Source organism: Haemaphysalis longicornis, unplaced genomic scaffold (assembly GCF_048455015.1).
Source record: "Haemaphysalis longicornis isolate Haplotype H1 unplaced genomic scaffold, Haemaphysalis longicornis Haplotype H1 scaffold_1, whole genome shotgun sequence".
Taxonomy (NCBI): Eukaryota; Metazoa; Arthropoda; class Arachnida; order Ixodida; family Ixodidae; genus Haemaphysalis; species Haemaphysalis longicornis.
In genome coordinates, this window is record NW_027526203.1 from 429,967,903 (window position 1) to 430,256,260 (window position 288,358).

General features: G+C 45.8%; 9 protein-coding genes and 1 pseudogene across 14 annotated transcripts in view; 5 read left to right on the forward strand and 5 right to left on the reverse strand.

Moving 5' to 3' along the window:
• Dhx15 (DEAH-box helicase 15) overlaps positions 1 to 16,070 on the reverse strand; it is a 35,665-nt gene extending 19,595 nt beyond the window's left edge. The window contains exons 1-4 of the mRNA XM_077687318.1: positions 15,911 to 16,070; positions 8,779 to 8,869; positions 4,019 to 4,192; positions 167 to 559 (exon numbers count right to left, since the gene is read on the reverse strand). Of these exons, the coding sequence (XP_077543444.1) occupies positions 167 to 559; positions 4,019 to 4,192; positions 8,779 to 8,869; positions 15,911 to 15,963 (711 nt within the window). The 5' untranslated portion in view covers positions 15,964 to 16,070. The remainder of the gene's footprint in view (positions 1 to 166; positions 560 to 4,018; positions 4,193 to 8,778; positions 8,870 to 15,910) is intronic.
• Positions 16,071 to 16,301: 231 nt separating this feature from the next.
• Positions 16,302 to 25,315, forward strand: LOC144155708 (transmembrane protein 127-like). 2 transcript variants are annotated; one of them, XM_077687320.1, is made up of 4 exons: positions 16,302 to 16,587; positions 17,721 to 18,087; positions 21,160 to 21,330; positions 21,581 to 25,315. In XM_077687320.1, the coding sequence occupies exons 2-4, from the start codon at positions 17,802 to 17,804 to the stop codon at positions 21,934 to 21,936; spliced, it is 813 nt and encodes a 270-aa protein (XP_077543446.1). In that variant the 5' UTR covers positions 16,302 to 16,587; positions 17,721 to 17,801; the 3' UTR covers positions 21,937 to 25,315. The 2 variants fall into 2 exon arrangements, with proteins under 2 accessions (XP_077543446.1, XP_077543445.1); XM_077687319.1 differs by having other exon boundaries at positions 16,304 to 16,587; positions 17,742 to 18,087.
• A 12,178-nt stretch (positions 25,316 to 37,493) lies between these two features.
• On the forward strand, positions 37,494 to 39,887 carry LOC144161971 (neprilysin-1-like). The gene has a single exon (XM_077692517.1). It carries the CDS (start codon positions 37,494 to 37,496, stop codon positions 39,885 to 39,887), a length of 2,394 nt encoding a protein of 797 aa, XP_077548643.1.
• Positions 39,888 to 65,270: 25,383 nt separating this feature from the next.
• LOC144155710 (uncharacterized) lies at positions 65,271 to 81,242 on the reverse strand. Its single transcript, XM_077687325.1, has 4 exons — positions 80,825 to 81,242; positions 77,734 to 78,031; positions 74,038 to 74,972; positions 65,271 to 70,232 (listed from the first exon to the last, which is right to left on the reverse strand). The coding sequence occupies exons 1-4, from the start codon at positions 80,905 to 80,907 to the stop codon at positions 69,995 to 69,997; spliced, it is 1,554 nt and encodes a 517-aa protein (XP_077543451.1). The 5' UTR covers positions 80,908 to 81,242; the 3' UTR covers positions 65,271 to 69,994.
• Positions 81,243 to 84,272: 3,030 nt separating this feature from the next.
• On the reverse strand, positions 84,273 to 188,504 carry LOC144155709 (uncharacterized). Of its 4 annotated transcripts, XM_077687321.1 has the most exons (20): positions 188,212 to 188,502; positions 184,702 to 184,813; positions 177,181 to 177,221; positions 177,036 to 177,101; positions 176,349 to 176,458; positions 171,728 to 172,106; positions 161,661 to 161,785; positions 159,630 to 159,747; positions 153,881 to 153,925; positions 149,397 to 149,464; positions 147,654 to 147,951; positions 137,297 to 137,549; positions 126,506 to 126,747; positions 121,798 to 122,016; positions 114,833 to 114,931; positions 106,588 to 106,867; positions 105,924 to 106,153; positions 97,974 to 98,040; positions 95,856 to 95,940; positions 84,273 to 84,581 (listed from the first exon to the last, which is right to left on the reverse strand). In XM_077687321.1, the coding sequence occupies exons 1-20, from the start codon at positions 188,350 to 188,352 to the stop codon at positions 84,455 to 84,457; spliced, it is 3,105 nt and encodes a 1,034-aa protein (XP_077543447.1). In that variant the 5' UTR covers positions 188,353 to 188,502; the 3' UTR covers positions 84,273 to 84,454. The 4 variants fall into 4 exon arrangements, with proteins under 4 accessions (XP_077543447.1, XP_077543449.1, XP_077543448.1 ...); XM_077687323.1 differs by lacking the exon at positions 114,833 to 114,931 and having other exon boundaries at positions 188,212 to 188,504; XM_077687322.1 differs by lacking the exon at positions 153,881 to 153,925.
• Positions 188,505 to 212,725: 24,221 nt separating this feature from the next.
• Ski6 (exosome complex component Ski6) lies at positions 212,726 to 213,529 on the forward strand. The gene has a single exon (XM_077687327.1). It carries the CDS (start codon positions 212,764 to 212,766, stop codon positions 213,502 to 213,504), a length of 741 nt encoding a protein of 246 aa, XP_077543453.1. The 5' UTR covers positions 212,726 to 212,763; the 3' UTR covers positions 213,505 to 213,529.
• A 6,113-nt stretch (positions 213,530 to 219,642) lies between these two features.
• Positions 219,643 to 231,635, forward strand: LOC144155712 (uncharacterized). The gene is made up of 8 exons (XM_077687326.1): positions 219,643 to 219,825; positions 220,134 to 222,429; positions 222,751 to 222,857; positions 222,959 to 223,620; positions 225,839 to 226,001; positions 231,157 to 231,214; positions 231,280 to 231,379; positions 231,464 to 231,635. Exons 2-8 carry the CDS (start codon positions 220,157 to 220,159, stop codon positions 231,530 to 231,532), a joined length of 3,432 nt encoding a protein of 1,143 aa, XP_077543452.1. The 5' UTR covers positions 219,643 to 219,825; positions 220,134 to 220,156; the 3' UTR covers positions 231,533 to 231,635.
• A 5,951-nt stretch (positions 231,636 to 237,586) lies between these two features.
• LOC144155720 (uncharacterized) lies at positions 237,587 to 246,241 on the reverse strand. Its single transcript, XM_077687334.1, has 3 exons — positions 239,560 to 246,241; positions 239,320 to 239,487; positions 237,587 to 237,965 (listed from the first exon to the last, which is right to left on the reverse strand). Exons 1-3 carry the CDS (start codon positions 239,674 to 239,676, stop codon positions 237,753 to 237,755), a joined length of 498 nt encoding a protein of 165 aa, XP_077543460.1. The 5' UTR covers positions 239,677 to 246,241; the 3' UTR covers positions 237,587 to 237,752.
• A 125-nt stretch (positions 246,242 to 246,366) lies between these two features.
• The window catches only part of LOC144155716 (E3 ubiquitin-protein ligase AMFR-like), a 75,788-nt gene continuing 33,796 nt past the window's right edge, over positions 246,367 to 288,358 (reverse strand). For both annotated transcript variants that reach the window (XM_077687329.1, XM_077687330.1), the window contains 12 exons: positions 275,750 to 275,902; positions 271,750 to 271,790; positions 269,861 to 269,993; positions 263,219 to 263,352; positions 262,432 to 262,542; positions 260,129 to 260,331; positions 259,930 to 260,039; positions 259,569 to 259,694; positions 259,381 to 259,446; positions 251,620 to 251,765; positions 248,726 to 248,833; positions 246,367 to 248,664 (listed from right to left, as the gene is read on the reverse strand). In XM_077687329.1, the coding sequence (XP_077543455.1) occupies positions 248,493 to 248,664; positions 248,726 to 248,833; positions 251,620 to 251,765; positions 259,381 to 259,446; positions 259,569 to 259,694; positions 259,930 to 260,039; positions 260,129 to 260,331; positions 262,432 to 262,542; positions 263,219 to 263,352; positions 269,861 to 269,993; positions 271,750 to 271,790; positions 275,750 to 275,902 (1,503 nt within the window). In that variant the 3' untranslated portion in view covers positions 246,367 to 248,492. The remainder of the gene's footprint in view (positions 248,665 to 248,725; positions 248,834 to 251,619; positions 251,766 to 259,380; positions 259,447 to 259,568; positions 259,695 to 259,929; positions 260,040 to 260,128; positions 260,332 to 262,431; positions 262,543 to 263,218; positions 263,353 to 269,860; positions 269,994 to 271,749; positions 271,791 to 275,749; positions 275,903 to 288,358) is intronic.
• On the forward strand, positions 257,215 to 259,282 carry LOC144141152 (uncharacterized; annotated as a pseudogene).

Sequence of the window (288,358 nt, forward strand, 5' to 3'; positions counted from 1 at the left end):
TTAATATGAATGCCTCAACAAATTTTCTTAACAGCAGTCATTAACACTTGCACGGCTCAATGCAATGTGGGTACTCCTAAAAATTAAGGCTGGGCATTGCAGATATACTAGCAAGAATCAATTACACTTGACACTGCCAAGAGTGCCTTGACAACAGACTGCTCACCTGAAACTTTCCCGCGTCCAGCGTGGCACTCATGACGACAATCTTGAGGTCGGGACGCTGGGTGACGACCTGCTTGAGCACTCCCATGAGGATGTCCGTGGCCAAGGTGCGTTCGTGGGCTTCGTCCAAGAGCACGACCCCGTAGGCCTCGAGCAGTGGGTCGCTCATGGCTTCCCTCAGCAGCATACCATCGGTCATGTACTTCAGCAGGGTCTTGGGGGAGGAGCAGTCCTCGAACCGGATGCTGTAGCCCACCTCCTGGCCAATGGCCACATCCATCTCTTCAGCCACACGGGCAGCCACACTCATGGCCGCCACTCGCCGGGGCTGGGTGCAAGCCACGCCGCGCCGACCTCCTTTCTGGCGCAGAAGCTCCACACACCACTGGGGGATCTGGAGGGCGGTGGACGACAACGTGCGAACAAGCTACGCACACTGAACAGCGCGAACATGCATAAACAGAGTAGCGTAGGCGCGGTTAGCTAAAATCAATTGGTTGTAACACACAGATGTTAGCTTGTGCTCACAAACTTCCAGTGTTACACTCGGGCCACATTATAGGCGGACAATCCACTTAAAACTTTGTTCTTTATTTAAGGATAGAATCAAATGAAACGTCCACTATTAACGCATTGAGCGATGCGATTGGCACGAGCCGTATTGTAGCCAATTTCAGAGCACCAAATTGGGTTTTGTAGCAGCGAGATGCATGCCTTGGTGCTGTAAGATGAGCTTTAGCATAAGAAGATAACTCATGGGAACACCACATGCACCTTTCGAAGCTTATAAAATCTGTTTGAAAAGAGTATTTATCATGCCTACACAACCTACTGTCACACCTGCAGGCAGTAAATTTGCACGTCTTTTGATATGTTGCTAAATAAAAATTAAACTAATGGTGTGGATGAAGCTTCTAAGTGATTGTGTTTCCAAATGGCTTATCAAAGCATATATACCAGTCTTGCATGCAGCATTTCTAAAACAGTTTAAAAAGTGGCAAAACGTGAGGACAAGCACCACCACTCCATGCAACTTGCAATAGAAGTGGTGAAAATCTCACGTGTAACAAAACGCCTTTAGTAAGTAGCCTTTAGTAAGCAACAAAACAGTAGTTTTACTAGCGAAAAACAGACGCAGACGAAGAAGAAGTACACGGGACACTCGCTAGTAGTTTTAGTTTTCGTGCAATATCCGATCTTCATGCCCGATCATCATTCAACCCCCAGTATGGCACTTCATAAATGAACACTTTTATTGCAGCCCAACCATGTTTTTCTGCAATAAAAACCTTTGATGGACATTAATTTTGCATAAGTCACTTTATTTCAACTTGACTAATTACCGCTTCCTGCACCAAAGTGCAGGGTGGCATCAGTTTCCTGCCTTAGTGACATTTGTTGTGAGGTGTGGTCATCAGGAACATCAGCCGCGGGAATAACCAGAAAATTTCTCGGAGCACTGAAGACTGGTTACGTGCTTTGAATGTGAAAGCAGTACAGCTGCTTAGTTTGAAAACAGTGCCAGGACAGGACACAGTACAGGCGACACGAGACTGGGCACTGTGCCCAGTCTCGTGTCGCCTCCTTTGTGTCCTGTCCTAGCGTTGTTATCAAACTAAGTGTGTATCAACAAGCCCGTATTACCACTGTTTTTCAGTACAGCTGCCCCTGACGATGCCTATCAGACTTCTTTGCAGCTACATCCTTAAGCGATTTGACCCAAACCGACGAAAACAACACCGCTCGGTACATGGTAGTGTTGTGTATCACTGCCATTACACCGCTATAACACACTGCTGTCTCGTTCGTTTCCAGATTATCGGAATGCAAACAGTAGCCAGTTGATTGTGCCATCAAATGGCTACGAGGGAAATTAGGAAGGGAAATACGTAGTTCATCTTTTGCTGCTGAATAAACACCGAGAGGACCACGGGAAGGTTAGACTTTCTTTACAACAAACGTGGTGATTGTCCTACACCTTCGAGAAACGCACCAAAATTGACTTTGTACCCATAGGGATGGCTCCGTGGCTAAGGCACACTGCTAACTACGAGCATGCAGGTTCGATTCTAGTCCTGGCGACCATTTTTTAGATGATGGTGAAAAACAAGAACGTTTTAGTTGAGATTTCAGCGCATGTTAAAGATCCTCGGGTGGTCTAAATTTATAGATTGTCCTCCACTATGCCTGAAAAACCCTTGAAATTTCAATTCCGTAATGCTGACTATGAAAGAGCTAAAGCTACAGCAACAGGAATAAAGTTAAAAATAGGTGTTCAGAGGCACTCAACAAAAACAAGCAAAATGCAACATAATTGTGAATATACGCATATCTTTACTAGCCGATGGCAGATCACTACTGAAAGTAGGCTTCAATTCACTACAAGCACCAATCAAGCAGTCCCGACCAGACCGCACGTCACCAGCATCAACGCTCACAGCTTTGGCGCTGTTATTATCTTTGTTTACGAGTCCCGACTCACTACTGCCTACCGATTGCGCTCAGATTTACACATAAGAAGTTAACTTTTCTTTTTTCTCTTGCACGTTACTAATGACACAAGGGCTGCCGTACCTTAGCGCAGCAGTAAAAACAATCCTCCTGAACCGGTGTATGTGCTAAGCCTACTCTTGTACTGCTGGAAGTGCAGAATTAATTATCTTCGATTCGTGGAAGTACTGCTGCAAGTTTCATAAAGATTTAAATGAATAATTTGCTACTTTGGTTTTGTGTATAGCTTTCACGTTGAGTCTAACATAACTGATTTGGTCCATTGCTGTGCTCTGTTGTGATAAAAGCAAGCAGAGTGACTGACGCCTGCAGCTCCTCCAATCAGGTAGCACCTGTAGGTCACATGTGCTCAATAGGGCCGATTGTTTTGCCTTATTTCTATGTTGGTTCTATGAGGGACAAATGAACAAAAAGGCACATTCACAGCAGCAAATTTAAAACAAAACAAACAGACAAAGCATTCTTTTATGAGACCAAGATGACAGCAATCGCATTTGCAGAATGAGTGTCAGAGTGAGTCACGTAAAAAGTGCCATCTCAGCATCAAAATCTGAGTGACTTAGCACATGGCAGCATTCATATTATGCCTCGAAGGCTTACTCCAGAGACAAAGTTTGATAGTCCAGGAGAAAACCAACTGCACTTTCAAAAAATGTAAGTTAAAGGCCAACTGCATTCCAAATTTCAACCTTCTGAGAACGTTTTTTCGTATAGTCTGCCTAAAAAAAACCGCAACATACAAAATATCACAGCTGAAATACACGCATACATGGCGCAAATGTCCATCAAATATTGCCGATTTCGAAACCGAAATTCAGAAGAGCGCGGCCATTACGGCCAAGCTGAAGTGATGTTCCAGACGGCCCAGCTGGCGAGCGAGCGGTCGCACGCGGCTGGCCGGCCAGAACAAACCTGCGTGCAACGCTTCACCCTCGCCACAGCCCTAGAAGTGCACCCAGCAGAGCTCGACTGGTTCTTCCGGCTGGCCGTAGGAAAAAGCCCAGGGCTGACCGCAACGTCACTCCCGCTTCATGGCTGTTTGTGCGATCTGCCAGCAGGTGCAGCGTTGCCTGCGACGGAGCTACTTTAAATGCTTATAATTAATTAACAACACATTTCACAGGGCTACCAGTCATGCCCCAGTCGGTTTCGTGGTACAGGCTGTACGCTCAATGGGGCCAGGGACTGCAGTTGGCCTTTAAAGAAAAGAAAAAAAAAAAAATGCGCGATTTTTCGGTCCTGAAGTGCTGCGTGCCCTAATTAAATAAAAATTAAATGTGGCTGAAAACAAATATCCCCTTTTGAAGGCCTTTGAACATGCTGGTGTGCTGCAATGGCTTACCTGCGTTGTTTTACCAGATCCTGTTTCACCAACAAGAACCAGAATTTGGTGGGTGCCGAGGTACTCGAAGAATTTTTCCCGATACTCCCACACTGGAAGCGCTATGCGCTTGCGGAACAGCTCATAGTAGCGGTTAGAGTACGGAAGGCCAGTCAGGGGGTTCAGTTGTTGGGCCTGAAAGCAGCAAACAACACGATTAGGTAAATCCATGTCTGCAGCAAAAGAACAGAAGGCATTCCAAAATTTTGAGGGGCAACGAGTCCAGTTGGGACGTGTCATATTGCAAGAACACATGCTAGCCAGATTAGTATTTTCTATAATCATAAACACCATCCAGATAAATTATTCTGAGAAATGTTTAATTGTCAGGAATTCCACAAAATAAGACTTGGTTGTTTTTTTTTTTGCCAATAGAGGAATCACAGGGAGGAGGAAACAAAGAGAAAACCTCAAATGTTCTTGCAGCATGCACACAAGTGACGAAAAACTGTTCAAGAGTTGTAAGCGAATAGCAGAATCTAACACTGCACCTTTGCCTAAGTCGCAGGCCATCCATAATCAGCACATGCTCAACTGAAGCAAAGAAATCACTTAAGTAAAAAAATCTGCGGAAATTAAAAGAACTGTCTAATAATGCGCAGCATTCTTATGCCACTTGTCTAGTGTGTGGTTTCTTTACATAAGTAGAGAAAGACACTGAATTATTTCATTCTTTTTAAGCTTCCTTTTGCATCTCTTTGCCAATGATGTAAATTTATACCATTATTGCGATGCGGTGCCTTTACTTCGCTAATTATGTTTTTTCCAAAGGTGCCAGGCATACACTGCAGCATTGGTCCGTTTACAATATTTTAATTCGTATTTACAACGTCCTTTTGCAAACTTTGTTCAGTCTTCGCTTTTTTGGGGAGATGTATACGATGCATATTTTTAATTTTGACTGATCATTTTTGTGAAAATTTCTTTTTATTTTTTGGTTTCTCAAAGTTTTGTCCAACCAATTGCCGCCATTTACGCTATTAAAACAATTAACAGTGTAACTTCTGCCAAATCTGCATTTTTGTAGTTAATGCAGGGCTCTACACGGTTTGCCATTTTTGACATTTTTTTATTCGTATTTCCAATGTTCTTTTGTGGACTTCTTTCATTTATTCTTCGGTTTGTGGGGGAGTTGTATAAGATGCATATGTTCTTTTGTGGACTTCTTTCATTTATTCTTCGGTTTGTGGGGGAGTTGTATAAGATGCATATTTCTGATTTTGTGTGATCACTTCCATGAAAATTTTATTGTTTATATTTTTGGGGTTTTCAAAATTCTGTTGGCCCAATTATCTCCATTGATGCTATTATAACGCACCAAATGTGCACTTTCGTAGAAATGAAGGGCGCTACACGGTCCTGGTTGTGAGGGTACTCGGCAAAGAATGCTACGCATTAAAAAGCTAAGACTTCTCGCTCTTTCGAACTTTCTATTTCTGGCCGACATGTATTTCATCATTAGCACGCATGAGGTCACACTGCGGTTCAGGTCCCACTTTAAAACAAGAGATTTGACTATACCAAGCCATGTTTGTTTCTGTTCAATAACACTAGGTTGCACCAACAGAAAAAAAAAAAAAGTGTGGCAGGGGAGTTAACCAAACTTGTATGAACAAATTACTGACGAAAGGAGCAATTTCAATGCAGACACATGTAAAATCAAGCACAATAATGGAGTTTTGCAGTACACATTACAGCTGTTGTAATAACTGATACGCTAATATATACTACTTTTGTGGGTTGAAACGCCTCTGCAAACCTTATAAGAGTGAAAATGCCTCCATCTTGGCCAGCATGCTTGAAGGAGCAATGAAGACAAAACGGGCCTTGTTTTTGAATAAACTAGCCTTTGGTAACTCACTCCGCTCAATTCTAGCCCCGAAATATTGCACAGCTTTCAAGTTTTGCACATGACGACCTTTGCACTGATGCAGTAGGGGAAATGCTGAAAACAAGAGTAATCGGTGTGTTAACTTTGCATTAGCATTCATTCAAGTAGCGCAATCAAACGGAACAAGAGGCAGCACTACTATCTTGGAGTGATGTTTCTTGGCAGTGGCCCTGGTGATGCAGCCACCCACTGCACAACCAAGTACATGACATTATATGGGTTGGACGGAAAAAAAAGGGAGGGCTGGTGAGTCACCATCAATCAATGCATCCTGCCGGTGATGACATACGAAGCGGAATCTTGGCGCTTTACTAAACAACTAGAAAGCAAACTTAGGTCGGCTCAACGGGCCATGGAGCGAATACTGATATGAGTAATGGTTATGGACAGGAAACGAGCAACTAGGATTGGGGAGCAAACGAGTAGTAGAAGACATCGTAGTTCAAATTGTGAAAAAGAAATGGACTTCGGCTGGCCATGTAGTACAATGAACTAACAACAGGGGCCCACCTGTTGTCAGTTTGTCGCACAACATGGCCAGCCCAAGTCATGAACACAGAATGGACCCACAGATGGGACTAGAAGAAGGGGAGCGCCAATAACTCGATGGAGGGACAAAAAACGGAAATTTGGAGGCAAAGAATGGACTCGGGCAGCGCAGGGCAGGAGTGGTTGGAGGTCAATGGGAAGAGGCCTTCGTCCTGCAGAGGACCCGAGTAAGCTGATCATGATAAAGTCAATGCAGTCTTTAATTTATTTGTTTGCTTTAACGCGCCGACGCTACACCTGGGCTATGAGGCGTGCCGTAGTGGAAGGCTCTGGATTAATTTTGACCACCTGGGGATCTTTAACGCGCGCCAAAATCTCGACACACAGGTGTCTTCTGTTTTTGCTTCCATCAGAAAAGCAGCCACTGTGGACGGGATCGAACCTGCGTCCTTGCCACGCCAAACTGGTTTTTGGTCTTCATGGCCCCTTCAAAGTGCAGCTGCGGGGATTTCCGGAAATCTGCCAATGGCAATGAAACTTTAAATGTGAGTTCTTGTTGATCATATAGTTTAAACTAGGTGCTGTGAGTGTGACTTTTTGATAATTATTTTCCCAATTTCATGTCTACATGATCAGGTGATTTTCCATGGGAAAATCAGCTACAAATTGCAGGATAAGCATACCCAAGATTAGGTTCAAGTGAAAACTAAGTCATAACAAGATTGATTTCTCCTGAGCCTCGTGTACAAAAAATTTTGCAGGGCTGTTTTTTTCAATTCACAAAGCTACAAAGCACTCCGCCAGGACTACATAGAACCCTGAAGCTTGGTTATAGAGAATAAATGCTGACAACCTCCTCGCAAAAAAGGTGTGAATCCCAAAGCAACTAAATATAAAAAACAAATCAAAATGGTCAAAACAGCCCCAGAGTTACCCTCTAAAGGGGTTAAATAGAGTTTGAAATGCTGTAACTTTATGTGCGCAATCGCTGGAGTACTATCCAAAGAATGTCCTCCCACAAAAACGATTTTGTAAGTGCTAAGAATCAGTTGAGTTATCGTTTCCTAAAAAGTGCCAGCTATTAAGCCTGAGGCGTTCTCTCTGTTCTCATGGCTCAAAGTATTGCAGATGCTACGAGCTCAAAAGTGAACAAGACCACCTATAGACACCTTTCAAGGCTCTTGTGTTCAATGCGCAGCCATTGACTCCACTTAGCGGTTTTCAGAAACCAATGCCGATGTTTTACTTACTACTGGTTGCGTGTGACCGCATTCCTTCTTGCATCCGCCATGCAAATATTTGCATGTTAGTTTTAGAATAGAGGAACCAAGCATTTGGGGGCAAAGTAGGGGGTCACAACAATTTTTGAAGATTTCCACCAATGACTAGCAGCCCACTTGAGTTTTCTGCATGCGGCGCTGTAGCAGCAAACAGGTCCCTCCACGGATGGTTCGTGTAGAGGAGGCCTACCATCGTTGCAAGTATTTTAACACGCTGCATGGACGGCAATCCCTAGCACAATTTTTGAGTACACTGTCATCCCTTTCATGCATGTGGAACTTTGTTTTCATAGTGAATTGTGTTCTGGCGGGCGGAGACATGTTTTAATGGCTGCAGTGCTAATTTATTCATGTGCACACGTCGCCCACCGTGCAGGCAGGTGCTTGTGTAGGCCCCACTAGGAGCGTTTCTGCCTGTGAAAAATACGTAATGTTTTTCAGCGTTACCCATTTCTTGTAAACAACGCGTTAAACCTACAAACTCAGCTAAGCTTGTGTGCCAAGGATGCACCGTGCCAAAAAGTCTCTCGAACATACTGCGACCATCTATGTGAGTCACTTGAACAGCCCAAAACTCCAGCAGCTTCACCGAGAGCTGGAAACGGTGATTGGCTGCATCATTCGACGGAACCCGCCAACAATGGCGCTGCAGTCTTCAGCGCGAGCTGCGTCACAGAGATGTGGCTACGTCAATACTAGTTTGAATGGCAATAAGGATTCACGTGGCATGTAAACAAGGAAAGAAAGAACGATCTTTCTTGCATGTGTTGTATGGCCCCTGCAATGCGCAGCGATGTAATATTTGGCATAAGTTGTTGCGAACCAGTACTCCAATGACTGCACGCATGAAATTGCAAAATTTGGAACCCTATGTAGGGCCACTTTGAGGTGCTGAAGAAGCAGCACCTTCATACGCACGACACACACACTAAAAAATAAAAGCAAAATAAAACTCAAAAGCAAAGATTACAAGAAACAAAGCCAGCATAAATTTGTCTTAAGCCAACCATGTCAGCGAAAGGAGGTGTGGGTAGCCCATGAAGTGAATTTCAAATGCTTACCATGGTCACTGTCTGGGTGTTATGGCAGTTGTCTAACTTTTCCCTGCTTCGATCTTCCCGGTCAAAATCACGGTCATAGTCCCGCTCCCTGCTGTAATAGGAGAAAGAGTAAAAAAGCAGTGTGTCAACGGTCCCAAGACATACCACAACTAGTGATGCCATTGTGGCCAAATACTGGCACCCACTGAGCAGTAGCGGTCTCAGAGATTGGTCTTGAGGGGGGGGGGGAATAAAGAATCACTACCCTCCTTGCACCAGTTCTACGGAGGAGGTGGTAACCAAGCATGCCGGTGTGTGCACATATGCATATGCGCTTGCGGTGGCTGCACTTGCGGTGGCTGCACTTAGCGACACAGTGGTTTTTGGCCCCCCTTAGGTGGTACAACATCTGGCTTGAGCCCGCATTTCTGACGGTCGCAACATGTTTGTGACCTCGCACGAGTTGGATGCTTTAAAAAAAAAAAGTTTAGGATCTCCTTTGGGGGAAAAGGGGGGGGGGGGAAGGATCCCCCCCCCCCCCCCCCCTCGGGACCGCCACTGCCACTGAGCTGCATGTTTTCATTACTGGCACTTTACCTTATTGCCCCGATTCTCGTGGCAACATTAAAGGGTACGATAAACAACACAATGCACAGAGTAATGACACATTAAGTCCAGCAGAACACTGGCATGCCGAAAGTCACGCACATGTTGCTTTTCTCTCACCAAGAACAAACAAAACACTTGAAGCAGAACATTTTAGACCACAGATTTCTTTTTCATTCCAATGATTGTCTGGTAGCAAAACATCATTATTGTGTTTTGGGCTAATTTTGACTTGTGTTTTTTCTTTCCTCCCCCGAGCGTTTTCCTAAGTTCGCAACTTTGCTTTTTCATGCCATCCTATGTGTACACATTTCTATGTTCCTCTTCTCCCTTCTGCTTGGGCCCCATGCACTGGACTGCAGTGCACTGAGAATATATAGATAGAACACTGAACAGATACAACCACAATGACAGTGTGAAGTGCTCTGCCATTACAGAACAAGTCACGGGCTCACAAGCTTTGCCAAACCTTTTTAAGGCAACTTTTTTTACCTTGGCATTCCGGCTAGAATTTCTGTGCTTTTCTGGCAGATAAAAAGTACCGAATTGAACTTATCGTCATAAACCCTTCACTTCTTATTATAGCTTGTACTAGCGTCTGTTATCTCGCATTCAGTCAACCAAATAATGTAAACTTGGTTGATTCAATTAACGTAATTCCATCAAATTTAGAGGTCCAATCAGAGTATAAGGCTACATATTTCGTGTGTGGTTAATTCGGTCAAGTTTTAGTGGACCCAGCAAGAGACAGCTGTACACGTATGAAAGTTCAACTGACAAGCCTGAAAATGAAAATAAAGAAATTACAAATCACAGCTCATAGCAAAATATTTCTTTCCTGAAAAGGACAAGGCCAGCAGATGCCAATTAAAGTAAACCTCTTACAACCACACAGCAGCATTAAAAATTACAAAAGAAAGTGGGAAGTGTCTCCAGAACTTATCTAGCTCCATGCTTCATGTGCAACAACACACAACAACAGAATCTAAAAATAGCAGCAAGAGCCAAGAGGTCCCCACAAAACAGGCTTAAAAAAAAAACAACTAATGGTCAATATGCAGAAGAAACATAAAACCTATTACGTGCACCCATGTGGAAGACTACAAATAAATTCTGGGCCACCTATGGTTCTTTAACAAGCACTACTATCTTGCCCTTGCAAACGTGCAAATCTGAAAAGCAGCTTCACAGCAGCCGTTCCACCTCAGCACGTCACGGGTGCAAATATGCACACTTGTGTGGCCATTAGCTCCTGGGACACACGCAATTCTTTGGAAGTCAGAAATTTCACCCTCCATGGTCAATCAAACAGCCACCAACTGATTACGGTGATTATTATGGAATTTTAAAATCACTTCAGTGTCCCTTTTTAACTCTTTCGCTACCGCAGAAAATTGACCAATTTTGGGGGGTCCAAGAAAACATTTTTTTTTCTGCTAAAAAATTATTTAGGCACTAATTGCAGGAGCACAAAATGCAGATTATTTAACGGCCTTTCCAATAACACCAGTTTTTTAAAGGTTTTCATATATTATAGTTGTGAAAAAAAATATCAAAATCAAAAGTTTTGTCAAGTTGTCGAAAAAAATGATAAAAAAGGAGTTGTGTATATTAAACCACCGGTAGTAGAAAAAAATTAGAATATACATTTTGCAGGGAAACATTTCAAAAAACACACCCTAAAAAAATGTCGACTTGCGCGGAACAGTTTTTCAGATATAAAAAAAAAATGTTAGCACGCACGGTGCTCGTGTCATGCGGTGAAGCCCAACCTCTAATTCAAACTGTGCAATTTTGGGTGGTTCCTTGGAATAAATCTGGCGGTTTGACGTTATCAGAGGCACCAATTTGCCCCCACATAACGTAAAAACATCTTGTCAATGGCTGACTTTGCATTTACAGCGAGCACAATATTTGGGACAAGCACGCGATGCAGAAAAAAACATGCATGAAGTTCAAAACGGAACGCCGTGGCTGATGTTTGTTGTCGTTCACGGTCAGTTATCTCTCAAAACATAAAGCTGAGCTTTATTATTATCTTCTTACTCGCAATTGTAGCCTTGCTCGCAAAAATGAGGTACGATGAGCTAGAATCGTCCCCTGCGATCTTTGGCCGAGTAGCAGTCGCGCGCTAAAAAAGATCAGCACAACAAGCCTCCTCTGTTGCAGCGCCACCTAACATTTTTCAAATGAAACAGTACAAAAACTTATCAGAGACTCCGTCCGAATAGACAGTTCAACTAAGCAGCAACATTAGACACCCGGATATACCCTCGCATGAAAACGAAACTGGAAGGCGAACAGCTGGCAGTGTAAGGCCGGTTTGAAGCGCTGTCCTCGGCGGAACAGATATCTGGCGACTGGGTGTGACCTTTTGACTTGCATCTGAAGTTCTTATCGCAGAAATCGGGTTAGGGTGGGGGGAAATGAGGAGCGGCGTGCTTTGTTCGAGGATCAGTCGCGGACGCTTCAGGCGCCATGGCAGTTAGCCTTGAAGTTGGGTAACTGCGTAGTTGCGCTAAATATAAATTTCGCGATGCAGAAACGAAACCGAAACTGTTGTAAACTGGTTGGGTATGGTCCTGGGGTAAGTAGAACTACCAGAGTACTTAGGACAACTTGCGCAAAGGCAATAAAACTGCCTAAAATCATAAAGTAGCTTTGCAACCAGGCACTGCTTGACATTTTCAGCCGATTTCTGGGATTATTACTGTCAGAGCGTGAACCTGACGATTGAAAATCGTTTGCTAGTTCCCCATTCACGCCCTGATAGCAAAAAACAAGCGCTGGTGCAGAGTAATTACGAGTTGCACGCATTCTTCGTTGGTAGCCTTGAGGCGCGATGACCACGCCCCTTTTCCACAACCAGGTGATTCAAAAGCGTGTCAAAAATCACGTTTCCGTTGCAAAAATGAAAACAAAACTGATTTTGAAAGGCCATTTTCTGATCTAACTCCGAACAGCTTTACTTGTTCGAGAAACGCCTGGAACGCTATGAAAAGGTGCTCCCAAAAGTATCGATCAAATTGATCGATTTTGATAGGCGCGGTAGCGAAAGAGTTAACAGGTACGCTATCCCCCATGAGGTCACTTTATGAATGCGAGAAAGCGGCTTTCAATGCGTAAATATTGAATGTAACGGAAACCAGATCAAGACCAGAAATTCTGCTGGCCCAATGCCCTGCATGATCCCACTCATGGCCCAGAGGAGCTGCACAGGGAGACGGGGGTTACTGGCATCCACAATGTTCCAGGCTATTGCATGCACCCTGACTGACTGCACATGCTGAGTGACCCAAGGTTTCCTCCATACAAATGGCTCGCAGATGATGTCCCCACTGCCCTTTCTGGTGCACTGCTCTCAGCACTGTTCGAGATGAAAGTGGCAGTTAAGTTCACAGCCTTCCATCAAGCATGCGTGCACAAACATATAGTTACAGTGATGTCAGTGCAAGCTCCCTATTATTCCTTTGGTCTCTACTAAGGGTGCCACTGCATTGAGGACTATACTAATTTTCCAAAATTAGGGGAGGACTAATTTTCAAGAGTGACAGGTATTGCATGACTTTCATAGCATGGTTCCTGATCAACCTTGCATATTTGACATGAGCTTTAAGCTCCAAGCAGCTATGCAATTCAGTACCCCTTCAAGACCTTCATGTTTTGATGACAGAAATGCATGATCCACAGTGGCATTTCATGCATCGCCACACAAGGTCCAAAGCAGATAGTACAAGCACCAATAATGCCCGATATTCCACTAATACAATTGCACACACAAGATACCTCACTCAAGACACTCAAGCATAGATATTCTTCGGACCAACATAGGCAATTTACAATAATACAAAATCTAAACGTAGAAGAGGCTGCGAAATGGAGCCTGAAGGACTAAAAAAAAAGACTGCTAGACCAACTCAATTGACCATTGGTCTAGCAGTCTTCATGTTCTTTAGATACAAGGCCTTGGCTCGTAAAGGGGCACCGAGGAGAATTTGTCAAGCTCTCGTTTTTGCTTGCACTGCGTAGACTGGCTCAAATGAACACACTTTTCATCATTTATCCAGGCGATACGGCAGTATTTATTTTATAAAGCCTGAAAGAAGCAAAACTACCATGTGCGGTTTGCGGTGGCTGCACCAACTAACCGCAGTGACGTCAGGTAAAGGTGCTATGTGATTGGACAATGTCCAAGATTAGCATTCAAACAAGTTTCGGTTTCGGTTCAGACGATCAGAAAATGCTCCTAAGGGAGGAGGGAGGACTATCAGAAAACCCGCTTTCAGATTTTCTGATCGTCTACTTCACCATTTGGCTTCTTCCTACCGTGAATCCCAAATGTGCATTTCGCTCTGCATACCCCAGGTGGCGCCGTCGTTCCAACATCAACTTGCGCTGGCTCGCACGTTCAAATCGGCTGCTATTTTCCCATAGGCGAAAATCATTATTTATTTTCAGAGTAAGCAGGCAAGTACCGCCGTTGTTCCCGGTGTCAAACAAAATAGACCACAAAATGCGACCTTGTGTGAAGTTTGCGGGCAAACAGAGCGGCGGTTTGATCAGGCAAAATTTTTGAAGTGTTCCAATTATTGTCGCACCACCCTGTAGAATGTATGACCGAGTTTACATTTTTTAGTTTTAGCGTTTCAAGCCGCTTAGTTGACTATTTGTTGAATAGTGCTCGTGCAGTAAGTGTCCCCCAAACTTCCACAGTATCTCACGTCTACCAATTGCATTTCTTAGACGGAAAAGCGTTCGCAGGTGTGTGGTCGTGCTGCTGACCGCTGTGCTTGTTCACACAGCGCAGAAAAGTACTTCCTGCAACATAGTTTTACGCTGTACGGTAAAAGTTTCAGTTGATTTTATTTCCTTAGTATCTATATAACTTCACTGACTCTTCTCCCGCCTTCAATTGGCTTCAGATTTTCCTACTAGAGTACCAGTCAGCGAAACGTCGCATGTGCGCTTGTGTGGAGCAACCTGGACGAAGCTTGATACAGTATACAAATTAACAGACTAAAGAAAGGCACATTCTTCCATTCACAAACGTGTCGTGGCTTAGTTTCAACTGAGCGAACGAACTGCGACGACCCGTCTGCGGCCGGCGGACTTCTATAAAACGCTGGGCCGACTGACTGTCGGAAAGTCGGCAAGCCTAGCAGTAGCGCAGTCAAGCAAAGTCATTTTTTCCTAACGTCACACGAAAACGCCACAAAAAATGGGCAAAGATGCAGAGAGGACGACAACATTTACGAATTGATTTTTCTGCTAAATATAAACGCACCCAGAGTGGTCGAAACATGGCCCACGGACTCCAGACTACAATTTGCGCTAGTAATACCGCAATGTTTACAAATCACTTCAGTGTCCCTTAAAAGTTCACACTTGCGACGAAAGCGAGCGAAAGTGACGGGAATTCTGTCGCGCGACGAAAATTGGTCCCGACCATTTGACAAAAACGATCATCGCCCGACAAGGCGACGGAATGCCCGTCGCTTTCGTCGCAAGTGTGAACGTGCCTTTAAGGCCCGTTCACACTTGCGACGAAAGCGACGGAAATTCCGTCGCTTTGTCGCGCGACGACCGTTTTTGGCGAATGGTCGGGACCAATTTTTGTCGTCGCGCGACAAAGCGACAGAATTCTCGTCGCTTTCGTCGCAGTGTGAACGGGCCTTTAGTCGGAAGTGTGAACGGGCCCTTACGGGGCCCGGTAGAATAACAATATTCAGAAGCGCGAACGCAGCATCTGCACCGTTCCGCACGGTCGGCTGTTTCGCGGTAGCTACAGGAGAAAGGGCGCGAAATTGAGCGAATGCGCCTCACCGAAAGGTTTACAATGCGTGAACGTGGCAGGCCGTTAAATTGACAACCGGCTTGTGGCTAGATCCTGTGCCCCTAATATCGACTTTTTTTGCAGCGGCTATTGTCAGGGAGCGCGGGTAGTGTGGAACAGGCGGCAAACCGTGACTGTACGCGCCCTGCTCCTTACCTGCCTTTGTTCAAATCATATGCGGTCGCCAGTAGATAACATCACGATTGTCGTTCGCTAATTTGATTGGGGAAACAACAGACAGGCACTTCGCATTGCGAAAATAGTGCCCTTAATGCTGGCATCGGGACGGTTGACCGCCGGCATAAACAACCAAACAGCCATAGTTTCGTGCTCTCGAGGGTGATGAATTAATCTGCTTAAATTAAACAATAAAACACACAGTAGTAAGATATGTTCTCTCCTCTCGACGTCTGCGCCAATGTTCAGCCGGATTTTGCCTACACGAAAACGTTCATCAGGAAGCAATGAACGTCGAAGCAACGCGTGCGTACACCGTTACTTCAATATGCTAATTTCGAGCAGATACGACAAATCGGCAGAAGTACTCACTTGCCTCTAATAAAAAATGGCATTCACGATCCCCGACCGTTTAGGTTACCGAAAGATTTGTTAGCGCTTCATTACACAAGCTATGAATAGGCTTAGTTACCACGAATGGGGACTATCATTGTGCCAACAAATAACGCAAAAAACAAAATAAAGCCTACCACGAACCTTTTTTTGGACAGTTGTGCGTCTCCAACATCAATTCTGTGCCTTTTAGACATCTCTGACACGCAGCAAACCCGAGGAAATTCCCTCAAATTTACGCACTACCAACGAAATGATGCCGCTATGGTGGCTCTCTCAACACAAAAAAAAGTGCTAGCGGCGTCTACCGTCTGTTGTCGATGATGATAATACAGAAAAACTTGATGATGATATACAAGAAACTCTATGGTATGCCCAGGTAGTATGCCAAAAGTAAGAGAATATTATTGCAGCTTTAAATTTCACAAACAAAGATTGTTTCTTAAGTAGAACATTACTTTCTGAAAACAATAAGCGGGGGGAAATTTTTACTTTTTTATAAGCCGCCCAAGCCGTTGCGCAGCCAAACAACAAATTAACAACAAGCCAACTCTAGCACTGAGTAACTGGGTAGATGCAGACTTTACTTGTTTTCTTATGTCGCTTTTGCCCCTTGCAGACCCTGTTGCACTTTCCGGTGTCAATTTAGTTGACTTTTGGTGTTTAGCTCATCCATTAGCATGTGGGACTAGCTGGCAACTCCTGTAGAATACCACAGTGGCATGCATGTGGGAAGGAATAGATTATCCTCACAAGTCAGTGCTTGTCTTTCAAGTGCATCCGTGTGCATCGCAGCTTCCCACCCAAGACTGCAGTGAAATGTGGGTATTTTTGTGCTTGATATCCTATCTGTAATATTACCCCAGGCTTAAGGAATTGGCGCTACATTAAGTCAGAATCCATGTATTTATGTACTGTATACGGTGTGCAAAACCGTATACGGTGCCCCATTGCTTACGTCTGGGCCTTTGATGACTAATGTGGGCCTTTGCATGAACGATATGATTGCGGTTGCAGTGAGTTGTAATTTTACAGGTGTTGAGCACATTATAATTCAGTCGTAACGCGGTTTGTTTCAAGCGGCGTGCAAAAGTTCAGTTTAATTTGATATTCTGACACCCATTAAAGGGGAAAAAAGATGTTATGGTATACCGCGTCAGGTAAACCGAAACGTGCAGTGTGTGTTTTAAATGTGCGAAGGTGTAGCGTTATGATCACAAGCCCAACCACCGTCACGTCGGGCTTGGCTGTGCTATTCGTAAAGTAAAATGTAACACGTTGTTTTTTTTTTTTCTTTTTTGTTGTGGCTATTTAGTCTCGTACTCATCATAGTGAGCTACTAACAGTACTGCGTTAGTCCGTATCAGCCACGCAGTGCCAGTTTGTCTTAGTTTGAAATAACTACGAGGAAAAACGTGCGGAGCGCATCACTTTTAATTGCGTAATTACGTTGCATAAGTTGATAGTAGCAAGAATACAGAATTTTGCTGGAGTGCAATGTGGAGTAGAGGAATGGCTGACAGCCTTTGCAGCAGTCCGTAGATCACGAATACAATATGCTAAGCTAAACAGGTTGCTCGAGCGGTCTGCGACTGCTCCAAGAGCACAGATTTCACCATCTTTGTGCGGGATGCAAAAATGCTATAGCTTTAAGCGTCGTTTGGTTTGTCTTTGGTGGAGCCTACATGACCTGACAACTCTCTTTAGTTTGTATTTCTGACTCACTGATGAAGTCTTGGGTGTTGGCTTTGGGAATCGGGCAACAGCTTTGCAATTACGAAATGTATGACCTCTGGTTGAAGACACAAGTGAGCGGGTACATTGTAATTGTTGGTTTTTTAAAGCTGTGTGCCCTTCAACACCAAAAGCACTCCACATCTGCCAGTGTGAGGTGCATTTGACTGCACACAATGAGGCATTTTTCTTTATGCAAAAGGAATTGTGCCCCTTCCAGTGTTTTGTTCCGTCCGTGCAGGAGCACCTAGTGCGGCATGCAGAAGACCTCCTAGGAGTCTTGGTGGGGGCTGTGTGAGCCATGCCGTTGGATCGAGCAACCGCCAGGCACCATCGGCCGCAGCACTGGCGCCTTAAGGAGCGCGAGCGCAACCTTCTGGCTGCTGTCCTGAGCATCGTCGTCATCGCCACCCTGTCCACAGCCCTGGTGCACCCCCGCTGGTTCTTCCTCCAGGGTGGCGGTTGTGGGCACAAGTACCTGGGCGTGCAGAACTTCTTCTATGTGGGTTATTTCGAAGCATTTCCGAGGCTCTTTGTCAGTGGACCATCACGCCTGCCCTCGTATGTCTACTATGGCTGGAACGAAGGTGCGTCTCTTTTAACTGGGTGCAAACAACTAGAAGCTATGGTTGTGGCCCTCAGGGCCTAAATCTCAGTTCTTGGCTAGCACGTTTTCTGTTCCAGTGCCTATTCCGAGTCACAGGCATGCACACACGCTTGTGGGGGCATATCCCAACATTACTATTGTTGGCTGTAGAGTCCCTAACTAGTCACAGCAGTTCTTCAATACACGCCAGATGTGACACTCCGGTCTTGGGGTGTTGTATTCGTGTGCACCTCCCCACTTCCTGGCGATTGTGTATTAGTGCAATGTCTGCCAGTGAAAAAATGAATGTGTGACAGCTGCAAAAAAATTTCTGCAGGCATTTTAAAATGTCATGAGGCCTCTTTTGGCAGTGGAAAGCAAGCCATTCTCATTATTTGAAGTTATAAGCAATTTGGCTTGTTAGCTAAATATCAAGTGCTTCATCTGTTAATTTAATTTACTGTTGACGTATGGCAGGTTTCCAAAACTAGGGAGCAAGTCAGGGGTCACTTTTTGGTATGTGTGCTCTGTGGGAAGTTTTGCAACTCCATATATTTTATAAAACGCACCATGAAGACAAAATACAACTCTGCTTTCTTCAAAATATTTGGCAGTTCATTGCCGCATCACTCACACGTTGCCGTTGCCGCATCACTCACAACTAGCACTTAAATTGGGGGATTTAAAACTACCAACTTGCTGTGCCATTATATAGCATGGCAAAAGCCCTATGAGATACTTGAAGTAGCAGCCAAAAATTGGCGGTCAGTAAACTGACTTGGTGCTGCCATGAAGAAGCTGGAAGTCTGGAATCCCTGATCAAACCTAGTGAAACATAGGAGGGTGCTTCAGCGTGCAATAACCCTATACTGTAGAATCGCCAGAAACTTTGTTCTTGCTTCGGATGTTGTTGAAAATGACCAGAGTTGGGTATCATTTGTTTGTAATTCTTCTGCCTTCAAAAGCTATCGCACTGTTGCAAAAGCCACTCACAGATGATGCAGTGTCACCTCATCTTATAAAGCCGCTAGTAGCATCCGCTCATGGGCGTCAGCAGGCGGGGGCAAAAGGGGATCTTGCCCCCCCTTCAAGCCACACCAGTGCATTGACCCCCCCTGAGCACGAGGTCGCGGGTTCGATTCCCGGCCGCGGCGGCCGCTTTTCTGATGGAGGCGAAAAGCAAAAACGCCCGTGCGTACGAGATTTCGGCGCACGTTAAAGATCCCCAGGTGGTCAAAATTAATCCGGAGCCCTCCACTACGGCGCGCCTCATCGCCTGCGTTGCGTCGGCGCGTTAAACCCCACAATCAATCAATCAATGCATTGGCCCCCCTTCCCCTGCCCTCTTCCTGTCCCCCCGCAATGCGACAGGTTTGCCCCCCTCAAAACAAAAACCTGCCGGCGCTCATGCATCCACCTGCAATTTATGTTGATTTTCCTTGTGCTATTTCACTGTAGCAGTGTTAATTTGGTTGGCAGTTAATTTGGTTAAGTGGTTAATTTGGTCGCTATCAGCTTGTCACACAAGTTAGACTTAGTCTTGTTTCGTTACAAGTCAGGTGTGTGAAGTAGCTGTTGAGTCACCGCCATTTTTTTCTGTTTTCCTCAGTGTATAACTTATTTCATTGAAATTCATGCTAAAACAGGCTGAAGGCTGTTCCGACGAGGCATTTTTCTATTGGAGCAAAGTTGTACGGCATTTTCCTGGTCCCAACAGAGAACTCTGCCTGTATCATACATCAGCATGCACAGCAAAATATATGAGGCCATATTCATGCACGGAGACCTCTGAAACATCTTGTGTGGTGCTGCCCTTTTTGTTATTGTGCTTAAAATGGCCCTAAATTGCTTTGTGAATCCAGTGCAAGGCTTTTATATAGTATTTATAATGTGCTTATTTATATAATGTTTGTAGTGTCTCAAACAATGGAACTTTCTTCTACTGCTTCTAAGGGAGCAGTTATTCTTTATTGTAGTAAAACATATGCGATCAAAATAACGACATTCACCAGCTGTAAAAAACATGTATAGCTTTGCTTCAATCTATCAAGCATTGGGGATGATTTATTCATTTAAAACTTATGCTGCCCTAGGCGCAGCTCCAATGGTGCTAAGTACACAGTCTGTCATGCACACTCTTCTACATTATAACCTTGTGTTGTGGCAATGATGTTGCTGAGTTGTTGAGCATAGTGCTGAACTAATATTAACCTTCAAGTGCTTAGTACTTGACCCTTTCTGACCACATTTGCTACATCTGTTCATTGATTTCAGTAGCAAGAAAGATAGATGATTTTACAGGTTTAAGAAAGGATCAAAATCAATATCACTCACCTGTGGTGGTGTGGCTGTTAATGAGCGGCCCTGCTCCCCTGTGGACTTCAGTTGTGATCGCATAATAGCCAAGGTGCACTGCTGCTACATGACAGATCACTGTCAGTGGTGGATTCGTGGCTAGTGGTTTCAAAGTGCAAAGACTTCAGTGCGTACTTCAGCAGTCCAGGTGGTCAAAATTAATCTGCAGCCTTTTCAACCTGAAAGTTTATTTTTCTAACCTGGTAGTCCTCTTTCTCACTGTGTGTACCCATTTCTGCAGCACTGTTGCTTTTGTCTTTTTCAGTAGAAGATCTGAAGTACCTTTTGTATTTGCTATCTTTCACTAACTGCCCCTGTGAAATACTGTTTTTGGACACCTATAGTCAAATGCCCAACAAAATTTTTGCTTGTTAAGGATCACCAGGTGGTGGTAAATTAATCTGGAGCCCTTCACTACGGCGCTCCTCATGGCACTGGTATACTTTTGTCGTATAAAGCACCCAAAATGTAAATTTCTTGAAAATGTTTACTGCAGTGCTTCAGTCACCTGCACTAACACGTTCGCTGATGCAGTGCATACATTTTGTTAATCATGGGCCGAGCGTTTTGTCGGGAGCTATTTTTATTACACAAGTGTGCACTTGCTAACCGAAAGAGATGTTTTAACTGTGGGATTTCCTTTTTTTTTCCTTTTTTTTTTTTGTTCCTCATTTTCCACCCCCCCCCCCCCCCCACTTTTTTTTTGTTTTGTTTTCAGTGATGAAGGACTGTGTTACACCAACCATTGTGAGCCTCCAAAGAGTGCTCATAGTGCTCTGCTTTTTGGCCATCCTGAGTAGCCTGCTGCAGTTCTTTATGGATGCATTGGGTGTCACGTACAAGTGGCTGAGAGTCATTCGAAGAAATGCCTTCTGCAGCATCCTGACAGGTACGTCAGCGGTACAGTTACTGTTCGATAGCTGAATTAGTAAAGCTTTGTCATTATTTAGGGACTGTTATCAGTTTTTTCATCAGATTCTTTCACCTCTTCTAGTGTTACTTGACAGGCAGAGCTTGCCAATAGCTGACTTAATAGCGTAAATGTAAAGGCTTAAGGCGCTAGGAAACTTATTGCTGACCCTGCTTCGTGACCAGCGTGGAACGCACTTTGTCCGGTGTGTGCCCCCTCACTCCTGCAGTGGGCCTGTGCCTCGGGGTCGTCGGGACGTGCTACTACATCTCCACCCTGATGGAGGTGCAGCAAGAGATGACCAAGCCCAGCCGAAGCTCTCGGGTCGAAGTGAGCTTCAGCGTGAGCTACCACCTGGTGGCGGCAGCAGGTGCAGCGGCCGTGCTGGCTGCAGGGGCAAACCTACTGGCCCGACCTATGCCGGTGACCCAGCTCGGTGATTCGGCCATCGACAGCTTGCTCCTGGACGACGACTTCTCGCGAGAGACCTTTGTGGTGGGCATCTCGCACTCGGAGATGTGGCCTTACCGACAGGACCTGACCCGCCTGCACAGCTTGCCGCCCCTGCCACCCTACTCGCCCTGAGGCCGGCCACAAGAGCCACACCCTCCAGTCTGGTCAGTGCGGGCTGCTCTCCGGTGGAACCGTGTGCCCAGTGATGCCTCGTGTGAGGACAGGAACTGTGGCTGAAGGCGGGACACTCTCGGTGACGATGCCTTTGCCAGTGTGTGTGCGGGGGCACTCGGAGAAGCTGCAGTGTTGTTTTCACACCCACTGTTGTCAGCATATCATTTCATTGTGCGTATTAGGTGTAAGCTTGACAGCGATACTAATGTATATGGCCCATTACTAAGTCAACCATGCCCAGGTAGCTGTCAGATGAGCTGTACGTATGTGTGAGCTGTGGGCGTTACCACTAGGCTAGCATGTGCTTGATGTAAGATAAAATGCCAATGCAGTCTCAGTGTCAGCAATACTATGCATACAACCAACTGTTATGATTGGTGTGAAATATACACACTTCACTTGCTTGGTATTCACGTAAGAAAAGGCCACAAGATGTTCTAGGTGTGTCAGTTTGTGCATCTAAATTGTGCTGTGTAATCCCACTGAGTCATCTTTATTATTTAGGAGTTAAAAGTATTTTTTACGATTGTTCCCTCGTTTGCATGCAGACCCGTGCTAGAAACAGCTTAAGTTTTGAAGTTGCTTTTCAACCAGTGGTTTTTAAATGGGAATCTAGGGATTTCCCATGGTCTGCAAGGGTGCTGCTACAATCTGTAGTGCTCTTAGTGTACACTGAAAATCCTCTATACACCGCATTTGTTTCGTTACTTAAATCGCCGGCAGCATAGAGATTGTTGGTGTAGCCTCAGACTGTCTAGATTGAAACGCGTGACGGCAACTGAAAGCTACTTGCAGTATGGCCCAGCTGCGATAATGTTACTTAAAAAACTATGCATAGCATTGGAACTAGAGGGCGTAGTGCATAAAAACTAGAAGGCAATTGCCACCTTCCTTTTTGCGTGCTTTACCTTGTTACTAGGTCATGCTGCAGAGTGTGCGCACCTCAAGTATTTTTTGGTGGTATGTTGTGCGTTTCAATTTAGACTGTTGAAGCCGAGCATTGTTTTGTAATTTATGCACTGTATGCTCTAATGGGCTAGCTTTTTTGCAGGACATTAAAACTACCGTAAAGTTCCGAAAGGACGCCCACCCAAAATACAGAGATATCGAGTAAAGAATGCGGGATGGGCGATCTTTCAGGTCAGGTGCAAAAAAAACTACAAAAAAAGTGGCCGCACCGCCAACCAAAACTGCAAAGATATGAAGAAAAATTGCGAGATGGGCGAACTTTCAGCTTAAGTGCAGAAAGGTCAAATAAGTGACTGCATCAGCTCATGAATAGAGTATTCGCGTTTATTTTGTTCGCTCACTAGTGCTGAACCCATCTGTTTTGAGGGGTGGGCGATATTTGAGGTCTTTTAGTAAATTGAATATTTCACCCCTAAAGGGTGGTGGGTGATGTTTCGGGAGTGGGCGTTCTCTTGGAACTTTACGGTATGCACAAAAGCTAAACAAAGAAAAGTGTGTAAAACTGATGCAAAAGAGCTGATTGCATTGACATTGTGTCCAGGCTTCCAACCCCTCCCATCATGGGGTGGGGGCCATCCATCGTTTTTGCCAATCCATCAGGGGTCCCCTGACAATTAAAAACCGCTGCTTTAAACAAATTCCACATAACTATGCAAGGCCCCTTTTTGTACAGTTTGTGAAACTTGTGTGGGTGGCTGTAGCGGAATTTACTATGTTTCAAAGCATTTCAGTGCGGCTGCTTTTTAAAAAAGCCTACCGCGGGCTCGATGTGGTGGAGCCAATACAGGTGGTGCCACACTGTCTAGACTAGTTTAGCCAGTGTAGATAAAAAAGTAACACTAGTGGCGATCTATGGTAGTTCTGGATGAAATAAATTTGTTTAATGCCATTGGACATTGAATGAGCTCATGCAGAAAATAAAATTTAGGGCCAGGCACCCACTGGAAAGTTGATGCTTGTATGGAACACAGCAGAGCATACAAGTAGTTCATAGAAGCCTGGTGTGAACTCGATTATGATCTATTTAGTTTCCGTTCATTTCTCCTAATAGTACTGCATTATTTGGAACACAGTAGTTTCAAAGAGAAACAGCTACACGCTGGCTGAAATACTGAGTGGGAAACCTGTATGTATAATCATTGAGAAATATATCACGCTTGGAATTCAGAATGGCTGTAGGGATGGTGTGGAGTGCCACAGCTCTTCAGAGTGTTTAGTTTTTGCTATTACTGGCTTCCTCAAAGTTTTCTACCGTGACCTTCTTTGCTCGCCAACCTCCTTTCATTCTTCTTTTCTCAAATACTTCTGACACCTCTGACATCAAGGAATAGTAACATCATTTTTTTTTTGTATCAAATGAACTGCCAGTGGCATTATCTCAACTTGAAACTGCCCTTGCGCATGTTCATTCTGAACCAAGAGGGGCAAGTGCAGGTAAAATAATGAATTTCAACCCCTTCAGCTGCTCTCAACTTGCTGTTTGAGCAGTCTAGCTTTTTTACTAGTGCTACAAGCTGCTACCAGTAGTTCTGCTGTGTGTCTTGTTGAGAATGCGCACTGTGCTGCTTTTCAGCTCTTGTAACCATGTACTGGGCAGTTCCAGTCTGAGCTGTGTAAGGTTGAGACTGCTAAGCAGCATGCCTGCATTACTTCTTTCCTGAACAACCTTAGCCTGATCCTTGATTGTAGATGGCAGCCAGCGTCAAATGTTTTTGTCACTTCTTGCATGTTCATCCGCTTTTCGGCAAGACGTTGGGGTGCATGCAGCTGGGTGTCTTGAAGGCTTTGTTGGTGTGACGGCTTTGTGTGAAGGAGTACTACTTTTGAGTGTGGAGATGAGAGTGAAGCTGTCGGGCCAATTAAGGTTGTAAAGTGAGAGATTCCTGAAGTTCAGTAATGCTAGATTTTATTTCATTTGTGCATAGCCAGTTTTGTGGCCTATTATTGCATAGGAGGCTGTCAACTGTTTTCGTGGAGCCCTGGGCACAAATTCCTTTATTCCTTGAATCAACAAATTATTGTTCGACATAGAGTAACTTATGTATTTTTGTGTTTAAAATATATTGTATATGCACATGCTTTACACATGGGCTGTCTTGGACATTGCAAGCAGAAAGAGAATCTCGTGCTGGTTTTGGTTACAAAAAGTCACTAACATTCGCCATTCACCGGTGCATTGACATATTTACTTACCACAAGCGCAACATTATTTTAAGTCACTGTGCAAGATACAATGCATTAGGTCTCTGAACACATTGAATGTTGCTGTTGAAATTTTAATGTGCGTTGAAAATTGTTCTTGAATATTTCTCTCGTAGAGTTTTACCTAAAAACTGTTTGTTCTTCAAATAAATTAAATACAGCAAAACGGTCGGTGACATTCTTCGTAGAAGTGATGCTTCAATATGACACTTGGTTGCGAGACGAGTAGAGAGACTGTTCTGTGGGATTTCAAAGTATTTATTGAAGGGCATTTATGATAGTCTTGTGATCGCTGCAGTTATGCTGAGGTGTACTACAGTGTGTAGGCCTTGGCAGTGAGATGATGAAAACCTTCTCGCATGCATTGCACCTCAGAAGCACAGGCAGCAGGATCTTGACAAGCACCTTCCATGCATTGGTCTTAACACCGAGTTTCTTGTAGTACTTCGATTCGAGAATAGCTCGATGCCTTTGCTGTTCTAGATTATTTTTTTCACGTCATGTTCAATGTTCTTTGCTTTTTCGAGGTTTGGCCTATTTGTGGCCTACCTGTAGGCCACGGAGCAAGAGGATATATAGGAGGCAAGTGGCCCATTGTGGCGGTTGCGGCTGAGTGACCAGATAATATCATAATGAAAACCAACGCGGGCTACAAAGCTTCATAATTATGACGGCAAAGGATAGGGTAGCAGCACGTGATGGACAAAATGATAGCGGCCACTATTCATTCCGGAACTGTACAGTGGAATGCCGATTGTGACGGCCGTGCAGTTTCTTCTCCCGCGACAGATGCTGCTAGCTTAACCTAGGCTAAGTGCTTGTGACGTAACGTACAGGTGGCATGGCAGGTGTTTTATATCGCCACTGTAGACCCTATGCCAAATCACATCACATGCTCTATTTTCATCACCTTCAGCAACAGAAAACTGACAACCTTCTACCGTTAGCGCTTAAGTGATGGAACATGTATGCCACCTTCCCCTGTGTGTATCCGATTAATGACCGGAATGGGCCGCTGGCTTTTGTACACTACGAACAAGACAAAGAATCCTGGGGCGGTATTCTCGAGTTCTGTCCCTTTTGCGTCCCTTTCAAAACTGTCCCTTTAAGCGAGCCCTGATTTGCTAAAAGCACACAACCGGAAGTGACGTAACGCAAGCGCGGCAAACCTACTGTTAACCTTTGTTTATGCTGCCCACGTCCACTTCTCAACCAGAAGTACGTCACGATGAAAGGGACGCAAAAGGGACGTTTTCAAAAAGGACAGTTACGAGAATACCGCCCCTGGTGGTGCAGTAACCGCTTCACACTAAATCATGCAAGTAAACCTGCCTAAGTATTTTGTATTTACTACAGTAATTGAGAGACTAGCGGCATGAACAGCAGACTGAAAATGCTCTTGCTCGGTTTTGTTTTAGCAACAGCTTGCCAGGATTTCATTTTACGTCCTTTCATTTTAAGGGAACACAAAAGTGTGAAAGTAAGTTGGCCTGTTGATGGCAGCAGTGGTACATTTTATTGCACAACCTCTTTTGGCCACTCATATTGTGAAATGAACAAATAGATTAGAGCTCCACAGTTAAATTTGATGTTTGTTGATGTAAAGAGAGGAAGATCCTTACTAGTTTTAAGCCCACCTTCAGCACACAGCGTGCTGAACAGTGTGGAGGTTCAGCATGTCTTACACAGCTGTCGGATGCTGCAGCTTATTGCTCGACCTCGTGAAAAGCAAAAGGCAGGCTACCACGATATGTGCAACTGTTCCTAACCCATAAAAATGTCTTAAATTGCAGTAGTAAGCAGTCGCTGCTACCACAGAGCACTGCTGCCTCTGGCCCAACATGCAACTCGCAAATTTTTACTGCGTTTTTAGATGCGACGCTGAGAGCATCTCTTGTCGCCGGCCTTGTCCTTCCTGCGTGCGTCCGTTGTTGTTGCCCGCAAGGCTGCGTCTATCCCTATCCTCCACTCTCCCCCTCTCCTCTCCGACAGCGAACACTCTCGCGAGGGGCATTGGCTTGGCTTGGATTGGATTAAAGTGGATTGTGTTGGTTTGTGTTGCGTCATAGCCGCGGCAGACGCGCCGGCGCGTGCCCAGGTGAGACCGAGAGCGAACACTCAACATTGCGGGCGCGTGGCGCAGCGCACTCTCACTCCGCCGGTGGGCGGCGCTGCGCGCGCTTGCGCATGTGCAGTACTCTCTCTCTCCGCGGTCTCCTCTCCTTCGGGCGCCCTGCGCATATAACCGGTGTGCCGCTCTCCGGCGGCCTTTCGGTCGACGGTTGCTCTCCGCTTGCGCTCGAACCCCCCTCAGCGTCGCATCACACCAGGGTTCCCGCGAGGGGAGGTAGGCGTAATTTTTTTTATTCTGCTGACAAGTGGTGCTTGCAATCGCTTGTAGGCCTACTACATTAATATAAAACTGCTTAGTTCTAGTTCAAGTTGGCCAAAGCATCTTTTGTTGCCAAACGTAGTGCTTAAACAGCTATTTCAGACTGGTATTGGATTGGAGTTCATGGTGCAAGAATATTGAAGCATCATGCTCATGTTACACTTGACAAAGATGAGTCAGTTTTAGATTGGTGGGAAGTTCCCTGGTTTCCCATGGGCAATTGATATTATCAAGGATGGCGGGGAGGGCTGGTTTTCTCAAGTTGCAGAGCTGCTCTGAGGAGGTCCCGTCGTGCCCGGGTGATGAATTAGGTTTGCCTTAGCTGATAGCAGGCGTGAGACAGCTGCGCATATTGCGCAGATTTGATACAAATTTGTTTTCCTGTGCCAGGCTGCTCCAAAAGCTTGAAAATTGCAAAAATTGCGCCAAACTGCTCCAAAATAGCCTGAGAGCCAACGATTTTAACGCTCCCGTCAGTTTCAGTGGGGGGGAAATGCTTACTGACGGCATTACTTTCCAGCACCCCCAAGTGTTTGTGAAGGTTCAATTGATTGATCATTCAATAAAAAACCGGCATAAAATTGTCCCCGAGATAGTTTTTTCGAAAGTCACAATGTCGGGTTGCACATGTTATATTCAGTGCGTTTTTACAGTTTTCCCATCGAAAACCATTGCAAAGTCCTGTAGAAAAAATACTTATGTGTATTGAGGTGTCAAACCAGTTGTGCAAGCTGATAAAAAAACGGCAATTTTTTGAAGTGCCGTATCTCCGGAACGACCTTAATGGGCGCCGCCATCTTGGCGTGGTGAAGATGTGAAAACGTGGCCGCCGGCTGAAGCAGTTGCTTGAGGTTCAGGCAGAGTGCTCTTCGCCTATTTCTACCTTGGTGTTAGTTATGGGGGTATACTGGGTTTACATTTAGTCGTTTTATCTGTTGCGGGTACGTTGCGGGACTGGAAAGACGGGAGTTCACCAAAAACAACATGGCGCCCACGAATTCACCGCGTGTTTCGGGTGCGTGCTTGAAGTGAAATTTCGGACTCCAGCCGCACCGTCGTCAAAGGGCCGCGCGGGTCTCGGAGCACTGACCGCGTACCGAGTCGGGATCGTGGGTTTCCACAATTCGCTAAATCGGCGTGTGCTCAACCACGTATTAGAGGGCACTTGCCAGACAAAGTCGTGGATACGGTGCGATGCACTTGCGTCGACATCCACGACGGCAGCCAACAGCAGTGTCGGACCTTTGCGCGCCGTTCCCAGCTGCCGGGGTTTCATCCTCCGGTGATTCGAAGTGATCGAGGGCAGGTAGAGCACCACCACATATTGTGAATGCGATTAATAATAAATCTGTTGACGCCACTACCGATAATTGGGTTGAAACGCGGCAGACGATAAACGGGACGCCGGTGTTTTTTTTTTTCTTCGAGATGCCGGCACACAGCGGATGCGCTAACACAGTGACCACGGACATGGCGGCTCAGTGTTGCCAAGCGAAGAAATCGCCCGCTAAACTTTTCACTGAATACCACCTATAGTTTGAATCAGGGCTTTACGTTAAGAGGCGGCTCATCCGCTTGTTGTGCATCAGGTAAGGAGGATGGTGTGGTGGCTTCGGCTTTCAGAGGGGCATTTTCTCGTGCGAGCCGCTCGTTCTTATGCATGGTATGGAGGGTTGGAAACAGAGGCCTTGTATTTCTTTAGGGGGCAAAAAGCGAAAACGCCCGTGCGTTCGAGATTTCGGCGCACATTAAATATCTCCAGATGGTCAAAATTAATACGGAGCCCTCCACTACGGCGCACCTCATCGCCTTGAACCCCATAATCAGTCGATCTTGTATTTCTTTAGGGGCCCGGGCCCTAATCAGGGTTCCAAAGGTTGCGATTTTACGTGTGGAATCGCTGAAGGAACGTCTAAGGAATGTCCTGACGCAAAAATGATTTAAAAGCGTTAAGTATTAGCCGAGTTATCGTTGATTAAAAAGAGCCAGCAATAAGGCCTTGAGCTTTCGCCCTCTCATCGCGCCTCCAAACCACTGTGGAAGTTATGACGTCTAGGCGCAAGGCCACCTAGAGAAACAGGGCAAACCCTTTGCTGGTTCGAGATGCGCGCAGGTATCGGCTCCGCTCGGCGGTACGTCACGCATTTTTCAATAATTTTCAACAGTAAAGTCCCGCTCTGGCGGGCAGTGACAAGTTTTAGCTGATGTGGTGTATGCCGTATCGTACATACACCGCAGAGTGGGCTCCTTGTCGACCGTACAGGCAGATGCTTGCTGCGGTCGCGCGTGTAGCGGCTTTTCTGCCTACAGAGACTCTCCGTGTTTTTCAGCGTTGTTTATGCCTTGTAAACGACGCGCTATATCTACAAACTCGGCTAAGCTCGCGTGATGGATGGCGACGATCAACATTCGTCCCTAGATACGCCGTGCCGACCAGTGGTTCTAGTGCCGGCAGTGCCGGAGCGCCGCTCGCCGAAACCGCATCCGCGTTTCCCCCCCGAGCCGGGAACGCTGATTGGCTACAGCATTTAAAGGGACAGACAACCGATTTTTGTCGAGTATATATTCTCTATCCCAAATGAAAGGGCATCACTTAAAGTACCTTGACGAGGAACGGTTTTGCTGATAACGCCTTAGAACTTTTTCAATCGAATTTTTTGATCTACGAGCCGTATGTGTCCCTCCCAAAACCAATGCTGGCAACCATGACATAGAGTAGCTCGGCAACATACTTTTGTCTGTATGCGAAATAAAAAACGATATTTAAAAAGTTGTTTCCAGTTAAAAAAGTTTGAATCGCAGGCTTTCCTGTTCCTTTGTGTGTTTTTTTAATGCAACGGTCTATTTTGCACGAATGCGCCATCTGTTGGGATAGACGATAGGTAGAATCTGGCTTCACGTTGTGGTGGCGGGAAGTTCGATTTTCCCCGGGCGCGACGTTTCTTTTTTTTTTTTTTAAGCTGCCGTTGGCGTATTTGGAAACTTAAATCAAATATTTTGGCAGAACAAACGCCCCTGACTCAGGCAGAATCGTCAAAGCTCCTTCGCTGGGTCTGTTTACTGAATGCTGCCGTTGATTCTGGGCATGGAGGCTCAGTTAGCCACACTGAGAGGCATGCTGAGAGGCACCCAGCGACGGCGGGCGGCGTGTCTTTAAAAAATTCAGAATAATGTTTAGAAATACATATGCAATTTTACCTTGTACAAATACTTGTGTTAAAAGGTTTTCAATACGTAAATAAACGTTTCAGTAGTTACAGTAGCTGCTAGGTTTGCAGGTCACGTGACAGGGACACATATTGTAGTGTCAAGTTTCGACACTACGAACCGCCACCCTTCCGATTTCAGGAAGTTTGCTGCCACATTAAAATTATTTCCGCCAGTTTGTTTAGAAATTGCTTGTGGTTCTCGGGCTATATAAAACGCTGGCTTTCATATGAGCTAGAGAACATATACGCGACAAAAATCGATTGTCTGTCCCTTTAAAGGGACCACCAATAGCGGCGCCGTACTGTTCAGTGCCTCGTGCGTCATACAGGCTGCGTCAGAGCCCGGCAGTATGCCGATGAGGATCGGTAGTTGCAGATGCTGCCCCGCATCTGCTCTGGCGTGTCTTCTTCAAGGATGTTAAAAAACTCCCACCGGGCCCTCGCGGGAACCCCTGTGTAGATGCGACGCATAGGGGGTTCACGTTGCAGCGTTGGACAGCGGAGGAACGGCGCTGGAACGATGGAGCGGAGCGGCGCAGGCACCGCGTTTTATAGCGCGCATAACGGTGAGGGGACGCGCCGGCGCCAGTGCGTCTGCCGCGGCTATGACGCAACACAATCCACTTTAATCCAATCCAATCCAAGCCAATTCAATCGAACCCAATCCAATGCCCCTCGCGAGAGAGTGTTCGCTATCGGAGAGGAGAGGGGGTGAGCGGCGGAGAGCGCAGCTGGCGCGGCGAGGAGAATGGCGGAGGGGCGGACGCCGACGACGACAACGCCGACGACGCCGGATGCAGGGACAAGGCGGGTGTATGAGATGCGGTCGCATCTAAAATCACTCCGGCGACCGTGTTATCGGGTGCCGACACATGAGCAGCCTCTTCGTAGCCCTGCCCCCGAATTGTGAGGGAGTTAACCGTCGCATCCTTCCACGCGCGGTCCTCGATCGGATGGGATGCTGATGAGCAAGTAGTTGGCAGTCTGCTGGATGCAGATTTGATCGACGGAGTTTTAGGGTACTCCCGCTTGGTGCATGATGGCATCTGCGACAGAAGCTTGTGCCACTGACCTCTGGTTTAGTACACCACGTGGACGCAGAACGATTTTGATGCCCGTGGCCGGTAGTGGCGAAGCGGGAGGCTGACGGGTGGCGGTCGAGAGCCGAATCTTTGTCGGGGCGAGGTAGTGTCCGAGTGAGTGGGGATTCTCGGTGGGACATTTGCAGTGTCGTGAAAGGCTCGCTGCAGGTGGTGGTGGTAAAAACATTTATTTGGGCTTGAGGGGAAAGGGAAGGGGAAGTTGTCACCCACCCATTTCCGGGAGGCCGCGAGCCCGCGCCGATTCCAGAGCTCATTTCACCAGGGCGAGTTGTTGCTTGTGCCGAGCTGGTCACAGCGCTCAAGGGTGCCCACTGCTCAAGGGTGGGGGAGTGAAGGGGGTTGGGTGATGCGGGCAGGAGAAGACTAGGTGGTAGGTGGTAAGAGGAAGGTCACACGCTTGGCAGTTATGGGGGAAGAGGGATGGGAAAATGTGTGAGAGAATCGTGTGATTATAGAAAGTTAATTTCTGTCTGAAGGAGATGATAGACATAGGCTTCACGTGGGGTAAGGGATGGGTGGGGAGGAGGGTACCTTCTTCTGTTGTTTGTGTAGTGGCAAAGGATGGAGCTATAGGTAGAGTCGAGCGGTGTTAAGGTGGTGCTTGCGGAATCAATCTAGACGTCCTGTGGGGTCTAGCCTTTCAGAGGGGAGTGCCCGGTTGTGGAGAGCGCAGGCTGCGGCATGGGCCGCTTCATTCCCAGCAAGACCAGACCTGCAGAGGCTCGCTGCAGGTCTGGGGCGAATTTCAGCCCATCCAGGCTGGCTGAATTCCGTGGGGTCGATTTCCTCCCCCGCACATGCAATAACCTCCCTGGTCGAAGGGTGTTCAAACGGCACACCGCAGCCTGCGCGTGCACCTGCGTTCCAACGCCGGCGACGAGGTCCGGCCCGGTGTGCTAGGCCTGAATATATGCATGTCTCGCTGTGCAGAAACTTTGAAAGGCTGTAAGTGACCGTTGAATGGCCCTGTTTCCCTGACGTTGGTGTCTGTGTGATCCGCAGAACTTCACGGACCCAGTGGTACAGGGCTGGTTAGCGGTGGTTCAGTTTTTAAGCGATAAAGCTGGCGTTCAGACGCAGAGCTGACGTGAAGGGCGTGCTCATAGCTAGGTCCCCTGACGGGCTTCCCCATCCTGAGGGAGAAAACTGTGCTGTTCCGCGCACCTACCGTGAAATCCCTCGTACAATCCCTCGTAAACCCCTCGTACCGTGAAAACCCTCTACAACCCAGTCCAGGGAAGGGAATTGGGGTTTCAAAGGATACGTCCGCCCAGCGCAGCCCTGGGACGCCACATTAGTGGGGCGGCTGCGGGCCCATCTGGGCCCGGACGTTGTCGTGTGCGGAGATTTTAACGCGCACAACCCTGCCTGGGGCAGCCCCCGCACCACCCGCAGGGGACGAGAGTTGCTCGATGCTACCACAGCCTGCGGACTGCTCGCGGCCAACACAGGCAGCCCCACCTTCACCCGCCCTGGTCCCTTGGGCACGGTCCAGCGGTCTCACATTGACGTCGTACTGATGTCCCAGCGGTGTGCATACACCTGGGAAACCGCCACCAGCACCCGGGGATCGGACCACTACCCCATCCTGGTCACCCCCAGGGGCGATCGCAGGCGAGCAGACACCAGGGTCTACGCCGTTACTAACTGGACCACCTACCGCAAGGAGATGGCAGAGCGTCTGGAGTACCCAGAGCCTGATTTCCTGGCAGCTGTCATGCAGAGCACCAACAAGGCGACAGTGCGGGGGGAGGTACCCCTCTACACGGCACTACCGGACCTGGAGCTCCTGAGACTACGGGCCAGGCGCAACCAGCTGCAACGGCGGGCCATCCGGAGCAGGCGTCCGGAAGACTGGACAGCGTACCGACAGGTGGATGCACAGCGCAGGAGGAGAACCAAGCAGCGGCGGAGACTGGGAGTCGCTCTGCTCATCCATGGACTCGCGTAGGGATCCGGCCAAAGCTTGGAGAGTCTTCCGGACCATTCTCCAGCCTGCCATCACCAACCGGCATCCCCTGCTGGCCTCCGCCATTTCCTTGGGCATCACTGAGGAGGCCTTGGCAGAGCGGCTAGCCGACCAGTTCACCCCGGCTCTACCTGCCGCTGAAACCCAGGTGCACGTGTCGCCGGTGGCCCTCCAGGACCCGCAAGTGGTGGCCATTTGCCGTGGCGACATCACACTCCGGGAGCTGCGGGACGCCCTGGATCGATGCCCCAAGCGGCGGAACGCCCCTGGTATTGACGGGGTGACGTACCAAATGCTCCGGAAACTGGGTCCTGGACATCACTAAGCTGCAGCCGCTTCTACAGCTCTTCAACCGGGTGTGGAGGGAGGGCAGCCTTCCACCTACTTGGCGGGTTGCACTAGTCAGGCCGATGCGGAAGGTCGGTAGGCCGCCCACCGAGCCTGCATCGTACCGGCCGGTTTCTCTGACGTCCGCAGCGGGGGAGCTGATGGAGAACACGATCTTGGCCCGCCTACAGTGGATTGCTGATCGTCGGGGCGTCTTCAAGGAGCAGCAAAGCGGCTTCAGGCACCACCGCTGTACAGTTGACTCCATGGGACATGTGGTGTCTATGCTGGAGCATGCCCGCCATGACAAGGAGGTGGCCTTCTTGCTCCTGCTGGACATGAAGTCGGCCTTCTACTCTGTCCCCCACAAGACCATCCTGGAGGCCCTGGACAGCATGGGCGTTTCGGGGCACCTCCGGAGATACGTGAGGGATTTCCTGACTAACCGGACCCTACGAGTCAGGGTGGGCCGAGCAACGAGCAGCCCAAGAGACGTCGGCTCTGGGGTTCCCCAGGGGAGTGTGCTCAGCCCATTCCTTTTCAACCTCGTCCTGGCTCCACTCCCGGGCTGCATCCCAGCTGGGCTTGCATTTCCAGTGGGGATGGCAGTCTATGCTGATGGCATCGCCATCTGGGCGCACGGGGCTACTCTCCAAGGTGAAGGCGTGTCTCCAGGAAGTGCTGTGGGCAGTCGCCGCCTTCCTGACAAACCGTGGCCTGCAGCTGTCCGAGACAAAAACGCAGGCCATGATCCTCCACCCGAGGGGCTACAGGGCACGCAAGACGACACTGCCGCTCACCTTGAATGATCAGTCCCTTCCGTGGTGCACCAGCGCTAAGTATCTGGGGCTCCTGGTCGACTGACAGTTGTCCTGGCTACTTGCGGTGAAGGCGCTTCGGAAACGGACAGGGCTGCATACACACCGTGGCCCTGCGGGTGTTCCACGGGATGGCGTCGTCCGGTCCTCTATGCCCTGCCTTTAGTGCAACTCAAGCCGCGCCGGTGGGAGGAGCTGGAGGTGGATCAGCGCCGGGCTATCCGCCTCTGCATGGGCCGTCCGAGCACATCTCCGGTGGCGGCGACATACACGGAGGCAGGATTCTGGCCTATCCAGATGTGGGCCCTGCAGGTGGGGCTCCACCACATCCACCGCCTGCAGGGCACACCGGACGGCCCGGCACTACTCCAGCGCTACCACAGCCGGCCCAACTCTTGAATGGACATGCTGCTCAGTACGTACGAGAGCCACACCGCGTTGCCGCAGCGGCCCCGCCTGGAGCCACCACCACCAGGCACGGGGCAGGCTCTACGCATCGCCACCACATTGCCGGGGGTCCGTAGCAAGAGGTCGACTCCACCCCAGGCCGTCCACCAAGAGGTGGCTGCCCTGCTGCAGGACGACGCTGCCGGACTTCTGCAAGTGTACACGGATGGCTCTGTGCAACAGTCGACGGGCAGAGCCGGAGCCGCCTGCACAGCTCTAGAACTCGGCACCAGCCAGGTGTGCAGCCTTCCCTTCCCTGCCCCACCCACGCAGAGCTGGCTGGACTTCACTTAGCCGCAGATCTTCTTCTCAAGCAGGGCACCCAGGCCCGGGGGGCCACCATCCTGACTGACTCACGGTCTGCCCTCCTCCGTCTGCGTGCCCCCGACCAGCCAGCCAACTCCAGCGGCTACGTTGAGTGGTCGCTGGCGGCCAAGCTTCATGCGGTGGAGGCGCAGGGGTGTCCACTGCGACTTCACTGGCTGCCATCGCACGTGAACATCACGGGCAACGAGGTTGCAGACGCCTTGGCCAAAGGTGCTGCTCGCCAGGCAGGGGTCCCAACCTCCCGGGATGTGGTGTCACCTGACGCTGCAAGGACTATCCTGCACAAGTGGTGGAAGCCATGCATCCAGATGCCCGAGTAGTCAGTGGCCAGGCCCAACGGGTCTTGGCCGGACGCATTAGCAGAGACGCCCGTTCGCTCCTGCTTCGCCTGCGGTTCATTGCTGCAACGTGGAAGCCCGCTTGCACCACCAAGGCCGCCAGGCGTCCCCCACCTGCGCCGACTGCCCAGAGCCCGACGCTAGAGCGCTCTCTGTGCTCTTGCCGCCAGCACGACACCGCGAGGGCAGAACTCCGGGCCGCTCTCCACCGATCGGTGCCCCAAGCCACAAGCTAGAAGACTTCCTGTTCCCCACGGCACCGGACGCCATCCGACGGGAGGTCTTCCAGCACCTACTCAACGTCCTGGTTACAACATGACTAGCGCTGCGTTTGTAGCCATCGAGTCATGGACGAAACGAACGCGATATAGACTATCCCCCACTCTCCTACTAGTATGATCCAAATAAAGTTTATTCCTCCTCCTCCTCCAGTATAGACAAAATTCTGCGCCCGCCTCGTGAGCAATGGGCGAGTGCGCTGTCCAGTTCCAATCCGGACGACTAGCTTCGGTTGGTGGAAAGGACCATCGCAGCTCTCGCCACCAGTGGGGTCCCGAAATGAGGACCCCATTCAGCAAATTTTTTGCTCAAAAATAAGTTTACTATCTATCTATCTATCTATCTATCTATCTATCTATCTATCTATCTATCTATCTATCTATCTATCTATCTATCTATCTATCTATCTATCTATCTATCTATCTAATCTAGAGTTACCCCTTGGGCGCGGATAAGGGGTTTACATTAGGGATGTCGATACCATGAGCCTCCTCCTGGATCCACCACTGAATGGATGTGCAATACCGCATTTATGAAATGGTTCTAGGCTCCTGAAGGATCCACCTCTTGTGCCAGATGGTTGCATTTGATCTCTAAAAATTCGCGAGAAAGCTACCATTACAGATGTAGACAACGGGATGTAAGCGCCGTAGAGTCGTAAAAGGTCGACATCAAGGGATCATCATACAACAGTAATCGTGATTAAAATGCCATCGCACGCGTGAGACCCCATTACCCTTTTTTCCGGGCCATTCCACCCAAAAGCACGGACTTCTGCTCGGGGACAGCTCTTGTCGTGCACCGAGCGCTGTTTATTTGTTCAATGTTTATTTGTTCAATATCACTGCGTTTCCACATACAGTTGCGTGTACCGCTGTCTGTCTCACAATATTTTGAAAGGAGGCGCGTTTTTCTATTTATGCCAAAGCGCTTTTTTAACGGTTCCTTTTCTTTTTTAACTGACCGGAATACGCCAAAGCACTGCAATACATTATAGAGTAAACAAATAAGGAAAAGAGTAATTAGCTTGGTTTCCCAAGGAGCGAGAAGCAGTTCGTTGTTTCCTGCGGCGCTTGCGCAAACCGAAGAAGAGAAGGAGCAAAATAGGCGCGCGCTACTTCCGAGCTGCCAAGTGATGGAGCCCAGTCCGCAGGTCCTGTACCAGGATGCTGGCGACAGAAGCGCTTCGCCCGAGGCCAAGGACACAGCGGTGCAGACGCTGTCTCCGGCGCACATCATCCATGCCAAGCACAGTCGTCTGCCGTACGTAGTAGTGTGCACAGTGGGAGTGATCATGGTGTTGGTGGGCGTTGCAGTGACCACGTACAAACTGCAGAACGGCAGCACCATTTTGGAACTATTCAACCGTTCCATATCGATGCTCATCTACAACTCAACGGCGGGACAGAATGCTGGCGACGCGGCGTTATCAAGACACCTGGTCAAGCGCGAACACAAAATGACTGCCGCTGATGCGACGTGCAGAACAGACACGTGCGTCTGGATGGAGCGCTACCTGCGCGGAAAGATCAACGGAAGTGTAAGCCCGTGCGTAGACTTCTACTCGTACGTGTGCTCCTCGCAGTGGTTTGCCAAGGGCCTCGACATTAAGGATCGTCCTTACATGCAACGGACTACAGGTATGCTGATGCTGGACGTTGAAAAGTTCTTTCGTAGCTACCTGAAGGAGAACGAGGACCGCTACCACAAATACCCAGGCGTATTTTTGCACCAGGCAATTTCGCTCCTTCCCAAATGCCAGTCTGAAGAAAAGGAGGACAAAAACTTTACATCGCTGAAGAGCCTCCTAGAAGAGTACAACTTAGGAAACTGGCCTTACAGGAAAGCTCCTCGTGGCGTGAAAATTGTGACCATATCTGCCTTTGTAGACCGCGACCTTGGTGTGTTCCCTTTTGCGCGGGTCTACATGAAAAAACCGTTCGAAGATGATCGAGGTTACACTGTACATTTGGACAAACCTAGCTCAACACTTGAGAGACATCAGCTAGCCTTCTTGGACGAGTCTGTGGAGAACTACACAGCTAGAGTGTCATTGGCATTGTCGCTTCTCGACAAGCGCCAGGACTTGAGTGAGCAGGCAGAGGCAATAGTGGCGCTCGAAAAAAAGCTGTCTGCTGCAATGCCCGTCTCCAGGTTCGTGGAATTCCAAGACAGAATAAAACGCATAGGGCAGCTAGACCGCAGAGGAAAGTGGGATTGGAAGGAGTACTTAAATATCCTTTTTCAGGATATAGAAGTGTTTGACAGCGAGAAGCCAGTGTCCATTATGCACCAGGACTACCTCCTCAAAATGGCATCAGTGGTCAATGAAACAGAGACTGTAACGTTGCTGAACTACATCGGCTATCGCCTGGTTGTGCATGTGTCTCCGCTGTTAGCCAAACCTGCCGACCGTTTCCTCCGACTGAGCCACGACAACTACCAGGATTTCGTGTCCGAGAGACTCCAAGCTTGCATGCACCTCTTAGAGAGAGTGTACAAGCAGGGCATGCGTTTTTTCACGAGGATGACGTTTAGCAAACATAACTCAACCCTGCTGCTCAAGCACTACGACTACAGCATGTCCGGTGCTGAGATCCAGCTCAAGGGTAGCATGGCTGACAGGCTACTCTCGACGTCATCCTGGCTAGACCGCTCTGCAATAGGAATAGGCGTCGACAAGTTGGAGAATATGCGGATAGTTTTCCTAGGCAGTACCGACGACATAAACACCGTGGCGAACTACTATAACTTCAATGCACAACCACTAGACCCAAGTCACCTCCTTGAAAGCTTCCGGGAAGTTCAGGCTGGTACCATGAACATTTACTGGGAGACCAAGCCGCCAAAAGATGACCTTGACGCAAGATACGACCACTCAGCACTTACTCCAGGGTACGAATACTTTTTCGGGCGAAACATGCTGTTCGTTCCACACGGAAACATTGCTTTTGTAAATGACGTCAGCAAAAGCATAGACCCGGTGTTGTATCCCCTCCTGCTTCCTAATGTCCTCCGGGGCATGTTCTCAGCGGTTGACCGACGAGGCGCCACAATTGACCATAACATGGCCGTAGCAGCTTGGTGGAACACAGACGAACTGAGCAAGTTCTCACAAATGGAACTTTGTTTTCAGGACCAGTATTACATCGAGATAAGGGACCTGCTCGGTGACAGTTTCGACGCTCGGATCAAGCTAGACGAAAATATCGCCGACAACGCGATACTTGCGCCTTTGCATGACCTTTACCTCAAGACCCTCACGTCGCAGGACATAACGCTTGACAGACGAAAGCTTGTTCTGGACGTCGGTGAATTCGACATGCACAAGCTGTTTTTTGTTACGTACGCCCTTGGCCTATGTGACAATCCGAGTAAGGAATCAACGGTACGCAAGCTGAAATACGAGAAGATTCCAGGCAAGCTTCGCGTCAACATACCACTGATGAACTTTGCAAAATTTGCAGCAACATTTAACTGCCCTCCCAATGCCCCCATGAACCCTGCCAGAAAGTGTACTGTGTGGTAATGGTGTTATAGAGCGTACGCAGGCGATCTGGCCGTCCTCCTGATTCCGAGAGCATTTTGTCAGAGCAGTCATCGACCCGTGTGCCGGGAATTGCTGCATTGACCATAACATTTGTTTCCATCATCCTTCTTCACCTTGTACATAGTCACAATAAACAAGTGTTGAACAGGTCCCGCTGGAGAACAGGCTTCGAGTGTTTACGTTTTTTAAGCCAAAAATTTGTATGGGTGACGAAACAAACGAAGCCAACAGTCATGCCTGTACTACTTTAATGAGTACACGAAAACGGTAAGCACTAACTGAATAGGCAAGAATCGAATATATTTTATCTGTAGAAGTACCATGTGGATAAAACGACATACCTCTTCCCATGGTTTTAAGCGCAACGAAAAAGAAACAGTAGACAGGGAAGGCGCTACCTGTCTACTACCTATTTTGTGTTCGCCGTCTATGTTTTTCGTACCGCTTCAAAGCATGGGGACTACTCACCAACTACCTCAGCAGGAACTTCCACGTACATCTGATGGAAACAGAACGCACAACCTCCAGGCTGCTTTTCCAGGACCATTTGCTCCACCAATGTATCCCCCCTCTATTTCCAAAAAAATGTCTATTCGCGACTCTATTCGTGGCATAGTCTTGCAGCCACGTGCAAAACAAAGATGGCCGTCGAAGCAGGTTCGCGACGCAACACGCAACTATCCGTTGCCCTCGTGCTGAAATGTTCAATGCGTTACATTCTTTGCCGCCCCTCTCCCCCGCAGTCCCAAAGGCGTAACGCCCTGCATTTCCACAAAAATGAATAGGGGGCTGATCAACACATTCAATTATGGAAAACGTCAATGAAGATAACTGGCCGAACAGAACCTAAAAATAAAAAGTAAAAATATAAAAGTGAACTTACAAAGTAAAAAAATGCATCTTTACACCTCCCCCACAAAACGAGGACAAAAATGTAAAAAAATTCCAGAAAAGAACGACGGAAACACCAATAAAAAATCGTGAAACGAACCGCGCTAGTACGCCTTCCATTTGCGGAAAAATACATAATGCTGTAAATGTATATCATTGGTGAGAAGATATAAAAACCACTATAAAACAATTAATTAACCCAGCGTATTTGGCTACTCATAGTCAAACCCGCAGCTATAAAAACTCACAATGAAGACAAGCGGCGTAAGAACAATACTCATAGCATCTTCGATAAAGCGCAACATTGTACGCCAAACTGCGGTGTTGCAACGTTGTCATCCCACCGCTAACAACCGGTTGTTGCGTACGGGAGGGCCGACCCGAGCCGAGCTCCGTCGCCTCCGACATGCGTGTGGTAGCGTGGTGTGATGCGAGCGGCCAGCCGCTGTTGCAGCCGTGAAGAAGTCCAGAAGCCGTAGGCTAACGTAACTGTTTACTTCATAGCGAGAGGTGAGCCGAAGCCAAAGAACAATGCCCCGACGGGCGAGGTTATAGTACAGGACTCGAGCAGAGCGACAGCATTGATTCACTGCTCAAACAGGAAGGAAAATACAGCGCTTGGGCGAGGTCTATTTACACCCAAAAGCGCCAACGCTCGAAACAAGCGTTTCCTCTAGATTTTGCACACGTTACGAACGGCACAGACACACACAACACTCTTTCCAGAGTTCGTGAGCAGTCGGTAGTAGCGGCGCACGCTGAGTCCGAGAGAGGGGAGAGAGGAGGTCTCCTTAGCGGACGCGGGGCTTCTGCGTCCTTGGGGCAGGTCTCTACGTGTTGCGTCGGCACGCCATCGAACATTGATCGCGCCGATAGATAGGCGCCAGATATCCAGACAAGTCGAGACGTGCAAGCGTGAGTCGCCGACAGGGAGGGCCTGCTTGAAAGGCGCACGTAGTGGAGGCTTCGCCGCACAGCCGAGGAGTATTGAAACAAAGCCCAGCGGCGGGCTCATTTGTAACAGCGGGTACCTGCTGACGACGTTACACGTGTAACGTCGTTAGACCCCAAAGCGTATAACGTTGGGCATAACGTGGCGTCACGCCGTCACATACCCGCGTCCTCCCGCCCCTCCCACTGCGGTGCACGCACGAAAAGAAAAATCCCGAGGATTAGCGGTCGCCAGTACACCCCTGTGCGTATGCGTCCCTCTGTGCCTTGATTATGATAATATTGGGGCGTGCACTCACGAAACGCGAAACCGGGAGTGTTCCAGAGAGTTGACCGCTAACGAATTCGAGGCATCTCTGGAGCACTAAAAGACGCTAATTCGTTGCGGGCACACGAATGATGAGTCAATGCATGCACAGAATGAAATAAAAAATTGGAAGCAAGAGAAAGAGGCGGACGTTTGTGCTACGTGGTTACTTTTTATACTTTTTTTCATATTGCATGGAAGCCCGTGTTTCAGTTCCTTTGCAGCGGAACGGATGTGCCGCTTGAGCCCGGTATACGACTCTCAAGCGGGTGGCTATGGGTGGTGTACTTGGATCTCTCACTAAGGGCGTTTGAAATGACTGCTTATGAAAGGAAAAGCCCAAGAACGTGCAAATGTGTGTGTGTGTGTGTGTGTGTGTGTGTGTGTGTGTGTGTGTGTGTGCGTGTGCGTGCGTGCGTGCGTGCGCGCGCGTGCGCGTGCGCGTGTGCGTGTGCGTGTGCGTGTGCGTGTGCGTGTGCGTGTGTGTGTGTGTGTGTGTGTGTGTGTGTGTGTGTGTGTGTGTGTGTGTGTGTGTGTGTGTGTGTGTGTGTGTGTGTGTGTGTGCAAAAATGCATGACGAGGGTCCCGGCTACAGTCCGGAAATGCCCTTGGCCTACCCTGACTTGCGACCACGTTTCACGTGGCGGCGCTGGGAACACGAAGGACACCCCGAGTCTCCCGCGGTTGACGGTCGAGGGGCGGCGCTAGTTGACCGGTCTCTAAACCTTTGAATATAAGCCTCCTCTGAAGTTGAGAGAGGATTCGTCACCAGGATAGCACAGTGTGTAGCGCACAGCACGCGTTTTGCGGAGGTCGTGGGTTTCTATTCCCGCATCTGATCACGGCGGATTTTTTCTTGACTGATTTCTTTATCCCTGTAGCCCCCCAAAATGACAATTACCTTATTCGGCGCTACAAAGCACCTTCAAGTAGCCCAATAGCACTGACAATAAGTACTATCTTTGATATATATATATATATATATATATATATATATATATATATATATATATATATAAATATATATATATATATATATATATATATATATATATATATATATATATATATATATATATATATATATATATATATATATATATATATATATATATATATATATATATATATATATATATATATATATATACAGTCGAACACGGATATATCGAACTCCAAGGGGATCGCGAAATAGTTCGATATATGAAAAATTCGATATAAAAAATATGGGCTCTGAGACCTCACCTATGGCGGGCGATCACTTACCGATCGGCGCATTCATGAATGACAACTATTTCCGCACTCACGACGCAACCGGACGCTTTATTTCCGTGAAAAAAAAAATCGCTGATCTTGGCCTGCTTCTTCGTCCTGGAAATGAAATTAAAGACGCTGGTCTCGATCTTCTCGAGCCTGTCCAGGTGCGACAGCCCAGGTCCTTCCATGTTATCGCAACAACGGCGAATCAAGCTGAACGCAGTGGCCACTTCACCCGCGTTGCACGATCGTGTAGCCTCATGAAAGTAGAAAAAACTGCGCGTAAAAGACAGGACCGTGACAAGTAGACAGGACAAGCGCAGCCTGCGCTTGTCCTGTCTACTTGTCACGGTCCTGTCTTTTACGCGCCGTTTTTTCTACTTTCATGATGCTGCACCAACTAGCCCAACAACATGCTGTACTAAATCGTGTAGCCGCCTCCTCGTCCGGTCGATCTTCGCCACTCGAGCTATCGGCCTGGGCTCCTGCGACCGCAGCTACGATATCCTCGTCACCGAGGCTCGCAACAGCCTGAACATTGGTGTCAGCGTTCACGAAGTTGTCGGCAGACACTCCGGCTGGAACAGCAGCCGGGAAAAGGGATGACAACTCACGAAACGTGTCGCCCATGCATCCGTCGTCGTCGTCGCCGTCTTCGTAAGCTTCGGAAAGTTCGGTCGTCACAAAGCCTGCATTCCGGAAGCAGTTGGCCACGGTCTCCTTCTTCATGCGCTCCAAGCGCTTGTCATCATATGTATGGCTCCAATCGGGGCATCCCTACCTCGCACTGTCACATTTTCCCAGCGTTCGGGCTTCTGGGCCTAGAGAGATTCAGCATACCAGGCTCCATCCGCTAACGCTACGGCGGCCGGTGCGGGCGGCGCGAGCGGGCAAGCGCAAATTCGTTCCGGTAGGGGGGTTTAGTTCCGCGAGCCAGTCTTCGCCATACCCGCGCATGCCCGCGCAAGCTCCACATCCTCCTCAACCTTAATTGGGGGTGCAGCGACCGGCGAAGAGCACCTTCCGGCTCGCGCGGCGTTCGATATACCCCATGTAGGGAAAAATACGGTTCGATATAAACGTACGAATTCCTATACTTTTACACAGAATTTTCAAGGGGATAATTCATGAGTTCGATATAGACGAGAATTCGATATACCCGTGTTCGATATATCCGTGTTCGACTGTATATATATATATATATATATATATATATATATATATATATATATACAGAAAGATAGGTCAGCAGTCTACGACGCCAAAGGAGGCATAGGGGTGTGGTTAGGCTCTTTTCTTTTTCACTACGGTTAATTAAGTAAACATTTTTTTTAATATACAGAAGAAAGAAAGAAAAACACGCGCTCAGAGTGGGGACCGAACCCACGCCTTTCGATTACATGTCGAATGCTTTATGTAATCGAAAGGCGTGGGTTCGGTCCCCACTCTGGGCGCGTGTTTTTCTTTCTTTCTTCTGTATATTAAAAAAAAATGTTTACTTAATTAACCGTAGTGAAAAAGAAAAGAGCCTAACCACACCCCTATGCCTCCTTTGGCGTCGTAGACTGCTGACCTATCTTTCTGTATTTCCTCAACGAGCCCCTCATTTCTTTACTATATATATATATATATATATATATATATATATATATATATATATATATATTGTCGCGTGCTATAAACACGCAGATGCTGAGCGGGGGTCCTTGAAGGAGGCGCGAGCGCGAGCGCCGGAGCTCTGAATGACAATGATGAGAGAGCACGCGCACTCAACCACTTCTTTGTCCTCACAGTCGTCTCTTGGCGCCGATGAAACACGTGACATTTACCCCCCCTTCCAAAGGAAGCATCGTCCCGATGCTTGTATGGACATACCGACAACCGGCGCGGGTGTGTTATGTCCTTGAAAAATAAGGTTTCATGCGCACTTCGTGCACTACGTCCGGGCGCAAGCGACGCCGTCTCGTTGAAGTGCAGTCTTCGGGAACCACGGTGTAAGTGACGTCGCTAAGTTGTTGAAGGACACGGTAGGGACCGAAGTAACGCTTTAGAAGTTTCTCCGACAGCCCTCGACGTCTTATTGGGGTCCACACCCTTACACGGTCGCCAGGTTCGAAAGCGGCGTGCCTGTGGCGGGCGTTGTACTGGAGAGAATCCTGCAGCTGCTGTTTTGTGATTCGGTGGTACGCTAGCTGCCGCGCTTCTTCGGCTTTCTGGATGAAACTCTGGACGTCCTCGTCGCCGTCATCGTGAGGCAGCATTGCATCAAGCATGGTTTCTGCCTTACGTCCATGGACAAGTGCAAACGGTGTCATGCGCGTTGTTTCTTGCCGGGCGGTATTATAAGCAAATGTCACATAAGGAAGAATTTCGTCCCAGCATTTGTGTTCCACATCAACGTACATGCTCAGCATGTCAGCGAGGGTTTTGTTCAACCGTTCGGTCAGGCCGTTAGTTTGCGGGTGGTAAGCGGTTGATTGCCGGTGGGAGGTACCTGTGAGGTTCGTTATGGTGCGTACAAGGTCGGCATTAAACGCGGCTCCCCTGTCTGTAATAAGAATCGACGGGGCGCCATGGCGCAGAACGATGTTTTCAATTAAAAACTGGGCCACAGAGAGTGCTGTGCAGCGCTGAAGCGCTTTCGTTTCTGCGTACCGGGTTAAATAGTCGGTGGCGACGATTATCCACTTGTTGCCTGCGTGAGAGGTTGGAAAGGGTCCCAAGAAATCCATGCCTATCTGCTAAAATGGTCTTTTCGGTACTTGAACCGGCTGTAGTAATCCAGCTAGTCGGCCCTGCGGAGTCTTGCGTCGTTGGCATTCACGGCACGTCCGTATGTACTGCTTCACGGTGGCGGCAAGGTTCGGCCAGTAATAATTCGGTTTTATCCTGGACGTCGTCCGAGCGTAACCTAGGTGGCCGGCCGCTGGGTCGTCGTGGCACGCCCGTAGTATTTCAGTTTGAAGACACACGGGGACAACTAGGAGGTAGTCCCTTCCGCAAGGAGCAAAGTTTCGCTTGTAAAGAATGTTGTTGCGCAAGCAGAAGAACTTCAACCCGCGTGCGAAGGGCCTCGGAACGTTGCTATTCCGGCCTTGTAAAAAGTCTAAAAGGGGCCGCAACTCCTCGTCCTCCAGCTGTTGCTGAGACAAGATGGTAGCGTCCAGCGCTCCGAGGAAGGCCGTGTCGTCATCATCATCTTCATTGTCGGAGTGCTCGACTGGCGCTCGTGAAAGGCAGTCAGCGTCAGAGTGTTGCTTTCCGGACTTATAAATCACCGTTAGGTCGAACTCCTGAAGTCGGAGGCACCAGCGAGCTAAACGTCCCGTGGGGTTCTTTAAATTGGCCATCCAACACAGGGAGTGGTGGTCGCTTACTACTTGGAAAGGGCGGCCGTAGAGGTAGGGGCGAAATTTCATGACCGCCCATACAACGGCCAGAATTCTTTTTCTGTTGCCGAATAGTTGGTCTCCGCCCGAGAAAGGTTTCGGCTTGCATACGCGACGACTCTGTCCGCACCGTCTTGCGACTGTACAAGTACAGCTCCAAGACCGACGTTACTAGCGTCTGTGGACCTTGGTCGCAGCTTCGTCGTCAAAGTGGGCGAGTACCGGCGGCATTTGTAAGCGAAACCTGAGTTCTTCGAAGGCAGCCTGGTGCTCCCCAGTCCAATGGAAGGTGACATCATTACGGGTGAGGGAAATTAACGGGGCCGCGATGTTTGAGAAGTTTTCTATAAACCTCCGGTAATAGGAACAAAGGCCTAGAAATCGTCGAACAGCCTTTTTTGTCCGCAGGGGTCGGTAATTTGGTCACCGCTGCTATCTTCTCAGGATCGGGTTTGATACCGGCGTGGCTGACAACATGGCCCAAGAAAAGTAGCTCCTGGTATCCAAAATGACATTTTTCCGCTTTCAGCGTGAGACCGGCCGATCGAATGGCGTGAAGAACGGAAGATAGCCGTCGCAAATGTTCCTCAAATGTGGGTGCAAACACGATGACATCGTCGAGATAAACCAAGCACGTCTGCTACTTCAAGTCAGATAAAACAGTGTCCATCATCCTTTGAAATGTGGCAGGTGCGGAACACAGCCCAAAAGGGAGAACCTTAAACTCATGAAGACCATCTGGTGTTATGAAGGCGGTCTTCTCGCGGTCGCGCTCATCAACCTCGATTTGTCAATACCCACTTTTCAAATCCATCGATGAAAAGTAACGGGCATGACGAAGCCTGTCGAGGAAGTCGTCGATCCGCGGCAGCGGGTACACGTCCTTCTTTGTAACTTGGTTCAGCTTCCTGTAATCTACGCAGAATCGCAATGTCCCGTCCTTTCTTACCAAAACCACGGGGGGCGCCCACGGACTCCGAGATGGCTGGATAACGTCGTCTCGCAACATCTGTTCTACTTGGCTTCGGATGGCGTCGCGCTCCTTGGTAGATACACGATACGGGTTTTGGCGAATAGTTCTCACAGCGTCGGCAGTAATGATGCGATGCTTCGTCAGTGGTGTTTGACGCACAGCAGACGATGATGAAAAACAGCCTTTGAAGCTCATTAGCAACTCACGAAGGGCTCGCTGCTCCACGTGAGGTAAGCTCGACTTGATGTCAAGGATAGGATCGGGAGCGCCTTCGCCAGGTTCAGTGCCTTCTAATACAAAACAGTCATCGTTGCCCGCGATTTCCTCGAAGTAAGCAACGGTGGCACCCTTAGCGACGTGGCGGCGTTCCTTGCCAAAATTGGTCAGCAATAATTCCGCACGGCCCTCGGTGAGGTGCAGCACGCCTCGAGCAACTGCGATGTCGTGATTCAGCAATAGGGCGTCCATACGCTCGGTGCTACCATCGACGGTACAGCGAACATCACACATCACAGAAACTATCCTGCAGGACCGCGGCGGCACGTTCACATCATCGTCGATAACCCGCAACGGCGCGCGGCGTACTCCTTGTTCTGGGCGGTGATTGCTCGCGGCGAACTTAATGGAGCGTTCCCCAACGTCGATGACAGCGTTGTGCTCGCTTAAGAAGTCCATTCCTAGAATTAGATCCTTGCAGCACTCGGGGAGGACGACAAAACTTGCAACGAACTCGGAGTCGCCGATACCAATCCTGGCGGAACATTTGCCCACAGGCGTCATCAGGTGACCACCAGCCGATCTAATCTGGAGCCCGAACCACGGTGTCTTTACTTTTCTTAGGCGATCAGCGAGTGTTTGGCTGATTACGGAGTAGTCCGCACCAGTGTCGACTAAAGCAGTTAATTGGTGTCCGTCTATGGAGATTAAAATGTCCGCGCTGCCAATTTCACCGGTACTTATTCTACTTGCCGTGCGGTCAGACGGCGACGTCATGGCTCCCGTCGGCAGGATAGTGGGTGCTGTCGGCAAGGTCGCGTGTTCTACTGGGGACGCTGCGTGTTCAGTCTACGAGGTCATCGTTTGTCGTATCGGCGAGGTCGTGTCTTCGGTCGGCGGCATAGTTGGTTTTCGAAGGTCTTGCAAAGGCCTGCCGGTAGCAACCTTGCCTCCTGAGGTTGCGGCGGTTAGTTTCCCCGCCCAAGGCTAGGGGATCTTCCACGCGGCGGTCCTCGGGGGTCTCGACGGTCACGTGACGAGCCGCTAGACGGTGACTGTGAACGTCGGAGGATCGGCGGGGGAGGTGACTGCGAACGTCGGAGGATCGGCGCGGGACTTTGTCTGGCAGCAAGGTAAGCTTCGATTTCCGCAGGTCTTTGGCCAAAGCGAGGTCGTGAGGCGGCGGGTGAAAAGCCACGAAGCCCAATTTCACGGTACAGGCAACGGCTTTAAACGTGGCCTGCTTCGCCACAATGATAGCGCAGTGGCTGGTTGTTGTCATCGCGCTAAACGCATAGGTCGGCAAAACAGAAAGAACTCACTCAAACTCAATCACAATTTTTTTCATTCACGCTGTACTCAATCAAACTCAGACTCAAAAACTTTGTCTGTTTACAAAATCACTCGTACTCACTCATCAAATACTCATTTGTAATCGTACTCACTTGTACTTAAACTCATTTGTCCTCACGAGTATTCGTACTCAATCTGTACTCATGAGTACTGAATCTGTACTCATGAGTACTCACTCTGTACTCATGAGTACTCAATCTGTACTCATGAGTACTCAATGAGTACTACTGCTCATGAGTACTACTCATGAGTACTACTCATTCTTCACTCATGAGTACTACTCATCCTGCACTCATGAGTACTACTCATTCTGCACTCATGAGTACTCAATCTGTACTCATGAGTACTCAATTTGTATTACTCACGAATAATCAACTTATCTGCACTGTTACCTAGGTCGTAGCTCAAATGAAAGACTAAGTAGAAAAAATAAATTGTTTAATTGATTATAAAAACACAGGTTACATATAAATCAGGACAGAGGAAGAAAACGTGTGACGCGGTGCACTGTCGTTGAGCGACTTACTGCGCGAAGGCAAGTACATGTGAGAAAGCGAAACGGAACGTAAGCACTCGCGTTGCGTCTGGCGTCTCCTCTTGTTCTCAGGCCGGGTCGCGCTCAAAGGGGCTCGGGGGTTGTCGGTGCAGCCGTGGCCGTAAACTGCGTTTTTCTGTGTGTCTTCGGGTGGCAGCTTTTGTCGTCAGTTTTCTTGTTTGCACTACTGTTTGCACTACTGTATTCAGGAGTGCATATACTCAAGAGTGCAAGCACTCGCAAAAACAGTGTTCATGAGTATTGTACTCATGAGTTCTGTGTACTCACGAGTGCTGTGTACTCATGAGTGCTGTGCACTCATGAGTACTGTGTACTCATGAGTACTGTGTACTCATGAGTACTCATATTCATTAGTACTCAAACTCATGAGTACTCATACCCATGAATACTGTACTCATGAGTACTCATACTCATGAGTAGTGTACTCATGAGTACTGTACTCATGAGTAGTGGACTTACCCCTGTACTCACTCGTAATCGTAATCACTGTTTTTTTCTGGGTGTGTGATCACTCATCATCGCACTCACTCGTGAGTTTGAGTACAAATGAGTACAAATGAGTGTACTCACGAGTGAGTACGCCGACCTATGGCTAAACGTCCGTCTTGCGCACCTGCGTTCCATAAGAACTCTGTTGTTGGGACCGAGAGTACGTGGCCGAATCTGCTCTCTGGAGTCGGGGGTTGGTTCGAGGCGCCAGGGGCGGCAGTGGCGTGTGTGCGATGGGCAGCTGGCGACGGAGAGCTGTTACATAACTCGCCTGTGGCGGCTGTACCTGCTGCTCCGCGATCGAAAGCGCTTATCGGATCTCTTGGCGAACCACATCAGCAACCGAGGCAGGCGCAGGTTCCAGCCCGCCAATCCCACTCGCTCGATGGCTGTTGCCTCCCTGACGAAGTCTTTCACCGTGCCAGGATGGTTTCGTACGAGACCTGCGAAGAGCTGTTCTTTAACGCCGTGCATCAGGTAGCGCAGCTTCCTCGGCTCCGACATTTCAGGGTCAGCCCTCTTGAACAACCGCGCCATGTCCTCCGTAAACATAGTCACGGTTTCATTGGGTTTCTGGACCCGCGACTCCAACAGCCGCTGTGCAAGGTCCTGACGGTCTGTGGTGGCGAAACTTTCCAGAAGCTCCTGCCGGAATTCTTCCCACGTAGACAACCTCGCCTCGCGGTTCTGGAACCACGTCCTTGCACCATGTTCGAGCGCGTAATAGACCTCACGCAGCTTTTGGCGAGCGTCCCACTGGTTGAACGATGCGACCCGCTCAAACTGCTCCAGCCAGTCCTCGACGTCCTCAAACACCTCACCGTGAAAGATGGCCGGAGTACGTGGCTGTTGGAGAGTTACCTGGGGAGTAAGTGCTTGCGTCATTACTTGAGGTTCCGGAGCCTGACGTCTAGGTGCCGTGAAGTCAAGGCGGCCGTACTCTGGAGACAGTCCGCGTTTGCGACGGCTAGCCCGATGGACAGGTGTATGGACAGGGCTAGGCCGTTCCGGGCTGGCCGAAGGGGTCCTTTGCATGGGGTAGTCGTACCCCGCACCTCCACCAGTGTCGCGTGCTATAAACACGCAGATGTTGAGCCGGGGTCCTTGAAGGAGACGACCGGGTCACTACAAGCAGCCGGATGAGAGAGCACGCGCACTCAACCACTTCTTTGTCCTCACAGTCGTCTCTTGGCGCTGATGAAACACGCGACAATATATATATATATATATATATATATATATATATATATATATATATATATATATACAGAAAGAAATGCCGGCAGTCTACAACACCAAAGAAGGCATAGGGGAATGGTTAGACTATTTATTTACCGTTAGGTGTCTTACATTAAATTTTTTTATTAATTTACGTGAGAAAGAAAGAAAGAAAAACACGCGCCCAGAGTGGGGACCGAACCCACTCCTTTCGATTGGCAAGGCATTCAAGATCTAATCGAAAGGCGTGGGTTCGGTCCCTACTCTGGGCGCGTGTTTTTCTTTCTTTCTTTCTCACGTAAATTAATAAAAAAATTAATGTAACATCACTAACGGTAAAAAAATAGTCTAACCATTCCCCTATGCCTTCTTTGGTGTTGTAGACTGCCGGCATTTCTTTCTGTATTTCCTAACGAGCCCCTCATTTCCAAACCATATTATCCTGCGATATATATATATATATATATATATATATATATATATATATATATATATATATATATATATATATATATATATATATATATATAAATTCTGGAGGTCGTAGGTTCGGATCCCACCCGGCGGGCATTTTTTCTCCGCTTTCTTTCCAAATTCTTTATCTGTTTCAATGACCTACCACATCCTCCCCTTTGCTTTCCGAGGTTTTCTTGACTGCCAACCCTTATTTCTGTCTTATTTCAACAAGGCCCTCATTTCCTATTCTGATTCGCTACATGCATACCGAGGGCCTCTGTTCTCGACCACTCTCGACATGTCGTAGACACTCGAGTCACGGCCCGGGGGTTAAAAACAAGGTCCCCGTGATCATGATTGGCCTAACTCTGCGCAGCGCATGTGGCCTGTCGCTCGGCGCCCACCTTTGTGGAATCGCTGCTTGCACCACAAATGCTCTACGCGATCAGCAGTAACTGTTTTGTAGTACTTTAGATTCCGTGACAACGCAAAAGGATTAGAAGCTTTTCCTTTGACCGCGTTGTGAACAAGTTGAGCTATTTTCCAAATTAAGCGTTCACGTATCTCCAGCTGCGTTTCCACATTGGGCTGCCTGCTTATCCTGCTATCGACCAGCAGTGCGCGATGGAGAAAGTTATACTTTCATATCGTTTGGCAGTGTAATGCGTTGGCCTGAAAAAAAGTAAACAAAACGCCGTGATTTTAAAGGTTACATTAAATGAAAAGGGGATTGTTTAATGCCAATCGGCTGTAATGACCAAACAATATATGGTATTTTAAATTGACTACAAGGAACCAGAAGTTATTGTAATGTTGTATTGTATCGGCGCTAGTGAAAGATCCCCAGGTGGTCAAAATTAACCCGGAGCCCTCAACTACAGCGCGCCTCATCACCCATGAAGCGTCGGGGCGTTAAACACTATAATGAATCAATCAATCAACCAATCAATCAAACATTTCAGGGGGTTCCGTTCCGTGTCGCTGCTTTGCGTGTGATCAATGGATTTTGCTCCGTCCGCTTGCCGTCCAAGTGCACCCAACAAACCATGGAGTTGGTCGTTGGTGCAAAGTCGTTGCGATGTATCGACGGCATCCACCTATATCTCAACTCGGTGTGCGTTGGGAAGCGATGCAGCAAAAGCACGCCGCAACCGCACCGCATTTTCTTTAGGCAGTGTCGTGCACATGCGTGCTGTCAGCGACTGTTTCTCGCTTTCTCTGGTTGTTCAATAACCACCAACGCGCAGTGGTCTAAACGATGTTTGCGCCTTGAACGGCATCGTAACATTGGCTAAAACAGTTGAAAGTTCCGCAAAAACTAAGCACACAGTGCGAAATACTCCAGAACGACGCAGCGGAGAACACCGCGCCGAGCGATGTTAGCAGCCCAGCGCGCAAAGGCAACGCTGGTCGTCCGCCGAGATAACTGGTTTGAGAGTATTTTTCTCCTTTCCCGGCTGCTTATGGAAAATGGTGTATATACGAAAGCAAGTCTCTTTGCTGAAACGTTGGCAACAATCGTGCTTTTAACTTGTTCAAAGTTTTCTTATATATATATATATATATATATATGAATGCTTAAGAATCCCTGGGGGTTTTAAATAATTCCGTAGCCGCCTTCCCCCTACACTCTAAGAAATCGGGGGAGCAGTTGAAGAGTCCAACAGTCATTGTACTCTTGCAAGCGTTGGCGGACTCCCCTCGAAAGCTGCGGGGAGTTGGATGCAATGCTCGCTCCCCATGAGGAGGAGAGCAAAACTGACCTCGTACTCTTCACGCGCGCGGCGGAGTGCAGCCGCAATTCTGCTCCCGCACCAGTGAAGAGTAAACCTGCGCATCGTCTCCCATCTCCAGTACGAAGAGTAAAATTGCAATTTCATTCTTTTCCAGTGCGGGAGTAAGCATGGAGATGCACTCCTACCATCTACGCACACCAACTCATCAGCGATGTTTTATTTGCATACAAGAATATTATATAAAGCAGTTGTGTAAAAAGCGCCCGATTTCTTCTGACGCGCATTCTAAACGTGCAAGAATATGAATTCGGGTAACGATTGCTCGCAGCGTTAGTGGGGGCAGGCGGCCAACCGAACGAACCAGCCTATAGACGAGCCGCTGCAGACGGCCTCTTTTGTAGAGTTTGATAGACGTACGCTTGTCCCGCGCCTAGTCGAGCTAAAAAAAAACGGAGTGTAAATCTGAGATCGATTGAGGAAAATGGTGTTGCAAGAAGTGAAGTCCGCGCTCTTCTGATAGCTCAAGCTGCAAGCGCAACACGAACCCGACCCAACAACCGTGGCTAGTATCGTCGAGATAGGCATGTACATACGATAGCTTTTATTAGGTTAAATAAAGGAAATCCGTATACATAACTGGTATTAACAGCAATATGGGGCCTGTCTGCAAGATCGGAGTGTGAGGAACAGGCGATATTACTGCGGGGGCATCTCAAATACCCCCTCTACGGTGAAAACTATCTCGTCGGCTGACGAGCGACGATAAAAGCGTACACACCGATCGGTTTCTGGAACTCAAGCGCATTTATTAAGCAAAGAAAAATGATGACCCCCCCCCCACCCCCGCGGCGGCGCAGGCGTGGATCACGATACGTAACGCGTTATACATCCGGCGGATCAGGTAACGCGAACCGCCCGAGCAAGCGTGAGAAAGGCGCCTTCAGCGAGCCACAAAGTGCGTGTGTTCTGCAAAAACCTACACAGGCGGTGAACCCGCCAAGGCCGGACGGGCGACTTACAGATCGCGCCAGACCGTGATGTCAATGTGCTACGAACGAAGTGGGCTTTCAAGCAGACGCTTCGTGCAACATGGGAAGTTGGACCTGCCTTTAGCGTCATACTTGCTTCGACACAGTACGACGCGCGTTGGCTAACTGCTGGCCGCTTGTGCGTCAGCGCGACATCATGCACACGCGAGCAAGTCGTATATTCATTCATTCGTGCGTGCGTGCGTGCGTGCGTGGAACTAGTTTTTCTTTCGCACGAACATCACAGCGGCGGAAGCGCTGCGGCCGATTTCGGAACTATGCGCACTGTGTAGCGATGCGCGCTATGGCCAGACCACGACCGGCTTGGGCCAGACTTAATTCGCGGCTGTCGCAGGCTTCGCGCCTCGAGCTTGGGATCTTTCGCAGCTATTACCACGGGGCGGCCTCTCTCGCATCCACCGTGGTCCCACGTAATTCGCGCCAGCAGCGCCAAATCCTCCCCTAGTAGTACGTGGCCTCTGAGAAACGTTGCATTAATCGCCATGGCAACGAGTGGCGAGGGGGGAAAGGGCGTTTGCTGACGTCGCGGACGCTGCTGACGTCATTTATCCCGCGTCAGCCAGGCCGTGCCGCCGCGCGCCGGCCCCCGAAACCGACGCTCGTCCAACTTACCAGGCGCGAAAGTTGGAGGAGCGGCGCCGATGACTCGAAATGGCCGCCGCCCGTCATTTGTTATGTGTGCAGTAACGTGTTGAATAATTGAACGAAGAAAACATGTAGGTAAAAGTACGTTTTCTGGTGTCAAATTGTTGTCTTTGTGGCGATAATAATTGGAGTGTTACACAAACATTATTTTTGCTATGCATTTATTCAAAATTCATATGAGGACGTCTTTGATTCGAAGTCATGAAAACACATGTACTATACCAATATATTGCACATACATTTTATGACACAGTATTGGACTAAGCAAAAATATGACATATGCAAATTTAGGCATACAACATTGTACAATAGGGAAAAAACGTGCTACATACACATTTACAATAACACGGTTAGGCGGGCTAGTTGGTATTCTGAATTCATGGCTGTAACTTTTGCGCAACTTTACGAGGTGACAGGTACAGGTCTTCGAATCACTTTTTGTATCGGTCTCCGTCTAAAGTTGCGCAAAAGTTACAGCCATGAATACACATTTAGGTACACAATACTTGATTACGAAAGAAGAACTTCGAAAGTTCTAGTCCCTACACAGATTTTTTTTTCGCGCACACCGCGGCGGGAGAAGAAAAGAACTTCAAAATTCCACTCAATGTATAGTTATTTCTTGGACTCACCTCGAGACAGGAATGTTCTTTAGACATTAAAAAAATTCGTTTCAGTTCAGAGACACAATAATTGGGAATCTATATGTTAAAAGAAAGCACGCACACGTATGCTCCAAGCCCTGCCTTTCGGGCGAGTTAACGCAAACTCTGAAAGAAAGCGTTGACCCGCCCATTAACCTATATACACTTCCGAGAAATCATGTTCACACCAACAAAATGCAGCCATAAAAAACTGTTGGAACACAATGACCGCACTGCAGGCACTCTTTGCTGGTTTATATCTACGTACAAAAACAATGCCCAACCATGTGCACGTCGTAAAACACAGAACACAAATAGAACGCACCCGTCTTTTCTTTTAATGGCGCGTGAATTAACAGTCTGCTTACCGGGGGTGGGAGGGAAGGCGGGGGGGAGAAGACACCCAGAAAAAATTCCCCCGCATTTCCCCGAGGGGGAGAATGTGAAAGTGCGAATGCACGGTTGTCGGCCCGCTTGCGGCGCTTGCGCTCGGCCCCCGCAGCCCACCGCCTCGCCGCCTTCTCTTCCATCTCTTCCATCGGGTTTGTAGTATCACGTGTACACCACGCAGTTATCAAGCCTCTATAACGCCGCTGAGTCGCCAACGCACGCCGCTGACGACGTAGTTTGAATGCGTTAAAGATATAAAGCGCGTTACTAACACTGATATCAGGGTCGCGTCCGTGGCTTAGTCGGTAAAGCGTCGCGCTGCGGCCGCAAAGTCCTCGGATCGAAACCTGGCGCCGGATGCTGTTTTTTTTTTATATATAGAGAGGAGGACTGCGGACGCCGCCGCCGCCGGCGGTGGATGGTTTGGGGTCGCTTATAAAGTGCATTCGCACTTAAAAAAAGAAGCTTTCCTGTATTTTAAGCCGCAGATATCGGCCAGGTTGTTACAAGCTACCCTTTAACTCGCGCCTGGGCAGCGCCTCTTATCTCATCCTGTCCGATACGGCATGACCATTCTAACTTCAGAACTATGGAACACCAAACCCATTCGCGATAAGATGACAAGGCGCGGGCGCGCAGTTTAGATTGAACAGCAAAGCTGGCAATGCTACTTGGTTTTATTTATTTTTTAATGAGCGAAACTCTTGCAATGGCGGCTGAAGACAACGCATGTATTTCGGTTTGGCCTTCCACTGCTTCATGTGAAAATCGACTTGCATTGAACACCGCGGAGTTACGTCAGATTTTTCGGAGCTCTGAAGCAAGGCTTGGCAGTAGTTTCGCCGCAAATATACGTTTTGGAGCAAGACGGGGGAGGAAAAAATGCTTAGGGCGCAGCACCTCCACGCCATCAATCGATGTGGTAGTATGTACGCCATGAAAGGCAAGAAGCGCGTACAGTTGAGCTTGCCTTCTTTGTGAGCAGGTGCGTCGTGATGACATTGGATGGATTGAGGAGAGTCATCGGAGGAAACGTCCAATGAAGTCGCAAACCATCCTCGACTTGGGGCCCAAACCTAGACTCATACCTGCTGCACGAAACAACAAAAAATACCTTGATAAGTATACTGAATCGACGTTCCAGCAGTTACTAAGGCAATCATCAAAAAGCGGCAATGCCACCACAAATTGATCTTGCGAGCAAGTGTGTGCGTGCCAAAGACGCGTTTACTTCTACTAAAACTTTGCGTACCTGCACAGCTGGGATATATTTGCACATTAGTTTCCACTCCAAGACGAGTGACATGTCTCATTAACTTCACGTTACATGCGCGAATTATTTTGAAAACAGAAGAGTGCAATTAGTCGGCTTTTAAGGAATTCACTATAACTTGTATAAAGCTAATTTGCTTACCTGTCATCTTTGGAGAAGGCGAGAAACTTGGTCGAACTGTACCGCCCTGTGTTGCTGCACCACAGAGCTGCGCAGGAGTGGTAACACTCCTTCCTCCGCTGCCCCATATTTAGAATACATTCGAATGTATTTTATAATGCAGCGAAACTTTCCGCCCGTGGAAGCGTTTAGGCAACCCGCGCAACCCTTCGCACGCCGGCTCGTTCACGCACGTACCGAACGGGCCCGCCGTGCGCGCCGAGGGAAAGAAAAAAAAATATTGGCGCCGGTGAGCTGTTGCGCATGCGTGAGGAGGAGCGGAAGCGTTGACGGTGTGGAAAGAAAGAAACACTGAGGGAAAGGGAAGGGCCACGCCGCAGCACCGTGCCGCTAGGATCGCCACAATTTCGGAAACCGAAACTAGCCAAAGTCGCCGACCAGTGCTATTACGACCTTGGATTTATCTACCGGACGAAGAAACGCTGGCTGGCAGTAGAGGTAAGCCATTAGTTAACCTCGTATTCTTGTCTTGTGTATTTAACGATCAGCAGAGTTGCTCTCGTTACTTCGGTCCGCGGAAGCGGTTAGTCCTAACGTTTTCGTGACTGATTTTGACCGTTGCTTAGATTTGAAGGGCGGCTTTTGTACCCGTGTGCAAACAGTGTAGTTTCTTGCACCGTTTCAATCCCTTTGATTCGTGAAGTGTTGGTATCCTTGCGGAATGTTTTCGCAGGTCGCGCGAGTAGTCGCAGCGCTACGCTGTACTCTTAGCTCGGCGGCTAGGGTTAGAGTGGCGGCCATGCAGTAGCTGTGGCTACCTGCGCGGCTCCAAAGAATTGCGTATAATAGGCTGAGTGATAAGAGCGCGTCTAGCGCGTGGTAGTCACTAAAATTACAATAATTTTAGTGACCGCCGCGCGTACAGCAGCAGACTGGAATGCTGTTCAGACAGGTTTTTTGCGTTTTGATTGAGGGCAGCATGGACGGAAATGGGACTTTTCGGGGCGTACGCACCGCTCTATTAAGGGGTAATTACATGCATCTAAGGCGATGAGTGACGCGAGAAACCTCACTCAGTGTGTACGGCAAACAGGTATTGTGGGCGACACAGACAAGCGAAAATTTTTTGCACAGGCCGCTGACGGTGGCGACTGCGGCTGGTGACTGGCCGTCGCCGTCGCGGGCTTATTTCCGGACAGAAGCAGCCCACAAGCGAGCGGCAGCAACGACAACGAAGGGCATTGTCAGAAATGCATTACTTTTTTTCGTTTGTCGCTGTCGCCCACACTGTTTGTTGTACCCATTACATTACTTTTTTCGCGTCGGTTGTCGCCGTCGCTGCATGTGGTTTAATGTTCGAGTGTTCTGATCGTTCAATAACGAGCCTATTGGTTCTCATCAAATGTTGCGCTCTGCACCGTGCATGCAACGAAGCGTACTCGAGAATGAAAAAAACAGTAGCTATATGACCCATTAGCAACTTTTCCACGCTGGTCTTGTGAAGTATAATTGGCCGTACGTAGCAGTCGGCTGAGGACAAAATCCAATGCAAATTATTCAGGGATTATAATTCAGGGATTATAACCTTACAAAAAGAGTTCTGTTTCCTTAAATTTTGTGCAATGTTTTTATACCGGGAACGATAGCGGGGTAAACAATTGAAGCTACGGACACGTAAGCACTAATGGGTTTGGGGCGCAGTGCGTAGGCAGACAGCTGTAGGGTGCGCTGTCTGACATGACATTGGCCAAGTGGCACAATGAGCGTGGCTGCATCCAAGGTCACCACACATTCGCATCTAGACTGGTTACTGCGCCAAGCAGTATTGCATTCCAATACGGGTTCAGTGCGTGCTCTCGGCGCAAAAACTAATCTATCACCCAATAAACTTCATTTAACGTTGTCAAGCTCGTTAATATTTTTTTTTAATTGTAGAACTTATCTTTGCTGTCCCCCTCTTTCTGCCTATGTAGGAACCACGGGAAGACGCTACTTGCCCGAAGATTTCTTTTTTTTTTTTTTTTTTTGAGATAGAGAGAGGGAGAGATCCCCGAGGCGTCAGCAGCAGTGGCCGTTGCATTCAAGACACTTCTCCTCACACCCTTGGACATCGTGGATGAGTTCCCATTGCTGCTGTGTGTTTTGGCCGTTCATTGTGTAATACGGGAACCACGGGAAGACGCTACTTGACCGAAGATTTCTTTTTTTTTTGAGAGAGAGGGAGAGATCCCCGAGGCGTCAGCAGCAGTGGCCGTCGAATTGAAGACACTTCTCCTCACCCTTGGATATCGTGGATGAGTTCCCATTGCTGCTGTGTGTTTTGGCCGTTCATTGTGTAATACGCTTAAAAGGAGAAGCGCACCTTCTTCTGTAGACGTTACTTCGGCTCAAGAACGGTGCCCTGGTCGATACTGTTCTGGAGGCCGCCACCAACATTATGAAGCACTCAGCTCGAACGTGTTTGTTTTTAATACCAAGTTATGCCTTTTTAAATCTTACTAGCGCATCCTCATTTGAGAACCACCCGCCTAAAAAACCCAGTGGGAGTGTTTCCTGCGGTTTCCTGTTGTCCCACCAACATATATCTGTTGCGGAGTTTTCCGTGTCAATGGCTTTGTATCTTTGTGTTGATTGCTCCTTGTAATGCGTTAATAGTAATCCACGCTGAATTGTTTTTTCCCAGATTTTTCTTTCGCAAAATTTATTTGTAAATATTTTTTATGTGTGCTAAATAAGAGCTGGCTTTTCCAGTCCATGTGAAGCACTCACTGATGTACTAAGGTCATTTTGTTTTATGTTAATACTGTTAACTATTCGCCCACTGCTGTATTTCTACTGACGCTTTTCGTGCTAATGCCAGTACCTTTTTATTGTGGATGTTAATGTCATTTTTATTGTCATATTTAATGTTTGTATTTTAGTGTTTTCAATTGCTTTGCTGCATTTTTATTTTTGAATTTTTCTTGGATGTATCCTAAATAGGCGCTACGTCTCCTATGTGCATGTGGAGTAGGACCCGTTTTTATGCCGTGATATTTTAATTCCTAATAAATTGCATTTTGTGTGAAATTGCAGAATGAACCGATTGTTGTGTATTTTTTTTTTAATAAAGTCTGAGCTTGTTTTTTCTTCTTTTCCATGTTTCAAAATAGCTTGTCCGGTTTTGTTTGCTTGTAACTGCCTATAGTACCATCGTGGGGAAGGGGGGGGGGGGGGTCTAGTAGCAGGCGCGAGCGAAAACACGCTGCCTCGCGGGGAATAGCAGAACGCTCTTGAGGCGTAACGAGATGCTTTCCAAGAGAGAGTAGTAGTACCCGTCTGCAGTATCCGGGAACGCCGCCAATAGAGCTTATTCACGCCTAAAGGGAGTGACGGAACGCTGCCTTGGAGATGGCATTGCAATTCCCACACATGGTTCAAGTACTCCGCTTTGAAAGCAGCAAGTAAATCCCACGGGGAGTATATCGCCTCTCGTTTTGCCGCCACACGCTACTCCTCGGAAGAGTCGCCCAATGCTTCCAAAAAGAGTGAAATATGGGACAAAAGTTTTTACTCCTAGACAGAGTGCCCAGCACTCCTCGATTTCTTAGAGTGTACGGCACGCCTCATAGCCCACGCTAAACCGCAAATAGTCGCACAATTTTTGTAGGGACAGATTATACCACTTTCTGAACTTCTGTGCGGAACTGCCATCACGAGATTTGGATCATTCGTCGCCTTCTAGAAAAAAAAAAGACGCTTAAATTTCCTATAGGTTGGGACTCAGTATTGTCGAGCTTGCCTTCTGGCCTCAAATCAAATCTAACAAGATCAGATCGAAGTTGTTTTATTTCATTTGAAAGCTTAAACAACTGTTTTTCCTTCAATACTAAGCACTGTACGAGCCCTCCCTCTCTCGTTGAATAAAAAAAAAGGTTAGGTTTTCTTTTATATATATCGCCTGAGTTTGTAACATTATAGTGAGGAAGACAGCAGCGCTTCGTGCGCAGTTACGAAAACCTGTGATCACGGATAACAGCGATGTTTTGTTGAATAAGCTTTCAGAAATATGTGTTAATTTGACTGTTCAGTGCAAATTGTGCCAGCCTATACGAACAGATTTCGTGCTTTACTCTAGGCTTGACTTCACCAGTGAAGAAGGCATTAATTGTAATTCCTTCCCAACCTCATCTCCCGTCATCCCTTCCTTCCAATTCTACTTCGAAACTTGGGTCCGGAGCTTCGGGCAATGGCAAAAGGCTTCGTGTATCTTCTTTTTTATATGAAGGTGCATTCATTATTATATTCCTTCTGCAGGCGAATTGTATAGGTTATGGCGGCTGATTTAATGCATATTTTTTTCGCGTAAAAATAATAAAAACTCGGCTGCTCTTTATAGTTTTATATATTTTATTCTTTGTGGTTATTTATTTTCATTTTTTTGTATAACTCACATTTGTCTTTATATTTGTTCTTTTACATTTTTACATTTATATATTATCATATTTTATATTTGTTGCGAAAATTTCTAACCCCCCCTAGACAAAGATCCTGGGTGCGCTAATGCACGTCCCTCATCCCTCCTGGAGAGGTCGCGGGTGAGGGGTGTTTCAAACAGTCTGAGCAAGTGAGGCATTCCGATTGGCTAGAAAGGGAGAAGGAGCGCGGAACCGGGATCGTGCATACAACTCAAAAAAAGAAAGCAAGAAAAAAGGAAGGAAACCCCGTTTTAGGGACTAAGTCAAGCAAAACAAACGTGCGGGCCACATGCGGGCCAGACCACTTGCTGAACAGGCGCAAGCAAGCAGGCTGTTACTCGCAAGTGAGAGTGAACCTTGGACGGCTCCGCTCGGCAGCAGTACGCCAACGCGGCAACCGCGAGAAGTCGAAGTTCAGGTGGCAGGCGTACCGTGAGTTTTAAACTCCCGTCGAGCCACCGACGAATGCGCACAAGGTCGCGGGTTCGATTCCCGGCCGCGGCGGCCGCTTTTCTGATGGAGGCGAGAAGCAAAAACGCCCGTGTGTACGAGATTTCGGCGCACGTTAAAGAACCTCAGGTGGTCAAAATTAATCCGGAGCCCTCCACTACGGCGCGCCTAGTCGCCTGCGTTGCGTCGGCGCGTTAAACACTACAATCAATCAACCGACGAATGCGAAAACACGTACAACGCAACCCCGCGGCGTTGACCGACCACCCGCTTTCCGCGCCCGCTCGATCCAAGTTTCTTCCTTTCACGACGCTCTATCGGTGTCTTTCAAAACATTCAAAGCAGCGTTGTCACTCCACTCCTTTCTTTGCTAGAGTGCTTCTATTCACGCACGTCCGTGTTGACGCCGCCATTTTGGGTCACTCGCTGGCCGCCGCAGCAAGTCACTGTAGCAAGGCAGCGCAATAATTTTCGCCGCCACACGGTTTACTCGCGAAAATTGGATCACCTTATCTATTTCGCGTTGCTGAGTCTTGTGGGAAACGAAAACAGCTATGTGCTGAGCACTTTGACCCAATAGCGACGGCACGGGGCCGTTCAAATGGTACCACCATGTACGGGAATGCCGTATTTTTTTTTATCTCCGCCTTGTATTATCGTTCGTTTCGCTTAGCCTTGGCAGTTTCACAGTAGCTATTTCCCCTCTCAATTTGCTCGACCACGTCTGCCATATCTCGCTCGCGCAAGGCGCGGGGCTGGCGGGCTATAAATACCGCTGGACGGCATGCAGTGTCGCGTAGCGCTTGGCTGGCGGGCTAGCTCGGACGCCATGGAGGATAGGGGAACACAACATAGGCGCGTCTTTTTAAAGCAAAGCTTTGCTACTTTCGTCCAGCAATTTCGCGGAGGATGCGCAAGGTGACCTTTTGACCGGAGACACACCGCTCAAAGCGCGTCGCGTGATTCGCCGGGCCCGCTGTCGGCGCTGCGCACAAGGCCAAGTTTTCGGTCATTCTGCGCAGAACGAGCAGCCATCGCCGCCGCCGCTGCGGCCGAGGCAGCCGACGCACGTGGCGCTGGGCCGTCTCGGGCAACGCGACTCGTCTCGCGCCCGGCGACGGTGCGTTCGCCGTGAATGAACGCCGCGTTCGCCCGGCTTCCTTCTGCGAGCGTTGCACGGAACCGAACGGCTTTGAGACGTGGTCGGCAATACAGCTAAATCAAAGGTTAACCAAGCAAAACCAAGACTCAGCCAGACTAAGCCAAGCTTTTGCTTTGCATATAGCTGAGCTAAGCCGGAGCCATATTTTTAACTTGGGATTTCAGCTAAAGGTTCACAAATTACGCGAGAACGCACTAAATATTGTAGTTCAAACAATTTCTTAGCCCACCTGTCGCGTGAGACCGTCTACTAGGCCAGAATTTACCCGCACTCCGGTCGTACGATCATAGTATGATCGGGCTTCCCCTGCGCGCGCGCACGCACGCACGCACGGATATATATATATATATATATATATATATATATATATATATATATATATATATATATATATATATATACATCAGTGGTTTCTGAAGTTACATTATAGGAATTTCTCGGTGGCTCAGCAACCCACCAGCGCTTCTGAGCGCGCAGTCGAAAGTCGAATTCCCGGCGTTTTTGCTATGCAAGCGAAACTTTCTTTGGCTCTCCTCCCACTTTTCCAAGGGCGGTTGCTGCTGCTTTCTGTCAGGGCGCGCCACTGGATTTTATCCTACACCAGATAATGTTTCATGGCCTGTGCGTGCCGTGACCGCAGGGCCAGGGACGTCGACGCGACTGGGGGGAGGGGGGAGGGTGGATCGCCTACCTGACTAAAGGTGGAAAAAAAACTACGATAAGTAAATACTTTTTCATGGTTTAGTGAATGTGAGAGCATCAGTGCGTACGAGTGTACTTGTGTGTTTAGCGCCGAGAAGCAGAAACAGCACCAGGGAGTACTGTGGTGCACCATGCAGAGTGCACTTGCTCAATGGTAACCACTGTGGTAACTCAATGGTAACTCGGAAATAAAACACGTTTTATTTCCGAGTTAGTAAGGCTCTGGTGAGTTCACTCATGACCTTTAAGTAAATTCAAACGGTGCAAAAAAACAAGACAAAGGGCTAGAAAAGTCCGTCTTTAATGTTTTCTAATCCTCCGTCTCCTTTTTTCGCACTGTTCAAATTTATTGTTGAGGCACGTGCCGCCACAAGGCACGCGTCCTTTTCTTTATTTCTGAAGCAGGCGCTATGGGCCACATAACCTGACGCAGCCAATGGGATTTTATTTTCTGGACTTTGGGGACATTGGCTTTTTCACTAAATGAGCCACTAATGTCGTAGCATTCAAATATAACATTATCCGTTTGTCAGGATCTGGTTTCACAAGAGTACAAAGGAGCGGACTTCAAAAGGAACTCACATTAAGACTGCTGTTCCATTTAAGCAGCAATTCTGCATAAATAATTTCCTGCGAGCCCAGCATACATTGTGCTATTAAAGAAACCCTAAGGCACAGTATTTTTACAAACACTTTATTATCTTCGTGTGTAAACTTCACCGCAAAAAAGCATATTAGCTCAAAATAGGACATGATAAGGCACATTCATCTTCTTCTGCTGCTCACTTTAATGCATAGTGGGCACTCGAACAGCTTACTGGCAAGACATGGGGCTTCCCCATGTTTATGAACACGGACACTCCAGCACACAACCATCAAAGCGACACTCCCAATCATTGAATCAGTGCAGTCGACGCATTAAGACTGAAGCGCTATCTGCAGCAGGTGGATCTAGGAACCATGTTCAGAGCCCGCTCACTTCGAAAAGTTTTTGCTTCGAGTGCGAAATCAAATTTACGTTGTAGGGGGCGGGGCGGGCGACTGAATAGGAAAAGGAGGAGGGAGAGGAACCCGAAGGGTGCGTGCACCAACCCAAGTGCACAAACCAAAATTGGTTTGCCTTAGCGCACAGGGGGATGCCGGGCACTGTTGAGGTCATAAGTGATTGACACGTGCGCGGTGTGCACAAATTTAGAAACCACTTCCCTTGGATGACGCATGCCAAGATGGCATCAGGGTCAGACAATCACGGCAGGAGTCAATGAACAGCTTTGAAAGCAAACACGGAGTGCACAGGGGCTGAAAGTGGCTTCAGGTTCCCCCAACATTCTCCAACTTGGGCCTGTGGGTGCAGCGTTCTGGACGCCGTTCACTTCAGTAACTCGCCAAGGGTTCGCATGCAATGTATCTGCATCCTTGGTCTTGACACGCAGGGGAAAAAAAAGGAAAACAGAAGGGTGCATCTTGAAGCTTGCAAGAACGAAATGTAGAACAGTGCATAGTAAAAACACAAAAAGCTTTTTGAGGTACACCTAGGTCTGCTTATGTGCTTTGAATGCAAAACTATTATGGTTGCCCCTGTCAAACATTATGTGTACACCATGCTGGTTCTCTGAAGCTACCATAATAGATTTTTAGCTTATCAGTACAGAGTTCCAAATGGTACCAATTCCCATTTACTATGACATCAACATACCCATATAATTTGCCACTTACCCACACAGGGGGATTGGCCAGTGAAGGTGACTGTCAGAGAAAACGCTTCCTGCATTTAAAACATGCAAAGCAGGTACCCCCAATAATTTCGATTTTTCAAAGCAGTGTAAAGCAGTATAGCGGATCAGTTTGCTGTTCAGACCCTCCCACTATTTGTCATAGACCAACAGGCTCAAATTCAGACCCCATTTCAGACAAAAGTTTAGCGGTAACAAGATATGTGGGTTCAACTGACGCAAGACAAGAGTTAAAGCAAGTTACTCGGAGAAGCCTATGCCCTGAGATGAGCATCCAATGCCAGACAAAAATTGCTCAGATGGAAGTGAAAGCCTGTCAGTGCTCAGACGACATGACGCATAGACCTGAACTATGTTTGCAGAAGCACTTATTGCTTAAAAAATGTGAAGCACGCATAAAGGGAGAGGAGATGCCAATTGCCAAATGACAACATGCCAAATGCCAACAGATTGAAAGATGCGTGTCATAAGCTGAGAATAAACCCTTCCACTTTTTCAGACGACCGGTACGACGATAATTTGATGCAAAAAGAAATTCCTGTGCATGCATGCGGCACTGCAGTTCTTCATTTTAAGAAGACATAAAAGTGTTGCCCACATTCTTTGGCAGTACAAAAGCTTCAAGTGTGAATGTATTAGCACATAAGGCAAAGGGGTTAAACAGTTGTTGATACGTATACGCATTATCAAGCTAACGTAGAAGCTTGGGCAAGTTGATTTGAAATTATAACAAAAAAGAACAGCACAATATACGAGGCACAAGAAAAAGTGTAGGACACAAAGCACCAAAGCCCACAAAGCACCTAAGATAGCTGCGGACAACGCAGATGATCATGCGGACTACGAGAAGCCCCCAGAAGTGCCTACAATGGCAGAAACAAGGAACACACTTTACCTTTTTCGCAACTAAACAGAATGTAGCGGTGGCGACCAACAACTGATGCGATGCATTGAGCAGCTTGAGAACCCTTTTCTGGGACTAGACGCAAACGCGAAGCAGGTGAGCATCACGCAGTTCTTTCTTCCACAATAATAAAAATTTGTTTGTCCTACGAATTGTTTTGCCTTCATTACAAAAGTTCCTGTGTGTAGTGGAGCTTTTGTTACAAGCACTAGCTGTAATTTCAGAGACCTGGTCACAAATTTTCGGCATGTCGCTTCGAAACTCGCGTATCTCGAAATTTTTGCCAGATTTTACAACTTCGAATTAATGAGGGATTACTGTACTGCAATGACTGGCAAAGAAAACAAGAACAGCATTAAAGATACTTGAACTTTGTGTTTTGCCCTGCAAGGTTTTTAATGCTGTTTTTTGCTTTTTTCGCAATTATGATGAATAAAGTTTAGTAGCTATGAGTTGGCGCTTTGTGCCCTACACTTTTTCTCATGACTACTCTGTTGCGCTGTTTTCTTTTTGGAAAAGTACTATGAGGTTGTACGTGTCAAGTGAGGCCACGTACTGGCATTTCTGGTTACACACTGCACTTGCATTTAACAAGAGATTCTATCATTTTTGTACCACCAGCTTTAAAAAGATGAACAAGTTCTACCCAAAGTATTTTTTTCCTTGGCCCAGAGTACTATTATTTCTACAATGGACAGAGGCTAAGTACTATGCTATGGTGGTCTCTCCTCCCAACTCCTTCGCGCAAGATCACTATTGATTGGTCGATGCATGGGATTAAGCAGTTATGCATTGTGGTACAGTACTCCAGAATGAAGTACGGCCAAGGGAAGAGGAAATAACCAGATCAAATTCTGAGCTTTACATGTCGAAGCTCCATACACCTAATGAGGCACACTGTAGGGGAGGGCTAGGGGCTAGTTCAAACCACCAGGTCGCCTTTCATGTACGCCAAGGTTCAAACACAAGGGAATTTCTGTACTTAGCCCTCAAACTTAAAATAGCCTCAGTGAATGGGAATGAAACCAGCAAAAAGAAAAAAAAAATGAGCTATGGACGGTTTGTTCCACAACCATTAATCTCAATGACATCCCACTCCAACCCTGACCCCCCAAAGAACTAGGACAGGTTTTAGCGCAAAGCCACTGCAGCATATCTTGTAGCGAGAAGCATCCCACAGGAGCAACGATTGTCATGCATTTCTGCTCGCAATCAATCAGCACATTTAAAGGAGCACTGACACCAATTTTCGGCGTTAATATTATTGCACAGTTCGCTTCCTTCACTCAACAGAATACCCTGGCTGAAATATGAGCGGCCTGCGACGCGAAGAACATAGTTCAATTGTATCGCATTTATCGCGCCGACGGAGCAGCGCGCGGAGCGGCACTCAGCAAATGGACATCAGCGTGACATCACTCCAGGAGAGGAAAAAGAAGTGACGCGCAGCCCTCACCAAAAACTCGTGACGTAACTTCACGCGCGCGGCCCCACGAGCGGCGAGCGGACGCAACACCCTCTCAAACGGGCGCCGGTGACGTCCGCACAAAGCGGTGAGGTCAAACCGGGAGGCTGTCATATGCGCCGTTCGGGATGAAAGCGCGGGAATTTGAAACAAACGATTTTCAGGCCGTTCAATGCAATTAACTGTCGCGCACTGAAGTATTTGAAGTTCTGTTTCAGGTTCGCCAGACCATTAAGCATCGATAAAAGCAATAAAAGTGTGACATAAAATTTTCGTGTCAGTGCTCCTTTAAGCCAAGAGTCAATTATTCATAAGCCAGAGATGGTTGTGTCAAAAGCTAAATGACCTGCGGGTCCAACGGACGATAGGTCGCTATTCACTGGGTCTCCAAGAAGGAAGCACAGGTGTAAGAAAAACACGATGATCCACAGGTGTGGGACATCACACGGCGGCTTTGTGCTATGCTAATTGAAACCTTGGGAGCACAGCCCTTAAGTGAATTTTGCTCTAAATGCAGAAACACACACCATCAAGCGAGCTGTGCCAATTACCACTCGAGTATAAACACTCCAGACATTGCGTGCAAGATACCCAGAAAAGAACCGAAGCAGCAGCTGGGCTGTGAGGTGCTACACAGTAGAGAGCTGTGGATTAATTTACCACTGGGGGAACATGCACTGAAACCTCGCGTGCACGGTTCTTTTTGTTCCTAACCTCTATAAGAACAACACCTGCTGGGTACAGCTATTACTGGCTTTGGTTTTGTACACTGTGTGCTAGATGCATACATTCCTAAGAAAATGGGTGGTGAGATTTGATTAAGACAAAGAGGTGGGTCTGAACATGTAAAATGAGTTCACTCCAGCCAGAATCAGTAGCCTGGAAGATTGAAGTCCCTTCTTGATGCCATTGAATGCCCTTCTTGATGCCATAATTTAGGAGCAAATGTTCACAATGTAAAGACCCGCCAGCCTCCAGCCCTTGAGAGCAACGTATATTAGCAAATGACATTTACACACGCAGGGCTGCAGGAGGTACAAAACGTGCAACTTGCATAAAGCAGCAGACGCTTTTCTAATTTACGAAGATTCTGCAAGGGTGTTGGTACATTTTGTTTACCGATGTTCTCTTCGCGAGTTGCCAAAGGGCTTAAAAAAAAAACGCATTTTGTACAAAAAAAAAAAAAAAAGAGCATTCCATGCTTTGAACACGCAAACAATAAATTAGCTGGTTTTGGTTCTCACACACACACACCTGCATGCAAAAATCGCACGCACACAGACACACACACAAGTTCTTCTCAAACGGAGCCTTCTTCAGCAGCCTGCTCAAATATTTCTTCGTCTTCCTCTTGTCCCTGCAGCGCATCTATGATGGCGTCGAAACGTGCGTTGATGCGTTCCTCCATTTCCTGAATCTTGCCGTCCAGCTTCTCGACTACTTCCGTCTTGAGTTCTTCGAAGCGTTCGCCAACCAAATTCAGTAGCTGCTCTTGCAGACCTTGAAATAGCGCCCCGACGGCACCACGCATTTCCTCCCTGTAAGAAAACAGAACAATTGTATAAAAATTACCCATACCCCACGGGCTTTCCATCAGCGTTGTGCAGGCCAGATTCCCACTGTGGGAATCCCCGGTGAGAATCACCATGTAGCAAGGCCACATTCCAGGAGAAGTGTGTCACCTGCCAAAGCAACAACACGTATGGAAACCTATTTTGCAAGACAATATCGGTAGCATGCATGCCGTAGTAATAGCTGCACGCAGAAACACAGGCAGCTCATTTAACACTTTCACCATGGATGCAAAATGCATGCCCAGAGGTCTTCTTCAGCAAGCACCCCCATGCACCACACACTGATGGACCTGGACTTATTTCTACTTCGTATCCTCCCTAAGCAACTGCCGTCTACACACTGAAACTCCTTTCAGAAGCTGCTAATAGTCCATTGCGGTTACATTATTACTGCCTTGCTGGCACAGAACTTTCAACGTCATCCATAAACAAATGCTACCATTTCTTGCCTCTCAGGCTGCAATTCACGGACTTATTTTCAGTTACAACAATAAAAAGATTTTGATAGCCATTGTAACCAATAGCAACATTAAGGAAGGTAAGAGATATCGTGGGGTCAGGCATGTTAACTTCAAACAACCATGTAAACCCTGCCTAACTTCACTTTTCAAGAGTCAATCTGACCAGGCCACAGCAACCACTGATCGACAGCAACCTGTGAAGTGTGCTGAACAAGCTTAAAAAGTTTGCACAGGCAAGTGGAAAATTGCCAAAAGTGTTTGTTACACATAATCCTTGATATAAAACCATAATAATGCACCACCTTTCTTCTGGTTTGTTTAATAAGGACAATTTTGGTGCTATTTTCATAATGTCGAGTCATTACGTGGTTCGTAATCCTGGGGCTCTCTATAATTTATTCAAGAATATTTCTTTTTAAGCACAAACGGAATACCCTTTTTAAAGCAAAACAACAACAACAACAAAAACGCACTAGCATCCCAATTTGCTTGTTCAACTTTGCTGAACATAGTTTCATGCAATGTATTGATGATGTCCCCATATGCCAGTTGTTCAGTATGAATGAACCAGTAAACAAAGCAAGCAGTTGCATTGCTGGCCCTCAAATGCTGAAGCGAAAAGTCGCACCATGATGAGACCAAAGGCTACAGCTAATGCACACTTACATGTTGCGCTTGGCTTTCAAGCAAGGCAACGACGAAACTCACGACAATAAAATACTTTTCAAAACAGTGCGCGGAACTCCCCAGCACATTAGGCAATGCCAATGGTACCGAAAATTAAAAGGATCATAGCAAACAATAGAGAAATGATGGGTCAAACGGCTCAACAAAACTATTTACAATCAAGCTTATTTACATCGATCATTTTGATAAGACATTGATATACGACACTTTGAATTATTTCTTATATTGAACACTCTGAACATACTCTTGAATTTTTTACACATGCACTGTACAATTTGTACATAAAATTACTCATTACATCAAACTATTTTCTTAACCCCTTTGAATTTGATATACAACGTTAGACAGTATACATGTATTTATTTTCAAGGGATTTTCCATAGTATGTTAGGGACCAAAACATTGTTTACGAAATTTTAAGCCAATCATACTTAGTTTGTCATTCAGTATGTCGATGCCATTTTAATTCTTCTAGTTTCGCAATTTATTTTTTCAGGTCTAGCCTTATTCTGTGCCCCACCAGCATGTAATCACAGCTCTTGACTTTACCTAGTACCTTGTCAAACTGCACAATACCTGGAATGTCACAAAAAACAAAGTTGATTTGATTTTTTGTTTCACTGTTAGGGCTTTCCCATGTCCATTTCTTCTTCCTTTATTTGTATAAAAATACATTCATTACACTAAGGTCATTTCTCGCTACAAGTCCAACCATGGTGCCACCTCAGCTATTTTGAATATCTATTCCAAAGTTTCCCGCTGCATGTTCACTCAACTGCTCCTCTCCTACTGTAGCATTAAAGTCGCCCCTCAATACTGTGTACCGAGAATTTAGATCACTCACGGCAGATCTGACATCCTCGTAGGTACTGCTAACAGCGTCACCTTCGTATTTAGATGTGGGAGCACCGGCCCCTGCTACCTTTATCATACACTTTTTATTTATCTTCATCACAACAACCACGACCCTCTCGTAGATGGTGTACGACTCCTCCACATTTAACGTTTTCTCTTTGTGGATCGAGGCTGCTTCCTTTCTTGATGCCCTCGGTAGCGCAGAAGATGCCTGCTTCTGATCACTGTGAAGCCCTCACCTGTTCTTCAAACCTCACTTAGTCCTATGATAGCCTAGTGAATGCCCGAGAGCTGCGTTTGCTTGACAGAGTTCGTGTGTTGAACGTTAGGCTTAAATATCTGCCCACACCAAGGGATTCATAGCATCCGCTACGAATTTCTGTGTGCAAAATACATGCAAATAAGAAAATGCATGAAAAATAGCTTTCCCATCCTAAAGCTGTAAACTATAAGACATCAGCCGCAGAGGCAGATGTAAGAGGATGCGGTGGGTAGTGGGGCGATCGCTACCCCACCAACCTCTCTTTCTTAACAACACTACTAAGCAAACAGTTCATGCAATTAGCCATTACCCCCCTCCAAACAATGTGTTACTCTGGATCTAGCACCATCTGGCCAGCCTGCGTTTTGCCACTACAGGATGTGAATATTCAAACATCCGGTTGAGCTGACACTAGGAATGTAACTAACTCAAAAAGTTCTACACATGAACGAAAGGGTATCCTTGCACGTCAGAGCGTATCCTGCTCCTCCCTTACACGTGACAGTTGAGATCAGCAGCAGGGCCGATGCAGTCCCACCAAGTGGGGTTCCAACACTTTGGAGTCGATTCGTCGCCTTACAGTGGCTGTGGCCAGAAATGGCAAATTTTGCTGATCACCCAAGAAAAAAAAAGCTGAATCGCTCCAGAACATTGCGCCCCCCACCCACTACAGATTTAGGCTACAGTTTTGTTCCCCATATCGGACACGTGCAGTGACTGACGTTGCAAAGAAAGGGTAGGTTGTACTTTCTCGTTGATGACCATAACCACAATACAGGAACCCCTAACTTACACGCACTTATAACTTATGGTGTTTACAAAGAAGCCACAGTTTGCTGTATAGCCCCATATGCAGTCGCTTGAGCCTGATAGCAGTGTTCCGGGCAAACACGCTCGCAAGCATAAAAAAAAAAAGTTGTGGTCAGCCATATTGTGGGGAAGCAAACACAGAGGAGTAAACTTGTTGTCAAATAGAAGTAGCTGCTGTGGAGTGCAGACATGGCCCCCCTCGAAAAGAGGGATAATAAACTGCCATGCACTGCAGCGAGACACGGATTGAGGATGTGTGGTGCATGTGTGTGTGCATGCATGTGTGTGTGTGCATGCATGTGTGTGTGTGTGTGTGTGCGCGCACACGTTTGCACCTGTACGAATACATCCATCACATGTTAACACGTGTTTTCAAAAATTTTTCTTGAAGGGGAAATGACGTTTAATTTTTTTCTTTTCAACAGGGGAGCAACCTATTTCATGGCTTCCACCAAGTGCCCAATGGTGATGATGTGCCCGCCAAGAGTGCTATAGTGAATACTACCCATATCTGAACAAAGGAAAAGAACACCTTTACATGCCACACTTGCAATACAAATTTGTGCTTTACGAGTGACACAGGGCAATAACTGGTAGACCCATCGGCCATTTTGTTAACAGGAAGCTCATAGCCACTCCATTTTCTCACCTAACAATACGTCTCAGGCGCCGAATACCAAAAAGCTAACCGTACCTTTCTATCTGAAGAGCTTCCATTGTTAGCGCTGGTGGTGGTGCTTGCAGTTCTTGATTGACTGGTTGCTCAGGTTCAAGCACATCCGTCTGCGAGGCTGCATCTGTGGAAGGCTCACGCTCCGTACCACTTGCTGTGGAGACCTTCTGTGGCCTTTTTGCCTCAGTTACAGCATTTGATTGTCCTGCGGCGGAATCATCGGTAGGCACGTTTGCAGGCTTTGGCTCAGCATCCCCGAATGACTGATTCAACTGGACAGTGGCGCCAGTCTTCTGAATGATTTCTGTGAGAAGCAGGGTGGCCGTCTCCTTGTTCAGGATGCCCGATTTTTCCAGAAGGCCGAGGATAAAGTCCTTGCCCAAGGACGCAGGCTGTGTTTCCACTTTCACTTTTGCGACTGGTGGAGCTGGGGGCTCTTGAGCAGGCAGCTTGGCCGTCTGGTTCTCCAGGAGCAGTTTAATCATGTTGGCCAGCAGTGCATCTTGGCTGGCTTCTGCAGGCCCTGCTGCCCCACTTGGTAACCCAGCTTCCTTGGTTGGCTCGGGGGCAACCGCTGGCTTGGGCTTTGGAGGAGGGGCAGGCTGCACCGGTGGTGGCTTCATGGCAGAGTTTTGAAAGAGGCTGTAGAGCTGCGCCATGCCCTCGGGGGGCCCCTGCTGTGGCGCTCCCCGCGGCAGCGCTGACAGCCCAGCCAGGACCGGTGACATGGCGGCGGCCGAGAACATGCTGCTGCTCCCCTGAAAGAGCTCCATCATCCGCTTTAGGTTTTCGGCTTTCTCGCTGAGCTGTGCACCCGAAGCTTGCAGCCGCTCCTCGACATCCTTCAGGGGCATAGTGGCCGGAAACAAGTTGAGGGTGTCTGGTCGGGGCTTCTCCTGAACCACCACCTTGATGCCATACAGCCACATAGAATCTTTGGACTTCACAGGTATAAACTGGAGGTAGAAGAAAAGACAGAATTCTAGCAACACCTAAAATATCATCACAAAGGGCAACGGATGACCATTACCTTGTGTTTACAATAACAGGCATTAATAATCTTTTTTGTTTTAACCGGTATCAAGCATGACATTTGATCCCTACCAAATTCAACTGAGTGATTGATTGTAAGGTTTAACGCGCCAACGCAACGCAGGCGATGAGGCACGCCATAGTGGAGGGCTCCGGATTAATTTTGACCACCTGGGGATCTTTAACGTGCGCCGAAATCTCGTACACACGGGCGTTTTTGCTTTTCACTTCAATCAGAAAAGCGGCTGCCACGGCCGGGAATCGAACCCGCGACCTTGAGCTCAGCAGCACAACGCCTTAGCCACTGAGCCACCGTGGCGGGTTCCTACCAAATTCAAGGTGCAGCCTCAAGAGTACTTAATACCTTTGCCACATACATAGTTTCAGTGCCCATTGCGCCTGAACCCTTTTTAGAGGCAAACAACTACTGCATTTCACACCTACTTTGATTCCGTTTTTTTGACGTTTGATATTGGTCTTTTCAACCATGCTGAACTATTATTACCCTTAAACTAGGCGTGACATTTCGGTACCTAGCTCAAACTTACAAACTTTTGGTTAAGATAAAACACAACTCTACTTGAAGCCCTGATGGTATACCCAATTTTGTCCTCATACCCTGTGCAGGCATTATTTCAGAGGTTGCCATTTGCTGTTGCTGTTTAGTAAAACAAATCATAGCCGGCTTCTTAACTACCTTCTGAATGTAAACACACTATTTCTGTGCCAATTCATAAATGTGGTCTCCATAACAAGGCTCCAACTACCAATCACTATCACTAACAAATGTGTTATGATTTCTTAAAACATTTGATGTGCTCAAGTATAATTAGCCACACAAATACTAACGATTTCCTTTCTGGCTACCAACATAGTGTTGGCTCTGGTAGATCATATGTTACACAATTAGTAGGCTTTATGCAGTACATTTTTCTGGCATTTGACAATGGTTTACAGCGAGATTCACTGGTTTATCATGCCAGCATTCAAACCAGCATTCACTGGTTTAGCATGCTTCCATTTTACACCAACTTGTATTACTTGACAACATAATTGGTTGGCTTAAAGGTTACTTAATTAACTGGGTGCTCTGAAAAGGTTTAGTAACTGGCACAAAATTTACCAACATTAGTGTGTGCCTGAAGGCTCTGTATTGGGACCATTACTGTTTCTGATTTATATCAACAACATTTGCCCTGGTATAGCTTCAAAAATTTGACAAATTAGTCTTATACAGTGAAATAAAAATTAAAGGTGATGATTTATCACCCTATTTTTGTAAAATTTATTCATAATATAATAAGGGGCTTACCGAAATATAAAATCAACACAATTTTTCAGGCAAAGCATATTGGTCCCAATATAGTCTAAATAACAAAAATATCCTCAAAGATATAGAAGCAAAACATTTAGAAATAATTTTTTATCAGATTTAACTTGGAATACATACGTTAACACAGAATCTTTAAAGGCCGGCTGTACCACTAATTTTAAAGATAAATACAGATATAAAATAACTCCTCCACATCCCAGAACATGCACGTGTTGTATGGGATCCTCACATGAATGATGCTATAAAAAACTTGAAAGCAGTTAGACGAACACACCCCAAAGCAGAACTACAGAAATTAAGAGCCATATAAACTACAGCCTTGCATATCTTCATGTTGTGCATTTCCCCACATTACTGCCCAAATTGTACTGCTGTTGACAAGCATGCTTATTGGCACCCACGAACATGTGTCTCACAATGCCTGACCACCCTCTGTAGGCTAAAAAAATTCAAACATGCACAATTTACAAAAGTTTTTTTTCCCCCTGCACTATTAAAGGATTGAATATTTTCCAAAGTGACATTGTCCAAGCGATCCCTGACAGTGCATTTATTGGATGCCACAGAAATGATCTCTAACCATTCTATGTTGCTCCAAATGTTGTATGTCGCTACTTCAGCAACAAGTATTTCAGCGACATGGACAAGTACAGCTCTCATTTCGAGAGCTATACTTGCCCATGTCAAACAGCCAACTGTTTTTATTTCCCTCTCTCTCTTTTTTACTGCATAGTTTAGGTTGCACATATTTATATCAAAAATTTTCTAGTGTACTATGCTGGCTACTAGTTTTTACATGTACACTTTCATGCTTTTTTTTTTGCTGTAACTAATTTAACTATTTTCTTTTGCACTCCTCTCTCCCCACCACTGGGGCAAAATGTAGCATTTTACAAGGGACAATAATACCAAGCTTGGCAATGATAGTTTAATATCTATTTTCTTGGCTGTAGATAGGCATGTGAAATTACCTGTCATGACTAAAATGGCATGCCTACAATGGAATAAAATGCTAAAGTTACACAAAAATACACAATGATGTACTGCATTTCCCACATGGGAGTTATTGAAATGATGGCAGTGAGGACTTCCCACTTAAATTTAGTATTTTTAACACACACACTCTTACTTCATTCCACTGGCCAATTGACATTTGGGCTACCACAGTGTGATCACAGTAGACAGGTGTTGAGTTTATGACTTTCCGATCAGCACCAGACTGCTTTTCCCACTACTTTACGGGACAAATTCACTGACTGCTACTTTGGCACCCTTCACTGATCTTCCGCCGTTTTACGTGAGCAAACAGTTAGAAATAAGTGAAAAAGGAAGATTCCGGAATTGGAACGTACTTTTAAGCAGCACTCCTTCAAGGGTCTCGCCAGAGTGAGATCTCCTCGAAACACAGACATGCCATCCACCTCCTCCATCAGCTCATTCTTCAGGGTGCTCAGGTATTCACCGTGGTAGCCATAGACCTCAATGACCCTTGCCTCAGAGAGAATGGACACACTTCCCATCTGGTGTGTTTCGCCACAGAACAAGAAGACTTGGCAGGCTGGAACAATGTAGTTCCCAGTGACGTCGTCATCCACCGGCGCTTCCAACTGGACACAGTTTTCTGCAGAAATTGCATCTTCGAGGTCGATGCTATAGTTGAGGCAAAGAACAGCAAGAAGTACAAATCAGAAAAATTAGCTACAGCTGCTTTGAAATATCACTGCCACATTGCCCTAAAGCTAATAACCTGTTCCTCTTCTGCATTTGAATCACCAAATGCTCCCACAAACAACATTTTTGTACTGTTTTCAAACATTCCAAAACAAAAGAAAGCTACCTCCTTCTCAAGCCAATAGTATCACAAATCATTCTAAAAAGGACGCAATTTTTGCCATTGGGAAGGTTCATATTGGGGCTCTACATGCCAACGCTACACTTGGCCTATGAGGTGTGCCATAGTAGGTGACTATGAGCTAACTCGTACCACCTGGGGATCTTAAGGAGTGGTAACATTTTGAAACTAAGCCGCCTACATCAGCACAGTAGAGCACTGAGAAGATGCACATTTCCCTGGCAACAGCAGCTGCTCTGTATGCCAAAAGCGTGAAAATGAGAGTCGCCATCCTACACATTTTTCCGAACTACAATTTGTGACCTTGAAAACTGTGGACTCTGAAATGGAATCAGCAGAGCTTAAACTGTGTAAGCATTTCTGGAAAGTTCAGTAGGAAAAAGACATGCAAAATAAATAGATACGACAATTTTTTGTTGAATGCCGGTTTTTTAAAAATAAACTTCAGCTAGTAAACATAATCAAACAGGCTGCCCCACTACCACGGATGGCATGCCTCGTTTTAGTTTTGATTTCAGTGCAATTTTTTGCCCCCATCTTCAAATAGTCATAAAATTGATCTTGGGAAACACATACGCTATTGTGCCCTTTTACTGCCAGAGTACACACACACACACACACACACACATTTTTACATGCATACATACACACATATCAATGACATCACAAAAGCCAGAGAGTACTAGCTCAATAAGCTATGTAACCAAGCCGAATCACTCGGCAGCTTTTACACAGGCCAACGGAGGCATTTCTACGCCATCTCCTAAGTGGCAGCATCCATCAGGCTTGGCCAGCTTATTCACCATTCGGTTGGCTCACCTCATAATGCACTTTTGGCACCACTAGAAATCAACACACATAACCAGAAACAACAATGGAACGTGTGATCTTTCACTTTAAACAAAGTTATTCGACCTTTAGTGTCTTTTTAATGTGCACCAAAATTGCATACACGCGGTATTTTCGCCTTGTGACTTCACCAGGAAAAAGCTGTGGCGGTCGAAAATTTAACTTGCGATCTTGTGCCCATTAGTGCCATTCCTTAGCTGCAGTGGTAGAAGCTACATTAGTACAAGTGTTTGTCGTACAATGTACCTTTGTTACAACACCTCCCACCATTTTTTTTGGCCCGTTTCTTTGGGGAAGCAGGGACTTTTAAGCATAAGCAAGGCTGCAATGATATGTAAAAATCTGCCATAAGTAAAACAACATTTAAGGATGAGCAACTTTTTGTTTGAAGACTCCTAGTTATTGTTTAGCAAATTTTGCTTTTGTCTGCTTTGAACTATAGAAATAAATTGACATTTGCTCGTGATGTAAAAAACAACAGCACAGATTGTGCACAACATAGCCACACGGTGGTACCTTCGGGCAGAAATTACAGAAACTATATTGAACAGTTGGGTGGAAAGTTGATCATCAAAGTCAATGGCTGGCTTGGCCGCCCTATTGGCCACAACAATAATTAGACGCTTTACTTTACCCGCTTTTTATCAAATGTAAAAGTAGCAATCACCGCTTGCATGTTCATCTTCGTAGCTATTTTGGCAGCAATTGTACACCAAGGTGAAACACACGACTAAAACTCAAAAAATGGCGACCACCCTTGGATTTTAAGTGAGGCAGTCTGTTCAATAATGTATACAAGATACAGTCTGTGTCCTCTGAAAAAGATGCTCTCAACAAAAGTTGACAGATATGATTATTTTACATTTGCAGATACTTATCTTACTGTTCTTTAGAGCAAAGAATATTTATAGAACTTTCACCAAGCATTGTTTTCATCCACAATCTGAGACGCCACAAGTCGTAGTGTGTAGTAACACTTGGGGGGCGATAAGAATTTCGACGCTTTGGCATTTCTTATATAGTTTTATATGTATACACGAAAGTATACTTCAAGTTAGGAAATGGTTACTTGTATTTTCCAAAGTACTGATTTCCACCAGTACAGGCCAACATGTTTTCACAATTTAGCTTGTTAGGGCAGCGGTTGTGGCAAAGTTTCGGAAGGCGAAAAGTTTTTTTTTTTTTCGGCATGCAAGTCCCCAGGTAGCCTGAATGGCAGCGTTAAAAGAGCGGAAGCGTTTACAAGGAAGAGCGGCTAGACTAAGCGCTTTAAATAGAAAGTGGACGCCGTGGCGAAATTGCGAAACAACATAACCGTGCTCATTGTACAGAGCAAGGAATTAATCACACGCAGCCCTTCGCAATGTAAGCCGCAGATTATCTTCAGGAGGCCGAAAGTGAGCCATAGCTTAGGCCAAATTAGCGCACATCTCAAGGACAATAATCTAGTTCATCCATCCAGCCCAGACCTCCGAGATTTGGCATCGTTCCGGCCGCGCGCAGAGATAAAAATAGCCCACTGCTCCGGAGGATTAGTCAGAGCTGGGGCTCCAAGTAACTCCAACGAGAATGCAGGCGTAAGCACACATTTATTCTTTTCCGCACTGTTCGATCGGTGAGACACTTTACAGAGTTTAAACATAATGCGATAGCCTCACGACTACGCGTTCTACCGCGCATCAGACAACCCACGGCTGAAAGCGAGGAGCACACCACTGCTGACTGATGGCAGTCTGACTTACTTTTCATTGTCTTCGAAGTACACGATCGCATCGGATACAGGACGGTCGCCTTGGACTTTCCACGTGCACTTGGCCTTAATCATTTTGCTAGTGTTTCGATTTCAGCAGCCCCTTCACTGCCAGCAGCAGGCGCATGCGGTTACTGCTATCTTCATTCATGCGAATGATGCCGCCCGTTGAAGTCGCTAACCGGTCACCTATCCCAATTCCAAAACCTTGACAACATGAGGCTTTGGAACACCATATTGCACTGAACTAACAATGTTCAAGTACACACGACAGGAGATACAGCAGCCCCCGACGGCACCACAGAACAGACCACACAGTTCGTCGCGTCGGCGTTCAGAGCATCCCACAGACCCGCACCACAGAACAGGGAGGAGTGAGTGCCCGCACCACGCACCAACCAGAGGATTGGAAATCACGGAAAAGCTGGAAGATACGACGGCAGCGCCCCCTAACCGAACATGTATTTATTGCCCTCCGTGATTATTGCATAAATCATGATTTAAATATTTATTCGTTGATTTAAAAGACGTCTATTATGTTTAATGCAATAAACCCAAAGTATTTCGGTATGGCTAATTTTAGCCACTGCATGGACTACGTGCATGCTCGTTGTGCGCGAGCCAACGTGATTTCAAATTTTTGGGCGGGAATGCTTTCCCTGAAAGGTGGGAGAAAAAAAAAGTGCTAGGAATGCTTAGAACTTTTTACAAATGTGAAGGCATTCTGTTGATCTGCTGTGGAACTTTCTTGTAAACTTTTGACTCTCGTCCATCGCCTTGTCTCCCTGCCGCCACCAAAATGGCTGCTTCCGTGGAGGACGGTTGCCATAAGCGGCATTTCGAGCCTTCTCCGCCGTGGCGTACTTTCTCGCCAGTAGTATTAACTCTATGCTTTCTCGTTCTTCCCCGCCCGCGACTAGGACCTGGCGCGTTGTCTATAGCCCACGCAGCGACGTGTACCAATTCCTCCAGAACGTTCTACGGTCCGCCACCCTTTTGCAGAACTTTCCTCGGCCGTTGCAGTTTCCTTTTCCCGGCACACGCACCGATTTTCTCTACTTCACAACGCGAACATTAAGATCTGATTTTCGCCTTAAAATCCCCTTCAGATCCGTATTCCAAATGGCGCTTAAAAGCGTACGAATGTCCTTGAAACTGCAGCAAATAGTGGGACGCAAATGCAGATCTACTCCGCAATGCTTTGAGGTACACAATAGCAGTAAGAGAAAAAAAAAAAGCAAATATACTCCACTCATATACCAAAGGGCCCAGATTCATCTTGTATGTTTTGTGTGATGTTTGTTCAAAACTTTCGTAGCTGACACACACACACACACACAAAATGCATCACTGACATCATGACCTGGAGTTGCCACTGACAACAGCCCAGACAGGCTTGATTGAGCCAAAACAGCCACCTCGAAAAAATTAAAATAAATTTATAAATACTTTTAATTAATAAAATTAATACTTAAATTAATAATTTATTAATAAATTAATAATTGGCTTCACTAATGACGCATAGATTCCTGCTTACAAACCATTGACACTGCTTCTCCTTGGGTATGCAAGACTTCGGTAGGATTCAGAGCAGCTAGGGGACATATTTCCTGTGGTCAGCCCCACTAGTATTTGTGCTTTCAGCAAATGCACCACTGCAGGTATACGCAACGTTTATAGAATGGGTATACGTACTACTCTGTGGGTAGGTATCACCTAGCCATATGGATAACAGCACCGTTTTTAACAGCTGTAAACAACATTGTCCACCTTGCTGACAGAACAGTTCACCATGTCAATGGGGTCCTGGGAAGCCAGTTTCTTCTACACCTTTTTCCCACTCTTTTTAACCAAGGCGCAGTGACTAATTTGCATTCGCAACTGTCAGGTATTCCCCCCGAGTTGAGGCCTAGCATTTGAAATAAATTTCCCTTTGAGGTCTTGCATCAATCGGCACCCAAAGCTTGATGATGACTACATTAGTACTTTGTCCATTGGCACCAGTGGACACTGTTACAACTTCCAAGTGCGACATTCCCTGGCCCTGAAGTGGAGTCTGTCTGTACTGGGCTCCCCAAGCCAAGGAAACATAGGCTGCAAATCAGTTTCACAGCTCAGTGCTTTACCCTCCCTTTTCCAACGGCTCTCCTGATTTCTCACTGATCTTTTACCACTTGTACTAAAAACCTGCATCTCAGATGTCTTTCTCCTCCTCCTCCTCCGTCTGCTGCTCATCAACCTTTAACAGAGGGCGCGTAATGGAGCTGTCGCCAAGCTTTGCAGGGAAGCATTTTAATTTTGCTACACTTGAACCACAATCTTCATGATGATGATGATTCCTATTGGTTTCCCCTTTGAAGCGGGGTTATGACATGTCATCTTACCAAAAAGGACTAATATAACCATGTTTTACACTCTTGGTTTAATACTAGCGCTGCTGACAACATGAGAAAGTTGGCGTCATCATCATGAGAAAGTTGGCTTTCCTGCAGGGCATATTCACGTTAGAGACACTATCAGTGAAAACACTAATGCTTTGCTTTACACCTCACAATGAATCATGCAAAACAGACAGTAGTGTCCCTCTCAATCTTTAACTTGGCACTCTTTGGCCTCAGAAACCCTTCCGACACTAAAACACATGTACACCCTTTTACGCTCTCAGAGCTGTGCCCTTCTGCCTGCAGCCACAGACTGGTAACAGGTAAAGTTTGCAGGTTGCACATGCCCTGCCCTTAAAGGCACAGTTAAGGCCACAGTGTAGTGCACCTGACCTTCACTCTCCCTCAAAACACTGCCACGCAACTCCCACAGAGGCTTACCTTGACGCAATGCAACTTGCTGGAATTCAGGTGGCGCAGCAAATGAATAGCTCATGTCTTCGCAGCTGCAGAAATTTTCTGAAAGCTACCATATATTCTTGCAGAAGCTTGATTCGTACGAACACATAGCCACTAAGGCAAATCGTAAAAAGACTGAATGCCATCAGCAATTTGGTCGGGCGGCTGCATGTACACTTATCTGGCTCCACACCTGGCCAGTGTTTTCTTTAGAGTAATGCTCTCTTCACAAGCTTTTCAGGTGCAGTGACTTTATATGGATGGTGCATTGACTATTCCTTGCTTCAGAATTTAAAAATAGAATAGTCACATTGTGAACGTTCTGGGAAATAGGGGCTGTGTTGTAACATGGCAGACACCTTACATTCCCATTCAGCCACATTTGCACTACGTCCAATTATTTCCTCAACTTTTGTTTTCTATATCAAGCATGTCCCGACATTTACACGATTTTAATATAACTCCTTCCGGCCCTACCTCACTGCGTCTACCTTGCTCTGCAAGCAAAATCTGGCACCTGTTTCCTACAGGTGCCTTTTGCATCATGGCGACTGCAGCACTGGTGGTACATTTGCGAACGCAGTAAACACACGCCTCAGCTGCCGCTCTGAAGAGTTTTATTCTTTTTGGATTTAAACAAACACAGCGTCCAAGAAACACAACAATGTCCTCAACAGAGCAAACTGCTTCATACTTAATTTTTCAAACTCGGAGGTCCCTAATCTTGTGCTGCGACCGGGTTCACTTTGTGCCGGGTTGAAGACGAGCCCTCATAGTAGCTCTTACGACCTCTGCATCACACCGGCGGCCATCACCGAGGCCGAGGACTGCTTCTTGCGTGCCAGGATGTCCTTCAGGTTGACATTGACCTTCTCCTTGTTGGCCACAGGCACAGAATTGAAGCAAAACCTGTCGGAACCCCCAAAAGGAAAGGGACAGGCGTTTACTCCTCAGCCACCTCATTGTACCATTTTGACAGTAAACCACATTTCACATAGTACAACCAATTCAGACACACCCTAGGGAACGTGAAAATCTCAATCGTGCCACTACCAGCCATGTGCAGCCATATTAAACAAACCATGCATTACCCAGATGCACTGGGAAGCGTTTTTAGACAACACTGCACACACGGACAACAAGCCTCGATGTTCAATTGGGATAGCACGGAAACATGCAGCAACTTTTCTGCCCTCAGCTGTCATGTGCAGCTGCCAGCAGAGTTACAACATGACAGGCTACCCTGAAAAATGCAACGGAAAGCTGACGTTGAGTGAAAGAACATCACTGAATGTTGAGGCGATCCCGGAGATTAGCGGTCCCCATTTGGTGTTTGCCACCAGAAAAAGAGGCTCCGGCCAGCTGAGCTCAGTTGGCAAATAGCACGCCCAGCACATGGTGCCAGACACAGCCAGCCAGATACTATTACCAAAAACAAAGTTACACATATGCAGGAAAAAAAAAGGTGATATGTTTGAAAACTGTGCATCAATCGTCATCCATGCTGCTAGTGGAGCCTAGGTAAGCCTAAACCATTCTGCGTTACGTGACCCAGAAACTGCCCCCGTAGGCACACGCCCCTCCCTACTGGTGCAGTAACAAGGCTCCTTTTAAGCCGTGTACACCGTTGCACAGCCACACGTCAACAGTTCAGCTACCAAGCGTTCATAATGTTGCAGCAGTGTTTGCATCGGAAGCGGCTTTGTTATACGTTTTCTTACCCATGCAAACATTAAAGTACATTTAAAACACTTCATAAATTACAGTTCAAACTTCCTGGGAAGGTAGTTACATACACAGGAAGGTAATTACATAGTTCACTCAGCTTTGCATTGTATGAGTACTCCTTTAAGGATGCGTACAATGAATGCGCTCAGATACGAAAATGGTAACATAACCAGCAACATGGATGAGATAGTAAAAGTAATGGAAAGATTCCATACAAAGTTGCAGGCTAGCAACGTTAGGTGAGAAAACAGTACTGAAAGGACAAGCCTGATTCGTGAGGTTCCAGCTCTAACTAAAGACAAAGCAGAAAAGGTGCTCAGGGGGATAATAGGGGAAGTGCAGGAGATGATGGAATAACTATGGCTGTACTACAGGATGGACGAGATAATATACAAAAAACGTTGGCAAAATTATTCTCAGAATGACTAAGGACTTTAAAGGACCCATGCAATGCTTTTTTTAGAGGTACTTTTCGGGCCCTAGGTCTGTTCGTGTTGTTCAGATGCAGACGCGAAAACAATTATTAGGATCGGTGCAGATATACCGTAATTACCCGATTCTAACGCGCCCCCGATTCTAACGCGCACCCTATTTTCCAGGCAAAAAACCGAAAAAAACTTGCACCTCCGATTGTAACGTGCAAGGAACTTTGTGAGCAAGAAAAACGAATGCGTGAGAAACGGGCGATTTATTTCCCGAAGTAATCTCATCTCACTCCTCGTCGTTCTCCGAGAGCTCCCTGTCGCCTTCCGATGACCGCAACGTCTTGTCATCGGTGTCGTCAAGTGCGTTCGCGATGCCACACTTCTGAACGAACGTTCAACCATGTTCGATGGGATCGTGGCCCACGCCTCGCACGCCCATCCCGCGAGCTTCTCCAGAGGCATACGCTTCAGCCAACCGCTCGTTGTGAACGCGTGGCAGCCGCTCGTAAGCCGCGGAAGCGGCGCACCTTCGTTGCCGCTGCTGCCATTGCTGTTATCAAGCGCGCAAGTGGAATAATTTGACGATTTGTGTTACCGCTGATAGAAAAGCCTAGGCACCTAGATCCGAAAAATTGCTGCTAAAAGCTTTGGCGCCATCTTGAGTTGGAGATGGCGATGGGTGGAACGAAATTTCAGCTGTTTCGGTAGTTTCGGTTTTGTATCCGATTCTAACGCGCACGCGATTTTTCGGCCTATTTTTGCGGAAAAAAGGTGTGCATTAGAATCAGGTAAGTACGGTAAGACAGTTATTCAATTTTTCCGTCGACAAATAACAGCAAATGTGGGGCTGCCTACGTCACACCCGAAGCCGCTGAATATGACAACGCAACGTGGGGACCCTACGCACCCTACAATTGGCAGAGCTAGCAATACTTTGTATATGTCATTGCATTGACCAAACGAGCCTAAGTAATGCTTTGTCACATTTTTTTCCCCTTAAAGGAAGCATAAAAACTTAATTCCGGATAGCAACAGAGTGCGAGCACTGCAACCCGATTCAAGCGCATGTGTGCCCATTCAAGTTACAATGAACTGCTCTCAGGTGCTTCGTGCTGTCCAAATGGGCGAAGACGCCGCCGGAGCCCAAGGGCTTCTACCCACCATCTGAGGGGGGTGAAGTGAAGAGGCCCCACCTTCCCCTTTGCTTCAAAGCCATGTTGGACAAATAAATGCTCTCTCTCTCTCTCTATCTCTCATCACACTCACACACACATACACAAATATGGGCGTTGACACCAGAAGTGGTGTAGTCAGTGAGCATCGCAAAGCACACCGGGGTTTTCAGTCCGTCTCGAGTGTCTCGACGTTTGCAGACGTGCTTTTGCACCGTTCCAATCGCAGAAAAACAATCACACCCTTTTTTCCCTAGCAGCAATAGGCTGCCATGACACAATTTCAACCAAGCTATTTTTGTTGGACAGCTGTTACCAAAGACAATTCTAGTGGTGCATTCCTTTCATGGCTAACTGGGCCTACGTAGGTAAGATTGCAACTGTGCAATAGCTTTTTGTGGAAAAAATCGAGGGATCTCTGGCCAAATGTGTTAAAAGTAATCGCATGACAGGGCTATTAGCAAGATCGGTTCGTGATGAACAAACGTTATCACTGCCAGAATTTATAAAACACGGCAAAAACTACACACAGATATTCATTGATTTCCAGGCATTGTATGCTGAATTCTTGCACCTCACTGTGTTGCGGGAATGGCCGAGTGGTAACTCTTTCGTTACCGTGGGAAAATGACTGATTTTGATGTACCTAAGAAAACATTTTTTCTGTGCTAAGCATATTGGTCAGGCATATATTGCCAGTGACATAAAATGCAGATGATTCCATGCGCTTTTTATAACTAATGATAGCGAAAAAAAATATCAAATTTAACATTTTTTGCCCATGCGTCAAAGAAAATAAGAAGAAAGGAAGTTGTGTATAACAAGCCACCAGTAGTAGAAACAATTCAGAATACATGTTTTCAGTTAAACATTTCAAGAACCTGTCGTGGAAAAAAAATTAAGTTGCACTTAACAATTGGTCAGATATAAAAGAAAATGTTAGCACGCATGTGCCCGTGCCTTGTGGGGAAGCCCAACCTTAATTTCAAATTTTGCAATTTTGGATGGCTCTATGGAAGAAATCTCGTGGTTTGACCTTATTAGAGGCACCAATTAGTCGCCACGCGATGTACAAATACCTTGTCAATGACTACGGCCATCACAAGATTCAGGGCAAGCAAGCGATGCGAAGAAATCTACTTGGAGTTGAAAACCAAACTCGTTGGTGGATGCTTGTTGATGTTCTGATCGTTACTTAGTCAGAACTTTCATTTGTGGTTTATTATCATCTTCAGACTCGCTATGGTAGCCCTGCTCGCAGGAATGAGGTGTGATGCCCTAAAATAGTGTCCACCAAGCTTCCACCAAGTAGCGGTCGAGCCATGAAGAGTTCAGCACTACGAGCCTGCTACATTGCAGCACCACCTAATATTTTTGAAAAGAAACGATATCAAGCCTGCTGGAGACTTTGTAAGGATAGATAGTTCTACTAAGAAGAGACATTAGACCTCCGGAAATGTACAGATAGTTCTACTAAGAAAAGACATTGGACCTCCGGAAATACCCTCGTACAGAAACGAAACTGGCCGGTGATGAAGGCTGATTGGAAGCGCTCTCCTTGTCTGAACTGATTTTCGACGACTTGGTGTTATCTTTCAACTTTCAGCTCAAGCTGTTATCATAAAAGTAAGGCATGGGTGAAGTTGAATCACGAGCGGCATGCTTCTTTTGGAGATCAGTAGCGGGCGACGGAGGCACCATGGGAGATCGGCTCGCAGTCAGGTAACTGTGTAATAGTGCCAAATATGAATTTCGCAACGCAAAAACGAAACCGAAACTGCTGGAAACTGGCTGAAAGTGCAAGGTCCACTTGTTTCACATGCCGGGGACCTTCAGAAATAAGCTTTGCCAGAATAAAGCTACCCTTTCTCAGAACCAAAGGTCACTAGTGAATGGCTGGAAGTCATCTTCAGGTAATTATCACCTCTCAATGCTGTCGGATTACAAAGCTGACAACATAATTTCGTATTTGACTTCCTAGGAGCCTTTTGAGCCGTGATTTGCAGTTTCATTTAGGGAATAATCAAGGTGCAACTCACGGCTCAAACCGAATGACAGTCGGGGCGCAAATCGGATGTCACTCAGGGCGCAACTTGGATGTCACTTCGAGTCCCCGTACTCCGCACCCTCTCCATCATCCACGGAGTGGAGATGCTGCTATTTTTGTGTGTGTTTGTGTGTGTGTGTTTGTGTGTGTGTGTGTGTGTGTGTGTGTGTGTGTGTGCGCGCGCGCGCGCGTCTGTGTGTGCGTCTGTGTGTGTGCGTGTGTGCATGTGTGTGTGCGTCTGTGCGTGTGCATGTGTGTGTGCGTGCGTGCATGTGTGTGTGTGTGTGTGCGCGCGCGCGTGCGCGTGTGTGAGCATCTCACAAGTTGTTGTATTCTTTAAACCAGGATATGTGACTATTTCTCACCTTCCTGTGAATCCAGAAGTGGAGTTCACAAAAGGCCTGAGTAGCAAGGCAGTGCACACTGCACACTTTGAATCATTCGGGGCATTCTTCAAGGTCAGTCTTGTTATGAACAGCCGCACTGTTAAGTCTTTCGTTACCGCGCCTGTTCAAAATGATTCAATTTGAACGATGCCTTGGGAGCAACCCACCACAGTGGCTAAGGCGTTTTGCTGCTGAGCACAAGGACGCGGGTTCGATTCCCGGCCACAGCGGCCGCTTTTCTAACGGAGGTGCAAAGCAAAAATGCCCGTGTGTTCAAAATTTCGGTATACGTTAACGATCCCCAGATGGTCAAAATTAAACCGAAGCCCTCCCCTACGGCGCACCCCATTGCCTGTGTAGCGTAGGCACATTAAACCCCACAATCAATCAAATCAATCAATACCTTGGGAGCCCTTTTTCATAGCGTTCCAGGCGTTTCTGGAACAAGTAAAGCTATTTGGGCTTAGCTCAGAAAATGCCCTTTCAAGATCAGCTATGCTTTCATTTTTGAGACAAAAACATGATTTTTGACACGCGTTCGCATCACCTGGGTATGGACCAGGGGCATGGTCATCGTGTGTCACTGACGCCAAAGAAGGCGTGATGCTCAAAATTACTCAGCATCAGTGTTTGGTTTTTGTTATCAGGGCTTGAACGGTGAATCAGAAGATAATTTCTAATTGCCAGGTTTGCACTCGCACTGTAATAATCCTTGAAATCAGCTGAAAATATCAAGCAGTACCTGTCTGCAAAGTTATTTTATGATTTTGGGCAGTTTTGGTGCCTTTTCACCCGTTGTTGTAAGTCGTGTTGTAGTTATACTTACCACAAGACCAATCACAAACAGTTTACAACAGTTTCAGTTTCACTTATGCATCGCGAAATTCATATTTGGCGCTACTATTCATTTACCCAGCTTCAAGCCTATCTGCTATGGCACCTTCACCGTCCGCTACTGATCCTCGAAAAAAAGCATGCCGCTCGTGATTTCATCTCACTGTAACCTGATTTCTGCTATAAGAACTTCCGATGAAAGTTAAAAGATAACACCCAGTCTCTAGACATCAGTTCCGACAAGTAGAGTGCTTCAAACCGACCTTGCGCGCCGCCAGCTGTTCGCCAGCCAGTTTCGTTTCCATACCAGGGCATCTCCAGAGGTCTAGTGTTGCAACTGTCAATTCGGATGTAGTCTCCAACAGGTTTGGTCCTGTTTCTTTTCGGAAATGTTAGGTGGCGCTGCAATGCAGGAGGCTCATAGTGCTGAACTCTCATAGTGCTGAACTCTTTCATCCCGCAACAGCTACTCGGTGAAAGCTCGCAGGGCACGATTCTAGCGCACCGAACCTCATTCCTGCAAGCAACGCTACATGAGCGAGTCAGAAGATAATAAACCGCAAGTTTATGTTTTGAGAGATAACTGACATTGAACATCAACAAGCATTAACCACCGAGTTTCATTTTCAACTCCATGCAGATTTTTCCGCATCACGTGCTTGTCCCGAATATTGCACTGGCCATAAATTTTATGCAAAGTCACTGACAAGATGTTTTCACGTCACATGGGGGACAAATTGGTGCCTGTGATAATGTGAAAGCACCAGATTTCTTCCAGAGGGCCACCCAAATTGCGCATTTTGTAATGGAGGCTCATGGCGCAGGCACCATGCATGCTAACATTACTTTTTATATCTGACAAACTGTTCCTATAGTTGGTGACAGCTTAACTCTGCAGCGGCTTTTCAAGATCAAAGGGATTTTGTGTTCATCCGCAACCAATGGCGTCTCGCCGTTTGTGTGACGCCTGCGACGTACGTTTGAAAGGAGAACTACTTCCAATATGGCCGCGCTCGCTTCCCCACCGCTGCTGCGCTGTCGAGCGACAACGAGGTTGCCGAGAACCAACAGCTCTGCAGGCGATTTGTGTTACGAATTGTGCTGTAGTGCATCAAGAAGCCGCTTATCGTTACCTGTCCCGTGTGTGTCTTGCCGCGTCGTGGTTTCTACGTACGTGAGGAAATCGTGGTGGCACTGGTGGGCTGTTTTACGTACTCGGAACGTCGTCAACGAACTCGATCTGAGAACGGCAAAGCGTCGAAGCTGCATCTGTTGCTGGTGTGATTGTGGAAATTGTGTCGGTGTAACGCAACCTTTGTGAAGAAATAATGCGATTTGCTTTCATTTACGGCAGTAGCGGTGACAAGTTGCAAGCGTTTTCGTTTGTTGCTGTGAGCGTAGGCTGCGCCCGATGTTGAGCGCAGGCCTACGTGGTGTCCGTCCGGCCCGACGCGGATCGTGCAAACGTGTGCGGCGTGTTTTTTGGCCGGATACGGCCGCTCGTACAGCCGAACACGTTATTACGACGATTGCCAAATCTTACAATGTAAGGTATCTTTCCTTGTCGATTCGCGCATTGCTTTAGCCTGCCGGGGTACGAACGGAGCAGCGGTGTGGCGTCTTTTTCCCCCTGGCGTAAACAGGTATGATTAAACCATTATTGCAGAGACTCGCGAAGAAGTAAACGCTCGTGCACAATTATCCGAGACTGGGTTGGGTAGCTTTAAGAAAATCGGTATGTACCTGCCTTCCTGCGAGAGACGGGTGCCTATGGCGTTCTGTTTGTGCCAATGGGCACATTATCGAACATACAAAAATATGAACGAGTGCGAGTATTGTTGAGGTAAACAAATGTGGTTGCGTTTCGTTTCTTGACTGTCATCAGTAGCATTTTTGAAACGTATAAGAGGGCTAAATAAACATCGAAACTGCATGATTGGTGGATTTTGAATCACGCCGTTGAAGGAAGCCGGAAATGTGTGGCCCCGCAACATGACCACGTAGTTTTTTTTATACATTGCCAAAACTACACACGCGCGCAGCTTTTTATTATGCTTGGTAAGCTTATGGTGCGTATGTTCCCATCGCTACACTAAGTGGCATAAGAGAAACTGACTATGCATGTACTGAGGCTGCGTATTTCATGTGCAGTGTGGAATTTCTCATAAGTGTCGTGAGCTGTTAAAGTTGTTTTGAAATAGCTGAATGCGTTTAGTAGGAATGAACCAATAGTTTATCTTCCCTTTATTTTCATGCAGTTTGTGTGATGGGCTTTATGAGTTATAAAAAAGTGTTTCATGGTGATGGCTGTAGTTTAACGATTGCATTTTGGTGCTTGTGCTTCAACAAAGGGGTTACAGTGTATTGGCAGACATTCAGATTTCCAGTGTCTCTGTCATGATAGACTGTATTATACAGAGTGGAGGACATGTTTGAGCGTCTTATCATGGAGCATACTTTAATTTAGATTCAACACCGCTTCCCACTTTTAGATGTTTTTATTGTTCCAGCAACTGTGGAGAGCCTTCAAACAGTGGCTGAAGGTGGTTCAGGTTGAAGAGCTGCAGTAATAATTGCTAATACTTGTGTAGCAGGTAGAAATGAGGTATGTCACCCCTTCAGAATGCTATGTTGATACTTTTCGAGCATGCACTGTTCATTCTGGTTATACAGCTGCAAGAATAATAGAAAGCAGTGATGCGGCATATCAAAATGGTTCAACTTCAGGTTTCCAGAGTGTCATGTCGCTGCTTTCTGTGCGCACTGTTGCTTCTGGCTGGTTCAGACGCAGTAAAAATTGGAAAAACTTACTCAGCAGGTCGCAACGATTTTACGTCACTTCTTCAAGATGCTATGTAACTCCTTTGCAAGGTTGAACTGTTCTTTCTGACTAGAAAGCTATGGTGAGAAGTGAAAGCTCTGATAAAATACGTTGGAATGTGTTTATGCCAGGCCTTCAAGCTGTGATGTCGCTGCTTTTTATGCACACATTGTAGCTTCTAGCCATGAAGTTGTGGGGAGGGTTGAAGACACTAACATAGTACGTTAGAATAAATTCATGCCACACTTTCAGGCTATGAAATCGCTGCTTCTCTCGCACACACATTGTAGTTTCTGGCCATGAAGTTGTGGTGAGAGTTGAAGATGCTTATGTAGTACGTTAGAATGAATTCATGCCACACCTTAACGCTGTGAAGTCACTGCTTTTCACGTACACACTGTTGCTTTTGGCTTTAAAGCTGCATTAGGCATTGAAAACACTGGTGCAGCAAATCAAAATGGATCCAATGTCAGGCTTTCAGGGTGCCACTTTGCTGCTGCTGGCTGGAAAGTACGGTAAGAATAGAAAATGCTTGTGCAGTAGCCCATGACACCTTGACAAGGGGCAGTGAGAATTAAATATTTCTTCTCTCTGTTCCAGTTTGGTGCTCTGATTGGTTGCAGAAGTGGATAAAATGGAAATGCTTGCATGGAGATGTCGGCACATTTTTAAATAATTCACTTAGATCTCACGTTCATACTCATATTATTGGACCTGTTGAGTGTGGTTGTCTAAATAGGTGCAGTAAGAATTGAATGCACTTGTATAGCTGTTCGTTCAAGTTTCGTATGGGGCAGTCAGTGTTCGACGTCACTGTTTGGTGTACATAGGGGAAGATTATTGGCTTCGGGAAGATTATCAGAAATTAAAATGCTTCCACAAAAGCTTGACATGACATGGCTGCAAAGCAACTACATGTTGAACCGAATATTTTCTTTATGTATGCTATTTCAAAATCCTCATCAACAATAAAAATATCTTCACGGTAGGCTGCTGCACATCAGTGTAAAGCCAATGAAAGTTGAATGTAGCACAACTTCGAAACGAACTTCGGACGGATGCATTTGTAGGTCGCTATTCGTTTTTTTTTTCATAAAAGCTCGCAACAGTAATTTTTTTAGGCCGCTGCTAGTGCTTAAGGGTGTTTTTCTATCAATTTTCACCGTCAGTTGGGGTTCTCTGCGTTATCATTCCACTCTGCGCGGTGGTGATATGACACTAAAGAAACGCCGGCAGCTCTTTTATTACATCGCCGGGAAACACCTCGGAAATGGTCGCCTGGATTGAAAGCATGACACTGTATACTGTCAATCTAACCACCTGACGTAAAGCGTCTCGCCACTCGCATGTCTCGTGAAGTATAAATGATTAGTCTTGTAACGTTTCACATCCCGCAGTTCTCTGCTCGCGCCATACGGTGTTAATTTTGTCGTCTCGTTTAAGCGGAATAAAATAACGCTTGTTTCTTCGCACCTACAGCTGATTTCGCAAGGCAGGACACCTTATGCGGCATCGCGACCTCCACGGTTGCGTGCGTCGCCGCGATAGGTGTTTGCAGTGCGTCACTACGTTCGAAACAGTCGCATAGAACCATGGCCCGTTGATATCGTGGCCGATTTCTGAAAGACACCGATGAATTTTCGCCGCTGGTTTCCTTTTCACCCTGGGCTTACACAGTCCGTGCACTGCATCCAGCCATTGCGGCGACGAACCGCCCCTTTCTTCCACCCTGCGTTTACGACGCTTGATTTAGCGGTGATGATGGCTGTGGAAGATATTGTACCGACTACATTTCTTGACAATGATTGCACACGCGAAGTGAAGAAATAGTCGAACAGCGACGAGCCCGACAAAATATAACGACGACCATTATGTTGATTATGTTTTTCCAAGCAGACGACGGCTAAGCGACGTGCAGCGGTCGAAATTCGAACTATTCAGACCCAAAAAATCGTGTGCGTGTTGTTTATATGTTTATTTTTGTTGTCTAACAGTAAAACAATCAAAGATATCTTTGATTTAAGTATAAAATAGACTGGGAATAGTTTCTATCAAGAATAACCTTTGTTTTAGTGAGTAATTTTTTTTTCCTCCTGAGCCAGTTTTCAATGAGGACGACTTTTTCTTTTTCCAGTGAAAATCATTCATTCTTCGGAATGAAACATATATAAACGATATCATAATCAGATGGTTATACTGTCATCCGCTCATATTAGTAATTATGGGTATAAACAGCTGCAATATAACGAACTATTTTTTCTAACCGCGGAGAGTCAGCTAGCGGCCAAACAACGCTTGTGGGCGGAGCTGCATTCTTACCCTGTCATCAACTATAGTAGATAAACTGACAGCCATGGTCCTGTTCAAGAACATCTCACGAAACAATAAATACAAATCAAACTGCATGCCCACTATGCTTTTCCTTAAACTCGTTGCCAGCAGCACAAGTCCAAAGCGATTGCTTTGAGGGCCCAAGTAGACCAAATAACCTGACAAGACAAAGATATGAAAACTTGTGTAATTCTTAACACAAATAATTGTGTTCATAACATTTTCATTCATTAGGTGAACATTACCTCAAATAATGTTCTGAATAAACACACCAATTTTCTTTTCCTTGTGAAAAGGTGGCCCGAACTTTCCAGTTGCTATACCGAGTTTCGGAGACAGCCCTCCCAAAAGCAAAACAATGCTCTTGGGAGGGCTGTTTTTTTCTTAAAAAAAAAAAAAAAAAACATTAATGTTTTTAATTAAAGCAGCCGATGCTTGCCTTTTGAAGGCTTCCACTTCTCGCTCCAGTTCATCCATGTCGCCATTTTCCAGGTCAATGTTGTCCTTGGGCATGAACACTTCATCTGAAAAATTCATCAAACAATTTATTTTGCTACACACACAGTGCTGCCACACACATGCACGAGAAGGATAAAATGCAATGAGGATAAACCGGAGTGCGATGTAATAGACTGCAGATTAGAATGCCAATGCATACTTGTCTGGCTTATCAGGATGCACGATTTATAAAAAAAAAAAAAGGAGGGTGATGGTGTGTCCGCACCTACCATCAGTGACTCAAACTTGGAAGGGATCGTGGGGTTTTGTTTGCATCAATCTGGGCAAGATGACAGTGAACGTTACGATTTGGCATCCATTTGAATCATTTTTGGCATTTCTACACATTTTTTTAAAAACACAATATAAAGAGAGAAGAATTGAAAGGTGACCAACAAGTATTTTGGCCATCTACTGCCGACCAGAATTTTGAAAAACAGTATGCCACGTCCATATTGTGAGTTTCGTCGTTTTCAGCCAATTTGGTAACGCCAAAAGTGGTTATGTCGGAAAATGATTAAACTCTGAATGCCAGTTAAAGGTGTAAGCTCCACGAAACACTTATTGACACCACTGCTGACCAGAACTTTCAAAGAGATCATGAATGGTCGATTGTTTTCTTGCCACATATGCCTTATACAGAGAGCTTTCTGCCAGTAAGTGCTGCTAGCTCATTTTAAGAGTTTTCTGTGGTCAAAAATTTTTGGACAGTCTGTTGTCCTTCTAAACTAGGAAAGCCTTTCTTTCAAACGTTTGTTTACAACCACCGTGTTTCTTTCTTGAGGCATTCATGCGCTTATTTTTATATTTTTGACTGTTGTGGCAATATAAGAACGCAAACCTTCAGCTAGTAGCAATAAGCAGCAGATGTTTTCAGGAATAGACAAGCAATTAGTATGACTGAGTTTTAATTAAGTGGCTTTTGAATACATTGACAGAATAGCAGGCTAACCAGAAGTTTGAATTTCCTTTAAATTAACCAAAAGTACCATTATCAAATACGAATTATCTTGAGCCCACTGTAATGCTTTTTTTTTTACGAACAAAGCGTTTGAGTAGCTGATAGTACGGAGATGAATCAAAAATGTTTGTAATAAATTTGGACACTTTCGAAATGCTTGGAGACATTTGATTAGTTTTTTACAGCGAAATTCTGGTGAGCTCCTGATACATTAATTTGATAAAAATGTGGCAATTGGATGTAATAAAGGCCTTTAGTTTAAACTGCTAACTGAAACCAGGCACTGCTTTAAAAGGACTTTAAAAGGATCTTTAAAATCAAATTCTATCCTTTTTCAAATGAACCATTTGTAGCTTTATAGGAGTTTGACAACAAAGGGTGCTTTTAGTTCAAAGTGCTGTCGAAAATTGTCACAGGAAATATGAAGTAGGGTAGCAATTCGTTCTTGTCATTTTCTTAATAATCGAAACACTGTTGTTGCAGAATATGGTGCATATAACTAAACTTGTTAAACTTCTGGTATAGCTCATGCACACCTTGCTTTTATTGCCATTTTTAAGGCTGTAGCACGCCAGATTTTGATTATCAACATAGCCCGCAAAGTTCCCGCACATTTCAGACCTTTTAAAAACTAGACAAGCCCTAAACCCCGACGGGCCTCATATCCACAACTTGAATTTGTGTCCGAAAAACAGCACAGATAATTCGTATCACTCACTTGTAATTTGTTTTTAACAACTCTCATAATTTAGCCACATTCAAAATTTCAGAAAAGGTGATATCTCAATTCTCAAGACACATTTTCCCACCTAGTCATAGGAATTGGAGAATTTTTTCGATATGCCTGGCATAAACTAATTATGGAAAGGCCACTGCGATACTTTCAGCCTAATGTCAACACCCCCTCAAGAAAACAAGTTTCGCACAGTACCTTAAACCCCCAATTGAGAGAAAAAAACAATGAGATTTTCATTTTTTTTAATTGGAAATGTTGTGGTGGCTGAAGAGCTTTTACTTAACACAACCATAACAAGTAAAGTGTGAATAATTCAGGAAGCACACCGACTTTTCCCAAATAAGGGAATATGAAGCAAATACCTGGAGATATGGCATCAGCTGAAGAAGCCTTTTTCTTCTTAGACTTCTTGCCCTTGGGAGTGGGAGCCTGGTCATAGGGGAACAAAGCAACTATTTAACTCTACTTTTGCAACAGAAATATATTAATATTTAATTATTCGTGTAACTATAACAGCTTTTGATCAGCATCGCTGGAATGCTGATATGCAAGTCTCTCATATAATGACTGTCACTGCCAAACCAGATAACATGGCCACAGCCTTACTAATGGTGAAAACTTTAGAGAGGAAGTTTTAGTACTAATAATCCTTTTCCCATTCAAGGCCATCTCAACCAGAACATTAACCTGGAGGGTTTGTACCTTGTCCCGCAATTGCCCAGTTAGTTGCATTCCCAACTTCCAACCCATCGCAGCGTTGACCACTGTGCATAGTGAATGCTTTGAGGTCACAGTTTGCTTTGACCAATTCACAGCGCAATCCAGGGGCTTCTCTCTGAACATGCAAAAAATTGTTCAAAGAAATCTTTGCTTGCACACTTGGAAATCACATGTGCATACGCTTGTTGTTGCACAACGAGCTGCAACTGATGGTTTTGGTGTCAACTAAGCCACTAAGATTTTTCTTGCTAACAGGTTAGGTGAGCGCTTCCGTGCTCATACCAACCAAAATGAACTGCTTTTATTTTTTTTTTCATTGCTCAGGTTCAGCGCCTCAATGCTAGCTCCCGCTTCGATTAGTAAAGAAAATTAAGTGTGAACTCAGCAAAGATAACTATTTATACATTTGCACCTAAATTTAGCTAAAAATATAGACAATGAGCCCTGAGTAGTTATAAGACGAAATGCTGCAATTTCTGGATTAAATCTTGGACAAGTAGAGGGCCTCAGACAAAGTATTATCCGCCTAACTTGCGAATCCTCAAAATGAGGGAACCTGGGACACTGAACACAGTGTCAAGTTCAAGAACAAGACACAGAGCGGCACAAACTGAACCTGTTATGCCCAGGGAAGAACTGTATGGGCTGTGTTTTTCCCTCAGAGTCCATCACCACCAGAACCTCGTACATGAATAATGTGTGCAATTGGTCCACTCTACAAGTAACAGAGGGCATTTTTAAGTGTAGTTCTCTTGTAATATTATGCCTCTACATTTTCATACTGAAGTGAGGAAATATTTCTGTGAACTGCAGCAACGCATTGGTCACAGCAGCTACGTGGTGGCCTCGAGGTCCCAGTCCCCAAAATGCATACACTGAGCCTTTTCTTGACTATTTTGTAAAAGACAGCATCCACATTTCTCATCACGCTCAACTAAAACTTCAGAATTTTAATTTCCACACAAAAACTCCTTCCCCTATGCTTTCCACAGCATTCTCGTTCACTTAATGAGGCCCTATTACACACCCATATACATGAGCACTGAGTGGACCACGCACCTTCCCGTACCTTTCTTTTGCAGGCCACGACGGTGCAAGCACCACCATGACGGCAAGGGTGGGCTGTGTTTTCATGCTGTTGTGTGGTGCATGGCATGCTCCCCCATGCTGGCACGGCATATGCAAGAGCACTGCCCCTATCAGCCTCAGACTGGCATTCTCCTCCCTTCAGAGAGACCCTTCTCCACCGACCAAATCGGAGTTTGTACAGCACAGGCCACTCAAGAAGCTTCAGTCACTCGACTACCATGTCGATTAGTGAGCCGACGAAGACTGTGTCCACTTGCAACAACCGCTCCAGCATATGTATTGTTCATTTGTTCAAAGTATTAAAGCATAGCTGTTGAATTTGCTTCCGAGTGCATACCTCGCTCTTCCCGGTGAATTTACTGAACCCTCAGCAGCGTCCCAGTGACACCGCAAAGTAGAATTGTGGCTTTGGTTCTAGTGTCCTAGCTAGCTGCAGGGTGCAACAGCCTGTTTATGGCTGCACCCCCATTTGCCCCCTTCCCTCCCCCCAACACACACACAAACAGCAAGCCCTCATACCATAACGTCATCCCTCAAATTATTGACTTAACCTTGTTCCCACCTAGGTCGAGTTGCATTTAAGACACCACTCGTTATTTGGACATACTACTGCCTGAAATAAAACCCTTGAATTATAACAGGGGTTTACAGCGAGTGCCTGCCATGTACTATGTATATACATAATTATACATAAAAGATGGGTGCTGTTTTTTCCGAAGGACTATGGAACTACATAACTAACTAAAACGCACACATTTTTAAATTACATACATGAACTTTTGAACATGTACAGGTCTAGACTAAAAAGCCAGCAATGGAATAAATCTTGCTTAATTTTTGCAAACTTTGAAGCCCACTTGTATGTTGAGAGGTGTAGCCATATGTTAACTCGTACGTTACCACGCCCATTCAAATCGATCACCGGTGACCAATGCTTTATATTGCTGATTTCGACATGTTGTAGTCGTTTCTTATACATCTAGTACACCCCAGTGGTTAGTCTAGGTACTGCACTTTTAGAATCAGTTTAAATTTTCCCACTCCAGTGACCTAGAGATTTTTGAGAGCGTTTTTTGCCAGCTGAGGTGCATGTGTTTTTGGGGGGAGGAGAGGCGTGGTTGCTGCACTTGACAAAAAAGCATGCCACTCGTTATGATGCATTACCATCAATTTTATTTTATCAAAAGGCTCCTAGCAAGTCAAATACTAAATTATGTCGTCAGTTTTGTAATCTGACAGCATTGAGAGATGATAATTACCTGAAAATGACACTAGCTATTCACTAGTGATCTTCGGCTTGGAGAAAGGGTAGCTTTATTCTGCCAAAGCTTATTTCTGAAGATCCCCCACATGTCTCACAAGTGGACCTGGCATTTTCGGCCAGTTTCCAGCAGTTTCGGTTCCGTTCTCGCGTTGTGAAATTCATATTTGCTGCTACTGGGCAGTTACCCAACTTCGAGCTGATTTGCCACGGCACCTCTGTCGCCCGCTACTGTTCCTCAAAAAATTCACGCCGCTCGTGATTCCACTTCACCCACGCCTTACTTCGGTGAAAACAGCCCCCGCTGAAAGTCCAAAGATAACAAACACCAAGTCACCGGATATCAGTTCAGACAAGGAGAGCGCATCCAATCGGCACTGAACACCGCCAGCTGTTCACTGGCCAGTTTAATTTCCGTACAAGGGTATTTCTCGAAGTCTAGTGTCACTTCTTAGGAGAACTGTCTATTCTGACAAAGTCTCCAACAAGCTTGATATCATTTCTTTCCAAAAATGTTGGGTGGCGCTGCAATGTAGGAGGCTCATAGTGTTGAACTCTCTTCACAGCGCGACAGCTGCTAGGTGAAAGCTTGGTGGGCACAATTCTAGTACCTCGCACCTTATTCCTTCAAGCAGGGCTATCTATACTAAGTCCGAAGATGATAAAGTTCTGGCAGATAAGTGACGATCAGAACGTCCACAAGCATTACCATCGAGCTTGGCTTTCAACTCCACGTGGATTTCTTCGCATTGCTTGCTTGCCTTGAATTTTGTGCTGGCCATAATCATCGACAAGGTGTTTTTACGACACGTTGGGACTCATTGGTGCCCTTAATAATGTCAAACCACCAGATTTATTCCAGAGAACCATCCAAAATTGCGAAGTTTGAAGCGGGCACCACACGTGCTAGCATTTTCTTTCATATCTGACAGTGTTTCGAGCAAATCAATTTTTAAAGGACGGGTTTTTGAAATGTTTACCTACAAAATGCATACTCTAATTTTTTTTACTACTGGTGGTTTGTTTTGCAGAACTTCCTTCTTTTATTTTCTTCAATGCCTGGACAAAAATTTTGAATTTGATAATTTTTTTCCCAATCACTATTTATGAAAAAATTATTAAAACTGGTGTCGTTGGAAAGGGTGTTGAATCATCTGCATTTTATGTCACTGCAATATGTGCCTAACCAATATGTTTAGCACAGAAAAAACGTTTTCTTAGACCCCTAAAAATTGGTCAATTTCGTGCGGTAACGAAAGAGTTAAGAGGTGGTACTTTCAAATACACATGCTGTAGTGCATACCGCAACTTGAGCAGTAGACAACAGTGCGTTTGGAATGCACGTTGGCAACACGTCAAACTATATTAGCAGGGATTAAAAAAAAATTTTCCGGGCAAGATTTAAATTAACTTGTTACCCCTCATTGATTTAATCAATGGATTTGAACTTATAGCTATTTGGGAGTTCCACTTTCTCTTGCTTGCTTCTGCATAGCTGTAAGCCACCGGCGAATCTGTTGCTTTAAAGGGGCCATGCAGACAAAATACAAGTTTGTTTTATTCGACAGATTTAGTGTATTATAGTGCCCTCAGTGCTTGTCCAGCAGCAAACGATGCTTTATTCACTGAGAAATTATATACTCACTGAGCAATTAACCCAGTGGCAAGGAACCATTTTGAATGCCCATTTCGCACACCAAAGTTTAATGAGATGTAAAATTAGTTCCAAGCGGTACATAAAAAAAAACCACTTCTCTTATGGCATTCAACAGGGTTCACAGTATTGGGAAATATAAAGATTACAGTTTTATGACTAACACTGTTTTGTCTATTGTTTCTCCAAAAATGACTAATTATCTCGAATTATCTATGAAACTAATTGAATGGCTCTAAAATTAATAGCATATTTGAAATCAGTGGGAAAAAAGCAGCAAGACTGACAAGTTTCATAGAATTTACTTTAAAATATAAAAAAATTGTTCTCAGAGCAATGTCCCCCCCCCCCCCCGTTAAGTAGTCTCCTCATAAGAAATCTAAAAAATGTTGAATAAACGAAAAATGGCCACCTTGCACACATCGAATACCGTATTTACTCGCATAACGATCGCACTCGCATAGTGATCGCACCCCTAAAATTTGTCACCAAAATTCGATTTCTTTTTTTTTTTTTTTTTTTTTTGTAGCATAAGCTGCACTGGCCGAGGTTGAGCAGTTTCGCGTGGGCCGTGAAAGGGCGTGCTGCACATGCGCGAAGAGCATGAGATTGGGTTGGATTTGGGTTGGATTGGGTTGGATTAAATTGGATTGGATTGGATAGGATTAAATTGGATTGTATCGGAAATCCAATCCAATTGTAGTACGGGCGTGTAGAGAATTGGGTCTCCACATTTGCCAGTAGCCGCGGCAGACGCACTGGCGCCGGCGCGTGCCCAGCTGTCGGCTCCGTTGCGCAGTAGCCAAGTCTGTCACTGCGCCGGAGCCGCTTGATAGCCGTTTTGCATGGCTCCTGGAGAGCCGTGCTGCTCATGCAGGAGGAGCAGTGACTGGACTGGACTGGATTGGATTGGATTGGAAATCGTTTTAGCAGCAGTAAGCATGATAATCAGCTATTCCTAGACAACCAGGAAACCTAAGAATAACCAGCTAAACCTTAGCTCACGCTACGTATATCCTGGCATAGCCGAGCTAAGCCACTGCTAATTTTTTTTATTTCCCGCGCAATGATCGCACCCCGAACTTGCTGGAGCGATAGGCCGTACATGTGCCAAGTCTAGCCAAGTCCCGTCACATCTTTTTTTTTTCTCTGCGCTCGTTCTGTCACTTTTTTTCTGTCCCGTCTGTGTGCACAGTTTGAAGTTTCAAAATGAGAGGTCGTCACTGAATCAGAAATCATTAATAAAAATGTCTGTGTGCTGTTCATGTGATGTGTGCGTTTATTACAAAGGTAAGCCATATTTATCCTTTAGTTTTAATTATGTTCATGACACCTATCGTAAAATTATTGACCCGCAACTTGTTGCATTTCCTGTGGTCAAATATTTTCCGCGAAAAATTTACCCCGCGTAATGATCGCATCTCTAAATTTGCATCAATTCTTTTGGAAAAAAGTGCGATCATTACGCGAGTAAATATGGTAGATTTCTTTTTTGCTAGGAGTGACTTCAATTTACAGAATTTAAGTATCCACAGAATGAGTTGGGAGCTCCGACATAGGCACCCTCGACTCGGAGGTTAAAAATTCAGAAGCCATGAATCAGTAAAAGGAAATCCCACTCCAGTGAGAACTGAACCATTTATTGAACTCCTACTCAGGAGGTGGGGAGGACAGTTCAGTAGGAGCTTTAAAACTCCCGATAGGCACTAAGATCAGAGTTTAAAGTGCATCAGCATGTGACCTTATGCACTGATCCGCCCGACTGGAAGTTGTAAAATTTCCGCAGAACAGGTCCACTGCCTGTCCTACTTCAGAAGCACAAGTACAGCAGCAGCTAAGGTAATACATATACCCCGTAGTAACTATTTTCTGTGTACGAAGACTATTGCCACTCCGACACGCAGCTCTTGGCTGCTACGTACATTTTGTCCTGAATATTCAGCCAGCTGAGGTGTGCATGAATACCTCAGATATACAAATACGAATGGGAACATCTAGTGCACTGTTGTTGAATATTCAGCAAATACGCTTAAAAGTATGCAACTTGCTTCTACTGCTGTATACTAAAATCTGGCACTATAAAACATGGTGGCTGAACACCACGACTTCACCGATAAAAGGTTGATTCAATGAGTCAGGAATGAGTTAATGCCAACCGAACTTCTCTGTTTTGCTGTAGCACACACTTTAGGACTGATTTTTTTCGCGAGCAAAATGTAGATTGGTAACAACAAGAAGGGACAGTATCCTGCCCCAATCCTCACTGCAGCCTTCGAAACAACCCTTGCACACCTTGTCCAATGACATCCCCACTGCCACCTCGAAATTATTACAACCCCATACTTTGGCCTTCCATCCAGACAGTGACACTATGGGTCATAAAAGCCCTTTTTTTATTATAGCTTAGCCCCTGTTATCCGATTGCCTCTGGCACTTCAAGAACTTCAGCGGCCCTATGCCTAAACCCCAGACGGCAAGGAAGGGATTGTGACAGGGGTTAGACAGCATTGCATATTAGAAAGGACACCACCTACAGCAAAGGGATTTCTTGATTTACAGCACAGAAAGGTCGTCCCATAAAATGAACCAGCTCTCTGGTTTACACAATAATCCTAACAAAGTTTTTTGCGTAACTATGATTGTAGCCGTCTGTCTCAGCATCATCTTGGGCATTCTATATAATAGCAAAACTACAAAGTCTGCACAAGCTGCGATCACATTAAAGCCCCAGCATGTGAAAAGCCTGATGACCCCCCCCCATACTACCGTGACTTAAAAGCCAGATTTTGACACTGGTGAATTGGAGGGCTCTGTACCCAAAGCCCCAATGCCTTAATAGGTGTGGCACAAAAGTAAAGACTAAATGGGATCCTATTTCCTGAACCCACTGCTGCTTCCACATTCACTGGCTGGCTCAGACCCAGGGACTGGCAAATGTATAGAATAGGGCAAGGGGCGCAAGCACTGACTCAACTAAAGGAGCCATGAAGACAAAACAAAAGTTTGGTTCACCAAAAAGACTGCTTTGTCCCAATAACAATGATCCCAAGCTTCAAAATAATCTAGGTCTTCATGAAAACAGACGAAGCAGTGGCGGCTCCCCAGCCACTTTGCAGCGAGGTCTCTACGATGCCACACGGTTTTGCTTGTATGATTGCCGGCTTCTGACTAAAGTCACCGGCAAGGAACAGGACTGTGTGATTGTAGTGGGGCCTCTACTTCCATTCAATCGTATCACTTAAATGCTAATTAGCAGCGAACACACTTTCACTGTTAAAACTATGTCTTTTGTGGCTGGAATGCAGCTGAGTGAGTTATCAAAGGTGGGTCCTTTCAAACAGAACCAGGTTACTTTTTTTCTTTTCAAGACACCGCTGAGATTTTTTTTAGTCCCCACAGGGAAACAGGTGGGGAGGGGGCTCATTCAGTGTAAAGCTCTGCGAGGAAGCACAGATATCCAAAACCTCCCCAGGCTATGTGAAATGTTCAATGGGACGTACTGAGATGCGTTTTTCAATGACCACCCACCGTGTAGGCTACAGCTAACATTTCATTCTACATTTTATGCAAAAAAGAGCACCGGCTAACCTGAGTGCCATTCAGGTGGTTTGTGCATAGTTGTTTCTTGGCCGTTGCCAGTTGATGAGTGGCACTCGTCTGCTGATGGCTGCAACGGGCAGCTGCCTGGGGCATGCCACCGTGCCGATCCTGGGGCTTGCGGACATTGCTCGAAGCCAGGGTGGACGCTTTCACCGACAGCTCCACATCCCCCAAATTCATTTTGGACAGCGTCGCCTCGTCCAGCACACTGTCAGTCTCTGTTGTAACACACAAGATGCATTAGAGGTGGCCCCGGCATTTCTGCTCTAAAAACACGCCCACCCCTATACGATACACGCCTTTTTCTCATCAAAGATCACTGCTTTCTTAACAAAAACAGAGAAGAAATTTTGTTACAACACGGACAGAAAAAAAAAAAAAAATTAAGCCAGTAGCCAACCACAAAGTCGGTAATTACTTCATGTTTTGGCTTTCCTACGGGCGGCTTGTGACCAGGGCTCTCATGGGGGGTGCAAAAAACGTGAAGTAATTGTTCTGTGGCTTTGTTCTATTATGGACAATCAACCTAACCAGGCAGGCTTCCATCGCACTAATGATTTCAGAGAGGAGAATGAGCACCTAGAAAAATGATATGGCTGGCAACTCCTTTTCAGGCATGATTGGTGGCAAGAAATCACTCCTGTCGGCTTACCTGAAGGCGAACTGGGCCTTCCAATGATGAACACATTGCCCGAAATGGACGTCGTCGGCATGCGGCTGTCAGACAGCTTGCTGGGAGCCGCCCGGGCGCCCATCCTTTTGCATGAGGACATCTGCTGAGGGCAGTCTTCCTCGTTCAACTCCCGGATGCTAGCAACGCAGCTGTTGCCATTGATGGTAGCCCCATTGCTTTTAGGAGACTTGCTCAACCGGATGCCATTCTCTTTGCGAGCTTCACTGCCGTTCACAACGGTCTTGGGTGAGGAAGGCGCCTGCGAGACCATTTTCAATAGCACGGGAGAATGTAAGGTGCAAAGCTCCTACGTCACACAGCGAGTACAGTGAAGTCCCATTAAAACACACCCCACCAGCAGGCAGGACAGGTGCAAACTACACACAGTTTATCAAGCAGCAGCCGCAGCAGCAGTGCAGATACACTCGTGGATTTTTCCCAAAGCCTTCAAGCAAAGCCTTGACTCAGCATGCTCAGTCAACAGTTACTTAGACAAGCAAGCAGCTCTTTAGCCGAGGGACCTTCACAGAGGACACACAAAGCACAAATGCACAGGGACCGCAACTAGGAAATCACTGCCGTAGGACAGCGGGCCCACCCACTCGTCTTATACAAAAGACTGTTGCAGCACGTTGCATATAACCAGTGACAAAAGCTGCAGTGTAATTAACAACAAGGACTACGTAAAAGTAGCAGAAACGTTCTACGCTTTGCATGATAGCAACATTAGTCCAGGTAAATCACGACAGAAACCACTTCGTAAGCAGGTTTCCACAGTCACTAAAGGTAGAAAAGGTGCTGAAAACAATGAAGAAGGAAAGCTATCAAAGGTGATGAGAACTGTGGATCTGCTTAGCAATGATAGAGGTACTATCGTCACCATCAGTCGTCTCTCTCAGTCCACAAAGGCCTCTCCCATAGAGCTCCAACCGTGCCTGTCCTGCGATGCCCAAGTCCATTCTATGCACCTAAATTTCCTCAGTACCACTAGCCTGGATATACATTCTCCTGACTTTAACTCACGAGTGATGCCATGGAACTTAAGAATTATACACCCACTATACACCCACTAGCCTACACTGTTGCACACAAATTTTTTATCGTAGTAGTAGCTAACCACATGAGTGAATATCTAAATATCTACCAACCAACAGAACAGGCTTGATCTCAACCATGCCATCAACCAACCAGGTAGCTGACATCTAGCTCAAACAGACAACATGAAACTGAGAGGATAGACAGTAATTTTTTAAACTATTAATCCAAATAATCTACATGCTTTCAACTACAACAGCAAATGCGCAAAATGCATGATGAGTGGTGCAACATTTTCCCTCAATCAATTCCGAGAAGCTTTTTTTTTTACAAAATAAAGTGTGCCAACACATTGTGAGCCCCTCCTTTGAAGTCGAAAGCTTCATTCAGTTCCCAAGTTGTGACCTCAAAAATTTACCACTACAGCGGAATGAACCGACTGATCAGCTTAGGAAGTGAATGAAAATTTTTCATCAAACTAAGGGGCTCACCGAGTTAGCACACCCTCTTTCCATGAAAATGTGTGATGCTTTTTAGGTGTGACTTGGTAAATACCTTGCTGTGAACATTACAGGCTTTGTGTATCTGCTGCTAAATTTGAACCAGTTAAATTGTTTAAATCAAATAGCTGAGAATAAGCAGCTGTCCTGTCGCTCACCTTCTAGTCAAGGCGCGAAGACACTATCTCACAGATGCACTATAGGGCGAGGTAGGATAACCACCAAAAAATTTGCTATGCGCTAACTATAATAATCAGAACAGACCTTTTTATAATGGCATCAAACCTACAAGCTGATTCTGTAATTGCAACTCCCACAAAATTTATTCGAAGCCACTACGTAGGCTCTAAGGGTTCAACTACCACCCTGGACGCCAATATTTCAGGAAGAAACAAAAGTACCGTTGAGAGTTGAGCACGACAGAATGGCAACCCTACGACCAGCACAAAAATTATAAGCCACAGGTTGTCCACACAAAGGTCTGCTTATCTGCAACCTTAGCTCTGCTAGCTAATGTCCCCAATGCTGCTCCAAAAATGCAAGATAGCAGCGGTCATTCTACCCAGACACGACTGCATTCTCGAAGTCGCTGACTTCCTGGGAAAAAGAGCGAACGGGGAACATTACCCCACTTGCAGACTAGCAGATGACATAGTCTTGCTCAGTGAATATAGAGAGGACTTACAAAAAATGGTAAGGGAACTGCATTCGAAAAACTCTGTTAAAGCCTTAAAACGAACCATGAAATGCAACATGCTGTATTTTATGGCCCTTTTTTCGGCGAGGCAGGTTGTCTTTGACCGCTAGGGAAAGTAAAAAATATGAGTAAATGTGGAATATCCGAGCACTTTGAGACTAGCAGATGACAACACCTTGCTCAGTGAACATGGAGAAGACCTGCAAAAAATATTTCAGGAACTGCATTCGGAAAACTCTATTCTGCATTCGGCTTTAGGGCAAGGGTCTCTCCCCTTGCCTTTTAGCCATTTTCGTTACTTTTTTAATCTACCCACTTGGGATGTTCACACTTTCAATATGCTGAGAACACGCAGTTTCAATTTTTGCAGCGTAAGATGGAGTTACCGAGTATGTAGCACCATACTGTTCTGCTCAAATTTTTGATTAAGTGTGCACTAAATACTGGCTTACATCACAAAGACCATAGAGTGCAACCATATAACAGCTATAATTTTAGCCTTCTTATTGCATAAGTTATGACAACATGAAATTTTATATTAAGTACTACTAGCACAGTAAAATAACAGAATGTTGCACTATCCAAGTGTGCAAATCTGTCCAGTATACCCCAGATACTCCGGGCTTTTAAAAAACAAGGGAATAAGATTAGAAACTTAGACAAAACTGGTCACTTACATTACTTCGGTGTGCAACAGCTTGGTAAATATTTTTGACTGAACTGTAATATATTGTATTTTTTATAGCTTCTAAAATAAAAAAGGTACATAATATTACTCTTCGGCTCGGCCCTTAAGATGAGGGTCTCCCCTTAAATGCCACCTCAATGTCACCTGTATAAAATTGCCCATCACATCAGCCGATAATAGCAAAACAGCCACTTTCCTAGTCCTCTCTCCTGCCCTTCCCCACTCGCTAGCCTGTCTGCATACTGCCGGCCTGAGCACTGTCTGCTAGGCGGCGTCGCTTCACGAAAACTATACGAAACAATTACAAGGTATGTCCAGCCTTCAGAAGGTGGCGGTTCTGCACCTCCACGTTTAGGGCCCCCAAGGCTCTTACTTTCTTCGCTGATCCGAGGTGTTGCGCGCGCCGGCGGACATGCCACAGGCATCCCTACTGCTCCCATTGGAAAGAGGCTGGCACAACAGGCAATGTAATACAGGCAGCGTTGGCCAGCTGCAGTAAAATTCCACCTCCTGAAAGCTCTATCTTTGTGCAGTCTGACTAAAAATATTGGAAGGTACAGAATATGACAAGTGAAAAATATGTGCAAGCCCGCTCAGTGGCAAGTGGCCAGAAAAAAACCGCAAATTTTGAAGTCAAAATTGAGAAGGGCACTGCCATTATGGCCAGGCAGAAGTGACATTGTGTCCACCCGAGCGATCAGCGTAGCAAGCGTGACCAGCTGGCTGCTCGGGTAAAAGCATGCATGCAAAAAGTGACCGGTAAAAAGCACGAAGGCTCATGGGTACGTCGTCTTCTCCCACCACTTCCGGTTCGAGAGCTCTCCTGGCCTCCCGTACGCCGGCGGTTTTTCACACGCATGTGCGTGTTTGTTTATCTGTTTCCACAGGGGGGAAAAAATAACGATTGATCTGACCAGGGGCTTCTCTGAAAGGTAGGCACCCTGTGACGAATATACAACATGCACAAATGCGTGTGGAAGCCGCCGGAATACGGGAGGCCAGGAAAGCTCTCAAATCAGATGTGGTGGGAGCGGACGACGTCCCCGTGTGCCTTTGCACTTTTTACCGGTCACCTATCTCCAAGCGCACGCGTACACACGCACGCACGCAGACACCCTGGGCACCAAACTGAGCTTGATTGCTTCTCCGGCCACCTGGCTGGCCTGCAGACTGGAGCAGACAGGATGTCACTTCCATTTCATGGCTGTTTGCCCAATCTGCCATAACAGGTGCAGCATCGTATGGTACAGAGCTACTTATTCATTACGCAACCATTTCACAGAGCTACCAGGGCTAGCCAATCACTTTTGTGATTTCCACAAGGTGACATTTCACTGCAGCTGGCCTTTAAAGATAAGCATAAAATCTGTAAGTAATGTTAAAAGGCCACGCTGTGAGGTGGCAGTGCAACTGAGGTAATGAAATACTGCAGCTGGGTGAATATCTTGGACAAGTGGTCAGTGCTGATGCTAACTGCGAGAAAGAAATCAGATGCACAATTAGTAGAGTCACCACTGTCGCTGAAAGAGAACGATATACATTAATGCATATGTTCAGTCCTAACTTATGAGGCACAGGCTTTGCATTAGTTTACTAAGCACTTAGCACGATAACTTAGGTAAGCTTGAGGAACTATGGAAAGAAGGATGACAGGTGCAATGCTTAGGGATAGGAAATGAGCATCATGAATTAATGAAACAAACTTGTGTAGAAGACATAAGCTTGTCTACGCCCACTGTAGGGCAAAGGCCTCCCCCATAGATCTCCAATTATCCCAGTCCTGTGCTAACTGCGACCAATTTATTACCGCGAAATTCCTGATCTCATCTGCCCACCTAGCTTTCTGCCACCCCCTGCCACGCTTGCCTTCTCTAGGGATCCACTCTGTTACCCTTAATGACCAACGGTTATCTTCTTGCATTCTCATTACATGCCCTGCCCACGCCCATGTCTTCCTCTTAATTTCTACTAATATGTCCTTAACACACGTTTGTTCCCTGACCCACTCCGTTCTCTTCTTGTCCCTTAACGTTACACCTATCCTATTCCATTCCATCGCTCGCTGAGTCGTCATCAATTTAAGTTGAACCCCATTAGTGAGCCTCCAAGTTTCTGCCCCGTTGGTGAGTACTGGCAAGATGCAGCTGTCATACTTTCCTCTCTAGGGACAATGGTAGGCTGCCATTCATTATCTGACAACACCTGCCTAATGCACTCCACCCCATTTTTATCCTTCTAATTATCTCTGCCTCATGGCTGGGATCCGGGGTCACTACTTGGCCTAAGTAGATATATTCACTTTCCACTTCCACCACCTTGCCACCTATCTCATAACACTGTGCACCCCCGAGGCCATTGAGCATTACTTTAGTTTCCTGCATATTAATTTTGAGGCCCACGATTCACTCTGCTTGTCCAGTGCGGTAATCATGCTTTGCAATTCGTCCCCCGAGTTACTTAGCAAGGCAGCGTGTACGGATTCTTGGGAGAGTTAGTGTTGCAAGGCAGAAAAATTCATATGGCTTGCGGGCGAGGACAAGAAAACAGACACCACGGAGCGCTACTTTCAACTAGTTTTTATTCGAAAGGAACATCCATATATATCCACCCTTTTTGCCCTCTCACCGCCATTGCCCACGTGTTGCAGCCATGTGAAGAAATGCCGACTCCTTATCGGTTAAACTTAACGACGGCACGCTCTCTGCCTCCATAATCTCTCATACCGAATGCTCTTTATGTTTCGCTCAGACAACGCATAGATCAAGCATTGGCACGCAGCCGCAGTCACGGCAGTGGACAGACGAATGACCACCATCCCGGTGGTTGCTAGCATTTCGCCTGTGCTATCTCAAGCGGTTGTTAAGACATTGGCTGGTCTGCCCGATATATTGCTTTCCGCACGACAGCAGAAGTATACCACCCCTACCGTGCACTCTACAAAAGGCGTCCGCTGTGTGTGAAAAACAGCATCGGACACCCTTTATAGAATGCATTGCAGGGGTGGTATTCGAAGTTACGCTGTTGTGCGGAAAGCAATACCGCATTTACTCGCATAATGATCGCACTCGATCGTACCCCTGAAGTTCGTCGTCAAAATATGACTTTTTTTATTTCCCGCGCAATGATCGCATTGTGAACTTGCCGCAGCCATATGTCGTTGTGTGCCAAGTCTAGACGACGATGGTCCTGCTTATGTTAGTTTCCTCCTCTTTCAAAGTGGACATGGCTACGTTATTGCCATATTAGCGATATCGGCAAGCGTGCATGAGTTCATTATTGGAACGGAAGAAACTCTCACTAAATGCACTTAATGTACTCACAAAACATAAAAAAAAAATAATAATAATAATAATAAGCGCTCGACTTGCTGCGTAGGCAGCCATGTCTATATGTCCCACATTGTGACAGCAGCAGCCACTTATTGGTCGACCTGTTCTCACTTCACAGGAAACTCGTTCCAGCGCGTTCCGTAATTCTGTAATTCCGGCGCGTTCCGTAATGAAAACACTGCATTTTGCATCTCTCGGTGGTGAATCGGTGGTCAGTGGCATTTTTATTATGTTTTATTTGTTATGTTTACTATGTTCATGAGACTCATCGTAAACATTCTGACCTGCAACTTGCATTTTCTGTGCCGAAACTTTTTCCCGAAAAATTTACCTCGCGTAATGATCGCACCCCTAACTTTGCATCATATTTTTGGAAAAAAAAGTGTGATCATTATGCAAGTAAATACGGTATATCGAGCAGACCAGCCGATGCCTAAACGACCGCTTGAAAGAGAACAGATGAAACATTAGCAGCCACCAGGATGGTCATTTGCCTGTCCACTGCCATGACTGTGGCTGCGTGCCAATGCTTGATCTATGCGTTGTCCAAGCGAAACATAAAGAGCATTCGGTACGAGAGATGATGGAGGCCGAATTGATTGTTACAGCGGGGGGTTGACTTGTGTGAGCGTGCCGTCGTTAAATTTAACAGATAAGGAGTCGGAATTTCTTCGCATGGCTGCAAAACGTGGGCAATGGCGGTGAGAGGGCAAAAAATGTGGATATAGGTATATGGACGTTCCTTTCGAAAATAAAAACTAACTGAAAGTAGCGCTCCGTGGTGTCTGTTTTCTTGTCCTCGTCCACATGCACTACGAATTTTTCTGCAAGGCAACGTCATCAGCAAATCTGAGGTTACTGAGGTATTCTAAATTAACCCTTACACCCACATGACATCCTAGTTCAAACACATCCTAGAAGACATCCTAGTTCAAATTAAGAAAGTTGGGTTGAGCCCGCCAAATGATGCTCAAAGGACCGCCAACTGAGGAACCAACAGAGTGACAATGGCTACGGAGAAACGAGTAGCAGGGAAAGAGATGGGATGAGTAAATTTGGGGGACAAAAAGAGAATTTGAATGATGTAGGGTTGGAGTAGTTTCATGTGTACAGAAGAGGCCTTTGTGCCACTGTGGACGTTGATAAGCTGACGATTTTCATGATAGGGATGCTGCAAGTGTACCAAGAGCTACATGTAACTGACTAAATATTCGCTAATTCTGTGAATAACTTCACAAGAAAATGAAAAACTTCTATACAAATCTTGTTTCTGTTATCTAGTCTATTCAGATCAATGTTGTTCTGGGATAATGCACTGCTAGTGTAGAGTTTTCTCCATCACAAACCACACGCATAACAAAGCTCTTAAAAATCATAAATAGGGCCCACTTTTGAAGCAGGAAAACTGCTGCTAGGTTGTTCTGCTCTGTGACCCGCATGTGTCAGGAAATGTGCCTACAGGTTCACTCTGTCATAGACAGAAGAAGATCCTCTTGTCAAGTGTTCCCCCCTGTTTCATTCGGCTGCGCATACCTCCGTAACAAATGTGCCATACTAGGCTCCAATACAAAAGTTGCTCAGCCCATTTTGCTGTATATCGAGAAATTACAAGCCTGGCTTAAATTCGCAGTTTGAAGAGCCACCATGCCATCCCCTCCAGCCGAAGAATGTCACAAACAAACCGCGATTTCTGAGAAAACACACGAGCGGAGAATGCCGCTAAAAGTAGCGTGCTCAGGCAAACCAACCAAACACGGCGAGAAGAAAAAATAAATAACAAAGGACAGACAGCGGGCAGCACAACTCAAAGCACACGAGCTTTGCACCAGGGCATTTCCGAACCGAGGAACCCATGCATGCAAGTGCACCAAGTGATGCTTCGGGACAGATGCATGCGGACTGAGGACACTGCAAGGGCTAGCAAGCACGCTTGATCACCGGGTGTGTGCCAATGGTACAGTAAACGCATACTAACTTTCCGCTGCTCAGTTTCTTCCTCCACTAGCCTTGAATTCACCGAGCCATTATTAGGTTTGTGCTCCACTGTTTCCTTAGACTTATCCACTTCTTCTCTCTGAAATAGCGCATGCCAATATTGGTTATAAAATCACTCGTATTGTCAGCAACCATACTGACAGAATTTGCGCCACTAAAATCCACCAGCTGTTTCAACATTTCAACACCTCAGCCAATGCCGGAAACAAGTATTGGCAAGCTGGTAACCAGTGAGGTGATGCAACTGCCGCCATTCGCTTACCACTGCGGATGCCCCTAACAGCATCCAAGCACCATTTCAACTGTCAAATGCTTGTCGATGCGGGCATCTGCCTTGCTGCCACACCAAGAATGCAAGGCACAGAAACACTGGAAGAGGAACCGTGGGTGCAGCAACAAAATAACTCCTCAGAGTTGCTCGCACGTGCGCTAACTAACAGGGTTTCGGTACCACCCAGCTGGCAAGGCTCCTCTGAATTGACACCCCTGAGCTCTCTAACAGCACAGTGGCACGATGAGCTAAGCTATCGTTTCGAAGAAAACCTAAGCTGCTATGGCTGCTTCTGAAGCCATTGAAAATACCCTTTACATACAGCAGCCCATTAAACCTAACCCTAGTGATGACAAACAAGAAACACTTCAAACCTGCTACATAAAAAAAAGGGGGGCGAGGGGGGAGGAGTTCTGAATGTTAGGTGCATCCACATGCTCATAAAGTTATCCCTTGTCAAGAAACATGTATACAGGAAACATAAATGCAGCAAACTGCAATGTAAATAAATTCTCGCCTTTGGGACAACTCGCGCCACCTGGCATAATTATTGATAACTCTTAAGGTTTTATTATCTTTTGCTGACATTTCCTGTGCAGAGATGGCACCGAGACTGCAATTTAAACTCAGTGCTCACGATAGCGCCGAGTTATGCGAAAATGGCGTCCACCTCTTGGCGCGCTTTACAAAAGCGGACAGCTGTCGCAGGGACTTCAGCCACTGCTGCTGTTGAGTTTTGTTACCCCAGCAGGAGTGATGACTCCAGCAACGAAGTGGATTCATCAGATTTTAGTTCTCATGAAAACACTCCCATTCAACGGCCTCAGAATTCAACAGGTGCTGCCAGGTAAGGTTCATTTTTGACCTTGCACTCATAAACAAAACGTGCTTCCAATCTGACTGCAGTTTTACTTTCATGTGTAGGGTGTGGACAGCGTGTGGCGAGAATATTTTGCCAAATGCACTGCGCCGTATTGCGTTATCACCTTCAAGATACCCTGGCTCTCGTGCCAGATTAGCGCTGCGAAGCGACGCACACCGCTTCTCAAGAGCGCTTAATTTTTTTTTCGTTTTTTTACCACTGATGTGATAAGGATTTTGTGTGAGAACACAAACAAGTATGCTTGGATGCATATTTTAGAAAGACCGACTTATTCTCGAGTGGCTTCGCGGAGTGGCACAGCCATCATGGCCACTAGGTTGACGGGCAAGCAAAAATCCAACACTCGGTGTATAGCATTGATGCATATATTGAATCATAGCTTAGGATTGTCGGAACAATTTGTACATCTTAAAATTCCTAAAATAATTTTTAGGCTCAGTATGAATGCCTATATACATTGTGCACATACTTTTTTGAGCATTTTTTTTGTTTATTTGACAAATAAACTGTAAATAATTGTATCTTTCACAAAAGTGTTGTTATGTGTTTGAAATAGTAATCTATAAGCTACAATTTCATGCATAGCAGTGCTAAATGAGTCGAGTAGATCAAGAGCAAAACAAAGTTTTGTGGAAGCACTCAAAATCGGCCGTTTTTCTGCCGTAACAAAAGAGTAAAGGATAAAAAAATTACACCATTTTCCCGTAGGGGAACCCTGAGTAGTATGCGAAGCAGCCATGGGGTCGACTGAAGTTCCCATTAGTTTTCAGTTCGTCGTTTCCGTTGATGTTCAGCTTCGCGTGCCTTCGTTGTATCAGTAGCTTCTTGACGTAGTTTGAATGAGTGAAGGACATAAGACGCGTTCGTAGCACACGCTCCCTTCTCGGTTTGTAGCGCAGTGGGAAGAGCGCCACGTACCTCCCGTTGCGGCCAGAGAGTCGTGGGATCGAAACCGGGCGCCGTCTAACTATTTTTTTTTTTATAGTGGACTGCGCTGACGTCAGGCCAAACACTGACGGGGCTGAAGAGACGCGCATGCGCAGTAGAGTGCGGACGGCGGACAACGACGAGGGAGGGAGGGACACAGCCCAAGCATGAGATGCTTCGCATCTAATACAGTGGAACCTTGCTGATACGACCCCCAGCATTACGACAACCCGCTTCTTATGACGGATCACCACAGTCCCGGCAAACTCACCATAGAGACAGTGCATTAAAAACCGCGATAATACGACACTCGGGTGCACGTGGTCCGCTTCATACGACGGACATTGGCAGGGATAAACCAACGCTTTTCCCATTTTTTACACCGCCTCGTCCGGACCTGTTTTTATTAGCCTTCGTTTGACACTGCTTGAGGTGCGAATGTCTGCAGGCGGGCCAGACCACTTGCTGAACAGACGCAAGCAAGCAGGTGGGTACTGGCGGGCGGGACTTAAACCTTCAATGGGCAGCAGAACGCCAACGTGCCAACCGTGAGAAGTCCACACAACTGGCCCACGGGACCGCAAATCGAAGCTACCATCGAGCCAATTAACGTGAAAACACATACGACGAAACCCAACACTCGCTTTCCTCGCTCGCTCGGATCATGTTTCTTCCTTTCACGATGCTCTCTCTCTCCCCGACTCTCTGCTTATTAGTGACTTTCAAAGCCGCTCCGCTCCTTTATTTGCTGCCTTTTTTTTTTCCATCGCCGCCTTGTACTATCGCTCGTTTCGCTTGGCCTTGGCAGTTGCACTCTCGCCTTTTCCCCTCTCAATTTGCTCGACCACATCGGCCTTATCTCGCGCACGTGAGGTGCAGAGCTGGCGGGCTATAGACCGTTTACAGAGAGCAGTTGGGATGACCTGCAATGACTCGCCATGACTGGCCTTTAGCAAGGGGCGGTTTCAGTTCCTGCGGTAGGCTGTCATAGTGCTCAGTGAAGTGCGCAGTCAGAAAATGTGGAAGTAAAGGGGGAAAACTTGCGCCATAGTTGGATGTACCAGCTGCGACTGGGACCTCAAGGTGTGGGACAAATCGCCATGCGAGTCTCACTGGCCGCAACTTCACAAAGACCATCTGTGTGAGCGCAATCCACCGCTTTCCACACAGTGAGCGCGACACGGAGACCAGTCTGCATGGGATCGCCATTCTCCAACGGAAGAATTTTGTTCCAAGAGCATCGGCAAGGGTGACTTTTGCAGACAGTAACGGAAGGCTGCTGGCAAGAATGTAGTCCACACCAATCTGTTTCAGCACGCTTGTTCTACAGCACGCCTCCTTTTGTGTTTACACGTTGCGTGCGTGTCGTCGCAATGAAATAAGTCAGTCTGGCTGTTTAACTCTTTTGTGACCACGGAAAAATGGCCGATTTTGAGTGTTTCCAGAAATTTTTTTTTTCTCTTGAGCTAATGGACTAAATACATTTAGCATTGCTATGCATGAAATTGTAACTTATAGATTTCTCTTTCAAACACACAACAGCAGTTTTGTGAAAGGTGTAATTATTGACAGTTTATTGGTCAATGAAGAAAAAAATTGCACAGAATGAGTATACACAAAAAACAAAAATGCAATTTTAATGAGGCTGAAAATCATTTTAGGAATTCTAAGATACACGAAATGTTCCTCCATTCCTAAGCTATGATTCAATATACAAATCAACGCCGTACACCAAGTTTTGGATTTTTGCAGGCGCGCCAACATAGCGGCCCCGACGGCTGTTCGACTCCGTGAAGCCACTACAGAGTCAGTTGGTCTCTCTAAAACATGCATCCAAGCATGCTTGTGTGTGTTCTCACACAATATCTTCATCACTGCAGTGGCAAAAACACCAAGAAAAAATATTTAGCACTCTCGAGAAGCAGCATGCGTAGCTCCGCAGCACTAATTTTACACGACCGCCAGATATCTTGAAGGTGATAACTCGATACAGAGCGGTGCATTTGGCACAATATCCCGGCTGCATGTTGTCCAGACCCTACACATGAAATTAATACCACAGTCGTCAGATATTAGCACGTTTTATTTATAAATAAAGCGCGAAGTAAAAACGAACCTTGCCTGGCCGCACCTGTCGAAGTCTGAGGCTGTTGAATGGGAGAGTTTTCATCAGAAATAAAATCTGAAGAATCCACATCGTTGCTGAAATCATCACTGCTGCTGGGGTAAAAAAAAATCAGCAGCAGCACTGGCCGAAGTCCCTGAAACCACTGTCCGCCTTTGCAGAGCGCGCAGTGAAACAGGACACCATTTTCACCCAACTTTGCTGATATCTTGGGTTCAAATTTCACTCGCCCTGCCGTCTACCCAAGCGAAATGTAAACGGCAACAAAACCGAAAAAGGGGCTTCCAATGAACACGCCAGATGGCGGCAGTTGTCTGAATAGTGCCGTTTTCAGTTTTTGCGGAAGGTTTGAAAATCATTCTTCACCCATTAACGATGACCTATGGCGTGGTCACGAAAGAGTTAAGCTAGTCGATTGGAGCGGTGACTCTTAGATTCTTTTCTAGTTTTCGGTAGCACATATCACCTTTGCACGGCGTAGAATGTCTGGTCTCACGTTGCTTAAAGTGCACCAAATGCCTTTCATCACACCGCAGGCGTCCCCAGAGCCTCACTGCTCGGTGCTGCCGCTAACCCATCCTTCTTATTGTGATGAGCGCAGAAGCCTGGCTTCAGTAATCACTGCATGGGTTTTGCCGCAGTTCAGGCCTGTATTATGCACGTTGGCGCAGCCAGAGCTAAGCTGTAGCGGCAGTTTCCTTGCGCCGAAGGTTGCAGCTTCGACGTCATTTCCAACTCTGTTAATATTCCGTGTGCAAACGAATCCGTACATGCTCACGAGATAAAAGTGTGGCAACCAGTGGCTCAAAGCCGTTTCATTTATATCAGGGGTCCGCAACCTTTTGAGGTGGAGGGCTAAGTTGCATGAAGCCGACAAATAGGGCGGGGGGGGTCTAAGTGTGAAGATTGGAAGCAACGCCAACTGGAAGCAATCTTGCTGACCCCATTTCAGAAGTGCCAAGGGGAGGAGGGTTCTGACGTCGTGCCGGGGGCCACATAACACTTCCCTGATCCCCGATGTACATTGTTGCTGTGCATGTAGACATTCAAAAAAAAAATAATAATAATAATAATAATAAATAAAAAATACTAATAAAAAAAATAATAATAATAAATCGCCAGACCACTATGAGACGCATGAACAGGAGTTAGGCGATGGGCGGGCGATGGGCGCCAGTCAGAACAGCACTTTAAGAAACTCTATGGGCCATTTTTCGGGACTAAGTAGTCTCTGATGGTTGGCACACAAAATCTATGCGTGCGATAAGTCCTCATTCACAGCAACACTCCAAAATAATTGCACAATTCGCCAATAAAGCCGCTCCAGCACTCGCCGATGTGCCCTGGCCCATTGAAGGCCACGGCGAGAAACACGTCCGAAAAGGCCAGCAATGCCGAGTGATGTCAGATCGTCGAAGACGGCTGCTACCAGACCGCCACTCTTTAAAGGACGGCACAGGGGTTGCGTAGCGCGCGGTACATGGCTGGCGGGCTAGTGCAGATGCCGTAGAGGGGAGGGGGGGCACGAAATAGGCGTTTTATTTTTAGAAGCTTTAGATATCAGTTAGGAGTTCACAAATTAGATGAGAACACACTAATATACTAGCTTAAATAGGCTCTCGGCCCACCTGTTGCGCGAGACGGTCTACTAGGCTGGCATTTATGTGTACCCCGAACATACGACACCCCGGTCGTACAACACTCTCGCGTGGTCCCTTGAAAGTCGTATTATCAGAGTTCCACTGCATAACACTTCCTTTATGCACGATTTAATACCTTTCCAAGGAAAAAATCATGTATGGCATTGGATAAGTCCATCACTGAATCCTGGCCTACTTATGGCAGCAGCATGCCTACTGTAAATGCTTTCCTTTATTTGCGTGCCCTTAATTTTTACTGCTTCCATTTGAATCTGTCGCAAAACTTAAGGGCACACGAAAACTTTGGAGCCCAGGTAAACCTTAAAACAAGGCTGACAGCATGAAGCTGAGTTTCTACTCGTATTATCCACATATTCTCCCCCGGTCATAAAGCAGTGGGGGCAGCGCATGCGTAGGGTTCCACAGATTGTGCTTGCAATATCAGCATCTAGACTTGTTTCAAGCATTGTTTGAAACTGATATAAGTGCCCCTAGCAGCTAAATGGACCGGTCTTGGTTAACACTTGTGCAGTAAACCCCATTTGAGTCCATATGTTTTGCTGATTCACACTAATTACAATAATTATGGCAGGCTGTGCATTTTACTGACGACACTGCCCCAGCTCGGCCATAGCTTCTAGGCTCATTTTTCTCTACATTCTGAAGAAGCTACTGCAACAAAAACTAACATTTCATTTGTTTCTTTAAAAAAAAAAAAAGAAATGCAAACTGTATTATGTACTGACGTTTTACAACCACAATTTATCAGTGGGGCCACTTTACCAAACCGTGACGTTTAAGATTTAATTGACTGTGGGGTTTAACGTGCCGACGCTACACAGGCAATGGGGCACACCATAGTGGAGGGCTCCAGATTAATTTTGACCACCAGGGGATCTTTAACGTACGCCGAAATCTCGAACAGTAAGGTGTTTTCGCTGTTGCCTCCATCAGAAAAGTGGCTGCTGCGGGCCGTTTAAGATTCAACCATGCATGGTTCAAAATCTGCCTTGCCAGAGAGAAGACCCACACCATTACAAAAGAAATGTTCCAAGCTGTGCGTACACTAACTACTGCCCTCTGACAACAAAAGCCATACCCGCTTGGTTTTGCGCTTGTGCCGCTTGGACACCGTTCCAGTGGCGGTGGCACCACTGGCTTCCGCTGGCGAATCAGACGACTCCTTCCGGCCACCCTCCCCATCAGTGCCGTTGATGTAGCTGATCAGCTCGTCCACTTCTCGGGCGTCGCCGTGCCCCTTCTGGTCATGGTGGTTCTGCTGCCGCTGCTTGGATGTACTGCTGAGGCCTCCCTCAGCCTGAAATGAGGGCAAGCGCACTGCCGTTACCAGAAATCACCGCCTCAATGCGACAGTTCACAAAAGGGCACAAACGGGAGGAGAGAGAAATGGGCAGATCCTGGAATGGCACTTTGGAGCATACACGAAGAGGGAAAATGCACTTTCACAGCCCCATGACATTACATGGAAATGGGAATAAACTTCAAAATTCTGCACATCAATCTGTAAGTCTATTGCGATACCATTTTACCACTCAGAGACCGCCACTGACTGATATGGCCACAGGTACAAAGGGAGGGGGGATATACATCATTGTCCTTTCATGGTGCTCCTTACTTGTGCACAGAATAAAACATTTGGCAGTGCTAGTGGCTACCGAGATTCAAAATGCTTGAACGCAAAGTTCAACAAGGTACAAGCTGCTTCATGTGAAAACCATTTTCCAACTCGCCCCACCCCTGCAGACATCCCGGGCATGCTGCCTTACTGAGTACATTTCGAATGACAATCAACCTCAATAAGCCCCGTCAAAAATGCCTCATAAACATACACAGAACAGAGAATGGCTACCGTTGTCCCTTGCTCCATTGCCTCATTATTTGCAACCTACAATTTATGCCGAGATGAAAGCCAAGATGTGAGGGACATAGGACCAGTGACTATACTCCAGACTGTGCTGGCAGCATGACCCTCGAACACCATTCGAGTTGCAAAGGGCAACCGCATTATGCCACACCCCAACGCCAAGTCACCAGACACCTAAACACCACCCATCAACCCTGCATCTAGACCTACCACTACCGCATGTTCACCACTGAGGACAATGGGCGGTCTGTAGCAGAAAGGTAAGGTATCTGAAAAAGGAGCACCACTATCATCATCTGACTGATTCTTCTAATGACGTGCCCTGCACCATTGATAAATAAACTGAAAGTGCTTTACCGTGCACACAAAACGTCATTATTGCTAGCCCCCAAATGACATGTTGAAAAACTGATCGAGTTGGAGGAATTTCCCAACAATACAACACCAGCTGACACCAAAATGAACCAACGAACCAAATGCAGTGAAAAATTAAAACATGGCGATGTTTGGCGTCTAAACTGTCGCTACAACATAACATTTATAAGGGATTGTTATTGTTAACATTTTTTTCAAACATTTTCAATGAGCATTTTATTGCGCCACTACTACACTACTAGCTACATCTCCAATAGTGTTTCGGCGTTTTTCCAAACACGCTGGTTCGGAAAGCTCAAATTTCGCAGAAAGATAGCATTCTACGGACAAGCGTCTATATCAGCAGCATTTACATGGTCCTTTTTCGGTATAATAAAAGCTAGGTTTATCTCGGTTAGGTCTTTTTTGCGCGGTCTTGTTGAGCCATATACAGTAATACCTCGTGAACGTAAAATCTGCTGAAAATTTCAAGATAAGCAGAGTTCCGAGTTAAGCGAAACGCTGAAAATTTGTGGCCAGGTCACTGAAATAAGAGCCAGTGATGGCAGCAAAAGCTTCACTGCACAAGGTAGCTTTCGTGATAAGGCAAAATATTTTGCAGGAAAAAATCATTTTTATTGCTGCGGGAGAAAGAACTGCGTTGCGCTCGCCTGTTTCGCGTTCGCATCTTTTTTGGTCGCCACCACTACATTCTACTTTGATGCAAAGCAGGTGCAAGACTTTTCTTGTTTCTGCCGTTGTAGGCACTTCTCGCGGCTCCTCGTCGCTTGCATGATCAGCTGCATCGTCCACAGTTATCTGAACAATGTAGGCTTTGGCCAGCAATTCGGTAACGGACATCGGCCTTCACGTAAATTTGCTGTTCCCGACCTGGTTCAGCGTGTGGTGGGAACTAAGCGTTTCAACGGAGACCTGACCAGCTGCCTGTAGCGCACTTTGCCTTGTGTCCTCCCTGCCAACATTTCGAGATATCTGTGGTCCGCCAAAAAACGTTTCAAGATAAAGGGGGGCAAACACATAGCGTCTATGGGAGGTAAGCGAACGGAAGTTTCTACTTTACCCAAATTTTGAGATATCTGAGTTCTAGTTAACGAGGGATTATTGTATTTTCAGAACATCACAATGCATTATGCAGCCGGGTTTAGGTGAAAAATGTCGCATTAAAAATGCCGTTTTAAGTTTAGATCGTGTTTTTAAAAATATTTCCCTTATTCTCACATACAACTAACAAGTTGCACAGTAAAAGCTCGGTAATTCGAACTTCCAGGTTAATTCAAGCTCACACCCTTGTCCCGGCACAGCCTTGTATATTTCAATGGGGGAAAACTCCCGATAATTCGAACGTGTCGGTATCCAGAAGGGTTATTTCGAACTATGATGCCTTGGTTTCCATCGCTCCTCGCTAAAGAAGTTGGCCCAGAGTGATTACAATGTGTTGCAAATCCAAACCAAATCAAATTTACTACAGATGCAAAACAACGAAACAGAAAAACAACCGCGTGGCATGCGCTACGCTCCTACAACAGCTTATTTCGCTTCTTCAGGGGGCGCTACGCCACTGGCGCCAGTGCTCCAGCGCATGTATTTATGAAAGATTATTTACGAAATCACCTGCCACAAACGTGTAGTAGCACCTGATTCACGATGACGAGTCCAGAGAAGGCTTCTTTGTGTTCTGCCCGTGCAGTGTAGCCCGATTTCCATCCATTATCAACGCCCGCCCACTAATTCGAATTTCGCTTAATTCGAACAATTTTATGGTAACCTTCGAGTTCGAATTAACGAGCTTTTACTGTATTGTGATACAGTGTCATGGTTGCGAGCATTTGTCTTTACAGCCTGGCAACCTACACAATGTCGGTGGAGCTCAGACGTATGTTAATAAGTGTTTAAAAATGCTGCCAAAAAAGACACTTAGGCATTAGGTTTTTAACTATGCTTTTTAACTTAAGCTGAAAGCTTACACTTCACAAATTTCACTTGTTTGTCCCTTACATACGTGCCAAAATGCCTCTTTTTCCCCTCCATTTGGCTTTTCCTGCTTTTATAAAAAAAAGCCATGGTGGCCAAGAATCCATCTCGTTATGTTACTTCAAATAATGTCCAGGCAAATTTCTTTTGAACCAGATGAGACCGCTGATCAAATGGCTGGCGCTGCTGCTCTCATGATCACAGTTGACATAACAACAGTACCTACGCCGACCTTAAGACACACATCAGACAACAGCTTCGTAACACATGGCAACTGCACTGGAGTCAACAAACAGACAACAAACTACACGTAATAAAACCACAATTGGGATGCTACACAACTGAAGTTGAATTCCAATGGCAGATCCGGAGCAGTCACCGTGCTCCACCGCGGAGCGTGCCGACTCCGCGAAGAGCAGGTACTCCGAAGCTGCCTTTGGAACGCAGCCGCTCCCACCGGAGCAAAGTGCCGAACCGTGACAGGAACAGGAAATCCCCAGCATCCTTTGCGTCGCGCCTTCCCCGAAATCATCTGGTTCCCGCGGCGCGTTCATCTCGCGCTGTGCGCCTGGAGGAGGCAGAGGAGGCGAGCACTGGCCAGAAGCGCAGACGGCGGCGACGTTGGCAACGTCACGTGGCAAAAGTAAGCGCCCTAGTGAGTTCCGGCCGACTCCGCCGATTTCGGCGGTGCAAGTTTTCTTGCTCCACAGAGCGATCTCGGCTGCGACAGCGCTCCCGATCTGCCATTGGAACGCGTCTGCTCCACACAGAGCAGAAAAGTTGCTCTGAAAGTGCTCCGGATCTGCCATTGGAATTCAACATGACTCATACAACAGATACACAGAAGTCACCTTGGCAAGGCTGCGGATAGGCCACACACATGTAACGCACTCACACCTGCTCACTGGATCTTCACGACCCGTGTGTAGAAGGTGTGGAAGGGACCTATCCGTAGTCCACATACTAATCACATGCAAGGCACTTGACACAACATGACACAAACACTTCCCTGAATTATACAGACGACACGTTCCACTGCACCCATCATACTTTTTAGCCGACGAACCAATGTTTTGTAGTCAACGCGTTCTTAAGTTTTCAGCTGAGGTAAAGTTTCTGCAGCTCTTGTCATATCACGTGTAATCGAATTTCACCTATACACCAGCCATCTACATTGTCTTTTGTTTTGTGTCACTTTTACTTTTACTCACATGTTTTAGTATTTACGGTCTCATCAACAATTCAGTAACTTCTTCTCTGGCGTGTTTGCCCTTGTTGGCCTTGCGCCATTAAGCACCAACCACCATCATCATCATCTTTTTAGCTAGACTGATTCAAGAGAATATACGGAAGTTGGAATACTCTTATGCCCTACAACTTGTTCACATATAGAAAAAAAAATAATGTTACTTGATTGCATACTGATCATTTTCGTAATACCCCACGAGCACAGACTTCCATTTAAGACAAGCTGCATCTCAGGAGGGGGCCATCTTCTGCCCTAGGTTTAATGTAATGGGGGTTTTCATTTGGTGGGGGAAGGAAAGAATGCAGAAAGAGCGAATGGCAGACGCACCTTGCGCTTGCTCAGTACCATCCGTAACCGATCGCGCATCTCCTGGTAATTCTTGCTAACTGGAGCCATTGCCGGGGTTCCGTGGCCAAAAACTTCACAATAGCAGCAGTCACAGACCCGACTCTCGCCAGCACTGCGCTGGTTAGAGGCTGTAGTAGAAGAACTGTGCTCAGAACAAGTTTCATCCATAGACTCCTCCCCATCTAACAAAATGTTATCACAGTCCGAATCCACGCAAGTACCTGCAAGAAGAAGGAAAAGGGGAAGGGAATCAGTTGCCAGCAACAACTAAATGCACGAATCACAAAAGATAACGGCACAGTGCTGCTATGCCACATCTAGCATTGTGCAACATTGGTACACATGGAACGCATGATCCCAATACAATAACATCACGTGCCACCAAAAAAATTGATATTACCAAGCGGCCCATACCTGTTTCTGTGGCACAGATGTGCAGGCTTGAACATTTCTTGTTTTTAATTCTTTTGAACCAGTGGGGCTCACTGGCATGCAGGCAGTGTTCTGCATAGCTAGGACTAAATTAGGCTTAACTTATTTCTCAGGGCTAAATTTAAACAAAAATGGTTTTAAATGCACCATCAAAATTTGTGACTAAACATTTAAATCACCCTCAACATAGCGAAAATGCGACAACGTAGTGACAATCGTCTCTCTGCCAGCCTTCTTATTGATCACGCCGCAATTCTCACCAAGGCAAAGCAAGGCTGCCATAATGTGTGCCCCCATCTTAGTCACAAAGCTGCAGTTATGGGTGACAACCTTAGCGTGCCTGCTGTGCCATCTGGCTTGAATCGTGGAGCAGATTGCGATTTGTCACCTCTTTTTGCAAAACCCCATCAAACTTCGCCTTCCATGTTAAGATTCTCTGAGACAAACCTAAGAAAGGACCATACACAGCCTCACATCAGCAGCCACTCAGCACCTTACCTTTACCTTTTTTTTCCCCACACTTCACGCAAAAGCAGTGAAAGACTTGGCCTTGCGCACCATCCCTGGCTGAAGCTGGCTGACCTCCTGGGGCAGGGGGGGGTGAGGTGCAATAATGAATGCTTTGGGGCACAGCCGGGTAGGGGGCGTGCACTAAAGGCTTAACAGTGCTAGTTCAGAAGGCGTTGAATCCCCCACTGCTGTTCATTGCTCCTGTGACCATTGGGCCATATTCATGCAGGGCCTGGCTTTACAAGTGACATCTATAGCATGTGGCAGTCACTATGGTCACCCAGGAAAGGAGCACAGGATGCGCTGAACACCAGCTGCTCCCATTCCGAGTTAAAAGAGACTTTACAACAACTAGCACTAACTGGCACCCAAGCTTCTGCATTATTAAGCCTCAATTATTCCGCAGTATTAAGCCTCAAAATTCCCGACAGTCATGCACAACCACTTGTGCGAATAAAGCAAAGGCCATGAAATGGGATAAAACGATTTTTCATAATTGAGCCAATAAAGATTCACTGCTTCAAATAAAATGCTCTTTAGATTCTGAGAGAGCTGGGCGAGTTGAAAAGGATTCACGATTAAATTTTAAAATTTAATCATGAAAACCTTCATCACGCAGATACCAACTAAATAAGCAATGATAGAGAATACAACTGAAATAAAAACGTCCTTTTTATTTACGCGCACTAATTTTCGAGGTCCGGCACATGGCCATTTGCTTCGCTACCAGTTCGCCAGCACCCGAACTTCCCCAATCACTTCGTCGGCCGTACTTTTACTTCACCCGCGCAAGAGCACGGGTCAAATATTGTGGGAACCCCTCCCTTGTTCCCGCTGTCCCAAACGCGATAAGAAACGAGATAAGCGCGCAAGCGCGCGCTTATCAGACTTTGGCCTTCGGCGGGGAAACGACGATAAGGAATTGCGCGGCACATCATGGCCCCGTGTGCGACGCAAAAAAGCGGCGGCTGGCTCTACCGCACAGCCAATTCCGCTGCACTGCCGTCATCTGCGATGCCATCCCTTTATAAGGCCCAGGGTGACGAAAAAATGTTAAAAAAATTATCATGCCATTGGACGGCGTGCACAACCTCGGCGTCCTTCAGTTACGCACGTGCAGAGTGGCCAACAAGTGTTTAGAAACAACGAAAATGTAAAACAAAGCCTGCACCTCATCTAGGCCTAGCGACCACACACGTGTCTCGAAAATGCCAAGTTCCAGTATTAAACCCACAGCACAAATTAAAGAATTCTCTCTTTAAACCAGGTCCACAAGAATAGGCAAGGAAATCTGTACCAATGTGCCGCGGCTTCCTGTTAAATTCCCCGCTAACCACACTGCTCGAAGTTCACACGGCTAAAGACAAAGGAGTTCGAGGCCCTCAAGGGTCTAACCCTAGCCGCTGACACTCTGACCTTACTGAACAAAAATAACTCACCTGGAACGTCTGGCGCCTGCGCGTCTCTATCAAAAGCTATTGAAACTGCCAGTCTAGCAAACGACTCTTCCATCTCGGGGCAATTAACAGCCTCAACCCACTCGTTTATTAACTCGGCCACAGTGCGGCCGTGAGCCATGTCTGTTAGATCGCAGGTGAACAGTGTGGCAACGTGTACAATGGCTGCCAAGGGCCGCTGGGATCGCCTAGTCACGTGCCGTTATATGGTTTCCGCTTCCAGGTACAAACCCCGGGCGCAGGTAGCGCCTCCACAGGGACAAGTCCTGGAACTGCACGCAGGCTTCACGGTAACTGCGCGTCTATAGACCCAACCATCCAAGGAGAGTTCTCCAGCTTCCCACGAGCTGTCCAGGACTGGTACATCCAGGATGCCCGATCACTGAGTGCTGACCATGGCTGTAACTCCCGCCGGCTGAACATTCAACCAGCTACCCCTTTTTTTTCCATCGTTTTGACATAGAGCCTCCTCGATTTACCAGTCCTGGACGATCCACTGGCAGTCGGAGGACTCCGTTCGGACCGGAAGTCCCACAGGAATAGATAGGAAAATCCAGCGCCTCTCTCTGACCGAGTCTTTGGCAGTCTGCGGACATCGAGGGGGCCCCTAGAGGCGCGTGTCGGAGTACGAGATAAAAATATCAATCACTTCCACTTCTGAAGATTCTCTCCGTCCTACGAGCATCTCCGAGTGGTCGTCACAGCCAATTCAATAATGCCCAGTTCCAGAACCAATTTGGAGAGGCAACATCATCCGGCAAATGTCAACGAAAATCCGCTCACGAAACTCGATGCATACAGGCCCGTCAACCGGGCTTTACCTACTGCAGGATTTATTCAATGAAGTCTTTTCCATCCATCCTACCACTGCAAGCCTCCATGTCGTAGAGCAAACGAACATAAGGTTCGCGTGCAAAACAAGCGGGTCGAGGTGAAAGACTCCCACCGTCCTCCTCGCTCTTCGCCGACAATCAGTGCGATACAGCCAATCGAATTCGCAGTAACGATGAACGGTGGAATATTCTTCGCACTAAATGCAATGTTACATTGCTACCCCCCCCCCTCCCCAAACAAAAGAAACAGTTAAGGACTGGGAATGAAAGAAAAAAAGTCGCCTTACAAATCCCGTGACGGAATATGGCGCGGTAAAATCGGGTGTTCAAGCTTTAATTTCATAAATGTCAAGTACATATTTTGATCACTATTGGGCCTCCTCGATTTACCAGTCCTGGACGGTCCGCGGGCAGTCAGAGGACTGCCCTTGGACCAGAAGCCCCATAGGAATACGTGGAAAAAATGAGTGCTGGGTCGCGTCTCGGGCAGTCCGCGGGCGATCCGGGACTGATAATCGAGGAGGCCCATTATGTGCTTACATTTTTTACGATAATTTATTATTACCATTCTTTTCATCAACCACTTGCACACACACACACACACACACACACACACACACACACACACAAATCGCAGCATCACACGCTGTAACGGTAAGCTACACGCAAGAAAAAAAAAAAAAAAAAAAAACACCCACACAAACGCAGGATCACATGCTGTAACGGTAATTACGCGCAAACGACCCTCGCATTGGTTCGAAGCCTCCAACTACGGCCGCCTGGATTTCCCTTCAACCAAAGTTTTAACGGCTCGCGGATGTTGAGAGACAGCGTGCAGAAACTCGGAAAGAAAAGGAAAATGACGAAGGTAAGCCCCGTTTCCGAGAAATTGTCACGTTGCCGCATAGGCTACAGATAACGTCAGCCGCTCTCCCGCTCACTGAGCGCTGCTGCTCTGCTACAGATAACTTTAGCTGAGTGAAACTTTAACTGCTCACTCACTCACCCACGAAGCGTCGCTGCTCTGTTAACGGAGCAATTTAGCTGCACCGTTTTACCGCCCACGGCTGTGCTTGCCAGCTTTGAAAATTTGAACACCGGAGCAAGACCGACATATCTCAACGGCCGTTTGCGACTTACGGGCTTGCGAAGCATTTGTACAGTTCGCCTTGTCCCACGGGTAGAAAACGCGACTAAAATGCAACTGATTGCGTTTATATCGCGGTAACGTTGCTAGCACGCGTAGGAAAAGGAGTGGCTTTGAATCAGCTGTTTCACGCAGACGACTATTCACGGCGGCGCAACTACGACGGCGCCAAGCAGGGACCTGTTGAACATACTATCAAGCAAATGTGCTCTGCAAGAAATTAAAATGCAACAACTTTTTTGTTGTTTTTAGTATACAGTGCCAGGTTCAAGGGTTTACTGTAGGGCATTTACCATCAGCAAGTGTCTCGCCTGTTTTTGACCTTTGGCCTTCATTTAGAAGCCGCTTGATTTGTACCTCATCAAGCATGACCTGTCCCCCCCCAGAACCATCATCGTTGTGTGTTTCAAATGCTAGTGCTATGTCTAGTGCCCATCAGGACATATTCAGGAAATCAGGTGAAAAACTAATTTGAAAACAGCGGCTATTAGGGCGACAATTGGAACACTTTGAATTTTTTTCCTGGGCGAACCGCTGCTCGGTTCGCACTCTAACTTCACACGACGGTCGCATTTTGTGGTCTCTTTTGTTTGACACCGGGAACGACGGTACTTACCTGTTTATTCTGAAAATAAATAAAAACGATTTTCGCCTATGGGAAAATGGCGGCCGATTTGGACGTGCGAGCCTGTGCAAGCGGATCTGTGCAAGCGGAACGGACGATGGGGACTTACGCTCCCTCCACGGCAGGAAGGAGTCAAATGGGGTAGCAGACGATCAGAAAATGTGAAAGCAGATTTTCTGATTGTCTGCTACTTCATTTGGTTCCTTCTGCGGTAGGAAGAAGCCAAATGAGGTAGCAGACGATCAGAAAGCAGGTGAGGAAACAAATCCAATGTTTATTGGCAACAATGAACTGCGGGAATATTTTATTATGATTGGTATCATCTTTATGCAACTATTTGTGATCATCATAAACTAGGGACGACAGATATTTTCTGATCATCTGCTACCTCATTTGGTTCCTTCCTACCATGAATCCCCATCATCTGTTTCGCTCTGCATACCCCAGGTGGTTCCGTCGTTACAAGATCAGCTTGCACTTTTCCCATAGGCGAAAATTGTTATTTATTTTCAGAATAAACAGGTAAGTGCCATCGTTGTTCCCGGTGTCAAACAAAATAGACAACAAAATGCGACTTTCGTGTGAAGTTTCAGCGCGAATCGAGCAGCAGTTCACCCAGGAAAAATTTTAAAGTGTTCCAATTATCGTCGTAACACCCTGCTATATATAATGCTTACTTCAGCATTCACAAGTAGGACAACCACTTCTCCCACATGTGGCCCAATAAATAAATCTCAATAGGCACTCCGTGACCGTGGTGGTCTACTGGTTGCCATTTCATCGCATTACATGCACCGCCAAAGCGCATTTCTTTTCATTTGAGCTACAATGCCTTCAAACTGAGTTTGCTTCCTAATCCAAGATGTGCGTTTCCTATCTCTCTAAATGACTCCACTTGGGGTCTTGGGAAAGAGCATCCCAAAATTAATCTTAAAGGAGCCATGAAGACATACAAGTTTGTTTTATTCGAAAGATTTCGTGTTTTATAGTGTCCCCAGCACTTGCCTGGATGCAAACAATGTTTTATTCACTGAGAAACTAATCAATTTACGTGAAAATTTTGATTTTCCCGCAAAATTGTGTGTTTTCTTGGTCTGCAATGACATCACGGGAACCGACCACACTGCAGCCGATTGGAAAGCCTTTGTTTACCATTAGTGAACCTAGATGGCACCACCATACCATGGCAAGCCGTTTTCTGCCTCTAGTTTGTTTTTGACCATATTTGACCCTGGCTTGTTTTTGTTCAGGGAGAAAATAATCATTTCGTGAAACAGAGTGCTCGCTCGACAAATATGGTCACATAAGACACCGTTGCCTGCATTTATCGGCCAGTGTCGTCTAAAACTACCCCAAAGCCCCGCAATCCTATGCAGCTAAACCAAGCATAGTTCGCGCAGTACCAACAGCAGTACGCATCGGTACTTCTATATTTACATGTGCTTTCATAACTTCCACTGTCGGTCCCACCATTCTTACTGCTTTAAAAAGAATGTGGCCTAAATTTAAGCACAAATAGCTCATCCGGCAAGCTTATAAACTCTGTCTAATTTGCGTTTGCTTTTGGCGGCCTCCGCCAATCGCAGAGCTGGCTGGTATGACATCATAGGTTCTGTTGCGGGAAATGAGCGAGTTGGTTGCATGGCCTTTCCCTCTTTCCTAATTATACAGCTTATTTTAGCAAAGTTTACGTTAAAAATGGTGTCAGTATGATTCTAACGAGGCAATCTTTTGAATGAACCAAACTTGTGTTTTGTTTTCATGGCTCCTTTAAAGGTGCCATGCAGACAAAGTAAAGGTTTGTTTTATTCAAAAGATTTGGTGTTTTATAGTGCCCCCAGCGCTTCCCCAGCAGCAAGTGGTGGTGGTGAAACAGTTATTTCAAGGTAAAACAAAAGCACGAAGAAACACCGACAACCAGGAGTAACGATTACAACGGGACGGAGCGCTCCGTCCCGTTGTAATCGTTCCTCCTGGTTGTCGGTGTTTCTTCGCGCTTTTGTTTCACCATGAACCCTTACCAACTTGCCCAGCTTTCTTTGTTACTTCATTTATTTCAAGTAAAAGAGGTTCGCGCTTGAAAGCGGGAGAAGCCCTCAGTCCAGGGCCCCTGCGGCAGCTGCGGTCCTGCGTGCCTGTTCCACCAACTGTCGCTGGTCCTCAGGGTCCGAACTGCACAGCACGGCCTCCCACTGCTCGAGGGTGGGGGTGCTAATAATGGGGGCTGCTGGTGTGTTTTGGCAAGCCCACATGGTGTGGTACAGAGTTGGATGTTCGTTGCAGTGTGGGCATGTTGGTGGATGTACTGTGGGATGTGTGATGTGCAGGAAGCTAAGGTGGGGGTATGCGTTAGTCTGTAGTTGCCGCCAGGCTGCAGCTTCCTCTCGGGTGAGCTTCTGGTGCGGTGGTGGGCAGGCACATCTGGCAAGGCGGTGGTGTTGCAGAAGTGTACGGTACAGCTGCTGGATGGGCTCTGCATCACGGAGCGACTGGTGTGGTGCCCGGACGGTGCATTCTCTGGCTGCAGCGTGTGCTCGCTCGTTTCCTACAAGCCCTACGTGACCTGGCGTACATGTTAGTAAGTAGGGTTTAGGGTATCCTTGCGCTTTTTTAGTAGTCGGAGGGCAGATATTGAGATGCGACCATCGCCGTAGTTTCTGCATGCCTGTTGGCAGTCTGTGATTAGGTGAAGTGGTTTATTCAAAGTTGGAGACGTCATCGCCAGTGCGATGGCCGTTTTTTCGGCTTCAACAATGTTTCTGGTTTTTACGGACGCAGTGCTAACGACAGCGCCTGAGCCGTCGACGATGCTTACTGATGTGGCCGGGTGTTATGGGCCACGTCCGTGAATCGCACATGGGGGTGGTCCGAGTACTACCCTTGTAGGAATTGTACCTGTGCCTGTCTATGCTGTGCATGATGCTCAGGGTGCATGTTGCCCAGGGAGCATGATGCTCAGTGACCGGAGCAACCCTCATGAGCGTATGGATGTCCCGTGGCACAGTTTCCGGTCGATGGTGGTTAGCGTCTGCTATCTGGTAGCCTAGCTGCCTTAACACCGTGCGGCCGGTCGATGTTTGCCTGAGCCGCTCTAGTTGGCTGGTGAGGTGGGCATCAATGATCTCCCACACCTTGTAGCGCACCCCAAGCTCTTCCAGCTCACTGTGGCGGTGTGAGGAGGGAGGCCTAACGCTTGCTTGTACGCCTTCCGCAGGAGTACGCCAATTTGGTCCATTTCCCTTGGTTTCAGCGGGAGGTAAGGGGTAGAGTGCACCGTGCGCCTGGCAACCAGGGCCTGCACCACCTTCATGACATCCTCCTCCTCCACACCCTGGTGCTGGTTTGTGACTCGACTCACCATACGCATGACGTGCATTATTCACTGAGAAATCATTCAGTCTAAATTAAAATTTTGATTCTCCTGTTAGATCATAAATCATGTGTTTCTGATGTCTGTAATGATGTTACAAGCACAGTTCTTCAAGAGAACTTCAAGTGTGCTGTTCCGTCTGCAACGGACTACAAAGCCGTGTTTACCATCAGTCCTCCTAGATGGCGCCACCATACTTCTCTGCACCGCTTTCTGCCTTTGTTTTCTTTCTGACTGTATTGGCACCTGGCTTGTTTTTGTTGTGGTAGGTAGTAATCATTTCGTGAAACATGGGATATGTTCGACAAATGGGGTCACGTAAGACAGTTGCTCATGCCAATCGGCCAGTGTCGTCTGAGACAACCCCAAAGCGGCGCACTGCTGTGCAGCTATAACAAGCATAGTGCGCGCACTACCAATAGCGGTACGCATTTGCACTTTTATGTTTATGTGTACTTTCGTAACTTCTATTTTTTACCCCACCACTCTTACTGCTATAAAGTGAATATGCATTACCTTGAGGGAAAATAGCTCGTTCTGCAAGTTTATAAACCCTGCCTCACTTGCATTTGCTTTTGCCGGCCTCAGCCAATCACACGGAACGTCATATGTTTTAGCGCGAGTAATAAAGCTAGTGAGTCCCATGGCCATTCACTTTTTTCCTAATTATATAGCTTATTTGAACGAAGGTTCCGTTAAAAGTGGCGTCAGTACGATTCCAACGAGGCAATCTTTCGAATGAACCGAACTTGTGTTTTGTCTGCACGGCCCCTTTAAATGAGCCAAATGAGCCATAGAAAAAAAAGAACATGCATCGCGAATTATTGGGCAAAATTGGAAGATGGCATTCTGTCTGAAATGCAGAAATAGAGTTGTACAAGACATGCAAATCAGAAACTGTGTAAAAAGCAGTGGCAGATCCAAGGGGATGATCACTCCCTCCAAAAAGCCTTCTGAACTAGCACAGCAAAGGCTACAGTGTGTGCCATCCGCACCCCCGTTGCCGTGCCCCAAGGTATCACCACCACCTGAAGGGTCAGTCTGCATTGGCGTGGTTCCCAGCTGCCTCACGAAGTATTTTCTACACACCTTTTCTGTCATTATGAAAGACTGCTTCACCGCCATCACAGGATCTTGCAAAATGTGTCCACACCTGTCCCACAGCGTTTCTAAGGAAACTATCTAAGGCAGTTCCTTGGAGCTGGGCTGTGGCAAAAATGCTTATGCTCCAGACTATGCAGTCAGCTCTTGAGCAGCCAGCCATACCAATGGTCAGCATGTTGCATACATACCTCGAAAATTCAGAAGTAAACGATGGCATCAAGGCCCCATTTGCTGAAATGCACGCAGTGAACCCTTCACCAGTTCATGTTGAATTCCTAGCCACCCTCCCCCCCCACAGGAGGTCACTCCAGATGCCCCTCTGGTGGGAACTTTGCAAGCGCAAGTGGCACCAGATTGGCATGGTCACCCATGCACCGCTGTGGTGACCAAGTTTGGTCCGCACAACAGCACGCATGGGCAACCATGAGACTGCTGAATGGTGCAATGAGGTAGCAAATTGGGAGAGTTGGAAAATGTTCATGATGATCAACGCAGACAAAAACACAGGACAAGAAGAGTTCTGTTCCAGCTCTTTTTGTCCTGTCTTTTCATCTGAGCTGACCATTGCGTGCTGAGTGGTGGCTGTATCCGTGCCCAGCTGTCAGGTGGAAAATCACGACCATCAAAAGGCTCCACAAGCCCGTGTCAGTCGATCTGTGGAACAAACCTTGCTGGAGATTTGCATCAGCCTCTTGCAGCAGTCCCCAAGCACAGGATTGCTTGTCACACAATTTAGACCACCTGAAATGGCACCACTTTCGTGCAGCTGGGCTACCCATGCACCGTCGGTAAAATTATGCAAAATGGTGCCTCAATTTCCAGCACTAATGGCTCAGTGGCTATGGCGTTGTGCTGCTGAGCACAAGGATGCGGGTTCGATTTCCGGCCACGGCGGCCACTTTTCTGATGGAAGCGAAAACGCCCGTGTGTTCAAGATTTCGGCGCACGTTATAGATCCCCAGGTGGTCAAAATTAACCCGGAGCACTCCATTACAGCGCGCCTCATCGCCTGTGTAGCGTCGGCGCGTCAAACCCTACAATCAACCAATCAAATCGGTCAATCAATTTCCAACACTCAGACTTCAGGAACCATAAATCTTTGCCTGGGCCACCACTCGTATTTCTATAGGGCCTGTTTTGGCCTTTTATTGTTTCTGTTCTCAATCACGCTGGCCTTCATCCCTTTTTGACATGACGCCCCAGTCAGCTGTTGTTAGGATATGTAAATGACCTGCACGGTGCCCAGCTGCGCGCTAGTGCAAATAGTGCCCCAACAGACTGCGCAAGCTCACCAGCGTCAGAGTGGCGGAGTGCAGGGGTTGGAGAGCTTTGAGGTGAGGCAGTGCCAGGGGGCGCAGGCTGGGGTGACAGTTCAGCACTGGTGTGGCGAGACTTGACATGGTCGTCTTCCCAGTCTCTGAACTGATTCAAGCTGTCGAGAGAATCGAGCTCCAGGCTGATGGGACGTCCGTTATACAACTGTAGCAAGGACTGGGGGTTCCACTGCATCTGGGCACATGAGTGGCACTCGCACGTTTCGGCAGTCTGAAACAAAACACGCGCAAAGTTCACCCGAAAGCACACATTTTATTTCAACACAAAGCACTGCATTAAATTATTTTAGATACAACAACATCATGCATGACAAGATGCCATCGCCGTAACTATAGGAAAAAAAGAAAGAAACACGACTGAAAGCGTTGAACTGCACAGCCTTAGTGCACAGCAGTGTAGCTACAACAGAGAAACAAGCTGGGCACGCCTGTGCTTGGTGCGTCTGCCACAAGCAGTCACTTTGAATTATTTTGTTGACAGGCAACAGGATGAAACACCAACACTTGTCCCTGAGACTGGGCACTTTGACAGAGTCGTTATGCAAAGCCCCTCGCAAACGAGTTGTATGGTAGTGCACCAGTCTGTACCAAAACAAAGATAGTATTATTTAAAGGGTGACCAAAAGCAAGGAACAACATATCAGCAGTACAGCATACCTAGTAGACAAATAAGACATGCTAGGCGACAACAGTTTTTTTGTGCACCAGTGAGTGAGTGAGTGAGTGAGTGAGTGAGTGAGTGAGTGAGTGAGTGAGTGAGTGAGTGAGTGAGTGAGTGAGTGAGTGAGTGAGTGAGTGAGTGAGAGTGAGTGAGTGAGTGAGTGAGTGAGTGAGTGAGTGAGCGAGCGAGAGAGAGAGAGAGAGAGAGAGAGAGAGAGAGAGAGAAAGAGAGAGAGAGAGAGAGGAGAGAGAGAGAGAGAGAGAGAGAGAAGAGAGAGAGAGAGAGAGAGAGAGAGAGAGAGAGAGAGAGAGAGAGAGAGAGAGAGAGAGAGAGAGAGAGAGAGAGAGAGAGAGAGAGAGAGAGAGAGAGAGAAGTGGCGCCACAACAGCATGTCATTCACTCAATGATTTGGACACTTTAACCCTTGAAGCTGAACTTGCTGAGCTTGTTGAAGGTCCTTTAGACAGCATATTAATCCGTGGAGTTTCGAACATACAAAAAAAATGCGCATTTGGCCACTCCTGCTGTCATAAATTCAGTGAGGAAGGAGCGCAACCAGCATGCATGGGCTTGATTTGTGACAGCATATTTTACATTCATACAAATGTGCTGGAAACGAAAAATTCCTGGTTTGCAGATTTCTAGGCATCGAAAGCAGCGTCTGTCATCAAACATACAGGCAACAGGGAAACCACTGAATGTTGTTCAATGTGTGCATTCAACAAAGTCAGTTTGCCTTTCATAAGATTCAAATCCAGCACCCATCCCACTACGGCCCTTCAGCGGTCAGTCGGAACCTGTCGTGCTTGTCTCTTCAATGAACACAACAGTGTCCGTACACTACGCTTGAATGTTCACAGACATGGCACCATACCCTCCCTGGCGCACCGATGGTCCAAAAACCGGAACTAGCCTTTCGTTTGCTGTGCACAGGAAAGCAATGCATACCGGACATTACCTGAATTTCAATTCATGCCACCCAGCCTGTCAGAAGCAATCTATTGTTTCTTCTCTTGTGGAGTGGGCAACATGTATTTGCTCAGGTGACGACGAAATGTGGAAAGAACTTCAGACAATACATCAAGAATTCTGGATGAACGGGTACCCCGGAGAAGTTCATTAAGAATGTCAAAGATCGTGTCCTCAATCCCAGGCCATCCCTGGGCAAGTCATTTCGAAGACGCGCCGGCATCCCATAAGTTCCTGGGGTCAGCAAAGCTCTAAGCCGTATCTTTGCAAGGTATGACCTTCGCGTTGTGCACATTCCTCAGCTTGTGAACGTGACAGATCACTTGGACAGAAAGAGATACCCCGGTGTTGTCTACAAGATACCACGCGCAGACTGTAGCTGCAGTTACATTGGCGAAACTGGCAACTTCATCAGGAGATTAAAGGAACACCAAAGGGACGTGGGCAGCAACAAGAAAGCGCCGAGAGCCCTGGCTGAGCACGCCGATAATCACGGTCACTCCATCGATTGGGATGACGCCGCTATAATAGCCAAGAAAAAGAATTAAACCACGAGACTACTTTTGGAACTCGTGTTTATTCAGACGACCAAGGACACTATCAACAGGACAGATGGCAATGTGCCAGCAAGCTACACCCGTTCATTACGTCACATTTTAGAATAAGAAGCGACTTACGGCTGTTGCTTGCTTAGTGTGATCAGGGAACCCGTACGGGTTCCGAAATGTCTCTGTTTTTACCTTGACTTGGTCAGTCAAGGTAAGCCTGACCATGATACCAGACTACGTGTTTTAGGTATGTATTTAAATTCTCAAAAAAATTCTTCTTAACAATTGTTTACTCAATAACGCTAGCCTGAGGTTGGCAAGGTTCTCCATAATACCACTGGTGTCTATTATAAGTTTGAAATTCATGGCGAAAATGCTTAGCTACATTACTATGCATGTGCTCAGTGAAGGGAGACTGCACCTTACAAGCTCTCGCAATCATTGCGGCGTTTATTTTCGACAGCATAGAAATGTCAATGAACTAAGGTAGCTGTTAATTTCGCATTACATTGCACTCTGAACTGAGTGCTTGTGTAGTTGGCTCCAGTTTCACGTAGCAAGTGCAGGGCAGTCAGTCTTTTTTGTTTGTTTGTATTTTCTTTTCCTTTCAGCTTTCTTTTTCTACTTCCACAGGCAAGATGAATAATGGCTATTTTTCCCATTCTGTTGTCTGCTGTCCATTCTGAAGCAAAGATGAATAACTAGCACTAGGTGATGCAAAGTGTCACCATTATGTCCGTCAGCTCATAGCGAATCCAAGAATTTTTGTGAGCTTATCTAATCGCACATGCCCAGCCATGCCAATGGGAATTTCACCCTCTGAAAAATGTTTCGCTCCATGGTCTGGATCTAACCTCGGCCTTAATATCACTAAAGATTCTTACTTGCAGTAATTTTTTTTGTTTCAAAATGAAAAGGAATAGATACAGTAGGGCACGAGCCAGTGATCCCTCTGGTAGCACAAAGGTAGGATGCCTGGCCTCTATTCCGCCACACCTTTTTCCGATTCTCAATAATCTGTGTTGCCAAATGCAATCCTTCTGTGGGCTTCAACTTGCGTTGTCCGTGAGTAAAAATTCATTTAAGCCTTAAATGCTTTCTTTTTACCCTTGCTATGTGTGTGTGTGTCTGTGCAAAATTCATTGTGTTGTATTATGGGAGGGCATGACAACATGTGCACACACACACAAAAAATGTGGTTGACTGGTTTTGCTAAGCCCAAAAGCTTTCGAAGTCAGTATTTTCACTCAACTATTCCCAACAGCTCTTTTCTTGCCAGATTTTGCATTAATTTCACCCACACATGCCTTGCAACCCTACACATACTGGGTGGCTGTTCTGTAAGTAGGGTTCTGATCCATGCTACATGAGAAGCCACGCTGTCAAACAGGTCTTCACGAGGAGCGTTTCCAGTGTGGCCTGGAGCCACATGTCTACAATGTGCCCCAGGTGCATTCAGGCCATGAGCCATCAGCAGGGGAATCCTTTCGGCCGAAGCAGACAGGAATCAATTGGAACCACCCGGCGAGGAAAAAGAGCCTAGCAGCGAAGATCAACCGACAATCTCCCCTTGTTTGCAAACCGTGCAGGAGACAGCACAAATCTGGCTCAGCTACGGGCACATTTATCAGGATTATACTGATTTGGATGGCACGCTTTTTGAGACAGCTGACCACATAGTTGTCCCAGGATGTGGCTTCTCTTTCCAGAGCATACCTTTGACTGTGTCGGTGCTGCTGCAGACGCCATGCACCATGCAAGAGCGTTGACCACGCGATTACACTGACCAGTGGGTCCTCTCTTCCCGAGCGTGCTATTGTCATGGTTTTTCAGACTGTACACGTGCTGCTGCAGACCTCAGCGAGGGTCTACCGCGTGATTTCACCAAAACTGATGTTAACGGCGCCTCCAAGATGTTGTTGGATCCTATTTAATGCCGTGCCAGCTGACTGCTTGAACCATTCGACACTTGTAAATAGAACCATGCATTAGACCTGTACATAAATTTATTACTCTGTCACCGTAATTCCGGCCTCATGGACCTCTTCCTACTCCCGACTAATGGACCTGGCCCCAAGCTCTGCACCCAAGGGTGCAGAGCTTGGGGTCAGGTTTACCTAGTTAGACCTGGACGTAATTCACAGTCTATGTACGTTTTTGCAACAGCTAATTTAGCAAAGAACTTTGCCTTCATCAAAAATGCAGTGCAACATAGGTTGACCAACCATTGCATAGCTATTGTGGTGTTGCTTCCCCATTTGCACATTTTTCCTTTTTTTTTTTTTCTCCTTATGTGGCTCCATAGCAAGTATGCAGGAAGTATGCAGGAGGTGGTGGTGGCTACGAAAGGGGAGAGTAGGGCAACTAGAGAAACTGCCCCCTTTTCACCTCTGCAAATTGTTTTATTGCACTTTGTGGTTAAGGTCAGCACTTCCTGACCAGGAGCAGATCCAGGGTTTTTCTGGGGAGTGATGATGATGATAAGGTGGAGGAGGAGGAGGATAGTATCCTTCTTGATTCACCGAAATTTCGGAAAACCAAAAACACAATAAATATAAAAAAAAATCAACTAGATTTTTCTACAACCTAAGCGGTCATTTTTTGGGGGGTATAAATTCAAAAATTAAGGGGGGGGGTCAGGACATCCGGGGATCAGGATCCGCCAATGCCTCTGACTCACCTGGCTATAATTTGTTTGAAATGCATGCTCTCTGCTAGAACTTCAAAAGGTGCCTCAGCACAAAACCAGCATTTTTCTCTAATCAACTTTTTTTGCTTTTTCTCTGAGGCTTAACCTTACAGTGCTCATGTATTTCAACGTGCTGATTTCAAATGTGTTATCAGCTTTCTTCAGCAGCAAATAGTTTTTATAGTATAATATTGGATTTACGTCCATTATTTGGAAGGGAGCTAATTACCTAGCACTAGCCTATGTGAAGAAGACTGGTGTAATAAAATGACTTGGAATAATGAGGGAGTGCAACTTAATGCAAAATGATCACAGTGTGATAGAGTTATTAGTAAATGCAGCAAATACTTGAGCTATTAATAACCATTTTTGAGGGCACACTCCAAATGCAATCACGTCACCAGTGGTGATGTACACTTCTATGTCCTGTAAATGCCTATAATTAAAACAGTTCCGCTTCACTATTGCATGCCGACAATGCAGCGGTTTATTAATTAGAAGTAAACTTAATTGGTTCTGGCTTTTGGGCCCTTTGCATGATGCCTAGACAAAAAGCATGGACATGAGCTTCTACTCATGTGCAGTTGAGTCACTGTTACTATTTTCACCAGTTCAAAAAAACAACATCTAGGAAGCTCAGCACCTTGTTTTACATTGCATCTGCTGGCACAGGGCAGCGTGTCTTGTGAGAGATCTGGCCAAAACATCCTTGTCAGTAGAACTGTCTCCGTTAACCCACTGTAGTTGGCTTTTATCTTCAGCATCTCATTTACGTTGCTGCCAATATAAGAGTAGCTGCATCTTAGTGCAGCGATAACCACAAGAAACATCGTTCATAGAACCTGGCACGGCCACTAAGCCTACTCTTGTGCCGCAGTCTTCTCCTACTACTAGCAGTTAAGTGCAGAACAGAGTACCTTTGGCGCTTGCAAGTACCACCACAAGCTTAACAAAGCTGGTAGTAACTCGTTACTTTGGCCTTGTGTGAGCTTTCATGCCGACCCTGACATCCCTGCGTCCTTCCATTGCCAGGCTTTGTTGTAAAAGGGGCAAGCAGACGAAGCCTGCAACTTCGCCATCAGGTGGCGCTTTGCGAGTCACATGCACCAGAAAGCCAATAAGGCTGCGTGTTTCCGCTTTTTATGCACTTGCTTCATACGAAGCGAGTATTCAAAAAGACACATTAACATCAGAAAATTCAAGACAAAACGACACCCCTTTCAACTAGACCAAAACGGCAACGATCGCAATCATAGAAATAGTGTCGTGAATCACAGAACGGTGCCGTCTGAGTGTCAAAATCTGAACGATTTGAGCTGGGCTCAGCATTATTAAAAATGGTCGAAGTGCGTATTCCCCAAACGTAAAATTTTGCAGGCGGAAAAAACACCTGCACTATTTGAAAGCTCTTAAGAGCCGTGTCCCCCTCTGACTACTGCTCAGCTAAACAGAATGGTTCAGTGATTAGCTTTTCCCACAACAATCGTATAAACTGATTCTCCTTTTTGGCTAAAGCATACTGAACATCTATAGATTGAAAAAGAAATAGAATCGCTCATACATAATGTCTTTGGTGCTTGCACAGTGTCCCCAGATATTCAGTGCTTGGTGCCAGCCAGAGGAATGGAAATGTATATCAAAGCATGCTTATCAGCAGCGCCAAAAGGTTGCCATGAATGAGGGTTTCCTGCATACCAGCCATACCAGTGCTTTTCAAAAAATAAGTGCTGGAATTTGTAAAAGTGCTTAGTGGTCAGACAATGCAGCCCTCCATTCACGCTCACACAAGGTGCTGCTGATAATTGATCAGTTATTGTTCCTACACTTTTTTTTTATTTTTAAATTAGTTTCATGCAAATGTTCCTTCGCCACCTTCTTGTACCCTGCAGAGACTGAACCAGGAGGATGGAAAGACTGGCGAGTTGTGGTAGCTTGCCAAAGGCTCTTGGATTCCTCTGGCAGGGTGCAGAGGTCTGTAGCTATGGCAGGCTCTATACGAATATTGTTGAGACGTAACACAAGCACCTCTCATTTAACTAAACAAGGACAATGTAAAATTTGAGTTTTTTTCTTTAACCTGCCATCACTTTTAACACCATTTTGGCTTGAGCAACCTGCATAGTCAAGTGTCCATTTCCTTCTCATTATTTCTCTTTTTAGTGCCACAGCATTAAATGGCCCATTAAAGCCTGCACTAGCGCCAGAAACCGAAAAATGGCTGCTACATGACCATGGAGCATTATATGGCATGATCTTTGCAATATTAAAAACACAAATAGAGGACCGTGCTGCTAAGCAATGCTTGGACGTGTGCAGAATGACATGAAAAGTGGTGAGAGCAGCCGTGGCTGTGAGTGCGGTGTTTTAGTGTATCAAGTTCACGCTCCACTGACCTGGCACAGCAGTGCAACAGCCACAATTACTCAAAGTGCAGAACTGGACGGTGCGCTCAGCGGTGTTCAATTGGCCATTAATGTTTTTGCATTCACAACTCATACGAAGTGCTTACGTGTCCTTGGAGGTTTCTTTTCTGTTTTTTTTCCTTTGTGCCTTAAAGAGCAAGCCGTAAGTAACACAGTCAATTCCCCATGAAGAGGTGGTGCCCTCTAAGAGAAGGCACAAAGCCCGCCCCATTAACACATGGCGGTAAGTACAGGTTGGCGAAAGCAGTAGCTTTCTGTTTTTGTCGACGGGGCTGGGCTCTAAGGATTTTTCGCGAGACTGGTCATACCCCACACACTGTACAACCACCGAGTAAGCCAAGGAGAAATCCTCCACTCAAGCAAAGCAGCAGCGCTGCCACCAGAGCAGTCAGGTTGCGTTCACAGAACCACAGATATCCTGCGCCCTCCATCAAGTTCAACACTGCTGGCATTCATAGGCTGCATTTTCAACAGTTCAGATGGTCCATGATGTCACATGGTTTTGATACTTTACACCTATGTATGGAGCAGCGCCGTCAGTGTACAACCCATACTGACTAAAACTGTAGTTCAAAGAATGTGATCTGATTGATCTGATTGTGGGGTTTAACGCACCGACGCAACGCAGGCGATGAGGCGCGCCGTAGTGGAGGGCTCCGGATTAATTTTGACCACCTGGGGATCTTTATCGTGCGCCGAAATCTCGTACACACGGGCGTTTTTGCTTTTCGCCTCCATCAGAAAAGCGGCCGCCGCGGCCGGGAATCGAACCCGCGACCTCGTGCTCAGCAGCGCAACGCCTTAGCCACTGAGCCACCGCGGCGGGTAGTTCAAAGAATGTGAACATGCAAACTGCACCACTCCATGCTGTCAGCGAAATGCACCGCCCATCACCAGTGACAAGGTATGAAATGATAGGCATGCTCTTTATTGGCAGTAGGCAGTCAGTTATGAACAAGGGCATGTCACAGAGGATACAACCATGGTGACAACTGCACAACAGAAGATGAAAGAAAAGGTAGAAGGGGAATCACAGATGTGGCAGTGACTCGCCACTGATTTTTGTTACAAGAAAAAGTCATACTTGTACACCATGGAAAACTAAGCATAGCAAAAAAAAAAGAAAAACAGAAAACCAGCTTACACCACATTACACTCTACGTTACACATGACCGAGAAGGCCTCGCGTGCAGTCGTGATATGCAGCCTCTCTCCGAGACGGCACAAGAGAAGGAAAACTAATACACTTATCTTATTGTTTGGTAATGACATGGGCTTCGGTAATCTTTGGTGTAAGTTTATCACGGTGCTTGGCAAGAATGATGCTGCTATTAGAACCTACGATGCAATCACACGTGTTGGTACTCGCAGCGATATGGGCCAACAGGTCGTTTTCTACAGATCATTCATGCTCCCTTAGCCGAACATTCACGCACCTCCCGGTCTGGCCCACATAGTATAGTACTCTGTCACAGGAGAAAGGCAGAGCTGAGGCGTTCTTCAAGGCCTTCTTGAAGAAGGCCAGTTTGCTGAGGCCTTGAAGAATGTACCCCACAAGGGCTGTGGCATCAAACACCCATTGCAGTTCAGAGTGGGGGCAAAAGAGGTGATGTGAAATCTCCCTTTGTCCTGTGACAAGTATAGGTGGGCCAGACTGGGAGGTGCGTGAATGTTCGGCTAAGGGAGCATGAACGGCCTGTAGAAAATGACCCCTGGAACCATATGGCTGCACATACCAATGCGTGTGATTGCATTATAGGTCTAGTAGCACTTACACCAAACTTACACCAAAGATTACCGAAGCCCACGTCATTACCAAACAATCCGGTAAGTGTATCATTTTCCCTTCTCTTGTGCCATCTCCGAGAGAGGCTGCATATCACGACTGCACGCGAGGTCTTCTTGGTCATGTGTAACGCAGAGTGTAACGTGGTGTAAGCTGGTTTTCTGTTTTTTGTTACACTTAGTTTTCCATGCGCACAAGTATAAGTACGACTTGTAACAAAAAACAGTGGCAAGTCAGCGCCACATCTGTGTTTCCCCTTCTATTTTGTCTTCCGTCTTCTGTTACACTGTTGCCACCATGAACGTACACCAACTGGCGATGGCTGCCTAATCGTCACTGGTGATAATATCGTATTTTTGCCGTCATTCTCATGCATACTGTTGACAGTAATAGGCACCTGTAGCTAGCACGTTCACCTTCGCACACTTCTCTTGCCTGCACTCCAAGCCCACCAAGGCAAGACACATAACTAATATCGAAGCAAACCATGGTGACCATCTGAAATGTTTAGACAATGTCGCCCGTTCTGTAATGTCTATAAGTTGTAACCAATATTTGTAAAAAGACCCGCTCAACAGAAGTTAGCAGACATTTATTTTACATTTGCAGGTACCAGACATTGACACTGTGGTGTTTTTACATAGACTTTTAAACTAACTTTTCCAATATCCTTTCAGCTTCAGAATATCACAAGTGGTGATCTGGGTAAGCATGTGGGGTGGCAACACCTACTTCACATTTTTTTGGCATTTCATGCATTACCAAACAAACTAATTTGCCTTCTCTGCATTGTAGTCTACCAATACAAATGAACTTGTTTTACTGTCCCTTAAAAAATTCAGGGGCAATAAATGAACAGATTCCATTGGTGCAGAATAGAAGAATGTGAGGTCACTGGATGAGGTCCTCATCATGCTGCAGAGAACCAAATGGTGTTGCTGCTGACAATGACGACGGTGATGATGATGATGATGATGCAGTGGTGGTGGTGATTCTAATGCAGCTGGGGGAGCCTTCATGAGGAGCCCTATCTTTCATTTTTATGCAGCTGTTTGCAGTTTGCTTCTGTGTGTCTCAACAAGGCTGGAAACAGTGATTTGATATGAAGGCTTTGAAGATGCTTCACACAACAATGAAAACAGCAAATAAGAGACAACAAGAGACAAAAAGGTTTTGCGGCTTTTACAACAAAAGAGTAAGCTAAGCCTTAGGGCAAAGACTCGGGCTGAGTGCACTTGCCTTCTTCGGGGGACTAGCTTCGGGCAGCTGCTGTCCATTGGGCCCCGGGCCGCACGTGTCTCCTCCGTGGCCCCAGGTGGCACCGGGCAGCACTGGTGGTGACGAGGAGGCCAGGGGTGCTGTGGACGAGGGCTCCCCCCCTGCCGCCAGTCCCGACGATGGCCGGGCTGCTTCCGCAAACGGACACACCATGCCGGGAGCTGCTGCTAGGCAGCACTGCCGTTGTTGCTCAGGCACCCCACTGTTGCACCCCTCGGCCGGCAGTTCTCGAGCCGTTACACTCCGACAGCACTGACCCCTGCGCCCAAAGGTGCAGTACAGCACTAAAGGTCAAACTCCCTCCATCAGAAGCAAATTCAAAACTGTGCCGACATCTGCTGGCAGCTAAACTTGCCTATGCAACACTTTTGAAGCATAGGGCTCAAACGCGCCTTCCAGGCTTCATGCCTGTTGCATATTGCACAGGTTGCACAGAGAAAAGAAAAAATAAGGTGTTGTAATTTCTTTGTTGGCTTCTTTTGCAGAGCAAATGCAATGCAACTGCAATGTCAACACAAATAGCAACAATGGCAGATAACTGATCAATGCGTCTGAATGAGAAAAGTTCAATTTTCACGTAACAAAGCAATTAATAATCAATTACGATGACACGGATCATCTCACTGCATGTCTTATAGTATTCCAACTAAATAATTGGATATGTAAAATAATTACCAACTAAATCTCGCCAAAGGTTTTGAAGTGCCAAGTTCCAAAGTATCACAAAATATGTAATAAACCCAAGTTTCCTTCAACAAGAGAGAACTTAGAATGCTAACCAAAACTTTCAAAACCATCAGAGTGCAAAACTGCTGCAGCACATGCACTCTCATAGCAGTGGCTGCACCGGTATCACACGATGCGGCAATGTCAAAAGCGCACTGAGGCACACAATGTTTGAATGGAGTGCACCACCAACTGGTCGGTTGAATTTGCCACATTTCCTTTAAAGCTTTGAAAGATATTCTTCACTAATAAAATTTTATGGAAATATTCAGCAGATATTCACCATTTCTTCTGGCTCACTAAGCATCTCAATTGGAAAATTCCAATCAACTTTAGTGCTAGGTTCAAATTATGGAAATGCCTCGAAACAAGCTTCTGTAGGTGCTGAACTGAATTTTATATTTAAAAAACTCGACACAGAACACATCTCTAAGAACTTGTCTCTAAATGCAAAACATTGTTTCGATTGAGAGAATTACTTGTACAGTTACTTGGAAGCACTCAAAACTACCTGCAATTAGTTGAAATTAGTTGGAATTGCTTGATATCCAAATTTACTTTGCAGTGCTTGGAAGTAATTGTAACTGTGTAACTGGAATGCATTCAGTTATTTTGAATTACTTGGAATTACATGCCTCACCCAATAGCTGTGACAATGTGTGTGTACGTGTGTATGCATGCATACAACGCTTAAAAGAGTACTGACATGACTGTCAGTCCCCACACGACATGAATTTTTTGTGGGGACTGACACTGGCAACAGACCGAAAAGAACCAAGCAAAACATGCTTCACAGCAATACTGAGCAACACGTCCAACCACACAGCCCCAAAGCAAAGCCTCATCATTTTCACACACTACCCACTACACGTTTCACTGTGGCGCTACAGGAACAGCTTAAGGAGGCAGGACAAGGGCACACAGCTATTGTGGAAGAGTTAAAGTTAAACACACCAACCAAAACTAAACACAACTTACGTGTTTTTGGCTGTGTCTGGGTCTCCTGATTTCCAACTTGGAGGCATCCAGTGGGCAGGTAGCACTTGCTGGAAGGAGCAAAAATAAAAAGACTATACTTAACCTGTTCCAGCTCCTTCCATTGCTCAGAGAGCACACTTAGTAAGAGATTCTGAAGCCAGCACATGTATCACCCATAAAATGAAAATCTCACGTCTTGCGGTAATCCATACTAACTTTCAAAAATTGAGTCAGTAACTGGTAGCATTCACTGCATATAGATCAAAACCTTATTAAGCATGAGATGGTTGGGATGAATCACCTGCCTCAGGCAAGATTCTGTAGAAATGTGTTATTCCTTCCTTCCATTTTGTTAGTTTCTATTTTCAGTGCACAGCGCCGCACCTCAGATTCTGATTATTTTTGATGGCTGAGCAGCAACTGACGGGTGCAACTTGAAGGATTTTTTTAGAAGGTCCCCTCTGTGGCCGTATCTTTGTTACTGTTATACTTTCTAATTTGATTAGACAAGCAACAAAAGTCATGGCTTCATAACTTTTAACCAGTACTGAACCAACAGCCTTATTGTAAAAACAAAGCTTTCTAGGTCATTTCAAGGTTTTGGGCCAGCTTGCAGAAATCAGCGATGCAGCATCATCTTTGAGATAGTGGCAAAATTCAGCAGAATCACCATACACTTTCTGCCACAGATGCTGATAATCACCATACCCTATTAAAAGTTAGTATTTTTGTTTCTGCGAACCAGCCCCAACTTTGTTGGCTGAAAATGCAGGCTAAAAGTGATTAAACGTATTCCAACTAAATTTTTCCACTAGCATGCAGAATGATGCACAGAAGCATCTTTTAGCGAAGAAGTTAACGCAAAGACAGTCATTTCACACAACAAACTGCACCTGCATGCAATCACAAACCAATGACCTCTTAAACTAAAACCCCACATTACTGCATGTGCAGCAGCTGAAGCAAGTATTCAACACACCACAGAATATGAGCAAAATTGAGACCACGGAAAGAGCATGTCAGGGCGTCTTCTGTCTAATTGCTTCAAATCTGCTCAAAGTTAATGCAAAACATAACGTGCATAACCATGTGGTTAGAAGAGGAAGCAAATATTAGTAATAGGCTCCAAAATGCAAATCCGCAATTTATTTAAATTAAGTTAGCCAATACACTTACACATCTTTTTAAAGTGGAGACAAGTTGTTTGTTGCAATGAGAAAGACTGGGGAAAAAATCCACTTAAATGTATGAGCAGCATAATTACTGGGCCATTTCCACGGATTGAGGTTCAAACTGGCGGCCTAGAGTTAGCGCTACGCACTACGTATTATGGTCATATGGGTTTCAAATAAGGACAAGGAGCTGCGGTTCAGGTAAAAGGGAAGCGATATCTAAAATCCCGCAATACTTCACATCGTGTCACACTACATCAAGAATAGGCTAGGCAGGCTGGGTTGTTTCGATTTTAAACTGAGAGAAGCCCGAAAGCGACTTTGGCTCTGCCAAAACTTGTTCACGAGTTTACCAACTTGCACGCCGAAGTCGTTTATCCCTGCCAACTGGACATGAAAACGCAGCCAGACAGAGTTCCCTCTGATCTAAAATTCTTTCTGTTAAGTGCAACAGAAGTGCTTACCCAAACTGCTTTTGTTGGTTTTTATTTATCTTTATATTTTTTACAGAGGATGCAGCTGTGTGAAAAGCATATGCAGTGTGTACAGTGTGCGTCAAGCTTGTCTAGGGCAAGAGAGCGCACGGCTCGGGATCATGCTGGCGACATTTGCTGGTGGCTGCAGAGTTTGAGACTACTGGCCATAACACATGAGCCGATCTGCAACAGGCTCAGCCCACTTGGGCCAGTCGTCATTTCGCATAGGCCCTTCTGATGTGCAGACACCGCCACCCACAGAGGGGCGCTTCTCTTTTGCAGTGCCAGCCGTAAGCGGTGACGGGTGATAAGAGCATCAGTTGACGCAATGCAGTATCACCACAAGCAGTTACGTAATCGCACACGACAACTTGCGCTAATCTTCTGAACCTCACAGGCAGCAAACGAAAATTCCGCATCAAGAATTACATGTAGAATTTTCCATCGGACCATTTGTGCGGTTATGTAAGTGCCTGTGGTGGTAGTGTGGTGCGTCAAACGACGACTTTAGCTCCCGTGTCGCCACTTGCGGCTGGCACCATGAAAAAGAACAACTCATTGTGGATGGTGGGGTGTGCAAATTAGACGGCCAATGCGAAGCGTCGACCGGCCTGAGCCTGTTCCAGATCGGCGCACGCGCAATGTCGAGCTATCTCCAACGCAGTAGGCACCAACAGATGTTGCCAGCATGCTCGGGAGCCATGCGCTCACTTGCCCCAGACAAGCCTGACACGCACTGTACCCATTGTGCACTGGGACCGCAGTCTAAAGAAATATTTACGTGATGGAACTGCACTTGAAAAAAACGTATAGCTAATGTTCGCTGCAGTGCAGCATGCAAGAGTTTGTTCAAGTAGATGTAGCCACCATGTAGATTGAAAGGCTGGCCAACCTTTGCTGACTGTTGGCAATCGATCACCTCAACATTATATTGTGCGTGCATGTCACAATATTACATATTGTCAAGGAAACGTATAAAGCCAATAGCGCTTGATGAATTGCATCTTATAGATTGCTCCAAGCGTGCAGACATCGTGCACAGTTGCAATATCAGCAACAAGGAGTTGTTAAAACTTATCTGGCATTTCCAGCAACTCAATGCTGTTTTCTTTGTTTTGCAAGCACCCTCCGGTCGTCTTACAAGCTTCCAAATAAAATGAAGACCATGTGTACATGGTGCCCGGCATTGCAAAACAGTCACCGCTATGCGAGTGACACTGTTGTGTCGAGTATGGTGACATGCGCAAAGTTGTATTTCACTTATCGCCCTGCTGCATGGCTAGATTGGTAATTATACATGGGCCACCCGGTAATGAAGTGCACAACTGCAGCCACACCACTACTGCAGTTGTGCCTTTACAGATCTACAGCAACTAAACAAAAGAAGTTCACTTTAGAAATGAGTGCAAAATTGCCTAGCACTACTACTTACTTGCTGCCTTGTTTAGGCATTATTTAGGATAAATTACGGCAGGTTTTTCAACATGCACCAACATCAATGCTTACTATAAGAAACAAGCTCTGGCAAGCAGCTATTAATTAGCATGACCAGAGCCAGTCAGGCTTTAAATAAACAGGCTTAAAGCAAGCAGGCTATTTTAACTCAATCAAAGCTTGTTAGTCTTTAGACTAGCAGGTACTGATCATGTTGACAAATACAGCTAGCCAGCGGCCTGGGTTAGAAAATTTCTCCTGAAAAGTAATCATTATGTGTAAATAACAAGTGAGAAGCACAATTGAGTTCATATCTAATGTGAACTTCTTTTGAGCAATTAGGTGCAAAACTCGATGATTACATTTGGGCCTGACCTCATTATGGGAAACTGGCGGGATGCAGCCGATATATTTACAAGGTATATTCCACATTTCGGCAACCAGAAACATAACTGTACCAAAAAGCCTGCAAGATATGCAAAAGCTAATAAAAGAAGCGCGACTCTACGCTGGTATGAACCCGGGTGTCCAAAAAGGGAAGCCAGTGCCCATCCTCTACAATGGCAGCACCCCTGAGCGCTTTCGTCCTATATTTTGCCTCACTTTCTGAAGGATGTCTGAGCTACTCTCCCTCTAGTCAGGCAAGTGATGGTTTGCTCTAAGGGTACAGGAATTTTTTCACTACCGCAAACACATCCCGTAAGTTTCCCTTCACTGACTGCACTGGTAATAGTGAAATGCAAGGGGCATCTTTTCCCTTTGGCATGCACTGCGCACACAGGAAACGTGCCACAGACACAGGGTCCCCCTATGGGTGTGCCACGCTCCATCGAAATGCGCTAAAACGGCAATGCCTGGTGATGCGCAAACAGGTTGGTGTGGACCGTCTGTGACAATCCTCAGTCCCCACCACCCTAGTTCAGCCAAACTGCTAAATTTCCCAGTTATCTGCCTTCCATGCTCCTTCACACAAACTTCTGACGAATACTGTTGCAGCAGTCAGAGCAAAACAGGTTGTTTCATGAGCATCAGCTTCAGCATTATGACACTTCTCCATCGTAAATACAGCTTAGTTTTTTAGGTTTCTGCCAAGGCCACAGTAACATGAAAATCTCACTGTAAAAATAATGAGACGGGGCGGGGCGTCTCATTATTTTTACGGCGAGATTTTCACCCCCTGAAAAAGAGGCAGTACTTACTAAATGGCGGCATTCTAAAGGAAAAGCAAGGGTACTTGCACTCGGACACATTCGCTGCAGCCTGAGTAGCAGCCCAAAACTTAGAGAACAATGCCAAGACTCGGTGAGTGGAGTATAATAGCAAGCTCTCTGGCTAAAGCATGCAATCAGCATGCTCCTACTTTAGCAAAGGCACAGCCAAAATTCTTGCTCTGAAGACTAACCTTACAATAGTGGGGATCCACTGTATCACTCCATTGAAAGAACCACTGAAAACAAGTACAGAGTTCATAAACTGCCAACATGAGGACGCAGATGGCCGCTTCAGAGTGAAGCACTCTTGTGGATCAGCCCTTCAACACAGAATGGATGTTGTAGCACAATATTGTCATTTCCCAACGACATAACAAAAAAGGTGTTTTATACCATCAAAAGCTGCCTGCCTCTTGCTCTTTTTCTCTTTGCTCCCTTATACAATGCAGACGTTCATTCGCTCAATAAGGTTGAGCCCTTAGAAAGCATCAGGCAGCTAAACAACACCACAAATCATAGCCAGCATATCAACCACAGAAATTTTATTAATTGCAATGGTTGCAGCAAAGAGGAAGGATGAGAAACTTTTTTTTACAATTCATCATTCATCACTCTAAAAAACACGAATGACGCACCCCCGAATAGAAGCTACAGATGTGGAGTAAGAAGCACTGGACCAAGCAACATCATGTGAAAAGTGGGCATGCACCGTCGTGTGCGAGAACACTTTCTTTACTACTCCCATTGCCATTGGACATGGTCCATTCAGGTCCCATTCTTGACCTTTAGGACATTTTTATCACACAAGCACTGTAAGGTCCCCCTTGAAATCAACGAGAAAACAAGGGCTGCCAAAACAAAGGCCGCAACAGAAAGCACTGCTCATGCTCTCACTTGTGCATTGCAAGCAATGAACACAAAGCCAACAGCAGAACATGAAAAACAGTGCTCTGCAAGTGAACAAAAGCACATGAAAGCCATGCTATTTGGAAGGGGTGAGGAACAACAGGGTCTTGGTCGCAAACAAAAAGCAAGGCATCGCCTCTTGTCTTTACTTCCTGGGGCAGAGTATTGGAGTTTTAAAAGTTAGAGACCCTGGAAAAGCTGCAAACATTCCCAAGATAAGAACTTTTCATCCAGAACACAATACTGCCTGAGCATTAGTTGTTACAAATCTGGAGAAATATGAGAGTCCATTCGAGTTATAAGACAATTCGTACTGATTATGGTTGGAGTTGTTTAAAGAAATGCAGTCAATGCCGTACGGAATGCAGCTTGACCGGAAGTGACTATATGCACAGCAAGGCACAGCATTACTATTTAGGCGACAAGTGCGGAAGCACCCACCATCACTTTGTGCTCTGCCGACATAAACGAGGAAACAAGCAGCTACTTGAGGCCATAGCATGTGTTTAACTGAACTGTCTGCATGTTTGTGAAAAAAGTTGTGCCTTGGGCGCCTCTGCTTGAGTGAGCAAGGAACACCGTTTTTTCTGCAAATATTAAGCCTCGCAATTTCGTGCTTGGAAATCCCAACACTCTTAAATGTAGCAGCTAGCATCTATAAAAGAAGCTTTTCATCAAATAAATCAACCTATCTATTAATCAGCGTCAAACACATAGATCACTTACACCCATGCCCCCCTGGCGTCTTAATTTTAAGCGCCTTAAACCAAATGTCGTTCAACTCAAATGCAAATGCTACACTGCTTCACTGCAGTTTCAATGGCATTAACTTCACAAGTCCATTTAACCAAATGATCACTGTGGGGGACATTAAAGGCACCCAAAACCTTCAGACATGAACGTCTGTACCCTTGTCCTAATATGTCCACACAACTTCTGAAAAACCAAGACTGAAAACAGAATACCGTGCTAACACAAGCAATTTTTTTTAAATGTGTCTCATGAAAGTTATTTTTTATGAAGTACTATGAATAGCAGCAAGATTTATTGACATTTTATTCTCCCTCCCAGCAATGCAGAGAGTAAAGGTTTTGAAAGTGCTTTGCAATTACCAAGAGAAACAACTGTCAAGTTACATTTAAAACTAACTTTAACTCCAGGCGGCAATAGTTTCATAGGAAGAGATTACTTCTTGATTTCAAATGCTGTCCTACAGAATGAAAATACGACTTGATGGCAGCTGCGCCATGCAACATAGCAAGTTTATGTTAAATTTTTCAAATGTCATCGAAACTGTAGTGGAGCACGGCAGATTTCAAATTTCATTCAAACTCACTTATTGGAGTTGAATGCATCAAACCGCCAGAGGAGCACGGATATCACATCCACGTTTTGCTACCTAAAACTAGCATATTCTGTAAAAAGCAGTGCCTTGTCTTAGATAAGCAGTTTTTACACAACACTGCTGTTCACTGAGGTTGCAAACTGTGTTAGCAAGTGACTTTTTTAATGGCAGAAGATGCCCAGCAAGAAGAAATTGTGTAGGAACAATGAGGTTACAAACATAGAGTTTCTAAATAATTACCAGAGCGGAAAGTGTCGCTGCGATCGCACGCCGACATGGGAATTGTGGGTATTGTGCGCGGATTGGCAGCAAGTGGCTAGTACAAAGGGCTATGGATTAGGCTTCTCGGCTCGGAAGTGCTCGTTAGTTCTGTTTTCGGTATGCTTAACCGTTTTCGGGATGCCACTTTCTCGCATTCAATGGCTATCACAGATATGTCTAAATAACAACATGATTAGCACTTAACGCATGTACTCGCGTTAGCGGCGAGTTTCTTAAAGGAGCCATGAAGAGAAAACACAAGTTTGGTTCATTCAAAAGATTGCCTCGTTAGAATCATACTGACACCACTTTTAACGTAAACTTCACTCAAATAAGCTATATATCTAGGGAAAAAGAAAATGGCCATGCGACCCACCAGGTCATTTTCCGCAACAGAACCTATGATGTCATTCGAGCCAGCTCTGCGATTGGTGCAGGCCGGCACAAGCAGACGCAAATTAGCTATAGCTTAGAAGCTAGCCGAACGAGCGATTTGCGCTTAAATTTAGGGCACATTCTTTACAAAGCAATAAGAATGATGGGACAAACAGTGGAAGTTACGAAAGCACATGTAAACATAGAAGTACTGATGCGTACTGCTGTTCGTACTGTGCACACCATGCTTGGTTTAGCTGCACAGCACTACGGGGCTTGGGGTTGTCTCAGACGACACTGGCCGATTGACGCAAGCAACGGTGTCTTACGTGACCATATTTGTCGAGCGAGCACTGTTTCAGGGAACGATTATTTTCTCCCAGAACAAAAACAAGCCTGGTTTAAATACGGTCAAAAACAAACCAAAGGCTTGCCACGGTATGGTGGCGTCATCTAGGTTCAGGTAACGTAAAGAAATGCGGGAACATACCGTAACCGCTGTACAGGGTGGAGACACCCTTTGAACGGTCCCGTGCCGCCGCAATTGGGCCAACGTGCTCAACGCGTTGTTCTTTTCGTTTCCCATGAGACCTAGCGACGCGAAACAGATAATATGATTCAAACTTCGCCAGTAAACCGCAACTTTAGCGCGGTTTTGACACAATTACTTGCGAGCGAGCGACCCAAAATGGCGGCGCCAGCGTATATGTGTCTCTACCCTGTACGGTGGATGCGTGAATGAAGGTACTCTAGGCTGAAGATCGGTCAGTTCCTGTGATGTCATTGCAGACCCCGAAAACAAACGATTTAGCGGGAAAATCAAAATTTTAACCTGAATTTATTAATTTCTCAGTGAATAAAGCATCGTTTGTATCCGGACAAGCGCGGGGGGCACTATAAAACACGAAATCTTTTGAATAAAACAAACTTGCATTTTCTCTTCATGGCTCCTTTAAGATGAAGGGGTGACCACATGCAGTGACGGCGACAAGCGACGCCGAAAACGTAACTCAAAAGGTACAACCGCAGAGTGCACTGGGTGACAGCGACAAGCGAAAAGAAAAAATTAATACACTGCCGCCAATGTACTCTGTCGTCGTCGCTCGTCGCTACAGTTCACTGTATCACCGCTGCCGCTCGCTTGCGGGCTGCTTCTGGCCAGCAAAAAGCGAGCGAGGGTCCCAGCGGCCTGTTATAAACCACATCATACCGCTTGCCGCTGCCGCCCACACTACAGCCACAAAATAAGCTACGCTAGCCCACACTATCCGTTTTCTGCACACATTCAGTTACGATTTTCGCATCACTCGTCGCCGCCGCTGCGTTTACTTACTCCTTGAAGCACACACTGCCTTGGCAGGCGGCGCAATGGGGCTACATAGAAACTCGACAAGCCAGTATTTATTTGCCATTTAACGCATTCATGAAATTTCATAATGCTTTCGCGCGTGCTTGAAGACTTACTTGCCGTAATAGGCTCCGCCTTTAAGTTTATTTATATCTGCCTGGACAAAGCAAATAAATACGATGGGATTATATCATTCTCGCATCGGTAATGCTGCATCGCCTGCCAAGGCGCATAGCATACGATAATGAGACTAATGAGAGGGAGCAAGAACACAGCTTTAGACAATCTAAATAATTTTTTTCAGCTAATTATTACAAAAAATCGAAGAAAACCTCACCCAGTTTGAAGAATGTAACAACTTAAAAATATATCCGAGACGGCCCGCTGTATCTGGCAGCGTGAGCCAAAGGCAGGACTTCTACTTTTTTCTTTTCTTTGTAACCCTCTAATTTGTTTTGCACCATAAGACCTCGAACACAGTGCCTTACACAAAACAAAATTTGTTGACAGCAGCACTTTCGGCAGCAATTTTTTAAACAAAAACTGAATTTGCGTAGCCACAAAGTCATTGCCAGCCATGCCATGCCGAACTTCCGGCCGAACTACATACTATGGCGGCACTCATGGAGGCATAGAGCGCTTCCGCCGAATCACGTTGACGCTAGCGCCAGATTCCACTCTAGGTAATCTAATGAGAAACTCTATGGTTACAAAAATACAATCTAAAGAAAGTTAATGCAAATAGGTATTCTGATATTTCAAAATACAAATGAGAAGTGTCAATAATATAAGTATGCTCGCATTGCGTGACAGATGGTGAAACTGCTTGTAGTTATCTAAACTGCACCTTGTTGGGAATGTATGACTACCAAGCTTGGGGGGGCTACTAATAAAAGCAATTTTCGAAGTCTACTTAGAAGCTTTATTATTCTAGAAAATTTTCAGCACTTTAATTCTATGGCACAGTGGTGCTCCAGTGAGGGTTCATGAAGCCCCCTGCAGGATGATAAGCATGACTGCCACAGCTTCAAAGCGATGGCAGAGCTCATCCAAGTCACCATCAGGTGAGAGTCTCCCACCTAGATCTAGCCAAAGTTAACTCGACTGCATGTGTAACATGTCACAGGCTGGCCCAAGCCACCCAACCTGCCCCATGACAGGGAGCACTTCCGCCGTCCTCACCTAGATGGCACTCTGCTTATCTTTTATTGTGCAGGGTTCCTGTATATGCTCCACAGCGCATCTGATTTCCACGAGCCGCCGCACTGCCGGTTCCACGACAGGAAAGCCCGCTTTCAGTGCTGCGCAACAAGCTCCTTTTCGAGTTGTGTGCAGGTCAGCAGCTACAGATGCCCCGCACAGTGGTTGGCGCCACCTGCAGCAGATGTCCACGCCGACTCTGCCCTGCCACCGCAGGCGGCGCAGTGGCTCCTACATGCATGACTGGTGGCTTTCCCGCACGACTTTGGAACTCAAGATGGCAGATGGACGCACAACTCCGCTCCCCTAGGGGAGCTATGTACAGGAACCCTACTTTTGTGCACAAAGCCATTTCCAGTCGTTCTGCATTCTGTTGTGCATAAAGCGCTGTTCTTAACCAAATTGCTTCTTTGGGGAAAGGACTTCATGCGTGAATGCTTCGGTTAATAGGGATTATTCATTCAATAAGTGACGACAAGAACAGAACACTGGGCTCATCCCTTACCTCTAACTGATGTGGTTCACCTAAAAGCTGCTGCACTTTCCGCCAGATTATGGTTGTAAGAGTCATATCGTTGTCAAGTTCCAACAACGCTTTATGATCCTGTTTGAACTTTAGCGAACTGAAAAAAGTGAAAAGCAAGGTCGATATCTACGCAATAGATATCGAGATATAACCAAACACATAACCTCTCCGCTTGATGCATGCAACCATAAAATGCCACTGAAGGAGGAAAAAAAGACACAGAACTACAGTGAAAGCTCGTTAATTCGAACTTCAATAATTCAAATTTATGGACAATTCGAACTGCACGATTTGGTATGGCCAAGTTCCATAGAAGCCTATGTATTAAAAAGCCCATTAATTCGAACATGAGTACATTCCCTAACGGATTGTTCGAACTACGCGCCACCCAACTGGCAGCTTGGTGCCTGGTACAAGACCAGACTACATAATCCTGGTACACGACCTGGTACACGCGCCTGGTACACGACCCCTGTAAAGGCTGCATCCGCTACCGAATCACGAGGCTGCCTCGTCTATGGAACCAAGAGAAGAACGGAGAGAGAAGGTAAAATGGGGTAAAACCAATCTAAAATTCCCATGGCAGATGCTTTGGGGAAACTTCTCCTTCGCGGACTACGTCGATGTAGACACGAGCGCAGTAATGTGTGGAGCGCTAACACATGAGGTCATCAAATCTCAGGTAGGTCAGAAGCTCAGAACCTGTTGGGGCCAGTGTTAAGGGGCGGGAGGAGGACAAAGCTCCAGTGTGGTCGTCTTCTAGAAACTCCTGACTGGACTGAACGCCGCCCGCCTTTTCTTCAGTTTTGAAGAAGGCAAAGAGGCCTTCCACTACATTCGCTAGTTAGAGCAAAAAACGCTGGCTCTCGCCTTCAGGAGAAAAAGACTGTAATCAAGGACCTAAAATTATTGACATTCCCTATTGCTCCTTGACCACAGTGTACTGTAGTTATCCTTCACTTCCATTAATTCGAACTGAGATGGCGTCCCCTTGCGGTTCGAATTAACAAGCTTTTACTGTATCAGAAGAGAACTGGTGCCCATAGACACTGAACGAAGGTTATACTTTTTGGTAGAATTTGTGGATCTATTAACCTCCAACCTGAATATCTAATTTTTCATTTAAATGACTTTTTTCATTTCAATGACACATGTATTTAAATTTTTTCCACTTTTGTTTACTGATGAGCAAAGCTAATTACAGTCCCACTGAATTTCAGTGCCCACAGTGAAGCATCTTCGCATGGCGTTCCTGAATTCAGAATGCTAAGGTGAAGCTGATTAGTACACTTGTGACACTGTAGCTTGTCTGTGGGTGGGGATGTAACCATTCAGCAACCACCATTTAGTACACAGCCTTACAGAATATCTCGCCTTGCAAAATAAGTCCTCATACACAGGCCCCCAGTCGGTGACTTTTTTTAACACGCCCCTTCTACAGCAACTGTTTTGCGCCCCAATCTCTACTCTTTTTCAATGTAAAAACATGCCACATCTGAGGTTCTGCATGCAAAAATGCACAAGTTCATGGTACAGCGGCACTTTTTGTGGAAATACCAACTGCCTACCACTGTTGCCAATGTAGGGACAGCCCTGTAAGAAATTACTGCTTGGTGGGCAATAGTTACGAGCACACTTGTTATGCTTACACATAACCTTTGTATTTAGAGATGCTCGTGGAAATCATGATAAATTTAAGACCTTATCACTGTGTGTTCTCGAAGTTTATCTACCTAAATTGTCCCACTTAATCAAGCGTTCTGTTGCCAACTAATGGCATGAGGAACTCCACGGTACACAGGCTTTCATTTCGTTTTTCGTGCGTCATATAGCCATGTGAGAACAGTCATGCATACCCGAAAAGTAAACATGTTACATTTAAGTTCAACGAAAAGCAATTTTCAAGTGATACAAAATTAAATGAGCACTTCTACACCTCAATTGGCAGGACAACAGATGACATCCTATAGTGATCCACTCTTAGGCACACAAGATCGGCTGGGCACTCACTGTCTCTGGGTGAGCAAGTCTGTCAGAGATTTGTGAATCTCAGGATCAGAGTAGACAATAGCTTGAAATAGGTACTTGTTCACCAGCTCCCAGGACAAACCATACTTGTTGAGGTCGAGTGTAACCTAAGAAAAAAATGCTTATTTAATGTGTCAGGAGTGTTTCAAACCAACCCGCAGAAAAACATGTAACAGGCTTATCGTCTGCGACACGTCCGTGAGAATTACAAAATGTTAGGTCACTGAAAGGAAATCTTCCTTTTGGGTCAATGTGCTTCACATGCACAGAAGAGTACTTCCAACATGATGCTGCTGTAATATTTTAGTTCCTACTGCTGACTAAGTTTCAGAAAACTTGGCCAGAGAAGCAGAAAACCACAAAGAACTTCTCCAGTGTCATAGTCTAGTAAAAGTGGTACATTATTGGGATGGTGCCCCACGACATGCCAACATTAGCAATCTTCCCAAACCTGTTTTTTCGAAAGACAACATATTTTTAAATCTGCAGGGCGAATGCATCCACATCTCATTTTTACAGTCCTATAGAGGCAAGGGCCAATGAATGACAGCCGATGTGGTATGTGCACTGTAAACGCAACAAATGACAGTACAGTCGAACCCCGCGATAACAAAATCTTGCGAGTACGAAATTCCCGCAGCAACAAAATATCTTTGGATCCCCGGTGAACGTCTATAGAAGCCCATGTATTTCATATCTCGCAGCAATGAAATGTTTTTGGAAAACAATCCCATGTTAAAGAAATTCTCTGCAGTCTGGAAATTCTCTGCAGTCTGGTCGACTTTATCTGGCCATTTGAGACTAACAGTGTCCAAAAAGTGCTCAAATGCATTTTTTTCGGACTCAAATTGCGTGAACTTTTGCCACAGAGCGCTTGCATATGCTTGCATGGGCGCCACCATATTTTTTTGTATACATAAAAACCACGGAACAAGCGGTCGTGGGGCCAGCCTCGCAGCGACACCGCCAGGGGGCGATACATGGTGACTCATGGTACGTCTTTGGCTTGGGCTATGCTAGCTAGCTACTGCTAAACAGCACGCGTGCGTTCGTTGCGTGTGCGACAATTGCCAGGTTTGCTCTCAATCAAAAACGCACCTTTTTGTCGCTACAAGATAAAAGCCATCATTGCCCAAGTCAGTGACCCAAGTAGAAGAAGGGAGGGTAGTGCCAAAGACTTTTGAACAGCCTGGAGCTCTCTCTACCATTTTGAAAAGCAACGACGCCACTCTTTAATGGCACACATACGCAAAACAAAACAGTGACGGCTGTGGCCTTTCTGTATGTCAACAAAGTGGTGCTCACTTATGCTATATTCGGGTGGTCGTTTTAGAGCGCTCTGGGGCACTCCGGAAAGCAACTCCGTGTTCAGGTGGTCGAAATCGAGCGCTCGATGTACGTTCGGTTGGTCATCTCGGAGCGTCGTACTCCACTCCGAGCGCCTCCGACTGCTCCGACTCTGAAGTGGGAGCGCCGCCGAAATCTGGAGGCGATCGGGTCACGTGAACCTGGCCGTTGCGGCTCGCCCGCTCGCCTGCCTAGTCGGTGGCGTTCGCTGAGGCCTAGCCAGAGGTTTGTTGTGGGAGTATTTCGACGTTTTTGCTTCTCGTGCTATTACTGAAGGCATCTCCGCATCATGTCGAAACGGAGAGGCCTATTGAGTGTAGGGGAACCGTCTCCGCTGCTTCTGCAGCTCGAAATCGACGCCGAGAACGACAGCAGCTCAGACGACGACGACTCGCACGTTTACGCGACAAAGTTCGCCGAACTGTTCGCCGCACCGCTTCCTGTGTTCAAAGTGCAGGAATACGTTCGCAACTTTGGCTTGGAGCTAACACGTCCGATCTGGAGGCCGCAATTTGTTGAAACACCTAGGCTGCCTGGCCGGCCTGGCTGTTTGCAGTTGCCGTGTTGGCCGCGCGGTGGAACGACTCTTCGTCGCATCCAAACGAATACCTTCGTCCATCCAATTCGCTTACACCACGTTTCCCACTCAATTTCCCGCCCAATGCACTTTTTGCTCTAAGCCTGGCACACTCGTCCACATTTTATTAGAGTGTACGCATAACCCTGACCTCCCACCCTTTCCTTCCCCCCTCCCCCTCCATGAGCTGTGGGAGAACCTGATCACCAGCGACCACCTGGAAGTCCAGCAACTACTGGCATCTAGGGCGGCGGTAGCCCGGTCGTCACTTGGATTCCCGGACTAGGGAACCACTCCTACTTTATAAGGCTCATTAAAGTTTCATACTACTACTACTACTCCACGGTCGCGTGCTGCTCGAAGATCGGGTGCACGTTCGGTTGGGGAGCGGTGACTCTTGCTCGGATTGGGGGAAGCGGCGCATCGGCGTACTCCAAGTCGGAGTATCAGAGCGACCACCCGAATACAGCATTAGTTTCGTGGACAGCATTGGAACAATGAGGTGCCACTGTCTGGCAAAGTTTTTCAACAGAAAAAGCTGGACTTTGCTTGCATGCTCAGACATACTTGGTGCAGGGAGAAAAACGTGCAGAGAAGGCGAACCTGCGGGATTGTTTTGGATGAGTTTGAAATGATTCGGTCGTTCTTAGGCACACACGACTAGCAATGAAGCACTTCTTCAGGGGTGAGACAGCGGAATCAGATTTGGGAGCAGTTTTTGGAGCAGCGAAATCTCGATTTTGGAGCAGAAGAACCTAGATTTGGAGCAGAAGAATGACATTATGTCACTTTATTATGTCGCCCTTAGACTGTTTTGGAGCACTTTGGCGCAATGATTTCCATTTTCAAGCTTTTGGAGCAGCCTGGCGCAAGAAAACAAATTTGTATCGAAACTGCACAATATGCACAGCTGTCTCACCCCTGCTTCTTGTAGTGTGAGAGCTGAACCGTGAACTTACTGCAAGATAAGGCTCACAAAGTAATATAACCAACTTTTGGAAATACATTTTCGGTTTGCTGGCTATTTTCGTATCGTTTATGTTTCATTCTCACAACAAAATTGCCGCAAATGCGAATTTTTCGGCTTTCCCCGGTGGATTCGTTATTGTGGGGTTCGACTGTATTTCATGTGACAGCCTCTCTAGGAAAGCAGAAGCGAGTGTGCCCTTCACGCACTCAATGGCACGATGCTGGTGAGGGCGGATGGTAAGACAATGAAGGAAGCTTGCCAATAGAGTGTTCATACCTGCATTTCACTTAAATCAAAATTAGCCCCGTGCTGCTGTGCCATGAATGTGGAAGCAGAAGCTCAAGCTCAGCCAGTAACTGTCCGTTCCATGCATACGAGACAAGCACAGAGGAAGTTATTTTGGAATCAAACATGGAAAAAGCAAAAGTAAAGGATTTTTCTTGCTGAAAGGCTGTCATCAGCCCTACCAGAAAAAGCTGTCAGCACTGAAGGGCTGTAAAAAGAGCCAGCAACTACAAAAAACATTAAGGGCTGCAAAAATACGCTTTCCCGCTATGGTGTGTGTGTTGTCAGCAGAGCAGAGTAAGCAATGCTGGCTGTTGAAAATGGTGCACACGGATCTGTGCAGTGATCGATACAGCTGACCAAGAGAACAAAGTAGAGTCTACACGTGCATTTTTTTCCCCCATATTTTTATGAGTTACGCGCAAGCCAGAGAATAGCTTAAAACTGCAATTCGTTTTCCTCTAGCGTGCGCACGTCACCAGAAAGAAATTTGCAAAGGTGGTGCGGGTGACGCGTAATTTTCGGTGGCTGCAGTTTTTTCCAACTTTAGGGTTTCGCGGGCAGCACATTTTGATCACTCTGACTAAAACATGTTTGAAAACAAAAACTACACCAAAATGACGAACAGGTCAAAACAACTTTTTCATTCTGCTGTGAACAAAAAAAATTAGAAAAGAATTGTGAAATCAGGCCAGGTGCTAGTTTGTCGCTTACTTTGAGGTCCCCTACCTCCGCATCTGCAAATGTGACCAACCTGTAAGTCATAGGTAATGTCGACCAGATGTTTGCAAACGTATCTGTAAAATATTGCTCGTCTAGATAAAATATAAATGTACGCAAAAAAGATTGACTGCTGCGCTTTTTTTAAAAATGTGCAACTTTAAAAATCAAAATAAAAAATAAAGCCTGTCTCGATTTTCTTCAAAATTGGGGAAACGAGACTCCTCAAGAGGGCCAACAATACTGCTTAAAAGAGATGTTGCATCAGTTTGTATGTACCGAAAAAAAGCGCAGCAGTCAATCTTTTTTTCACACATTTATATTTTATCTAGACAAGCAATGTTTTACAGATACATCTGGTCGACATTACCTATCATTTACAGGTTGGTCACATTTGCAGATACGGAGGTAGGGGGCCTCAAAGTAAGCAACAAACTAGCATCTGGCCCGATTTCACATTTTTTTTCTAATTTTTTTTGTTCGCGGCACAAAAAAAATGTTGTCTTGAACAGTTTGTCATTTTGGTGTAGTTTTTGTTTTCAAACATGTTTTAGTCAGAACGATAAAAGCTTGTCGTGCGCGAAACCCCAAAATTGGAAAAAATTAGCAGTGGCTTAGCTCGGCTATGCCAGGATATACGTCGCATGAGCCAAGGTTCAGCTGGTTATTCTTAGATTTCCTGGTTGTCTAGGATTAGCTGATTATCATGCTTACTGCTGCTAAAATGATTTCCAATCCCAGCCCGGTCCGGTCACTGCTCCTCGCGCATGCGCAGCACGGCTCTCCAGGAGCCACGCGAAACGGCTATCAAGCTGCTCCGGCGCAGCGTCAGACTTGGCTACTCTGCAAGGGAGGCGCACAGCTGGGCACACGCCGGCGCCAGTGCGTCTGCCGCGGCTATGACATCACTCTTCTGGAATGTGTAGACCGGGGAATGCGCAGACCCAATTCTCTGAACACCCGTACTCCAACTGGATTGGAATCCGATACAATCCAATTTAATCCAATCCAAGCCAAGCCAATCCAATCCAATGCTCCTCGCACTTGCACACAACAGCCCTTCAAGGTCCACGCGAAACTGCTCAACCTCAGCCAGTGTAGCTTACGCTACAAAAACTGCAGCCGCTGAAAATTGCTCATCACCCGCGCCACCTTTGCAAATTTTTTTCTGCCAAAGTACGCACGCCAAAGGAAAATGGATTGCAGTTTTAAGCTATCTTCTGGCTTGCACAAAACTCATAAAAATATGAAGAAAAAAATGGCCGCGTATCTGCTCCTTTCGTTGCAAATGTCGACGAAAGATGAAAGTCTTTCGCCGACATTCGCCAAGTAAATGCCGCCCTTCACTTTCCTGCTTACCTCTCATGCTGTTCCTCTCCCGTCGCACTCCTCCAAAGATGAACACGCTAGAGGTTTGCTCAGGTCAATTTAAATTTACCGCGTTCTACTGCTCCAGGCCGGGTGCCTCTATTCCAGCGCTGCCGTACGGTGGAGATGCGCGTGAATCGAGGCGCCCTATTCAACGTTTTATAGAACCACATCTCCTTACCTCACGTGTGTTCCAAGCGGAACGTGGAACCTATATAGTGGAACCTTTCGCAGCGGCTGCTGTTTGATGTCTTAAAATGCCGCCAGAAGTTACAGTGGCACGGGCGACAGCAGGTGGAGTGAATTTTTTTTTCTGCAGTGGGCATAGTATTTCATTTGCTATCGCAAAAATCAAGCATCCATAAAGGAACACTGCAAATATCCCTTGTGTATTGATATTCTGCCTCCCATTTGCATAATGTTTTGTTCTTGTTCAACGATGTTGACAAGTAAGAACACTGCCACCGGATTTAGACGTTTAGATTTGCCTGAGGGTATACAGTTGAACCTCGATATAACGAACCTCGATTTAACGAAATTTGCGATATAACGAATTTTTTCAAGTTTTCTATCAAAATTTTGCCAAATGCATGTATTTTTATCTCAGTTTTACGAAGCAATTTCGTGCGGCGCTTCAGATTTAACGAAGTCACGGCAGGAAAGGAAGAACGAAATTCCGGTCGAGGCACGTTTTATTTGCCTCTCAGAGCCTACATTGAAAACATTCAGTACTCGCACTAACTCTTAAAAGGCTAAAATGAAAGAAAAGTGGTGAAATCTGGGGTTGTCAAAAATTAATAGCGACGAAAGAAGCTGCTAAAACCGTTACGGGTCATAGACGGTTTAATAGTGCGGCAACCATTTTGACGTCTCCATCATTGCCTACGCCAGCGCCCTCTATGCATAGGCTGCCGAAGCCTACTTCAAGCTTTTTTTCTACGCGTCTTTGCTCACGGTGCTGCTGCTCTAGGTTGTGCTCGCTGATAACCACATTAATCATTAGGTGAGTCTTGTAAGCAGCATGAGCACTCAAGGGAAAGAAAAGTGTTCCAAACAAGAGCCTGAGGAAGTGTCGGTGATACCGATGGTAGACCGACAGCCACCGAAGTGATGGATGCCGTCGACGTTCCGCGGAGGCACGCAGGCGCACGCAAACGTTTAAGAGCAAGCCTTGTTAGCGCTGTCAGCATACAAGCAAAACGTAAAGCCCACCCTGGTCAAGAAACGCCAAGCATTGCTTACGGACTTCTTCACTACGGCTTGAACATCGAGTGCTGGTGGCAATAATAAATTGCTCTCTTTGAACGTGGTCATCTTCGTTTCACCAGTAAATCGGTTTCTTTAGGGCTCAGTAGGCATAAAAGTAATTGCTTAGTCGAATTTGGCCGGAAGATATTTAGTGCAAGCTTTCCGCTTTAGCGGGAGCACGTAAGCGCTGCTCCACACAGGGAAGCGGTCCGCGTGTACTCCGCTCAACTCGCAATCATGGCTTTATCCAGAGTGTCGTGGTTGCATCACGTGTCCATACTGCAGAGCCTTTGTAAATTGTACGTGAAAAAAGTCTTTCGAAAGTTTCATAGCACCCTTCCGCTGTTTGCCTGCCGCACTCCTCAATGCCGCGCCTAAGCCTACCACTGAACGGACGAAAAGAGGCGTAACTTCGAACCAGCACCTCGCCGGGGTGAAGTTCATGGGGCATGGACGTGGGTTCAATTGACTAACAGCGGCGTTTAGTAGTGACGGAAATGAAAAAAAGAAGTGGAAACCTAGTCTGCTATCATATTTAATGAGGCGCTGCGCAAAAAGCACCGGTTTTACGACGACACATGAACTACCGTCGGCTATCCAAATTCCATTGCCTAAGTGTTGAAACTCTTCGACACATGAACTACCGTCGGCTATCCAAATTCCATTGCCTAAGTGTTGAAACTCTTACTTCACATAATTTTCACGGCCAGCTTTAGTACAAATTTCCCTTTAAGAGGAGAGGTAACTACATAGCAGTTGTTTCTGGGCAATGGGCAAGGTTTTGAAACCTCAATAACTGGTTAAATGAACTAAAAATTGAAACCTCGATTTAACGAAATTTCCACCCCCAAGTACGACTTCGTTATATCGAGGTTTAACTGTAGAAGTCCATTGCGCAGCACCTGTTTCACTTTGGCCCGCTGGCTGAATCGAGTGACAGATAGACATACATACAGACAGACAGACCAAAATTGCGCCCACCTCCCCGCGAGGGGAACCCTGTGTAGATGCGACGCATCGTGGGGTTCACTTGGTGTTTCCGTTGGATTGATTCTGAAATCGCGTGAAACGTGTCGGGAACGCGTATCATTATTATGTTTTATGATTATTATTATGTTTTATTGGCCAATCTTGGTCAATCTCTCTAAGTGGTATGCTTGGGGCTTCTCTGTCGCAACGACCTTTACTCCATCATTGTTGCTGTAAGTGGGAGCTTCTTTTCTTTTATTGCAAGTGTTAATCATTGCCCCATCATGCGTTGTATCAGTAGCATCTTGACGTAGTTTGAATGAGTCAAGGATATAAGGCGCGTTCGTAGCATTTGATTCTGTCTCGGTTTTGTGGCACAGTGGGAAGAGCACCGTGTACCTCGCGTTTTGCCCACAGGGTCGTGGGATCGAAACCGGGCACCGTTAACTATTATTTTTTTTTTTATAGTGTAGGGGGAGGGGTGTGGACGGACAACAACGCCGGTATGGAGGGACAAGGCGAGTGAATGAGATGCAGTCGCATCTAAAATTTTCCTGTTCAAGTAACCCAAGAAAGACTATCGTCTGTAAAAACAAAAAATGCACATGTACTCACTAGTTCGTTCTCTCGTGGAATCACCCTCTAATGTCTGCACTCTAAAAAGGACCTCAGCTCAGCTCTGTGTCGGTGCCAAGCCATGCAATCCTGCCGTACCCCAATGATCCTGAAGGATGCATTAAAAGTGTCTCGAAAAGGCAATATCCCTGCTTCACCTGTGCTGGCTCCCAAATAGGCTACATCTACCCCCGCAGTCTCTTTGGGACCACTTATGCCCAATCCTGTTGCTTTTCGCAGTCAATAGCAAAATGTACCCACTACTGAACGTCGCAACAGGTAACACAGCTGGTAGTCTGAGACTTTCAGGCCAGGCGCTCATAAACTCCAACGCACTGGCCTTTTTTTCGTCACCACATCAACATCCGGGTCTCCATACCTGCCTGCCAAGGTTTTCATTTCCTAGTCAGACTCCTGGAGCTCTAACTAAGCCTCATCATATTTTGAAGGGACAGATACATGCACCCCGTACTTAGCCACCCACCGTGCTAAGGGCGGTATTATATCCCAGCAGAACCATCACAGTGTAGGCTCATCTGCCCCCCCCCGTAGGCAACATGGTCACACAAGATTTCATTCCATGCCATCCCCTGCCACAGTGTGCTGATCTATTGATCCCACGCTTTCAGTGTCGCAACGGTCTTCGTTAACCCAACACAACTGTCTTTAGGACACAGTAAGGCAGTGTTGTCTCATGCCACCACATGCCAACCCTCGCGCGCCAAGTGTTTACCAGCCAGCCAAGCGAGACACCTGGCAACCCGGGTGTCAAGCTGTAAAACCACTGTCAACCATGGCTCTGCGAATGCACACCCCAACCTCATGCTCAATTGGTTCACCTGACTGGCAGGTGGGGCATCTGTACACCCAGTCCCTGGTGCCGATGTTGCCTTCTCTTATGTCTGCCCGCTGTCTCATGTTCAACGCTCGCCCTCAATTATGAACCAACCGAAGACACAACCACCTACAACCAATATAAACCACCAAACTACACTACCATTTTGCCTTGGACTATATAGGACACATTGTTCCTTCAAGGCATACACTCTGCAATGTTTGTACCTTCGGTACTATGTCTACACACTGCTACTACTTTTCGCCCACACACAAACTTCACTTCAACAGCGTATCCCCCCCCCCACCACATTTCTCTTCCTCGTGCACTTCATCCAATGCTCTACGACAGGGTGCAATGTCATAGCCTACAACGTCGTTGCTGTGACATTTGAGTACAAACAACACGCGTCCCGGATAAGAACATCCAAAGAGTGAGTAGAATCCTCAACCCAATCTTCATAGCATCCCACTCAACCCCTTTATAACCAGCATTGAAGGCATCTTTCCAGCATAGATGCTGGTCTCGGAGAAGGTAGGGGCACAAAAAGGTCTTGTGGTATATGTACACTGATTTGATAACCTTAAATCAATCACACAACACCCCAGTTCTCTCTCATTGCAACCCAAACACTGCAATAAATACATATGCCCATAATTACTTTTCATAATAATTAGCATACTTAACAGATCATAAAGAAGACAATTGCATTTCTTGTACAGATGCTTCCTCTTCTAACAAAATGCACACTTGTCAAGGTTATGCAAAGTCTACTAGGCTGCTATTGTAGTCTGTAGTCCCGTAACGAGTGGCCAGCGCCACAAATCTTAAATGAGTGCTTCCCACAGCCCAAACATCTATATCATTCGTCTATCACCCAGCCACTACAGTGACATTCAGTCGAGTGACACCAAAGACAAATAACAAGCCCACAAAAATGAAGCCATTTGGGGTGTGCGTATTCAAATTAGGTGTGGGACCGTACCGATCCCACTCCCAATTTAATACGCCACCACACTTCTTTCTTTTCGTACCCCATGACCCACCTGTGCGTATTTAAAAGAAGAAAACCTAACAAGCCCCCTCCCCCCCTCTTGCAGCAGCAGTGACAGTACCAGTTCCTCGAGCAGGGGGTCGAGCTCCTCCCAGGCGAGCCGCAGCTTGGCGTACTCGGCCACGAGCGCGTCCTCCAGGCGGGGCCCTGCCACCAGCTGGCGCAGCATGCGCAGGCGCGACTCCACCACAAACAGCTGCGCCTGGTACTTGAGGCACTGCAGCAGGTGCTGGGGGTCCCGGCGGCGCAGGCGCGACACCATGGCGCGCACCTCGGCGTCCGATGGCGGCTGTGGCTGCTGCTCGGGCTGGCGCAAGGGGCCGCCCCCAGCCGCGGCCCCTCCCAGGTCCAGGCCCGCCCGCTGGTACTTGCGGTGCAGCGCCTGCTTCACCACCTGCCAGCACAGCAGCTCCTGCTGGTCCGCCTCTGGGTCCAGCGCCCTGCACGCACAGTTTTTTGTCAGGTGGGAGTTTAACGCCCCGAAGCTACACATGGGATATGAGGCACACCGTAGTGGAGGGCTCCAGATTAATGTTGACCACCTGGGGATCTTTAAAGGGACACTGAAGTGATTTGTAAACATTGCGGGATTACTAGCGCAAATTGAAGTCTGGAGTCCATAGGCCATGTTTCCGAGTGCGTTTACGCGAATTTATTTAGTAGAAAAATCAATTCGAAAATGCTGTCCTCCTCTCTGTATCCTCGTCCATTTATTAAGACATCTTCGCGTGACATCAGGAGATGACTTGGCTTGACTGCACTACTGCACGGCTCGCCGACCTTCCGACAGAGTCAGTCGGCCCAGCGTTTATGGTACAGCGTTTAAGTACGCCGGCCGCCAACTGGTCATCACAATTCGTTCACTCAGTTGAAACTAAGCCACGACATTTTTGTGAATGCAAGAATGTGAGTTTCTTTAGTTCGGCAGTTTGTACACTGTATCTAGCTCCAAGTCAAGGTCGCTCCACACAAGCGCTGCACAAGCGCGCATGCGACGCTTCGCTGACTGGTACGCTAGTAGGAAAATCTAAGGCCACTTGAAGGCGGGAGAAGAGTCAGCGAAGTCAATGTAGGTACTAAGGAAATGAAATCAACTGGAACTTTTACCATACAGCGTAAAACTAGGGAGCAGGAAGCACTTTTTTGCGCTGGGTGAACGAGCACAGCGGTCAGCAGCCCGACTACACATCTGCGAACGCTTTTCCGTCTAAGAAATGCAATTGCTAGACGTGAGATATTGCAGAAATTTGGGGGACGCTTAGTGCACGAGCGCTATATAGCAAATAGTCACCTAAGCTGCTTGAAATGCTAAAACTAAATAAAAGTGTAAACTGGTTATACATTGTATACCTCATATTTCCAATGCCGGCAGCGCTGGCCCATGCCGAGTGGTCTGGAGCACTGGGCATGTTGTTTTGCAAGTTGCAAGTTCGAATCCCCGAGGGTACTTTTTATTGTAAGTTGATTTTTTCGTTTTTGGCCGATGTTTTCTATACTGAATTCACCATTTCTGGGCCGTAACGTTCACTGCTCCAGGAACGAGTTCGCAGAACGCACGCAGGCTGACACTGAACCTCTAGCGAGTTCTCGTTGGCGTGCCGTTGCCATAAGCACCGACTGCTTGCGGGCAGTGGGCACAAGCCAGAATCAGCAGACTCTTGGCCTGGTGCAAACACGCTTTTTACGATACAGGCATGAGTGAGGCAAGCTCCAGATATGGGGGAAAAGCGCATGGCATTTGAGTGCCTGCAGTGACGCGGAGGGCGTTCATCCACTGCGTAGGCCTCGGCTAGTGGTTGCTACGATGCCAAGCCGTCCTGGGGGCTTATCTTAGGCATTTTACAGCCGACAACATGGCAGAAGCGCAGTATGACGATTACTGAGATATCGAGAATGCCCATCAGATAATGTCGGATGTCAAGCATGTTGTTTTACACAACCAAAACCGAAACTTGTTTGAATGCTAATCGTGGGCATCTTCTAATCACGGTGCACCTCCTCCCGTTGTCACAGCGTTTAGTTGGTGCAGCCACCGCAGACCGCGCATCGTAGCTTTTCTTCTTTCGAGCTTGATAAAATAATTACCGACTTGTCAACCAAATAAACGATGAAAAATGTGTTAATTTGAGCCAGTCTACACAGTGCAAGCAAAAATGGGAGCTTGACAAATTGACTTCAGTGTCACTTTACCGTGCGCCAAAATTTCAACACACAACACGCTCGTACAGGGGGGTTCCACCTCAGCGAACACGTCACACGTGACCAAAAGCTCCGCTAGCAAACATTGCGACATAAGATGAATCACCACAGGTGGTCAGCTTTGTTTCAGTTTTGATTTAGTCAAAATATTCAACCTTGCAGCACAAGCACAGTGAAAATGTGCTCGCAGGTGAATGCAAAAGCCTACCGTACCTACATACGAGCACATGTATGTGTGTATATGCAACAGCCAGCGGCAAAAGTGACCAGGCTAGCCATCAGGACATGATGGCCACAAATTTTACTGCTGACCGATTTCGTGCATCTATTTTCTACACTTTACTCCAGGCAGCTGCATATTCTTGCACAGGTGACATACAGGGGCAAGGCTTGGTGATAAACTTAGCCTGGACAGTGCCATACCAGGATGGCTTAAAAAAGACATTTTCCCACTGGCTTTCAATCTTTAACTTGAGTATGATTTTGCAAAAAGAGACACAGATGAGAGAAAAATTACACACACATAGCGGAGCTTTGCACAATGTATGTCTGTTCTTTATCTCATCTCTGTCTTTTTTTAATAAAAACGTACTCACAGATTACCAATGTGCCCACAATGCTACCCTCATAACATTTCAATCCTTGTGATGCAAGTAAAAGCCACTGAAAACAGGCTTTCTGGAAGATGGCAACGATCGAGCAAAGTTGGGCTCAGGCTTACTCTGGGCACTTTGTGACGTGCCTTGGATTTCATATAACAAATAGAAGGGAAATAGCAGAAAGAAGTGCCAGCCTACATAATTTATTTCTCGTTAAACCAGTCATCAGTGGCCGTTGTACAAAAGCCAGGAGAGCTATGAAACTCGTGCTTTCAGTTAAAATAAAAAGTTGCCCACCCTTTTTTGTCATTTTAAGGATAGGAAATGAGTGCCTTGGATCAGATGAAACTCGGCTAAAAGATATCATAGCTGTGGACTTTGCCTGGGCAAGTACTGTTAAGAACTGATAACCAGCAGACCATCTGGGTAACAGAGTTGTTCTCGATAGATGGGACTACAATTAAGAAAAATCCATTAACTCAAAGGCTAATTAAATAAGAAAACTCGGGGGAAAAGAATGAATTTAGGCATCACAAGATAAGAGTGGTTGGAAGATTAGTCTACGGCGGAGGCCTTTGTGCTGCAGTGGTCATAAATACGCTGCTGCTGATGATGATGATGATTGATACCGTGCCGCTTCTATAGCAGGTACTGCAAAAGTACTTCGTTCACAGGAACTACATAATGTGTATTCCCTGACGATCAACATTTCTTGAAGCCCTAAAAGTTCTTCACTTTTCTTTTAGGTGCACATACCTTTTTCGCACACTGCTCTGTCTTTTCAAATTTTGGTTGATTAACCTTTTGCACAATTCAACTTATCACACTTTTCTTTCACCTATTTTCCACACGACCAAGTTGGCCATACCCTGCACATCACATCTGTAGTCTATCAGACCATTCTTGTCCAACTTCCCTCCTACGCTACCACTGCCATTCAAAGCACTATTGAAGTAGGCACTAGTAGTTTGTGTGGCTCTAGCTGAAGGCTGCAAGCCTAAAGTGATCAGACACAAAAGTACAGCACCGGGCTGAAAGCACCATGGGGAGCTACAGCATGGTTGCAAGCATCGATTTGCTTTATTACTTCAAGCTTCAACCTCGTTTATCAGCAATAAAAATTTTCCCTGAACTTTTTCGTTTGTCTTGCTTTTGGCATCTGTTGTGATCGGCTGGTCAAAAATGCAAGGTGGTGTTGATGCTTCTTTTTGTCTCTGCTGTTTCTCAACCTGCTTTAGACTTATTCGCGAAACTAGTATATTTGTTTTCTCGGCACAGTAATCTACCAATCTAGACCAACTTATTTTTTCAACTTTTATGTCCTTTTAAAGGGATACTGAAGTGGAAATATGTTATTTTTCTTTAAAATAACTGGTATTCGGTAACTCACTCGACTCCTATCTGGCAGCAAAGCATGTTTTCTACAAAAAAAATCTATAACGGCCAACTATGAGGTTTCCCGCCACATGGGCAAAAATGACATTAGGAATGATGCAATTTTTGGAATGTCGCAAAGCGGCGATTTCTTTGCTAAGTGCACTTCTGCATCAAAGTGATGCAATCCAACAGAAAGTCAAAGACCTCCTATAATACGTATTTTTCAAACTCAGAATTCTGTTTTTCTTTGTAGGAAGCGCCCAATTGCATAAAATGGCACAGGTGAAGTCTCATGTGCTCGGCCCAAAAGCTAATGGGCGGTACCAGCAGTCACGCGATTTCTTGCTTGCTTAATACGCAAAGTTTTGCAATAAAAATTGGGACACTGGAGTTCGTGTGAGAAAGAGCACCTCAGTAGCCCTTTAAGGGATTAAGCTAGAGCATTTGCTGCTTTGCGTATAAAAGCCCACATGCAACATGCTAAATAATAACAGGAAAGCTTCTCACTTCCAGCTGGAATAGCGTTCACAGACGCACAGTGGGGACCCACAATCATCGGCAAAACTGAGCAACTCCTTGGGGAAGGTTCCATCTCGCAATGCAGACGACAGATCAATCTAGAGGGAAAATTAAAGAACAGCTTTAGAATATGACCCACATTTCTGACAGGTTTCAAGAAACTAACCTCCACATTAAAATATCTATTTTACAATAAATTATTTGCAGGCTGCAAAAGCCACTGGTAACCTTTACAACTAGGTAGTTGAGAAGTTCACTAAGATGGTTCAAATAGAAATTCCTAAATTCAGCCAACAGCTTCAAAAAACCACTTAGGGCAGACCAATGCTCAGGTAAATACTTAATAGGGCAAGGGAAAACCTCGGGCAAGTGACTTAGTCATTAGAAAATGAGAAAATATAGATAGCCGAGATCCTGTGGAGCAAATTAAAATGCCCTTTAATTTTTGCCCACGTCTTATTGCCATGTGCGCACAAGGCTTTAAATTTATATACCACATCTCCCGTTTCTGCAAAACAGCCAGACATTTATAACTACCAAACATGAGCAATGGTGCACGGTAGCAAAATATTTTGCTAGCTTAAATATAAAACTGCAAAAAAAAAAAGATGCATCATTAGGGAACTTTTTCTATAGTAAAAACACTCCATCTGTCCTCCGATGTTCTGCACTTACGTCATCACTAAAAATCGCATCCGATGGGCAAAGCATGTCTGGTGGCAGGTTGTCCCACGCAGCCTCCTGAAACACGAAACTCACCATGTGAAATCGATTCCCATACGACACACAGCTATTGCTTGAAGTGGGGAAAACCTCATACCGGTCCAAAAATGTCTCCGGAATTTTTGCCGTGCTCTCCATCTAAACAAAAGAAAAATGCATGAACAATTATTACACATAAAGTAGACCCAATGGCGATGACTATTATAGAAAATTTAAGCAAGCCTTTCAACAATGCTGTGGTAAATTGTCCCGATAAAAGCTGCAACAACAATTTATTAACAAGTAAACAGATGCCGTGGTAAACACACACATGTACCGGGGTGTCAAACAGAAACAAAAAACCTACTCCAAAGGTTATTGTTGCCAAAACTGAACAGAAACTTTAAATCCTCAAAAGCCCACTGGGTAATCCCTAAAAGAAAATTTTCAATCTTGGACACTCCAGTCACTGGATTAAATTAACCCTATGACAGACTTATTTTTGCTATTTGGTAAATGGACCTTTTTCCAGTAGCACTCTGTGCATGTGCTACTCTCGCTACCAGTGACCGATCCGCCATTATTGGGGGGGAAAATGTAAACAAAAGGACGCCATATTGGATTAGCCAGTTGCGAACACCGAGCCAGCTAATGTGCTCCTCCGACCGACAGATAGGCGCTACGGCTGCTATCAAATTTCTCTTCCACCAAAACCATGCGTGGCGCCTGGGACGGCTTCTTCAACTGCACAGGGCAGGCGGAAAAAAAGAGGGTGTGTTATTCTATAATCCCCCAAGTGTAGCTCGGGCGGCCACCGCAAGAGGGCTACACTACTGGAAAAGGTTCATTGTTTATCAAGCCATGGCTTCAAAGTGAACATGTGGTTGAACGTTGCAGGCAACATATGAGCTGCGAAATACACTAGTAGCAGGCTCGTTACACGGCCACAGGTGCGCATGAGGCAGCTCACACTCACAGTATTAAGTACACAGGGTTGCAAAACTCTCATTAGGTCCCGTGTATCAAAAAGCGGCCCTGGTTAGTTCCCCTACCCAGGGGGCAAACAGGGGCAACCAAAATAGCCTACAACTTGTCGAAAGAAAGTTCAAGTAGTACTCAGCTACTCGCATCTGCTTCTCTCTTCATTTGAAAATCAAGATAGACAACAGAGTAAATAATCTAACAATGCTCAATTTTCATACCCTAAACGACACACCATTACGATTGCTTTTCGTTTCTACGAAGGGAGGCTACGAAGGGTCCAGGGAGCAAAGCAGGGCCTGGATTCCAAAGCGGAATTTTGCAGCTGGTATACACCAAAGAACTCTGGCCAACGCTCTCATCCCTTAGGGAAGAGTTTGCCCAAAGGGAAAAGCCATGCCAACTACCAAATTTAGCCATCTAGCCCACCTGCCATTCTGTCTTCATGCACAGTGGCCATCAGGCTGAACGTGCCCCATCCCCTTGTCTTGTATTTTGTGCACAGGTCGCAGAAGAAAATGCTTACGTAGTTGTAGACATACAACTACTGCTGAACAAGTGCAAAGTGTGTGCCCACCTAAAGTAGCAAATAGACACATGGCAAACTATGGCCCTGCAACATTCTGCCAGAATTCTGTGCCCAAGTCTACCCTCTGTGCCCCCCTTTTAAGTGGGCTAAGGTGGAGATTTAAGCTGGAAGTGGGCTTCAATTTGTCTTAAGTGAGTCCTGCTTAGTTCTCATTGATTTCCAAACAATGGCTATTGGAGACAGAGGAAGAGCACAAGGAGTGATGGGACCGATTTACTGATGAAGGAAAATCGACAAAGGCAAGTCTCAGAACCCCCAAAAAATAAAACGTCATTGCCATCAATTTTTACTGGTGCTTCTCTCTTTATGCAAGAAAGCCCTTGAATAAGCATTCTTTCCAAGTGTCAGAAAAAAAAAAATTAGATTCTGTGATCTGGAAGAGGAACAGTAGACTGACCAAGCCACCCGCAGGCCATAAACGATGAGTGCTAGTGCCTAATGTCTCTGTATGATTGCGGTCACATTTTAATGCTTTTACAAATAAAATACACTTCTTAACACTTTCTAATCTCTTTTCTTCTCTCTTTCCTCTCCTCTTCGATATTTAAAGGCACCGTGCAAGCTATGCTGTTGCCAGCGAGTCACAGTACTGTGATTGGCTCCACACAGTAGATACGTCATGCACAGACTACTTTGTTGCTTTATTATGTCAGTTTGTACCAAAGCCAGGGTGTCAGAATGAAACTTTCTTTGTTCCGGTGTCTGTTTCGTTCCCTAAATAAAATTTCCGTTCCGTTTCAGCTCCGAAACGAAAAAAAATGGTGGTTCGTAACGGTTCATGTTTGCGCGCTAAAAATTTTTAATAAAGATGAATAGCATAATTATTTTTTGTAAAAATATTTCTTAAATACTTCAACGGCACACAACAAAATCCGAGGACACTTACACTCCTTATCCTATAGCTTTTGATGACACAGCTGCCCACCCACAGCTTTTGATGGCACAGCTCCCCACCCTCCGTTTGCATCCAGACGAAGGGATGACAGCATGAAAATTGGTGAATATTCGTGGCGTGCATCCACATTCCAAGCGTCACTTTCTAAAAACTATTATAGATAGGAATGCCTTGCCCTACCCTGTTCTTTCCGACCCCAATGAAATATTTTCCGCAGCACTCTGGGAGCACTTGCGTACAAGCGCAGCATGACTTGTAGCTGTTTGCACTGAGTGTGCGGCTGCAATCTGCTGTTTGCGCTGCTAGTCGTGTATGCTGGTGTTCAAACCACACATCGTATTTTTTCTTGTTATTTATGTATCACACCCCCTAAACAGTGGCATAGGGCTAACGTGGGTATTTTATTCAGGCAAATTAATAAATAAATAAATAAATAAATAAATAAAGGACAGAGTATGGAAGCAGGCTGCAAGCCTGCCGAAGCAAGGAGGGTACCACAAGACGAAAGACGATTTTATGCTAGCGAATTGACGGCAAAAGGGTACCACAAGACGAAAGACGATTTTATGCTAGCGAATTGACGGCGATCTCCTACCTCGCTAAATGAAAATTGAAATGAATCCTGAAATATACCTGAAAGTGCCACTCAAACCGAAACGAAATATTTTTGGTTTCGCTCCTGAACGAAATAATAACATCACTGCATTTTTGTTATGACCAGAAATATCGTTTTTTGTTGTTGTTGTTGTTGTTTTTCGTTTCCGGTTTTTGTTTCGTTTTGACACCCTGACCAAAGCTATTGAACACCTCCTCTGCTGCAACCGAGAATGAACTGTCCCATATGGATGATGTATCATCTATGACACAATTTAATGCATAATATAATGCAAAAAGCTGTGTTGAAAGTGAACAGATGAAAAAAAATAGCAGTGGCTTAGTTCAGCTATGCCAGGATATACGTTGCGTGAACTAAGGTTCAGCTGGTTATTCTTAGGTTTCCTGGTTGTCTAGGATTAGCTGATTATCATGCCTACTGCTGCTAAAACGATTTCCAATCCAGTATAATCCAATCCAATCCAATCCAGTCACAACTCGCGCATGCGCAGCACGACTCTCCAGGAGCCACACGAAACAACTATCAAGTGGCTCCGGCGCAGCGTCACACCTGGCTACTGTGCAACAGAGGCGCACAGCTAGGCACGCGCCGGCGCCAGTGCGCCTGCCGCAGTTATGACGTCACTCCTCTGGAATGCGCAGACCGGCAAATGTGCAGACCCAATTCTCTACGGATTTCAATCCAACACAAACCAATTTAATCCAAGCCAAGCCAATACAAGCCAATCCGATCCAAACCAATTCAATGCTCCTTGCGCTTGCGCAGAACGGCCCTTGACGGCACATGCGAAAGTGCTCAACCTGGGCCAGTGTAGCTTACGCTACAAAAATGTCAGCTTATTAAATTCCAAGAAAATAGACAATGTTAAACTTTTGGCTGAACCAACTGGCTGGCTGAAGAAATGTCTTTGCCACATGCTTTATGTTCCCATTAAAGTTTGCTAAAGGACCCTATAGTAACTGATGAGCGTCATAACACCCTCTCTTTCCGCTCCCAGTGTTCACCTAGGGCCAGACAGCTAGGCAACATGTTCTAGAGCGGAAAGACGGTGTAAATAGGATGGGAGCAGTAAAGACCGCTCCTCCTCATGCCTAGGTTGTGTTGCCTTCAGATTGTGGGGTAAAGTGTGAGGGTAGAGTGTAAAGTGTAAGAGGAGTACAAACTAATTTTCATGAAGTCGACGCCCTTCTACACTTAAAGGCCAATTGCACTGAATATTTCGACCTCTTGAAAACCCCAATTTCCACATACTGTGCCTAAAAAGACAGTAAGATACAAAATATCACAGCTGAAATATGTGAATCCACAGCACAAATAACCAGCAAAAATCAGCAATTTCGAAACTGAAATTGAGCAGAGCGCGGCCATTACAACCAGGCTCAAGTGATGCTGCAACCGGCTGAAGCAAACCTGCACGCAACGCTTCGTGCGCACAGCCACCCAGAAGCACACCCAGCGGAGGTCAACCGGTTCTCCTGGCTGGCCGGCGGATCGAGCAGGCCGGCTGGAATGTCACTTCCGTTTCATAACGGTTTGCGCAATCCGCCGGCAGGCGCAGCTTCGTGTCCTACGGAGCTATTTGATACAATTCTAACTGATTAACAAGGCATTAAACAGGGCTACCAGACATATCCCAGTTGGTTTGGTGGCATGTACTGTAACATCAAAATGACTTTGGCCGATGTGAAATTTCAGTGCAGTTGGCCTTTAAGTTTCACAATTTCTTCTCAATGATCACAAGCTTGAGAGTTAAAACTGGGCCTAGTTTTTCCATCTCACCACGGAACAAATCTGAGATAGAGATTACAGATGACAAAGGATTGAAACAGTCACCAGTCTAAGCATACTGGCTATAACATTCACATGGCACAGATTAAAATGACAGCCCACCCAGCATGATAGATATCCCCTTCAGTTGGAAAATGAAAGAGTGCATGGAACCTTTGCACACAACCATTATGCGTTTCAGTATTTGTTTCCCTTGTGCACACAGACACACCTTCTTACTTAGACAACATATTTAAAGAGAGAGATTGCGAAGTTAGGTGCATTCAATATTTTCTGCATGCTTACATGTCATGTTGGCCACCATGACATGTAATCAAAATGGCAGTAAACGTTATACAGATTCAAGAACTTTTTCAATACTGACATTGTGCACTGCTTCCAGAAGAAACGATGCCTGTTTTGTATGCCTTCTATTGCTGTTCTTCTCTTTGAAAGCCCACGACGTTAACTCAAGCAAAAACATATCAAAATGTAAACCTGTTCGGCACAGAAACGATGATTCGAACTGGTGTCCACACACCACTCGCACCACTGAACGGCTGACAGCACCAATAAAAACACAAACTGTGAATTGCAATTTGTGAAGAGGGTGAAGCTATGAAAAGGGATCATGAAAGCTGAACGGCTGCCTGCAAGTGGTCCAGCGTTGAGTACTGCATGGCTTTTGATGCCTGGCCCAGCCTAAGCGCAGCTCAGGCCCAGCCAGCTGTGTGCAAATTGTTTGGTTTCTTTTGGCGAGCTCAAGTTCCACTACTATACGCAATGCAATAAATAAGAGTATAATTTGTACCAGCAATTTGATACCAACCATAGGCATGAGCACAGGGAGAGGGGAGCAGCCTCCCCCCTTAATCATCTTAGGGGGGGGGCGCCAAATTTGCCCCATACCTAGCCGATGTTACACATGAAAGTAAAAACTTCTGCTCAGAAATATTTTGTATGTGTTAGAATTCCATCGCATCAAAATAAAAATTTGATAACTATCACTTGTCTTTGCACTGCGTTCGGACCTCTAGGCCTTCGTGGGAAGAGGTCGGGAGTTGCTGGAGGGGGGGGGCGCTGCGGTAAGACTTTGCCCCCTCTAATCAAGAGCCCTGCGCATGCCTATGATACAAACACATCACTTTTCAATGATATCAGTGGTGCCACTTTGAATTTTAGCATTATTGCATGCCCATATCCATCGGGGTGGGCGATTCAATATCCTCTGGAAACATATGACATGGTTGCTTATCATGGTTGCCTACTCTTACCTACGGAAACTAAGGCGGCTAGACAGTTTGAAGCCCACGCCAAACCTATAGGTATCATTACTTCTGATATGTGTAATTTCTTCAGTTTCTTTTCAATAAAACTTTCAAAACCTGGCACTCAATCCTCAAGACAACGGCAAACTCGCTTTGGTTAACTGGACAAAGGTTAACCGGCCATTAGGGCCCTAAGAGAGCCACAAAGCTACTTCAAAAAGACAATGGTCTGTACTTTTTGTAGTCACAAGAACACTAACATTTTCATCTCAATCGAGTCTAAATCTCCACATGGAAGAATGCATTGTAGCAGTTGTTCCTGGTGACTCTAATAAACCTAACTTCAATATGAAATGGTTAAGACAGAAAAGGTAAGCACTTGGAAAGGAAAAAACAAGAAATTATGTTTCTCAAGAGGGTAAACTTTGTGCACAGTGCCAGCAAAAATTATTTAGAAAACAGCTACACTTCCTGGTACTGGGTATCTCGTAACAGCTGTGTCTACCCACTGAAATAAGAACAATGCACACCTTGCGAGGTTTCTTTTGATGATGCGGTAGCTGTCACTGAAAGGGCAGGCTCAAATTTTTATCAACGATAGCAGAAGCGGGGGCAGAAAGTGACACATAGCTGCCTCGTTAGGGGGACTCACGGGTCTTTGGCGAAATGTTTAATATCTGAGCTATGTATGTATCTATCTATGATGTATGTTACAGAGTGCTGATTCGTGCGAAATAAGTTTAGAATAAATTTATAATAAACAAAAAGTTAAATATATGCAATGCTTTCTCGCAAAAGTTTAGTCAAATTTTTAGAAAAAAACTGAATAAATGATCATTTTTGTGCAGCCACAATCTAGAGAAAACAATCTAGAGAGAACCATTTGCTCTATATAAAAATGTATTTAATATTTGTGATCAGCCCGCTGCAATACATCTGCCAATTTTCATGAATATATCGAATGTTTTTTTTTGTTTTGTTTTTGTTCCCATGTTGCTCTTGGCTTACACCTTGCGGTGAAAGGGTTTGGGAAGAGAAGGGAGTTAGAGGACAGAGTGGGGAAGGGTGAGGCCCAGGGACAATGGCTCAGTCGGTCAGGATGGCAAATGAAGACGGCAATTTTTTTTAAGATGCATTCTTCTTTAAATTCAAAGACCAGTGAGCCCTCTTAACCCAAGCTTACTTTAATCCAGTTATTTGTATTGCCCACATGGTCCGTGCAAACTTTTTTCCTTAATTAATCATTCCCTAATTTGAACTTCATCTAATTTAAACATTCTTTCAGGCCACCTTGAGTTCAAATTTTGTGATTTTACTGTATCAGAATATTCAACCACACCCCGCTCTGCAATCTGCCACTGCGATCCTTGCTGGTAAGGCTGCAACCACACAAGTATTTGAGAACAATGCACAGGCAGCCAACATGCAGCAAGTGTGGTGTGCATGATTAACTTTACAAATACATCCTTGTATTTACTCTCACCCAATACCACCTGGAAGAGTCTTTCTGTGCCCCAACCAACCTGTAGTAGGGGCTGTGTTGTGCGTTCTTGAGCAGAGAATGCAGGGTCTCAGGTTTTCTTTTGGTCCACATACTGGTGACGTTGACACACTTGCGTCACGTACCGAGGTCTCCTGCAAACAAATACCGTGCTTATGTAAATCTCTGCTTGCAGCTCACATTATACGGGATTAGCAGGGAAGTAGCTACAAACTGCATATTCTTTACTGCATTTCGCTCCCCTGACGACACAGCCATGCCAGCCTTTTATTTCATTTGTTTAAAATTTGAGATTTTTTCAATATCGGCTTTCCACAATAAGTTTAGTAGGACTCCATGCATTAATTTTATCCTTGAAAGCTCACTACCTGAGGCAAATAACGTGCAACGTCACAGCCACTAGTTACTGCTTTGGTGCTAACCTTCCGCAGCCTATTTATAGCCATTTGCCCTTTACTGCAGCTGCCTGCTATTATGGCCTAGTGAATGAAGGGTACAGTGAACATGTTTCAATGTGTTTCATTGTGTGTGCCTGAGCCCAGCAGCCTCAAGTGCAGCTTACTGTTAAAGAGGGGGTTTTTTTTTTTTCCTCTCTCTCTCTCTCCCTCTCCCCAGAGCAATCAAGTAGAGTACTTGAAATGGCTTGACTAAAACCAGTGACCGAAATCATAAAGTTAATTGCCAAATCTTGCCAAACAAATTACAATGCTGACTCCGTATAAGGCCCTGCTGCGTGCTCTGCCACAACTGACCCAAACAACCTGCACTAGTCGACCACAAAAAATATTGACAAACAGCGAAGTCAGGCGTAACTTTGAAATCAAATGGAATCTGCACGATGGATGGCACTGCACAATCAGGAACAGCATGGCATGCTTACACTGCGTAATGCCACAGGGCCAACCACAGTTTTGAGCCACCAAGACAAAACTAAAAATAACAAGGCAAAGCTTTATGTGCTATTACTGACTGCACAAAAAATACTTGACTTGAAACACAATGATTTGAATACACGTACGAAGACAATGCAACGTCAGCAATTTCACTAGTAATCATTACGACTAACAAGTACTCAAGCACTGTTTCACACACAGCAAACAGCGCTAGAGAAATTAGGTGTAACAGTAACCACCACCACAAGAATTGCAGTGATCTTGGCTATTGCATCTCCATGGCCCACAACAATGCAATTTCTGTCACAGAAGCAGCCAAGGTTGCTCATGGAGCACAAAGCTGTGACAGGTTCAATTCTAATTAAAAACTCAAGATACATTGCAATGTTTGTGCGTTTATAGTGAATAAAACCAAAATTAGCTTCTTTCAGATTGCAAGGTTTGCAGTCTCCAGTACCCAAGGACATCGTCCTTAAATATATGACCTGGCTTTTCTGCAAAACAAGCTGACTACCGCAATATTGTGACCCCGTGACTGACAAGCTGAAACCATGTCAATGTGGCTCTGCAACAGTGCAACTGTTGCAGCTGCCACAATCACACCGAAATCATGGCCACAAGTGACCGAAATTGCACTGTTGTGCCGCAAGAATATGGAAACAGAACTATGGAAACAAAGATGCAAAGAAAATTTGAGAAGAAAAAAAAAAGTACATTCACATCAAATTTGGGTTCAATTTACCGAAGCAAACAACAAGCATATCATACTGGAGGCCTTGGAATAATTTATAACAGCCAGAATTTGTTAACCTGCGGTGAACACACTTCAGCAAAAAAATACGGACCAATTTACTCAACCCTTAATTTCACATTAAAATACGATGAACTTTCCTGCTGACGAGTAGCATCTGCAAACACAACCCCCTGCCACAAGCTTTTGGAGTCTCTCAACTTCTCGGGAAAATGCATTCTGCCTAATCGTAGAGCTGTGCAAGCGACATAAAGGTCTTAGACTCAGCACTTAAAACTCTGCCTTACAATGAACACCCCTTATGGGCCACTGCCAACTGCAGACAGTAAATTTAGCACTCGAGTGCATGCACATGCTCGTACAATGCAAGAATGCGAAACCAAGAACAAAATGCAGGAACTCAATGCAAACCCTGCTAAAATTGACACTTGTTCAGCTTATGCACAATCACAGCTTTACAATCACTGAGGTAGCCTTGTGTTATTATGCTAAATATCAACAGTAAAACAGGATTGCATCAATATATACTTTCAAAAATGAAAAGGAAAAAAAGCAGCTCTGAGCACTTTTGTGCAGGCTCCCCAACAGCTAAGGGTATTCCCAGTTTTGAGTTACCTGATTGCACCTTTACTTGACCGTTAAGGTATTGTTAAATATAGCTCTACATCGTTCAAACATTGACTTCTGTGTTGTACCAGGTTAGACACACAAAAAGGCAACACTATCCCATAAAGAGCCTCTCTCAAGCTGTACTGTTTTTTTTTTTGTTTTTTTTAAGTAGCGAACCTGTTTCACAGCCTCTCAAGAATAACAGAGAAATCCTCTTTCCTCCGCGGAGACAGTTTATTGGGTGCGCCGATCGGTATCATAACTTCAAACACAACACACGAAACAGGTACAAAGGCAACAAGGACATCTAATAACGCGGAATACCTGCGATTCCACAATATTTCACCCAAGCCACTCGGCGATACAAAGGTAAAATTATACAAAGGAAGCCTTAAGCAAGCAATCAAAACATGGTCAGCTTTTTACGACCAAGCATGTAACAGGCACGCATTACAAGCAGATATGCCCGCTAGTTCGCTTACAATATGTTAGGAGTCTACAGGCATGGCACAAATGTCGTAACCGAGTAGAATAAGACAGTTCCCATGCAGGATCCGTGCGGTTTATACCTAACGCAGTAGTGTTTTTTGCTTCCAAGAGAACGTTAGTGCTTTAAAGTAACAGGATCGCGAGATTTCCAGTAGCGGGTTCCTGATGCGAGTTGCATGCTAAACCAGCAGCGCACACAGACCTCTCTACTGTGGTCTAGACGAGCGATAGAGGCAAATTTATTGTGCAAATTATTCCCAACTCTAGCAAAGCTCCGGCGCAGTGGGCGTGACATGTGCACAGACTACCATCATATGGCCCGGGAGAGCTCACCGGGTTGTATAATCAAAGCAGACTTACAAAGATCAAGAGTAGGAAACCGTTACTGTTTGCACGACCTAGGCAAAGTTGATCAACCAAAGGATCAAACACAACCTGCCCTGCACGGTTCACGCGGCATACCGGAAACGTGTGTGCCTTTGAAATCGCGCTCATCGGATGGAGATGACTCCTACGACGAGCATCGCAAACACGCAAGTTTAAAAACTAACCTGCGTTGTACCCGCAGCCTGTGCTTTAGCTACAAGCTTTAAAAACACACCCGAAGGTCCGCAATTAAAGGATCCATGCGCCCTCTTTCCCCACCCTGAAACGTATTTCTCGCAATTCATACGATTCAAAAACCGATCGCCGAGAAGCGCAGGCAACTTGTCGATGTGACCGCTAGCCGGGTTACACGACAAAATGACGATCAACAGAAGGTAATAGCCAGATGGAGGGAATTCTGTACCTTTGCGTTTTGGCCAATACAAGGATTAACACTGCCAACTCCTGAAGACATGCCTACGCCTTCGAGCTGCTCTTTTCCTGAAGAAGGTGCCACCCTCTTGTTCTTTCGTCGCTTGGTTTTCTTCGTTTCTGCAGGGCTCATCCTTGCAAGCGGTCTCGACGCTCAAGCGCGGCAGAAACAATTTCTCGGGGGCTTATTTACACGCAAAACGTAAATACTTGTATCAGACGGTGACTACCAACATGGCGTAAGGTTCTTATCCCAGAATGCCATCCCAAAGCACGGGTGGTACGGGTGTAATGATGATGATGATGATGAACGCGCCAGGCGCTGAGGCCGTGAGGTATGTTTAGTGCCTCCTTTCCCAAACATCGGCTGCGCGGCCGGACGAGCTCTGTGCTCCCTGCCATTTCTCTTTCCTAACGTTGAATTCCGTACAGTGGCGCTGCCACAAAGCTGGAGTTCGCATTCAAGCTCTCTCAGAGGGTGAAATGCAGACCAAAGGCGAAATAAAAAAATACATGTCAGCACCGAAATAACTTCACGCAAACAAGGTGGCGTTTCCCCACACCCCGATACAACGAGAAAGGCTTTCCTTCAGTTATCATCGATCGTCATATGTTCCGCCGGCTCCAAAACGTCTCCAAACTATCACCAGAGTCCTTTGCTATCACTCCCAGTCCGCGTTCTTCTGAAACGCGATGAGCTGCTCTAGCTCCGTTGGCTCCGTCACTACCTCTATGACTACCTTTACTCTTTCTCCCACCTTCGCAAGCGTGAACCCCCCCCCTCACCCCCCCCCCCCCCCCTTTCGACCACAAACACACAGACAACATATTGAAGAACTCTAACGGTCGGTTACACGCTATCCAGCGCGGGAATTTTGCGCGCAAGGTGCAATGTTACCACCAAAAAACAGGTTGTAAAGCACATATATACATATGCGCTACAAAGTATTTTCACAACATCGAGAATCAGAATTAATATGAATGATATTCGTGATATCTTGATTCATATTGTTTACTGCACATCACAAAGTCAACAATTCACGGAAAACGATTCCGCGCCTCTTTAGTGCAACCCCTTCTAACGGAGGCACCCGCAAGTGGGACTCAGTGGCTGTCGTTAGGTAAAACGTCCAACTGGTTTTTAACTGGTTTCATCTTGCCCCATTTGTGGGACAGGTGGTTTAAACTGTAGTGAACTAAAATACTGTAGTTTAAACTACAGTATTCTAGTTCACTACAGTTTAGCACCAGTTTAATTAAACTGGTGCTAATCCCAGTTACTGGGTAATTGTTTCAACTAACCCAACTACCAATTTCATCAAAACAGTTACTGGGTAACCTCAACTGGCGTCAAGAGCCTAATCTGCTACTGGTTACGTCTCAGTTATTTGGTAACTGGTTTCACCCAGCTGGTTCCAGTTGCAGGACATCTGGTTTGAAATGGTCCCAGATGCCAGGTTATAAGTTTAAGCCATACGTGCCATACATGTGCTACTGGTTTGTCTCGCTTTTTTAACATGCGAATTCTTCTAGCAATAAAAAAAAGTGAACACAATTTTTGGGCTCCTAATTCCTTCTCCAGCATACTAAAGCGACCGCTTTGACTGATAGTGCCTAGGCACTATATTACAAGGGCAGACAGCTCCAGTTGAAGGTTATTCAACCGGAGCAGCGTTTGCAAGCTTTAAAAGTTGGCTGGGAATCGATAATCCTCACCGAAAAGGACTGTTTAATCGCCAATTTGAATTTCAATTTGCATTTACGGAGACGCGAATTTAAACTGCGACCTCGAAAGCAGAAAGAAATGTGCACCAAACGTACGCCGCATGCAGTTAAAATAATTTGTAGGTAATTGAGAGATATTATGAAATACTTAGTTCTATTCTGATCTCCAGTGAATATTGCTTGTGACTAGGATAATTTTATCGTGTTTCCTTACTTGTCTAGTAATCGCAAGAAAGACGAAAACTCGCGGTGCTAAAAAAATTTCGTAATAGCCGATTTGATGAAGCCGCTAGCAACAATGTTCTACACAAGTTTTGTTTTTGTTTTTTAAGCCAAGTCAAGCCAACTGGATATTTGAAATGGTGGTGTTGCACAGTTGCTGTTCATTCGCGGTTGTTGCTCTATATGTGAAGTGCTCCGACAAAAAAGACAGCGAATGTATTGATACCTTAAGCAAGTGAACGAACCGCATGCACAGTAACCTGTTATTAATGGGGTGACCACATCGCGTAGTCAACAAGTAAGGTCGGCCCTGGCTTGACTGTGCTCTAGAGGTTCTAGAGTGTTTTTCAGCTATATGTTTGCGTACAGTAGAGTCACAACAACTACTTATCCTTATGCGTTGATCATGCACCGAAGGGTGCATGCGCATCCGTCCCGTCCTTCTTCGTGCTCGTGTTGTGTATTTTTTTAGCGCCTTTTTCAAGTAAAGGGGCGTCATATTCACACAATGCTGTGCCGATATCCCTAGGTTTTCGGCTTTTGAGACCACGAAAATAGGCTCGGGAACCTATGTAACCGAGAACCATAGGTAACAAGTAAAATATTATCTTGTTGCAGACACACTCGCAAGGCTTATCAGTGCCTTAGAAACAACATGCCAGGGCCTGTTTGCAAACTGTGCAGTGCCCGAGTTTATCAGTGTGGTGAAATGCTTTACTGAATTACCACGCTTGCTGCTTATAAAGCAACTAGCATGGCCGTGTTTGCACAAGTTCATCCGTGAGTGATTCTGATAACTTTAGAAAGAAATATTTACTCGGCATGTTATTTTACTGTGACATCTACTAGCATACTGTCGCAGGACAGGGGAAGCTTTTGTAAAAAGCTCACAACCTCAAATGGCTTTTGTAGCGGACCCGCCGCGGTGGTTCAGTGGCCAAGGCGTTGCGCTGCTAAGCACGAGGTCGCGGGTTCGATTCCCGGCCGCGGCGGCCGCTTTTCTGATGGCGGCGAAAAGCGAAAACGCCCTTGTGTTTCGAGATTTCGGCGCACGTTAAAGATCCCCAGGTGGTCAAAATTAATCCGGAGCCCTACAGTACGGCGCGCCTCATCGCCTGCGTTGCGTCGGCGCGCACATCATTCGTTTCAAAACTGCGACGAGAAATATTCTATTCTAATAATTACAGCAACACTTAGCAGTGTCATTAAGTTGCCTCTGCGGTCAAACGCGGTATTCTATATTTCGAAAACATTTCCTAGACAGTTTGCCGAACGCCAGTCTGTCGAACCATCTATTCTGTTTTATCAAAGTTCAGGGTGATTTCACATAAGATCAAACAAAGGTTGACCTCTTCAATTTGCTGAGATATTTTTATACTGTTCCCTGATTAATGTAATGTCCGGATTCGCCAATATTTTCCCCGAAAAAAAATTATCTAACTAAAAAATATTGGAAGTCAACGAGGGGGACCCCCGCGCCGCTACCTGCCCCTGCGCCTCAGCCAATTTCATCGACGTCTATCTACGAAGATAATTATCAGGGGCAATAGGTATTGTTATGCTTAATTTATGCCAATAACTCCCCTTGCATCGGTATTTGACATCCCGCTCAAATAACCATCTACTACCTGCTTTAAACAGCGCAGCTTGGACGAAGCGAAGACGACGACACGGGCGCTGACCCAGCGCCCGTTCTGTGTACGCTTCATCCGCTTGGAAGTTGCGCTGTTGAAGTAGAAATGAATTCGTTCCAACTCACCCAGCTTACCATCCTCTTAAGTCTATGCCTGGTGCAGTGTACATTTCTCTGAAAAGGAAATTTGTGCTTTAAAATATGTATTTTTTGTAATAATATATCAAACCTTGCTCATAGGCTAATTTTTTTCAAACTTTGCGGGTAAATATTAATAAAAGTACCGAAGTTACAACCTTTAAATTTTAGCCAAGGCTGCTCCTTGCACGTCTGAACAAGTGGTCCAAATATAATTATATGAATATGGTTAAGAAGCGACGGGTACACAAGTCCGGAGAAAAAGGCGGGAAACCCCAATTTTAGACGCCTATAATAAAAGAAACGCCTCTTCGATTTTTCGGAAATACTCCCCAGATGTTTGCCACTAGGTTTAGTTGCATTATCATCACAAACATGTTGCATCATTTTGTTACTGAAGCGCGTACCGCGTGCGAGAGGAGCACCATCGGCCAGGCCCTCCACGAAGTATTGTAGTGATAGCGACTTCCTTCAGATTTGCGTAAATTTTGAATTTTTTTTTACAAAAGGCAAGTCATCCCTCCACGGGTAAAATAATTGAGAAAGCAATAGAAAAAAATTGCATATTCAATCTTAACGCTGGCAGCACAACTAACAATCTGCGCATAATTCAGTGTATAGTTTAAGGAGGAAACAGCATAACTCTCAGGTTCATCCTCATATTTAAAAAAAAACACCCGCCTACAATTTTTGTGAAACTCTCCCAAGATGTCGGCCGCTAGATGTACCTTTATTAGAAATAAAAACACCTTGCATCGTATCGACCATAGCGGAGAGCGCACCTTTACTAAACAGGCAGCACCGCAGGAACTTTTGCTCATAACTGCGTACATTTAAATGTACGTAGTTATAAACAAAAGGGAATGATGTTCTACATGTCTCGTTTTTTTCTTAAAGCGCTGACACTCGTTATCATGATACATTATTTTGAGGTTCCGAGCTAATTTATATTGCCAGCACACTGCTAACCTAAACACGCGACATTCCATCCAAAATCAAATATTTCACAACACGAAAAGTTGCATGGTAACTTGTGCTTGCCTCTACTCACTCGCTTCCTTGCGCGCACGTGAGAGGCGCAGGGTAACTGCGGCGCGCGAACACTTCACAAACGGCGAGCTGGAGTTCTCAACGCAGCCAGACGAAACGTCATCTCGGTTGCGCGTGACGCAAGAAAATTCTTGCGAAGAAACGCGTCAAGACACGGCCAATTCGGGAAGCAATTGTCATGTACAAGCAAAACTATCTTTACTACACCAAGTTTAATATGTTTTGCTCTTAGAAACCCAGATTAGGAAAATGTAATTCCCAGCAAGAAATGTGCGCCTGCGCGTACTGTGCCAGCGGCCACGCCGTCGCCGTGGGATACACCAGGAACTCGAGGATAGCTGCCAGTGAATTTCACTGTGCATTAATTTTCAGCGCGCCGTCAGATCAATGCTTTTGGTTGAATGAGACAGTAAGTGCACAAAAGTCTCCCATGGTTGAAAGACTGGATATTCCTGAAGTCACCAGCGGGGAGCCGTCGCGAACCACCGTGAAGCATAAGCGGCAGCAGCAGGGCCCCAGTTACCATCAACAGCGCGAGGCCCCCCCTGCATCAGGGGGCCTACGAAGCTGCCGACGCCCCTTGCTCGTCATCGAGCAAGAACTGCCGGCCAACCCGACCACCGACGAGTCGGTGTAGCCGACACGTGGGCTCACCCAAAAATCCGCAGTTTTTGCAGTAATGATGATATTACAGCACACGATAATAATATTTTGATAATATAGCAACAATTATAACTATAATCAATAGCGTATACTTGAGCGCTCAGGGACAGCCGATAAGTCTTTGTGGTTGCCCGAAAAATAGTAATTGCAAACGTTCTTATCTCCCTATCTCCCTTTATTAGTATTACTTCAATTGGCAAAAAAAGTACAGAGCAGACAACATTCGTGAACATGTCTGCAAAAACTAAGCAAGAATGCGTGTATCCACTGCTTCTGTCTGTAAAACTTAAAGGATCAGGGGAAGAATTATATAAACTGCACCAATTCACGCTCGCACACATAGAAACTAATCAGACAAGTATAATCAAGCGGTTCACTTTCAAAACTGGCCCTGAGGCGACATGTAAAATTGAACTAATTTTCGTATGCTGCTTCCAATCACTGGAGCTGGATTGGTATTATTAGCACACATGGCAATGCTGTTCAATTATTGGTTGAGTCAATGCGAAACAATTGCAGTGAAGCCGTAATTGACTCTATATGAGTACGAAAACGTCAGTGCATGGGGGAAGAAATGTAGCTCACACCTCCAGGGAGGCCATGGGAACCGCCGCGCGTTGCTGGCACCACGGAGTGGAATGGCCCGCATACAGTACATAATACCGCGGACTATTCTTTTGCAGGATCCAAGACAATCAAAGAGCTGGACGTCGCTTGATTTACACACACGCGGGAGTGCAAAATACAAGGCATTTCTTGCGCGACCCTTAAAGGCTCATTCATCGATCTTTAGGGATGTGCGGCTTTAATCCAAATTCGTTCAATCACACGCCGACATTGCCAAGCCTAATGTTTTGGGCATTACTACTGCACAGTCTTCATTTTGGAGGCATCTAATGATTCTGTGATGCTACCAGTGAGCAGCAAACACGCGGCCGGCGTATTCCTAAACTTTGCATGGGGTGGAATAAAACAAAAGTGCACTTACGCGGCACGTGAAGTCCGTGAAGTAGGCCCACGAAACACTTAAGAATCAGACGCTCAAATGACAGAAAACGCTTGGAACTGCAAAGGTGATAAAATATTAGCCCAAGTGCAATGTGCCACCTGCCGGTATGAGATAAAACCGCTGTCTGTAGTCCGAGTTACTTCAATCCAGTAGAGATGGCGCCAGTGATGTGAAAAAAGTAAACAACCGTGTCCTTTTTGTTTGTATGTTGAACTGTTGTTTGAGAGCTAATTAGCGCTTTCGAAAGAAATACAATAATGACTGGACACGCTAATATAGTCTGCAGCAAGAAAAAATAACGACTGGGCACATTTTATCAGAACGTAATATTGTGTATGAAAAAATTTCCCACTTTTCAAGAAACGCATGCGATGCGGGATCAACCGCCGGATATAATGTAGCCACGGAGGGAATAATGAGTGTGGAGCACTTCTTGGCACGCGAGGCTGGTTTTGCTGCAGTGGCGGACCGTAATGGAGTGCCCCGCGATGAGAGTAGCGCGTGCACCGTGTTAACAGCAATCGGCAGGGTGCCTCGATACCCAGTACAGCGAGTTCACAATGGCAATGGTGCACACATGGGCCTCAAGCGTCAGACAGATGTGCGCCCGAGCAGTCCGGTTTCCGACGCGGCGAACCGGCCGAAATGCGTGTATTCTTCAGTTCAGGAGTCGCGTGGAAGGGCAGGGCTTATTTAGTGACACTAGGCAGGGCATTGTAGAAATCACACTGAACGCGTCCCCCTGAGGCCTACCTTAGACCATGTGTTGCGGGGCCCAAAACGACGCGCACGGCCGCATGTGGTGCGACAGAAAAATACCTATCGGTAGATAGTCACCATGCGATGATAGGTAGAGTTTGTAGCGTCATCCGTACTCCCCCCCCCCACACACACACACACACACAGATCGAAAATTAAGGGTGGGGGGCGAACGTTTGGCCCCCGCCCCATCGCGTACGCCTGTGACGTGATGTGCCTAGGCGCGGAGTAAAGCCGGTCGGGGTGGAGAGGCGGACCAACCTGCGTTATGTGGCTAATTTTATTTCCTTTAACTTCTAAGCAAGACGCGAGAATCGTAGTACAGTGCTTGGTAACTGGTTGAAACGAACGCGGTGCCGGTAAAGAAAGGAAGGCGCAGAAACTGAAGGCGCCGAATGCTAGCTGGATTTTTGACATTGGACACAGTAGCGCCGAAAGGCACCGTTCGTATGTAGAAAAGGGGTGACCACTCAATTAGCAGCAATGCTATGGAAACAAAAGTGTAGTAAAATAATAAGCAGGTAGGCTGCAATGCCGTGATATACTTCTCTCAGTAAATAAATATAAAAGGCAAAGAGCAAATTAAAAAAAAAAACTACCAGATAAAAAAGCTTCGGGGAAAAAATGGCGTTCGATAAACTGTCCGGACCCCTTGGCTATGGTGGCCACCATACCTTGGCGAACATGTGTATAAACGCCAGTTATGGCCGTTTACCGGGAGCGTAGTTCTCTTACAAAGCCCATGTACGTATTTGAAAATGATTGAAAGTAGGGTTGCATTTCCTAATGTTGAACGAATTATTAAAAGTACGCAATGCTGGTTAACCCCTTATGATTAACAGGCGTGTATAGCGAGTTGTAATTTTTTGCTGGCGTAAAACTACGCTCGTTATCAGAAGACCGTGTACAGTTGAAAGGGCAAAATGAATGAGAGTGTACAACCACGTACTACATTCCCTGCACATTATTGGGCAGACGGATTACGTGCTGGGCAGGTTGCGCTCTTAGTAGACAGGCGCTATCTGGCCAACCAACCAGAGTTTTCTATTGGCTACCTGAATCGAACAGTACATTCGTGAACGGATGCAACATTTAATAATAGAAAACATGTTCTCTACAAAAAAATATAAATCAGTAATGAACGAGTTCAAAGTAGCTTTTGTGCCGAAGAGCCTATAGGTAATGCCTATTTCGTAACACCATAGCAAAGCATCCTGTGCTGGAATCGTTGAACCAAAAAGACTGAAGCATATACCTTCGATGGGTTGATTTCGGGGTGACGTCGAAACACGGGCGGCCGCCTTCCGATTCAGCAGCACTGGTCCCGTTCAGAAACTCGCCATTTATTCGTCACACGTGTGCAACACTAATTCCAAGCCTAATTTTCGCTTTAAAAATTCGTGCATGCGTTTCTCTCTTAGTTCCTTTTTCCCGCGCGATGCGAAGCGTGCACGTAGCAACTGGCTTGCGTAAACCATGGCCCCCGACACCGCCACAACTTCTCCACGTGAGATCAAGTTCACAGCCGCCTAAATTTGGTGCAGGCAGGCTGCAAGATAACTTGGCCTTGCTTTCAAAAAGTGAGTGGACAGCAAGGAGGGTAGTATAAGCAGGTTGCTTCCTTAAGATGAGTCATTGGGATGAAGCGCTGGCTTGCACGTGCGCATCGAGGCAGGTGTGTGGAACAAGAAAGAAAGAAGAAAAAGTGCCCATACACCGTTCCCTGTCCCTTTATTTGAAGTTTTGTTCACTTTTGTATGCCGTGTACCTTTGACCGTCTGTGGTCTCCCTGGAAGTCAACGTGTCCTTTTGTTTGCTATCGTCCTCGTTTGCGCTGTGGTTCAACATGCATCACCAACTCGCCCAAGTTTCACGTTGTCTCCCTGGAAGTGCATCCACCGCAGGGGAACAAGTACGGGACACACATTCCTTGTGTTTGAAGGGGGGCCGCAAGCAGCAGGATTGCTGCCTGATCCGATCCACTCGGCGCTCCCTTCTGCCCACCTCGAGGAAGCGAGGGCGGGGGGCGTTAAAAATGGCAGAATGAAACGTGCCCTTTGGGGAGCGCACAAAGAAAGGAGCTTGCCAGCAGCGACCTTCCAGATATGGACAGGTGCACCGATTTTTTGTGTACTCTTGTTCGCAGTGTCCGTACCCACGCTGCTGACAGACGGGGACGACGAGCTCAGCGACTTCGACAGCACTGCCCGGGAAAAAAATGCGCTATGCATGATGTCCACAGCGGCTCCAACACTGCCTTTGCGAGTTTAATTTTAGGGACACTAGCACAAACGTTCGTAACGTATTTGACACGCCCACTGGTTTTCGTTGACCGGTTCATACTGTCACGCGACACCGCAAGAAATCTCGATACGTCCGACGCAGTACCGGCGGCAAATTTACACATGGCTACCGACACCAAAGAACTGGTTTAGCCTCGGCTGCGGGAAGTTTGTGACTCCCCGAGCGTCCGTAGCCGCGTCGCACTAACGGAGAAAGGAAGACAAACGCTTGTCTGGCCTTGCGGTCGAAATTAAAATATTTGTGGCATTCCGCGTCCTGCAAGTTGAGGAGGAAAAAATGGCTGTAGAATGGTTGAGTGGAGGGAGCGGGAGACGTGTGCCCCTTCTGCACTCACTGCCGACGCCCATGCATGCGATGAATCAAGACCCCTATACCTTGGTCCGCTGTTGTAGCCACAGGCACACGTGTTCCGTAACTCGATCTCATGTAGACAGTAGAAAGGGTATGTGGGCGGATCGAAGTAACTTGACACGAAATACGCGCGGCTGAGTTGTGAACTGCGATCGAGACCGGCCTCACGCGAGTCAAGATATCGGCGAGTCCGCATGAAGCACGTCCGTACATGTTAGAACTGGGCCGGTCTGTTGGTTGATGCCAGCCGCACTGAGCGTATTCCTTGACCACTTTATTATTTTTTTTTTGCATCCCCCTCCCCCTTTCACCCTGCTTTCTTCCCGAGCCGTTCTCGCGAGACCGATTCGCGACGCGACCTTGAAGCCCGCGCACCTGCTGCCGCTCATTCTTCCCGCCTTTGTGTTAAAACCGAATCTCTACCACCACCCGCAAGCAAACAAAAGGAGAGGCCAACCCAGGAACTGAAGAGGTCAACCTGGGACTAATTATCAAGGAAACGTCCCCCCCCCCCCCCCCTTCTCCTCGACATCCGCCTAAAATGGAACTGCGGGACGAAATTTCCCAGAACGGAAAGGTCGGTACTACCACTTTCCCAGGTTCACCTAGGGAACGCGGGGGAAACCCCGGGTTTTCCTAAAGGAGCCACAATGGTCATGGCGCCCCCACCTCCTCCCCTTTTTGTTACTTTGCGGACGCAGTGGCGTGCCAGTTGAAGCGATTTTGTGAATGCACTGTGCATTGCATGGATTATCCATCCTTCTATTTTGCTGCAAGTTAATTTTGGAGGGAACAGGCCCACTCGTCATAAGAAAGCTGGTCATAGGCCAACTGGTCGAAGAGGGCATGTCGTTCTAGGTGATCCCGTTCTAGAGAAAGTGCCGACCTTTTCGTTCTGGGAAATTTCGTCGCACAGTTCCATTTTCGGCGGATGTCGTGGAGAAGAGGAGGGGTGTAGGGACGTTTCCTTGACAATTGGTCCCAGGTTGACCTCTTCCTAGTTCCTGGGTTGGCCTCTCCTTTGGTTTGCTTGCAGCTGGTGGTAGAAATGGCTTTTCGGTTTTAACGCAGTTTCCCTTCCCTTTCTTATTTTTCTTCTCCCTCCAAAAATATTTACCATACTATTTTCTTTTGTTTTTTGCGGAGAAGGAGCCGCCTTTTTTGTCCTATCTCCTGTTTCCCTGCTTTTGTTATTGAAACACTAGATAGAGGAGCTTCACGAAGTGATATTTTCATGCTTCGGCGTGTTGACATTTTGTTTAGCACAAGGGCGCCTGCACGACCAAAGCACGGTAGAATCTGCGGGACGGTAGAATCTACCGGACGGCTTACCCCAAAATTGTTATCTGCTATCAAACGAATGTGCACTAAATTTTAGCGCAAAATTAATAGCTTGTTATGCGAGCTTATAAACCCTGTTTAGTTTGCATTGGATTTTGTCGAACTTAAATTGAGAACGACTCAGCGGGCAATGGAGCGGAAGATGATAGGTGTAACATTAAGGGACAAGAAGAGAGCGGAGTGGGTCAGGGAACAAACGCGTGTTAAGGACATATTAGTAGAAATTAAGAAGAAGAAATGGACGCGTTGCAGGGTGTGTAATGCGAAGGCAAGATAACCGTTGGTCATTAAGGGTAACAGAGTGGATCCCTAAAGAAGGCTAGCGTGGCAGGGGGCGGAAGAAAGTTAGATGGGCAGATGAGATCAAGAAGCTTGCGGGGATAAATTGGTCGCAGTTAGCGCAGGACAGGGGTAATTGGAGATCTATGGGAGAGGCCTTTGCCCTGCAGTGGGCGTAGATAGGCTGGTGGTGATGATGATGATGATGGTGGTGGTGGTGGTAGTGGATTTTGTCGGCCTCAGCCAATCGCAACGAGCTGCTTATAATAAGTCATAAGTTCAGCGCGGAAATGTAGCTACTAGGGTGTCGCGTATGTATTGTCTGTTTTCCTCAATATACAGCTTATTTGCGTGAAGTTTGCGTAAGTGGTATAGCGTTATTTAAACAAGGCAATCTTTCGAATGAACCAAATTTGCATGCCTTCATGGCCCCTTTAAAAGCGCGTGCTTTCTTTGCTTACTATCGTAAAAATCAACCCAACGAGCGTTCCTAACTAAATGAACGCGGGCGCTGCAGGTTAATTATGTATATTTTGCCTCAAATAAACCTATCGTTTTCTTTGCGCTAAACAACGAGATGTAGGAGAAACGCCAGTGGTTCACGAGCTTCGAATGCTTCTTCTTTATCATCATCATCATCATAATCACCAGCCTATATCTACGCCCACTGCAGGGCAAAGGCCTCTCCCATTAATCTCCAATGGACCTTTCTCCAGTAGCGCTCTGCGCATGCGCTGCCCTCGCTCCCAGAGACAGATCCGCCATTCTTGGGGGGAAAAATGTAAACAAAACGACGCCATATTGGATTAGCCGGTTGCGAACGCCGAGCCAGCTAAGTGGTGCTCCGTCTTCTGCGCCCTGAAAACGGCCGACAGATAGGCGCTACGGCTGCCATCGAAAAATTTCTCTGCCACCAAAACCATTCGTGGCGCCTGGGACGGCTTCAACTGCATTGCGCAGGCAGGCGGGAGAAAAGGGGGATCGCCGCGAGCTCGACATGTAGGTGGCGACAGCGTCGCGCTGCTAGTGTGGATGCTCCGCTGAGCGGCCCGTAAGAATGCGCACTGTGGGCGCGCTTCGTGCCGTTTTTCCCCCGTATGTGCGCACGAAAGGTGCAAACAAGAGTGGTATAATGTAGTTCGGTTCCTCAACGTTCAATGTATAGCATGGAAGCGGCAGTCAGTTTTCATTACTACGCCAAAAAAAAAGCGACGACTCATCGGGAACCTCAGAATGGCCGTAACTGTGACAATGAACTTGTACGCTGTGGCTCGTAGCAAGCTCGATCTTTCCAGAATATGGATTTGAGCCTTAAATAAAAGCATAAATAGAAACAAATCAGGAAGCCGCGGTCTCTGAAATTCAGTTTACAACGGCAATCTCAATCGCTTTCACTGGTAGCATGACGCATTCTTGCATTTGTGGGATGCCCTGAAATGGTAACACTACTTAACTGCCCCGAAATTCTTTCTAAGAGCTTACGATATTTTTTGTGTGTTCAAAGGCAACATAAAATTACTGAATTTTGATCAGCGCAGAGATATAAATGTAGCCGCTCTAACGGGTCTTTTAAATGAAATTTTAACGACTCTGAAGAAAGGTTTGATGAATAACGGTTTCGGATCACTTATTTACGGCTTTCGTCGCAAGTGAACTTGCGAATTGAATTGTCAACGCACGCAGTACAATCAACATTTCATGTTTAGCTAGGTTATCGCAAAGTGACAAGCAGGTTTACAGTGTGCAAACCAAGCTTCGAATCTGGGACCTCACAGTGAGCACAAATTTTCTGTTACGGCTGCTGTGCTTACCATTTGCGTTCCTTTTAAAATCTAACAGGTGCCTGCAACAGCGAGATGTGTTTGAATTCTTGCGTATAAGGTCGCTTACGAACCCTAAAGATGGCAATAAATGAAGTTGCGCTGTTGCAGATGTAGTAAAACATTTCCTTTTTATTTCTCGTTGCGAATCAGCGCAACGGGTTCCCGGTAACTACTTTGTTTTGTAAACTGAATATCGCTTTTTTCGTGGCATTTAATTCTTGAGGATTGGTTAAAAAATGAAATTCTGTGCATTTAGTTTTTTTTCGGGAAGGGGGGGGGGGGGGGTCCTGCCAACGTTGCAGGAGCAGCGAGAAGAGAACGCGTGTAACGCGAAAACTATAGTTATCAGTATTACTTACAATCGCAACTACACTAGGCGTCGTGTTCGGTAGCGGTGAAAAAGCAGTACGTATTTTCAAAACTGATTAACCCCCCTTTGGTCCGGGATTGTCCAGGAATTGTGGCTCGCCTTTTTCAAAATTCTATTGAAAGCAAGCATTGTGGGAAAAAATTAAAAAAAAAACAGCGAGTCATGGCACACACCCCTCACACATCTGGGCAACAACGCGCATTATATTACGCGTTTTCTCCTCTTTCTTTAAAGTTACGTCCACCTTAAGAGGTTAAGACGTGACCATATTATGCATTTGGTTATGCTGAGTGAGACATTTCTGGACAAGGTGATTCATGTCGGATTTGAAAATGATATATATGAAAATGACACACGAAATGCCACATTTTGGTGGAATACAGAAGCGCTCAAAAAACAAGGACGAAGGAAGAAGTTTCCTCCTTCGTCCTTGTTTCTTCCTTCGAAGAAAAACAAGGATGAAGGAAGAAGGAGCGCTTCTGTATTCCACCAAAATGAACACATACCAACTAGCCCAACTTTCCGTTCTTCTGAAATGCCACATGACAGACGCAAACTCACAACTGCTTAATTTTACCGAGAAATCCCCCCTAAATACTCTTGCGCATCCATAGAAACGTATTTTAAATAATACGTAAAATTAGCAACTCGATACAGTTGAATAAATGTTTATTCCTTGTCCTCAGTATAAACAACGACTGTCCAAAAATGGTATTTATTTTAGGAAAGGTACGGGAAGGACACGATCACACATGGGCGATAGCGCACGGGTCGTGTGCAGCGTAAATGTTTTTGTTTGTTTCTTCTTTCTATAAGGACACAGCGCAATTTTACAAGGGTGTGGAACTTGCACGCGTATGCACAGGTCTTGTCTCTTCTTACACGTTTCGCGTACTAAACTTTTATCCTTTAAATAATCACCACGCCACCTGCAAAAAGAACTCTTAGACGTTCCCGAAACGGCAGACGACAGCACTCAACAATAAGAACAGTGCAATGTGTGGAAGCAATGTTTATAACAAGTTTCACACTCAAGCTGTGACCAGGGCGAAGATGTTTCGTGGAATTAAACCAGCGCATTAACCCGCAACGGCCGCTGATTATTGCGTTTCTAGAGGAAATGCGCAAGCAGAGGTAACTAAGTCATTGCTTACTGCCAAATGAGCACACATATTGGCTGTTTTGTCGTGTGCAGCACGCGTCTTGCGCCGCACGCAATGAGAAAAAGCAGACGACGCGAGAGCGCCATCCACACTAGGAGCGGTTCGTCCCGCCGCCGCCAGGGGCCGACTGTGTTCGCGCTCGGGGCGAATAATCCCCCCACGGCCTCCGCGATCGGCTGCCGGCGGCGCGCCGCCGGCAGCCGATCGCGGAGGCCGTGATCCCCCAAGTGTGGTTCGGGTGGCCGCCGCAAGAGGGCTACGCTACTAGAAAAAGGTCATTACCCCGGTCCTGCGCTAACTGCGACCAATTTATTCCCGCAAACTTCTTGATCTCATCTGCCCATCTAACTTTCTGCCGCCCCTGCTACGCTTGCCTTCTCTAGGGATTCACTCTGTTAACCTTAATGACCAACGGTTATATTGCTTAGCATTACATGCCCTGCCCACGTCCATTTCTTCTTTTTAATTTCTACTAATATGTCCTTAACACGCGTTTGTTCCCTGACCCACTCCACTCTCTTCTTGTCCCTTAATGTTACACCTATCATCTTCCGTTCCATTGCTCTCTGAGTCGTCCTCAATTTAAGTTGAACCCTCTTAGTGAGCCTCCAAATTTCTGCCCCGTAGGTGAGTACTAGATGCAGCTGTCATACACTTTCTTCTTCAGGGACAATGGTAGGCTGCCATTCATTATCTGAGAATGCCTGCCGAATGCACTCCAACCCATTCTTATCCTTCTCATAACCTCTGCCTCATGGTTGGGATCTGGGGTCACTATACTTGGCCGAGGTACATATATTCACTTACCACTTCCACTGCCTCGCCACCTATCTCAAACTGCTGTGCTCTACCGAGGTTATTGAGCATTACTTTAGCTTTCTGCATGTTAATTTTCAGGCCCACGGTTCTACTCTGTTTGTCCAGTGCGGTAAGCATGCTTTGCAATTCCTCCCCCGAGTTACTTAACAAGGCAACGTCATCAGCAAATCTGAGGTTAATGAGGTATTCTCCATTAACCCGTACTCCCACCTATTCCCAATCCAATGTTCTGAATACTTCTTGTAAACATGCAGTGAATAACATCGATGAGATCGTGTCTCCTTGTCTGACGCCCTTCCTTATGGGTATTTTACTGCTCTCCTTATGGAGGATGATGGTAGCTGTGGACCCACTGTAAATATCCTCTAGTATTCTTCCATAATGCTCATCTACACCCTGGTTCCGAAATGCCCGAATGACTGCTGAGGTTTCGACCGAGTCAAATGCTTTCTCATAGTCTATGAGGGCTATATATAGGGGTTCAGTATACTCCGCGCACTTTATCACCTGATTGATCGTGTGAATATGGTCCATTGTTGAATAGCCTTTACAAAACCCTGCTTGTCCTTTAGGTTGACTGAAATCTAAGGTGGCAGAAATTCTGTTAGCGATTACCTTGGTAAGTACCTTCTAGACGACTGACAGTAAGCTGATCGGCCTGTAATTTTTCAAGTCCTTCATGTCACCTTTCTTATGGATTAGTATGATGTTCGCGTTCTTCCAAGATTCCGGTACACTCGTGGTCATTAGGCATTGCGTATACAGGTTTGCCAGTTTTTTTAGTACAATTTCTCCGCCATCTTTCAAGAGGTCTGCTGTTATCTGAACCTCACCAGGTGCTTTGCCCCCTTTCATTTCTTTCAAAGCCTTCCTTACTTCTTCTGTCGTTACTGGTGGGACGTCTATCTCCCCTGAACTACTTTCTCTTACGGCATTATCCTGGATGTCACGGCTACTGTACAGATCTCTATAGAACTCCTCGGATACTCTGGCTAGTTTGTCCCTATTTGTGATGACATTGCCTTGCTTGTCTTTAAGTGCATACATCTGATTTCTCCCCACACCCAGACGCCTCTTCACTGCTTTCAGGCATGCCTCCGTTCTTTACAGCATATTCGATCCTCTCCATATTATATTTCCGTATGTCAGCTGTCTTACGCTTATTGATTAACTTCGAAAGCTCCGCTAGTTCTATTCTGTCAGCTGGGGTGGAGATTGTCATGGTTTGCCGTTTCCTAATTAGATCTTTCGTCGCCTGGGAAAGTTTGCCAGTATCCTGTCCAGCCATCGTGCTCCCGACTTCTGCTCCGTGATAATGCGTGTAAGATTGCCGCTGGCTTCCTGTATCGAAAACTCTGCTTCCTCGGTAAGAGCTGAATATCGGTTCTGCAGTGCGATCCTGAATTCAACTTTACGCCTTACTGTTAGCTCATTGATCGGCTTCTTTCGTACTAGCTGGTTGCGGTCCCTCCTCAAATCTAGCCTAATCCGAGATCTCACCATACGGTGGTCACTACACCTTACCCTTCCGAGAACTTCCACATCCTGCACGACGCCTGCAGGGTTATCGCATAATATGAAGTCTATTTCATTTTTATGCTCCCCATTCAGTCTCCTCCACGTCCACTTCCGGCTCTCCCGTTTGCAGAAGAAGGTATTCATGATGCGTAGATTATTCCGTTCTGCGAACTCGACTAGTAGGTCCCCCCTGCTATTTCTACAGCCCAGACCATAGTTCCCAACTGCGTTGTCACCAGCCTGATTCTTGCCTACTTTAGCATTGAAGTCTCTCATAACTACGGTATACTGGGTTTTTACTTTAGCCATGCCGATTCCACATCTTCATAGAAGCGTTCAACTAGCTGGTCGTCGTGGCTGGATGTATGCGCGTAACCCCGTACCACCTTGAGTTTGTGCCTCTTGTTCAGCTAATCACGAGACCGGCTACCCTTTCGTTAATGCTATAGTATTTGTCTATGTTGCTGCAGCTATGCTTTTATTGACTAGAAATCCCACTCCCAGTTCTCTTCTGTCCACAATGTGCAGCAGTGGCGTAAAGGTAGAGCATCCGCCTCGCGTGCAGAAGGACCGTGGTTCGAATCCCGGTGCCGGACTATTCCACTGGATTAAAGAAAATCGAACGCTTATGATTTATAAACCGCTTGACTTTCGAAGTTTCTGGAGTACGCCACGAACGACAGCGTTACCACGGGACGCCCTTCTCTACTTGGGTCCAGCGAGCGAGCTGCGGAGACAAGGCCAGCGTGCGCCGCACGGCGAGCAAAAGAGGCTTTCGCTCGCTGCAGCTAAAATCACCTCCACCACCAGCCGACACGACCGAGCCTCTTTATGATGCAATGATTACACGCCAGACACGATCGCTATCTTGACGAAGGCAACAGGAGAGGACGGGATCATGACAGACATGCCATTAGAGAAAGGCAACTAGCGCAGCACGTAAGTCACAGTAACCGAAAAAGGGAGGAAATGCTGCAAAATGGAAAAGCTAGATGATGATGGTAATGAGAGGACATACGCATCAATGGACATGCTTATTTAGGTCATGGAGGAAGAAGTTAGGAGACGGCGCCACTGGAGAGGCGTAAAGCCTAGTCATAAAAAGTAAAATCGAAGTCACTGGGCCACATGACCCAGCCATGTGAGAGCGCGCCGGCTCCAGCCGAAACAAACGATGACATGAAGCTACTAGAAAAAAAGTATCGTGGGTCGCGTGCATGATCACATGCTAGGGCGACTCCGGCGGCTCGGGAAAGGGAAACAGGTGGGCTTGCGAAGGCTGGTTACATGACGTCATGCCGTCTTCTAATTTTTTTCCCTCCATGACTTAGGTGTCCAAGAATTCTACCATCATCATCATCATTCCTAGTCACGCGCGTCGCGCGGTTTACGTGGAGAGTAAACGCGCGTTCTTTTTTAGGCCCAGGAATTTCCAAGTTACGCCGCTCAACGAAGGAAGCAGCTTACTGCAAAGCGACTCTCTCGACCGACGCGAAATCATCAAATAACCTCCAACCATGGTCGAAGCCCCGCGCGAGGATAGCGACATCGCTGCGTTCTCGCGGCGCATCTCAGATCTGGAGCCCGTCAAGGCCGACGCCGCTCTGGAAGAGCTGAACAGATACGGGCTCACGGCTCGGGAGGCCAAGTTGGCCGAGTGCGTTTGCAGTGAGGACGCCGTCGTTGCCCTGGCTAGCCCGAAGATGATGCGCCTGCTGTGCCTCGCTCTGATTGAATCAAGGGAGAATTCCCTCGTCGTCATCCTAAAGGAAAACATCAGCCACGACGCGGAGCTTCTGCACTACTTGAGCCTCTTTTTCCCCGACAACGTTTCCGTGGTGTCCGACATGCCGCCTTTGGGACCGGGTATCCGCCTCATGGAGCCTGACGTGATGTGGATTTGCCTGCAAACCGGCGTCTTGAGTAAGCATATGGTTGGCGCTCTGGTTTTCCTCGACTTCCAGCACTACAGGGAACCGGCGCACATCTACCGCGCCATCATGGGGCTCTTTCAGGACGCGCTGGGAAGGAAGCAGCCCGAGTCAACGAGGATGCTGGCCTTCGCCGAAGACCTGCGGGCGAGGGGAGTAGATGATCTGGAGGTGACACTCGCGAGTTTGAGGACGCCTCTGCGGCTGACCTGCCTTCTTGGAACTCCTTCCAGGCCACATTCCAAGACGATTGCACTCCAAGTGCTCTCCGTAAATGCTGACTGGATGTCATTCGCCGGGGAGGTCTTATCCTCTTCCGACGACCTCCATGCCCAGCTGGTGGCGATTACGCTACTGGAGCGAGGCATCGTGGCGGCACGAGACCAAGCCAGGGAAATTGTCAGGATCAGGCTTATTCCGGAGCTGGAGCTGTTTCTGCTTAACACAGAGAGGCTGCTGGCGAGGATCAAGGGAAAGATCGTCTTGGACCACCTCCAGGGCAGGACTTTGGCTCTGACGAGCACGCTGGATTTGCAGCGGAAAATCAAGAGGTGGCTGCGAGAAGTGGGCGCACCTGTCATTGATCGGCCTGACGAGCGAGAACACACACGGCGGGCGGTCCTCGTGGCCACAATGGGCCGCATACCGACACTGCAGCGGTTCTGCTGGGACAGCGTGGTCTTCTGCGACCTGCCCTTTGGCATAGCGTGTGACAGGCTGCTCATGAACTCCACCTGCGCCGTGGCGCTGGCAACTGCGCCTGAAAGGCAGAAATGGGAGGACGTGCTCGCCCTCCACGACGACCTTGAAAATCTCCTTCGTCGCGTAAACGTGTAGGGTACTTACTGCTGGTGTGGAGCTTATCCGTGTCTTCTTTTTTAGTGGTGTTGGTCCGTGTATTATACAAGTGTTTCGTGTCAGGTGTTTTGTGTGGAACATGATGCCTTGCGCTGTCTGGTGGAACGTGCTCACGGCTTCTTTTTTTCCTTTTCCGGATGTTTCTTGTAATGGGCGCACACACTGCGCTGACTGCTACTGTGAGGCTCATCCGTGTCGTTTGTTACGAAGTGTAGACACTTATCATGGTCGCAATAAAACAGTGTTGCACTTATTGTGGTTGACTAAATTCTCTGTCATTACTAATAACTGAAAAATATGGCATCCCACTTGAGTTACTGAAGCTTACTAGAGGAGTATGTGTTAAGAAGTTGGAATGCAGTGGTAATATGAGTTTAGGGCAAGATTCGCCCTGTCGGGTCTGTCGCATACCGTCGTCGCCCCCTCCCTTCGCTGCGCACCACCTTTAGCGCAAGCGAGTTGTAAACTGGAAAATGCGGGAGGCTTCATGAGGCTTCAACCTGTTCTAGCGAAATTGGCCGAGGTAGGCTGGTGGGGCTGTTGCGTTAACAATTGGCAGACGCTAGTGCACGAACATGAGGCAATTATTGAGCATTGGTATGACTTAAAGCTTCCGCCTCTTTCGGTATTGATCACATTAAATTATCATATAAACGCCAGAAACTATCATAATTATTCACCGATGCTGTATAGTAGTTGCTCTTGCTGTAAGGAACGTGAATGGACGAATCAAGTTATGCATGCACTTCCACCGAAGCCTTACGGCCAATGATCATGTCGGAGCAGGCACGGTGGAAAGCCGACATGTCCCAGCCAGTGCTTTGAGAGAGAGAGAGAGAGAGAGAGAGAGAGAGAGAGTTAGAGAGAGAGAGTAAACGTGTTTATTGCGAAAAGCAATGTGGAGGCGTCCTCATTCCAAGACCCCTTGAGCTTCCCCAACCTAAACAGCCCTCAACACCAGCAGGCGCTGATCATTGAAGTCGGAGCTGGTCAGAGCTCTCTCTCAAAGCTCGTGAGAAGGGAGAGGGAGGGATTTCGCGAATGTAGTGGGGCGTGTGCGCAGCCACCTACCATATGAAAGAGAGTCCCAGGGGCTTCGCAGAAGTGGCAACGAAGTGGAATGCGAGTACTGCGTATCAACATCCGATGGGGGACACTGCTGTAATTTACTCTCCGCAGCTGCGTTTCGTGGACGCAGCATGCATTGCTGCCGGCCTCGCCGCAGTTACACAAGCGCATTTAGATGAATTTGTAGGAAACGGTAAACTCGATTAATTGGTGAAAAGGCAATATTCGAACTTGTCGGATTTTAAATTCTTGAATAGGGTATACTTAGTATCAAAGCGTCCAGTCGGATTCCGTCGTTGTCAACGAGAACTCCCAGAACTGCTGTTGGGCGCTCCCCAAAACGAGACTTTTTGACCTAAGTAACAAGCGGACTCGTTTGATGCGGTCAAGAACTGGACCCAGACGGCTATTATGCTCTTGAATAGTTCTGCCGAAAATAATGCCATCCAAGTAGTTTATGCAGATTTCCCATTTCAGACCTCGAAGGATGGCGTCCATAAATCACTCGAACGTGGCTTGTGCATTGCACAACACGAAGGGCATTACATTAAATTAAATCAGGCCATCGGGTGTCACACAGGCTGTCTTCTCTTTGTCCATCGGATGCATTGCTATCTGCCAATAACCGGAGCGGAGATCAATCGACCAGAAGTATGATATGAATGTAGGCACTCAATCACGTCATCTATTCTGGGGAGAGGGTAGACATCTTTCTTTGTAATGGCGTTCAGTCAACAGCAATCCACGCAGAATCTCCATGAACCACCCTTCTTCCTCGCCAGTATCACCGCGGGGCTGCTCAGGAGCTGGAAGACTCCCGGAAGATACCCTTCGCCAGCATTTCTTGCGTTTTCACGTCTGAGCCGGGCATGTCGAGGCGAGCGATGCGGACAACTACAGACGCCAAGAACGGGTGACATCGTGAGTTAAAGAAATGCTCTGCATTTAAAAGGCCTGAATTGCATTGACTGTGCAATATCAACGACGGAGGGTCGAACCGTCTCGGCATGAACCGGTAACCGTTATTTCTTTTTTCGGTTCAGCTCCGGTTGGGGTTCAGCGTGCTCAAAAAATAACGGTTCGGGTTCGGGTTCAGTTCCGGTTTTCGGTTCAGTTCCGTTTCGATACCCTGATATATATATATATATATATATATATATATATATATATATATATATATATATATATATATATATATATATATATATATATATATAGCGAATCAGAATGGGAAATGAAATGGGAATGAAAACAGAAATAACGGCTAGGCAGCCAAGAAGGCCAAGGAAAGCAAAACGGAAAATGTGGTAGGTCAGTTTAGTATTCTTGAAACAGATATATTTTTTGAAAGAAAGAAAGAAGGTGGAGAAAAAAATTCCCGCTGGGTGGGATCCGAACCGACGACCTCCAGAATACGCGTCTGGCGCGATGACTGACCACTTCCGCTCCCGGCGGGGCTATTCTCCCCTCCACTTTCTTGGGTATTTATCTCAAGGTAATTATTTCCTGTACTTGGGGGTGGTACCCAACGCTACTCCAACTACACGGGGTGAAGGGGACCTTCTTTTTAACCTCCGGGCCGTGACTCAAGAGTCTAGATGTCAGGAGCTGTCGACCAGTGTTGAACCCTCTTACGCTACCTATATATGGCACCAAGACTGCCAGAACGGATGCCCTCGCTATGCATCTAGCGAATCAGAATGGGAAATGAGGGGCTCGTTGAATGAAGACCGAAATAAGGGTTAGGCAGTCAATAAGGCCAAGGAAAGCAAAGGGGAAAATGTGTTCTGGAGGTAGTGGGTTCGGATCCCACCAGGCGGGCATTTTTTCTCCACTTTCTTTCTTTCAAAAAATATTTCTGTTTCAGGAAGAATAAACTGACCTACCACATTTTCCCTGGACGTCCCACGGACGTACGTGGTATGTCCATCCGCCCTGAAACGGACGTCCTACGGATGTCCGCTACAGCCGCCATGGACGTACGGTGGATGGCCGACGGACGTCCGGTGGTTGCATAGGTAGAATGGAACATGAAAAGTTGCTTTCAATTCATTGTCACGTTGTATCAGGTTCCTCAGCTAGAGTTGGTCTTTCGGAAGCAACCTTCATCGATTAATCACATAAAAATGTTATGGTGTGAGGTGGTGCTCTTCGCAGCGGAGCAATTGAAGTGAGGAAGATGAAGTGCGCCTGCCAATGACCGTGAAGGCACGCGGCGAAAGAAAACAAAATTGAAACAAAAGAAGAGCGGGGGAGGAAGCCGAAGGGAGACGTGGCAAGATTCACAACGTAATTCGATTCTTATTCTGGCACTTCACCAAATCCCTCCAAAAGTATTCATTTCTGAATATTTTTATTATTTTCTTCTCCCTCCTCCTCCTTTTCTTCTTCTTTATTTATTTCTTTCTTTCCCTTTTTTGTTTTATTTTAAAAATGACTAATTTTCAAACTCGATTTCTCAAACACAACAAGAAAAACGCTTCCAAATTTTTCTAATTTTCCTCGAGTAATGTACCCAGTCAGTAATCTCTTTCGGTTTAACGACTGATGTTTGACCGATCCCCTGATTGGGTATGCGCCACACATGGCGCCACATAATATAAGGAACAACAACAACAACAATTCAACAACAACAACAACAAAATCGGAGGTAGGAGAGGTGCACGGCTCTAGTGAGCTCTCGGCTGGACACGAGCGCCCACGAGACCTCAAAGTCAAACCGCATCTTCCTTCTATACTTCTAGACTGCCTGAATATCAGGAAGGCGCGCAAGGGCCGTGGCAAAGTCGGCCGGCAGTAGAAGCGCGATGCACGGCGAGTTCTCGGCTGGATGCGAACGACCAGGCGACCTCGAAGTGGAGCCACATATCCGCCTCCGGGCCTGCAAGACTGGCGACAACTTGGCAGCGTCCGGAACGCAGCGTTTTTTCTTTGACCAGCGAGCGGACAGGCCAGAACACCACGGATGTCATCAGCCGACGTACCACGCCAACGGCAAGCTCACCGACGCCAGCCGTGATGCTCGACCACTGCAGGACTGCAGTCTGCACGTGACTTTTGTGGGTAGGAGAGTTTTTTAGGAGGCGTTGGTAGGAGCATGGTAGGAGTTTTTGTAAGGGACTGTGCCGATTACATTAGTTTCGGTTTTCATTTGTGTATTTTTGTTATGTACTTGTCTCGTAAATATATTTCGTTCTTTTTTGTCTGCGACACAACCGGACGAATTCGTCCGGTTGTGTGGCAGATGTGCTGGCAAACAACTCTGCTGGCAAACTATTTCCATTCAGCCCACCTCAGTTTGAAGTTCGCGGGATACCGACTACTGTATTCGTACTATCGCATTAACAACAATACTTATACATTAGAACCTAAATAACCGTGGAAATAGATTTTAATCGAGTTAATTTATATAAAACATGTAATTGTTGTTCGTTTTTAAGTAGTTTAAGTAGCGTCCTCTTTGCTGTAGTTTATATTGATCAAGTCTACGCCTAAGAATCGCGCTTTACAAACACGTGAAATGGCGGGGTTAGAGCTGCTCTCCGACGAAGGATACCGTCTCGACGGGCGCAAACCGTCTGAACAGAGAAAAATAGGATGTCGCTTAGCCGTTTTCGAGCAGGCCGACGGATCAGCCTACATCGAGCAAGGTAATGCGAAAGTCCTCGCCGCAGTGTACGGCCCTCACGAGCCGCGAGGTAACCGCTCTCGCGCTTCGCATGACCGTGCGCTAGTCAACTGTCAGTTCAGCATGGCCACGTTCAGCGCCTTGGAAAGGAAACGCCGCCCAAGAGGGGACAGAAAGTCTCAAGAGATGACCCTGCACATTCAGCAAGCCTTCGAAGCCTCTATTCTCACTCAATTGTATCCTCGCTCGCAAATCGACATCTTCCTCGAAGTCCTGCAATCCGACGGGGGCACGCTGAGCGTCTGTGTGAACGCTGCCACCCTGGCACTCATAGACGCCGGTATTGCCCTGAAGGACTACGTGTGTGCGTGCTGCGTGGGCTTCGTCGACGGCGTCCCGCTCGTTGACATCAGCCAGCTGGAAGAATCCAGCCGCGGTCCCGAGATAACAGTGGCCGTGCTGCCCAAGTCCAAGCAAATGGTTCTGCTCGAAATGACGTCTCGTGTGCACGTAGATCACTTGCAGAAAATGATGGACGCTGCTGTTAAAGGTTGTATTGATGTGCATGCGATATTTGACAGTCGGGTGAAGGAGCATACGGCCGAACTGGGCTCGTCAATAGGGTTGGAATAAAGCAGCAAAGATGCTCGTGTCGGAATGACTGGTTGCTTTGTTTGACTTTTAGGTCGGAGCTTTTTCTCTCTGGCGTCATCGAGTGAAAGTAGTAGTAGTGGGCTTGTTCAAAAAATTCCTAAGAGATTACCTGGAAGGCAAAGGCTGTTCGAGAGGGGTAGAGTCTGGCGTTGAGAGAAATGAGGTAGAAAGTGTAGGCCACCAAAGAGGGTGCAAGACGGAACCGACGAGGCCGTTTACACGCGCTGCAACTGGCCTTCAGCTCGAACAGTTCACTAAAAGCGTGTCAAGTGTACATAGTAATTGCATATGGTTTGCCAACTTCACGGAATACCGGGTACATGAACTCAAGTTGGGTATTACGTGTGTCCCAGGAGTACTGGGAAAATCTGTACAGCTTGGCTCCGTTGGTTCACTTGTATTTCACCTGTGTTGGAGTATCCATTTTTTCTTTCTTTTTTTATTACCTTATCAAGGTCTGCAGTTTTAGCAGCAACTTTTTTTAGTCTGTTTCAGAACATTGGCTTTAATTATTTCAAACTTCAATGAAAGCCTGTCTGGGGAAGAAATAACGTCTAAATAAAGAACAACTGGATTGAAGCAATCGTTTTTATTCAGTTCTTAGTTTCGGCAAGTGTCCGTTATGGCCATGGCTTTACTTAACTGGTTAAACAATATGTAAGACGCTTAACCATTTATGTAAATGGCATTGTCAGTAACAAACTTGTTCACAGTGTGGCAGTCATTATGGCAAATGGCTTTAATGGGGCACATATTTGCTGTGCCTTTTAAAAATGGTGTCTTCCCCATTGGTGTCTATATATGTATGCAGCAGCAGCAGCCTTTAGTCAGAAGGAGATGAGGACTGTGTACAGCTGACGGGTGTTCAGACCTGTGCATACAGGTGCTCTCGATTCAGCCTGCCATGGTTTTCAGGCCTGCGATACACAAACCAGCAGTTGTAAAGGCTAAATGGGGTAATAGTAGTAGTATAAAACTTTATTATAAAGTAAGATCATTTAGCTCTTAGTGGGTGGTGCCCTTAATCCAGGGCCCCATTTGCTGCTGCGAACCGTCTTGCCCGGTCGATCAGTCCGTGCTGGTCTTCCAAGGCTGAGCTGGAAAGAGCGGCTTCCCATCCGGAGGGGGAGGGGCTGGGTATCGGCAATGTTAAGAGCCTGGCTTCTCTTCTGCGGGTGGTGGTAAAGTCCAGGGTTGATGGACGTCTTGTATAGTTCTAGGGGATAGCAAACACAATGGAATAGGTGCACAAGTGAGACGTCAAAAGACGTGTACCGCCATTTTTTTAATGTGGGCTGTGGTTTTTGGTAAAACCTGCTACCTAACCATACATGACTGACCAGCGAGCTGCGGCATGTCGTGAAAACACGACACACCTGCAGTTCATTTCACAGGCTGTGTGCATGAGGGTTGAAGCTATGCGGCTGACCAAAATGGTTACGCCTGTCCAGTGGGGGTACAAAAAATGACCGACCAAAAGGCCCTAACGCCTGATGTTGCTTCAGTTGGCCTCCATAGAGTGTTGCGGTGAGTTTCAACATGCTCTTTGGGTGAACGTGTTGAGAACAGTAGAGTATCCACAGTGCTGCATGCAGCTTGTGAGATTAACTATAGGTGAGCATCATACAGAGACTTAACAAGCAAAGCAAGTGGTCAGGAATGGTTCCTAGATTGTGGACTTCATGGTGAGTGACCTGCAAGCTGCATCAGTCCAAAGCACACGCAGCATTGTCACAAGGGACCAAATTCATAAAATGGAATCGTTATAGTGGAACTCATTAAATAAGCCAGGGAGAACCAACTGCTTGCACAAAAAGCCTTACTGCCCTGAAGTGTGTGAAAGCATGTTTTTTTGCCAAGAAACATTGAAATTTATGCTGGTGGCATGTTTAAGCTTATTGGAATAATGGAAATATTTATGCTACCAGTGGAAATATGTATGCCGTGAAAGGGCTGGGGGATGAGGGACATTGCTCATTTACACTGGTGTGAGAGGGAACATTTTATGTCATCCTCAGTTTTGCTAGCATCATTTTTATTGTCTTCTGATACTTAAGAAACTGTGCGTTGAAGGAGGGTGCCGTTCTGTGATTCAAACATAAGTTAAATATACGCGTGTGTGTAGACATACATGTACATATTTGGCCGTGGTCTGTCTTGTTTGGAAGCTACCGCTGAGAAAAAAAATTATGAACTCCAACCAAAAAGTACTAAAAATGACTTAGACATTTCGGAACCAGCTTGGTTCCTTCCTCAGGGGTGACTGAGGCCATGCTGCAGCAGTGTTTTATAGCTGCTGGTGCGGGCAGTCACTCGCATGGTGGAACGTAGTTTTTGCATGTAAGCAGGTGCTGCGCCATGGGCCAAGTCTCCTATGAGAAAGAAACCAAGGTGGTTCCAAAATGTTGGGTTTTTCATTAGTACTTTTGGTTGGAGTTTGTAATCTTATTTTTCTCATGTATATACATCTATGTACTGGTGTGATGCATGTGTTAGGATCCGAGTAGGGGAAGGACTCGGGCTACACAAAGAGCACGTTAGCGGCCATATCCGAAAGCTTGCTTCAACGGGTGAAAGGAAAGAATAAGCGAGAGACACCAGGTGTGGAGCACACAAAAGGGAACACCGCAGTGATTCCCTATGTGCATGGCCTCACGCACAATGTTAAGAAGATTGCAGCCAGACAAAGTGTTTTTGTCGCATGCAGTTTGCGAGTCTGCGAGTCTGGATCCCTTGTTGCTGCGGCAATTTCCTGATGAAAGCAAGAAACGAAAATGCCTGCGTGTATGACATTTCAGTGGACATGCAAAGAACCCAGGTGATCCAAATTAACTTGTGGCCCTCTACTGTAATGTCTCCCATAGCCCAGGTGTAGCTTTGGCAAGTAAGGCCCCAACTGGAATTCGTGCTCTGGACAACTTCGATTTTCTGAATGAAACTGGTGTATTTCAAAAGCTGGCTGCTGTGCATTAAGGACGCACCATATTTGCTGGTCTTCGATTTCTTTTTGTAGGCTGTCTATGGTATCAACATATCAGGTCAGCTGTACTTTTAGGTAACACCCACTAGAACTAATCTGCAGTCAAATAGGCAACCAAGTGGTCAAGCATGCACAGTGCATAATTAAAAAAAACAAACGCTAACGATCAAGTCAAGGACAGGCTAAGAAAGTTTAGAGGTTTGTGTGCTTGTAGCAGCTGTATAGCTGTTTCCCTTGCAACTGCCCGAATAAAAGAAGGATTTGTAGAGGGATTCGTTATTTATGATGTGTTTCACTTCATATACACCAAAACTTCCACTCTCTATTATTTCTGTTTTTTGTTTTGTTTTTCCAAGTAGGAAAATACTCGTTTGTGTAAAACTGTGTGCACTCGAGATGCTACGAGAAAACTATCGCATATTACAAAACTGTACCGGACAAAATAAAATGGGGGGTCTTGGGCTCCGGCAAGCTGCAAATGTGCAGCTTTTTTCCTTTTCCTCCATAAAATAAAGATTTGATTTGATTTGGTATGACCCAGTGCATTACAGCACAACAAACAGGTAAACCCTTTAAAGAGAGCTGCAAAACAGCAAGAAATCCTCCACGTAAGCTTGAGGGCTTCAGAAAACATAGCTTACAGACAGCTTGGCAGTATATACTACAGTAGGATATGCTGCAACCAGAAAGTCTTCCTGAGAGTGCGGCAAGACAGGAAACATGCTGTGTGCACTACTTTTCCTTCCGTTCAGTGTCCCGGAAATGGCCTTCCATTGTGCTCTGGAAATGGCTGTGGACGTGATGAGGCTCCCTCTCCAAATGGCTCCGTCTTGCAAAGCTGTTGCTGGGCGTCGCTGCAGGTGCCCAGTGAGGCTACCTTGGCTGGTTTTGGTGCGAAGCATTCTTTGCAAACTATTCTGCTCTCTCTTTTTCACTGGCAGGTGCCTTTCAGTGCAGATGGTATGGCCCTACGGGAAAGAGAGATCCTGGCTATCACTGTGCAAGTGGACTATCAAGAGATTCCTCATCTCGAGATAAATGCAACTGATTTTAAAATGGCTTAGGTCTAGACGAGGTGCAAACTTAATGAAGTTAGTATTGATGCAGTCCAAGAGCATAATGTCACTGATCACGTTAAGAAGAACATAAAGATGATCATTCAGAAGCGCTATAGTTTTCTTGCTCACAGGAAGGCCAGCTTTTAGAAGGCATCAGTAAGCTTTTCAACAATCTTGCATAGGTTCCCACACATCTCTGCTTTTTCATTTTTCTTCTCATCTGGCATAGCAAGCTGGGCACAACTTTACTAACATTGCCACCACCAATAAACACATTCTTGGTCTCTCTCTCTCTCTCTCTCTGTTCATTCTGTTGAGCAAGTAGGGCATTGTCTGGACGATTAATTATTTCATGCTTCACACAGCTCTGGGTATTTTGCGTTGCACCGGTTTATCTGGTGGCCAGTGTTCCTTGCGTGCTCGGCAATGGCATTGGTTGTAACAGTTTTTTTTCGTATGCCGTACTGGAGCTGTTTGAAATGCTTCGCCTGTTTCGCCAATACATGCTAAACATTACGGAACAATTTCTTTTAAATGTCACCAGGAAAATTGAAACAGAGAAGAAAATCTTTTACGATTTAAAGACCGAATACCTGCCTGAGTGAGTAGCCTCCTGGTAAACATGATACATTCAGTCGAGCCTGAAAGTTTTCCTTATATACAAGGACAACAGCTCCTGTGTCCTAGACCAAAGGTGCATTCACTAGTATGTAGCTGGTCATGTCGACAGATTTGAACAATTTTACCGTTGAAGAAGTCAATTGTTGTTGTAGAAACATTTATTTGAGCCGATAAAAAGCAAAATAAAAGAGCCATTGATTTCTTAGGTCGGTCACGGCTTTCTGAACTAAGCAGTCAATGGCTCCCTCCGTTTTCTGAACATCCTCGTACCGTATGGCTTGAGCGGCCGTTTCTTTGTTCATCTTATGTTCACATTTTGTGTCTGCCGATTTCTTGAAAGGTGGGATTAGCCTTACAAACAGCACACAAGCCCCTTGAAAAGATGGTGCAAAAGGCATGTGGGCATAATTGTAAATATCGATACAATCACGTCATGTGCTGCTCCCAAAATATTTCAGTCAGAAATCGCTGTGTTTGACTGCACGTGTGTGACATGTCCATGGGTGCTGGTGCTGCCAAATAAAGTTACCTAGTGGCGTGAAGTTGCATAGGGAAGCGCATCAAATTGTTCCAATGAGCCAAAGGCAAATTTTGGCTACTTCACGCATGTATAATGGTGCCCAGTTCTCAAGCTTGCAGTTTTAATAGGATGCATCAGAGCCGAACTCAGATAATTCACAGTAACTGTTTTTTTTTTGTTCTTCCATTTTGTTTTTCTTTCCTCCCCTGCCTACTTTCGTTTTTCCTTTTTTTGACGGCCTGTGAAAAATGTGAGTTTTTGCTTGCGTAAGTACACAACCGCACAAACTCGCGGAAAAGGGAGAATTTTGTACAACTCCTTCTTGCTCGCGAGTAAATCATCAGTTTCTTACAATATGCATACTTCCTAAGAAACTCTATGGAGCAAATCGACTGCGAACACTGCAGGCGGCTGAAACGCACGACGCTCGTTTAGCGTAAGCAAAAAGAAGAGGTTCAAAGGACCATGACCTCTTTATGTGCTGAGCTCGGCCTTGCATGACCGAGCAACCGACCACAGCTCAAGGCCCTTCGCAGCGTGCTGCCAGTAAAGAGCTGCCGTAACGATCGGGCAGCAAGTTGTGCGGTCGGTGGTGCTGGCCTGTGCGCTGCCTATGCTGGCCTGCTCGCCTCTGCGCGTGACAAATGGTGGTTACGACTGATGCGCTTATGTGCCTGGCATGGAAGCGGCGACAGCGGTCGTCCGAAAGGATCAGCTGGGAAGAGGATAGTAGTGCAGCTGCGCGGCATTTCTTTGCAGGTGAGATGGTGAGATCACCGATGACAATGAAGCCAAGCGACTTCTCCACATTGCAAGCAGCGCTAGCGACTACAGCGACGCAAGCTACGGGTGGGGAACAGCGTAAAAATAGGTCTCTTTTGTTATTTTTGCTTGCGCCGCTTGCGCTTTATTACGTTAATCGGCAGGTAGCCGTTAGCCAGGCGCGAAGTAAAGTCAACAAAGTCGCCCGGTGGGGCTCGGTTGATTCGGTGTTGATCCGGGCTGCGCTGCATACTGTTCTTGAGCTCGCAAGCGCTGTGTGTGGTTGTGCCATGTTTTGAATCTTGTGCGAACGATGTGAACATGCTAACGGATATGAAGCCACCGCGGTTACTGCTCAGGTAGACCACATTTTTTGCAGCACCCTTCGTTTCGGTCTCCGTTGTGCGCGTAGACAACATAGCAGATTTGCTGAAGAGCCTTAACTCAACTGGTATGCTGTTAGCTATTTCAGATCCTGTTTTTCAATTCAAATCATAGCCAAAGTGCAGCTCTTGGCTGTTTTACAACCTTTGCGCACTGTATAACGACCTAAGCGCCCTGGACTGATGTCATCGCGTGCGTTTTTTTGTAATTGTTAACCGATTGCCGTGCCTGTGGCTGGTGTTTCAGCCTGGAACGTTCTTAATGTACCCCTTTTCACCCACAGGCAGTATGCAGAGCTGAGGAGAGATGGAACCACCTCTAACAGCACAGTCAAGATATCTGTCGGCATTCTCGTTCCCTTTGTGCTACGCGACTTCAGATGTTGGCTCTGACAGCGACTCGTCAGTGTGCTACGATAACCAGTCGCCAGCTGCACGAACGGGTATCTCAGGTTACAGGGGTAGCAACATTAGTGCAGAAAACATCTCACTCTCACAGCCATCATTTTCCGGGGATACACCGATAACGCCACCACCCTATGATTGTGTCGCGATCCACGGTGAACAGGAAGGCGACTATGGTAACCTTGTGTTGAACAGATGTACGCGGACCTTTCGAAACATGGAGCCCACTGGCAGCTGCGCGAAAATGCCATTACAGGGCGCGTCATGCTCTGCTCCACCAGCTTTAATGACGGGGCCGTCTCGAGGCACGTCGGTTGCGAGTTCGTTCAGCAGCGAAAGCTTACCAGTTGTGACCACATCGCAAGGAAGCACGGAACACGAAAGTAGCAGCTACACAGTGTCTGGCACAACGGACGGCGATTCACAATCTTGCACTGAAAAAATACTCGAAGGTGATCTGTCGGCTAGTGCCGAAGCTCCCTGCCCGAGCTTATGCTCGTCAGATGTGTGCTATTCACAAAATGCTAAAGGTACAGCAGCCACTTCGAAGTACGATGTTGGAGAAGGAAACCTGATGAGCCACCCAGAATTGGCCCTTTCCCTTGAATCCGTGCTTACTGTTGTACCGCAGCCAATGAGGGAGCATTCTGCAGCTAGAGATGCCCGGAACACCGAAAGAAAGGCTTTCATTAAGGAGCAGTTTCTTAAAAAGCCGTCAACTGATGCTAACAGTCAAAGACCAAAGTACTCGACTTCATCCTGTGGAGACGCTAGTTTGCAGTCGTGGGATTCTCACCTTGAGGTAGATGCAGCCATTGAAGACATTGTGGAAAGCGTTATTCATGAACTGTCCATTTGTGAAACGGAGCTACGAAGCTGCTCGGGCACGCTTTCTCGGGAGGAGTCCGTTATTGGTGATGCGCCGCGTAGGGCGTCTCCTGCTTCATTGTCCAGTTACACATCGAGCAAGCGTCTGGAGTGGGACAACGGGGCAGACATTGGCTATTCAGGTGCAAGTGAAAGAGTTCACGATCATGAAAGCCTGAAATATACAAGCATGAAGAAGCATGTGCACAAATCCAGCAGCACTCTACTCTTCAAAGAAGCCAATGCCCTAACTGAAGAAAAAACTGTGTTCGCAGTGCCACTTTTTCGTGACGTCGTCGTCCAGACTGAAACTTGCCCAATTAAAGATGCCGAAGTCCAGGCTAACGCTTCCACGACAAACCTTGCATCAACTCAGACTGCTGTGACAACGTTGACGAAAAAATGTGAATCCTTATCTTCAAGCAGTGGTGCTGCAGACATGAGTAGCCTTGCATCAACAAAGCGGGGTTGTTCTCTTCCTGCATCGCCTTCGAAAGCTGGGTACCTGCAGGGCTACAGAAAACAAGCAGCACCCCTTGCGGCTCATAGGACACTGGATGATCTTAGCGCGAAATTGGATACTGCTATCCGACTTCCTGTGAGCAGGGGAAGCTTTGAGACATTAATGCCCGACTATGCGAGCAATGTATCGCTGTGCTACAGCCATCGCACCTTCAAGGAGCCTAGCAGCTCCAAAAAGGAATGTGCCAGCTCCGTACATAGGCGTGAGCCACGCTACTTTGGCCAGGAGCAGAAGAGGTGCAAGGATTTCACAGTTCCTGCGTCGGACACATCTGATGTAGAGTCTGAACCTGTGGGCATTGCTGGCTTTACAGTCATCAACAACAACCGGCTGAAAATGAGACTACCTACAGCTGTACCAGGCCTGGCCTCTGGCAGCACAACCCCTGCTGAGCTACCTCAGGCTGTCAGTGAGGTTGACAAGCGGCGGCTTGACTACTGGCTCACCAGTGGCTTCCCTTATGTGCCTGCCGTGGTGCCTCTCGAGGCAGACGGCCTTCCCAGCATTCACACGGCACCACCAGTTCTTAAAGAAAGGCGAAACCAGTGCGACCCCAGGTTAGTTGTGTCGGGATCGAGCCTTCCATCCATAAGCCGCAACCAAGATGCCGCCGTGGCAAGCTCTCAACTGGCTTCTACAGCCCTGGCTGACAATAAGATGACACGAAAGCGATACGTTCGCCCCATGTCTCTCTTGGCATCGAAGAACTTCTCTCATGGTGATGCGCTACTTTCAATGCAGACAGCAGCTTCACCAAAGAAACTCATCAGGAGGGACAAATTAAGGCAAGTGGTATGTTTCTGGCATCACTCCTTGACCAATGCCAGCGGAGTGTCCAATGTCCTGGTGTTTAGGTCAATTTTATACCAAAAAAGGCAGGCCTTAAAAAAAGTGGCTATTGGTGATTAGTCGATTTTGTGTTTTTAATCTGTGTGATTCCACTGTTGTTGGCACCTAGCAGCGACACTGTGAAAGGATAAATCTATGTCTTGCTAGGCAAAAACTGACTTGCACAAATTGTTAGCTGCTTTAGCTACTGTGGTGAACGGTAAGCCCTGAGATGCCCCGGCTGCAATGCTCATTTAACCGTACCCATTGTCTTGTAGAATCCGGACGTCACCAAAATCCTCTTCGACAAAGATGCACGGACGTGCCATGCCGTCCATAAATGTTGGGGCCAAGGCCACCATTTTGCCGCAAGGAAATGCAGAAGGTAGGAAGCACTTGCTGAACAAATTTTGTACCATTCTATGTGAAAGTGCTGTGGTGGGCTCATGCGCAGCTGCTTGTTTTTTTTTTTCCCTGGCCTTCCAGACGCTTCCCTTTCAAGATCGGGTGAAAGTGAAGTGAGCTCTTCGCCAGACTTGTTGGCTGTCCCGAAGGCACGGCAGGCTTTTGCTCAGCAGAACTCTGTTACGTCGTACGACACCGCATCTGAAGGGACATCATCGCGGCTGCTGGCAGTGAACGGGCGAAGCTGCAAGTTGAAGCGCATGGCTCACCGAGAACTGGAAAAGCTGAGGTTCTTGGTTGACCGCCAGCGACACGGCTACCTGAAGCAGCTGCAGAAAGAAGTAGAACGCCTGCACCGACTTGAACAGCTGTTTCTCCTGGCTGACGGCAGCCGTACAGCATCCTCGCCCGAGACGCAGACTACGGAAAAGAGCTCGGCAGAAGTGGCGCACGGGAACACCGAAAGCAACAGTGCTGCAGTGCAGACCTCGGAGTCTCTTCTTGTCGCCTGCCAACAGGAGGATGCGGGTGCCAAGGAGAGGTGCTTTGTATCTGTGTGTAATGCGGGAGCAAAGAAACAGCGGGATCATCTGTCACCACGAAGAAGGAAACCAATCTCCAGGCGTCCTGTAGCCTGGGTGGTGCCCTTTGGGTCTGACTCACGGTACCCTGGAAACAGAAATAATGCTGCATCTCCAAAAACCAGCGCTCAGCAGCATGCAGACAAGGAAGAATCCTTGCAGGTAATCCTTTTATGGCCACGTGGTGCTAATAAGTACGTTGATCAACACTAGCAAGGCAAAGTGATGAAAGCGTCATGCTTTTTAATTCTGCAATGGAACTTGGTCTTTTGTGGAATTGTGGTATTATTCAGGGTTCTAGTGTAAAAAGGGTGATGGTTGAAGAACACTTTTTTTTTTTCTCCAAAAATCCTACATAAAGGCTGTCAGGTGTCAGGAGCGAAATGCTACTACATATAGTGACAGTCGTCATCTTGGCTAATACTTTGATGCTCGGCATCCTAGGGTTATGAATACAATTGGTGTAATCCAGTAATCCAGTGGGCTGCTTTTTAGACCACGCAGGGCCAAAATGTTGATGTATCAGGCTGGAATAACTGACGTGCACATTTCATTGCACAGGATTTTACCAATTTTACTGTGTTTACCATTCGATGCTTATTTTATTTGCAGAGAATGAGAGGTGATTTGTTGACTGTGATATAAATAAATTATAGCAGCAAATAATGATTATGGCCATTTTTAAAAACAAACTACCGAGCAACTTAAGAAAGAAACATGGGGACAGTGCCTTTTTTTTTTTTTTTTTTCTGGTTGGGCCACACTTGGGGTATGTAGCACAGAATAGGAAGGCTGCTATAAGTCTGGCTGTTTAGTCAGACTTATAGCAGCCTTCCTATTCTTACCTTCCTATTTTCTTACCCTTCTCATTGTAAGCCTGTCTAATATTCTTGGAGCAAGTTTGCTGTACTCAGTTCTAACTCATGGCTGCACCTTTAGTGACACACGTTCAGCGTCTGAGTGCAGAATGTGTCTCGAATTGTTCATGACCATGAATAGATAAAAGTAGCCAAGCAAGTTGGTAGGCTGTAGCTTGAGCACAGTTGTGCAAACAAAAGACAGATGCAAGAGAAGTGGGCTCACAGTCATGTGTTTGGGATTGTCAGCATGATCACTTAGTAAATGACGCTCCAGTTAGTGCCATGCAACGGCACTTTTTTTCTTACACAAATTGAAATTTACAGAAGGGGAAATTTTTGTCTTACATATTTTTGCTGCTATGGTTGTCTACCAGCCCAATAATCATGGAATGCACATAGATGACCGACCGCAGTGTAAATAATTTTACGCAGCTGAGTTTATTCGTATTCGCGTCAGTTTCGGTTTCGATTTATTTATTTATTTAGTAATACTGCTAACCACAATGAAAGAGTTTGTAGCAGAGTGGTTAATACATGGAATACATGTGTACTATCGTGATAAATTAAATACGAACAACAGAGCGCGTGGCTTTCAATTCATGCTGCGCATCCTGGGGACGGGCTGCATATGCACAGTGCAAACAAGTTACGAGAGTTCGTGGCCAATTTTGGTATGGAAAGACCATCCTATTTCCATCGTCCGTTGGGCACTCAGCACGAAATAAACAATAAAGGAATGTAGATGCATGCGCCGAAATAAAGGAATATAGATGCGTGCGCCGTTTATTGCAGCAACAAAGTTAGATAACGCTTGTGTGAGTGGGCGCCAAACACAGTGGGAAGACAAACCAAAAAGCTCACACGCCAAACGATGGTGTTTCCATACCCAAACTCTCGTAACTTGTTCGCACTGTGCATACGCAGCCCGTCGCCAGGATGCGTGGCATGCACTGAAAGCCACGCGCCCCGTTGTTTGTATTTCAATTTATCACAATAGTTAGAGGGTACATGGGCTTTGGGGCTTGATGAAACGAACCCCGAGGCAGCCGCCATGTCAGGACGGCGCTCTTGACGTCACTGTTCTCGTTGCAACATGGCCGGTCTTGATGCGCGTGCTAGAGGCAGTGAGCGTGTCCATACAGGTAATGGCTGCACGTGTCCGGGCAACATGGCGTCTGTCCTAAAACTGTAACGTGATACACAAGGCAGAGTAGCTTGCGCCAACAGCAGCCAGTGCCTTGGCTACGTTATGGGACCCCTGATGTCGGCAGTTTAGGGCAAGGCACTCAACGTGTCATGCTGATGCCGATGTCGAAAGGGTATCCGTCCTGAGCTTTTTTGTGAGTGCAAAGATTAAAAGTGATGTCAAAAATGTGATACTGAATGGTTACTGTTAAAACTTCTTGGGGGATGTCCCCATATATATAGGAAGCTTTTGACATAGTTAGATATCTAAGCTTTAAAATTTATACTGAATGGGAGGCTGCACTTTTTTTACTGACAGCCTTGTTACTTTTCAGGCAGCCTTTGCAGCTCGCTGTGGTCACCTGATCGAGCGTTTGGAGGCCAGGCAGTCTCAGGTTGCTGTCCTAGCGGAACAGCGGCGGAAGCAGCAGCCAACAGCTGGCCAGGCACAGCTACAGGGGCGAACCCAGGAACAGCGCCGTCCACGAGGACTTCGAGGTTTGCTTTTTAGCTTGGCAGCCATCTGTTTAGCTTGGCAGCCACCTCTTAAAGGGACACCAAAGTGAATTCGTCAAGCTCCTGTTTTTGCTTGCACTGCGTAGACTGGCTCAAATGAACACACTTTTCATCGTTTATCCGGGCAATAAGGCGGTGTTTATTTTATAAAGCCTCGAAGAAGAAAAACTAGCATGCACAGTTTGCGGTGGCTGCACTAACTAACCACAGTGACGTCAGGTAAAAGTGGTACGTGATTGGACAATGTCCAAGATTAGCATTCAAACAAGTTTCGGTTTCGGTTCTGTGAAACAACATGCTTGGCATCCGAAGTTATCATTGGATGGGCATTCTCGATATCTCAATAATCGTCATACCGCGCTTCTGTCATGTTGTCGGCTGTAAAATGCCTCAGATAAGCCTACCAGGATGGCTTGGAATAGTACCAATCACTAGCCGAGGCCTATGCAGTGGATGAACGCCCTCCGCATCACCGCAGACACTTAAATGCCATGTGCTTTTCCCCCATCTTTGGAGCTTGCCTAACTCATGCCTGTATCGTAGAAAGCATGTTCACACCAGGCCAAGGGTCTGCTGATTCTGGCCTGTGCCCACTGCCCGCAAGCAGTCCGTACTTATGGCAACAGCACGCCAACGAGAACTTGCTAGCACATCAGTGTCTGTTTGCGCGCGTTCTGCGAACTTGCTCGTGGAGCAATGAACGTTACGACCCAAAAATGGTGAATTCAGTATAGAAAACATCGGCTGAAAACAAAGAAATCAACTTACAAAAATAAAATAAAGAGTGTACCCTCCTGGATTAGAACTTGCGATTGGCAAAATAACATACCTAGTGCTCCAGACCACTCGGCCACGAGCCAGCGCTGCCGGGTGTGGGAAATAAGATAACCAGTGTATAACCAGTTTACATTTTCATTTAGTTTTAGCACTTCAAGCAGCTTAGATGAGTATTTGTTGTATAGCGCTCGTGCAGTAAGCGTCCCCCAAATTTTCACAATATCTCATGTCTAGCAATTGCACTTCTTATGCGGAAAAAGCATCCACAGATGAGTGGTCGTGCTGCTGACTGCTGTGCTTGTTCACTCAGCACAAAAAAATGCTTCATGCACCCCAGTTTTACACTGTACGGTAAAAGTTTCAGTTGATTTTATTTCCTTAGTCCCTATATTAACTTCGCTGACTCTTTTCCCGCCTTCAAGTGGCCTTAAATTTTCCTACTGCGTACCAGTCAGCGAAGCGTCGCATGTGCGCTTGTGCAGCGCTTATGTGGAGCGGCCTGGACTTGGAGCTCGATACAGTGTACAAATAAACCAAGTAAAGAAAGGCACATTCTTCCATTCACAAACATGTCGTGGCTTAGTTTCAACTGAGCGAACGAATTGCGATGACCCATCGGCGGAAGGCGGACTAAAAGCTGGGCCGACTGACTCTGTCAAGCCAAGTCATCTCCTCCTGAAGTCACACGAAAATGCCACAGAAAATGGGCGAGGATGCAGAGAGGAGGACAGCATTTTAGAATTGATTTTTTCTACTAAATAAATTCGTGTAAACGCACCAAGAGTGGTTGAAACATGGCCTAGGGACTCCGGACTACAGTTTGCGCTAGTAATCCCGCAATGTTTACAAATCACTTCAGTGTCCGTTAAGGGGCAAGTTCAAGATACGAGATTGGATGCAGTCTGTAAATGTTTGTCAAAAATTTAAATTTGGCAAAAAGAGTGAGTTAAGTGTTTTTTATAACAGTCCTTTTATTGTTCCAGTTTGTGCATGACCTTGCTTTCTTGACTGCTCTACCTAGTAATGGCTCATGGTGAAAGGAGTAGTCCCCAAGAAATGACTGCATGGGTAGTTTCATGGGATTGCACTAACACAGAACTGAGTCATTGAAAATATATCTAGAAGCCAAAAAACAAAAATAGCTGCGTACAAAAGATGCCAGTGCAGCTTTTTCTGAATATTTTCCAAGCATCTGGGTAAGTGAGGAATAACATGAAGAGAAGGTATAGTCCTTGATTTGTCGTCATCGAGAATTCATTGGCATCTGGGCTTAGTGCTCAGTATAAAACCAGGTTTATCGTGCTGGATTATCTTGTTTTAGATGGGTGTGAAAGTGGTGGTTCAGCATTTGGAGTGTACATTGGTGACCGAGGTAGAGATGCTAGCAGTTTCAGAGTTTGCACTGAGGAAACAGTTTGAGTGATGAAGCATTTGAAACTATATTAGAAAGTAGAGATTACTGAGATAATCTAATCATAGAGTTCACCTTATTTTGCAGCTGAGCTGTGATCTCTTACTTTTTGAGGCAACAGTTTTCATACTTAGGAGTAGTGGCAGCAATGTTCAATTCTTAAAATCTGATATGGTTCACTTCATGAAAATGTTTTCCTGCATTATGGGCCTCCAGCATAGCTTCGAGCCAGTTTTCAATCGATGTTATTGTCACAGTCTTGGGAGGATGGGAAACGGTGACTCGGCCACTCTGTGACGTCAAACTCACTCTGGGTAGAGTGTGACAGAGCAGCTTTCAGCCGGTCATATTTGAAGTATTCTGTTCCTTCCCTCTCAGCGACATGTATATTAATGGAAGACAAAACCAACAAACCTGTGCAAGGCAAAAATAACAGCTCAAAGTAAACCTTTGAGTGGGGCTTGGGGCATCTCTTGACCCCTTTCGCCTGCCGCCACACTTCTGGGCAGTTTCAAACCTCCCTAATGTGGCGGGACTGACCTTTAATGCCTTTGCAGCCAATGACAAGGCTAGTGTCTTGTTTGGACAGCAAAAAGCGACATGTAGTAGGCCCTAGAGCCCCCTGCACCTGCTCCCAGGCTCTCAGCGGCCAAAACCGGAACTGGTGCCATGAATGGCACTGTAATTCAAAGTCTGCCAAAAGCAGGTGGGCAGGTTATATGTGATTTAGGCTAGGTACCCAGTTCAATCGTGTTGCAGGGTGTGTGTCAAGGTATAGAGCAGCCAAAAATTTTTTTTATTGGCTTCGTTCTATCTTTTCTTCACTTTTTTGTGCTGCTATCACTTTTTTTTTATATCAGATTGTGTGTATGTATGCTGCAGTTGATTGCATGCCCCTCCAGCAAAGTCAAAATAAGCTTTTATATCGTTGAAAAAGCATAAAAAATAAAAAAAGTAAGTGGTGGATGGATTTGGGATAAAATTTTAGTGTCATGAAGTCCATTTCCCTGCCTCCAAAGTAGAGATGTAAAAATGTGTGTTGATAGACTGGGCCATCTTATGGTGCTGTCTTTTTGTCTCAGCTTCTCGCTAGTTCTTTTTCGTTTGTAAATTAGAGATGCAGGTTTTTACAGAGGTTATACACATGAAGTTGTGGTACTTCATTTAATATTATTCTGTTTTAAGTGCTTACAAACTGTGCAAGGCCTTTTCTGTGGTGCACAGAGTACAGCAAACAAACACACAAAACAGACTTGCCGGTTATGCACAAGTCACACTTAGCAAAACAGAAGCAGCGACTGAAGCAAACGTACACATATTCAGCAAGCTACACAAAAAAATGAACCGAGAAAAAAAAAACGCTCGCAGCAAAACAAAAATATGAAGGCTCAAAAAGTTGATTTTAGACTGCTCATTTATGTGTCTGAAGCTTGTATGTGGTGCTTCACGTGACTTTTAAAGGAGCCCTGCAGCACTTACCATCGACTACTAGGAATGTATTTTGGGGTAAAGTCTATTGTTCCAGCAATCTCCTCCCGCAATAATTATGGAAATCCGTTCACTATCACCGAAACTACGCGCGATGAGAAATCGCGCATAATCGTTCCCTCTCAACTCAACCGCTGACAACGCGACGAGACCTGCGCGCTCTTTTCCGGAGAGGGGGGAGGCTTGTGGCGTTCTCTTCCGCGGCCTTCGATATATCACAAGTCGGGGAGTTTTCTCCTTTTCTCCGCAACGTGGAGGGGTCTATTTCCGGTCTGGTGCCACAAAAATGCAGTCATGGGTGCCTGCTCGCAAGCAAGCGCTCGGGCTGGTAGGGCGTTTTTAAAGCAATAAACGCTTGTTGTCGAGTGGTCTGGTTGAATGGGGAGTATTGAGCTCATCACTCAAACTCCGTGCGCACTCAAAACACAACAGAAACGGCAAAACTGTGCCTACAGGTTCGGACATAGAAGAGGTTCATACACAGCGCCGACGATGGCGTATCGTCACAGGAAATGCGAGAAATTAGCTGCGAAGTTACAGCCGATCGGACAGCCATGGCCTCAATGACGTCGTGTAGGCCATGCCAGGGGTGCATAATGAGGAGAACTGAAGAGAGCGCGGTTGGTTTTTCTGCCTGTTTCAGAGATTTGCGCGCTCACCGCTTCATGTGCATGTGTAATATTTGGCTCGGGTATTTCTGGTAGTGTAAGCTAAGCGTCGCGCAGGTTTACTTGCGCTGTTCAAAGAATGTTGCAGGGTCCCTTTAAGGGTACATGAAACACACCAGATTTACATATGGAGATTACACATGGAGATTTATGGCACTGGGTAAGTAGGAGCTGCTGGTTAAACTATTTACCAGAAACAAGTTACTAGTGTCAATTCTTTCGTGCAGTTTGCTTAAAGGTTTATGGGGCCATAAAACAAAATACAAGTTTGGTTCATTCACAAGAGTGCATTGATCCAATACCAGTGATGGCAACTGCAATGCGAACTTTCAACCACTATGCTAGGCATTAAGGAAAAAAAGGTGAAGCAGTGGCAACTTGCCTACCACTTTTCCATGGCTCTATATGATGTCGCAGGCACTTTTGCGGTTGGTGGCCGCTGACCAAAGCCACCGCCATACAACAGTACTGTGCCATTGTAGTGGTGCCTCTGATTCATACCCCAGTTTGATTGTATCACTTTAATGCAAACTGGTAGCTTTTTTTTTTTTTTTTCCGGAAAGAGAAAAAAATGTCATTCAATGTTGGAATGTGGTTCAGTGAGTCACGAAATGCCAGTTCCTTCAAATTAAACAAATTTCTGCTTTGTCTTTGTATTCTCTTTAAAAGCAAGTGACGTTAAGAGCTTTTTCAAAGGAATAGTCCTCAGTTCTACCCATGCAATGGTCAAGTGAGAGTGCTGAAAAAAATAAAGTGAGGGGAGCCATTATTTATTCCACCTTCTCATATGCAGGAGGAGGGCTGATGAAGAAGACCTTTACCCACAGAGAAATGAGGGAGCAAACTGAGAGGCAAGTTTCACAGCACTGTGGCTTCTATGTGGGTTATCTGAATTGCTCTTTTTCATATTCTTTAGGGTTTATCAGAAGCTTCCCGAAGTTGTTGACACAAAAACAAGGTTGCGCAGAGAGCAGCAGTACAGGACTAATCGTCTCATGGCACAGCTCTATAACAAAGTAAGTTGATAATTAAGGGCAACGTGTTAGAAGCAAGAGGAGATGTTTTGAGGACAAATAATTTTTTTTTTCTTTCCCTTTCAGGCCCTTCAAGAGAAAGCATTGAGAGGCTGTGTGAACTTTGCTATTAATAAGCCACTGACTCGATTCTGATTGCTACAACTAGTCAATACTATTTGTGTATATTCAGGCAATACACCTTTACTCTCACTTCTCTGTACAATTGATTGTAAATAAAGCTTTGCTGTTCCACGAATGTGGTAACTATTTAACACCAGCCGGCTTAGTGTGCTCCTGGCAAAATCAGGGGGGCACTTGGCAGTCCAGGTCTTTTTTTGCCTTGTAACAAAAGACAAATTTTACGATCCTATTTTGCAGATTTAATCCTTCAAGCAGTAAATTTTGCCTCTGAGCACTATGAAAGGAAAGTGATTCCTATGAATATGCAAAAATTAAAGTCATGGATGTACAGTTGAACCTCGTTATAGCGAACTATAGTTCATATCACAAGCTAGCTGCAGCACTGTGGAGGCTACATTGTTGTCCCCCTCAGGGCTCCTAACTCACCGCGAAGGAAGCGACAAAAGGCGCCGGGGCCTTGCGGTGCCACTTGCTGAATGGGGAGAAGGGAGTGTCCTTTCAGGACCCCCTTCACGGCGAGTTAGGCGCCTTCAGTGGGTGCACTATTGATAACAATGTAGCCTCCACAGTGCTGCAGCTAGCTTGTGGTATGAACTATAAATACGAAGTTTGTTTGGTCACGCTTAATTTCAATGACACCTATTCTTTTTATAATGAAACCAAAGCCTCAAGAGCCGCGCGTTATCGGCTATAACGAAGAAATATTTGGTTCCCACGGGGCTCAAAACTTGGCAGCTAGAATATTAAAAGCAAAATTTAAAAAAAAGTGAGACAAAACCATTTTTCAGTAGCTTAAGGCCCTTTATTACGTGGACACTGTGAAAAACGTCATTCTGCTCAGGTTGTGAAAAGCCAACAGGCGAAGGCCACATCCTCCTTCAAGTAAATAAGAACGCAGGCCTGTTTTTCTGAATGAACTTTGTTCTGTTGTAATTTCACATTCTCACATTCCGGTCTGTTTAGTTTGAAATGCCACAAGGAGACAGATAAGGCCTACCTCGTTTATAGTGGGTTCGAAGCTTAGAACGATGCGTTTTTTATGTAGGATTGTTGCGCGAGCCAGATTGCAGATTTATTAGAGCCGATTTTTACCTCTACGGTTATAACGAATATCGGATGCAATGAACTAATTTAGTGCCCCGATACTACTTCGTTATAACGAGGCTTGATTCAATCCAGCAGTGACACAGGGTCCCTGCACCTGCAAACCGTAACAAGTTGCGTGATAAAAGACAGGCCAGCCAGAGAATGTAAATGCACCTTGAAAGTGAGCCCATAGTGGTCAGACGGCCTAATTTAGACCAGAGCAATAAATAATGGTAAACAAGTCCTTCAGCAACCTTCAGTTGCACTCGACTTGTTCTTGTTCACTCTTCAGCCCAGCAGTGAAAACAAACGGGCTTATTTTAGGGAGTGTGGTGTCTTTTTGCAAAAAGGAGGAATTCGCAATAGGTGACCGGTAAAAAACGCAAAGGCTCATGGGTACGTCGTCTGCTATTGCCACTTCCGGTTCGAGATCTGTCCTGTCCTCCCGTACGCCTGCGTACGCCGGCGGCTTTCAGGCGCGTTTTTGCGTGTTGTTTATTTCTCACAGGGTGCTTACCTGTCAGATAAACCCCTAGTAGGGTCAATCGTTATTATTTATGGAATTCCCGATGCATGAGCGTTTTTTTCCCCGGTGGAAAAAGATAAACAGCACACACGTGCGTGAAAGCCAACGGCGTACAGGAGGCCAGGAGAGCTCTCGAACCACAAGTGGCGGCTCTCCACTGGAGAAAACAAAGTACCCATGATCCTTTGCGCTTTTTACTGGTCACCTATATGCCCGCCTCAGAAGATAGTTTTTGTGTCTTCAAGACCAAAGCAGTGTGATAATCAGTCCTCTTCAGCAAAAACGTATGTGTGGGCCTGCCACTGCTACTGGAAGCTGCACTCATAGTTTAAAATGTGGTATTGCCGGCCAAAGATTTATTTAAAAAAAAAGTGTTTCCGTTTTCATACGCAGGCCTTGTTGATTTCAGAGTGAGCAATGCTTTTGTATGGAAGCTGAATACGTCTTCCTTTTTTAAAAAACCTGTGGTTGGCAATATCACATTTTTAACCATGAATATTCTACCTGACCAAATGAGACTTCGTCAAACCTTATATTTCAGGAAGCTGCTCTGATAGTACGTTTCTCAAACATGCCATTGCAGCATGTCTGCTCCAGGTTTTCTCTACCAGATTTCTGGGTGTGTGGGTTGAGAGTATCCTGAGCTCTTTGAGAAGGCAGTTATGCTGCTGCCCTCTTCAGATATTTGTTTTCCTCTCTGAGTTGGCATTCTCTCTCCTTATCCACATAACATTGAATTTGCGAGACAAATGTGATCTTCTTAGTATCAAGTTGTGAGACCACTGGTAGCACCATACTTAGCCACAGCAATTACTACTCATGGTAAGTTGACAGATATCTAGTTCGGGCAAAGAAAAAAAAGTGCATTTTGCCTGTTGTCCCAAATAATCTAGACAAAAAACGGCAATTGACCTTACCCCGACAAAACTGTCTAGTTCAAGGATTGCGAAAAGTAATCTTTCAACTGAGCAAGCAAGCCTCCAAGCAAACAAGCTAACAGGCAGCTGGTTGGTTGGGAATGTGATTACCGTTTATAGGAAACAGGTAACAAACCAACAAGCAAGAGGTGGCTCAAAAGTGCTATCCATTCGTGACTAGTCCCCCACATGTTTGTGTATGTGTGAGAATACTTGCGCCTGGGGCAGTTTTCCTTTATTGATTCCAGCTGACCCTAAATATTTGTCTAGCAATGGGTTAGGTTCCTACACCCAACATGGAAACATGCCATGTGTGGGCATGGGACCTGATGACTTTACAGATCTGTGTAGCAACAGCCCCCTGTCTGAGCAGAAACTCGTTATGTACCCACCAAGCTGCAGTTGTGTATTGACCAACGTTGTGGTGTCAGACCCAACTTTACGCTTTTAGGCCTAGCGACATTAGCAGGTACCCACAGCTTGATGTACAAGTTTGGCCTTGCTTGGCATGTCGTTGCTTGGGCACTTGTTGCTTGAGCATGTTGCTTGGGCACTTGCAGCAGCTGTTGACACAAATGGCCGTTGAATGCCATAACAACTGTGGGAACTAAATGGTGGTGGCTGTGCTCACATGGCACTTTTCATACTCAGTCGGTCAGTTCCGTTTGGAACCTCGTGAATTAAAACAAATTTTGTTTTTGAGCCCGCAGTTGGGCAAGGTGGTTCTGCCACGGGTTAACTAGCAAATGCGCCTGCGACGGTGTCCACACGAAGCGTTTTTGCGGCAGTACACTCGCCTGTAGCGGACACACGTTGTTGGTGGGTGGAGGCTGCCTACTTGCCTATGTGATGGCAGAATGAATGGAAACAGTGGCATAACAGAGACTGGTGAGCTTTGTTAGTGTTTAGCCCACCTGCCATTTTCTTTACCGGCTGTTACAGTGCCCGTACAACAGGGAATTAGCCAACCTTTACCATTGTATTTTTTCCCCCCATTTCATGGCAATCCTGAAACTCGCACAGTGTTACACACTTACAGTGCGCCACATACCCTGAGAGGTGTATTGGCCGACGCCTTCCCCTGGATCTATCACTTCGTGCGAGCAAAAACGTTGTGACCAACATAGCACTGAGTGCACATGCTGGAGCCAGAGACCAATGCCCCCGACTGTGAGGATGTCGGTGGCGTGAACAACTGTAGCGGAATGCTGATCTTCGCCGTCCACATCACCCCTTCACCTTCGACAGCTGCATGCACAAGCAGTTTGCATGGCTGAGACAAGAGCGAGACGCAGTAGTGGTTGTCGTCGATGATTTTGATGTTGACATTGCAAAACATGACTGGTTCCCGACTTTTGTCTCGTACAACTTTAGACTCGCATGCTACAAGGACTACAACCAATCGACCACACGACGCAGATCGTCAATGTGAACATCTTTGACAGAACTCTGTCTGGTTCGGTTAAACTTGAGGAAGAGGCAAATGCACCAACCAAGGGTGTGTACTGAAAGCAGTCCCAATGTTTCGGAGCCTGCTCGGCTCCTCCATCAGGGGTGACTGTATGACCAGACGCAGCAGTCATGTAAGGTGTCTTTCTTTCTTTCTTTTTTTGTCTTTCTTTTTTTTTTTTTTTTTTTTTTTTTTTACACTCACATTTTGCTCTTGGGCATCGGAGGCTGTTGGCGTAGTTAGTGGGAAGGGCTTGGAGGGATCTACTCAGGCCTTACGGTTCACTTGTATGTGCCAGGACTCGAGGAGTATTCTTTCTGTGTAATTGGTTTCAGTACCAATCACCTGCGTGCTGTCCAAGTCAATCTTGTGGTCAGCTCTTTCGCAGTGTTCGGCCAATTGTTGTCAGAGGCATTCCGGGAAGTTCCTGGTCTCGCTAACGTAACTAGCGGGGTGAAAAATAAGAAGATGCCTTATATAACTGCTGCTTCTGGTCGTACACAGTCACCCCTGATGAAGGAGCCGAGCAGGCTCCGAAACATTGGGACCGCTTTCAGTAAACGCCCTTGGTTGGTGTATTTGCCTCTTTATCGATGCAGATTGTGTTTGGTCTTGGAAACAAAGCGATTACCACTACCGATACTCTAAAGCAATAAGGCATTGCATACCACTATAAGAAGGGGCTGTTTTGCAACAGCTGTTCTAGGCATCCACTTTTGCATAGCTGGGATGGTGAACCAGCATTTTTTCTTCCATGGCTATTTGTGTTTGTGAGATGAACAAACTGTGATTAATTATTTTTCTGCCTACTGAACTTAACAAAAGGCCACAAAATTTTTGCATTAGACCCTGCTGCTGTACGTCCACTTGCATTGAAGCCCCATAAATTCCGTATAGAAAAAGGTCAACCTTTGACCGAAATGCCTACCAAGTAGAAGCTTTTTATAAGCTTTTTTCCTCCGTATTAATGAAATTATATAAAAGCTGAACTGGTACTAGATGGCTATTACTGTACTAGGAATACTTCACGGGACAGAAATGAACCCTTCCTTAAAAGCACAGGACCTCTCGGAGCTGCATGCTTTGCTTTGTTGCACATAATCAGAAAGTGGCTTGCTATAATAAAAGCTTCGCAATCTTAAGAAGATTTAACTGCCCTTCATCATGGCAATATTTTCTCCATCCTCTGTGTGTGAAGATTTGTACAAAAAGGCAGGAAGCTGATCTGCTGAGTTGGTGGTGGTTTCTGGATCATAGCGCAGTGCTTGCCACATTAGGCCTTTCTCTCAAAGTTGCAGGCAGCCCTCAGTTGTGATCACGCTATCCTCCTGTCTTGCTCTCGCAAGTTGGTAGTGCAGACACAATGCGTGCTGCTGCTCTGCCTTTCATTCTGTACTTTAGTTTCTATTCTCAGTTTATTGCTTGTGCCAAGTATAAAAAAGTTTATTGTACAGAAGGCTAAAATGAGGCTGTTGGAAGAATGGGCCCCTGTTTCTACTTTAAAAGCCCATGCTTCCAAAAGCATGGGCTTCCGAGAAAGATGGTGATACCTGTACCCATTCGCATTTATTAGTTATTAGCAAACATGCAAATGTTGCAGAATATTGCTACCTGGAGTGAGCCCGAGACCATGCCATTGACAAGTCTACTTCACTCCAGGATGCTATGGTGCAAATTTAACACTGTTCCAGGCAAAAGCCATTACAAGGCTGCTTGGTCAGTACTCAGGAGGGAGTCTCCCTCCCTTGTTGAACGCAGGTGGCCAATGGCAATGATTACATTAGTGCTGTCTGATGCATTTAAAAGAGAAAAATAGTTTCCTGGATATATGGCAGTTTCTCGAGAAGCGAAATTTGTACAGTACACAGCCATCTTCAAGATGAAGTCGGTGCAAGCATACCAAGAGCGACGTTTGCATTTCTGAGTGGCATTGGCAGTAACATCATAGGTGAGCTATGCATGACCACGAGGCTTTATGAGCTTTAAAATTATGAAAGAACTGCTTGCGGAGAAACAGCTTTTTTTTTTTTTTTTTTTGCAGCTTCGTCAACTTTATTCAAACGAACAGGTTTTAAATGAGTTCAAACAAACATGAGCAGCAGAAGTGAAACAAACATGAATGGCAGAAGTTAAGCAAACATGAGCAGCAGAAGTTAAACAAACATGAAATAAGTTCAAAGAAACATGAATGGCAGATAGTAAACAAAAATGAGCAGCAGAAGTTGAAACGAACATGAATCCGGGTGGGCCGCTCTATTGCCATGGGCGTTTGCTTTTGTTGCTTTTTGCTGGACCAGTGCCCAAACCATATTTAAGGGCCTCCTGCTTGGCCTCTTCATCCAGCTTCTGTTCGCCGACCAGGGCAAATAATTTGTAGACTGCCATCGCAACGTTCAAAGTACGTCTGAACGGAGCACCAAAGTCAAGCCTGGCCTCTGGTGGAACCCTCTTGGACACTGCTGCCATCTTGTACAAGAAGAGGAAAGGAAATTCAGAGTTAAATGTTTCGTTTGGAGGAAGAGCAGCACTTCATGACAAGGGATGGGTGTAGGGGCAAGTGTACACGTGTGCAAATTAAGATGTGTGTGCGTGAGCAAGATTTTACTTCATGGGGAATGGTGGACCTATGAAGGAAAAGTGGAGGATGTAAGACGAGAAGCGGAAGGCTCAAATTAGTTAAATTCAAGATGGAAAAAACTTCAGGAAGTGGTATACAGGCTTTACATAATGTTCAGATTCTTTACTCTATTTCTGTTTCTCTTCAGAGGCACTGCAAAATGGCTGATCATTGTGGTGAAAGCAGACGTCGAAGCCTCGTATGCTTGGTATACTTTGCTTGTGACAGGAACATTGAAGCAGAATTCACCCTTTGGGGGGGGGGGGGGGGGGGGGGGGGGTGAACATCTACACAAACGCTATATGCATAGTATTGGTGGTGATGTGTCTGTAACGGATGGCATTGCCCCAAACAGATTGAGATGGGCTGACGTGTAAAAAAAGAAGTCGGCACAAACGAAGAATGGACACAACACACAAACAGGAGCACTATTACTCCAACTTGACCACTGGATGTAGTGCCCAGTCTACTTCCAGAGATCAAGTAGGGGTAACAAATAACTGCTACCACACAGGAGTTATTGCACGTGCACACTAAGCACATGGCAATTGTTTGGGACGATCACTCTAAGTGATGCATCGTGGTCTGCACTACAATTAAGCAGTGGTATTCACTGTCCTCCTATGCACTGTTGCTGAGGCTTTACACACTGATGGCTCAGTGTTTGAGGCTAGACATGCCATAAAGTGCAAAGTTCACCAAAAATGCCAAGTACACAGTGAATTATCGCTGGGCATTATTTGAGTATACGTAGGGTCGGATTTTATTTGGTTATGCCGAGGTTCCACCGAATGAAATTTTTTTTAATGAGTGCACTGTGAGCAGGGGAATCTGCTAGAAGGAGCCTGCCCAGCTCCACAAACTGCATTCCCTGATCCGCTGATGGCCAATGTTCGAGGGGTACACTAGCTAGAGGATCCACCACTGGAGACTCGGGATATTGGTGTCTTTATTAACCTCACGGGTTTAGTTCATAACTAAGGTGCGAGGTTAATACCTCCCCTCCCCCTTCCCGTAACTAATGTCGGTGTCTAATGAGCCGAGGCGTCATAGCAAACGTGAGTTAATTATGTTGGGAGGTCATTTTCACAAGTATTTTTTCCCGTGTAAGTCAATCATGCATGGCTACAATTGTTCATATGTACAAAGCAGAATATGCTACCGTCTTTGCGGCTAGTACAATGAGATATAAAGAGTGCAAACCTCGGTGAGAAATTTACCCCACGCGGCGGCCAGGAGTATGTTTTGGCGGCGACGTCTGTGTGCCGCCCGCTGGGCCAGCATTTTTGCGACTGAGGCACGGCTGGGGGCAGCGCTCGTGCTGTCCGTGCCTTTCTGGAGACGCTTATCCTTACCCTTGGAGATTGCTGCCTAAATGGACACAATGGATGCAGGTGAATACGCTGCGTAAAGGCAGTCTGCCGCTCAAAGGCTGGCTGTTACCTGGGCAGCTCCTCTGGGCAGCTCCTGGGCAACTCCAGGTTCGTGGTCGGCTTTGGCGGCGTTTTCCCGAAGTTCCTGGAAACGTTTCGCAAAGAGGCGTGCGCTTCTTCGACTCATTCTCAGAAACCCGGTGGATAGCGCAACTGATTCTTGCCTGAGTTTCGGTACCCCTAGACTACGCGCGCAAGACGAAGATATCGTCTGCTACGTGCGCTTATGTCCGCATCTGAAACTTAGAAAATAAAATAGAAAACAAAATGCCAGGACACACCGAAATTATTTGGTTTAAACTTAAAAAATGCTTAAAACTAACAATAACAAAAACAAGCGACAAAACGTTCTTCAAAACATCGTCGCAGGACGCAGTAGATAATTTAGCGCAACGGGCGCAAGGTATGGTGGGATAGACGGGGCATGCAGACGCTCCAGTAACCGTGCGAGTTCATTGCGATTGGTTGGAAACGTATAGTTTCCTTCAGCATTAAACCCTATCGCCGAGAAACAACAAAGTGGTATTTTTACCTGACGACGGTAATTACTGTCTGTCATACGAGCGTAACTGAAATACGAGTGCTTTCGCTGAATCGGAGCGGCGCGATGGCGACAAGACTATATGACACTCGTTCAGAAGTTTAATTGATGTTTACGCGCCGCAGTGGAGAACTAACGATTAATTTAGGACACGTGGAGATCTTTAACGTGCGCGTAACAGACTTTAGCAGCTTCACAGACGCCTGCTTAATTTAGTTTTAATAAAGTGCACTACCTGATTTTTTTGTTCTTTTTGCGATGTTGCTCTAAAAAGCACGTGTTTATGCTAAGTCTCTGTCCCATATATCGCTACCGGCAGTACGCATTGATTGTATACCATTCCTTGCAGTGACAAAGGAAAGTCAAGCTTCATTTGAGTGTACCGCGGCCGGTTGAGTGCACCGTCACCATGCAGATTAGGCTTCTTTCTCGACGGAAAAGAAATCTGGTTGGGATTAGCACTGACAATTACTAGGGTGTACGAGTCTTCTAAACTTTAAATAACCATTGCAATTAACGCTATATTTTATTCGGCCTCGAATCGAATGGAAATTGTACTATTCGAAAATGTTAAAGTTCGAAAGCGTAAATGGACGGCCATAGTTTCAGATACATTAAATTATGCCTGTTGAGAACCAGAAATTCCCTTTAAAAACACCCAAAATATATATATTTTTACTCCGAGTTGTGTCGCACTTTAATTTTCCGCCATCGGCCGCCGCAAACATGCACAGGCAATTCCTCCGCTGGCGGGGGCCGGCTTTCCCGCGGTGCACCGGTGACGTGCGGCTAAAGTGCAAGAGTGTACCTCTTCTTTCTTGTCTCTCGTCCGTCGCGCTGTTTTCATTTCTACTATCATATACCAAACAGACCAAATTTCAACACTTTTGAGGCAAGAGGAATGTTCTAGTGGCCCCTCGTATCCCCTTGGTCTTAGGAAGCACTACCTTTGAGCTTCTCTTTTTGTAGTCGCGCTCAATTGCTGCCCAGTCAACACTCTGCAGACAAGGAAGCCTAGCTGTGTACTGAAATAGCCCCAAGTTCACGGTTTTGTTATCAAAAATTTTTGCTTGATACTGCAATGTTCCAATGTGCAGTACAGAACATTGGAAAAGATGTTTAGGCACTGCACGTAAACTCGCTTCCTTGGCAAGAAGACGTCGACACTGGTTGTTGACACATGCTTGCGACTTTTTTTTTTTACATTTATATTAGGCATAGAATTCTTTGTGCAGTATCCAAATTTAAATTCTCGTGCGCATGTGCGAGGGCATTCACGGCATGCAGACTGAAATCACGATTATAAAGGGACAAGCAAGTGCAAACAATGTGCAAAGCATAGATGTACCATCGCGCCATAGGGCGCATACTGGCAAGGGCTTGAAAATTCGGCTAATTTTTCATGCCTTGCAATGCCCATACGCAGTTTCCTTTCTGGAATTGATATAATAATTTATGGAACTACCGCTCAAGGATTATCCACCGGCGCCCTCATTGCACTAATACTAGGCACTTGTGGCAGAGCTAGGTCACTGCATGAACAAAAACAGCAGGACAGCAATTTTGCAAACTTTTTTGAATGAGCCTTTTATTTTTCTGTAGGCTATATATATAGTTGCTGACACATGCTTCCAAAATTGCAAATTTGTTTTATTATTAAAATCACCAAAATATTTGCTTCAATTCAGTTAATCGTAACAAAATAATTACATCCATAGTTCCTTTGCCCTGGGTCTGACTGGCTGCAACTTGGGTTTCCTACTTTTTTCCAACTTCATCCTTCCCTTTTGAGATTTATCCTCTACCTGTACCTACCTGGACAGTCACTTGGAATGAATTCGATTTCACCTAGTTTGGACTTCGTGTCCCTTTTCTATTCCTTAATTTGCGAAAAGAATGTTTTTACTATCTTAGGGCGATTTTTTTTTTTTCGCAAAGCGAACCTTTGCGCTATTCTGACCGCCTATTCCAGGGCTTCCCACTGGGCTTGCACAATCTTTCTCGTTTGCCGAGACTTTTGTGTTAATTCCTGCACATTCTGTGCTATCTCTCTGTGGATAAAATTCAACTCCATGGCCCCTCCTTTCTGGATGCCCTAGCTAGCAAGTATTCAACTCTAACATCGCTTCATCCTAGCTAATGCCTGAGCTAATGCCCCAGCTAATGCCCGAGAGTTCCTGAAAAGGCACAGCTAAACTACCGTCACTAGAGAGAGTACCACTCAGGCTAAATTGAATAGGCACAGCCATACTAGACTCCAAGGGACACAAACAAGCACAGGGCCTGGCCAACTACAATCTGCTGCCTCCCTATGAGCGACTGAACCTTACAGCACTCTGTCCGAGCTGCTGTGGCGCACTTAACCAAGGCGGTGGCCAGATCAGCAACACAGCAGAAATTGCCAAGGCATGTGCACAGAGCAGTACAAGCCTACGCACCAACTTCTATGAAGATGAGGCTGTTGACAGTCCAAGTGTGTTGAATCGCTAATAAGCAAGTGCTTGGGGCCCTCTTGTGATAAGTAACAGGTGGGAGACGTAGGAAACTACGGAATACTAGTTCTGCTGAGGCAACACACCCAACAAGTTTGTGGACAGAAATAACCTGAGGGTAATGAACAGCTCCTTCTACGCACAGAATAATTGAGGCATCATGTATGATGTTAAAGGAGCCATGAAGAGAAAATACAACTTCGTTTAATTTGAAAGAACTAGGCTTCAGTATCTCACTCAGCTCCATTACAGCCGCAAAAGATGTTTTTTAACGAAGAAAAAGCAAGAAGTATTTAAGAACTTTCAAATTTTGCGCCACAGTGACGTGTTATGAGCAAGAATGACGTCATACGGGCCAACAATAAAACATAATTTTCAGTGCGTTAACTGCACGTTAGCATTCAAGTGATTCGGTCAAATGGAACTAGAGGCCCCATTACAGACGTCCAGTCATGTGTCGTCGCGACAGGTCAGTTAGGTGGCCGCGAATCGCACAAACAAGGTTCCGTGACGTCATAGAAAAGTTGCGGGAAATCGGCTAGGGTGTCGCGACTGCTTCACACGTTTTCTTTCATATCTCCGTTATGTGTTCGAAGATTGCGGTGATATTGGTGTCATTGTTATCGGGACTAAGCACTCTTTCTAATAAACCTAACTTGTATTTTGTCTTCATGGCTCCTTTAAGGCGTTAAGCAAGATGCAAGATGAAGAGAAGTGATCATTGAATAAGGCTGGATTTGAGGAGAAAGTCTGAAGAAAGCAATGAAACCAAACTTGCGATGGAAAGGGAGTTGGGCAAATGCTTTAGAACAAATCTCTGCTGAGCATAGAATTGACGTACCGAATGGCACCAGATCTCAGAATCAGCAGCAACTGCAGAAGCAAAAGAATTGGGGGTGCCTAGAGTAAGAAAATATGGTGTTCTCAAAATTTGTGGGGAATACAAAGGTATAAAAATAACCAGCTTAGAAAAATGGTGATGTTGAAGAGCTAAGAACTAGAGCGACCAAACTGCTCTGTTGTATAAAAGATGTTTACCACAACGATAGTTAACCACATAAATGGCACCCCCGTTTCCACCAACCGAGAGAATAGGCTGGATTTAGGAAAGGTTATTCAAAAATGGATCACAGTTGTGCATCAACCAGGGAATTCAGAAATCTAGAACTGAGAAACAAAAAAGTTTGAAGTAAATGGTTTAAAAATGTGTAACGTGAGCTTCATTGCCACATCTCTTCCCTTCGTGTGGTACTGGGTAAGTGAGCATATTGTTTTTTCTGTTTATAAGACGGCTTGTGCAGACCATGGAGAAGTTATTCGAGCTTGGACAGGGTTTGCGGGGCCATGTTGTAACTCTCAACGCCAACACATGCCCTTCAAAACAAGACTCTGCATTGCTATGCAGTTGAATGCGTGTGCTTGTGTTGCTCCTGCAACATGGTGGTAACTTCCAAAATGTTGCATCCACATGCTACTGGCATATCGGTTAGGTTCATCATTTGAAATCCTTTGCCTTCAACAATCCTCATCCACCATTGTGAGGAATTACTGGTATGTTGCATGCACATCTTGCTGAGGCAGCTACTCTGCGCTGCGAACACTACCGGCTTTATGGATAGCGACCTGCCCATCGCAGCCAGCAACAATGGAAGCCAGCGGGCCAAAACATTGTCGCGTAGGGACAGCGTGCTCCGTGAGGTGGGGCTAAGTTTAATCCCCAAACTCACCAGCTTCACTTTGCTCGCAGTGCTACCTGCGACTGCTTGCATAATATGGAGCACTTATCAATTAAAGCCGATTGTTCCAATCACTATCTATAATGTTGGCCACTAATGCGGCCAGCAACGCGAGTTCACGGTAAAATCTAGACCCATTTTTTATAACTATGTGAACACCAACGCACACACGTAAACCGCACTGCTACCATATCCACCTGCTCGACTAGCATTCCTTATTTTTGAGCATTTTCATTCATTTAATCATGCGGTAACTTTGTCGGCTTTCGCTTTACATCGATGAGCACTGTTCGATGTGAAACTAGTCTATGCACGTACAAAACTTCACAGGAAAGGCTCGAATTTGTATAAACAACTAAATAGGACCATTCTGTGCGTGGAAATGCCGCCATTTTTTCGGAAAACATAAGGTTTTTTTCTCAGGGAATGGAGCACTAATCGACGCAAACTTTTTCAACGGCTATGGCGTTTTCACCATAGGGTGCTTATAAGATTAACTAATGACAAAGTTGGCATGACAGCCACCCCATTGAATGCTTGATGTGAAAACTGCAGTTATCTTCGGGATATCTTTTTGAGCCACTGCCCATACCGAAGCGATAGGAACGTGGTGAAAATTGGCGTTACTGTATGCCTGGTGGTCTTCCTCAGCTGTACACAAGGAATACCACCACGTGCGATCGCGATGCGTTCACTGAAAGTACGATGAAAAAAAGGTTTACAGGATCTTTGAACATAATCTTTTGCGAATTCAATTCTTTGCCTAGGTTTGCTGCTGCGACACCACTTCCCCAGAAGCTGCAGACCAACCAACATTGTAAGCGAAATTTCTGACTCGCGCTAGTTTTAAGTTTGTTTTAAGGTTTTTTTTTGTTATACTCCTTCCGAGTGTTTCTTCCTCCTTTTTTGCTTATGCACTGCATAAAATAGTGCACACCAAGTACTTCTTCGTGGTTATTTTTTCTGATCCTAGCTATGCAGCATAAAGAGCTAAATATTTGTTTGGGCTTTATTCCTTCTGATGTACTTGCGCAATGAAATGCGTAGAACTCTATGGAATGCTCCAGCAAATAGTTAGCAGCTGTCAATGCTTTTTGCAGATGATATCCGGGTGGGTGCTTGTTCGGTGGATGCCAGCCAGGTGCGTGCTCTTGGCAACCTAGCTGGGTAACGATTTTGCGTTGAAAAAACTTATTTGAGCAGACCGTCAAGCCCACAGAAGGTGTACACTTCTTCCAGTGAGGATCGGCAAAGACTGAGCACAACAGATGGAGATAAGACGAAATAATAACAATGGCAGGCCGAGCAAACGCGTATGCAGCGAAGAAATGGGGATCAAATCTAGCGCCAGCCGGTGCAGTGACATTGGAAAGAACTAAAACAAACCAAGCAAGCAATAATAAATTTGGCACGCGTAATTGCCGAGCATGGGCAGGTTGCTATCTATAAAGCCGGTCGTGGCTGCAAAGCACAAGGTAGCTGCCTCAGGAGCTCAGCTCAGTAGCCTACAGGGGCTAGCCAAATGGGAAATGAAACGCAAAAATGTGTGCCAGCAGTTTAAAGTAACAAGTTTGAGCTGGTGTTTTAAGCAACAGAATTAGGCCTGCACTGTGACAGGAGCCATGGTGGAACACAGCAAATCAATTTAGAACACGTGGGGATTTTTACCGAGTGCACGAACCTCATTCACATTTGTTTTTCGCCTGCGTTGGTAAGACGGACACCACAGGCGAGAAACTTGCGACAGCACAGTGCCTTAGCCACGGAAGTGTGCAGCAGTTTTAGTGTGCAATGGACGAATCGACGTCTACGCCGCATCCTCTACAGTTCAGCTGGAGCTTGAGGATGTAAAACAAAACAAAGGAACTGTCTGCAACATTTGAAACCGAGCAGTGCACCATCTGAACACGTCTGAAGGCAGTCAGGTGCCATAAATGACAAGCAAAAAAACAGCACAACCCACAATTGGCACAAGAAGTAACCAAGGCTAGTGTATTGCTGCCAGCGGCGTTGTGTTGTGAGCATGGGTCAAACCAGTAGCATCACACTTTCACTTTGAGCAACAACTTTATTAACTTTTCAAGAAATTTAGGATTTACAAAAGGCTGCAATGAAATCAGCAATATCTTGGCCAATTAACTAAAACCGCCAGTAAAAAACTCTGTACAGACAGTAACATAAATACGCACACACACAACACATGTTACATGTGAGGAAAGTGGTCAAAGTGGAGGGGCTCAAAACACGCCAGCAGCAAAGCACGCAACAACCGGTTAAGGTACCCTAGTCCCTTTGCAAGCGTATTTCTTTGGCTGGTACACACATTAACAACCCTCGCACAATCCTTTCCTAGTTTTTTTTTGTACGCAGAGAACCAACTTCCGTCCGAGGAGAAGGCGCCCTCGTTCGATGATGGGATGTGCTGCAAGAACAAAGCATGGCGAACACGTTGAGGGACACAAGTGGAAGACGTGAGGAAGCAGAGTCGATGGCCGAGAGCTGCGCAGCTTCAAGGAGCAGTATGCATAGCAGTAGTGCTTCAGCTGTAGCCACAATCATGGGGAGATGTGCAGCTGCTGTGCCCGACAGAAGTTTGCGGGCATGGTTGCCAGCAAGAACTGTCCTTGCCAAAACAAAAGCACTCACCAGGGGTCCGGTCCCTCTGATAACAAGGAAAGAAAAACTTTCTCATCAGTACAAAAAAATTGCCCAAATCTGGACACTGCTGCCTCCAGAAAACACAGTTCTTATCATTAAAGCAAATTTGTGGAGACTAGATGTTGACTGGAAATAAGTGCAATTTTGCTTTATACAATGAACGTGCTTTTGTTGTAGGCCACGTGCTAGGTTTGATGGTACCATTCAATTATATTAAGTTCTTATCGCTCAAAAAGTTTTGCACGTCATGAATCAAAGTGGGTTTGCACACAGCTTTGGACTAATTTTTAGTACAATTTGCTTTTGTACCAACTGTACCATTGAATAGAATAGGCCTAAAATTACAAATAGAGAAAGTGAAATTAATATAACTTTTTTTTGTTCAGCCCTCTGCACAGTTCTGGAAATATGTGGTTAATTGATTAAAGAAAGGAAGTGCGCAAAGCATCTGAATGGCAGATCGAATGGCATGATTCACTGGAACCTGACCGTAAAAATGAAGGATGGTAGAGAAGACAACTTTGACACGATGCAGGGCAATCTCTACAATCCTTGGCTTTTGCGTTCAAGCTGAAATTTCCAGTGAACATGAACTAACCCATTCAACCCTAAGCAATTCTATGAATGGCATGAATATGCTAAGAAGAGTTGCAAAGTGCAGGAAAAAAACTTTCTGGGAAAAAGAAGCTGCAATATTTCGATGAGAACAGCAACTGCGTTGGAGTGACACACTTGAATACAGGAAATCCAGCAAGGAATTGCCGACTGCAGGGTGCTGGCATGAGACTTGTGGAACAGTTCCACATGACCACGAACATTCACTGGTGAAAAAGTTTGATGACCTCCTGATCCTTCACGAGTGGCCTTAAGCTATGCTTAATTAGAGGCCAGAAACCAGAAGTTCACAGAGGCAGCAGTCCACCACAACAATCAAAAAGCATTTTTTTTCCTTTTTTACTTACAACAGCCAAGAGAGAAAAATCAGATTAACTCACTCTTGTCGACGTTTTTGCAGTCAACAGTGCACATGGACAAAAAGGGCTCCTCACAGGGCCACACCCCAGGCCAGCTTGCTACAAACAGCAGTATGCACATGGAAATGAACACAAACACGGCTACCCAGCCCCCCCCGAGGCACACCACTGTCCACCTGGCCTTGGCCTTGCTGCCCAGCTGTCGTTGGCAGTCAAATGCCCCGCTGACAAGTCCCAAGGCGAGAAGCAACAGCCACCAGCGTGCACAAATGGCCTGTCTGAAGAGGGCTGTCACCAGAAGAGTACATACACAAGTTCACACGCACACACACACACACGCGCAAAAACAAAAATACCAGGGAAGCCCACCACGGGACCCTCCCAACACTCGCAAGGGGGCAACTGCTTTCTGTTGCCCGCGGCAATGTCCACGCCAGTAAGCAGTGCCCGTAAAAACACCAGTCTCACTACAGCTGACCGAATGTACACAATGGGTGTGACGGGCAGTGTCACACGAGCCGGAGAAGGGTCGCCGCTTCTCCTCAGGAGCCCAGGTGGGGATGGCGCAGGCGGCGGTGCGGCTGGCCATGCGGCTGGCCGTGCAACTGGCTGTGAGACTGGCCGTGCGACTGGCCGTGCGACATGCCAGACAGCTCCGAAGCCAACCGCAGGCTCTGCGGCGAGGGGCCCGCCTTGGACCGGTCCAGGAATTTCCTGCGCAAGCAAGCGAGCTCATGGCACATGTCCCCCTCCGGGGCGAGGGGCTCCCACTTACTTTCGGGCCATCTTGAGCAGCTCCTCTTTCCTGCGGGACAGCATGCGCTCCCTCTCGCTGGGTGACTTTGAGAAGCGGCCACCGACCTGCGGTCCCATGCTGTTGTCCCTGCAGAGAACACCCAGGCCCCCCCAGGGGAATACAGGTGTCCCGAACACAAACCTTACGCCTCTAGGCTATGGCAAGCTCAGTGAATGAATTCTTTCTTTATAATACGATGGCTCTTGGGCCTAGTAGGAGAAAGAGGGTTCAGAAAAGGAAAAAAGAAAATGTGCATACAAACATGCGTGTATACCATATTTTTGCGTGTATAACCCACACCAAAAATGCGAAAATTTCAGGGGTAATGTGGAGGTGCGGATTATATGCGAGGTATTTTCTTTGGTGCAGCTTCACCGCAATGCGCGTTGGGCTGTGATGCCCCTACAGCAGTAATAGTGAATAAGCATCTGTTATCCCATCGACAGTGCTTATTCTGCACACACAGCTCAACTGAACCAACCGAAAAAATGTATGCGGCAAGTAATCTAGTTACGTATTCAGCAAGGTAATATCTTTTGCATGAATGCATGTGTCATGTTGCTTGAGTTAGTAGCTTTGGTACATCCGTTTCATATATAAAATATGCGGGAAATACGTGGGGATATACGATTTTTTATTCGTAGACGGAAAGTGGGGGTGCGGGTTATATGCAAGGGCAGGTTATACGCGTGAAAATACGGTATGCTCATATGCTCACACCTGCCAACCTGGGGACTTGGAAATTCATAAAACCCTGGGACTAAGAGGGGGGGGGGGGGCACACTTTTTTATTTAAGTTTAAAAGGATTAACGTTTTATGACAAGTGTTCTCACTTTTTCTCTACCATAAGTGAAAACCGCCAGTCGTGAAGGGTAATGTGCAACAACTCCAATAGGCAGCAGGAACAAATTCTGACGTGTATGAATTTCAAAAACACTTGGTAGTACTGTCGCAGCTTCGAGCCCGCCATTGCACAGCGAAGCAACTATTGCAGTCACGCCACAGGTCGTACTGCATCGGACGCGGCAGTCACATAAAGAGTGACGCGAATACGGAAGTCCTAACCGGCCCGCAACCAACGTGCTATGAACACGCTTGCCAAGGTGGTAGCGAGTGCTGGATATGGATGCTTAACCCACCCTGAAAAGAGGACAGAAGTCGCAGCTTCTGTTGATGATGATAACAAGAGTACGGATTGCCCTCTCGTGGTGGCACAAGGTACCACAGTGTCGTTTTAATAGATGTTCCCATTTTTTTTTTTTTTCAAAAATTAAAATGTTTCCTGTAAAATTTCAGGCAAGACTATTAAAATCTTAACACGGGTCAAAACTCAGACATTTTACGGAAAATTCGGAAGAGTTGGCAGGTATGTATGCAGCACATTCGAACACACAAACACAATTACATGCATCGATCAATGACCGCCCCCTTTGCGAATGCCCAGAGGGGGAGCAGTGCATTGCGGCTGTTGTTTTGTTGCTTCCCCCTGTTGGTTCTGTTGCTTCCCCCCTGGAGCAGCAGTTGTTTTGTTTTACAAAAAGAAAGTTTGCAAGTTCATGTCTACTACAAAGCGTACAATAAGCACCAAGGTGTAAAAGGCTGTCAATGGTGTTTTCACACCATGTGTGTCAACCCTGCACAAATTCTCAGTTGGCCTCTTTCGTGGCTAAGGGAGTGGTATAAATTTTAGTTCGATGAAGCTGTACAGGCATCTGTGTCATCTTTTATGCCTTCAACTACAATGCTTCTGTTTTCTCCAAGAACAAAGCTGGGAATGAATGAACGAAGCACTTATTTAAACAACGGATGACTCTCTGGCCTAGCTGGGGGGGGACAGCATAGAAGAGGCGGGCGAAGGCAAGCAAAGGCATCAAAAACCTTCAGGCCACTCTGCACCTCTACTTGCGGCCAGACCCGGTCCAGCGTACCGCTGCTCGAAACCTGCGCAAGGCCTTCCTCAAGCTTTTGCTTATAACTCCCAGCACACCGCGGGACAAGGCAAAAAGCGCCGTTGCCCGAGGCACATGACATGCAGGGTGTAACGTCAGAAATGAGCACATTTGTATTATAAGAGGCGGGCGAGTGAGTGTAGCATCGAGGAAAGGCATATGGTAGGTCAGTGATATCTCATGAAAGGAAAGTTGTCACCCATGTTAGTAGAGCCAGCCAAAGCAGGAGACTTGGCCAATACAATTAATATATGCCTTGGTCTTAGCTCCGAAACTCATGCAATTTGGCAAAGGAATTATTCTGTACTTCTTAAAACCCAGATGGCAAATGTGCAGTGCAAACACCATCTTCTTCTCATAATTAATGAATGCAAATTTCCACGTATAGAATGACAAGCTCATCCCTCATTACACAAAGTAAAATATCAGTCGTCACTTATTCTAGGGTTTCTAAAATCAGTCACGTGGAACACAGGTTCTGCAGATATCATTCCACAAGCAGGAGAGTTCCAGAGTATAGACCCCCTTTGCCCCACCTATCGAAGAACTGCAGTTTCTAAGCACATACAGATACAGAAGTACACTACGTGTGTAGAAAATAAGGCAACCTCTGTTGCCCTTGTTAACAAGCCTGTCAGTATGGTTTTCTGTTGGTGTGCTAAAAAGTATCATTTCCGCAAGGCAGGCGGGATTTGAGAGACAAAACAGGTAATTTTTATGCTAGATTCACAAAATTGGCACTATAATGCTCACATAGTTGCCAGTTCTCTTTAAACAGTACCCACAAAGAGCTTGATAGACAGCAATTCACGAGGTGTTTTAGTTACTTAGGAGGATTTTTTTTTGCACAATAAATTATAATTTTTAATCAACACTTCTTGATAGGCGACTTCCGCCAAGCACTAAGTACGCTCTGACATTACCCTGATGTCGATGCCTCTTCAGCTTGGGGATATGGTTCGGGATCTTCAAGAAACATGGAGGAACTGGAATCCAAGGCACTTGCAGAAGAGTTTCTGGGAAACCTCTCATCTGCAAGTGCTTCCTTATGCGTGTCCAGCCCATGATTCTGCAAGGACCAGAGCAAAAGGGCAGATTTCATGTCTAACAAGACACGGGGTGGTGTGCCTATATAAAGGAATACATAACTGGGAGCATGAGCAAGTGGCACACACTTCACCGCAGGACACAAAGTTCCTGCCTTCTAAAACTGCTCTATTAGCTTGTGCCGTCTAATAATTACAAAGGTTAATTTGCAACTACCAGTGATTCAAAGTGTGAGCAAAGTCGCAAGCATAAGGTTCTGCGGCAAATTGCTAACTTTATCAGGAGCAGCTAGGAAAAGAGGCTACAAGGTTCACCAAGTGAAGAACTGAAATGAAAGCAGCAAACACAGCACTGTCATTCTGAATCCCTTTAGGGGAAATTAACTTTTTCAGCCTCTCCATATGCTACCCTGGCCACTATCCTACTGATTTAATAAGCTTGCCTTTTAAATGAGCAGGATTACATGCAGGTTGTTTTATTACATGTATAGTAACCTAATGGCTTTTGAAAGTGATCCTGGTGACGCCATTGGGGTTTCGCACAGGGCAGTTAGAATATTCTACTCCTGCAAAAATTTCGTAAACGCAATCAGTATTGGCAGAAATGTTTGCGGCGCTGTGAAAAGTAGGGCTGCACGAGCTTAACACGGTGACAGGCCTGATGGTGTGCACTTCCACAAACAAGACTCGGTTGAGAGTGTAGATGGTGAAGGGCGCCTTGAAGTGCAATCCCTGTGGCTTCATCAACGATATGGCCGCAATGAAGTTCTAACCCTACAATTGGTTTAGTTGGGTGCTTGCAGCCAAGGCCCTTACATTGCTTGGATAGTCAGCATACAGCAAAAGGTGCACTGTTGACATTGCATTTGACTTTAAAGAAATTTTTTCGACAAATCAAATAGACTGTATCATTTCCAGATTGCTTTTGTAAGCATCCATAACAAACTGCCGTTCGTGAAGGTACACACATTTTCTCTTATCCAACACTAAGAGTCCAACTGGCCACAGCTTGCTGCCTAGTGGTACAAGATGGTCAACTTTCGTGTTCTCTTTGCTGGCATTGCAGCTGATGACTACACAGCAACATTTTTGCATACCCACTGAACATGGCAGTCGCAAAGTGGTGGAGACTATGTGATCACAAAACCCATAGGTTCGCAGTGTTCAACAAGGTGTTTGGACTGCCTTCTCAGCAGCGACGCAAGGTCTCCCCAGGACAGCACGGGGCAAACGATATTCAAGCAAGACACGCATATAACAAGCTGTGCCCACAACTTGTGGTCAAGGGTGTGACCATCAGACAGTTCAAAAAATCTAGCTAAATATATGATAGCATGCAAGTACTCTGCATGCAATATAAAAATGCTGCCACCGACAATAATAAGGACCTTGGTGAGGATGCAAGGACGATGCTTCCCCTTACCAGAAGTGCATGAAAATGCTGTTCAAAAACAGTATTCTCTGCTCCATGAAGTGTAAACGAGCAGAATGACAACAAGGATTCAAAATAAGCAAAGCAAGAGGGTTGCAAAGTTTGCAGCAAAATTGTGAGCTTTTTGCTGCACATCAAAAAGTTATACTTGGTATAGATTGCCTTGTTGGCTACTGACACTCAGGGCATGCTAACTTGGAGGGACTACTGGGGCACAGAATAGTTGCCTCAAATTTTTGTTTTTTGTTCATATCAGTGAAAAAAAAAGAATGTCGATTAGCAGAAAACCTTTTTAAGCAAAACGGCATTTAGAGCTTGTTCAAAACTGCTCATGTTCCCCAGAGTATCCTATCCAGCCAAGGCGAACTTGGTTGAGTGTTTTCTTTTTTTCTTTTTAATTTGATCTTCAGATAATTGACCAAATTTTGTAGTCCCATTCATATCTACACTGACATCAGTCACTTGGGCAACCATTCATTAACACTGTAATGAACTCTTGTGAAGCTGTAATTGCAATCACTTGGGACTTAAAATTGATACAGACTTGACGCAGAGAAATGTAATCATAAAACAGACTCAAGCATATAACGCATACAAAGAAGGGAGGTTTTCACATGAAGCATGGCTCAAAGGCTAAAGAAAAAAATAGCACAAGATCATGTACAACTACATACCCGTAAAGAGTTTCCCGCACTAGCAGATGCAGTCTGTATCGCTGTGAATAAACTGTGTTCAGCCAGACAATACACCACCAAAACCAATGTCTACAAGGATGGCCATCCTATACTGCCCTTAGTACTGTTTGTTCAGGCTGAACGATGTTCTTACTCACATAGGCAATACATATTTTGAACGAGTTGTGTCAACGGTGGTCAATGACCTCGTACGCCACACCCCCAACAGCCAACGCTTGTACATCTATTTCAGTTGTAAAACTCCACCGCGGTGCCTGGCCTTGGTTGTCTTGTCACCGCGGCGCGGCGCGCGCGACAGGTTCAGTCCGATCCGCCGCCTCCCTGTAGCGCGGCCTGTACCGACGAAACACGGTGCGATTTTCTGCCAGTAAATTTCTCTTCTCCGCCTCCTTCAGGAACGCGTTGCCGTGAGGGACGAGGCAGACTCCGAGTCCAAACTATGTACACTTTATGTACAACATTATATACAGTATATAAACAGGACAACTTAGAAAATGCAACAGGACAACTTAGAAAATGCAACAGGACAACTTAGAAAATGCTTAGAAAATGCTTGTCGGGGTGCAACCAGCATCTACAGCAAAACGAGCAAAAAAACCCCTTCCTCTCCTCGGGTGGAACAATACCACCCGGGAGGGAAGCGGCAACCTAAAAGGTAGGTAAATAAGAAACAGCAAACCATGCACTGTGCCCGAGACGAGTAATGGGTGTACAGAAAACGTACCAGTAGGTGCTACGCCACCCAAGATGAAAGGGAGCTGCTGCTTTTGTCACAGGACGGATGCAGCCCTGGTAGTTTTCCACGCAAGCCTCGCATCCAGGCTGCTTAATTATCAGCGGTCCCTTTAACGGGAGAGGATGTCTCCGCGTTTGCGTCGTGGGTGGCACAAGCACTACAACAACCTCTGCGGCCAAACCTGGCAGTGCTTGTCAGATATTTTTTGCTTTCACGCACACTTGTTCACTGTCGAAATGAGCGAGTCTGTTGTCATTGCTTTGAGAGTTAAACATGCTGCATTGTTTTGCCATGGGTTGCAATAGTGGGTACAGTTCTGTGCGTTCGTCCAATGGAAACAACAATTTTTCAAGCCCCCCAACGACCCAACACGCCCCGAAGAATGGAAGCGCGCTATACCAAGGCTCGGTAAGGAACTTTCCAGCACCTGTGGCATCTGCGACTTGCACTTCCACTCAGAGGACATCGTCAAGAACTTTGAGCGCAACATAGGTGGTGGTGATGTCCTCATACCACGAGACAAATGGGCCTTATTTAAAGGACGATGCGGTACCATGTGTGTTTCCAAACTGCCCCAAATACTTGTCGAAGCCCTCACGAAAGCGCAAGGCGCCCGCCGTATGGCCAGCTCTTGCACCGAAGCGCATAAAAAAAACAGGTAGGAACTTAGTCCAAGGTTCGACGAAAACTCGTCTGGCGAGGAAATAACACTGTCAGTACTAAACCTACACTCGCCAAAATGGTAAAAACAATAGGTAAAAACAAATGACGTTTCGGGGCCCGTACGGGTCCCTTGTTCACATATGGAGCGAAAAGGGGCTTGGCCATATTTATACATGCGTGGAGCGGTGAAAGCGCATGCTTATGTTGCAGGCATGAGCCCACGTGTCCGATTAAGAGCGTGCGGGGTTGATTGGGTGCCCGAAGGAACTCCGAAGGAACTACAAAAGAAAACACAACGGCCAGCAACTGCGAGGATGGCGAAGGAGGCTGCTGCACCACCCCTTGCGTGGTGCTCAAAAGCCCTGCTTTGCTGCTTACTACACTTTGATCATAGAACAAGCGGGCGAGCATGTTCAAGGTTGATCAACGGAAACCGTTTGTGACATTGTGGTGTTGTTCAAGCTCGGAGAGCAGAATGATGCTCCTCGCGTTGAGAAGGCAGTGACAGTGTCAAGTGAACTTAATCTGTCAGTGTGAATGGCCACCTTGCGCCATGGACTGTCTATGCCAGGCATTCATTTGTTGAAGTGAAGTCAATCGATGGCCTCAAATCTCTCCTGTGCTACATGGAACAGCTAAAGCCATGCCAGGGCTGTCCTGCCCATCTGTTCCCAGAAATTTCTGCATGGTCAGCTACCTTGAGAGTGAGACATGGAGACGCAAGACATGTACAGTCATGAGCTTCAATGCCACCTGTTCTAAACTAAAGCAGGAGTTAGCTCTCATGAAAAAATCTCTTTGGAGTGTTTCTGAAGCAACCTGCAAAGCAGCGGCTTTTGTTTAGGGCAGCCTTGATGGCATCATCAAAAGCCAAAGCAAAAAACGGAAGACGGTATGTTGACGAGTGGGTAATGACATGCCTTCTGCTTTCGATATCAAGCCCCAAAGCATACAGTTTGATCTCCGACATGGAGTTGCTGCCACTTCCTTCCAAGGTGCGCCTGCATCAAATATTCTCTGGCATTCCTTGCAGATATGGCTACAACGAAGTTGCACTGCAAAGCATCAAGCAGCATTTCCACCAAGAAAAGGCGCAGCTTAGAAGGCGCAGCTTAGAAGGTGTGGTGTGCTACTGATTGACGAGATAAAGCTAAAGCAGGCTGTTGCATTTAACCAAGTGTCTTATAAATTGGATAGCTTCGTCGACTACGGTGGGGTGACGGCCACCAGTGCAGACCAAATCGCCGATCATGGCTTAGTCATCATATTTGTGCCATTCTCTGATGACTGGGTACAACTGATAGCGAGCTTCGCTACAAGATGAGCAGCACCAGGAAGAGTCCTTCAGAAGCTCGTATTAAGTGCTGTTCTTGAGCTGCACAAGAACAATGCTTCTGTCCTTGCCGTGATCAGCGACGGGGCTGGGAACAATAAATCGATGTGGAGTCAACTGGGGCTGTCGGGAAAGTTCCAAGCTGCACAACACTACATTGAGAACCTTTGCAAGCCTTCACAGAAAATATACTTTACCTGCGACGTGCCACACATCGTCAAGTGCATTCGGAACCATCTCAAGAAGCACACCTATGGAATGGTTTGAAAGGAGGGAAGACGGGGTAGCGTAAACTATTATCACCTATTTATTTTCTTTCAGGCCGGCGATCTTCCAATCAAATTTGGACATTGCGTCTCGCTTTATGACGTGGAGAAGGACAAACATGTGCGAGTAGTTCCCAAGCTGACCATTTTGCCCCTGACAATCTCCAAAAGAGGTGCGTCAGACTGGCCACAGAGGTACAACTTTCAGTGAGTGCGTGTTATTTAGCTTTAATGAGAATGTGCTTCCCTTACAGCTGTTTAGTCATGGAACAGCTGTTGGCATGAGGGTTCATCGAGAAGCCAGAACACCAGGCCTGGAAGATTCCGTTGGGAATGAAACGTTCACGATGATGCTGAATGACCTTTTCGATGCGTTGAACATCAAACTGCCATATCGAGGAATCAAGTGCCACTCAAAGGAAATACAGGTAAGACCAACATTTGTTGATCTATAGATCTTTAGACTTTGTGTAGGATACCTTACCACCTCTCTGTAGCCTTATTCATGTTCATTCCAACATTCCAAATGTGTTTAGCGGGTTAAACATGGTAGCTCAATTAGGGAATGCCATTTTCAGGTCATCAAGGATTTCTTAGACCTGCCGAATTTGACTGAGCAAAACGCAGCAGAGAAGAACCTGAAGCTGTTCGCATCGCAGCAAACCACGGAGTCTTTTTGTGTTACCTTGATGTCCACCCTAGACATTTATCGAGTTGGAACAGGGTGCCCACTACGTCCTGACGGCCAAACTGAATCAGGACCCCCTGGAGGCACTTTTGCTGCTATTTAACAGTGGGATGCATACAAATTTTGTGCCAATTGTTGGCTCTTTTTTTTTTCAGCGGCACTTTGGATTGGCACAGTCATTTGGAGGAGACGAGTCCCATCCTACAGTGATAAACTTCACCCATATTTTTTGCCTGCTTAGTTTATACACACTTGCAAAAACAGTCCTACGTGGCGGCGTAGAAGGTGCAGCTATCTCCGTGTTCATCGGCGTGAAGGACACCTTGAAGGAGACCCGAAATGTTCACCAATCGCACAAAATCGCTACTCAAGAGCCGGTCCAAACCAAACTTCAGGGTGTGACGCTGAATTCTGACACTGCACTAGAACTTGCCTGCTGCGACACCGACGACCCGAAGGCATTACCTTTCCAGCTATGTAATTCACAAGATTGGAAAGTGCACACAATGCTTCCAGTGCACAGCAGATATCAGCTTTGAGGTGCCAGCCATTGGCTGTGACAGTGACCTGACGAACTACAGGGACTTTAAGCAAGGGTCATTGAAGCACCTGTACCTAACTCGGAAGATATTTTGCTACATGAAAGCCCTGAACAAGAGTATTTCAAGTTCTCTGGATAAGTCGGGCCTCAGTGGCAACGCATTTTGGGACGCATTAGACAATCTAGAGCAGTGTGACATTCCTTTGCTTGGATGTGTGGACCACACATCTGTCTACGTGTGAAGTGTTGAACTTTTTTCATTATAAAACGCATGCATTTCTACTCAAGAGATGCGAACGGCCGCCTGGAGAGCAGCCACAAAGTAGCTGTGGCCTGCTTTAAACTATGCGCGTCTGCCACCTTGTACCTTTTAGCATGCTGTGAAATAAAACGACCGTATTTGTTTTTGAGTGAACATCCCTGTTTTCCTTGGAAGATAATGACCCTCCTAGTTTATATTCTTCACTATCACGCTTATGCAGCTGCTCAAAGCTGCTAAGAGTACGTACGAAGTTATCAAAGGATAATTGTGAGTGTAGGTAAGCTTTTAGTTTTGTAGAGGAGAGCGGCTACAGAATGAAATAAGCAGCACGGAGGTAATTAGGGCAAGTCCTTCTACTTTCCGTTTCGTGCCTTTTTTTCTTGACCGGAGGAGGGGAGGGGGCTACATATAAAACACCTATATGCGCAAAAACAATGATGCAAATATATTCTAATTTGTGTTTCGTCTGTTTAGATTGAACGGTCTTGTGGCACTCTAAACAGCTAGACCAGCCCATTGCACCCAAGCGTTTCCCTCGTACCGTACTGGACCCGAAGGTGGCAAAAAAGATCATCAAACAGCAGTTACAGAAAATTTGTTTCACGTTATTGGAAATTTTGTACCCGTAACTAACAGGGTCAAGCAACGAGAGATCAAATGGGAGCTTTTAAAAGTAACTCGGTGTCTGCACGGCTTCGCTGCCATTGCAGCTCGCCACATCGGCTAATGCAGAAATCTTCACAATTCAGGCACGTAAATGCCTACGTAACGAGACTGCCAAATTAGCATATAGAAATTGTGACACCACCGGCCCAAGAACAACCACGTTCGCGCTCCGTCTGCAGACGAATGCTGCATTACAAAGCGTCCGCCGGGCTGACCAACCGGGCTGACTGTGGCAGCAGTGCCACCTACGGAAACTGAGAGGGGACGCGTTGTTGCAGCGCTTTCCGGCGGAGCTTTACAACTGACGTAGATCTACAAATGTTACCCACCAACAGTGACAGGAACACTGGGGTTACCTGAAAGCCACTGTTGTAAGCTGTGCTCCGGCTGTTCCGAGGTACAGCAGCCTGGTACATGGACGTCTGCAACCAAAGCAGCAAAATCACTAGATTACAACACGCAAGACAAAAAACAGCTCACTCAAGCAAGTGGCATGGAGCAGATTCAAAGCAACAATGGACCCGAGCCTTGGAATGTATCTTACCGGGGGCGGGACGAGGCGTTCATCTAGGATGTTCTCGATTGTCAGCTCCACTGAACGAGTGCTACGCAGGTCCTCAACGATGAGGTTCAGTGGCATGCTTGGAAACATTTGCTGCACTTGGCGTGCCTGCACAATGATGACCATCAGTTGTTAGCTCGAACACTCTCCTAGTGCAGCCGCCAAAATAAGCAGCAGTGACAAACTTTAGCTCATAATGTTGCCTGTGCCAGCCTCAAAGACGCCCAGCCAACAAAGCAACAAGCAACTCGGCTTTCCTGGGAGAGTGCTCACTTCTGAGGTATGCTTTAGAGCAAGACAATGCAGCAGTTAGGGGGAAAAAAAAGGAGGGGCCCATCCTCACCATGTTATCCAGCTGCGAAGTCTGCACTGGAGGTGGTGGCTGCCCGCCGAGAAGGTTGGTGTGCGTCACTTCTACGGAGAAGCTTGGCAGCCAGCTCACGTAGCGCGATCCTGGACACAGTTGGCAAATACGCAGTCGGTGTAAAGGTTTGTGGTGGCCATGATGAGCGGGGGAGCCCACAGAAGCACCCCTGGCTTACCGTCGAAGTGGAAGAAGTGGTTTGTGGTGGCATTCTGCGGGTGCCGGGGGGCATCCTCTTGGCCCCCAAGGGCACCCAGCAACAGGGCGGTGTTGCGACCCTCGTCCCGAAGGCTCTCCCCGGGCAGGGCTCCTGGCTCGGACAAGGACATGCGGCACGTGGGGCACGAGGTGTCCTGCTCCAGCCACGACCGCAGGCACGAGCTGCACATCACACACACGTGCTGGTCACCAGCGGTCGAGAACTTGCTGTCGCTGGGAATCACTTTTCCTTGTTGCTCGTACGAAACATGCCTGCCTCTGGAATTCCTATGGTGCTATTGAGAGACACGACAACGGCAGACGAGGCTAGCGGGATGATGATTTGGTGCTGCGATTAATGTATAAATTGCATAAATTTTCCTTCCTTTGCCCTCAGCTTTACATTCCTACATGTTGCCTCAATGTATTAAAACTATTTTTACAGTTAGAATGATGAAAATTGGGGGACATATGTAGTTCCTTGTTCTGGTTGTAGCCACAAATTTTGTTTTTGAGTAAAGCAACTATTTCTTCAAAGTTATTTAGATTTTTAGATTAAATTTTGCGACAGCTTTTGTTAAAAAAAAAAAAAAAACTTATGGATATGGAGCTGAACAATGTATCGGTCAACTGCGCAGTTATGGGCTGCAATAAGGCTAACATCATCATATTATATCTGCTAAAGCAGATGTTATGACCATTTAAAGTTCAGGCTTGAAAGACAAAACTAGTTTCCCTGGTTTCCACTTTTCAAGCCTGAAATTCAAATGGACATAACTTTGGCTCCAACACAGACAGAATGGTGATATTAGCCTTATAGCACTCCTTGACTTGTGCACAGTTTACTGGTACCATGTTCAGCTGCATCTCTCATGTAGCCGAATATCGCGAAACTATCTAAGTCGACTATTCATGGTCAACTAATAATAGTATTAGTATTAGCTTTGAGGAGGAGGAAAGAAAAACCCTACCACTTTTCACTGAGCAGTGAATCATAGAGGTTACACAATGTCAGGAACACCTTACATATGCTGGAGATACTCAAAGCTTGATCTTGTGGCTTCTACGGTACATCATACTGATGTCGATGTTGCAGTGTGCTGCATACTGCACTATTCCATCGATGAAATAAGTAACATATTAATATACGCACAATGCCATACATGTTGCTACTTCCTCATAAAGCATACTAGCATGTAAAGTGAACTGCATAATAATTTCAAGTCCACAAACTGGTGTCAGTACTACAACATTTTCTCGCTATCCCAGTCCTTTGTCTTACATACGTATTTCCATCTTCTGTATGTGCCCATTAGACTGTTTAACATGAGCAATGGTCGAAGCACAAATCTCAGTCCAATCCTAGCATAACAAATGTAATTCATTGTTCGTGCTTCGCCATGCATGCTTGGAAAAAGCACGACCATCTTCTATTCCTACTGCTCCCGAACTTTGTTTTTGAAATACCAGTCTGCTTCAATGCCTTCTGTCAAGTGTTGTGCTGCACTCTGTACCATACTACTTGTTTCGTGTCAAAAAGGGGCAGCCAGTACCACCCAAAGGCACTGTCTCCTGATGCACATTTGACAACCCTGATAAAATGTTTTCCTTAGCAGTAAGCCTATGGTAACAATGAAACATTATGCAGAGATGATGCAATGTGAGTAACACATGCAACACTTTTATTGAGAGACCACAGTACCCTCTACATGCTACGATCTCCAATATAAAAATCACATGTACAACTCCTCCAGAAAACCACAAGAACTACATTCCAACACATACGCTTGTTAACAAGCACATGAAATTGCAAAAAAAAAAGTTCTTCCTTAAAAAAAAAAAAAAAAACACTGACACATGCACAAGTGCATTACACTTGCGCATGTGGATGTTGGACATTATCCAGTCACATCACAAGAAGAACAGTTCGCATCATTTCACGTCACTGCCATAGTTGTTGCGGCTGCTGCAGATGTTGCATGGTATTTTTTTTCCTTTGGACTGAATAAATGATGAAAAGCATGTTCATTTGAGCCCATCTATGCAATGCAAACACAAACAAAACGTTGACAAATTCACTTCAGTGTTCCTTTAAGGTGCCAAGAAAAATAGCCAAGCACGAAAAACTACATGCGTGGGGGGATCAAAACATCAACTGACTGGACAGTGCACTCAATCTCCACAAAACTCTTTTGAATTTCTAGCACGACACTATGGTACAACTTTCCTTACCGTGCCTTCTAGTACAGCAGCCCTGATAGCTGCAAAACAATGAATGCTTACTTGTGGAAGAGATGGCCACACGGTAGTTTCCTGGCCGACTCCATGTGGTCCCAACAGATGGCACAGTCATCACTATTTTTTTCCAATTCATCAGCTGTGGCCATTGGGTAGCTGTGGAAAATAGCACACGGGTACATGTACATCTTGCGAAAGCTGAAGAGCTGAAGAACGGAAAAATGGCATGCACTCGGCGGCATCGCAGTAATGGTGTAAGTTGAACTGCCAATGTGTGGTACTTATTAACGCACGCAATCAATGCTTTCTGGGATCCTTGGCTAGGGCATGGCTGAACACAGCACTAGGGTGCAGCTCAATGCAGTCTTGCGCGCAGTCTGCGTCAGCATGCGAGGAGCTTGCCTGCAGCAAATGCCCCACTGATGCCGTTCTCCCCATCACAAAAGAGTAGGTGCAAGCCCAAAAACCTCGTTTTGTAATGAATGCTGCTGATGTTCAAGCTTTTTGAGCCTCAAACAGAAGACGTTGACAAACAGCAGTCTCTTCAACTGTTTGAGACATGGAAACTTCCCCACTACAAAAATAACTACCGAAAACAAAGGCCCTTAAATAAATACACACTACTCGCAAAAAAGCATTTCAGCTATGCACTCATACATAGAGATTGTTGGGACAGTACTTCTGGAGCTGCCTGCTCAACGAAAAATTTCAGGACTGTCACATCTACAGACCATTCATGGCAATTAGCTAAAGAAAGGGCTTAGCTTCTTCCAAGGTGTAATTAATGCAGAGTGAGCTTTTTCTAGAGAATGCCCACGTCAGACTGACTTACTTGGCTTCCATGTGCTTCACAACTCGCAGGTAGTTCTTGTGTTTTTTGACACGTCTCTGGATTTCATAAAACAGGTATCGCAGCTGCATCAGTATCACCAGGCTGGCCATTGAGAGGAATATATTTCCCCAGAGCTGGAATGAAGACGGTGGATAACAGCAGGAAATAAATGGGACCTCTCAAGTGGGGCTTGCACTAACATTATTCATGCAACAATTTTATTTATGGTTAATAATTATTGGCTATAAGTCAAGTTATTAGATTAATAAATTATAAAGCTAATAGTTACAAATTTTTAAGTCGTGGTTAATGATTATTGGGCTAATGAGTGGTTACAATTGTAAAAATGGAACAGAAATGGTGCTAGTACTCTTTTGGTGACTCTAATGTATAAAAACTGGAGCTTTGCAAACTTTTCTTTTTCGTAGAGAGGTGGAGTTGTAGTTCCAGAGTAAGCACCCAGAAAGGCATTGTCTTGTGGAGTTCTGGTTCTACTACTACTGACGGCTAGTATGGAGGCTATCTACTGATGGTTGAGGAATGCAAAAGGTGTCTATAAAATGAGGCACCCAGTGTTCCTGAAGTTGTTGAGCTGCCATATTAAGACATGACTGCTGCTAATCGCTGCCTTGGGTCATTAAATGAAAAGGTACAGCTTTTGTCAAACTTTTCTAGGCCATATTACGTTCGTGGGCCACAAAGAATTCAAAGCAGATGCTTTACATTTAACTGTTACCAAACCCTTTTATGTTTATGTTTTATGTTTAAGGTGCTTTCTTACTGTCTAGGCCATGCAGTAACTGCATAGGCCTTCAAAATTTAAAGTAAAAGCTCACCTTTCAAGCGATGCTGAAACATTCTATGCCAGAAATCTAGAGAAAACACCCTTCTTTCTTACTAAAAGGATTTGGTAACAGTTAAATGTAAAGCATTTCCTTTGAATTCTTGTGGCCCACAAGCCTAAGACATAGCCTAAAAAATTTTGACAAAGGCTGTACTTTAGCTTGGTCAACTGAGTACAGATTCCCTGCATAAACAACAACCATTAGTAATGCACAGGAACAATACATTAGCAATAATAATAGAGAAAACCATTTACAGAGAAAGCACAGGCTCTTAGTGGTTCAGCACAGTAAACCGCAGCTGAAGTACTACAAAGGCTGTCTCTACATCAAGCATTTCACCATAACTATGGCGCAGCATTTTTTGACATTCGTAAGCCACATGTCTGCTGTGGTATTTTTTCCAAGGACAATTTGAGTTCAAATGCTTACACAGTGTAGCAAGAACCATAGGCCCCCTATCCCAATCCTTGATATCTATCACCCCATGCGTCAACTAGTGCAATAAGTGATGGTGTTACAACTAATAACCTGCAAATAAGGTGCCTTCTTACTTGTGAGTGTCTCAGTTTCTGCCACAGACTGCACTGGCTGTGTGGTAGCAGCCTCGAGGCACGCGCCAAAAAAAATTAACAATGCTGGAAGCCTTACACTTGCCGGCGAGGAAGCACCATGCCCTCTCTGGCGGTGTCAAGAACAGAGGGAGCATGATGTCGTATTCGGAGGGGCGTACGCACACATCGGTATCTCGGGCCCCAGTAATGCTTCCAGAAGGTGACAAGCCCACGAAATATGGGTGGTGGAAAATATGCACTTGAAAGCAACCTCTCACTGAATCGCATGTGCCTTTGCCACGTGACTTGCCCTTGTTTCAGGGGACGTCACGCATAGGGTTACGACTTCCACAAAGTGGGGTGGATTGGAGCCACATGCCAAAATCAAATTGAGCTTGCAGTGACATAACCATACTGCAACAATCCCCAACTTCATGTCAGCACTTAGTATACGGCTATGCTTGTGGATTGCCCCCAGTGTGTTGGAATGCATTAGGCTGCTTTAGCTAAGCACTTTTGCATAATTTCCCATTCACACAACATAAAGACAGCTAAAGATGATCGATCCATATTTCTGTCAAGTGGGCCACCATGCATTCAGCCTCGACATCATTTGCACCACATAGCCCCCACGAAGAAAAGCAATCAATGCTTCTCAGAGAGAAGTGTAAGGTGTGTGCAAGTTGGATGGTACTTGAAAAATGCATAAAATCTGCAACATGCTACCCAGTGAATTGCAAGATAGTTCTTGCCTAAAAATCTAACTGGGCCCGGCATCAGACAGCAGTGGAAAATGAGGGTTGAGGGTTGGGCGAGTCGGTAATGATGCATCTCGAAAAACAAACTGCGCTTGTGCCGTCTTCATGTGTTCTTGTCCCCGTTAATGTGCGCGCAGTTTGTTTTTCGAGTGGAAAATGAGTTCCACGAAACAAATTTCAATCTAGAGGTTCTAGGAGCCACAAAACAGCAGGAAAGCACTGCAGTATGACTGCGCACCCAATTCGTATCCCCAAAGATTGCTCGAAATGAGAACCAGAACCTTATATACGAAATGGAAGGTCACAGCAGCAAGGACTACCATATTTGAACGATTCTAATGCGCCCCCGATTGTAATGCGCAGCAGAATTCAACACCTGGAAACCACAAAAATAACTTGGTGCCGATTCTACACCGCACACGAAATAATGCAACTAACAGACGCCTTAAAATTGCACAAAACATTGAATTAACATAAATTGGCACATGCTGTGGCCAGCTAAAGCCCTTCTGTGAAGCTTTGCACTTAAAAATGTGGTCTCCTTGTTATCGTCAATCGCGAACACATGACTCTGGGATGCCTTAAGCATGGGATGGTGCCCGGTTCAATTCCATTTCCGTGAAGATGACTGCTTTGCATATGCATGAAGCCTCCATCACTCATTGAGCCGCTTCATTTAGGTTTAGAGTTGGCAGTTCCAGTTTTGAGGTTTTTGAGTTTTGAGTCCGATTCTAATGTGCAGGTTTTTTTAATGCCTATTTTCATTAAAAAAAGGTGCTTGCTAGGATTGTGCAAATACGGCAAATGTCTACAGTGACAGGATAACAAAAGAGGGCAACAGGAAAGGCAATTTTATACTGAAGGTCTGCCTAAGACACAGTGAACTAGAAAGAATTCTGTAAGTAGATGTCTAAAATCAAATTGAAAAATGCAGACTTGCTTTACCAAACACACCTTTGCTCCATTCTCTGACCAACACGTTAACCCCCCCCCTTTCCTTTACTCCCCCCTAACTCATTACCCTTGATCCTATTACTTTTAACAGAGCACAGTTTCGAGCAGCAAAGACGAACTTTCAACAAAGATAGCATAACTTGGCAAACCAGAAACCTCAAATATGTTTCCAAAGAGAAAAACTGTGTAAAGAAGGACAGACATGCAAAGTTTAACAGATTTCTGCACGCATAAGCAGAGAAAATACTAAACATAGAAAGGTGTGCGAATATTCGAAACCTCGAATACTTCACGAATAGTGTTTGCTGTTTGATTCGATTAGCAGTTCTCGAATATTCAAAATTAACGAATCATAGCCCAATAAAAGTTGGTTCTGCCGCATGACCTGCAAACTTCATCGCATAGAAGGCCCCATTGGGTTAGCTTTTTTGCATGACGCCAACGCTGTGCAAAAAAAGCCAAACCTGTGTAAGCCTTGCGCGAAACAAGTGCATGATAGCTTTGGTGTATGTTAGCTGAAAGGGAACGTTACTTATAAAACTTCTAAGCCAAAAAATGCTTCTTGTCAATATGGTAGCATGAGTGGGGAGTTAAGAGTTGTAACTAGTTGTCCATGAGTTTTTGAATATCCAAATTTTGAATAAAAGTTGGCTTTGCCACATGGCATACAGACTTCAAAGCTTTACCCCATGGCACGCCCCTTTGGGTTGGCTATACCATATCCAATAGCACACCCAGCAAGAGCCCTTTTTCAATATGGGGGTACTGTACCCAGTAGACTCCCGTATTCACAGCATGTTAAGGCATCAGCATTTTAACATGGCAATGTGTGCCCAACTTTTGCTCCACTGCTTTGCCATCTCGTCTATATCAAAAATTTTTTGTACCATTTTCTTATCAAGCACTAGTACATAAACACTTGGATGTGCTACGCACTGACTGGGCCAAGTTTTTTCTTTACATTTTCAAAGCTCCATACATGTTAAAGTAAAAATATTCATATCCAAAAATATCCGATTCGATTCGCAGTCTCAAATTTGATATCTGCTCATCCAAACTAGCTATGCATTTCCTCCACCTATCTGAGCTTGTTCAGCTTATTACTTACACTATCATTTTTGGTGAAACAAATTTTCGTCACTCCGAAAGATTTGCATAATCAAAATTCTATTGCATAAGGTACTTGGGTTCACCTTAGCCAGTTATGTAGGTAAAATCACTTTCAAGTTAACAAGGCCTTTTGGTCTATTTGACTACACTAATCCTTTCCTGTTTAAAGCAGCAGGCCTGAGACCATCACTGGAAGTACGCAAACACACCCCGAGTGATGCCCCTAGACTCGCAAGCTAGCTTCTCGGCACCATAGTGTACAATAACACACACCGGGCTACACAGCCAGTGCTGTAAGTAGGTAACCCCAGCGAATAAAGTAGTTCTTGCAGTTCACCATTATCATCACCACCACCATCATCAGCCTGTTTGTGTCCACTGCAGAACCCCAGCCTGATCACCCAAAGGTTTCCAGCCCCTTCAATCGTGTTTTCGTGTCATTTCTGCAATGAACCCTTGGGCTTCCCTACTTTGTTCACCACCCCTTGGTAGCCCCTCCGTCACACGCATGGTCCGCCTCTCGTCCTTCATCTGCATTACATGACTCGGCCAAGCCCACTTCCTTCACTTAATTTGAACGAGAATGAACCACACTGCTGCTTCTTTGCTTCTGTTACCCCTAGACCCTTTCCATGGCTCGTTGAGCTGATCTACATTTTCTTTCTAAGTGCTTAGGGAGACCCCAAGTTTTTGCCTCGTTTGTCATTAACGGCAGTACACACTGCTATGAAAATTCTTGCACGCATGTAAATATAAATGCATGCCCCTTGTATGCTCCTCATTATCAGCAATAACTATTGTGCTTGTCAGGAGGAGGAGCCCATAGAGAAAAATCCAACTGTGGTACACAGAATACATGTCCCATGCACAGCATGACTATTAGCTGCATTTAGTTTTAAGCGCTCGCATGCCTTGAAATACCACTTGCTGTGGAGCGGTACATAACTGTTCTTATCCTTGCCCTTCAAATGAGCGGTAATTTATGATAGGTTATTATGTTACAGTTAAAACTCAATCTAACGAAGTCACCAGGAACCACAGATTTTTTCGTTAAATCGAGAACTTCGTAAAATCGGGACTGTCATTTTACAAGCAGTTGATTCCATAAATTCGAAGTCTAAAAAGGGGTACATCCCCACAGCAACCATGGCACTGTAATTGCTGCGGCCGCGACGCTCCGTGAGCCCCAACAAGGCACCTTAGCAAGTTAACAACGTCCATCACCCGACCTGGAGTGGGCACAGGAGCCTCTTCTGGGTTGCCAGCATCCTCTGACATCTCTTGTGCGCCAGAAACCAACTGTACTAGATGACTTGTTTTTTTTTTCTTCTGACGTGGCGTAATACTGTTTGTCGTGTTTTGACGAAAAACTTTCGAAACTAGAACTTTTTAGATGAGTATGTTTCTCGAAATCGGAATGGCACTGAATCTACTTCGTTAGTTCGAGTTCGTAAAAGCATTGAGCCGTACAGGCACCTGCGGGGTAATCCGAGTTTGTTTGTTGGATCGGGAAATTCGTAAGATCAGGTTTTGTTAGATCGAGTTTTGACTATTTGCTATCCAAGAAAAACAACATAATTCCATACTTTCTCCCACATTTAAATTATGCACAAAACTGTTTAATAATCACTGTTTCCTTTGTAGCAACCTATCTGGTTGCTTAGAACATACAAACCACCACTATGCGGTCAAAAAATACTTATACTGGCTCAAGAAATGAGACCCGTGAGGCTAGTAAATTGAACTTTAATGGGCTGCGGGCCAATTAGACCGAAACGTGAGAAGAGAGTATGCATACAGGTGCAAATGCTTACCCAGTACTGCAAAATTCAAGTGCATAGTATGTGTTAACTTGTCATTTGAATTCAGGGCATTGATGCTCTATTTAAAAAAATTTCAATTGTTTCACTTCTGCTATTTCTCCACCGGTGGGTATTCCTCACTTCCAAATGCGTTCACATGGCAAGATATTACTCAGATATAAAAGTGAATGGCTGTGCTTTCACAAACCTTTTGCAAATTCAGCTTCTCAATTTTGAGCTCAACATCTTAAGCTAGAAAGACCTAACATTTCAAACATGTCTAGTCATGAAATTCTGAGAAAAAATAATTCTATGCATCTGATTGTCGAACTACAATGCCACAAGCCTGGTTGATACAGTTCCTGTAGCCATGAACTATGAAATATTCTGCTGCCAAATGCATATGTGAAAAATTAGGGGCACACAGGGAAAGACCATAAAAACAAGGAACATTCTAACATGATAAAACAAATTCACTTCAAGGGAAAACGTTTCCTCTAGCACACTTTGTTTTGACATTACCGGGTGCCATGTCTTGTTTCAGTGTCAATTTACATGGCCAGGTGGTTCTGGGACATCTACCTCTATGGCATGCAAACAAGAACAATGCAGTAACACGAACCAGCATGTGAAGGTCATGGCAGAAGTCAATGGCAAGTGCTGTCAACTCAAAGCACAGCTCTGCATAGTACACGTACGCAGCACGATTTTCCCACACTTTCTCATGGTGAACATCCCACAGGTGGATCCCATATCTGTGGTCAAAAGAAAGCACATGCTATGCAGTACTCTGCGAGAGACTAGAACTGCTCACTCGCATATGTACTTGAAATGCATTTTACAGGCCAAAAGACACTAAACATGCTAAACAAGTGTAAACAGCCTGACAGACAGCTATAGTATGCAGAATGACGCAACAGCAAGGGTTATGCTTACATTTAATAGCACTGGACATGTCTTACAAGGCCATCCTAATTTCCGTTTTTTTTTTTTCAAGGTTTCTATATATATACTAACACTAGTATGTTGAATGCTTAGAAACGTTCACTATCCTGACCGTTACCATCCTCTTAATTAGTTCATAAAGCACACCTAAGGAAGCGACAAGAAAACAGACTGGTGGTCAAAGCAGAATATGTGTATGCAAAATTTTGAGTGGTAATACAGCACACCTTTCCTAAGCTTTTTCTTTTCATAATTATTTATATTTTTAAGTTCACCAGCACAATACCCTGGTATACTCTACCTTTTTAATGTTAACAAGTAAAAAATATGGTCTACATTTAACGGTGCTTATAAGCATAAGCTTACCTTCAAAGTAAACTTGAGTTGCACACATATACTAGTCTAAAAACTCTGGTGCCCATGGTGCAAATCCGATCAAGCAGTCCAGCCAGAAATTAAAAATACCTATTTTTAGGCACTACTTTTATTTTCTTCACTGGATGGAGTTTCGTTCACACAGCTGATTCTTATTTTCTTGCGCCAGCTCGTCCTCACTGTTTGAAGGTCAGACTCCACTGCGCCAAAGAGGGGTGTGATGAAGGCAGCAACAGGCATGGCGGTGCTTTATACAACCTGGTTGCTAACCGTGGGCAATCTGAGCGGTAGGTGTGGCACATAAAATGTGCCACACCCACTATAGCTACATTTTCTGTCCAAAAGGGGTGATACATTAAATGCAGAGGGGGGAAAATCCCAAATTTTCACGACTAACACGAGGGAAGCGCATTTACTATGCGAGAACATTTTAACACACTGGCATGCGAACAAATACCTAACACTGAGGTTCATTAGTTTTATATCCCAAGTATGCATGGATATAACCACATAGACGAGAAATAAACAAACAAAAATAACACGAGACTGCTGATAGAGGAAGTGTGAATGCCATAATTTTGGTTCTGTGTTGGAGATGCGGAGCTGTTTTTTGTGACACCCATGTGGGTTGAACATAGGACTAAATTGCATTGTGGCTGGTGCACTGAGAAGATCAAAGAACTCCGAAGTGACAGTTTCTCTTTGGCGCTTGTGCTTGGTGCCCCTGTGTGTATATAGTCACTTTATTTCAGTGATGGTGTTCTGCCTTACAACTCGATATGGAGCTACTACGACAAACATTGTGCTAAGGACTTACTGCTTAATGCATCAAATGCAAAGCAGTCCTCTGTACGACAATTCAAGTCTCGATAAAATAATCACATTTGTTGAAGTTTATTAACAACATAAAAATAAATGACTACTTGAGTACTCATTGCAGTATTTGTGGTTGCTGCTGCTTATTTTGTTTTGAAACTCTTCGAATGATTCCTTTTGAAGTTATTTGAAAAAAAAAAAAAAAATCATTATTCACTTCTAAGCCAAAAACCTCAAAGAGTAAATGTAAATACATGTCCAATCACAGGTGGAATACACAAGGCCTCTGGAGCAAGTACACCTCCTGCTAATATCTCATTGAAGGAGCGATTTGCCAACCTACAATGTCTTAGAATCAAGATTAGTGATACATACCTGACTATCACATACAGTGTACGCACTGTGACCAGAGAGCACTGGAAAAAAAAGGGGGGGGGAGGGGGAGAGAAAGGAAGAAAGATAAATGTGTTCACAATCGTACATTTACCATTCATTCAGAAACAGCAGCTATGGTGTCAACCTTAGAAATATAGCAGTCAATAGAAAGAAAGAAAAGAAAAAGTGTGGAGCATACAATATCATCCCCTGGAAAATTAATGATAAAAAAAGCACATTTCAACTTAACTATTTCCTATGGACACTGCAAGCCCTGCAATCAAATTTTTTTTCGCTTTTATTCACTGCATGGGGTGTGCATTGGCCCACAGATTTGTAAGTGCTGGCTCTAAAAAGTAAAGACGCATGTCTGCTGCATGCTTTCTTGCAATAGATGCAATTCCAGTGGGCGAACCATTGGGCGAACAGCATTGGGCCCAGGGAAAACTAACCAATGGATGTTTAACTAGAGGTACTATGTCACATCGCCAACCTGACTTTTTTTCCGAGACATGAAACAGCCACAGAAGGTGGCTTTTTGTGTTCGCCATAAAGCATGGTGCCACTCAGATGGAGCGATTGCCAGCACTGCATGAAAGCCCAAGTCCACCTTAGCCAACTAGCGCATGCACTCTCCATTTACAACCACTCGTATAAAGGAGACACTAAAGAGAGCTTGGTGGAACTATATTTGTGGCTGCTTGTCGTAGACAGAGTTTTATGGGTATTTTCTGCACCATTTGGATTTGCTACTACCTCCATATTGCTCCTAAAACATTAAAGAAACTTGGCTATCATGCGCACTCACCAGCCTGAAAAGCAAAATGTTTAATTACATCTCGGGTGCAAGTTTTACTGCTGATTGGTCTTACGCAAGTCAAAGAAACACTGCCTAAATAAGCTTCAGTTTCAGTTCTTGTCTACTTGGTTATGGGAACATTGTGTTTTTGCTATACTACAAACACACAGGTTTAGAATAATCTTGTGTGCTGGCATAAGTGGATACCGTCAGAAGCTTACAAGATAAGTACTTTGCCACTGCTCTTAACAGTGCCAGCAGCTCCAGCACATGCATGAAGTGTTAAGCACCTAGGCGATCCATTACTTAATTTGTAACGCTTTCCCTACCACATTATTGCACTACCCAGCACATCGTGACCGGCTGCATCGTGAACACTGCATCGCTTGGCCCACATTGGCCTTGTACAGCTGTAACAAGTGACGTGCAACATCCAGACAATCTACTCTGGCAACCCTTTGTCACTTGCTGTGGAAGCGCCCACCAGGATGGCAACAAAGAAGGGCGCGATTGCTGACCCGGGATGCATGGGCACAGTTTATTCATCTCTTGCTTATGCTCAAACGAATGGCGTGGTGACTAGCCTCGTGTAGTCCATACACTTTCCCCTCCCTGCAGTCCACTTTCCTTCCCCCTTCTTGATAAGTAAAGGACTACAGCTATTACTTACAACAGAACTTCCCACAGTGCTTTCAGGCACAATACGCCCGCTTGGTTTGTAGTTTGTAGACTACAGTTTCGATTTGTGTACAGTACGTTTCTTTTTGATTTGGTGGTGATTTGGCAGGGGCCAGACGGCTGCCTCCACGTGTGCTTCATGTGCTACTCATGCTTACAAACACTGCAAACTTCGCAATTAAACTGCACCTACAGCTGATTTCTGGGACATTAGCATCAGTGATTCTGTGGATGATGCCAGATTATCGGACCTCAAGCTGAGAAAATTTTGGGAAATCAACGCCTACGGGAATGATGCCGAAAGCTGACACTTTTTGTAAACTTGCGTTTTTTTGTAGACTTATCGAAGCAGCATCTTGAGAGCTTAGTTTTGGGCTGACAGGTGAAAAACTTTTAAAAATACAGTTTTGAAGAAGACTGCTCTAAGCCCCTATATCAAAAATAATTTTTTAAAAATATATAAGTAGCAAGGCCTCAATTGCATTGAATACTGCATAGAAGTTTGCAAACATCCGGCCAAAAATATACGTGGAGATTCCCACGCCAGTGTTAGATTAGATTTTGGGGGTTTAAAGGAGCCATGAAGAGAAAATGCAAGTTGGTTTTATTCGAAAGATTTCGTGTTTTATAGTGCCCCCAGCGCTTGTCCGGATACAAACGGTGCTTTATTCACTGAGAAATTAAACAATTTAGGTTAAAATTTTGATTTTCCCGCTCAATCGTGCGTTTTTGTGGTCCCAAGTGACATCACTGAAACCGACCGCTCTGCAGCCTAGAGTACCTTCATTCACGCATCCGCCGTACAGGGTAGAGACACGTATACGCTGGCGCCGCCATTTTCGGTTGCTCGCTCGCCGCCGAAGCAAGTCATTGTGTCAAAACCGCGCTAAAATTATCGCCGTAACGCGGTTTACTGAAGAAGTTTGAATCATATTGTCTGTTTCGCGTTGCTAGGTCTCGTGGGAAACGAAAAGAATAACGCGTTGAGCCCGTTGGCCCAATTGCGGCGGCACGGGACCGTTCAAAGGTTGTCTCCACCCTGTACAGCGGTGTTGGTTTGTTCCCGCGTTTCTTTACGTTCCGTAACCTAGATGGCGCCACCATACCGTGGCAAGCGTTTTGTTTGTTTTTGCCCGCATTTAAACCTGGCTTGTTTTTGTTCTGGGAGAAAATATTCGTTCCCTGAAACAGTGCTCGCTCGACAAATGGGGTCACGTAAGACACCGTTGCTTGCGTCAATCGGCCAGTGTCGTCTGAGACAACCCCACGCCCCGTAGTGCTGTGCAGCGAAACCAAGCATGCTGTGCGCAGTACGAACAGCAGAACGCATCAGTACTTCTATGTTTACATGTGCTTTCGTAACTTCCACTGTTTGTCCCATCATTCTTATTGCTTTGTAAAGAATGTGCCCTAAATTTAAGCGCAAATCGCTCGTTCGTCTAGTTTGTAAGTTCTACCTAATTTGCGTCTGCTTCTGCCAGCCTCCGCCAATCGCAGAGCTTAGCTCATGTGACGACATAGGTTCTGTTGCGGGAAATGAGCTGGTGGGTCGCATGACCATTCCCGTTTTTCCTAATTATGTAGCTTATTTGAGCGAAGTTTACGTTAAAAGTGGTGTCAGTATGATTCTAACGAGACAATCTTTTGAATGAACCAAACTTGTGTTTTCTCTTCATGGCTCCTTTAACGCACCAAAGCTATACCTGGGCTACGAGATGTGGCGTAGTGGAGGGCTCCAGATTAATTTTGACCACCTGGGGATATTTACCGTGCGCCGAAATCTTGACACACAGGCGTTTTCATATCTCGCCTTCACCTGAAAAGCAGCCACTGCGGCGGATCCCACCCTGTGTTTGTGACTGGAATAATGTCAGGTTCATTGTGAAGATATAATCTGATATCTGAAATAGTCCTGGCACCACTCTGGCTGTTCTTATCTGAACACACCCAGCAGTGTGTCTCAAACAGCAATACGCAAATCTATTTGGGTTTGCTCAGGATGCTATCACTCTTCAGTGAATCTCTCTGAAAGCACCCCCCCCCCCCCCCCTCACCACCCTTTCTTTGTCAGAACTGCTAGTGTTGTCCACACAACAGGAACCCTTCCTTCAGTTGTCTTTCTTTTTTTTTGCACTGTCAGAAGGTGCATAAAAATCCAAACAAGCATAAATGTGCGAGTAAAAACAGTCCAGTTGGAATCTTGAATTAGGCTAGTTGGTGCACCAATACTTATATTATGGGAAACAGCCGGAAAAAGACCAGGTAAAATCAGAAACTGAAATCAAAGCAACAAATCAAGAACACCACACCTTTAGAACATCACAAAATTCATTAAAAAAAAAAAAAAAACACTTGTTTGGCCCTTCCTCACAGCTTTCACCACACGAGGTGTTAGTGACAGATGTATATGTACTAGTTGGGAATCACTGGTCGAAAACACCGGAGGTAAGCAGGATTGTTGCGGCCTTCTGGCACTGGGGAACAAGTGAGGCATGAAGTGGCAGGGAATGACCATGATCTCACCTCGGCAGCCATGAATGCAAATGTGTTGGCACCTGCATGCAAGCCCACGATCACGCAGACTGCAAAGAGGCCCAACGAGAGCAGCAGGATTCCGCACAGCAAGGCCAGCAAGCGTACGTGAGTCAACTTGGGCGTGGTTGGCGAAAACGACAGCTGCAATCAAAAAAGAACCCCCATGTGAACCATATGCATTTCAATCAGTCACATTCACTTTTCTAATGTGTAAATTTGGGTTCTACTCTTACCACAACACGAGCACCTCAAGCCTGCTATTTCCTTTCGTCCTGACCAATAGTCAGATTGCCAATGGACACAATAATCCAATGTCACAAATGTAGGCAGTGCTAGTGGCCTATATAGAATCACGTAGCCCTATCACAGCGAGGGGTGCCTCATTACTGAAGCAACAGGAGACTGGGGAGAGTCATGTTTTTGATACGAGCTCCCCAGTCATTCCTGCTGATCCATCCCAGCTTGCTTTGTTTCTACAGAAGACCATGCATTCATTCTACTATGTGGGCTATCCTATGGTGGTGTTACCTTAGGAACTTAAATAATGTTACACTTTTTGGGTAGGGAATCCTTCAGTATTTTATGGCGCTAATTGTTGTTTTACTGAACAGCTAACGTAATGAAGAACGATCTGTCCTTGCATGCAAGAAATATCACCATGAAAAGAACCCAATATTGAAGGTGGCTTCGTATAAGGGTACAAATGAGTGAAGATATAAATACCAATTATACTTCGCAGCAATGCTGTGTATACTTGATACTGGTCATAGTAGACACGTGATATTATTAGTTATTCTTGTGGCTCCTACTTTGTTACAGCCCTCCAAATATTGAGAAGCCAGGTGGGTACACGTGGAAGAATTTCTGTTTGGAACCAGGCAAACATCATGTGCTACGATAAAATGACATCAAGCAGTGACCATGCTCCCGATTCTGCATAGCCCACGATGAAATGTGCATTTCAGAAGCATAGCAGACAACATTCTCAGTTTTCAAATCTTGCCCTTCATGAAGCTGTACGCTGTGATTTATAACATGATCGGAGTTAAGAAATTTGAAAGAACACTTGTAAGCAAACTCATTATTAAAGGCACTGTGCTAGGGGTGGATCGAGTCTCTACACCTTTTTTTGTAACATCCAGATGAAGTCCGAAAAAACCCTTCAAAGACCTATTTTGCATTTCATCCAAGTAGAAGAGCCCACTACATCCTTTGTACCTTCTTCTGAGTGTACTTCCAAAGGGCGACCATGTTTCATGGCTCTGCTCTCGCCGAGGCCGACACTACAGAGTACATTGCATAAACGTGCAGAAATGTGTCGAGTGGTGCGGTTGTGTTCCCGGTTGTGTTCCCGGTTGTGTTCCCTTAAAACCAATGTCAAGATACTCTTCCCTCTGCATCATTTTTGCCTCTTTCGTTCGCTTCTTCACCCTTGTTAACCCTACATAGATGCTATTAGAGTAAATGTGCTTTGCATGCTCAAAATTAGCATGCTCGAATTACCTCTGTATGCCTCAGTGCATGTCTCTGACAAGTTCCTAAGCTGAAGGCCACAACGTATTCACTAGGTCCACCTTCAGTTAACTAGAGTCAAGGATTGGTTGTGGTGAAGGGGATGTGTGCCCAACTCGCATTCTGTAGACCCGAAGTTCAAATGCCAGAACCAAATTCACTCAATTTTTTAAAAACTTTTATCCTCTTTGTGCCACCAGCCATTTTGGAAACCATCACTTGGTTTGGAAACCATCACCAACACAGACACTGGATGCCAGATTTTCATGTAATGAGGCTTAATGTTCCTCTATTAATATAACAGCAGCAGCAGCAGCAGCGGTTGCTGATGCACAGAATTGTAAAAGCCTGAAAACAGGTATTGTCACCATACGCTTCCCTCCACTATGATTTGTGGCATTATAAATTGTGAGAGGGGAAATGGGTTGGCGGAGCTTGCCTAAGTGTTTCACTGAAACGAACACTGTGGCAGAGACAAGTCAATAGAAATAAATGCACATAGAAAATAAAAATACTCAGCACGTCTTTTTTAAACCAAAATTTCAGCTTTTAAGCCTCATTAAACAGGCTTTCTCACAACCACTGGTAGAAAGATTTCTTTCAGCATCTCACATGCTCTGCCCTGTAGTATAAGTACAGTAAAATATTTAAGTGTATGATTGTGAGCCGTCATCCCCTTTTTCTGTATGTGTCTATAGTATATACAACGAGCAGCAGCAGAAGTCTGAGATTACAGGTAAAATCAGCTACACTGCTGCCCAGCTGTCAATGTCAGGGCCACGTTAGGGAATCAGGGGGGTACTCAGTATACCTTCCCCTAGGTGGCCCCTCTTTGTGCGACAACCTCTTTTGCACCGTGGAAAAATGATCATTTGTTGTTAACCGAGCAAATCATTGCTTGCCAACAAACAGAAGCCAAAGCTTTATGTCAGAAAGAAGCCTTCATTTTTAGAATGTGTTTATCAACCCCCGGTGATTTCTCCCTGCAAATTGCACCAGTGTATCTCCTCGATCGATGCGACTGTCTATTCCGTAGTTTCCCACTAACCTTTCTTCCATTTGCCTTTTACCGACCTTTGTGTTAGTCCCTCATCACAACGATAAACTGCATTGTTGCCTTCTTCAAAGGGGCTTTCAAAAGTGTGATCTCCAAGTTAAAACTATATTAAGTCATTAGTGTCCCTTTACTAGCATCCTACAGGCTTGAGAACACGGCAGAGCCAGCATTGTACAACCTATGATTGGTGCAAGGGTCGCAAAGCTTGGTATTACGCCAGCCTGAGACCTTTGTCTCAATTAGCACTTTACCTTACACTACCCCCCCGCCCCTCTTCCCCTGCCCTCTCCCGCTTCAACCCCCCCCCCCCCCCCCCTCCCAAAAAAGACAAGAAAATACCTTCCTTCACCTTGTATCCATGTCTCTTGGGTACAGTTAAATTCCATAATATGAATAAACTAGACCAGCTAGTTGTTTTTTTTTAAATGTTCATGTGTTCATTAATCATTTATCGAAGTAATGTTAAACCAAATTACCAACACGAGTTTCACAAAGTAATAGGATTTAGGAGGAGTTATCTACTAAAAAATGGACCACATTCATGCTATCAACAAAGTAATTGATAAATTTGTGGAATGCAGCAAAGCTTGGTACCTCATGCTCATAAATTACGAAACAGCAGTTTACATAGTATGTATTTACCAGCAGTCATAGAAGCACTGAGAAATCAGAGTGCTGAGAAAACGTGCTTTGGTCTCCTGGAAGACAGGTATGTATTGTATGGGCTCCTCGACACTTTACAAAAAAGGGAACAAGTTCCCCATTACCAAACAGGTATGTTACTCAAGCAGATCTCTCCCCTAAATCACTTACAGGTTTCTATCATTTTTACAGGGTATTGTTATGTGCAATACTGTTCTTTTCTTTCTTCTTTTTTTTCTCCATGGTCCCAAGACTTTGTTATAACAGCCTTCATTACTGCAAAATTTTTGTGGCTTCTCAACTAACTGCATCAAGTTTCAATCCTAATGATAAAATAGCAGTGCTGGTGACTACTAAACTATGGCATCACTGAAAATTTTCACTTTTTTTTTCTTAAGGAGAATGTAATTCAACAGAGCAAGTTTAAGTTTTATGTATGCATGTCCTCCACAGCAGATAAAAAAATGACAGAACTGATTGTGTGACTGGTGCCAAGCAGAGAGAAGTTGCAACTACCTTAGCCCTACAGACAAGTTGTTGCTAGTTACAGAGCATTGACCTTAGCCCTATGACAAGTTGTTGCTAGTTACAGAGCATTGACCTTAGCCCTATAGACAAGTTGTTGTTGCTAGTTACAGAGCATGTGTAGCGTTTGTTCGGGGTGAGCGAAAGCGCAGGAATTATAGGACCTGTCAAATTTGTATGGAGGCATTTTGCCCTTTGCGTGACACAACCCACCTAAAATGGAATTTTGGCAGGACGCACCTTATCACGTCGCAACCACTCCCCCTCCAGCTAACTAAAATCGACTACCATGACATTCCTGTATGTTTTTTCATCCACATGGCCATTGTAAATGTAGAGACGAAGTGTCGTTGCATGGTGCACGAATAACAGAAGTTGAGTGCCTCAGCAAGGTGGTTATGTTATGGGAGCAGATGTGTCTCTGTTAAAGTGGTCGTGTCATTCTTTGTGGTGTTTTTCATCTTGATCTTTAGACTTTCGGATTCCCTATATTGTTTTTGAATCTGTGTGTCAAAACTGCAGCTGGCGTTCCGCATTTGGAACTAATCATGCCTCGTAACTTCATCAATGCATTCACTAACGAGAGCTTTCATCAATGAAAGCTCTGCTAGCACGCTGGTAACATTTGTTAGGTCAATGGTCTTCCTGAAAAGTGACTGAATTTTTGATGCCATGTGTAACAAAACACCGATGATTAAAGAGCAAAAAATATGCATCGTAAACGTTTCTAAACGTGCCCTTATAAGCAAAAAAAAATCGATATGTCGCCTGCCCTTATTCAATCTCGTTTTGAATCCCAGAGTTTAAGCCGACCTACTTGATGCTAATTCCACTCTTGAAGCCATGGCAAGACATGGCTTTAAGACATGGCTTTTGAATTCCAGTGTTGAAGCCAGCCTACTTTTGATGCTAATCCCCGTCTTGAAGCCATGGCAAGACCTGGGTCAGACGCTTTGGCTATAGCAACAAAGGATTTTTGAACTTTACTATGCCGTAGTTACTTGGTTTCAAATTGCTATAAATAAACTGGCAGGCTGTTTGGTAAGCCAAGTAGGTTTTAAGCATTAGGTTTAAGCATAGGGCTTCACATTGTTGTGAATTTTTTAAGGGGGTACGTGGCAAGTAAAACTATTTTTGTTATTTATGGACCAAATTTAGTCAAATTAGGAGACTTTATGTAGTTAACCTAATAACAAAACTTAACAAAACTTAAATCAGTTTAAAGATATCTTCTATACTTTGAGTTACCCGACTAATTACCTTCACAAAGCCGCTCCAAGATTAATTCACTAATTAGGCAATAACTAAACAAAATTTTTATGTCAGCGTGATCAGGAAGGTCTATTCTGTGCAAAGAAGCTATATTTGATTATTGCTTTATTTCCTTTAGGGGTCCAAAAAGAAAGACAGAAGTTTCACTTTCTTTTTGACATGAAACTATTTGATTTCGAAAGGAAGGTGAAACTTCTCTTGTTCTTTCTTTACGCCTAAAGGATATAATGCAATAATCTAATAGCTTCCTTGCACAGAATAGACATTTCTGATCACACTGACGTAAAAATCTTGTTGACTTCTTGCCTAATTAGTAAATTATGCTGAATACAAGTTTCAGGTAATTAGTCTTCTAACTTAAAAAGTATATATGGTATCTTTAAACTGATTTCAGTTTTGTTGTTAGAATGGTTAGCTACATAAATGCTCCTAATTTGATTCGATTTGGTCCATATGTAAAAAAGTCATTTTACTTGCCACGTCCCCCCCTTAAGTAGTTTTTGAGGGCATGAAAGTCTCATTCAAGGTAATGCACGTGATGTTAATGCTGATCACATGGTCATTATGAAGTTGACGTGAATGAGATGTCACCACTCTGCAGGGGCGTTAAAACAAGGGTACAGGGGGAGCGACGGCTCCCCCTAATGTACAAATCGCCAGTAAAATGGCACCTTTAGACTTCTGGTGAGTCCCCGAAGGCCCTGGAAAAGTTGGTTTATTCCCAGAGGGACTGAAGTAGCAGGCAGAATTCGCTTCAAATCGTGACTGTCGCGCCTTCCACCCCTTGCGCGTATCCCCCACTAGCCACGGCCCATTGTGCATCAGCCAGACAACATTTTGGAGACGGTCTCCCTGCTTCACGCCACAGAGCGAATCATTAATGGTGGCAAAACTACGATTGCCATAAAATCGCGGGGCCTGGCGATGAAAGGGTGTCACTCAGTTTTACTTCAGCTTGAGCATGGAGAGCTTGCAGGCCCCAAGCTCTCTATGCTCAAGCTGATATAAAACTGAGCGACATCCTTTCGTTGGAGCGGCGACGCAGAAGGCCAGCGCTCCATGCTGAGCGCTCTAATCTCAAATTCCCCGTCGAAACAACAAGAAAAAACCATTAAAGGGACAGAAATCTACATCCCGTTCTGATTCACCTTGTCATTAGATTTTAAATATGTAACGAGGAAAGATTTATTTTAGCTGCTCAATACCCTGACGGCAGAAATCCAACGAAAATTTAAACTCGACAAGAAAGTTGGCCTAGAAGGAATCATGACAGGTGCGGCCAAAGGGAAGCCTCCCTCTGCCGCAGCCTTGGAATTATAGCTGGGGCTCCACACCTCCAATTTTGCTCCCGGCTGGCATCACAATTGCTGATGCTGCCATCACTTGTAAGCAGGAAGTGCAACTTCATATAGGACGTACATGTATTACTGAAAAATTAAGTCAAAGTTATCAATGCTCTTTACTGCCATCATTACTGCTTCATTTCCAAACAAGCGCCAAATTTCGGACAGAAAACCCTGATGTCAACCCCCGAATTAACCTAACACCAATTTTAATGCATTAGAGAAGCTCGTGACACCTTCTGATAAAACAAACTAAGCGATTGATTGTAGGGTTTAACGCGCTGATACTACACAGACGGTGAGGCGCGCTGTAGTGGAGGGCTCCACATTAACTTCTACCACCTGGGGATCTTGACGTGCGCCAAAATCTCGAACACACGGGCATTTTTGCTGTTTGCCTCCACCAGAAAAGTGGCCGCCACGGCCGGGAATTGAACCCGCGTCCTTGTGCTCAGCAGCACAACACCTTGGCCACTGAGCCACTGCGGCGGGTAGAGAGAGAAACTAGCAGAAGTCTCACACTTGAGGATAGATTCAGCTAGCAAGCTACTACCACAGCGTAAAAATTCGCTATTTATATTTTTAAGTTTTAAAAGGTACAAAATGTTTTCTCTGCATGTTGTACTCTGAAGAAGGCTCCAAGAGGCACTGAGAGAAGCAAGACAGCTTGCATCAAAGTTAGACATAGAACAAGCTTTTCTCAACGGGAGCTCTGTTTGCCATGGGTTAAGTCTGAGGTTCCTTCCTCCAGCAGGAAATCTTAGCAGGACAAGGCTGTTGCTGACTGGGACACAAAATTCCACCCGGGATTTTCTAATGGGAAAAGTGAAGCAAATGACTCCAGTTCTCATACAATATCAGGGAACTGGAAGGAAATTCTCGAGACTGCTGTCATGTATGAACCTTAAGGAGCTTTTGGCTGAAGAAAACAAAACAAAACATGCCTGTGATTGAAGTGACTGAATACCTTGCAAAATGCGACTTTGCCCCAAACATTGCCACTGCACTCTGAATTAACTCAGGCAATCACCATTGCATTGTAAAAGAGCTTAATTAACATTTTAACAATTACTTTGTTGACACTGTGCAATGTTAGTGGTCATGCAATGCATTCCATAGAATAGGAGAATATTTTTGAAAAACACTTTCCCATCATTTTGAATTATTTTGTAGCTGCATAACTACGTAGAGTTCAGTTTATAGCCATTTTTTTTCGGTCCTTTAAACCAAACAGCGCATAAAATTTGTGAGGCTAAGCTTGACTGCCATTACATTACCCTGCTTGAAATGATTGCTTCGCTTTTACTTGCTCATTTAAAGCATTAGGCTGTACAGCACTTATGCAGTTTGTTGTTCACATTGTGTAGTAAATTATTCTGTTTGGTTTTTGCCTTGCTTGTGCACTTTTTTCAATGTTTTAATTGCTATTGTAAGAGTGCTTTCTCTGCAGAGGTTGAAGCTGACACATTTTTATTCCCTCTTGTCGTATATGATTGATCATCTACTGAAAAGCAGTGGTTTCCCTTACTATTACTAATGCCTGACAAAATAGCTTCAAAAATGTTCAATGCGTTATAATTCTTACATCACTGGGAAGATCTGAATAATTTGACTTCAACGGGGGCAACAATTATCGTAATGACGAGGTTTTTTTTTTTTGTGCACAGGTAAGTTGGCCAAAGAGCACCAAATGAATTACCGTACTATACAAGATTTTTCTGTGTATAAGAAAATTACACGTGAAGTGTCCTGGAGATGCCAAGATGCCCTCCTGCAACCATGAGCATAAAAACATTGCTTGGAACCACTTTTAAACTGACATTTGCATACCTAGTTTGGAGAGACTGGGAAACGGTGGCTTAGCTGCTCTGTGATGTCAAGCAAGTTAGCAGAGGCTCAGCCACCCAAAATTACTTGGCGAAGAGTGCGATATAAAGAAGCTTCTAAAACTTGAAGTTGCCCTCCACCCCTTCCTCGTCAGCGGCATGCGTATTAACCAGGGATGAAACTGACAAGTCAGTGCACAGCAAACCGAACAACACAAAACAAACATTTTGGTGGGCCTTGTAGAGTTTTTGTCTCCTACACCCCTTTACCTGTGCCATCCCGACCTCTGGGCAGATCAAAACCTGCGAATATGGCAGGACTAGTCTTTAATTGAGCTTGGGGGAAGCAGGGTATTGGTGGTCGTAAATGGTGGCCTTGGATGCTTTTGAAGCCAATGACAAGGCTTGGAAAGAAAAAAGCGGCGTGAAATAGGTTGCAGAGAACCCCGCACACATTCTCAGGCTCTGGGCAGCTAACATCAAAACTGGTGACATGAATGGCACTGTAATTCATTATCATCAGTATGTTGGCCAGTCTTAATTCATACGTTATAGTTCATGAGCGAGCAGGAACTGAATACTTTTCAGTACTCCTCTAGAACATCAGTGGTGCAAAGGGCTATCCCTAAAACAAAGTACAGCTATAGAAAAATAATAAATGTGAGTATTTATTGCATAAATAAATGCATGGACGGGAAACTCGCTGTGCATTTTTCTTTCTACCTGCCTTATTCCTTTTTTTATCAAACATGAGGAAGAAGATACTTACAAGAATATGACACCATGTAAGCATGCTGTATGCAATGCCAATTCGCTGAAGCTGCTAGCATTGACGGATCCCACCAATGGCAAGCAGACGGCGCAAAGATAACACTTCCCTTCACCAGAAATGCATAAAAATACTCTCCGATCTGAACTCTGCGAAGCACGGCGTATAAACAGCAGAATGATGGCGGGGATCCAAAAGCATAAAGAAGAGGGGAGGTATGAATTTTGCAGCAAAACTGAGCTTTCTGCTACACATAAAAAAGTTTTACTTGGCACAGATACTGCTGACCCCGTAGCATAACACTAATTCAGGTCCCCTGATGCAAATGATGGCATAACCTTTGTGTCCTTGTCATCCGTGCATTTATAACTGACATGCCCACTGCGTTGTGCAGGAGGCCATATCAAGGTCACACCAAGGCCACTTCCAGGTCACGGGCTGGAAAGTCTCCATTATGGGCAGGGGGGGGGGGGGAGGGGGGGGGGGAAGCGGAGAAGATGTGAAAACCCAAGCAAAAGTGATGGCTGATGAGACCACTTGCGGTACCATCATTACCCATGACATCATTGTAGTAAAGCAGCAGTGGGTGCAGAATCAGTGGAGCCCATGGCCATGGACAGACAGGTGCTGGTTGACAGCTTTTGGTCAATTCATAATGCGCTTGGCAACATTTGTTGGCAATTTTTTATTTCAATCAGAACTTGCATTAAGTAATCATGTAGCAGATGGTCAAAATATACCTGCAGCTTGGCCCACCTGAGATAACATTGTATAATCCCTTAGTAGTGTGTAAGAAGTAGAAGGTGATGAAAGCTTTTTTGCTCTTAGTTTGTGTTATGGTGCCTGGACCACTCTGCGAACAGTTGACAGCAGAGCTGTTATAACTCCCCATTTTTTTTTTCGTGTGCAAGCCGAGAAAAGCCGCCTCCCTCCTCTACCCTTCGGCCCACAGTCTTCCTCCAGCCACCTGTTAGCCTCCCATGCTTCATATTCCGAGATAAAATGGCATTTATTACCCCTGGAAAAATGTCCTACCAGCCGACTAAGAAGATCAGTGAAAGCTTGGCCTTTGCACAACAATGTGGGAAAGCCAGCTTACACAGCGGAGCATACTCAAAGAAAAAAAATAGCGAATGCAGCATAAGAGGACCACCGACGACGAACGTGCCACGAGTGCCAAGCGTTAGCGTGGTGTCCATAGGAACTGAAAATACCGCAAGGCGGAAAACACAAAACATCGGCATGGCTGCAATCCTTCTGACTGCTTCCCCGGCCCGACGGCGTGGTTTAAGTGAGGGTTTGTGATCAACCAATAACCCACAAACAGCTCCGCTGGTCTCCACCTTTACACTGTCCAATGGAACTGAATTTTTTGCTTCTCCATCAAATGTTCCAGCACAGACTTCCAGAGATTGTACTTCTCGTTTTAAAACACACTCTTATGCTGCATAGCACTATTATCACACACGTGCTGACTTTCTAACGGGTTGATTACAGTCGCTGCTACATGCAATAAAAAGATGAAGTTCATCACAAATTTGAACGAGTACCATCGGTTCCTTTGGAATTTAGCTGTTAGGTGTTAGTAATTTTCAACACCTTCTGCCAGTAAAAAAGAAAAAAAGAATGTTGCATAGGTATGACAGGGCGGTGGCAATGGTGGTGCTTCAGTGAGAACATGAGCTGAAAGTGAAAGGTGCATGCCCTGCTAGTTTGTGAAACTGGCATGGCCGCCCTTCTTTATTTCTTTTAATGCCGGGGCCTCCTAGTAGAGGACCCAATCCCCTGAATTGGCTGGTGAGACAAAGAATACGATAAGCAAGCCGCTGGAAATGTAGCAACGAAATGGTATGCAATGCCAGATGCTTTACCTCCTTGACATGACCCAAAAAGAGCTGCTGTGCAACCTCTTTTTGGGAAAGGCACTGATACAAGTCAGCATCAAAATTAAAACATCAAAATGGCTGATGACGCAAAAAACAAAAAAAACAAGTCAAAGAATGCTTGGGTTGATGCCAAATTTCTGTAAAAATCTGTAAACATAGTAAAGTAAATGAGCTGAAATAAAAATTGGGGAAATTTGGGCCTGGATGGGAATCAAGCCCAGGAACTCTGGAATGTGAAACAAGCAGGCTTCCTCAACACCATGATGGCTTGATGGCTCAAGCTGGCGAAAATTGGAACTAGTGAATGCAGTGTGACCTTCTTAGAAACATCTTGGAAATGTGCTGAGCCTTAAAATGGGTACTTTTAGAATGTTTAGCAATAAGGTGAGAAGCAGAGTACGCCTCCTCTATATGTCATCTCTGCTTGGTGTGCAGCTGAGGCCTTATCAAGTGGCCTCCACTGAAACCAGCTACCGTGTGGCCACAACAGCGATACATGAGCAGTACCAAGCGGTGGGTGATATGCATACGGTACCACGCCTCACTTGCTCTTTGGATCGCATAAGAGGAAATTGGTAAGAAACAAACAGAAAACATGAAATCTAAATAAAATCACTACAGCAGAGTCATCCTGCGTGGATCCCAGGCTTGAAGGTAATGGATGAGTCCTTTGGAGCTGTAGAGTTGAGCACTGGTGCAGCTCGATCTTTCCTTTGATACCATGATGCCCCACTATTGCACTTACGACTACTGCATGCAGCTACTTTTGTTGTGTTTAGAAAGTCTATGGGCCAGCATCATGGACGTGATTGGGACACCTTTGAAACACACTCCCAACAATACCGGGCACTGGGACATTTATGGCACTATGGCACATAAAATAATGTTATATACTTACACGCAAATATACATGTAACAAGGTGAATGTATGCTTTATATGATGCAGTAGTTGCAGTGATGGGTCATGACTCATGACAGAGTATATATTTAAAACTTATCAGTGAGTACTGGTGCTAACACATGCCCAGAGCAAGAATTCAAAATCAATCTTGACCCCCATATAATGCATGCTTTGAGTGGCGTCGCTTAACAGTGGACTGTTTAAAAGTGTAACTGAACTTTCACAAGCAATTAAGCTGTCGCTTTACAATTATGAAAAATGGATTGTCCAAAAAAAGTCGCAGATTACTCTGTTGGTATCTGTAGAAACTACTGCATGACAATGCTGGTGCTGTCAGCTCGCACTTGGTATTGATTCAACTGTATGACAAGTTGGGCAAACAAAGACTCCTGTGACACAAAAGATCACATCACACATTGTGCAGACGGTCCGCCTACGAAGTCATTCAAGGCATTTCCTGTAAGGGAGGTCCTCCTGCTTAGGAGAAGCTACCGCAAAAACTAGTCACGTGATTTTGCTGCACGGCATCGGACAGCCAGATGTCGTTTAGCCGACTGCATCAGTAATTTCGAAGTGTTGCCACTGGTTGTTGTCTAAATGTGAACAGTGAACAAGGCAATAGCTTTCGTGTTCACCCGCAAATAAAAACTAAAAATGGCTAAAGTTCATGCTTCTTTGAAACATGTGTCGAGTCGAGTTCCCACATGCATTTATTTTACATTTACACACATTTGCTTTCATGCTTGTTTTAGGAAATTGCATAGACAAGCTCCGCCATTCACAATTTGCAACATCACAAACCGGAGTATGGGAAAGCTACGGGGCGGCAATACTCGCCTTCATGCTTTCGGCATTTTTGCATTA

What these genes read in the sequence shown, in the direction of transcription:
- LOC144155708 (XM_077687320.1), top strand. Translation starts at nt 17,802, where the DNA reads ATGCCGTTGGATCGAGCAACCGCCAGGCACCATCGGCCGCAGCACTGG. An exon ending in CTACTATGGCTGGAACGAAG is followed by an intron (nt 18,088 to 21,159) that starts GTGCGTCTCTTT and finishes TTTTGTTTTCAG; the next exon opens with TGATGAAGGACTGTGTTACA. An exon ending in CTTCTGCAGCATCCTGACAG is followed by an intron (nt 21,331 to 21,580) that starts GTACGTCAGCGG and finishes TCACTCCTGCAG; the next exon opens with TGGGCCTGTGCCTCGGGGTC.
- LOC144161971 (XM_077692517.1), top strand. Translation starts at nt 37,494, where the DNA reads ATGGAGCCCAGTCCGCAGGTCCTGTACCAGGATGCTGGCGACAGAAGC.
- LOC144155710 (XM_077687325.1), bottom strand. Translation starts at nt 80,907, where the DNA reads ATGATTAAGGCCAAGTGCACGTGGAAAGTCCAAGGCGACCGTCCTGTA. An exon ending in TACTTCGAAGACAATGAAAA is followed by an intron (nt 78,032 to 80,824) that starts GTAAGTCAGACT and finishes CCTCAACTATAG; the next exon opens with CATCGACCTCGAAGATGCAA. An exon ending in GAAGCTCTTCAGATAGAAAG is followed by an intron (nt 70,233 to 74,037) that starts GTACGGTTAGCT and finishes GTTTTCTTACAG; the next exon opens with GGAGGAAATGCGTGGTGCCG.
- LOC144155709 (XM_077687321.1), bottom strand. Translation starts at nt 188,352, where the DNA reads ATGAGCCCTGCAGAAACGAAGAAAACCAAGCGACGAAAGAACAAGAGG. An exon ending in GTATTGGCCAAAACGCAAAG is followed by an intron (nt 184,814 to 188,211) that starts GTACAGAATTCC and finishes ATTTGTTTGCAG; the next exon opens with GAGACCTCGGTACGTGACGC. An exon ending in CCGGAGACATTTTTGGACCG is followed by an intron (nt 177,102 to 177,180) that starts GTATGAGGTTTT and finishes TTCGTGTTTCAG; the next exon opens with GAGGCTGCGTGGGACAACCT.
- Ski6 (XM_077687327.1), top strand. Translation starts at nt 212,764, where the DNA reads ATGGCGGGGTTAGAGCTGCTCTCCGACGAAGGATACCGTCTCGACGGG.
- LOC144155712 (XM_077687326.1), top strand. Translation starts at nt 220,157, where the DNA reads ATGGAACCACCTCTAACAGCACAGTCAAGATATCTGTCGGCATTCTCG. An exon ending in ATCAGGAGGGACAAATTAAG is followed by an intron (nt 222,430 to 222,750) that starts GCAAGTGGTATG and finishes ATTGTCTTGTAG; the next exon opens with AATCCGGACGTCACCAAAAT. An exon ending in ACAAGGAAGAATCCTTGCAG is followed by an intron (nt 223,621 to 225,838) that starts GTAATCCTTTTA and finishes GTTACTTTTCAG; the next exon opens with GCAGCCTTTGCAGCTCGCTG.
- LOC144155720 (XM_077687334.1), bottom strand. Translation starts at nt 239,676, where the DNA reads ATGAGTCGAAGAAGCGCACGCCTCTTTGCGAAACGTTTCCAGGAACTT. An exon ending in TGCCCAGAGGAGCTGCCCAG is followed by an intron (nt 239,488 to 239,559) that starts GTAACAGCCAGC and finishes GTGTCCATTTAG; the next exon opens with GCAGCAATCTCCAAGGGTAA. An exon ending in GGGGTAAATTTCTCACCGAG is followed by an intron (nt 237,966 to 239,319) that starts GTTTGCACTCTT and finishes TTCTTGTACAAG; the next exon opens with ATGGCAGCAGTGTCCAAGAG.